Source organism: Maniola jurtina, chromosome 10 (assembly GCF_905333055.1).
Source record: "Maniola jurtina chromosome 10, ilManJurt1.1, whole genome shotgun sequence".
Classification (NCBI taxonomy): Eukaryota; Metazoa; Arthropoda; class Insecta; order Lepidoptera; family Nymphalidae; genus Maniola; species Maniola jurtina.
This window is the reverse complement of record NC_060038.1, coordinates 4,080,103-4,368,460: the sequence shown is the minus strand read 5'-3', so window position 1 is coordinate 4,368,460 and position 288,358 is coordinate 4,080,103. Positions and strand designations below refer to the sequence as shown.

The following is a 288,358-nucleotide window of genomic DNA, read 5'->3' as shown; positions in this document are numbered from 1 at the left end:
GAAGTGGCAATAGGCTGGTCATGTCGGTCACAGAACCGACGGCCGATGGGGCAGACGTGTTCTGGAGTGGAGACCGCGTACCGGTAAGCGCAGTGTGGGACGACCTCCAGCCTGCTGGACCGATGACCTGAAGAAGGTGGCGGGGAGCTAGTGGATGAGGAAGGTGGAGGACCGTATTTGGTGGCGCGCTCTTCGAAAGGCCTATGTACAGCTGTGGACGCATACAAGCTGATTGAATGGAACAGAATGAAAAAATATTTTAGTAAAAATTGTAAGCTATCTATTTATGTTGATCAGTGAAAGACTATCTAGAGACATAATATTAGGTATAGATACAAAACATCCTATCTAGTACACAGCAATAACGATTGGTTTGATGGTCGTGCGTGGCTATCCATTAATACATACTCTGATGAGTTATGCCCGATCGCTTTTACTATGCAAATGAATTTACTACCCACCACCGACCTTTAGAAAACCCATTCCGTTCCTATTTCAAAGGTGACCCACTTTAGGTAAATAACTATTATCGACTTTCATTTATTACAGTATTTTCAGTCCAATATTTTTGGATAATTATTATTTATTTATTATATATTTTATTATTTTTTTATTTTTCTTATTATTATTTATCTTTGCATCTAATATTTTATTTAAAGAATGTTTTTTTTTTCAATATTTAAGAACTCTACAAGATATGAATACGTACATATTATTTTGGTGGTATAATTATCCTTAATCCGTTAAAAATTTGCCGTTCATAAAAATAAATTATTATTTACTGGCGTATTTTTATAGAGTAAGTAATTAAATTGTAAAGTATAATAATAATTATGTTGGCACAGTGCGTGCCTATGTATGGCCAAGAAATAGCTAAGAAGTCGACACTAAACATTTTGTTTCTTCATAAAGCAGGTACCCACCTATATTATAAGCGTTAACGTATAAAAATTAAAAGCCTTATTAGGAAAAATATTAGAATTTATTTTTATAAAACACTCAGGTGCTTTCACACTTTTCAATGGCTACCAAAGCCTCTACAAGTCTTTGATTTCTTTAGATTTTAATTGCTTGCTTAGTTCCTGTAGATTAATGTATAAAAATTAGAGACTTAGCGTATAGGTATGCCTTTGAAAACACTTGACCATGGGCTATTTATTTTAATTATTACTTTAACGTTGGATTTATTAAGTGATTTTAAAATACATTTTTTTCGTTTATTAATATTACCAACAGTTTAAAACCCACATCAATCAAAATAAGACAATTTCAATATTACAAGTTAAATTAAAAATTTATAACACCCCCGACGACCCAAAGTATTTGAGTTTTCCAAAACATCATTTTCAAATAAATAATTATGTATTTAGGCAACGTCCATCTTGACAGCTTGACATTTGTCAATTGACATAATATTAAGAACCTAACGGTTATCTAACCTTCTTTTCTACAAGAAAACTAGAAAAGAGCTGATAATTCTTAAACGGCTGAACCAATTTTTTTGGATTATAGCTAAGAACACTCTCGATCAAGCCACCTTTCAAACAAAAAAAACTAAATTAAAATCGGTTCATTCGTTTAGGCGCTACGATGCCACAGACAGATACACAGATACACAGATACACAGACACACAGATACACAGATACACACGTCAAACTTATAACACCCCTCTTTTTGGGTCGGGGGTTAATAAAAGAGCTGATACCTTTCAAACGACTGAACCGATTTTCTTGAATTATAGCTAAGAACACTCTCGATCAAGCCACCTTTCAAACAAAAAAAAAAACTAAATTAAAATCGGTTCATTCGTTTAGGCGCTACGATGCCACAGACAGATACACAGATACACAGACACACAGATACACAGCTAAACTGTACAACAAAATACCTGCACACATAAAAAAAATGTACACTCATTCAATCCATTTAAAACTGAATAATTAGCTGCTCACATTATGAGTAATGCGAACTACTTCAGCAAATGCGCTGAATGAGTACTTCATTAAATGGCGAATATTGTAAACTTTATTTTCTCATGTAAATGACCTTTTTTTATGAGAATACGTCTTTAAACCTAAACCTTTATTTGACGGTCAGATATGCCACAAATTATAGTTATATTTTTAGCTTCAGCTATCACTCAAACCATTTACTCTATCCGCGAGCGTATAATGACCACCTATCATAACCCGCGTGCCCTAATACTAATTTCATAACCTCAAACAGGGTGTTAGCAATATTAACCTTTCACGGTCATCTCATCAGTAGAGGTTACAAACACGATCAACCTCATTACACTATGCATCAATATCATTAAAAACGGGATTAAAATTTGAAATGGAATAATGGATGGATCATACCTCAGTTATTACGCGTAGAAGTTGAGGGTAGGTTGCCATCGGGCGTAGAAACCATGCACGCTGCAGATGAATGTACCTCCGGTTCAAAACTCTTCTAAGGACCTTCCGGGCCCCAGAAGTGGACGATCTTCATTGTCGCTTGATTTTTACACGGTGATTCGTTTCCCTCTTGCGGAGGATCAAAGTAGCCGGCATGTATTTGCCGGATCGTTAATTGGCGCGATTATGCATCATAACTTTCTTTATTAATCCCACTTCTGAGATGAAACAGTGGGTTTAAATAAAAAGAGCAAATCAGTATAATCGCACTAATTTATTTTATCACTTCACTCAACACACTAATAATTACTCTCATATATTTGTTACTACTACACTTATTTACTTATTACACATTTATTACACACTTATTACACTTATTTACAGAGACCGGCAGTATTTCAGCTTATAATGCGTACGATACAATAATAATCCTAAAAATGAGCTCGCATGGCTTTATATGGCGTTATCCCCACCGAAGGCATTCGGCAGTTGTTGCTGAGTGGCGTTCGGCTGTCAATGGCGCTGGCGTTGGCGTTCAATGGCCGCTAGGCTATGATTGGCCGGCGTTTGGCTCGGCTTGACTCGGATAGTCTGGTTGGCGTTGGCGCGTTGCGATTGGCTGAGGCGGTGTGGCGTTACAAAAGGCAAGCGACCTAGTGCGGCGGCATGGATTTTGTGCGAGTAGAGCAGTGTGTGGACGGGGGGTTAGTGATAACCGGGACCGTCAGTCATGCTCTTCGAGGCACGGAGGAAACGAAAAGGCCAAATACGGACCTCCAAAGTCAGTCACCCATCCAGACCGACTTGGGTCAACGTTGCTTAACAACCGTAATCGATTGATATGCGTTGTCACAACTAGGCCTCCTTCTACTAGTTAGACGACGTCAAATGATTCGTGAGGAGCCGCTGGATTCAGGCGGTGTAAAATTCCACAGTAGATGTATGTCCAGCTGTGGGCGTCTAACGGTTGACGATGATGAAGCCATGAATTTAGAAATGTTGAACATTGTAAAATATTCTGAACGCATAATGAAAAAATAAATTTAATGTAAATGGTGTTTACATTAACTCATAAGCGTCGAAATGTGAATTAAGTGGAACGAGCCGCTTTTGAATCTCATTAAGGCTTTTCCTTTTATAATGCGCCAGCTCGTTTGAAGTCCCAGCACTCGTTTAAACATCGAGGAAAATAATATTAACAAACTATTTATATATTTCAAAACCGCTTCATAATAGTTCATAAGTGTTTTTAGGGTTCAGTACCCGGAGGATGCCAACGGGACCCTGTTACTAAGACTCCGCTGTCCGTCCGTCTGTTAGTCAGCGAGCTGTGTCTCGTGAACCATAATAGGTAGAGACCTCAAAATTTTACTACCGCTATAACAACAAATAGATAGGGTTTTTAATAGGGGTATTGTCGGTGTCAAAAACAAATTATTTCTTAATGATTATTAAATAGAAGGTCTTCCAAAATAAAATTTTGGAACCAGCAAGAAAGTCGGCGGTTACTCTTTTCTGGTGTTCAATTTACAATAATATTATGCCATAGGCTAACTTATTGTAACAGAATAAAAAGCTTTGACCTTTGCGTTTATTTTACACAGGTATTTGCCATGGGTAAATAAAATTTCGTTTCCTACCCAACTGTGGGAGCATTTTCCTTTACAGGTATATATTTGTGACGGTAGCGTAGAAACGTGCTCATAAGTCGCCTATTTATCTGTGGCACGTGATCCAAATAAGCGATACCAGTACCAACTGTATTTTGAGATTTGCTACGATTCCGCAACGTTCAAAAATCGAGTAAAATCCTTGAGCTAGGAATTTTTGGCGACCTCACTTGTGCATTGGCGAGCTCTGTAGATTTGTGCTGCGGTCCCAGATTTGATTCCCGGCCAAGACAATCTGGGCATTTATAATTTCTATAACTGCCTGATCTAGCGAGAGGCTTATCTTTAAAGTAGACTAGCGCTTGGCTGCAATCACTTGCTGACAAGTGATGATGCAGCCTAAGATGCAGCGCGCTTGTCTAGAAGATGCCTATGTCTTGACTTGAAGTTAAATATATTACAATTAGGGTCGAAAACTGATTCCAGAATATTCAAATTAGAAACGAGGAAGCAAATCGCTTCATTTTGATAAATTATTATCAGGTAATTTTATGACATCATATTTTAGTTAACAAACTGAAACTAAAAGTACATAGTTCAGCGTGCTATGGAGCGAGCTATGTTGAGTATCACTCTCAGGGATAAAATCAGGAACGAGGAAATTCGCAGAAGAACAAAAGTGACAGACATAGCTCAAAGGATTAGCAAGCTGAAGTGGCAATAGGCTGGTCATGTCGGTCACAGAACCGACGGCCGATGGGGCAGACGTGTTCTGGAGTGGAGACCGCGTACCGGTAAGCGCAGTGTGGGACGACCTCCAGCCTGCTGGACCGATGACCTGAAGAAGGTGGCGGGGAGCTAGTGGATGAGGAAGGTGGAGGACCGTATTTGGTGGCGCGCTCTTCGAAAGGCCTATGTACAGCTGTGGACGCATACAAGCTGATTGAATGGAACAGAATGAAAAAATATTTTAGTAAAAATTGTAAGCTATCTATTTATGTTGATCAGTGAAAGACTATCTAGAGACATAATATTAGGTATAGATACAAAACATCCTATCTAGTACACAGCAATAACGATTGGTTTGATGGTCGTGCGTGGCTATCCATTAATACATACTCTGATGAGTTATGCCCGATCGCTTTTACTATGCAAATGAATTTACTACCCACCACCGACCTTTAGAAAACCCATTCCGTTCCTATTTCAAAGGTGACCCACTTTAGGTAAATAACTATTATCGACTTTCATTTATTACAGTATTTTCAGTCCAATATTTTTGGATAATTATTATTTATTTATTATATATTTTATTATTTTTTTATTTTTCTTATTATTATTTATCTTTGCATCTAATATTTTATTTAAAGAATGTTTTTTTTTTCAATATTTAAGAACTCTACAAGATATGAATACGTACATATTATTTTGGTGGTATAATTATCCTTAATCCGTTAAAAATTTGCCGTTCATAAAAATAAATTATTATTTACTGGCGTATTTTTATAGAGTAAGTAATTAAATTGTAAAGTATAATAATAATTATGTTGGCACAGTGCGTGCCTATGTATGGCCAAGAAATAGCTAAGAAGTCGACACTAAACATTTTGTTTCTTCATAAAGCAGGTACCCACCTATATTATAAGCGTTAACGTATAAAAATTAAAAGCCTTATTAGGAAAAATATTAGAATTTATTTTTATAAAACACTCAGGTGCTTTCACACTTTTCAATGGCTACCAAAGCCTCTACAAGTCTTTGATTTCTTTAGATTTTAATTGCTTGCTTAGTTCCTGTAGATTAATGTATAAAAATTAGAGACTTAGCGTATAGGTATGCCTTTGAAAACACTTGACCATGGGCTATTTATTTTAATTATTACTTTAACGTTGGATTTATTAAGTGATTTTAAAATACATTTTTTTCGTTTATTAATATTACCAACAGTTTAAAACCCACATCAATCAAAATAAGACAATTTCAATATTACAAGTTAAATTAAAAATTTATAACACCCCCGACGACCCAAAGTATTTGAGTTTTCCAAAACATCATTTTCAAATAAATAATTATGTATTTAGGCAACGTCCATCTTGACAGCTTGACATTTGTCAATTGACATAATATTAAGAACCTAACGGTTATCTAACCTTCTTTTCTACAAGAAAACTAGAAAAGAGCTGATAATTCTTAAACGGCTGAACCAATTTTTTTGGATTATAGCTAAGAACACTCTCGATCAAGCCACCTTTCAAACAAAAAAAACTAAATTAAAATCGGTTCATTCGTTTAGGCGCTACGATGCCACAGACAGATACACAGATACACAGATACACAGACACACAGATACACAGATACACACGTCAAACTTATAACACCCCTCTTTTTGGGTCGGGGGTTAATAAAAGAGCTGATACCTTTCAAACGACTGAACCGATTTTCTTGAATTATAGCTAAGAACACTCTCGATCAAGCCACCTTTCAAACAAAAAAAAAAACTAAATTAAAATCGGTTCATTCGTTTAGGCGCTACGATGCCACAGACAGATACACAGATACACAGACACACAGATACACAGCTAAACTGTACAACAAAATACCTGCACACATAAAAAAAATGTACACTCATTCAATCCATTTAAAACTGAATAATTAGCTGCTCACATTATGAGTAATGCGAACTACTTCAGCAAATGCGCTGAATGAGTACTTCATTAAATGGCGAATATTGTAAACTTTATTTTCTCATGTAAATGACCTTTTTTTATGAGAATACGTCTTTAAACCTAAACCTTTATTTGACGGTCAGATATGCCACAAATTATAGTTATATTTTTAGCTTCAGCTATCACTCAAACCATTTACTCTATCCGCGAGCGTATAATGACCACCTATCATAACCCGCGTGCCCTAATACTAATTTCATAACCTCAAACAGGGTGTTAGCAATATTAACCTTTCACGGTCATCTCATCAGTAGAGGTTACAAACACGATCAACCTCATTACACTATGCATCAATATCATTAAAAACGGGATTAAAATTTGAAATGGAATAATGGATGGATCATACCTCAGTTATTACGCGTAGAAGTTGAGGGTAGGTTGCCATCGGGCGTAGAAACCATGCACGCTGCAGATGAATGTACCTCCGGTTCAAAACTCTTCTAAGGACCTTCCGGGCCCCAGAAGTGGACGATCTTCATTGTCGCTTGATTTTTACACGGTGATTCGTTTCCCTCTTGCGGAGGATCAAAGTAGCCGGCATGTATTTGCCGGATCGTTAATTGGCGCGATTATGCATCATAACTTTCTTTATTAATCCCACTTCTGAGATGAAACAGTGGGTTTAAATAAAAAGAGCAAATCAGTATAATCGCACTAATTTATTTTATCACTTCACTCAACACACTAATAATTACTCTCATATATTTGTTACTACTACACTTATTTACTTATTACACATTTATTACACACTTATTACACTTATTTACAGAGACCGGCAGTATTTCAGCTTATAATGCGTACGATACAATAATAATCCTAAAAATGAGCTCGCATGGCTTTATATGGCGTTATCCCCACCGAAGGCATTCGGCAGTTGTTGCTGAGTGGCGTTCGGCTGTCAATGGCGCTGGCGTTGGCGTTCAATGGCCGCTAGGCTATGATTGGCCGGCGTTTGGCTCGGCTTGACTCGGATAGTCTGGTTGGCGTTGGCGCGTTGCGATTGGCTGAGGCGGTGTGGCGTTACAAAAGGCAAGCGACCTAGTGCGGCGGCATGGATTTTGTGCGAGTAGAGCAGTGTGTGGACGGGGGGTTAGTGATAACCGGGACCGTCAGTCATGCTCTTCGAGGCACGGAGGAAACGAAAAGGCCAAATACGGACCTCCAAAGTCAGTCACCCATCCAGACCGACTTGGGTCAACGTTGCTTAACAACCGTAATCGATTGATATGCGTTGTCACAACTAGGCCTCCTTCTACTAGTTAGACGACGTCAAATGATTCGTGAGGAGCCGCTGGATTCAGGCGGTGTAAAATTCCACAGTAGATGTATGTCCAGCTGTGGGCGTCTAACGGTTGACGATGATGAAGCCATGAATTTAGAAATGTTGAACATTGTAAAATATTCTGAACGCATAATGAAAAAATAAATTTAATGTAAATGGTGTTTACATTAACTCATAAGCGTCGAAATGTGAATTAAGTGGAACGAGCCGCTTTTGAATCTCATTAAGGCTTTTCCTTTTATAATGCGCCAGCTCGTTTGAAGTCCCAGCACTCGTTTAAACATCGAGGAAAATAATATTAACAAACTATTTATATATTTCAAAACCGCTTCATAATAGTTCATAAGTGTTTTTAGGGTTCAGTACCCGGAGGATGCCAACGGGACCCTGTTACTAAGACTCCGCTGTCCGTCCGTCTGTTAGTCAGCGAGCTGTGTCTCGTGAACCATAATAGGTAGAGACCTCAAAATTTTACTACCGCTATAACAACAAATAGATAGGGTTTTTAATAGGGGTATTGTCGGTGTCAAAAACAAATTATTTCTTAATGATTATTAAATAGAAGGTCTTCCAAAATAAAATTTTGGAACCAGCAAGAAAGTCGGCGGTTACTCTTTTCTGGTGTTCAATTTACAATAATATTATGCCATAGGCTAACTTATTGTAACAGAATAAAAAGCTTTGACCTTTGCGTTTATTTTACACAGGTATTTGCCATGGGTAAATAAAATTTCGTTTCCTACCCAACTGTGGGAGCATTTTCCTTTACAGGTATATATTTGTGACGGTAGCGTAGAAACGTGCTCATAAGTCGCCTATTTATCTGTGGCACGTGATCCAAATAAGCGATACCAGTACCAACTGTATTTTGAGATTTGCTACGATTCCGCAACGTTCAAAAATCGAGTAAAATCCTTGAGCTAGGAATTTTTGGCGACCTCACTTGTGCATTGGCGAGCTCTGTAGATTTGTGCTGCGGTCCCAGATTTGATTCCCGGCCAAGACAATCTGGGCATTTATAATTTCTATAACTGCCTGATCTAGCGAGAGGCTTATCTTTAAAGTAGACTAGCGCTTGGCTGCAATCACTTGCTGACAAGTGATGATGCAGCCTAAGATGCAGCGCGCTTGTCTAGAAGATGCCTATGTCTTGACTTGAAGTTAAATATATTACAATTAGGGTCGAAAACTGATTCCAGAATATTCAAATTAGAAACGAGGAAGCAAATCGCTTCATTTTGATAAATTATTATCAGGTAATTTTATGACATCATATTTTAGTTAACAAACTGAAACTAAAAGTACATAGTTCAGCGTGCTATGGAGCGAGCTATGTTGAGTATCACTCTCAGGGATAAAATCAGGAACGAGGAAATTCGCAGAAGAACAAAAGTGACAGACATAGCTCAAAGGATTAGCAAGCTGAAGTGGCAATAGGCTGGTCATGTCGGTCACAGAACCGACGGCCGATGGGGCAGACGTGTTCTGGAGTGGAGACCGCGTACCGGTAAGCGCAGTGTGGGACGACCTCCAGCCTGCTGGACCGATGACCTGAAGAAGGTGGCGGGGAGCTAGTGGATGAGGAAGGTGGAGGACCGTATTTGGTGGCGCGCTCTTCGAAAGGCCTATGTACAGCTGTGGACGCATACAAGCTGATTGAATGGAACAGAATGAAAAAATATTTTAGTAAAAATTGTAAGCTATCTATTTATGTTGATCAGTGAAAGACTATCTAGAGACATAATATTAGGTATAGATACAAAACATCCTATCTAGTACACAGCAATAACGATTGGTTTGATGGTCGTGCGTGGCTATCCATTAATACATACTCTGATGAGTTATGCCCGATCGCTTTTACTATGCAAATGAATTTGCTACCCACCACCGACCTTTAGAAAACCCATTCCGTTCCTATTTCAAAGGTGACCCACTTTAGGTAAATAACTATTATCGACTTTCATTTATTACAGTATTTTCAGTCCAATATTTTTGGATAATTATTATTTATTTATTATATATTTTATTATTTTTTTATTTTTCTTATTATTATTTATCTTTGCATCTAATATTTTATTTAAAGAATGTTTTTTTTTTCAATATTTAAGAACTCTACAAGATATGAATACGTACATATTATTTTGGTGGTATAATTATCCTTAATCCGTTAAAAATTTGCCGTTCATAAAAATAAATTATTATTTACTGGCGTATTTTTATAGAGTAAGTAATTAAATTGTAAAGTATAATAATAATTATGTTGGCACAGTGCGTGCCTATGTATGGCCAAGAAATAGCTAAGAAGTCGACACTAAACATTTTGTTTCTTCATAAAGCAGGTACCCACCTATATTATAAGCGTTAACGTATAAAAATTAAAAGCCTTATTAGGAAAAATATTAGAATTTATTTTTATAAAACACTCAGGTGCTTTCACACTTTTCAATGGCTACCAAAGCCTCTACAAGTCTTTGATTTCTTTAGATTTTAATTGCTTGCTTAGTTCCTGTAGATTAATGTATAAAAATTAGAGACTTAGCGTATAGGTATGCCTTTGAAAACACTTGACCATGGGCTATTTATTTTAATTATTACTTTAACGTTGGATTTATTAAGTGATTTTAAAATACATTTTTTTCGTTTATTAATATTACCAACAGTTTAAAACCCACATCAATCAAAATAAGACAATTTCAATATTACAAGTTAAATTAAAAATTTATAACACCCCCGACGACCCAAAGTATTTGAGTTTTCCAAAACATCATTTTCAAATAAATAATTATGTATTTAGGCAACGTCCATCTTGACAGCTTGACATTTGTCAATTGACATAATATTAAGAACCTAACGGTTATCTAACCTTCTTTTCTACAAGAAAACTAGAAAAGAGCTGATAATTCTTAAACGGCTGAACCAATTTTTTTGGATTATAGCTAAGAACACTCTCGATCAAGCCACCTTTCAAACAAAAAAAACTAAATTAAAATCGGTTCATTCGTTTAGGCGCTACGATGCCACAGACAGATACACAGATACACAGATACACAGACACACAGATACACAGATACACACGTCAAACTTATAACACCCCTCTTTTTGGGTCGGGGGTTAATAAAAGAGCTGATACCTTTCAAACGACTGAACCGATTTTCTTGAATTATAGCTAAGAACACTCTCGATCAAGCCACCTTTCAAACAAAAAAAAAAACTAAATTAAAATCGGTTCATTCGTTTAGGCGCTACGATGCCACAGACAGATACACAGATACACAGACACACAGATACACAGATACACACGTCAAACTTATAACACCCCTCTTTTTGGGTCGGGGGTTAATAAAGTAAATACCATATGCAAAATTCTGAGAGAAGACTCGTTGTCATCAGTGAGCCGGATGGATTTATAATAATGATGATGATGATAAACATTCTTCAAGTACGAACTTAAAAGAGTCAAATAAAATTCACAACAGTTCAACAGTTTTCACAGACGGCGCTAAAACAAAAAGCCGGGGCGAGCTCATCCATCAACGTCGCGACAGAATCAGACCTCTCTCTGGGATTTACGGCTTAATCCTTGCTCTGTTGCCGTATTATCTTACGTCTTTGCGCCTCTTTGCCGGCGAACGTTTCTTTTTAATATCAACCTGGCAAAGTTTTCCTTTGCATGAGTCATATTAAAAACATGACTATATATTTTCAAAAGCGAATGTTTGTTATAAAAAATATTAGGAATTCTTCTGTTATTGAATGGTATGTACTAACCGGCATATGTAGCTATTTGCCTAGTATTTAGAAAAACTTAGAAAAACCTTCCCGATCTAAGGTTAAATTAGTTTGAAACAGTACATTTTCTAAAGTTTAGTTCTTAGTTGCGTAGCTGAAGTCAAGTGATTTAGCGTATTAGACATATAAGCAAAAGAAAATTGTAGTTTATCAGCATAGTTTAGCAGGTATTTTTAGTTTGGCTTGTATACCAAGTCCGTATGCTATGATAGCCACGACACGATTTTCGCTATGTGGATCCTCGATGTGATTGCCTTAACATGTCGTGAGTGTTTTCATAAGAACCATAACACTAATTTCACGATGTGGATGTTTTATAGATACCACAACGCATGGTGAGTTTTTTATTCACTCAATCAGCGTTTTTGAGCGTAACATTGAACATAAGTGTATAGTTTTTGAAATTTTTTATCTAGGATCCTCACCGTCTTAAAACTTTACATTTACACCGACCTACTTGGTTACCTAGTTGTTATATCAATTTCCTTGAGCTTGTAATATGAAATGGTTGCTTGCGCACTCATGAATATATGCATTTGGCGACAGCTTGGGATTAAAGGCATGGCCAACCGCAGTAAAACCCTGGTAGGTAATATATCTATGACTTATAGCTTTCGGGATTTATAGTATTACAAGTTACGTGCCTTACGTGCGAGTATCCTTTTTATTTTAGTACCATTATAAATAACTATGAATGCAGGGCATGTTTCTGGGTTACAAAAGATTTATAATATGTTATTTTTAGGGTCCCGTATCTCCAGAAAAAAGTAAACCTTATCTTTTTCTTCATCTTAGCATGGGTCCCCTCTCAGTATGAAAAGAGTTTGACCGTAGTTTACCACGCTAGTCAAGTGAGGATTGGCAGATTTCACACACCTTTGAAAAAATTACGGAGAACTCTAGGCGAGCAGAATCACGATGTTTTCCTTCACCGTTAACGGTGCGTTTGCTTTATTTGGTGCAATTTAAAAAATGAAAAATACTTGCTTTTGAACGCATAATTTTTATATTTTTAGCACAAAAAAATTCAGAAAATTAACATTATCGTCGAATTAAATTTCAAAAAAAAAACTCAGAGTTTATAGAAATTTTGAAAAAGGCCTTCCTTTTTCAAAATTTCTACAAAGTTTTTTTTGAGCAAATTGCAAAGAGTAGCTCTTCGTTTCTCTCATAAGCTGAACTTTTCCAATAATATTGTTACCATAAAATTGACTATGGATCAGCTCCCACTGCAGTTCGTGAATGATTTAATAGATTTTATACTTTAAAAATTTTAACCCTATATTGAATTTTAAATCTGCTTGTGGACAGATTTAATCTCGGATAAAATTAAAGTATCCTGAGTTTATATTTTTATTTAATTACTAGGCGATGCTCGGGACCTCTTCCGTAGGGATTTTTTTTTTATATCACGTGGATTTAAACAAAATACTCGTAGCTAAGTATATCCGTCTCTTAGATGCAACCTTTATCTTTGTAACTCATTGCATTTTATCGCATGCTATTTATAGTATGGATAACATGCATTAGGATTTTTTAACGATTTCAAGTTCGCCCTTGACTGCGATCTCACCTACGATGGTGAGTGATGACAGTCTTAGATGGAAGTGAGAAAACTTGGAAGGGGTATGGAAGTTTTAAGTAGACGGTTTCTACACGGCAACGCAACGGAACGCTAAATCGCTTTGCTGTTAGTGCAACTAGCCACAGCCGAAGCCTCCCACCTGAACAGACTAAATTCCCCAATCGCCTCTGCTGGTAATCGAACCAGACACATCCCAATTATATATAACACCACAGCGCTAGGAAGGGCCTCAAATAGTACACTAAAGGACATTTTAATGAGAGCACTCAAACGAATCTATACCTATAGACCTTATGAAAAAGCAATTTACAACAGTATCAAAGGTGCAACCATATCAAATATTAAACGCCAACAAAATTGAAAGTTTTATTTACAGCAGAATTGTTTGAGCACAAAGGAAGGTAGATTGAAAAATAACTACGTAGTTCGAACGACCATTGATTCAAGTGGCCGACACTTGCGATGCAATTTGTATCCACTCAGGCCTAAGTGAGAAGCAATTAGGAGACGGCTGTGACGCCGTTACAATTTATGTACCCAAAATTTATGCCAATTATATGAGGTATGTTATATAAATGTTGTCAGACATTATTACATTCACAATCTATACGAATCTTATATCAATTGGAGCTAATTTCACGCCCTCTTTACGTTTTGGCAACTAAAATTAAAACTAATAAGAGCCTTACCTCTAGATCCTACTTTCGTCTTTTACATAATTATACAATGTGCACAGACTCATATACCTACGCAGACGCAAAGCACCAAACCGACACAAAACGCAAACCATTTGCCTAAATGCTTACTTACACCTATCTGCAATTAGATAAGTAAATACATAATATAACTTAAACTTGCTTATGCCTACGATATCATTCGCGAAGACTAAACATATTTCCATCCAACAAACTGGCCCACCAGTTTGGCGAGCTATAATATTAAAGATCCTTGTTAAATTATTTTGATTAAGTAAATAAAATTTAAAAAAAAAACCCAATTTTGCCCCCTTAGGGGTTGAATTTTCAAAATTCTTTCTTACCGGATGTCTATTGTCTACGTCATAATAGCTACCTGTATGCCAAATTTTAGCTCGATAGTCCAGTAGGCAGTTTGAGCTGTGCATTAATAGATTATAATCAGTCATTCGTCTTTTCTTTTTAACCCCCGACCCAAAAAAAGGGGTGTTATAAGTTTGACGTGTGTATCTGTGTATCTGTGTATCTGTGTCTCTGTGTATCTGTGTATCTGTGTATCTGTCTGTGGCATCGTAGCGCCTAAACGAATGAACCGATTTTAATTTTTTTTTTGTTTGAAAGGTGGCTTGATCGAGAGTGTTCTTAGCTATAATCTCAAAAAATTGGTTCAGCCGTTTAAGAGTTATCAGCTCTTTTCTAGTTTTCTTGTAGAAAAGGAGGTTAGATAACCGTTAGGTTCATAATATTATGTCAATAGACAAATGTCAAGCTGTCAAAATGGACGTTGCCTAAATACATAATTATTTATTTGAAAATGATGTTTTGGAAAACTCAAATACTTTGGATCGTCGAGGGTGTTATAAATTTTTAATTTACACTTGTATGTATATATTTAGAAGAAGAGGAAGATTAGAAAAATATAAAATTGAATAACAGGCAATGAGATAAATATAAATGTCGTTATTATATTCTTCCAGAACAATGTCAAACAATTTTCGTAAACTTCGTCAATTTGCCTTCAGTTTTAATTTGATTTTTTTCCTTCTTAACTTAGATTGGGAGGATTATCCGAAGACGAATTGAACGCTGATTAAGTTGATATAAAAGTTTTTAAATAATACTCCGAGATTAAGTATAAGTACTTAAGACATATTTTTCGGTTCAAGATTCAAGATTCAAGAGTTTTTTATTTGCTGAAACATTTTTTTACAGTAAGATCTTATTAAGTAGTACTACATATTGTCCAGTAGAAATGTTTCACCTTATATAATCAGGCATGCAAAACTGTTCTTTGAATTCATTAAACTAAATTACATTATTACATTAAATATATCACATGTCAAATTATAATTATTACCTTATTATTATTTTAGTAAGTCAACCAATAAATAATATTATAGCAAATAGTATAATCACATCAAGTCAATAGATACAATATCAAATAGGTAACTAAGATATTTTAAAATTATAATTTTATTCATTCTTTATAATCAAAAAAATCATTTACAGTGTAGAATGTTTTCGCGCTGAGCCATTCATACAATTTTCTTTTAAATGGTCCCAGAGGTAATGATTTGATGTGATTTGGCAATTTATTGAAAACTTTAATGCACATTCCAGTGAAATTTTTTGTATACATTGCCGTTCTAGGGACACAATTCAAAACCAACCTATTAGGATTCCTCGTAGGATAAGAGCGAACATTATACGCTTTAGTGAAAAGATCATTATGCTTCTTAATAAAGACACAAATATCAAATAAATATAAACATGGCAGAGTTAACAAATTAAGTTTTTTGAAAAGTGGTTTGCAGCTATCTATTGGTGCGGCACCACACATTGCTCGGACGCATTTCTTTTGGGCAATGAATGCTCTATTAATGTTGAAAAAATATCATTGAACTTTTCTTCATTAAAGTAGCGTATTAAGTTATCGATATAGAATTAAGTACCTATAATAGTATTTATAGAATAGTAATTAGTCTTCGAATGAAATCGTGCACTTTAGAATCCTATGAGCGATATACTTGTAAGTGCCAAGTTAGCCCGCTTCCATCTTAGACTGCATCATCACTTACCACCAGGTGATATCGCAGTCAAGGGCTTACTTGTAGCAGAATAAAAAAAAATGGAGCATCATGTTGAGGCAAACTGTGGCTCATTGAATGGGAATTTTATCTCCTTATCTCGATGGATTCACTATAGGTACCTAAGTAAAAAAATCGAAGAATAATCTATACTAATATTATAAAGAGGAAACCTTTGTATTTTTGTATGTTTGTAGTGAATAGGCTCAAAAACTACTGGACCGATTTCAAAATTTCTTTTACCATTACTTAGAGGGATTCTTCCGAATCCGTATAGGTTATATTTTATCCCGGAAAATAGAAAAAATAAATGTCCACCCGTGCGAAGCCGGGGCGGGTCGCTAGTATAATAATAAAATTATAATGAAGTGCTAATAGTGCAGCATACCTCGGTTTGAGCCAGGTTCTAGACTTGTTAACTCTATAATTTCACCATACGGTAGAGTGGTTTTATCTTTGGGTTTGTTACTCCAGATTTCAGACTTTAATTTCGTATTTTGTGGTATTATTATACAAACAAGCAACCCTTGAACCTAAAATTAATTTAGAATAATTTGTTGAATTCCATCTAAGTCTCCCTAATTAGTTAAAACGCTGGTCAGTATGTCATCCTTTACACACAAGTACAGTTACAACAAATTAGAAGCGTAGACCGACGCAATAAATTCCAATAGCCATTTAACCTGCTACTTAAATTGATCAAGTGATCAATTCAAATATGCGATGTATCAATGTATGCGTTGGTTGGTTGATTTATTGGTATTGCGTCATAATGAGACATTATTTTTGTCTGATCATAGTTTTTAGTATTACATGGACCGGTTTTAATAAACTAAGCTGTTTTCTAACTCTATGGCCAGTAGTGATATATGGTGCCCAATCAAGGTGTTCCTTTACGAAATGCTTCAGTTAGACTGATCACCTAAACTAAGGTACATTATGAATCACAATGAACAGTGAGTAACAGTGGGGCTGCATCTACGTACTAAATCACATCAATTAATTCTGCATCTACGTAAATTTTGGCAAAACGCTTATGTTTCGGTAAACTACTTCCACAATTCATTCGTTCGCAGGCTGATCCAAGCAGGTCGAGCTGCAATATTGGTACTTTTAGATTAGAAACTACAAGCGGACACATTTGCTAGGATGAGGGATTTATGTTAATTAATTTCAGGATCCATATGAGTTTAAAGCTCTACAAACTTAAAGTCCATTAAAATAATTATTATTTATCTTCTAACAAGGGGCAAAAGTCCAACATCGTTGTTTTGAAAGTTTACGCATGGCTGACTGACTTCTAATGATTTTAAAATTACAAATACCTACATTTTACAATAAGACCTATTATGTAATATTTCACACTATTACAGGATAGTTTTATTTTCGTGGCCCATAAACATGAACCCTTTTCCACTAAAGTTAAACAAAGCTTCCGCATATCCTTGGTGAATATGCAGACTTAAACTTAAATACTGAAATTAGTACCTACAGTTTGTTCTGTTAGTGCCAATTTAGGCGGACCACACCACAATCACACTATAGCGGTGAATATGTCACAGGGCAGTATTGTATTTACGTATGTAAGTATTCAATATTAAACAATACACTAAATCACAAAATCATGTTACAATACAGCAACAGGCAGCATTAGCACAACGAGTGATATCCAGATAATCTGTTATGGAAGGCCGTATTGAAAAGTTTGACTGCAGTTGCCTAAAGTTGCATGTTGCTTACTAAGGGTCAATCAGTCTAACACTCAAGGTTTTTTACCTTTTTACTATTTGACATTATAACTTTAATTAAGAAGGTAAGAATATTTACTTGTGGCCATTCACTATGCTTCTTTTTAACCCCCGACCAAAAAAGAGGGGTGTTATAAGTTTGACGTGTGTATCTGTGTATCTGTTTGTGGCATCGTAGCTCCTAAACTAATGAACCGATTTTATTTTGTTTTTTTTTTGTTTGAAAGGTGGCTTGATCGAGAGTGTTCTTAGCTATAATTCAAGAAAATCGGTTCAGCCGTTTGAAAGTTGCTCTTTTCTAGTTACAGTAACCTTCACTTGTCGGGGGTGTTTTAAATTTTAAATTTACACTTGTTTGATGGGTAAGTTTATGTGGCGCAACAGATTCTTAGAATGGTACGGCGGTGGTGCCTAGCGTGCAAACTGTAAGTGCTACGAGCCATTGCATTTGTAATGTTTTTGTGGCTGTGGCACGTCTGAAAGGACCCTCAGCATGTTTTTTTCTTCGCTCTCCCAAGTGACCATTAGGTACAGCCTACGTAATGTAGATTTAAAAATTTACTTAACAGCTCTGAGCTTCCATGCCTTATTTCTAACAGCACGTCGAAAAATTTTAATGACTTTCGAGACACACTGCGACGTAGATCATCAAACTAAAGCATATTGCATAAAAATGTGTCATTTTTGTTTTATTTACCCTTGATGCTACCATAAAAGGCTTTTTCTTACACTGCACTGTATGCACCGCACTGGTGGGCAAATGTGTAAATATGTAATTCGTATTAACGAACGAAATATTTGCAGTTACACGTTTTTTTCATTTTTTATTCATAGGTACATACAACAAGTACTTAAACTCTTGGTGGAGATCTCACCTAGTATGCACTCTAAGATAGAAGTGGGCTAACTTGGAAAGTTATGTCACCTCTGAAGACCATACCTACTTACCCGTATAAGGCGGTCAAAGTAAGTATTTTTCTGGAGTAAAAATTTGTTTCCTATGTCCGTCTCCATGTAAAGATGAGAACGGTTGAGTCTAGAAAGGTTAGCTAGCAGACATACACATGAATATTGTTAGAATGAATGACAGCTGTTCAAACGTCACATCCGTCAGTCTCAAAGGAAGAGTACCGACGTCTGCAGTTCCACCAGGATTGCATGAATTTTTTAAAGCGCTCGGAGATTTCGCAGCGAAAATATATTATCCTGCTTAGATAACAAGATGATTTTCATAATTTCACTTACAGTACCTACAACTGGGACCGCGTTTATGCAAAACACCAACGTTTCGCGTTAATTTCAACCAAAAACTTTGATGCTTACTGTTGACCTCGATTCACGCTGCCTTGCTTCCATTTTACCTAACTCTTTTCATCCTGAATTTCATGTTGGAATTGCTCAATGTTACTATAACTTTTTTATGTTAATCAAGCATTATGTTTATATTTATTTTTATTTTTTGCAACTATCTTGCGATGTTTTTTTTTGTCCTATAGGTAGATAGATCAGTTTTTAATGCAACTTTATAATAATATAAAAATAGAAATATTAACCTTTGCTCAGGGACCAACTACTAATGGTTTTTCTTCGCGCAGAGACAGGAAAAATCTTAACACCTTAGACTGCATCATCATTTACCACCAGGTGAGATCGTAGCCGAGGGCCGACTTGTGACAGAATTTAAAAAAACTATAAAACCTATTTGACTTTCAAAAAGTTTATATAGTTAACATATTAAAATATGATTTCATTTGGTATGATTGATCTAATAGCTCTTCGCCAATGATCTTTATAATATTACTTTTAGCTCTCGCAGACTAACACACTATTTTACAGATCGAAAATTGAGAACCAATGCCTTGTATCTAGGCGAAGTTAATTTTAATAATAACAGCTACAATAGGACTGCATTTATGTATTATGCCATAATTTATTACACTGAAAGAATGGACTCGGAGAGAAATATCAAATTTAACGGCACTGGACAAGCTATTAAAAGTTGCCAAACGGAAAACTTAATTTACCCGACACGGCTTATTGCATTGGAATTTCCCGGCTGAGCAATTGAATTATTTTAATACTTCGATCTGCCATGCTGTACCGTATTTAATGTCTTTTTTATCTGTGGACTATAATACTGTTACGAGCTTACTTTACATACCAGTAGGTAATTAATATAAAAGTTTAAAAAAAAAGTCTAACTGTGGCTAGCACTATCTTTGCCAGCCTGCATATTAAAGTGCACAGCATCAGCCATTTTGATTTGGTAAGAATTGTATGTACCCAGTGATACTTGCGCGGTCAAAAAAATCTAATGACGTATCAATTTTCAAAATCGGTTGAGCCGTTGAGGTGTTAGGAGTGAACAGGGGCGCGGACCTACATACATCAAACCGGTCAAACACAGAACCCTTGGGTTTCGCTGTAGTCGGGTAAAAACGGTCGGTATCGTGAGATACCGGACAGAAATGAAACTACGCTACCTTACGATTTTATACGTGTTACTAGCTGATGCCCGCGACTTCATTCGCGTGGATGTAGGTTTTTAAAAATCCCGTGAGAATTCTTTAATTTTCCGGGATAAAAAGTTGCCTATGTGCTAATCCAGGGTATAATCTATCTCTATTCTAAATTTCAACCCAATCTGTTCAGTAGCTTTTGCGTGAAGGAGTAACAAACATACATACACACAAATTTTTCCCTTTATTGGTGTGATGTATAGGGTAGGGGAGAGTGTGCATGAAAGAGCCAGGCTTTGAAAGAGCCGATGTGATTTTCCATTACTTATCGATATTCTACCAAAGTTTAATTTTACTCCTTAAATGGCAACACTGGATAGCTGTTACCCACAAACATTTGACAGTTCTACGACAGCAAATGGCCTCACAGGACTGTTACGAAAATTCGGAAGCCAAAAAGTAAGTTTCTTTGTGTTTCTTTCATCTTTTTTTTCAAAAAGGGTATTGCATAAGTTGACAAAACTGATATACAGTATTGGCGTCTATATATTTGCCCTTGTTTTGCATAAATAATATCAGATCAGCGTTCTGGTATAGTGCCTTTTTTTTGAAGTTATATTTTTAAAAGCGTCGTGTTTTGAAAGAGCCAGTTATTTATGCTTTGAAAGAGCCTTTCTTTCATGACACGAAAACTGGCTCATTCAATACATCGTTTAGTTTTAATTAACCCCCGACGAAAAAAGAGGGGTGTTATAAGTTTGACGTGTGTGTCTGTGTGTCTGTCTCTGTGTGTGTGTGTGTGTGTCTATGGCCACGTAGATCCTAAACCAATGGACTAATTCTGATGGTTCTTTTTTTGTTTGATAACTGATGTGATAGAGATTGTTCTTAGCTATAATTTATTTATTTATTTATTTAATCTTTATTGCACAAAATACAAAAAAAAAACAAAAGGCGGACTTAATGCCTAATGGCATTCTCTACCAGTCATATTTATAGAGGTCGGGGGTGTCCAAAATTTTTAATTTTAGTTATTTCATTATTATATGATATATGTTTCAGAATAAAAAGATATGTCTTCGCAAGCGTCAACAGCTAAAAAACGGGTAAGGCCCACAACTGCTGCAATAGAAGAGGCTGTAAAAGAAGTGCTTGCTGGAAATCAGTCCATAAATAGAACAGCGTTAGCGTTATCGTGTGGCCTCAAAGGGGTGATTAATTTCTTCTGCCAAAAATGTTTTTAATTTTAAATTGTTTTTATTTTTTAAGTTATAGAGTAAGAATACGAAAAAGGGCTCTATTTTATGTTTTTAGACAAATTTTTATTAATTATTTAATTTTTGAGTAAGACAAAGTTCAAAAGTTTTAATTGTTGATTAAGACAATGTTTAATTATTACTGAGACTGTTTAAAAATTGTGATTTTCATAGAAATACTAAAGTAAGCTTAGTATTAATCTGATTTTAAATACTTAACATAATTTTAATTGATAAAAAACCGTTTAGTACCTCAAAAGTAGGTATCGGCTCTTTCATAACACATGGTGGCTCTTTCATTGACCTGCTGCTATGAAAGAGCCGATTTCCTTTTTTTTTTAAACTATTTATATAAGAGATTATCAGCGTTGTTATCCTCTTTATTTTTATTTTATAACATTGCCAATTAAAGTGATTATAAGAAAACCTAGTTTCATTTGAAAATAATATAGTAAAAGTGTGTTTTTTTTTACACTATTCAAAACTGGCTCTTTCATCCACACTCTCCCCTACTCTATCTTTCATGACATAATGGATAAGCGCTGCGCATTGAATGAGGTGCATTTCATTGCCGTGTTGAAAATTAAAAGTACTCTTTCACAGGTCCCTTTCCCAAACATTCGTTGAAAAGCTTCGGTTCAAAATCCGCTTTGTTTTAAAAACAAAACAAAAGGAATTAAATAATATTTAGCACGAGGCGTGACCAGTTTTCGGTACATTACTTTAAATGTGCTTTAAATTATGATGAATAGCAATTGACCGACCCTCTGCCTACAGAAACGTTTGCAAAAAATCTGGGCAATTTATTTTCACTAAAGTTCGCTGAAAACATTATTTTTGACGTACTTAATAAATCGTGTCATTTATTTGAATATCTTTTATATTGTAATCCATACTATCCATACTAATATTATAACTGCGAAAATGTGTCTGTCTGTCTGTCTGCTAGCTTTTCACAGCACATTTAGATGAAATTTGGTACAGTATTAGTTTACATCCCGGGAAAGGGCATAAGCTTTTTATACCGGAAAATCAAAGTGTTCCCAGGGAATTTTTAAAAACCTAAATACACGCGGACGAAGTCGCGGGCATCATCTAGTATTAAATAATCTGCTCCAGCTTCGCTTGCGTGGAATTTCGTTAAACCCTTTCTTAGTGAAGGTCAACATTATAAAGAGAACCTCCATGTAAAATTTCAAGCTTTCATATAATGTAGATTAGTAATAATATTGTATTTTTGTAGGTATTATTGTTCCCTTCCTGTACTTATCCTGCGCTATTGTGTGGTCGACACATGTCCTCTTCCACTCGCTTCTGTTATCCGTTAACGCATTACCCACCTCTTTTACATGCTTATCCTCTTTCACGCAATCCATTCATATTTTCTTTGGTCTTCCTCTACATTCTTAATTTTTTTATGTTTATTAGTATAATATTATATATAGGTATATTTACTTAAATCTTTTAAAAAAATTCCTTGCGACTTGGTACTATCCAACCCTAGCACTTCTCCTTTCAGCAAAGGTTGCCTGGTAGAGACTGCTCCAAGCAATAAGGCCGCCTTTGCACACAATTGTTTTTTCTGTTTTCTTCTTTCTGTGTTGTGATCCTTTACATGTGTTTTTGTGTGCAATAAAGTGTTTCTATCTATCTATCTATCTATCTATCTATCTATTGTTTTACATATTTGTGTTCCTATACACGTTTATAGAGATTGCGGAAATATCATTAGTTGATTTTTAGAGTTACGTACCTCAAAAGGAAAAACGGAACCCTTATAGGATCACTTTACTGTCTGTCTGTCTGTGCGTCTATCCGTCTGTCGTGTCTGTCAAGAAACCTATAGGGTACTTCCTCTTGACCTAGAATCATGAAAGGCTGGTAGGTAGCCCTCATAGCACAAGTAAAAGTATTATATAATAAATATTATATTTGTGTACTTATAGTATAAGTAAACAAATATTATGATTCTGTTGGCACTTTTCGGTTAGTTAACCTTGAGAATTAATAAATATACCTACTCATTTTAATTCAATTACTTTTATCAATATTAAAATGCGGTCCAAGTTTCAACTAAGTACAGATAATAGTTTCCACGATATTAATGAAACTGTTCAGTTGAAAATTTTCGTCTAATAATAACTTAATAAACTGTGTCTAGCAAATTAAGTTGGGTGCCGGCAACTTTTAATTGCGTCGCTAACTTTGACATTTTCTTCGAGCGCCTTCCGTGCTATAATTTACGACGAGCTTATAAAAATATGTGTTTATTTTTGCATTAATAAATAACAGGTTGTGTTATTGTATTAAAATACTTACTAAGAGTCATGCTGACCATAGTTGCTTCAAGTCAAGCGTAAGAGCATGCTACACTCAAGAGAGCTTGAACAATGCAAATCATCGTTTGGTATTAAGTTATTACTTACTAGGTACTTTTAGAACGAATTAATAAGTACTTTTAAACAAACCTATCACATTGCTTTAATGCCGTTAATCTTGCATTTTGTAAATTTTTTTCACGGTTTATGTAGGCACGAAGTTGCCTGAAAATTTGGCCTAAAATTTTAAATAAATGCTATACTTATTTATTATTACAGACATCTAATCATTGGCTTAGTTGTAGATCTTGAGCAACAAAATACCTAATAGAATAATAATAATTGGTGTAATACGTTTGTATGGAGAAGCGCTTATGAAGCGTAACTTTGGCTGCAAAGTGATTTTTTATGGACTAATGTGGAACATGACATGTTGTGGAACATGATGTCCTGCTAGGTGGGCCAAGAAAGTAACTGGATTTTCTTCAACAATTCTCAGTAAGCAAGCCGGATAACTTACCGTTGCTCACTCACACAAATCGTATGCGGACAGGTCGGTATTCCGGTAGTAGCAATAGATAATAAAATTAATCAGTTCGCTTTTATCGAGTGTCGGGGGTGAGGTTAAATACTCTAGTAACATAACATCTCTGTAATATTATGTAAGAAACTTTTGACCAAAGGCTTTCTTTTTCTTTTGTCTTGGAAGATGAAGTAATGGTAAAGCCATGTACAAAAAAGTATTAGTGGACTAACAAGCTACAACTAAGTAACTTTCGCAACAAGTTGTCGTGAACATTAATGACGTATCGACATAATGATGACAAGAATGTAATTAGACGGGTCTTGAGGAAGTTCTATGGGAGTTCCAAATTGTTACATTGAATTAATTAACACAGTTACCTACATTATTTATTTTGTTTCAATAATCTACGTATATAAAAATTATAAGATCTACGTTACAATTTATATGTTGCGAAAATCGCAGCTAAATTTAGTTAGTCCTGCTATTAGATGATATTACATTTGTGAAATCTCAAAACCGTTTGTTGCCATTTTGGGATTTAAAAAAAAATACCTACTTACAGATTTAAATTCAGCCTTAAGATGGGAAAGAAAACATGACCAATTTTACCTGTTACTACCAGGAAATGGTCAAAATAGATTTCAAGCTTAAGGTATTTTTACTACTGACAGAGAGAATAGTGCATGAAATAAATTGTTCCCCACTACCAAAAATAAGAATAAAGTAAGTCTTGCAGGAACATAACAATGTATCATTTGAATATGACGCGGTAGCGCCGCGGAAATAAAAATGAAATTTAAAATTACTTCAGCTATGTACGAAATTGAATAAATGTCTATGTGAGCAAAAGAACGGAAATCGCTAATGTCGACATTAACTGGATAATCTACAGATTATCGAGTTTGATACGTCAAAGTGCAAAATTTTACGTAAAGTAATGGATTCAATATTTTCATTTATGTCAAAAATTGCGGGACAGTCAGGAATCGAACCTGCATCCTTTTTGCTATAGCGCCCTTGGACCTTGGACTGCCTTTATTCTGTTTGAACCACGGTCCATTCACTGCCAATGACGAAATCGATATAATATACATATTTTTAACCAGCTAAGCGACTGGTAGTTATATCTAGTAACGCACATTACAGTTGACGATCTATTTGACGATTTTTGATATTAAAAAAATATTTCGGAATTTCCTTAGTGTAGGTAAAACGTAGTCCAAAGTAAATTAGCAAGTGGGAATAGCCGTAGGCAGGTCATGTCTGCCATAGAGGTGATGGCCGTTGGAGTCGAATAATCCTAGAGTAGACCGCGTATAAGCAAGCGTAGTGTGGAACGCCCTCCAGCACGATGGACCGACGATATAAAAAGGCTGATGGGAAGAGGCTGTATGAGGAAGGCTGAGGATCAGGTGTGCCGTGTGGTCTTTAGGGAAGGCCTACGTCCATTAGTGTATGTTCATAGGCTGATGATGATGTAGGTAAAACAATTCAATAAAATTATAAAGTAGTAGATCTTCAGACAGATTTAAGGTTTTGAACCACTTTTCTTTTTAAACGCACTCAGTAATCACATTCTATTAAGACAACGCAACGAAAGTATCTGTATTAAAACAACAAATAAACTATTTTATTACGAAATCGCTAAAATTAACAGAAAACAACCAAAAACAGTGAATGATTGACGAGCGCTATCTTTAAGACATTAACCCAGTTTTGAACAGAAAATAGGGTTTTCATAGCATCGAACTTATTGGCAGCAGGATATTGATTATCATTATATTTTTAGATTGCAACGGCGTCTGTGAGGCCCTGACCTAAATTTGTTGACCTAGGCGCTTCTAGGAAGGGAGTACCAGCCAGTTAACCTCCCCATGTGCCTGAATGTTGCGGGTTACAGCTGCAGCGCTGGGTCGGTGTACCCTGGTTACATGGTTAACAATTTCTCTTCATGGGACATTGTTGGCCATGGCTAAATGACCTGGCAGGGAGGGGGTGTTCTCCGCGCGACCTTCTGAGTGTCCTGAGCAGAGGGCGCAGTAGACGCACCCATGGAACATAGCCCCAGGACCAGAGGGTGTGGCTGTGTTAGGTGGTTGGTGATGTGTTTCACCACCCATCCAATCACTGGCTGCCCCACTGGTTTCTCACCTATCCAATTCTATGACGGGTGGGAGAGATGTTGAACTCGCCCACGAACTTTAGCCCTCAGAAGGACTTGTGGATGATGGACACGGGGCGGTCTGCCGTTCATAGTGTGGTCCTCCGGTTGTTTGGCGTGCCGTGATTCCGGCTGGCCTCTAACAGTGTTTGGGGTACATAGTGACCCTACATCCTTAGTGCGCTACATGCAGATAGAGTAGGCCCGTCAGAAAGAAGCGAAGGGCATGAAAATTTTATATTTTCAAAAATTACTTTTTATAAGAAATGGGGATGAAGCAAAGTTCGTTATGCGAATATTGAAATTCAATCCAATTAGTGTCGATCAAGGTGACGGCGTTAAATTGAAGTAATTGCTTATCCGTTCAATTTAACCTTTATGACCCGCCTGAGCTGAAAAATAAAAAGGAAAATTGTTACCAAGGTATACGTACTTATTTCACTATAATCGTTAAAAAAGAAATAAGGAGCTGTAAAACTCCGCGATGCCTTGGCTTCAGACCGGGCTTACCTATTCCATAGATAAAATAAGATTTTATCATATTAAAGTAGGTACGGTACATACCTACACACTTTCTCGTGGTTAAGAAGTCCACCTCCTATTCTGGAGGTCAGAGGTTCGATCCCGCCCTCGCACCTCTAACTTTTCGGAGTTATTTGAGTTTTGAGCAATTAAAATATCACTAGTGAAGGAAACAATCATGAGGAAACCAGCATAAATCTGAACTCCCTGAAAATTCTCTTCATGTTCTCAAAAATGTCTGAACTCAGCCAATCCACACTTGACCAGCGCGGGACAGCGGCATAACCCCTGTTTTTTCTGAGAGGCGATCCATGCTCAATTGTCCCAGTTTTTAAAACTCAATAAAGTGATCGCATACTTCTACATAGCGGCATTAAGTAAATAAGCACAGCTGAGCGCGGTAACTTTAGCTGACGTCATACGCATTTCTTCGACGCTCCGATTCGGCTGACTCGTGAAGTCATTCATACTCATGAAGACAGTCGTGAAGACTCGCATTGTCTTTTCTGTACTAAAAAACAACAGCTCATGGTGCGGGCCGTCTCATAGTTAGTGATCAGTATACCTAAATTGTTTACGTTTTTCTAGGTGAATGAACTGAGCACATTGTAGGTATGTCTAGGGCTGTACGATAAAGCGAATACACTAAAACCGAAACACTTGCTCCACATAAGTAATTCGTAAATAAACAACCCAAATAAAGAAAAAGTTTGTACATTACCCCATGATTTATACAAGTCAATAGGATGTGGATGAGGAAAGCAGGGGTATTTGTGGATGAGAACGAGAGAAGTAATTCGGGCATACACAATTTATGTCTTACTAACAGTATAGATATGTCAGAGAGAAAATAAATTAGCCTTGCCAATTCTTGTAACACGAAATATTAGTTAACCTAAATTGATAGGGCGATAACCCAGCTGTCTTTTCTGTAACATGGGTGGCATTAATTTTGGTTCTGTGAATTTAGTTTAGCCCATTTTCAGACAGATATAGTTCGAAAATGAAGCTCAAAAGGACCCTTGAGCTAGTGTGTAGATATAGTAAAAGTTTGCCCGGTGCTTTAGACTTCCTGGAGATAGGTTTTCACTCGTTTCGACCTCTGATTGCCGACCTGTTTTTGAAGCAACTTGATTTTCGTCATTCTAGTGCTGATAGCAGCAGTGAGCGTCATGTGAGCGTACTTGGAACTAAAATATGTTAGTGATGAGACATCTGTCAACATAGTGTCAACACGACGACCATTTGACACAAAGTGTCCATTTTAATACCCGTTTCGCTTCAAATCGGCACAAAAAATAACTGTCATTTTGTGCGGCAGACGTCTTCCAGACTACTTCATGTCTCCATTTGTCAGTATAAGAAGGTGATAGTGGGTTGGTATTGTTTTTTAACCACGAAAAATTATATTTCAGTAACTCGGACAGAAAAGTTTCCGGCAATCGTTAGTATAATATAAAAGCGACGTAAAGCTCAAAATACATTCCATTTGCGGCATCTAAATGCAAATGTAGTACATATTTTAATATTAAAGCATATTCGTTATGATAATTCCCCTTAATGTGTCAAAATGTTTGAAACTTTAGTCTTTGAACAAATACTGGAGCTACGGAAACCTTAAGCTTGAGATTTAATGTATTTGAACTGGTGTAATATAAATTCTAAAGTATGCTTTATCTCACAAATACTGAGATTTTTATTTTTATTTCTCTTCAATAAGCTTTGTTCAAACAACGAAAGCACCAAAAGCTTCCGCTTTATTTTATATATTTTTGTACGCTAATTTAAATTGTTACTCTTTTGTATTTTTAATTTCCTGGTATTTCCATATTATCGTCGATTCAGAATCAAACTGAACTGTGCGGAAACTCTCTGCCGCACTCAAGTTCACTCTGGTAGTGGTGATGATCATAATATTGCGGAAGTTGTCAAACTTTGGTTACGCCTACACTCACGGAAAAGTGATTTATATGTAACTCCATACATGAATAAATTATATTTCTTCTTTCTTTTATGATGTTTTCCTGCTCTGAAAAGATGAAACTAGTATATCAAGTAAATATCCAATAGTTACGAGTAGATAGGTAGGTAGTTACCTAACTTCGGAAACTATCCTTGGACATTGTTAATGGTGTGTCAGCACTCAGAAGTGTCAGAAACGTAATTACGGGGATCTCGAGTAAGTTCATCCAAGGTTCTGTGATTGTTCAAGTGAAAATGTAATCGGAACTTTAATAATGACAACTAATTTTGTTCGAACGTGTTACGAGTTACGAAGTCTCCGCTCGTTATAGATTCATATACAAAATAAGTAGACCTTGTTGACTCCATCTTTGACTCGTTAAGGTTGTTGTTTCTTTTTTGTAGCTCTTGTGTGCTGTGTGTTTTCGGCCAATATCACCCAACCCATAGCTGACCCACTACCAAAAACCGGCCAAGTGCGAGTCAGAGTCGCGCACTGAGGGTTCCGTACTCAGGTATTTTTTCCAACATATTGCACGATAAATCAAAAACTATTAGGCATAAAAATAAATCTGTTTTAGAATGTACAGGTAAAGCCCTTTCATATAATACCCCACTTGGTATAGTTATCTTACTTTGAAAATTGAAACATATATTTTTTTTAAATGATGTATGTGACCACAAATTTCATGATTCTAGTCAACGGGAAGTACCCTATGGGTTTCTTGACATACACGACAGATAGACAGACAGACAACAAAGTGATCCTATAAGGTTTACGTTTTGCTTTTGAGGTACGGAATCCTAAAAACGAGTCTTCTCTGAGAATGAGAATAGCTTATGCCATGGTCCACCACGCTAACCAAGTATAGGCACAGCTTATCGGACTTCACACAACTTTGAGAACATTTTAGAGAACACTTAAAAGCATATAAAGCTTTTCTCACGATGTTTTCCTTCACCGTTAAGAAAGTAAACGGAGTCTGAAAGGCTACTTTTTAGCCCGGAAAATCAAAGAGTACCTATGAGATTTTTAAGAGCGAAATAGCGGGGGTCCTCTTAATATGTGTGCGTATTTATGAGTGATCTAAAAATAACTCTCAATAGTGTATTTCACATTTAATACACTATTGAGTAATACGTCGTATTACTCAATATAATACTCAATACTCAATAATTGAGTATTGAGTATTAATACGTCGAAATTAATATCAATAAAACATAACTAGCCCACTCAACTTTGCCTGCTACTATAAGTTGTCAACAAAGTGGCTCTTAATAGGAGTTCCTGGCCACTTTTATGTCGCAGTTTCGCCAGAACAGGTCAGTAAATACGCGTATATTTATTTTTTCTCTATCGCTCAATAAATTTTTATTCCTCTTAATGTTTTATGGGTTTGGCAATCGAAACTTTGTTTTTTATGATAGCTTTCTTCTAATGTAGATAAATTTTAAGTGATTTCAAATTGGGGAATTGCTTTTACGTTCATAAAATTATCATTCTACACAATATCTCTTCATGTGAATCTATCTTTTCCGCATACTTCGTCAGGCATGTAGCAAAGCTGCATGATAAAATTATTTTGGTTGGAAATGTAGCATTATTTTAACAAAGTTTAATGATGACACCGCATTAGAATCGGACACATGTTTCATTTACTGTATTTGAACTACCCAATAACCGTAACGTTTATACTACCTAGTTAATTTAAACATACAGTTTATTGGTCTCTCGAATATAATGGCTTTGTTTGGTTGTTTAATTGCACACTAGGTATTACGTGAATTTCAATAATTTAAGTAGTTGTAGATGTGTTAGTACTTAGGTGGTATAGTATTTCATTAATTATACAAGATTTCTTTACATAATAGCAGTCTTAATAATAATTATTGGTACGTTTTTTTAAAGTTGTGTTATTGTTTTATGATCAATAAAACTGTTATTTATTTATTTGTGTTTTAAATTTCATTAATTTCCTTTGCATGAGCTTGAATTTGATAAACAATTAAAGTACTTACTCAGTTATGCATTAGGTTAGGTTAGCCTGTAATAAATAATTAGTATTTTTTATTAATAAGCTAAAGTCAGAAGTTTTCAATCAGATTTACAACAAGACTAGTTATTTATTGATATTACTCTCAAAATTAATCAATGTTTCAAATCGAACGCAGTGGATGTAACCGCGATTTTCATATTTAATTTATCCCATTTACCCGATCAGTTGGAATCGGAATAGGCGTGCGTGTGGGTCTCGTTCAATGGATAAATCACAGCTCACATCCTTTCACTAGCTAACCGCTCCGTGAAATTTGATTTCAAGGAAAATTCGCTTCAATCTATTTTTCCGTAATATCAAAAACAACTGCTAAATAGTAAACAAGATATTTTAACAGAAAACACTATTTTTAATCAACTTATAAAATTTCTATCTATAGAGAATCGCTATCCATTATTTTTGCGAAAGTGTGTTTGTTTGCTGGTTTATTAGTTTTTTGGTTTGTCCTTCAATCACGTATCAACAGAGTAACGGATTGGCGTGATTTTCGCATGGGTATCCTACATCCTTTACGTGCACTTTACGTGCACTGATGTTTCACATGAATGGTGAAAATGTAACGCTCATTTCTATTGACCGCATATTACAGGTACTATAAATTCAAATAATAAAATTAACGTAATAAGGTCACCCTTTGTTTTTAAGTCTATCCTGTATTTTATTCTTTGTCATAGTATTAAGCAATAAAGTTATTTAAATAAATAAATAACCTATACATACATTATCACGGAGAAGCACATACATTCAACCGGAAACGCATCGCTTTCCAGTTTAGATGTAAATGATAAAAAATTGACGATCGTAGACTTGGCAACCCTCCAACCCCCCTACAAAGAAGTAACGCAGGACGCAGCAGCCGACAAAAAGATAACTTTTTAGGCACGGTTTATACTTACTTAAATACTTATCCAAATACGTTTTTTTATTCAGTTACAAGTCAGCCCTTGACTGCAATCTCACCTGGTGGTAAGTGATGATGCAGAGATGGAAGCGGACTAATCTGGAAGGGGTACGTTATTAGTTTGGCCATCATTTAACTAGCAAAAAATTTATTCTCTTATCAGTAACATTAGTTTTTGAAAATCCCCACGTTTTTTGGCGATATTTCAAAAATAAAATTTGCAGATAACGGCTTTTTATGCAAAATACGTTTTGCCACAGAAAAAATCAGTCACAGCAGAATCATTGCAATGACACTTTTTCGCAATTTTTACCCCAATGCGGCAAAGCTCAAAGGAGGCACAACTTAGCCAAGTATTTAGGACTATCAAAGAAACATAGCTTTATCTTACTATATGCCCAGCCCACGTCTCGTCTCCACTTTTGCCACTTTACTTCTGTATAAACCGCGCCTTAGACACTAAACCGTCATCTCCGGAAAATATTACGGCTGTTGGAATAAACCAAATTGTTACGGAATTTTTCGCATCACCGTAACTACTAGGTACTTCATTAAATCTTGATACCAAGGACGGGCAAGGTTTGATAGCGTTTAAGAGCTTGTTGACACAGGCTGCGTAAGCGTTGCGTAAACCTAGACGTAGCGCGTACCATTGCGTTGTAAATGTATGGAACTGTTATGAATAATATATGGAACTGTATGAAATATGGCATACCGCTTACGTGGCGTGAACGTTCATGTAAACGTTGCGTGCAGTTACGTCTACGGGTTTACGCACCTCACTACGTAAGTGTCACGTGTACGTGCTTTATGTGAAATTGGTGTGAATCAATATTGATACAGATAGAAAGAATGGCAGAGTAAATAAGCAACATTTTGCTTATACATCTCGTACACAAAGCAAAATAAATCGGTTAGCAGGCAACACAACGAAGCATTATGTGTGTGCATAACTCGTTTACTTATTATTTTACACCTATCTCTCTTTAATGCATTGTCGGTCTCTTTTCACCATACCTACTTGCAATAATTACAAATTACATATTTCGCTGATTTCCCCAGAGCAGGCACTAGCGTGGGTAAGCGGCAATAATACGCGTATTGCCGCTTACCCACGCTGATAGAATCCGATCATCGAAGCACAATAATGTCAGAGTAAAATGGCCTTAAACAACCTTGAGATAACGTCTAAAATTCACAACTTTAATTTGCAGTGCTGGCTGTAGATATGTGCCCGAATTTAAGCTTTAAAACAAGTCAGTTAAGGTCTATTATAGTTATACTTCATCGCTGAAATGTTTCGAGCTCACAAAACAATAATTTTTTTTTTAAATCTACCCTACCTATTTTATAAATTATTGTCAAATAGAACTTGAGCACGCGGATTAATAGATCCTAGTAGTGAATTCATTTATGGTGTGTTGTGTTATTTTTCACACTGAATAACTACTGAACTTCTCACCACAGTGGAACACTTATTTATCTTTGTTTAAAAAGCAGAGATTGTTATTTGAGCGGAATATTTCGATAACCGAAATCGATGATATCGGTAAGTAAACAAATATAACCTACTCGTATTGAAATTATGTTAATGCTTTTTACTTATGTGTATTTAGTATTTTCTAAATATTAGCGTAATGTTTTTAATCCATTTAATACTTTTAATCAGACGCATAACAATATAGTATAACAATGTAACCAATATACTAAATACTAGCCAATGCCCGCGACTTCGTTTCCGTGTATATATGTTATTAAAAATCTAGTGGGAACTCATTAATTTTCTGGGACGAAAAGTAACCTATGTATCAATCCAGGGTATAATCATTTACAGATGAATACCGTGCGCTTGTGGGTCTGTCACTACGGAGAAACGGGGCATGTAGACAATTGTTGACCTGGGCCCAAACCATCAGCTTATAAGATGGAGTCACATCACCACCAAGACATCGTTGCAATGCATATCGTGGATTCCTTTTTAAAAACTTGGTTGACAGCGACCAAGCACAATGTCGCTCTGCAAACTGTGCGGAACTATTTGCGTGCTGCCGGAATACATTACGAAGATAATATTACGAATGGTTTGCACCGGGAACATAGACTTTCATTTTGCAATGGAATATATAAACTGTGACTGATGTAATTACATTGTTATTTTTACCAATGAAAAATCTTATGAGTCGGACAAGGATGGACGTAAAATACAATAATAGAACTACAGGCAAACGATATATACTTTGAATAACTGGTAACTTCAACCTGGGAGTCTCTGCGGGGCAGCATAGACTTGCTGGAATATGATTACTAACATGACGAGTCGATTACAAGAAGTAATAGCTTACGAGGGTGGCCTACCTTTATACATTATTAAATAAATATAGGTTATTAATTTAATTCTATTTGTGAGTGATATTATTGTTATTGCAGTTAGAAGTTATATTTGATTTTGATTTCTAACTAAGTAATTAACATGTTGATTCATCTCACAAACCTAAAAGTAACCCAAAACGTAAATAAACATTACGTTCATACTTGACTGACTTTTAGCATACTTCACATCGGTATTGGTTTTAAATTACTATAGGAGTAATAGAAGTAGATAAAGTATGTCAATTTTTTTTTCCTCTTTTGTATACCTTCTGTTAACTTGATGTGTTAATTTTTTGACAAGCGTCTTATTTATTTCTTGCTTATTATAATAATTTATGAACTGCACAAAAGACAAATAAATAACTTCTAAAATAAAAAAGTTTTATTATTTTTGTTTTTTCTTGCTTATAATTATATTGTTTGAAAGTATAATAATTTTAACTGTATAAAGAAGACAATATAAATAATTACAAAAATAAAAAAGCAATCCCCCACTAGGATTAGAACTCACGGCATGTTTAAGAACTTCAACACCTATTACCACTCGGCCATCAGAACTATGTTAACCAAAGTGAAATTTGCAACCCTATACGACTGGTAAGGTTATCTAGAAGTATGAGTGAGTGTAGTAAGTGTGAGTGTATCTATTATCGGATAGCATCGCGTCGTATCTTTGTGTGTTATACATACGCACGCATTAGTATGCTCTGTCAAGCGAATGATTTTTCCGAGTGTACTATAAGGTATCTTGCAGAGTAGATATCTTATAAAGACAAATTGACTGATTGATTCTGTTACTTTATTTTTTGTTGTTTCTGTTATTTTTTCTGTTGTTTTTGTTATTTTATTGTTTGTTGTTTCTGTTATTTTTTTTTTGTTAAGTATTTCTTTTATTTCAGTTTTGTAAACATTTTTTTAAAATACGGTAAAATGAGAAAAATAAATATAATTATTATTAGCAATTTGCCTTATTTATCTTTCATTGTTTAACTCAATACTCGGAACTTAAATCTCCAGACGTTCAGCGGGATCACGCCTCAATATGGGAAAGACAATTTTAAGTCCCATGTGACAAAGAAAAGATAGAACTTCCAAAGTTAATAAAATAAAAGTCATATACAATATTTTGGGCAAGAAGCCAGAAATGGGATTTCTAATCTCATGTTAGGCACCTAGTTTATACGACTTAGCTTAAGGATTTCAAAACAAGAAACACCATTTCTTGTTTAGAAATCGTTGGAAAATAATGTTCAAGATAAGTAAGTAAAACTCAAGTAGTAGGAATGTAATATAATCGCCACAGAAGAAATTGCGAAGAGAAGAGAAAAAATTTCGATGAAGAATCACAGAAATCTTTTCCCTTCTATAATAATCTAAGTAGAATCAAACAAAGTCACGGCACGTCACCGTCCGCGTTTTAGGATTCCGTAACCGAAAGGTGTGATCAGGATCCTATTGTTAAGCTTTCGCTGTCCATCCATCTCTCTATCATCGGACTGTATCTCATGAACATAGCTAGGGAGTAAAAATTTTCACAAAGTTTGTAAGATGACATAATATCGCCTATTCATGGAGAAATTCTAATCTGGCCTTAGTCTATATTTGAAACAGTTTAACACCATTCCTAAAATATCAGTTGATCCGTTACGATGTTGTCGAAGGACTAACCAACAAACACACTTTCGCATTTATATAATATTATGGCTGTACTTAATAGTGTAACCACTCCGGCTAAAACTGAAAAGAAAATCTTTACCCGAGCTGCCTCGTATATTGTCTGTACGTCATCGTAGTTCAAATCTGCGGACACGCTCTAGAAAAGGTAAAATGAAAATTGTTATGCCAGGATTTCGCTGAAAAAATAACTGCCAAGTGCGAATCAAACTCGCAACTGAGGGTTCCATATCTTTATAGGAAAAAGGATATACCTATTAAATATATATCGTATAGCTTTAATTAGTTTTTAATCTAACGCTTTAAATACGAAACCCTTTTTTGGGACCGTTTGGCACTAAGCCCCATTTGGCACTGACCGTTTGGCATAAGTAACTAAACTGTGATAATTACGGATACGTCATTTAATTACTTAAATAATTCTCTATCTAATCTCATTATTTCAGATCTTTCGCTTTTGAACTTTGGAACGAGCGATTTTTTAGACTTTTTTATGTGATTAAAAATAAATAATAATCAGTTTTAAAATAAGCAATGAAATCCATTTCATGTTGTAATATTATAATATTACGTCCAATTGAACCACTTTAAAATTTTAGTTTCTTTTGTAGCTGTTGTAATAATAATATTTTTTTTAATTAAACTTTCACTTGTTGGGCAACGTGTTAAAATTAGAGCTTAGAGATAGACTTAGTCGCACCATTAGGGTGTCTTTGTACCATTTTGGTACGGAACCCTACAAATGGAAAATGCTGTGGTAGTGTTGAAACATCCCGACTACGCAACGCGGATAAAATTAGAATGTATGTTACTTTTTTTCCTGCATTGTCATCTGCATACAAAATTGCGTACCTATTCTCGTCCATGCTTTGCAATTTGAGAGCTATTCAGATTGTAATTGAGTTATGAGATCACGATGAGTGAGTTTGTGGCAGGTAGGAAATTAAAATGTTCCCTATTTTGTTTCATAAAGTAGGTACAACCACGATATTGTGTTTAAATATATTTTGGAAGTCATTGAGTTGTACATGTAATAATGCATTGTGAAATATTGAGTGGTTAGTATTGGAAATTAAAATGTCCATTATTTTTTGGTTTATTTTTATGTGTTTTTAACCCCCGACCCAAAAAGAGCGGTGTAATAAGTTTGACGTGTGTAACTGTGTGTCTGTGTATCTGTGTATCTGTCTGTGGCATCGTAGCTCCTAAACTAATGAACCGATTTTGATTTAGTTTTTTTGTTTGAAAGGTGACTTGATCGAGAGTGTTCTTAGCTATAAAAGTAAAAGTAAAAAAGCCTTTATTATCTAATACGTTCTTAGCTATAAGAAAATCGGTTCAGCCGTTTGAAAGTTATCAGCTCTTTTCTAGTTACTGTAACCTTCACTTGTCGGGTGTGTTATAAATTTTTAATTTACACTTGTGTATTTTAGTAGTCAAGGATGTACAACACTATTCCTTATCTCTTGTACACTACAAAAAAGTACTCAATCAATCACACTAATATTATAAAGGCGAAAGTTTGTATGTGTGTGTGTGTGTGTGTGTGTGTATGTTTGTTACTCCTTCACGCAAAAACCACTAGATGGATTTGGCTGAAATTTAAAATGGAGATAGATTATACCCTGGATTAGCACATAGGCTACTTTTTATCCCGGAAAATCAAAGAGTTCCCACGGGAATTCAAAAAACCTACATACACGCGAACGAAGTCGCGGGCATCAGCTAGTACTCAATAAACGTTACGGTGTCCATGACATTCTATGATTCTTTCACCAAGATTCGTTAATTTGGTTGGTTAGGAGTTAGGACTAAAGTTAGTTAAAAAAGAGGTAATTTAATGGATACTTTTAATACTATAGCTTCTACTAAATTAATTAATACTATGATACAGATTTAATGCCTGTTTTGAAACTATAAATTCTAGGTATCTATACTTCACCGTAGAAGTATTCTTCAAAACTTTGTATTTTTTGTCGTGTTATGAGAGCTATCAAGATCGCGAAGGCTTTAGGAAGATAAGATACGTTTGGGCCTTAGTTATATGAGGTTAACAAGATGAGAGGGCCAGTGAATACAGACGTAGCATAGGGCTGAGATTTAATCATATTAGGTAAATTAAACTCAGGTTTTTACACGTTGACATAATATTATGATTGAAATTGGTATTCTGAAAACCAAAAACATTGAGTCTCAAAGGATGTGCCTGGGCCATCCTTGGGTCAAATATAGTTTCCTTTGTACATAGCTTAATTTATCTTAACTTTGTAACTACAATTTTGGTACATGAAATAAATATATAGTTTTAAACTGAAGAAACTGAAGACAAATTCGTACGCTTGTGTGTGTGAGACACATACGCCTAGCGACACACGCTTTATAGATAAGTAATAATTGGCGCGGAGTTTATGCACCTTTTGACACCTTGCAACGTGCTTCAAAAAATGGCCGCAGGTTACCATCTTTATTTTAAAGTAAATAAAGGTCAAATAGAGTTGTTATTTTGTAGGCATCATATAGAAAACAATTCCTTATCTGGTTTAGCATATGAATAGTATTTGCATACGAAATTGAGCTTTCAGTACTAGCTTTTGAGACTAAGGTGGCTTTATAGAGATAAAACGTTTTTGCCGCAGTATTAGCATGAAAATAATGAAGATGATATAGCTTCTATTTATGTATGGTATGTTCTATAGTATATGTTATTGCGGCCGGCTGCATTACCTCATAGATAGATAGATAGATAGATAGAACACTTTATTGCACACAAAAACACATGTAAAGGATCACAACACAGAAAGAAGAAAACAGAAAAACAATTGTGTGCAAAGGCGGCCTTATTGCTTGGAGAAATCTCTACCAGGCAACCTTTGATCATATTGATCCGCCAGGAGGTGCAAGAGCTGATAAGGTCCCAAGGGATTTTTTTTTCAGTTCTAAAAGGCAAAATGACATCGCATTGGCAATATCGGATGTGACGTAAAAACGCATAAGCAGAGTATAAAGTGAATTAAGTGACCAAGCTTTGCTGACGTCATGAGAATTTGACGTCACAGTGCCCGTTGCGGTCGAACCCTTGCGGTATATTTCGTGGTATCTATCTCTTTTATGTTATCTTAGGTAACTGACTAACATTACTAACTAATTAGTTAATAACTAAAATTGAATCTAATTTTTATAAAATTGATTCGTAAAAACATAAGTCATTGAGAGTTTATTAGCGTTGGCAGATAAGTGTCATCATCATCATCAATCTATCGACGGCCCACTACTGAGCACAGGTCTCCTCTCAGAATGAGAAGGGTATGGCATAGTCCACCACGCTGACCGAGTGCACACACCTTTAAGAACATTCTGGAAAACTCTCAGGCATGCAGCTTTCCACATGATGTTTTCTTTCACTGTTAAAGCAAGTGATATACTCGTATGTTCTCAGAACGCGCATACTTAACCACCTAGGCTACCATGGCTTTTTATAAATAAAATAATGAAATAAAATATAGTATTTTTTTAAATATATTTATTAACTTAAAAAATACAGAGAGTTTTTGTTACATTCAGCGCCACGAAAACCAAAGTTGGTTTTACCGGGCACTGAGTTAACTTATTATAGCTATACAATAAAAATAAAACTATACAAACCAGCATAATGATAAAGTATTTTTACAATGCGTTTTTAGTAAAACATAAGAGCCATTGAGAGTTCACTGGCGTTGGCAGATGAGTGTATAAAAACCCCATTTTTGTCGTCAAGTAGAAAATGGTTGCGCTCCCAAAAAACGTAAAATGAAAATTGCTTTGCCAAAATTGTACATAAAACGTGGCATAGAAATACTCTCGAGTACTAAACGTACTCAACGCGGATAAAATTATAATTTTTATATTACTTTTTTATCCGAGCGTTGTCCCATGCATACCAAATTGTGCTGCTGTCTGTTAACTTAGCAAGTTAAGTCTTCGAAAACATTGAGTTTCTATCATGTAATATGCGAAATACTTTTAAATGAGACAAATATAATTATATCTATACAAATACAAATTAATATTTTTAATTGAAAATGTTACAGCAAATCTTATAGCTAGCCTAATCACGTGTGCTCACGTTTACCCTATATCGTTTCCATTAATCAAGTAAAAAATTATAGTGTGTGCCACAAAGATAATGTATTCTTAATAACGCCCAAACGAGCACCGAATTTAACCAGCACAGTCTCTTAAACAAACACAGTGCTTTTGAATTTTGTTAATTGGCATGGCGGCCATTTTACAATTACATACTCTAGGAAAATTTTGAGTTGCCTGCCTATTACGATTCATGAGATACAACCTGCTGACAGACAAACGGACGGAAGGCTTAGTAATAGGATCCCATTGGCACCCTTCGGGCACGGAACCCTAAAAAGATTTTTTTAAAAGAATATTAGCCATTTGAATCATGACTAACATTCCCCTTTCCCCTCCAACTAAACGTAAAGCTTGAGCTAGGAGTGGGTACGATAATAGTGCAATAGTGCAACGGCTGGGGTTTGAACCGCCGACCTTTCGGAATTCAGTCCACTCCTATAACCATGTTGAACTATTGAGGCTTAATTAATTAATATTCGATAGATTTTAGAAGGAAAAGAATAATTTTCTTTGACGCATTTGAAATTCTAACCTTTATAATATTTTTTTTATGTCGTAGATAATTTGAATTGAAATTTTAATAATATTTTGTTTTTTCTTCTATACTCTGACATCATTGAAATTATATTCAGGTGGAACAAGTGTAAATTAAAAATTTATAACACCCCCGACGATCCAAAGTATTTAAATTTTCCAAAACATCATTTTCAAATAAATAATTATGTATTTAGGGATGGACGTTCCATCTTGACAGCTTGACATTTGTCTATTGACATAATATTATGAACCTAACGGTTATCTAACCTTCTTTTCTACAAGAAAACTAGAAAAGAGCTGATAACTCTTAAACGGCTGAACCAATTTTTTTAGATTATAGCTAAGAACACTCTCAATCAAGCCACCTTTCAAACAAAAAAAACTAAATTAAAATCGGTTCATTCGTTTAGGCGCTACGATGCCACAGACAGATACACAGATACACAGATACACAGACACACAGACACACAGATACACAGATACACACGTCAAACTTATAACACCCCTCTTTTTGGGTCGGGGGTTAAAAATGCTTGCACATTTTACTCTTCGAAACGATCAATGTTGCAAATTGCAATAACATCCACGAGACGAGATACAGTCTGCATCTTTGTTTTATTACTGTAGCGTCTGCTAAATCTACAGAGAACACTGTGGATTATAAATTTAAGAAGCTGTGAAATTGTATGAAGTCTGTTTTCTTTGATAAATTGGTTTTCTGAATAATTGAATAGTATAGTCAGCAACAAAGCTAGGTTTACCCACCAGTACAAGTGACTATGGACGGGTGCAACCCTAGCTTTGTTGCTGACTGTACCTATAGTACGTGACAGGTTGAGATGGCAATTGGGGTATGAGGTGGGGGGACGCCCCGTACGTTACCCGCGCTCCATTTGCTCCCCCCCGCTCCCCCGATTGTCATTTCAACTTGTCGCCTTATATTTCATCTTTGATTAATCATAATTTCTAAAATGTCTAACATAAGATTGTGTTAGGTACTACATTATTCATTTAGTAATTCCAAAGTCACGAGAACTGTTTGCTTTACGACGATCTTAATGTCGTGATTGCAAATTACAATATTATGAAACATAGTTTTTTTTTGCACTTTTTTTTCTTCATGTACGTAACTTTTACAGTAATTAAGTTAGGTTAGGTTGGTGTAGGTTTTATGGATGGCTGTGACTTACAGACAGACGAACTGAACGAAAATGTAATAATATATGTATTCCTCATTTTTCTCATGAACCCGAAAATTTATCTAGTTTACCACAAACGAGGCTTCAGTAAGATCCCTTCAGTTACCAGAGACGTAAATTAAAGCGTTATCTTAGGAAAAATTAATTAAACTAGAATGAAATTTTATTTCGTGAAATTTATATTGTGCACTGCTAAGAATGCCTATAAAAAATAAACAAATCTTTATTAGAGGTAACTCCTGTGTACATATAGGTACTTTCTCAAAGATCAAGCGATATAGTTACAAGTCGAAGTACAATAAACCCACGACAAATTTCGCTGAGAGCGCAGCTAAGAACTTGATCCCCAAAGGATAATCCTATAAGCAAAGAACCCTCGAAAATTACATTGTTTGAACAACTCTATTCATATAACCCATATTAATCTCATAGGAATTGATATTAACAATATTACAAACACTTGTAATCGTATTACTCGCGTTGATGTTAATAATTAACGTAAATCTAATAACTGAAATGGATTTGCCCTAAAGGAACACAGGATTTCTTGGTATTGATTTGAATGCCCCTACTTCACCGTAGACCGACGAGATCATAGTGAAGGGGATGAACGGGTTATAAGTTTGACGTGTGTATCTGTGTATCTGTCTGTGGCATCGTAGCTCCTAAACTAATGGACCGATTTTAATTTAGTTATTTTTTTTTTTTGTTTGAAAGGTGGCTTAATCGAGAGTGTTCTTATCTATAATCCAAGAAAATCAATATAGCCGTTTGAAAGTTATCATTTCTTTTCTAGTTACTGTAACCTTCACTTGTCGGGGGTGTTATAAATTTTTAATTTACACTTGTTGTATGTATTGTTTCATATCAAAAATTATTAACTCTCCATCTAACCAATGTGCGGGCGATGGCGTCTCCAGTCATAGTGGTACTTAGCCTGGGTAAGGGAACTACTTAGAATGCTAATGTAGACTAAGGGTGAGATCTATAGAGCGCGCTCTGCCTTTGCTTAGACTTAAGACAGAGTTAAAACGAGACAAAGCTATATCTCTCACATAAATCTGTCTCGTTTTAACTCAATCTTAAGTCAGAGCAAAGTCAAAGTGCGCTTTATAGATTTCAGCCTAAGATACGCGACACGACGCCGGCTGATCTGTGTGAATTAAATACACCTAAGTTGCTCACCTCAAGTGCTTTCCATACATTTCTGTAATAATTTGCGACTTTGCGACTTCCCTTATTACAGTTCTATAAGTTCTGCCTGCAAGAGGTCACTTTAGTGATAAGGTAGCCCTTCATTTTTAATTTTATCCAGTATTTTTTATTCTTTACCAGAGCAATTTAAAGTTCACTTTTAAATCGCAGCAATGCGTATGATGCAACTCTTTCTGCATCTGCGTGAAGAACTACTGAGGTCTTTATACTAATATGCTCAATTAAATAAATTCAGTTCATACAAACATATTCAAATTATACGCTATATTATAAAACTTATTCCTTATGTTATTCAGTACTTTGTATATACTTTAAAATATTGTCTACCATCGCACTCTAAAAAGCCATCTTCGGAACCTAAAATAATACTTATTATCATTATTTAAGACTATATCTCCCATTAAAAAAACGTTTCTAGCTTGAAAATGCGATTTAAAAGGCAAAACAAAATAAACGTTATCGTTAAAGAAAATAAAAGAAAATAAAAAGAAGTGTCTCCCAAGATCCCATTTGGAAAGACATTACGGTTTCAATCTCAGGTCAAATGTTCAAGAGGCTGTGTTTATTATCTTTTAATCTTGTCCAAGATGGTCGGTACAAGAGAAAAACTTGAAGCGACCTGCGACATATTTTTATTCTACTAAATAGCAAAGTAACCGGCCTAGTTTCTTTTCTACAAGCAAACTGGAGATAGTAAATAATATACAACTACTTTTGAAAATGCCCCCTCGTTTCCAGTTCGAACCGCATCAGTTTTCCACTCCAATTTAAATAGGGGTACGAACCTTTAAATCAAGAGTGAATAGGCATCTTTAGGCAAGCGCGCTTATCTTAGGCTGCATCATCACCTGCCAGTAGGTCTGATTACTCATTACAGCCAAGCGCTAGTCTATCCAAATTCATTAGAGCGGTTAGTAGTATATATTATGGAGTCTTACGGTATCCATGCATTCACAACAACAATTTCATATACCTAGATAGATATAAAATAGTTGAGTATTCCTAAAAAAAAATTTCAAATCAAAATTCACCAATTTCCCACTTTATGATTTTTTTCAACGGATACCAACATGATGATTACTGTTAACGTTAACCTGTCTTTTGGTCCTAGTCAATGACTCTAATAGAACATAATATTTCGATATTGATCGTAAAAACTTAATCGTATGCAGTCAAATCATTAAGTATAAGAAAAACTGTGGGAGTCCACAGCTATTATCTCAAAAAATCCTAATGTAATTGGATCACGAGCCCCAAAAACTAAGATTAATATAACACGGAGAGGGAAAGACCGATTAATTATCTACGGTCTATTAGTTTCTTGAGGACAATCGCTATAGTCTTAACACTCATAGAAATTGTCGTTCCAATAGATAGCAGCTGCCATGTAGTCTGTATCGCCGTGAAACGAGATCACGCCTGAGTAAGATTGTCTGTAAAACGCATTTTCTGCTAGCAATATGAAAACTGTTAGGCATAATATAATTTTTATACCATAAACTTGGGGTTAATATGTACCAATATTAATATTTACTATCCAGGTGCGTATTTGATAATGTTGCAAAATAATATTGTTACAATTACATACATTTAAAATTGGAAAGCATATACATATCTATGCATATAACTAACCTTGGTATAATTTAGTGTCATAGCTAGTAAACAATGGAAAATGACTAAATAGATATTATATTATAAATAGGGTCACTAATTATAACCTCATAAAAAAGCTCAAAGTCGAGGATACTGTTTGAAATCTTGAAAAAAAAACATTGTTACGGATTCTTCATTAATTTATCCGGTACAAGTTTCAAAGAGCTGCTTAGATACCTATGGAAAAACTTAAGTTATTCTTGAAATTTTAATATGAAGGAGAATCTAACTTTACCTAACCTTTAAGCCTTTAGCTGATCTTTATTGCAAAGTTATTAAAAGTTTAAAATAACTTGATATCAGATTTAAGATCAGGTAAATAAAATTAAGCCGTGGTAGCAATGTGGTTAAGACGTCCGCCTCCTATTAGGGGGGTCGGGGTTCGATTTCGTACACGCACTCTAACTTTTCGGCGCTAGCGTTTTAACCAATTAAATATCACTTGCTTTAACTGTGAAGGAAAAACTTCGGAAGCAAAACTGCATGCTAGAGAGTTTACAATACCGTTCTCAAAGGTATGTGAAGTCTGCCAATCCGCGATTGACCAGCGGCGTGGTAGATAGACTAAGGGTTGGACCCTTCTCATCTCATTCTGAGAGGAGACGCTTGTTCATTAATGAACCAGCACGCGATGGCTCGATTATGAAATAAGATTATTGAATAATTGGGTACTTTTTAACCCCCGACCCAAAAAGAGAGGTGTTATAAGTTTGACGTGTGTATCTGTGTATCTGTGTCTCTGTCTGTGACATCGTAGCTCCTAAACTAATGAACCGATTTTAATTAATTTTTTTTTTTGTTTGAAAGGTGGCTTGATCGAGAGTGTTCTTAGCTATAATCCAAGGAAATCAGTTCAGCCGTTTGAAAGTTATCAGCTCTTTTCTACTTACTGTAACCTTCATTGGTCGGGGGTGTTATAAATTTTTAATTTACACTTGTTAATTATTCCTAAATAACGCAAATAATATGGACATTCTTGGTCTACGAAGGTAAAAAAAATTATATGAAAATTCAACTCAGTGGTCCACAATTGAACTTTAATGATAATAATACTTATTTTCTTTTGCGAATATTCACTATAAGGTATAACCACCACTATTTCTTCTTTAAATCAAATATCTATTATTTTTGCAACAAAAACTTTACTAACTTACTTTTACATAAATTTAGCTTTCAAGCTGTACGAAAGTGTATTTTGTTGCGGGATTTTTCTAAACCCTATAAAAGATTTATCTACTTACCTACTTACTTACCTACATTGCGCTCACAAACTACTTATATTATTATGTAGGTACGCCCATATAACGCGAGGCTTACATCCAAGATTACGTATTTTTATATCCTCTATTTTTTGTATCTCCTTCGCTTATTAAACTGTAGTTAAACTGTAAGAAAACTTAGTATTACTACTTAAGAAGTTACATTGTAAAAAGTAAGCCAACTTTTTCATTCCAAGAAGGAATATGAAAATTTAACTTGTCGGAGATTGGTCTGAGGATTGTATTGTAAGATTTCCCGGGATTTTCCTGAGAGTTCTTAAAAACGCGTTTTATGTGATATCTCTACATTTTTACAATAGCTGCCTATAAAAACTTCTGTTCTTAATTTTACTAAGCCCATCTTTTCCTTAGTAACTAATTTTACTCCTTTAGTATGTTTTTAACCCCCGACCCAAACTAGGGGTTTTATAAGTTTGACGTGTGTATCTGTGTATCTGTCTGTGGCATTGTAGCTCCCAAACTGATGAACCGATTTTAATTTAGTTTTTTACGTTTGTAAGCCACCTTTCGAGAGTGTTTTTAGCTCTAATCCAAGAAAATCGGTTTAGCCGTTTGAAAGTTATCAGCTCTTTTCTGGTTACTGTAACCTTCACTTGTCGGGGGTGCTAAAATTTTTTAATTTACACTTGTTCTTTTGTTAACTTTGTTGTTTGTTTGGTTATGGACTAAAAAGAAGGCTTCGACCTTGCATGTTTCATCAAATGTAAGATTTTGTAATAATATATTTTTGAATTTGTTTATTTTACGGTTGTTGTCTATTCGTGATCATTAAAATTGATCTTATAATTTTTAGGGTTAAAACTCATGTAGAATTAGGTGTATCACACTAATATTGTAAAGGAGAAAATTTGTATGTGTGTGTGTACTGTGTATGTTTGTTACTCCTTCACACAAAAACTACTGGACGGATTAGGCTGAAATTTAGAATGGATATAGATTATACCCTGGATTAGCACATAGGCTACTTTTTATCCCGGAAAATCAAAGAGTTTCCACGGGAATTTTAAAAAACGTACATCCACGCGAACGAAGTCGCGGGTATCAGCTAGTAATTAATATTATCATCACGTAGGTACAGATACACTACATAACATTGGAACAAAGAAATTTTTGTTACATAGATAGGTAGGTAGTTAGGTACTCATAAATGATTCAAATACAAAGAGCGTGGGTGTAATAGAGGCGTATTTATCAACATAAATAAAAAGTTAGGTACTTTTCCGGATGGATTTAGCTAAATTGAAAATATTTTTCATGGAAAGTCTTTGCAATACTTGATTTATTTCCATTATTACCTACATTAAAATTAAAATAGCTCCGTCATTGCACAGCTCTTTCTATGAAAATTAAAAGGGCTCTCTCCGTCACTCGTTTCCACTCGTTTCATACAATCGTAGTTCCAATTTCATTTGAATATTAAGCAACCAAAGTCCATGAAATTTTGCAGACATATTCTAGAAACTAATATCTATGTCTGTGGTTTTCCAGATTTCTGTTAAAATATTCGGTTTCAAAGTTACGCGGTCTTAAAAATTTTCATACAAATCTTTGAGCCAAAAAAAAACAAAAATGTTTAGTTTTAAAATTACAGGAATTTTAAAACTACACATTTTTAGAAAAATCTAAAACACCACAGACACAGATATTAGTTTCTAGAATATGTCTGCAAAATTTCATGGACTTTGGTTGCTTAATAATCAAATTAAATTGGAACTACGATTGTATGAAACGAGTGGAAACGAGTGACGGAGAGAGCCCTGTTAAGGCTTTGACAGTGAGATAACAATCACTTTATAAATGCGTAAGTTTATTTGTTTGCTGGTTTTAGATTTGTCCGTATTGGTTTGTCTTTCAATCACGTCACAGCGTAGCAACGGATCGACTTAATTTTGCACATGGACTTATAGTTAAAGACCTGGAGAGTAACATAGACGACTTTTTAAGCCAATAAATCAAATAGTTCCCACGGGATTTTTAGTAAACTAAATCCACGCTAACGACTTTCCATCAGCTAGTAATTCTTTAAAAATCTGGTTATCCAAGGGGAATAAAGAGAATAAAGATCTAGCCTAGTTAATTCCTTGCCATCGGGAAATCGCCGGCGGGTGGAAAAAGTTGACGGTAAACTTACGTTAGTTACTCTTATAGTCAGAATAGTCCCTTTGTTCCCCTAACGAAGGGACGCCTGACTTATTAGCTGCCTTTTGTTCTGCGACCATATCGCCGTAAGTGCTCGCATGTGCACAATTACAAGACAATGTGGAGATAATAAGAATTAGACTTACCGATCATTCTAATAAAGTCCAGTTTAGAATGAAATGTTAATTTCAGAAGAGCAGCTAGTGAATTATTTACTGCTAAGTACGGAGAGCAGTTGCCCTTGGCTGTATGAGATCGTTAACATTTTTACACATGGATAGCGAATACATAGTTACTAAACCGAGCTCCTTAAAAAGTATTTTTCATTTACCTACAACTTGTGAAGTTATCCTAAATACCAACCGACCGGATTTCATACAAAGCAGCCAATCTCAACAAAGACTAGTTAATCCGCAGAACTTGGTAGGTACACCTCGTATACAACAAATTTCATAATCAGATGGACCGGCAATGCGACACAACCAGAGAGAAATGAGGCGCAGGACTCCGGGCTCCGGGTGAGAATTTTTTAACTAAAAACTCCAATTACAATATAATCGTCAAAACTAAAGAAACCTACTAGATTTTTAATCGCTCTGCTCTGGGAAGACATAACCAGCCACGTATTGCTTTTGTTATCACCATCTCATAGTCATTACCACTTTTAAAAAGATTAAACAATTCAAACGCTAAAAAAAATGGTCAATTCCAAGTCGGATTTGTACACGAAGGCTTCCGTACCATTGTAGGTACAAGATATACCCAACACTTATAAATTTTTTAAATTTCAATGGCAGCCATTTTGTAATTTTTATTATTTGTTGCTATAATGGCAAAAGAAATGCACTCTGTGAAAATTTCTCCTCTCTACCTATTACGGTTGAAAAGATACAGCCCGCCGACAGACGGACAGGCGAACGGACAGCGGAGGCTTAGTAATAGGGTCCCGTTTGCACTCTTGGGATACGGAATCCTAAAATAATATAATAAGGTCATCTTATTACACTAGACGTAATATATACGTAATATACCTAGTAGCGGTTTTGAGTCCATACGTATGCAAATGGATCACATTAATCAAACGCAGAAAAACCCGCGTAATAATATATGCTAAGGTGCTTATGATAAATGAACCTGCTCGAATAAAGCGGAAATGTGATCCCGCCATTGATATACAAAACTCAAGATACAATATTGTCATGCGTGAAAAAGGGTCCAAAAAAAGAGATCGTTTAAAAGCGTTTTCTTTAAAAAAAGGCTGGATGTGTAAAACCTAATTTGGTTTTGTATACAATTTGAGCTATATTTTTACGTTTTCGTACCCAAAGGGTCTAAAATCGGGACCCTATTACTAAGCCTCGGTTTTCCGTCCGTCAATTTGTCTGTCAGTGAGGTATATCTCATGAACAGGTAATGAGTTTTCAGTTCAGTGTAGTGTATTTCTATTTTCGATATAATAACAAATAATAAAAATTTCAAAATGGCTGCATGTCAAATTAAAAAAAATTTAAAAGTGTTTTATCTTCTACGATGGTACAAAACCCTTTGAGTGCAAATTCGATCATTTTTATAGTTTTTTTATGGCAAGTTTGTCAAGTTTAAAATAAACACACTTTAATTTAATTATAATTTAATTTTTTTAAGGTTTTGTGGTACCTAATAACGTTCTAAAGGAGTGCATTTCTTTGGTTTATTATATCAGTGAATTACGCAGTAAATTGTGCGGTGTATTTCTCTCTCCTTAGTAAGAGCCCTCCTGTCTCTACACCACTTAGAATTTGAACATTTTAATGTACAAAGTACATGAAAATGACACGTCTTGGCATACATCTCTCTTAATTTAATATAGGTTACCCTACCCGTAAGCTATTAGGTACTTGTAAGATAACCGTAGGCGTAGAACCACTTTAGCGCTCTGTATTTAATAGTCTATTAATAACATTATGTTATGCAAATGTGAGTATATTCGGAGCGCGCTCCATATATCCTTAGTTTTCTTATTTCAGTAGTGACCAATCAAACTCAATGAAATTAGACACGCTTAAAATCTCCAGAACAATGTACTAGTAGCACAGATACCTACTGTAACTACTTTACTATTACTATTTATAACTATTACTACGTAAATACATACTTCCTTTCGGTTTTGCCGTAGTCGGGTAAAAAAGCTTCACTTTTCCTCCCCCGTGACGTAATGGCAAGGCTACTGGCAATGCCGTGCTACCGTCACTCGGTTCGCGCGGGACAGCTTACACACAAATTGTATGCGGACAGGCCGGTGTTTCAGTAGTAGTAATACGTAATTTAATCAGTTCACTTGTATGCAGTGTCGAGAGATGCCCAGTATTTTAAAAATAAATTGACAAAAAAGAGAAAAGTATAAGCTTGCAATAATATTATGTTCATGGAATTCCGTAAAATAACGTCTGCTTCCACAAAACATCCACTTGCGGCAACAAAGAACCGCGTGAATTGAATTGAACGAGTGGAAATAGATTTTGAACAAGCCACCTTGTTGAAATTCCTCTTGTTGTGGCCAGAGTAGCTATTTCACTTACCTTTCCTGGGCAGGAAATACACGCTGCTAGAAGTGAAACTATTTTTGAACAGTTTAATTTAAAAAGAAGGAAACAAAAACAATCTTATATATTATATATTTAGAATAGAATAGAATGATTATACATACATGTATATACTTGCACCACCTACCTCTAATATCTACAGCTATGTCCTTTGCACCATTTTGGTTGCCTGGAAGAAATCGCTAGGTAGCGATAAGGCCGCCAAATTGTACCGACCTGCCTACATTTTGTTGTGCTTTGTATGTATTTTTTCTGTACTAATTTTGTGGTGTACAATAAAAGTATTTTTTTTTGTTTTTTTAGCGACGATCGCAATCAACTCTATAATCCACGGAAAGAAGTTAGTATAGCGCTCTGTGTTACGTAATCCCATACAAATGATAGAGGCAAAAATCTCAGTGGGCGCTAACCATTTTGAGTCACCAACTAATCACAAACGAAACTAAGTTTTCTAATTGAATCTCGAATGTTTTTTGAAAACATATTTGTGATTGGTTAGTGCTTTTAATACATGAAACAATTATAAGTGTCGATATTCCTTTTCTATAAAAAATCACCTCTAAAGTATCAGTGAAGTTTGTTGGTTTGTCCTTCAATTACGCCGTAACAGATGACGCCGGATCGAATTTATACATGGATATAGTTGAAAAACCGGAGAGCGACATAGTCTACTTTTTGTACCGGAAAATCAAAGAGTTCCCACGGGATTTTTGAAAACTGAAATCCACGCGGATGAAGTCGCGGCATCAGCTAGTGATAAAATAGAGATTAAAGATGCAATATGAGCATAATATGGGTCACTGAAATGAGTATGGCAAGTATAGGCACTAAGCCTATTTCCACGTTCTATGACCTCAATGCGTTGACAGATAAGCCTGGTTCAGATTATGTTAATAAGTTAACTGGGTTCTGCGCGCTATAAAGCGGGGAAACGATTATGCATCGGGCGGATGCAATCAATTATTTATTACTAGCCATATTTTTTTTATTCACATACAATTAGTTAGCCCTTGACTGTAATCTCACCTGATGGTAAGTGATGATGCAGTTTAAAATAGAAGCTGGCTAACTAGGAGGGGATATGGCAGGTCTTACTTAACCCATACCCCTTTGGTTTCTACGCGGCATCATATCGGACCGCCCGATCGAAGGCGGCATTGCTTTGCCGGTAGGTTGGTAACCACCCACGAGACCAGACCAGAGGTTTAGAAATTATAAAATCCCAAATCCTAAAAGAGATGCAGGTTTAAATTCGGCGAGTTCTACCATTTTCGATAGGTATATGACATATGTGTTTAAAATTAATTACTTACGTAATAATGATCTTGTAGCTCGACATAATATTAAATTAGGAAAAATATTGTGTTTTGTGGCTTCGTTTCTTTTTGGCTTTGATTACTAATTACACGGGGACTTCCCAGTAATTAACTCAAAGCTCGAATAAATAAAATCGGCATAGAGACATCGTTTCTTACAGTTTATTTGGGGCAAAGTTTGTTTAGTTAATTAATGCTTGCTATGCTTTGATGTTACTTATTATAAATTCGGTATTAATTGATAATTAACAAAAAGTATATTGAATTAGCAAGTTAAACCTATTTTTTTTAATATATAATTTTCGTTCTACGTCAGAGTCATTACTCGCTACCGGAATATAATAAACTAGCGACCCGCCCCGGCTTCGCACGGGTGGACATTTATTTTTTCTATTTTCCGGGATAAAATATAGCCTATACGGATTCGGAAGAATCCCTCTAAGTAATGGTAAAAGAAATTTTGAAATCGGTCCAGTAGTTTTTGGAACCTATTCAATACAAACATACAAAAATACAAAGGTTTCCTCTTTATAATATTAGTATAGATAACAATGACACAGTTTTTATTGTTATCTTATTAACATCTACCTACTAACAAAATTCCATGTTGCTTATCAAAATGGAACAAACTAATATTTCAGAGGATTATTCTAGAACTCACTTATCTAACCATTGAGATGGTAATCTATGGAGGACTAAACCTGGATCCATCAGAAAAGCGTGTCTTCTTATGATTATGAAATGAAATGATTTATTTGTTTTTTAAAACAGGTATTTTTTACAAATTCTGCCTGGGCTCTTATAAAGTCTTATGCTTCAAAATAATATATATCGGAAGTAACAGATAAGCAAACTCATTTATTCTTGACAGTAATTATCATAAGAGTTAAACGATAACTACCTATATAACTGACAGGCAGAATAAAAACGCAACTTTTATGTCGTGCAAGTCTTGCGGGCAAGTAGGTATGACGTCACTCTTGCATGCAAGTTATCGCATTGCTTACAAGTTGCGTTTGCGACTGAGAAGTGAGAACCGTATCGCAGTTGTCACTTACTAGCACGCAAATGACAGTAGTGCAGTGTTCTTACAAGTTTAAAATCAAATTTCATGTAATCTGCAGCTGACACGCACATCAAGACACGCGTCAGTGTGTCGAAGCCAAGTTTTTACGTTTCCACTACTCAAGCTATGCAACTTGCATGCAAGCCACTTGCATAAACCAAACGTGTCTTTAATGCCAAAAAGGACTTGCTTATGCAGCAGACAGTTTAATGCCGCGATCCCATCTGTAAGTTTTACTCGCATAACTGGCTTACGTAATTAATTTACATCTTAACGTGTTTAATCATGTAAGCTACTTACGTGAATAAAACTTATCTAGGTGTCTCCGCAGCCTAAGGCCATTTTGGCGGAAAATGCACTCTCTAACAATATAACATCTCTGTCCCCAGCAACGAAGACAGAGTTGTCACGAAAAATGTTACGCAAACGAGCTACGGATTCACATGAAACGCGTGTTTACGTATGATAATGAGTGTTACAAAGAGGAATTTCAATTTATGGTTGCGTTTCTGTGTGGTTTTTAGCATTTTACTAAGAGTTGGTATTTTTCTAGAGTAGCGAGAGCGATGTCCCGAAAAAAATTCACCTGTCGTGATTTTTATCGCTCAGTAGAAAATATTGCTATCTTATCCTATGACGGAACTCTTGAACGGTAATGTAACAAGAGCAACAGAGATGGACAATAATAAGTTATTTCTTTTTACTTTTCCTTTACTTTTAGTACCTCGTAGCACGTACTATCACTCGTAGGCCCTACTACGTTACAACAAAAATGTTTCTACCCGAATTATTTTACCCGAATACGGCAAAGCCGAAAGGAAGGGTTATGATTTTTATGAATTTATAGTCACTGTACTAAGTATTTACAGATAATTTTACTTATAACTTGAAATCTTTGTTTATTTAAATCCCTGTGTAATTCAGTCGGTGCGCAAAATCCGTAGGTATTTCCATACTTACTAATATTATAAAATATATGAAAGTGGGTCTATCTGTCTGCTATCTTTGCATGATCCATCTCCTTCGCTAATTTTGGTAAAGGTACAGAAAGAGCTTGCATCCCGGAGACCGACATAGGCTACTTTTTATTCATGGAAACCATGGTTTTCCTACGGGATATTTAAAAAAACCTTAATCCACGCGGACAAATTTACAAGCACCACTTTTTTTTAAAAACCAAACCAACACGTTTGGTCTCATTTTGGCTCGCATGCAACACCTTGTTGATAAAAAATGCAGTGAGCGCTGGCCTAATTACGTGATAATGTGACCTTTCCACACCTCATCTGACCTCTACGTGTTGTTAATATGCTAATGCATGGAGTAAAATATCGATATAATGCTAATTAACCTACGTATAGGTATTATATTATTAGCATACATTTTGAGAAGGGACTCGCCATATTATTTGCTCAATTGTCGTATCAAAATTACGATTTTTGTCCTTAATCTAAGGCAGAGTGAAGTAGAGTGAGGGAACTCTAGGTTTGATCCTAAATCGACGATATATCAAAATATTAGGCTATGGTGACGTAAGATTAAAAAAATAGGCCTACTTTAGGGCTACCTGCGTCAAATGTAACTAACATTTGACGCCTGCCAGTGACATCGAAGCCTCGACGTTATGAAGTTCTGTAACTGTTGTGAACTGTGTCCAAAACTTATAAAAACAAACCGTACTTTTGACATGACAGTTGACACAGAGCATTTTTTATTTATTCAGATAAGTACAAGTTAGCCCTTGACTGCCATCCCACCTGGTGGTAAGTGATGATGCAGTCTAAGATGGAAGCGGGCTACCCTGGAAGGAGTATGACAGTTTTTTTATTAAACCCTTTGGTTTCTACTGGCATTTTACCGGAACGCTAAATCGCTTGGCGTCATGACTTTGACGGTATGGTGGTAACTAGCCACGGCCAAAGACTCCCGCCAGACCAGATCAGAGATTTAGAAATTTTAAAATTCCAAACCCCTACCGGGAATCGAACTCGGGACCTCCCACTAATCCTACAGCGCTTACCACTGTGACAGGAAGGTCGTAATATGGCGAGAACATTCTCAAAAACATATTTTATTTATTTATTTATTTATTGTCAACCAAAACAGATTACAATAACTACTTTAACTTAATTCTTAAATTGATACATATTTTGACCTTATTGTAATCCTATATGGTCGCACAACATGACTATAGTTTTTTAGGCACGCTTAATTATTATTTAATATTAATAAATTAAATTTAATATAAACACTTAATAAGTACACTTATACTACAATAAATAATAACCTAAGAATTCGACGAAATAACAATGTTATTCTATTATTTTACTTAATTATTTTAACTACTTTTCTAGCAAATATATTATATCTATGATCAAAAATATCTAAGTCTATATCTGTTATATTATTATAGGAGCGGCACATTCTTATAACAGGATTATAAAATGAGGTGTTATTTTTATAAGTTTCCAGTATAAAAGTTTTTGGTTTACGATTTACATATCTAACATTAAGGTTTATCTGAGAAAGTAAAGTGGGGGAGTCTATATTGGAATGTAGTATTTTATGTAGGGTTAGCAAATCTTGTCGTTTACGGCGAATATGCATTATATAGGATACTTAATGTATTTAATACAGAAATTAGTCACGAATTGACGATCGTAATTTAAGGCATTTAGAAATTGGTTCAATAAAATCGGTTTGCGGCTAATCTAGCCACAAATTCCGAAGCGATTAATATTGTAGCTAGCCATTAATGTATCTAGGTGAATGGTGGATTAATTTTGAACCTTAGTGCTTTGTTCTTTAAAAAAAATATTATTTAAGTAAGAAATCATAGTAACTAAGTATACACGATTTATAAATGAATGAAAAAACTGATTTTAATTAAGTATTATTATTTTATTTTGACGGAATCTTTAAATTACTTGCGTCAGTCAAAAGAAAAAAGGCTATTATCATTTTGTATTCAAAGCACTGAGCCTCATTAGCAAAAAGATTGTACGTTGCAGAAAAGAAAACTTTCTTGGAAAACTTGTAAAGGCGTGTCAACGTTTACCTTTTCTTAATTATGAGTAGCATTTCGGAACTTTTCAGGAGAGCTTAGTTTATTTTCACCACAAAATTCTTTGCCCTTTCGTCCGTTATTGGAATCCGTTAAAGTTCTAAAGGTTGAATATTTTATTGTAATAATACTAAACTTAAATAGCAGCAGTTTAGATAGAGAGAAAGTTATCTTCATGTTTTAATCCTGAATGAAGACGACTTGACCGTTTTAGCGATAGTATTAAAAAGTAAAGGTATAATAAATTAACCACAGCCCTGAAGCCCAGGCCGCCAATTTTGAAGCATGCTCATTGCTCATAGTTGTCAAAAGGTACGTAAACCCCGCGCCAATATCAATGTGCTGCTACTCGCTACGAGCAGGTATGTATCAGACACACAAACAATGATTTTGTTGACACTGTAAGCATAGTATCTGCTCGCTTGAAGCGTGTGAACAGTAAGCAATTACGTGCGCGGGTGGAGGTAGGCCAGCCATTGCCACCCACCTGCTGCACTAGAGGGCTAATGGCAAGAAGCCTGCTAGCTGTAGGCACAGGATCAGCGAGTTGTCTGCTAGCAGGTGGTGTTGTGTAAGAGCTGTCATGTGTTGCAGCGGTGGTGTGTAAGTGGGCTACGACCTTTATACGTGCGAAGCCAGGGCGATGAACAGATATAATATGACATCATCATCATGATCAACCCATTTCCGCCCCACTACTGAGTACGGGTCTCCTCTCAGAATGAGAATTGTTTAGGCCATAGTCTGCCACGCTGGCCCAATACGGATAGGCAGACTTCACACACTTTTGAGAACATAGAGAATTCTCAGGCATGCAGGTTTCCTCACGTTTTCCTTCACCGTTAAAGCAAGTGATATTTAATTGCTTAAAACGCACATAACTGAAAAGTTAGTGGTGCGTGCCCGGGATCAAACCCCCGACCTCCGATTAGGATGCGGACGTTCTAACCACTAGGCTATCACAGCTTTATAATATAACAATAAGTTAAAATTTTATGCTTCATCTAAGAGCTTTTCAGACCATTATACCCTTACGAGCCCTAATCACCCCTAACCTCCTCTTAACTGAAGCACGACAGATGTCTTACATTATTATGATGCGTCGTTCAGAAAAAAATGACTCTTCAAAAAGTCAATAACTTCGTTCAACGACTTGAGGGGTTTACGCTTTGTCATACTTTAAGCGCTCTTCAAAGAAATGGCTTTCATGAGACTGTTAGACTTTTATTACATCAACATTATTATTACTTTGTTACTCGCCGATGAAAAGTATTGTCCTTAGTAACAATTTCTGGTATCTACCGAAATAATACAGAAGATAAGGCAAGAGTGAATAAGCATCTGCTAGGGTGCGCTCCAACTTAGTCCCCATCATTGTTAGGCTTAGGGCGTATCTCGTCAAACCCAACCTATAAAACCATAAAAAATCGTGTACAGTATTTATTTATTCATTTCTACTAATGCATGTCCACTTTGAAAATCCATTTTCGAAACTACCAAGCTGGATCAAAAGTCGCTTAAGGAATAAAGTGCAGCATTCGAATAGTGCAGTGGCATCCATCGTATATTGAAACCGCAACGATAAAACTGTGAACACTCTGAAATGTTTCAAATTGAAGTGTACCCAAAAGTGTATAAGAACTAGCTGATGCCCGCGACTTCGTTCGCGTGGAAGTAGGTTTTTTAAAAAATCCCGCGGGAACTCTTTGATTTTCCGGGATAAAAAGTAGCCTATGTGCTAATCCAGGGTATAATCTATCTCCATTCCAAATTTCAGCCAAATCCGTCCAGTAGTTTTTGCGTGAAGGAGTAACAAACATACACACACACGCATACAAACTTTCTCCTTTATAATATTAGTGTGATTATTCTTTAAACTCCTGAATGTTTCCTCCTGAATTCTTAATCCTGAGTACTTTATACTTCACACTAATATTATTATAAAGGCGAAAGTTTGTATGTATGTATGTGTATATGTTTGTTACTCTTTCACGCAAAAACCACTGGACGGATTTGACAGAATAGAGGTAAATTATACCCTGGATTAACACAGAGGCTACTTTTAATCCCGGAAAATCAAAGAGTTCCCACGGGATTTCCAAAAACCTATATCCACGCGGACGAAGTCGTGGGTGTCAGTTACTATTATAATATTGTAGTAGACATCTCACAAAATTTAATGCTAAATGCAATGAAACGTATAGCTAACCTTAACAGGGCTCTCTCCGTCACTCGCTTCATACAATCGTAGTTCCAATTTCATTTGAATATTAAGCAACCAAAGTCCATGAAATTTTGCAGATATATTCTAGAAAACTAATAATATCTGTGTCTGTGGTGTTTTAGGTTTTTCTAAAAATATGTAGTTTTAAAATTACAGGGGCTCAAAGATTTGTATGTAAATTTTTAAGACCGCGTAACTTTGAAACCGAATATTTTAACAGAAATCTGGAAAACCACAGACATAGATATTAGTTTCTAGAATATGTCTGCAAAATTTCATGGACTTTGGTTGCCTAATATTCAAATGAAATTGGAACTACGTTTGTATGAAACGAGTGACGGAGAGAGCCCTCTTAACATAAGGACTAATGACTTGTATTCTCCATGTACAATGTACATAACATGATGTGCATTTTGGCTGATTTTCTCTTCGTAATAAACGAGCTCTTCCATACATAATATGTATGTACAAGTAATTGACTACGGTTAAAATTGTCAATCTATACGTTTTGTTTAAAATAAACCTCGCACTGGTTAAAACTTCTCTCTATACCGGGAAAATGGCAACAGTGTTACCTGTAGAAACTATAACACCTAAGCAAAAATATTATCAGTTGTTTGAAAATTTTCGTTTGCTACCGCAGCAGTGGCTTTGCTTGTTTAGGCTGTGGCGCACGTGAGGCGAATCAGTAAATATACTTTGGCACACCTAACGTTGTTCAATTTGCGACTGAAACTAACTTTTGCCAACTTGTTTAGTTGAGACGATGCTAACGATACAAAATAAATAAGCAGGTTAGTTTTGTTGTTGGTGCATCTTGAAAATGTTGTCTATTGAACTCTGCTGTTTCCGATAAACCAAGATAATATTATGTTCTGAAACAAAGACGACATTGTTCTTTATATCAAGAATATATTGCTCTTACAGTCTTAACATTTAAGTGTGGACATAGGGGTCTCACAGACCTTTGGCTCTGTAGATTTCTCAGAATAATATACTTCGCCCTCACAATTTTGACCACTTTTTAATCATTATTTTTAACTATTAATATAAAACGACCTCAAACAATTTAGTGGTCTGTGATTGGGTCTGTGAGACGAGACCCCATGTCCATACTAGTGCTACAAAAAATAAGTGTCCATAGTTAATGGTGAACTTATTTATTATTACTATATTATTTTTAGTTTGATGGATATATTGAGTAGTTAGGTAAATACCATATGCCAACCTAGGCCATCTACATATCTAAGCCATATTGGATTCTACAGCTAATTCTATTTTGGTGAACACATTCAAATACCCATTGATGCAACTTGTCATTTTAGTCACCAATTTTACTATAGATACAGGTTACATTTAACTCTTTAGTGAATGAATATATTATTATTAGTGGATGATTCATTAATTCATGAAAAAAAAAATCATCATAAAAGGCCTATGAAATTGACTCATAACTAAATATTCGGATAAAAATAATTATACGGCCACACAAAATTTTAACAATTCTAGCGTGAAATTGTTTTCATACCAAATTCAAAGTTCATATCAAACAATTTATAATAAAAACTCGCTTTCCAATAACCGTAAAAATATAATTACTCCCGTTCATTGGGCACTGTTAAATCATAAACATTTGAATGATTGCTTTGAAAGTAAAAAACAATTTTATGTCAGAACTCACGTTTTTGAACTACCGTAAAAATATAATTAACTTAACCATTCCGTTACTTCCGCCTTGTAAATTTTATGTCCAACGAAATGTGCCAATTTCAATGATATTATAAATGTTCTGCTGGATAAGACGCTTCAAAGTAACAATAAGTATGTTCCAACGAACATCGGTGTCTGCACTCCTGCCGATGTCAGGGACGTGTGGCCTAGTTGTAACAACGCATATCAATCGATTGTGATTGTTAAGCAATGTTGAACCAAGTCGGTAACTGAATGGGTGACCAACTTAGAGGTCTGAGTTTGGCCTTTTCGTTTCCTCCGTGCCTCGGAGAGAAAGAAGAAAGAAAGAAAAACAAAGTGTTTATTTGCTGCCACAGAAATAAGATATATGTGATATAATATCAAAATAAGATGAGATGCGTGGTGTGTGGTATCATAATGGACTTGACTCAGCATTTGTTGCCTGTGTCATGAACGCAGGCACAGCGCTGATCTTCCGTGGAGCACGTTAAGCCGTCGGTCCCGGTTATTATCCTAAAAGTCCAAATCTCGTTCTTTTAGTCGAATTGTATGCGGGAGGATCTGGGAACCCACCGCATTATTATGCCAAGAGAACTCCTACCATTATAAGGTTAATAGAAAAGGGTCACGACCCTTAACAATGAGGAATACGACGGTAAAAAGTAGTTTAATTTTACAAACGGACTTCTCTAAAGTGAATTACGATCGACAGAGTGCGGACAGCGAAATTCATTGGAACATGTTGTTACTATGAAGCGGCCGATCTAGTGGAACATTCATATCGCTGGTCAAGTTAAATAGCGCAGCAGTCGTCTGCTGAATTTACGTTCTTGTTGAAAATTTGATTCGTGCCGTTTTGAACGTGAAACTAACCTTTGAGACCAGCTGGTGACGTACTTAATCACTTAGCCTCAAAATACAGAACAAACTTAACTAAAAGCCGATTCACACCAAGCACGTATACGTGACCACGCGCGTGAATCCATAGACATGACAGCACGCATTACGTCTACGCGAACGTTCACGTCACGCAAGCGGTATTGCCATATCTCATACAGTTCCATACATTACAACGTCATGGTACGCGCTACGTCTACGCTTACGTGCAGCATACGCGTTTGGTGTGTCCCAGCTTTTAACTTGTTTTGTATTCTGAGCACTTGACTTCCTTTTCCCTGCTTTATAAATTCATACAAACTCATGATGCTGAGAGTCCTTTGATGGGTCAACCAGTCCTAGCAGAATAAATATCGCCAGTCACAAAATTGAACGACACATAAGTAGTTGCATTTTCACGATTAGATCGCAATGCTATGCGAGCTGAATTGTAGATTATTGCATCGTAATAAGAGTCGCCTTTTTTTAATTATTATCTATGAGGAGTGAATCTTCTGTAAGGTACTAAGTATTAAGTATTCTGTGGTCAAAGTTAATGCACTGACATTGGCTTAAGAAATATACTATTTTACCCGAATTCTACGAAGTTTCCTGTTTCCTAAGTTTCCTAAGACTCAATAGTTCAACGAATGAGGAATTCCGAAAGGTCCCCGGTTCAAACCGCACCCGTTGCACTATTGTCCTCTTTCCTCTTAGCACAAGCTTTACGCTTAGTTGGAGGGGAAAGCGGAATATTATTCATAACTAGCATGGCTAATATTATTCTTTATGAGAGAAACTAATTTATAGATAGAGAAAACTCAAATTGTACGCGGCTTACATACATTTCAGGCTTATGATAAATCAATTTATTGATATACTAGAATTACTACATGATGACCGCGACTTTCTCTGCGTAGATTTAGGTACTTTAAAAATCCCGTGGGAGATCTTTGGTTTTCCGAGATAAAAAGTAGACTATGTCCGTCCCCGGGATGTAAGCTAACTCTGTACCTACCAAAAATCAAAATAGGTTAAACTGTTGGGCCGTAAAAAGCTAATAGCATTTATAATATTAGGCATGGATTAGTGTGGATTAGGTAGGTAAGTAATCAAACACCACTATAATATTAATTTTTGCGACTACAAGACGTTGAATTTTCCACGGTATTCCTCTAGCCTTGAACATGAACACAAAGTTCATCTTCAGCTAACTACGCGCGCTTACAGTAGGTTACTGGGTTAAGCTGCAATAAAATAAATTAATTTTCTAAGTTAAACGGAAAATTATAACAGTGGAGATAAACCTACAGTGGATTTGCTCCTCACTAACTTGCTAGCCATTATATGATTTTGAACCGTAAAACATGGGTTTAGGGTTGAATTTAGATATTGTGCGAAAATCACGCAAGTTCCTTGATGGGTTTAATTTTCTCCGTATGGAATGAAACATAGCATATAAAGTATTCATTGCTTCAGTTACTTTTTAATTTCACAGTACAAAAGAGCCTGCATGGTTTTTGCCCATTTGTGGTCAGTTGTTAGTTCTAAAATGGTACCTTTTCAGTCGGGTGTGATCATACTGAAAATGTAATTCTGATATAAAAAATAATCTCGCTTTCATCCTGGAAAATTAAAGACTTCACACGGGCCTTAAAAACCTGAATCCATGCGGGTTAAATTACGGACATCGTCTAGTATTAATCTATACCCTTATCTTATATTATCGCTAGAACTACTGAAACGATTTTGTTAATTCTTCCACTAGTCGAAAGCTACATTATCCCTGAGTGTCATAGACTATACATTATTTTCAAAAATATAAGAGATCCTTACGAAAATTGTAAACTATCCGTGCGATAGTTAGCTAGCTGGGGCGGGTCGCTAATCCTACTAATATCATAAATACAAAAGTTTGTATGTATGGATGGATGTTTGTTAGTTTACACTACAAACTACAACGGTAAAACTAGTGAACGGATTTGGTTGAAATTCGGAATGGAGATAGATTATACCCTGGGTTAACACATTTGCTAGTTTTTATCCCGAAAAATCAAAGAGTTCCTACGGGATTTTGAAAAACCTGAATCCACGCGGACGAAGTCGCTGGCATCAGCTAGTATTATATATAAGTATGGATTAGAGCCAAGATTTTTCGAAGAGTAATAGTACAAGTGTAAATTAAAAATTTATAACACCCCCGACGATCCAAAGTATTTGAGTTTTCCAAAACATCATTTTCAAATAAATAATTATGTATTTAGGCAACGTCCATCTTGACAGCTTGACATTTGTCAATTGACATAATATTAAGAACCTAACGGTTATCTAACCTTCTTTTATACAAGAAAACTAGAAAAGAGCTGATAACTCTTAAACGGCTGAACCAATTTTTTTGGATTATAGCTAAGAACACTCTCGATCAAGCCACCTTTCAAACAAAAAAAACTAAATTAAAATCGGTTCATTCGTTTAGGCGCTACGATGCCACAGACAGATACACAGATACACAGATACACAGATACACAGATACACAGATACACAGACACACAGATACACAGATACACACGTCAAACTTATAACACCCCTCTTTTTGGGTCGGGGGTTAAAAATCGACTGTCAATGTTCGCCCCGAATGTTTATTGTGTGGTAGCCGTAAAAATATTTCAAGATGCAAAATATTTGTGCGACGCTGTCGTGTTGGAGATATTTTGTTTTTCATGTATCGTAATGTAGAAAATCTGTAAAATATTTACGGGTCTCTTAATAAGATAGGTACATTTACGGAACAAAAAGAGTTCAAAGACCTAAACACATAATGCCTACTCTTCTGGCATGAACTTTATTTACTTATCCTTTTTATTTTCCTTTGTTATATTATTTGCTATACATCACACTAATATTATAAAGGCGAAAGTTTGTATGTATATGTGTGTGTGTGTGTGTGTGTGTGTGTGTGTGTGTGTGTGTGTGTGTGTGTGTGTGTGTGTGTGTGTGTGTGTGTGTGTGTTACTCCTTCACGCAAAAACTACTGGACAGATTTGGCTGAAATTCGGAATGGAGATAGATAATATCCTGGATTAGCACATAGGCTACTTTTTATCCCGGAAAACCAAAGAGTTTCCACGGGATTTCGAAAAACCTAAATCCACGCGGACGAAGTCGCGGGCGTCAGCTAGTTATCTATATATCTGCTATTTATTTTTATTAACGTTATTTAACAGAATCCAGATTTAAAGCGGCAGCCTCATAAAAACTAAATGATATTTTATTTTTATTGTAGTACAAAATAGTATCTCTTATTACGTCCACTTGTACGGAAAGAAAATTCTACTGAGAAAAGCCTGCAAGAAACTATGCAGTTACTCTTTTCAAATCATAAAAAATACAATAATTTCTATCATTCACTACACCACCTTGGAGGCAACTGAAACCGATTGCTTCCATACAACTTTGTCATTAAGAAATTCATTAATAAGGTTTCATAATTCATTAAATGTATGATAAATAAGCCTCAATAGCTCAAGTATTATAGGAGCGGACTGAAATCCGAAAGGTCGCGGTTCAAATCCCACCCAGCTGTCGGCTTTATGTCGTCAACCCAACGCTTCCTTTTTCTTCCCCTTTTCCGCTTCCAGCCATCCCTAACTTCCCATTCCGTCATAGCGTCGTCCAGCAAAGGATTTCTGTCGTCCACTTTGCACAGACTACATAACTGCGCTACCAGTTTATGACGGTTTATAGCAAATCGATTTTGTGTATCCTCTCTTTGTGTAGGCTTTGCATTTCCAGGCAGCGCCGCCAGGGATGAGCGATGCGCAGGCAATCTGGACCTAGCAATAATTTGCAAAACCTGAATGGTGAAAGGGTGATGATAGGAATAAGCCCGAAGTGCAAAATTTCACCGCGCGCGATTTTTTCCACGGAATTCTGTGACATGGAAATTGTATGAAGTACTTCACCCCTTTTTTTTCGGTGAGTGGGTGCAACGTCATACAACTTCCATATGTCACAGAATTTAGCGGGAAAAATCTATGAGCTTGCTCTCTGGGTTAAAATGTGGCGCAACAATAATTGTTAGGTACAATACAAAATATGTTTGTTAAGTGTGTGGCCAGTTGGTCACCCTTCCTCTGCGTTGTATTTGTCATTAATGATGGTAATAACCTCTCTCCATTAATCACATACCTAATGGTAGGCGTTTTGTTGGGATAATAAGTCAGCAACATCTCATTAAATATTATAAAAATCTATAAATACTTCTAGAGTTACGTGAAAAATATACACATGAAATCTACTGGTGTTGAATCACTTAGCAGTCAGGTAAAAGATAAAATATGAAAAGCTAAGTAGAATCTTAAGAATTTCTTTGACTTTGTGAAGTTTCTGAAACACCTAGTTGAAGAGCGAGAAAATGTTCAAAGATGTCATCAGAGAATATTTATTTTTCATATCTCAATACCAAACTTGTGCTTGCGTAGTCGTGAACGTGTGGGGTTTTGTTAGTGTACAGTGGTGTACAAGATCACACGAGCGACTTTTTGTATTAAAACATTGAGTCATATCTGCCTTGGCTACGAATCTGGTATTATTACTCGCCGACTAGGCTTCAGAGAAAGACTGAAGGAAGAGTGATAAACCCTTTCCAAGGGTTCCGCGAGTGATGTGTATCCAAATACTCAGTGACTCAAGTGTGAACAGTAACTAAATAATCGGAGTGTCTATCAAACCTCGTGTTTTGGTCTATGAGCACCAGATACTTCCACCTAACATTGGTAAGGGCAGATATGACTGAAGCCTTAACTGCTAACGGGACTCTATTACTAAGCTTCCGCTGTCCGTCCGTCCGTTGGTCCTTTCGTATATCTGTCTGTGTGCTTTATGTCGTGAACCGTATTGGTAGAGAGTTGAAATTTTCACAGAATATGTATTTCTGTTGACACTATGACAACAAATAATAAAAGTTGAACCTTTTGTGTACGAGTCTGACTCACACTTGACCGGGTTTTTCTGTAACTCTCAGTTGTTCTGCGATACGGTAGGATTAAAATATTTACTTTTTACACATGCCGTTCTCATGATGAGATCATTCTGATAAGTAAGACAGAGAGTAGAAGAGATAGCGCTCAGCAAATATTGTGAACAAAGAGATGTAGTTTTAAGTCTTTAACAGCGTAACTATTTCTTTTAATATTTTACATTGAAAATCATTGAGTAGATTTTAACCGTGTCGAAGGAAGGATACCGCATTTTAACGCTATGACAACACCATGATCCTTAGAACAGGACACTATTAGTTCCGCATGCTTGGACTACGGGTACGGTGTCATCGACGAATATCACACCTACGCCTTATCTTGTCTTGATTATGTCAAGACGGTGGATATGTTGACACTTTTTGTCGTGCGACATGTTGCTAGTGGGGTTTTTACTCTTATTCTAAGGGCATGTTTGCGCTTCGTTCAATATGTCGTTTCATGAATACCAAGCAACTCGATGATTTGCAAGTTTCACTTAAATATGTAATTTTCCAATACGATGTTCGAAAAATCTTTTAATAAATAATATGACGTCTTATTCTATACAAGAACTACTAGTTCTAGTTCCTAGACGTCACGTCAAGGAAATGATTGGGAAAAATCTAGCTCTATATATGAAGCATGATTTAATACAGTTAATGAGGAGAAACTTTGAGGATAAGTGAATACTTAGTATTGCGAAAATGCTTTCTAAAAACATACATCTAAACGAAGTGTCAACTTCCACTAATTAAAATAAAATAAAAAGGTACAAAGATGTGAACTTCTTCTCAGTAGGTATCATTATAAATGCAAAAGTGTGTTTGTGTGCTAGTTTATCCTTAAATCATGCTGCAACAGAGCAACGGATTAGCGTTTTTTATGCTTAAAGATCTGGAGAGTGTTATAAGATACTTTTTATCCTGGAAAATTAATTAGTTCCCGAATCTAAATCGCCAACTTTTCCAACTAACGGTCCGCGCACAATAAACTACTCGTATCTTCAACTGCAAGAAAGAAGAAATGTCATCCATGCATCTACAATGGGGATGATGCCTAGGTCAAAAATAAATTATTTCTTGGTTATTATTAAATAGAAGTTCTTCCAAATTCCTAAAATCCACATGCGCTGCTAGTTTTAAGTTTGCTTACCATTATAAATTATCGATTTAACTAAAAACGTACGTCAAATTACGTCAAATGTGTATGACGTCATATCTGTGTATATCATACAAGCTCCCTTAATAAGCGAGCGTTTTGACGTTTGATAAAAAGTCGCTGATTTGATTAGTAGTCATCCCTATTGGATCGGTCGTTTATATGCCCTATCCCGTCTGCCAAAACGGTTCCTTACTTACATTTCCATTACGAGCATTGTAACTAATGCAACATTAATTTCAATTAACTATCCCAACCAAGAGAGCGTTGTCTATTCTTTTATAGTAAGCACAATAAAATAAGATTAAGTACATAAAATTCAGTGCACTATTAGAATCTATGGCGGTCTTATCGGGCCATTGTGATGTGATGTCTTACATACAGTTTTATATTGTGAGTAATAACCACACTTAAATACGAGATTTTTAGTTTAAAATGAAAATTTGTTAGGTAATATTGGGTTTTACGATAATTTAAATTACATAATTATAATAATTATCGTGTTGATAATCCATAAAATCACATAGGATTTACAATAATTGTTTAATTAATTAGTGTCCATTTAAAACCAATTACTGCCTGAATTACGTTATTTTAATTTATTGTGCTAGATGATATAAGTACTTATGGCCTTGTGAATTAAAACATGTCTTTTAAATCCCGTAGGAACTCTTTGATTTTCTGGGATAAAAGTCTAGCCTATGTCCATCTCCCGGATGCAAGGTATCACTGTGTACCAAATTTCACCAAAATCTGTTAAACGGATGTGCCGTGAAAACGTAACAGTCACACAGTCAAACAGACACACTATCGCATGTATCACATTAGTATAGATGCACTAATAGGTGATGACGTCATTCGAGGGTCCAGGATTCGATCCCGGGCACGCACTTGTAACTCTTTGAAGTTATGTGCGTTTGAAGCAATTAAATATCACTTGCTTCAACGGTGAAAGAAAAGATCGTGAGGGAACCTTGGATGCCAAAGAGTTGTCCATAATGTGTGGAGTCTGCCAATCCGCACTTGACTAGCGTGGTACGAGTAGATTGACAAACCCTTCTCATTCTTAGAAGACTTGTGCTCAGTAGTAAACTGACGATGGGTTGATCATGATCGATTCACGAACTATTATATACTAGCCGATGCCCGCGACTTCACTTGCGTGGATTTAGGTTTTTCAAAATCCCGTGTGAACTTTTTGATTTTCCGGGATAAAAAGTAGTAAGTAGTATAATGTTACTAATGTTATAGTGCTAATCTAGGATATTATCTATCTCCATTCAAAATTTCAGCCAAATCCGTCCAGTAGTTTTTGCGTGAAGGAGTAACAAACATACATACACATACACACAAACTTTCGCCTTTATAATATTAGTATGATAGTCAGCATCATCATCATTATCATCATCAGCCTGTGGACTTCCACTGTTGGACATAGGCCTTCCCTATAGTTCTCCCGCGGGTCTCCTCATTTCGGATCTTATCCCTCAAGGAAACTCTTAACATAGCCCTCTCCATAGCTCGCTGAGCAATTTTGATTTCTGTTTTTTTTTTTAAAAAAAAAAAGAATAAGTACTATATAAAGAATATATGTAGCTTATTAAGTGTTTTTACACGTTGCGTGTTTTCGCGGACCGGAACGCGAGATCGCAACGCACCGATTAGCGCCGGAATCCGACTCCGCCACGGTCGCGTCCGGACATCGTATTCTGATTTATTTTGACAATCTTCCTGGCACAGTAGTTAGTGCTGTGGTCTCATAAGTAGGAGGTCCCGGGTTCAATTCCTGGTAGAGATAATTTGGGCATTTATAATTTTGTTTAAACGGATCTTTAGCCGGGCGGGTGTTAAGTATGCCCAGGGGCCCAGCTGGTCCGATCGTTGCGTCTGGGAACTTGTAAACATAGTGCTCCGTTAAGTTTGATTAAAGGCGAGAAATTATTGAGGTTTCTATGGCAACGTCTAGTTTGTTCGTGGTAAATTACTGCGTTGCTGTAGAATCCTAAGTATACGAGTAAGTTCGATTGGGGTCATCTAGAGTGTGCCGCCATAGTTTCTAAAAGTTGCGTCTGGCCTAGTTTGTTGGTAGAGTTTTACTGTTATCTGATTACAACGGCTGTATCTACAAAGATGTGCCTGTAAGCGACTGCATACTTTGTTGTGGGCTCTTCTCAGATCTGGGCGCGTTTGGAACCCTAACTTAACTTTATCTCGTATCTTGTATTCAATAATATTTGGTCTCTATATTGGTAGCAGTGGCAGTAGCAGCCCTAACAATGAAGCTCGACGGTTACTTATCATTCATCATCATTTACAACAAAGTAACGAACATCGCTGAGGCTTTTGCTGTGTAAATTCATTTCACTAAAATATCCGTATCCCTATTTTATGCGAATTTTGATTTCATTCATTCTTTTTAATGGGATATATAAAATGAATTTAGCTGTGAATGAAAAAGATTTGAAAGCATTTGATATTTTGTAACCTTTTTATGCTGTCCGAATTTTTTTTTGATGGCGGATTTTTTTCACAATAATATGATTTCGTTTACTAATAGAATATGTTATATTTTATTTAAAAGTAAAAGGTGGGTTAATTGTGTTTTAATTGATGAAATGGATATTAAATTATAAGAGACGACTCCGGCGCAGTAGCGCGCTGTGGTCTAAGAATAAGCGAGAGGTTCCGGGTTCGATCCGGCAGAGACAGTTTTGGATTTTATAATTAACTGAAATTGTCAGAGGTCTAGTCTAGTGAGAAGCTACGGCCGTGGCTACTTACCACCCTACCAACAATGGAGTGCTACCAAGAGATTTAGCGTTCTGGTATAATGCCTTGTATAAACCGAACCGATTTGGGGTAAGTATGAGTTTAATAAAACTAGCTTACCCCTTTCAAATTAGCTCACTACAACCTTAGGGTAGTGGTAAGAAAAGGTTTCTTGGTGCTGTCAATAGTGAGCAGGCAATAGGTATATCATGATGATGGTGAGATGCGAAAAATCGTTGACGCTATCCTGGAATTGAAAAACAGCATACACCATTTCTATTACCTTTTTTAAATTTCTGTGGTGATTACCTTTGTATTAAAGCGATAAGCCGTAGAGTTTCAATTGTAGATATAGCCGTATCGCTTTTAGATCCAACACCGGTAAATACAATGAAACACCTGTTACTAATGACTGTATTGAGCGGCTACTGCACATGCATACACAAACGCTCATTGTGACACGTATCACGTGCCGTCGTACATTATCACCAGTGCCGCTGTTTCTAATTTAGCCTATTAATCAATGATGATATACCGTAGTTGTATTTTACACTAGCTGATGCCCACGACTTTATACGCGTGGATTAACTTTTAAAAATCTCCCGTTTTTGAGTCATAAATGGGTCTGTTTTTGTGTCATAAAAAAGCCTAATTTTAAGTCATAAATGGAGCTGTTTTTGAGTCATAAATGGGGCTAATTTTGAGTCATAAATGAGGTCTTCTTAGTCATAACTGGGGTTGTTTTTGAGTCATAAATATGCGCTGACTCTATGAGACCAATATATAATAGTCATTAATGGAGCTATTTTATGAGTCATAAACGGGTATCATTTTGAGTCATTAAAGGGCCTGTTCTTGAGTCATAAATGGTTCTGTTTTTAAGTCGTGAACGGACTGTTTTTGGATTTCAAAGAGGGTGGTTCTGAATCATAAACGGATTTGTTTTTGAACATAAATAGGGCTAATTTGGAGTTAAAAAGGGGGTGTATTTAAGTCATAAATCGGGATAATTTTGAGTCATAAGTTGGACTGTTTTTTGAGTCATAACTGTGCGCTAGGTGATTTTGCATTAGATTCACATTAATTTAATTTAGATTGGTCTGTTTTTGAGACATAAATGGGTCTGCTTTTGAGTCATTACGGCTTATTTTGAGTCATATGTCATAAAATATCCGCTAGAAAGGTAGGCATTTGTTAAACTTCAGGCTGCAGTGATATGCGAGCTGAATTTCTCTTTATTGAGTCGTAACAACAATTGTTCAAACTTCTTTGTGACCCTTCTGTATCTGCAAAAGGCCTATTATCTATTCTGTGGAAAGATGTAATAAGTTATTTCTCGCTCTGTTTCTTTCTCTGTTAGTCAACAGTGAGGCGTATAGTGACCATTTGTTGAGAAAATGTTAGCATTATGAATACTAAGGGGAACATAATAGATTCTGCAAGTTATAGTATTCGGGAACAATAGCATTGTGGAGAAGCATGATGCTAGGGCTCGCGACTCGGTAAATAGCGTATTGTTATACAACAATCTCGAATATGCTTATTTTATTTAAATATTAAACACAATACTTATTATACAAAATTTTAAATTAGCGCACTCTTAATAGCTGCTCTTTACTTTGGTTTTACAACAGAAGGTAGGTATCTTGTTTACCTGTTAATTGTTAGAATTTTTTAGAATGGCTTCGTGGACAAACGACATCAAACGAGTCGCAGGGCGCCGCTGGATTTAGGTGGCGCAAGAACCCTGGTACCTGTAAGAAACCGATGTTGTGGACATCGGCTGATATTAATGATGATAATGACTGATAATGATGATAATTCTAAATAAAGATATAAAACATCACACTAATATTATAAAGGTGAAAGTTTGCGTGTTTGTGTGTATGTTTGTTACTCTTTCACGCAAAAACTACTAAACGGATTTGGCTGAAATTTGTAATGGAGATAGATTATACCCTGAATTAATACTCAGGCTATTTTTCCCGGAAAATGAAAGAGTTCCCTCGGGATTTTAAAAACCTTTATCCACGTGAATACAGTATTCCTACAAAGAGCTTTAGATTTGAAGAAACATGAGCGGATAATAATTTTATAACCCCGAGCTGGTATTTTAGATAGCATCGCAATACTGTAACTACTAGCTCATATTTTATAAGCCTCAGGTTATAAGAGAACTAGGATAACAAAACTTTATCTTGCACATTTCATTTCAAACTGTTTCACATTCCACTTTTCCACACAATTTCCATGTGAATTACAACAATACTTACTCGTAAATTGATAAATGATTTTTAATTTAAAATGTGCATTTTGTCTTGTTTTCGGTTCAAATATAATAATAAACAACACATTTTTTAAACTAATTGATCCTATGAGAGCATATCTATTCTATATCGAACAAACACAATAATTTTTTGGGATATAATACCCTATAATATTATGTTGGGTATTAGTTATAAGCATGCTGCAAGCTACAAGCGTACAAATCTGTTCAGTAGTTTCAGTGTGAAAAGCGCACTGACATACAGATGGACGGACGGATGGATAGAGACAGCTAGACAGAAAGAGAGCCGGATAGACGGACAGTCAGTCAAATTTGTGTATCTACAAAATTTATTGACTAAAGTTGGTTATTATCAACTACATTTGTATGGAAAGCGGAATATACTAAATTTTAACAAACTTGGTAGCGAAACATATTAGTTACGTCACTATACCAAAGGTATCTAATGTATCTGTGTTATTATGCACCGAATACCAAAGTCGATAGGATTTTTCTTTCCACAAAAGAATGCTGGTATAAAATGACAAACTCATGTACATAATATCGCCGAAATGCTTCGCAGCAAATAGATTTTATTCGTGATCCCCGTCGGTCGTATGTTACATCACATGAATTTATGAATATAAAGTAGCATGACTTTACGTTTCCAAATCGAATTGTTGTATTATGTTTGTAAGATCTCATTCAAAGGAAATACATAAACGATACCTACGTACATACTTGCGCTCGTTACACGGTCAATCTTATCCGCGATTTCCAATCCATCAAAATATCATCAAAATAAATTTTCACGATCTTAAATTAAACTTAAATGTAAATGTTAGTTGAAATCGAGAGGCAAAGCCTTTAAGCTCCTATGGCTTTGCTTCTGAGTGGAACTATTATTAACTTAGCCTCAACTATAGAATACCCTAAGAGCGGTTACGCACTGCATCTTATCCGAATCCGTGAAAATACGGATACTTATAAAAATCTCGGACCGAATTCGGATCTTTGGCATATACCTAAGTGTACTTTTGTACAAAAAGTATTACGGCTACTTCGGATCGAATATTTCTTCCGAATCGACGGCTCGGATGACGGACAGAAATCGGATGTCGGAAGTCGGATCTAGTGCGTAAACTACCTACTATACAAGTAGTTCTAGGACTACTTCTGAAAGTATTTTCATGGATTCGGATCGGATGTACTACGTAACCGCTCGGCTTATTGTCTTTATAACAATTTCTTTAGCCAAATCATTTATATAATTTTTTTTTATTAATGCAATGCTAATAACTAGAAAAAATGTGTCTATATTTCTAGCAAACTCGATAGCTCGAAAGAAAATGAAAGATTTCGCCACGCTGTCGAATTGTCGATGAAGCGTGGCAGAGATTTTTAATCAAATACCTTATTAGTAAGCATTTAACCCTTAGTACAAGAAAATCACGAAAAAATCTCATTTTTTGGAATTTCAGAATATTTTATTGAGGTCAGAGTAATTAGAAGTAAGGTAGGTATGTCCTATTTTCCAGACTCAGAACTATAAAAGTTCAACACTTGTACAGATAACTTGTCGCCTCCAGGGATACAAATCTAATTTTCTTTATTATCTCTTGTACAGAGTTTTCTAAAGTCGGGTATTATTACACATAAACTTTTTATGAGCAAGCCACATGTGATAAACGTGGCTTAGCACGTGAGCACGAGACGTGCCTTGGTTAAAGAGTTAAACTGATTTGGAGTAATGGCTGCACCAAAGGAGAGGGTAGAGTTTTGACGTTATCATTCGCAGCAAAATTTGACGTCGGACGTGACCTGTAACCTTATTCCACGTATACTAAATTACCAAGTAGTAGGTCCTATCTGTTTGTTTCTAAAGTTCTATTAACCTGGGAAGAAAATTCAAGTATTATTAGGACTATCAAAGCTTTGAATATTTAAGCACTATTGTCGTATTTCTTTTTGTGCCATATTTCTTCATTGTAGTATGTATTTCTCCTACTGAAAACTTTTAAAGAAAGTTGAAAAAACTTGCCAAGTGCGGGTCAGACTCGCGGACCTATAGTTCTGTACCCAGGTATTTTTCCGGTATTTTGCACGATAAATCAAAATTATTACGCGTAAGAAATAAATAAAAATTTGCTTTAGAATCATATGATACCCTACTTGGTATAGTTATCATACTTTGAAAATTGTAAATATTAATTATTTGTTCATGAACACATTTTTTTTGTGATGTAACTACAAATTCACGGTTTTCGTATTGTGTTTAGTTAATTTTTTAATTTTTCTTCCTTTAGTTACTTGTGCTTATGTATTTGTTTTGTAGGTCTTATGACCTACTTATAACCTGCCTGCCAAATTTCATGATTCTCGGTCAACGGGAAGTACCCTATAGGTTTTCTTGACAGACACGACAGACGGACAGACAGACAGATACAGACAACAAAGTGATCCTTTAAGGATTGCGTATTTCTATAAGGGGAAAACTGATGCTGGAAGGGCGTTTCATATCCTATCCTAGCGGTTCTAATAAGAAACTAAGAGGCAAATCGTTTCCTACCTCTGTATGTAATATCCATACTCTGTGCCTATACACGTGACTACACGTACCTAATCCAAGCAAGCTTTCAGTCTCGTAAAATGAAAGCTTTCTTCGGATTGTACGAGTTAATCCTTATTTATTGCGGTATTACTTTATGGTATTGATCGTTTCGAATGGATAAAATAAATCCGTTAAATACTGGATACTTTTGCGTAAGTGTATAGGTCTTTAATAAAAACTAAAAAAAATTATAACACCCCCGACAAGTGAAGGTTACTAGTAACTAGAAAAGAGCTGATAACTTTCAAACGGCTGTACCGATTTTGTTGGATTATAGCTAAGAACACTCTCAATCAAGCCACCTTTTAAACAAAAATTGATTTTGGTTTTGTTTGTTTTTTTTAAAATCGGTTCATTAGTTTAGGAGCTACGATGCCACAGACAGATACACAGATACACACGTCAAACTTATAACACCCCTCTTTTTGGGTCGGGGCTTAAAAATAATCTATCTCTGTCACTCCAAAAAATTCACGAACATAATATTACACCCCGTGACTTGTAAGTACAACAAACAGGTACTGCTCCACAAACCATTTTTTTTTAAAAGAACAATAGCCATGCTAATCATGACTAATTCTCCCCTTTCCCCTCCAATTAAGCGTAAAGCTTGTGCCAGGAGTGGGTACGACAATAGTGCAACGTGTGGGGTTTGAACCGCCGACTTTTCGGAAGTTAGTCCGCTCCTCAACCGTTGAGCTATCGAGGCATTCGTGAACACGTTCACATTATGATCTTATGACGTTGTATGCGCGGTTTGTCCGGATCAGACTTTATGTAATGTGAGATGTGTGAGCTTGTAGCATAATGAATATATTCATGTCGACGACAGCTTGAAAGGCGTGGGTAACCGCAGTAAAATGTTACCCTTGAACGGTTCTCGAAGATATTGGGACATACTGCGGATATAAGATTACACATTAAGTCAAAATGTGTATGCTCAGGCAGGCTGGCTGGTGTGTTCTATGCTAACGACGATTTTATATATTTTCAGGTAAACACTGAACTCTTATTAGACTAAGTATAACTTTGCTGTAAGTCTGTTTCTCTGTCTGTCTCGGAGGTAACAAGCTGAAATTTTTATCGAGTAGGTTCAAGGTTTGTTTGTAGTACACTCCATACAAACGTAGTTTCTCTGTCTTTTGTATACTAAGCAATCAAACTCGAATGAAATTTTGTGGATACGTTCTATGAATGTGTCAATGGTTTGCCAAATTTCCGTTAAAAGGTATAGTTTGAAACTTACACGGGCTCAAAGATTGACATAGAAATCTTTAAACAACTTTAAATGGTTAATAGCCAAACTATGTTTGTATGGACAGAGCGCTGAAAAGGAATTTTCTACTTAGGTGTACCTAAATTTGGGTAAGAATTCTTTTATCAAAACTACAGTAAGTAAGATGCAACATTTTATTTGTTCTTAAATAAAATTGAGCCATTAGTCATAACAACTGGTTCAATTATTTGAAACGAAGACAGTCGTGGGAGTAACTATAAATATCTGAGGTTCGTTAAGAAAGAAATGTTACGCTTAATTCAGCTTCTTTCACCGATAAAATATGAATTTCTTATAAAAGTCCTTTTCACGGAGAATCTAATACAAGGCAGCGTGCGGCGAATAAAAATGTATACCGTAATTTACTCTTAGCTCCTCCTCTTTAAAGGCACTCTCAAGTATTAAACCCTGGTCAAACGAAACGCGCAACTACAGCGTCGCTATCAAGGGTTCCGTACCCGAAGGTTGTGAACGGAATCCTATTACTAAGCCTTAACTGTCCGTCCGTCCGTCTGCTAATCTCTCAGCGAACTACTCATGAACCGTAAATAGGCAGAGAGCTGAAATTCTCACAGAGTATGCATTTCTATTGCCACTGTAAAAACAAATCAATAATAATTATTGATCTTATTCAGTTTAATGAACAGTTTCTGTTACATCAAATCGATCTCCTCGATTGATTGATTGATTTTTATTGGATGTCATATAATGACTCTCGAGTCTCGTTACGATTTGTCATCCAACCGTCAATTGATGAAAAATCGATTCTTTTATCGTCCGATATCTGTCAATCAGTTAAAGCTACCGCACCAACTGATAGTTGATAAACAAAGGATTGTGTGAAAGATTTCGCTTTTATGTGAGGGATTGTATGAAAAGGCACTGCTGCTATGACGTGTCGTTTTATATAGACACCCGTGAAGTGTGATGTCTTGTCGTGCTGCAGCCGCCAAGCGTTGTGTACGACCAGATCTTTAATCCACACTCAATCACAAGAAAGGCTTAATTCTAAGCACGTTTTTATTTGGAACTGGTTCAAATAAACAGGCCGAGTCTTTATGTATGAAATAGTTACTGCTATTGGTAAATACCAACCTACTCTCCTAGCTTGGGACAATAGGTACTCACAGTTTCTGATAAGAAATTGTCTTCTACACTACAGGCACTAAATTATTTATTAACTTGCTGTTTCTATTCTAACTAACCACCTTCACCGATATTTATCAATTTTTTCTCGGTAGGTAATAAAATAAAACAAGTGTAAATTATAAATTTATATCACCCCCGACAAGTGAAGGTTACAGTAATAACTGGAAAAGAGCTGATAACTTTCAAACGGCTGAACCGATTTTCTTGGATTATAGCTAAGAACACTCTCGATCAAGCCACCTTTCAAACAAAAAAACTAAATTAAAATCGGTTCATTAGTTTAGGAGCTTCGATGCCACAGACAGATACACAGATACACACGTCAAACTTATAACACCCCTTTTTTTGGTTAGAAGGGATTAAAAAAATAACGTCAATAACTCAAAACAGACTAGAGCGGGTAGTGCATTCACTGTATACTAGTACTAGTATAAAATATGGCATCAGTATATTACCGCAAACAGGAGTAAGCGGCGGGGAAGGATATCTCTCGGAACGCAACAATGCATCATGCCGGCATGTAGGAATGGATTTACTTTACTGTTTGTATGAAGATGCTGAGGAAATTTTGTTCCAAGATAAATGACCGTATGCTATGGCCAATACTTAATATAGGTCAAGAATTTTGCGATCCGAATATAGAAGAAATAGTACGTACAGACAAACGAGACGTCTCGGCTTTGTACGCCGAAGTACCTACCTACAGATTTTAGTTGGAATTTTTTTAATGATATTTTTAGTTATTGTGAGCTTATCAGTTTTGAAGACAGAATTACACGGATTTTTTTCTAGATCCATTTGAGATAAATTTTTCCACAAAAAAACGTTTTTACATTGTAAAAAGCAGTGTTATTGCGAGTGTGTCTAGTTCTGCCGATTTTGAAGGGTATAGGTACTTACAGAGATGTTTTGTGGAGAACAAGTTATCCCTGTGCGACTCATTCTCCGAAGACAAACATACCTTGCTTTTCATTCCGGAATGTGAAAGATCTTCCATCAGATGTGATTGTTGTGCTTGCCTATAGTGAATTAAAAAAAAAAAACTCCATGCGAGCAAAGTCTGGGTGTGTCAGCTTGTGTAGCTTTATACAGATAACAGCTAAACTTCGTCCCAAACAACTCCCATTAATTTTCTTAGACCCTTTTCTGTATTATGAGTTATTAATTAACTAATAAATCTCCCAAGGAAATAAGAACTGTGATTTCCTCAAACTAATTATACCTACGGAAGCGGAAAAGCCGCTGAATCTTAAACCACTAATGAATAGGATTACTTAGGCCTTTCAGGATTTCGTGTTATTATCAAGAATTTTGACCATTTCTCTAACGCAGTGGTCTTATCACTACTATCCTTACATATAATTATAAATGCGAAAATGTGTCTGTTTGTTGGTTTATTGGTATGTTGGTTTGTCCTTCAATCACGTCGCACGTAGCAATGGATCAACGTGATTTTTTGCATATGTAAGTTTATAGGTAAAACTAAAGACCTGGAGAGTTGATATGAGCTACTTTTTATTCCGAAAACACAAAGAGTTCCCACGGGTTTTTAAAATCCTAATTCCACGAGGACGAAGTTGCGGGCATCAGATAGTTACTTATATACAGCAGAATGATTCAAAATTTTATAAAATACTTACATAAGTACCATATTTCTACCGAATCAATTACAGAATCGTTACGATTTTCCGCGAATCATTTCCATTTTTCCGGATTGTGTTCTGATAAAGGCATGAAGCCGTAACGACAACGAATGAATGATGCCAGCGCTCAAAAACGACACCCACGTCTTTTCACAGACCTTTTTCACATTATGATTTATTAATCTGAACTCTGAAGCCAATACCCGGATTTATAAAGCATAATATTATCCAATTTCCGTGTAATGAGAATACAGATTTCTGTAAGGGATTTCACGCACTAGTAGTCGAGTCCAAGACTAGGTACTACTGGATGGGTTCAATTATAATATTTTTTTGTTATTGCAGTTTAAATAATAACACTTGCATACTAATCTAAAAGTTGTACAATATACATGCTAAGTTATTAAAATCATTCCTTTTGAGGTACGGACCCCTAAAACCAACACCTCTTACTGCTTAAGCATTCGCCTGAACATAGTTATTTACAGGTCATCAGAACTCAAACACATTTTTTTGTCTGTCTGTTTGCCCAAGGTGATCTTAGAGGTAACTAAATTGATTTTAAGAGGGGGTCTCGCCGTCACTCGCTCCATACAAACGTAGTTCCAATTACATTTGAATACTAAGCAACCAAAGTCCATGAAATTTTGCAGACATATTCTAGAAACTAATATCTATGCCTGTGGTCTTCCAGATTTCTGTTAAAATATTCGGTTTCAAAGTTACGCGGTCTTAAAAATTCACATACAAATCTTTGAGCCCCTGTAATTTTTAAACTACATATTTTTAGAAAAATCTAAAACACCACAGGCACAGATATTAGTTTCTAGAATATGTCTGCAAAAAGAGAATGACCAGCACTCTATGGAGTTTGGGCCACTTACAAATATTTTTGTGTCTCAATGAAAGTTTACATATAATAAAGTTTGATATCCCTACTTTCATATAAAAAAAGAATTTTTAATTTATTCTTCCCAGTTTCTGAGAAAAACAGTTTTATGTAAAAGGTTAGGTTAGGTTTGGTAAGTAGGTTTTATTAGGTAAAGTAAAGTAGGTAGTAGTTTCCACATATCACCAGGACGATTTTAGTGCTGCCTATATGGTGCAAGTACATAGTTATTCCCAATGAATCACTATTTGAAGATGTACAAGGTGCCATTGCATTTACCTATACCTATATTTTTATGATGAAGTTATAGCATATACGGAGCTTAATACGAAGGAAATATAGTTCTCAACTCGACGTACAAGACAACGCGCAACGGTCAACGATATGGGATTAAAATATCTAAATTAGAACCACCCTGAAAACTGCAATCAAAGAGTATGTGAACACTACGACTGCAATTATCGAAATTGACAGAAAGCAAAAACCATAGACCTGCTACTAGCACTTTTCGAGTTGATTCGATTCGATCAAGATGGTTTGTAAAAAAATATCGATTTTTTTAATATTACTATGAAAATAATAGTCTTTAATCGATTATAACTCGACCACCACCGATTTTGATCATCGATTTCGTAAAATAACATCACTATGGTATGTTTACCGATAAAAATGGAGACTGGATTTCTGTATAGTAACAATTGAAGCACTTTTAAAATGAGGAAAAAATCTCGGGATAGTCAGCACTTTATTTTTTATGCCAAACTGAATTATAAAATAAAACATAAATTATGAAAATAATTATCTTCTGACACAAGCGTGGCCCGTGTATGATCATTCTCCTTTCATGGACTTTGGCTGCTTAAGATTCAAATGAAATTGGAACTACGATTGTATGGAGTAAGTGACGGAAAGAGCCCTGTTAAAGTTGTTTTTGATATTTTGAAATCGTTTAAAACCGCAAACCCGCAAAGAAATCCCGGGTAAACGATAGTTTGAACTACAACTTGCGGGCCGAACGTCATGGAAATATAAATTATCCCGGCCTTGTCAGATGACCGCAGTCCGCAAAGCTTTGTCGGGAACATTCCCAAGACTGCGAGGGTCGCCGGTCGTACAAATACGGAAACACTTAACTAAACCCATAAAGACTTCCATGACTTTTGGTTAGTTAGGTACTTCTGATTTATGTACGATCACTAAAGCCATGAATGCTCTGATTTTCGAGGTTACGGCTATCCTATCATATCTGCCTTTTTAGGTTTCCATAATAAATCAAGGGACCTTAGTTTCGTCCAGTTCGTCTGTCTATATTTCGTTGTGTCACAGCCATTTTCAAAATAAACTATAACAACTCTATCTAAGGTTGAAATTTAGTACAGTTCCATTCTATCCATCAGCTTGTATGCGTCCACAGCTGGACAAGGCCTTCCCAAAGCGTGCCATCAAACACGGTCCACTGCTTTCCTCATCCACCCGCTCCCCGCCACCTTCTTAAGAACATCGATCCAGTGGGCTGGAGGTTGAACACAGATACAGAAACATATTACCGCTTTGTTAACGCTACACCTAGTTTGAAAAGCACATTTTGGTGTCCCAAGGTGTTAGAATAGCGACTCGCACCGGAAAACGCAGTATCGGAAAACCGCTACTAGGTGGATAGAAGACATCACACGAGTTATCGGGAGCCACCGCGCTGGATGGTGGCGGCGCAAGACCGTGGCGTGTGGAAGTCCCTACAAAAGACCTATCTTCAACAGTGGACGCCTATCGGTTGATAATGATGATGATGATAACATTCAGAGGCAAACTTCATAAAATTCAATATTCAAATTATTTTTATTCTATTAAACTTTTACAAGTACTTTTGAATCGTCAAAAGCTACTACCACTGGTTCAAAATGCCTTTTCTACATTTATCTTCAAAATTGTAGCACACAAGAAAAAGAGAAAAGTGAGAAAATGGTAAGCACCTATGTTTATCTGAATTTTGCAGGTGGGTTATGTCAAAGGACTTGTATCTAAAATTACCAACCCTTTATAAAAGATTTCAGTCACGGTCGTAGTGTACCCTAAAACACAGCACATCCTTGAGTTACGAGCCAGACGTCAGAAAGACAATAAAATAAATTAGCCAGATCATGTCTGCTGACTCGTAATTTAGGTAAGTACTCCAGAGACCACAGAAAACTATATTAAAATAAAACATAGAAATGGTATCAATACGATGTGATGTAGTATTTTTATTGTCTTTAATAGGCGATTTTAATTTTTAAGCTTTTCACTCATCACTAGAGTAATATTATACATACGAAAGACATGTATTTAAAATAAGATAAGATTGATTTATTTGGCCCAATAACAAATATAACATAAACACAACAAGATATTATTGACTTTTTTGTTGGTTTGTCCTTCAATGCCACAAAGGATATCGACGTGAATTGTTATGAAATTGTTAGAAACCTGGAGTGACACATAATCGCTAATTTTGATCCCTGGAAATCGAAGAGCTCAACCGTAGTATTTTACAAAGTTAGATCCACGCGAACGAAATTGTGGGCGTCTAGCAGGCAGTCTCTAGCATCCAAAGTAACATCATACAAATACGTCTGTTTTTTTATAACTGATGTCGTACTAAACACCTGCGTGGCGAAAAGTTCGGGGTCCTTTACCACTTCTATATTTTATTCTGAATTCTGGGCCAGAGACTCAGATTGTCAATTAAAACACTATGCCGCAGTTCACGACAGTTAGGGAACTCTTGATAAAACGTCGAGGCTTCGACGCCAAATGTTACCTACATTTACGTTAGGTAGCCTAAGAACCGCCTATTTTTTTTTTTGGTTTCACGTCACCCATAGCCTAATATTTGACATATCATCGCTTCAGGATCTAACCGAGAGTTGCCTTCTCCCTCACACACACTGAAATCCCAAAGCTAATCCGAAAGGTCAGCCGTAAGTCCGAATCCCAGCTATTGGAGTCACACGTCATCTCAGTCAGTGTTGTTTAGCTCAAGTTTTTCGCTCTAGGTTTGGATGAGCAAAAGAAGAGGGGCAAAAGTTGTATACCAACTTTCTGCTCATCTTATTGTACTACCACTACAGTCTAGCTGATTCTGTAAAAGCATAGACAAAGTAAAAGAAGCACCCCTCATACATTTCTATTGCAACCACTCGTAGGTACTACATTTCAATTTGCTTTGTTGCTTACTTAACCACAAGAAGTGGCTGCGGGCTTTAAGATTACATTATATTCTAAAGAAAGCACTCCGAAAGCTCTTATTTGATTGTATAACGAGAGTACCTTTGCATAAATGCAATTTAATATTTTTGAAAGGTATACAAACTTTTAAAAAGTTTAATTTACTTTAGTATCTATACGGGTACTTTAGAAATGACAATCCCGTACTCACTGGTTTGCAAAAGTTATAGCTACACAATCCTTATCGTACTTACCTACATATTTTTTTAAACTTTTTTAGGGTTCCGTACCTCAAAAGGAAAAACGGAACCCTTCGAACGGGACGGATCACTTTGTTGTCTGTCTGTCTGTCTGTCTGTCCGTCCGTCCGTCCGTCCGTCCGTCCGTCCGTCCGTCGTGTCTGTCAAGAAACCTATAGGATACTTCTCGTTGACCTAGAATCATGAAATTTGGCAGGTAGGTAGGTCTTACAGCACAAGCACAGGAATAAATCTGAAAACCGCGAATTTGTGGTTACCTACATCTAAAAAAAAAAAATTAAAATGTGTCTCAATTTTCAAAGTAAGATAACTATACCAAGTGGGGGCTTTACGTAGGTATACATTCTAAAACAGATTTTTATTTATTTTTATGTATGATAGTTTTTGATTTATCGTGCAAAATGTTGGAAAAAATACCCGAATACGGAACCTCAGTGCGCGAGTCTGACTCGCACTTGGCCGGTTTTTTTATTTAGGTAATAGAAGGTGCTCGCAATTTCGTCGTAGTCAGCAATTGTCGTCTACAGCTAATATCTGCTACTTCATCCGCATGGGACTTTCCGAGATAAAAAGTAACCTATGTCACTCTCCAGCCATTTAACCATATCCATGCAAAATCCGTTCCGTTACTCCGCTGGCTGGGGCGTTATTGAAGGACATACAAACAAACAACCACACTTTCACATTTGTAATAGTTGTGGGTAGTGACTAGTGATACTAATAGGTATTATAATGTAGCCTGTCTGTTATCTATTCACGTACCATCCGCTTCTGACGTCGCACAGAGAGAGCTTACGTCCCGGAGAAGGACATGAGCTACTTTATATCTCGGAAAAATCAAAGAGTTCACGTAAGATACCTATTAAAAAAATCTAAATCTACATTTATGAAACTGCCAGCATCATTTAATATTATGAAAGCGAAACTGTCTGTCTGTGTAAAGAAAACAAGAGTTTTCTCTGTACTTTATCAATTTTCCCTTAGGTGGACGAAGTCGTGGGCAAATATGAATAATACGTTATTTCCCTTAATATTTCAGCGAATTTAGATCGACACGATTGCGGAGAAAAAATCCATCCTGGGAAAAAAATATTTGGGTTAATTAAAACGATCGCTGAATTTCAAAAGGCCCGATAAAAAGCTGAATATAAACCGAGATGGATATAAAAAGTATTAATTACATCGGAGAATCGGTCGAAAAGCGTAATGGGTAATTTTGATTTAAAACCGGTACAGTAAGGGTGCATGTCCACTAAAGGAAATGGAATAGAGCTGTGTTGAGCAGGGGGCCTACCGCCGTAGTTTGACAGCTATATAATAGTGTGCCAATTGCAACCACCTTTGATTGGCTGTCACTCTTTTAGTGTTGTCAGTGTTGTGCCGCTTGCACAATATCGCTAGATCTGTCCCTGGACTTATACTAACATTTTAACAGGTAATATGACCTTTGGAGCTGACAAACACCGAAAGCGCCTCAAAATAAATGAAGATCAATCTTAAAGGTATCAAAAGACGCGCAAACAAAAACATGAAAATGATTTATGAGGTCGCTTTTCATCCTTAAAGGCGTTATCACACTGGCGACTTGCAAGCGCGTTCATCTTGAAGCGTATATACTTGATAACAAGCTCTCCAAAACAGCGTCCTTACAACTAACAATTAATAAACTAATTTTAGAATATTATGATCCTTTATAGCTTAAGACGAAATAAATAAAGTGATGGAAGATATACCTATATTAAATTAACAACTTAAAACATTAGTTCTACTAATGTTTTAATACTACTTAGTTAAAAATATTATTATTATTATTATGCATCGGTGAGAAAAAGATGCAAATAACTAAAATTCACTTAAAATTGTAAGATTCAATAATTATAGCAGGATTTTCTTTTCTCAGGATGAACGCAATTCATACAGGCAACGTACAACAGAAATAGAATACTTTTGAATTCATAGAGTGCTTCTTGCTCGAAGGACGTTTGCGAATCGCCAGTGTGATAAGACCCTAAGACATTAACCTACTTTGAAACAACAAATAAGTCGCGAATAATAAATAGAATAACTTTCTGGAATCTGATACCGATATCATTTAATTTGTATAATTTAACTTAGTAATGGATAAATGGAAACTTTGTAATACCGGGGTGCATGGATCAATTTGGGAGATTTTTCCTGAATTGTTTTACTTTTATTTAGAATTATTTTTTCATTAAAAATAGCGAGCAAATGAGCAGGCGGGTCACCTGGTGTTAAGTGATTATTAAAAGCCGCCCAAGAACATTTGCAGCACCAGAGGTACCGCCGATGCGTTGCCGGTCTTTCAGAAATTTGTTGGTCCGCCCCTTAATTGTACAATAATTACGGTAAACTTTACTAGGGTGCAACGCTTACAGACGCACATTCAAATGGTCTAGATTCAAACGTAGCGTTATTCAAGGGGTGGATCAATAAAGCCATGAAACCCGGCAACGTGTTGACGGTTTTTCTGGTGTTACAAACCAACTAGAACACGTTTTGACACTGCTGATTCTCACCCACATATAGGTGCATTTCCACTGAAGCGGAGTGCAGAGTTTTTAGATGACGTGATAGTTTTGGCACGTCATTTCTCAATAATCTGATTAGTCGGAAACGTCTCCGCTAAACTCCGCTTCAGTGGAAACGCACCCTGAACGTGCATTAGCCAACCCGGCATGGCGCGCCTCTTCCCGTGGCCACTCGCCACGCCACCTCTATACTTACTTATCGCCATTCGCCAAACCTCGACTCCACTCGCCATCATTCAGCGATCTGCGCTTGTCCTAAGCTTGTTATGACATTCACATAGTTTCTAATTGAGTATGCTGCGTAAGCCCTATTGGCCACTATTGCGTCACCGGGTAGGGTGGCAAGCGCGGAGCTACGCCTGGAGGTGAGCCCCAGGGCTCGAAGAAATAATAAGAGAGATCGGAGCGGCAACGTTTTCCTAAGGGTGCCTCCTGTAAGGCTTGGACCATTGGTTAGAGTGACATTGGGATGAAAGGATTAGTTGGACTTGGTTGATTCATGATAAGTCCGTACGTCTTCGAGACCGTGGCGTGAGTCCACGTCCGGGTGATATTAGAAATCGGGGACCTCGTCTTCTAGAAGATGCTGTAAAGAGGTTGTACTGTGTTGCCCTACGGATGTATTGTCAGTCAGTAGTCTACTGACAGTTCATGGTAGTACGATTTGGATGCAATCATTTCGATAGGTATAAAACAAAAATAAAATGAGTCCATATTCATATTCACAGAAAACAATATTATTATAATAATATGCATAATTATTATTATTGTTAAATGTAATTATTTTGAATTAATTAATTCATTTGCTCAATGAAAAATAATGTTGCGGTAAAACTCAAGCATATTATTGTTTTCCAACATATGTACATTTCCACATTTTCATTACGACACGACGCACAATATTTTGCTATGTAAAATGTAAAGGTTTTATTAACGTAACCCATATTTATAAATAACTAGATGTAGCCCGAGACTTTATCCGCGCGGATATAAGTTTTTTAACAATCCAAAAAAGCCTGTGTTAATTCTGGTATGAGCTAAGGAGTAAGAAACATCCAAATTTACACATTTATAATATTAGAGAACTTATGATTTAACCCAGTTCTAACTTGGCGCGAGGCTTCGACCGTGAATATCTCAATCAGCAAAAGACGTGCCATCGCGTCATTAAGTGGAGAAGGTCACTGAACGATGGAAGTCCAACGCTTTCAGAATCCCTGCGTTTGGCTTAGGTAAAGAACGAACCACGCTTCAAATAATTATATTTTGGAAATGAAACAACTAAGGATTTCTTTAAAACATTTATTTTTTACTCCTTTTATCAAATTCTGAGACAAATTCAATTATTCCATGCTTACTAACGAGAGTTAGTAATCTAACAAATTTAATAATTAAAATGCATCAATAGTAAGGGAGGAGTCCACACTGAGCGCGGCAGCCTGGCGAAGCATTGCTTTGTACGACCGAGCGAGGCTGTGATGAGTGTGATGTGAATGTGATTCGGCCTTGCTTTGCCAAAGCCTTGCGGAGCTGTCCTACTCAGTGTGGACACTACTAATAAGAAAAACAATATTATCAAATACCTGGGTTGTTCTAATTCTTTAAAATAAATAATCTAGTTAATACAATAAAAATGTTAGTAAGTAAATAAATAAAGATCACATAAAAAGATAATGGTTTGGTCTTTGAGAGCAGAGTAAATAGAGATTTATAAAATTACCTTATTTAATTACAAATTTGATCGTTTCCTTTAATATAATATTTCTTTACTTATACGAAATTGAAACGCTTAAGGCACGGCGAAATTACATCTAACTAGAATTTACACCTATCGTACACAATTGGTAACCATCATTAAACTTACTATATTTTTTCAAATTGTGATATGTACAAAAATATTTTTTTCATCTTCACTATCTAAGAATATTTTTACAGTTGCAAGAGAAACAAACGCACAAACACACATAGAATAGAACTAAAGACAAACATAAATGCAACAGTTGAAACGGAATCTATAAAAGATACAGCACCATAGAGTAAGAATAAATAATCCACTTTTACACCAATTAATCTAAACCAACTTAAGCACATTAAAATCATAACATAAAACATTTAACCATCAACACGTTTGTACTCTACACTCCTCATAAATCGTATTGGCACAAATTCACTAGTGTCCTGAACAAATTGTATCGGCTCCAACTTTAGAACCGATATTCTTCAAATCAGGCGGTCTGTCTTCTTCTTTGTTTTTCTAGTTGTTTTCTGTGACTTTGTCGCTTCCTAGCAATTATTGCTACTAATATTACGACGACTGCGAGCGCAACGGCAACTCCAATCCACCAGTAAACATTGTATGAAGCTTCTTTGGGATTTTGAGCATCACTTTGGTCCCCGGCTGCCACCGGATTCTTTATTTCTAAGACACCCACAGTTGACGTTTCATATTTAGAGTTGGAATCTTCATCGGTCTCTATAATGTTATCAAGGATATCATCGTGAGTTTTCAAAGGAGAAACATCTTTCTTTTCATTTCCATCTTCGGATTTTGGTAGGCTGGTTTCCTCGGGAATTTCATTTTCTTGTAAATCAACTTCAGGAGGAGGTTCGTTGTAATCCTCGACAGCGTGATCGCTTGCTGGATCTAATTGGTTATCCAAATATTCGTCTAACAGTCTAAAGTAATCCGTGAGTGCATTGTATTCTAGTCCATTTTCGCGTTTCACTAATAGATCACTGATCATTTCAGGCCATGAGACGCTAAAACCCTGCATCATGACATCACTGAAAAAAGAGAGAAATATAATATTTCAGATAACTATAATTACATTAAATTGATAACTTTTCTATTAAGGTATTTACTCACATTAGACGTTGATTATTTTGGAAAACGTGTGTGATCAAATCCAAATCATCCGATATGAGCTCTTCAGCAAATGATTGATAGATTTGGTACTTCAATATAAGACCTAAGAATTTCCTGAAAATAAAGTAACATTTACATTAACATTATGTTGAAATAACATTAACATAATTTTGAACATAGAAGAATATTTCATGAAGTTTTGCCCAAGTTTTGGTCTATGTGTTTTTTTTTTTGAAATTTAAGAACTCGTAAGAATTCTCTATTTTTACGGGTTAAAAGTAAACACACATTCACATTTGTACGAAAATTATACTCGTAGGTGCTCATCCTTACCCGATATATGGCTTGTTAAACAAAACATATGGATCTCCAAGAATGTCTGAGCTTGAGGGTTCTATTTGAGAAAAGTTTCTCCTGAACTCACTCCAACTGTCTTCTACTTTTGACAAAGGAATTTGACCCATCAGGACTTTTAGTCTCCATTCATCTACTGCCAAATAATAGTTTAATCTGAAAGGAAAAAAAATGAAGATTATTATGAAAAGAGAAACAAACAGAACTATTTGTTTTTTATTTGACGACCTCTTCATTTCATTAGTGTAAGCTATGGCTCCCGGGTTTGGTCAATTTGGGGACTTAAAATTCTGAATTGTCTTCATAAACGACATCTAATAAAGAGCAGTTGAGGCTAGTTGACACTCTACCAGAAAAGCCACTTTACAATCGAGAAAGCTGGGACACACCAAACGCGTAAGTAGCACGTAAGCATAGACGTAGCGCGTACCATGACGTTGTAATGTATGGAACTGTTTGAGATATGGCATACCGCTTGCGTGACGTGAACGTTCGCGTAGACGTAATGCGTGCTGTCATGTCTATGGATTCACGCGCGTCACTACGCGCGTAGTCACGTGTACGTGCTTGGTGTGAATCGGCTCTTAAGGTTTCAGTTCGACAATACTGCGTCGTAATTGATTAGGTATTTACCATAAAACTACAACCCCGTCTGGGCTGCGTACAGACAAATTATCAGTATCATCAGGTTGGACCGCAGGCAACCACTACTTAGATTAGCGATTTTGAAAAAAAAAAACTAATAGTATACTAGTAAATAGTGGTTACTTACTTGGGCAAATCTCTCAATGCAATGATAAGCTGTAAGACCAGACGGTGATGGTTACTATTATAATTAAATCTTTCCAGAGGATATAGTCCTGCCCGATCAAGCGTATGAGGATCCAGCGATAGAAGCGATACAAAACCTGGCACCGCTTCATAAATAGCTGTGAAAAAAAAATCTGACATTAACACTGAAATTCATAGTCAAGAAAGGGGCTTTTTTAGGGGACCATTCTGACGACATGTGTCATTATTCAACCCTCATGCATTGCTATGTTGAATAAATACAAGTCTCGTCTGAATGGTCTCCTATAAAACCTTTTTCTTGACTATGAATTCCAATGAAAGACTACTTACAAAAGGTGGTCTTCTTGATTCGCGTTTGATATGAAATAAGGCGTCGTTGCACGCGACGCGATTGTCGCTTAATAATCCATACTAATATTATAAATGTGAAAGTGTGTCTGTCTGTCTGCTAGCTTTTCAGGGTCCGACAGTTTACCGATTTTAATGAAATATAGTACAGAGTTAGCTTACATCCCGGGGAAGGACATAGGCTACTTTTTATCCCGGAAAACGGGGGCTAATCAAAGAGTTCCCACGGGATTCTTAAAGGCCCATCCATTTAACCGATTTATATAAAATTCGGTACAGAGGTAGCTTGCATCCTGGAAAATCAAAGAGTTCCCACGGGATTAAAAAAAACTTAATCCACGCGGACGAAGTCGCGGGCATCATCTAGTAATTAATTGACTAATACCTGAATATCGTGGAGCTTCTCTCAAAATATAAGTGTTATTGCTGTGTAAAGCCGTTGTTATTTTGAATCTAATCTTGGTGGCTGTCTCGTGTGCGTCCATGTAATTCTGAATGCTGACATCTTTGCACGATATGAATCTCAGTTTATTGGGTTGGCACCAGTCTACTATAGTTGGAGGGCAAGTGCCGTTGAAGGCTGATTCTGTTAGGATATCGTTGGGGACTTCACCTAGATTTAACTGCCTGAGTAAACTGTTTGCTTCTCTGTATGCATTTAAGCCTCCTATATCCTGAAAAGATGAAAACTATTTGTGGTGAAAACATTTTTTATGTTCGACAACTTCTCTGGGGTAGTGGCTTCGTAAATAGGAGGGCCTTCTAGGCCATTTTAATATAGTCAGTAGGAGGTTCGGTCTTGACCAATCACAAATCTTTCTACTCGCACATTCGTACCCCAAGTGAACTAGTGTTCGGATAAACCATTCATAAAGTAAAGAAACTTATTAGGGGTAGAGGCTGAGTTTGATAAAACTGACATACAAGCAAAAGTTTAATTCGCTATAATCCGTAAAAACAGACTTTACATGGCACAACTTGCACTTCCCCCTACGAAAGAAGCAGGAAAAGCAATTAATCCATTCCATCAACACGCAACACCACACAAATGTTCTAGAACACACTCAATGTACGTGTTGTTTTATAATTATGTTGTCTTATCCCATATTAAACAATATTGAGCATCATACCTTGAGTTGAATATTGGCGTGGACCTTTTGATATATATCTGGATATTTAGGTAGTAAACTCTCGATTAGATTAGACCAGTCATCCCCCGTGAGAGATCCTGTGGAATTAAATTTTCACGTAGAATCGATTCCTTTGTTAGACTGGATCCTAAGAGCCGCACGTACAATGGTTTTATTGTGGAATAAAACTTGGAAATAGGAAGCGATAATAATTGAATTATTTTACAGGTCGTAAAATTGTGTATAGATAGATTCCTATTGCCTACCGTATTTCCTTAGCAACTTTTTTAGAAGTATTAACGTTTATTTTGTGAAAATCTCTTATCAAAATGACCTGAATTTCATTTTACCCATTTTCCAATGGGAAAGTTTTCTTGCATAGAGTTGCTAAGTGTGATAAGATGTAAACTTTGAACGAGTTCATTTGTTCAAGGATTTACCCTAACTTTTTCACATATCTAGAAATGAAACATCTTCAATAATATTACATAACAAATCAACTGAAAAAGATTTAAGACAGTGCGGAATTTACATAGAAGTGGCTAAGGCTCATACACTTCCTTCCATAGGCCTAGTAAGGCCTTATTTATATCACACTTCAACCACCAATGGAACAACCATTGAAGGGTACCTACTGACAATGCTGTTGCTAAGTTAAAACTTACTGAATAAATGCACAGGCAGTGGTTTCCCAACTTCCTCCGCACCTCGCAACCTCAGAGTAACGTACTTATGCAGTTTTTGGTACAGGGGTTGAACGTGCTGCCAGATGTCGCGAGCGGCCAACGTAGCCCCTTCATACTCTACCAGCGAGTCCCAATACTCTTCCACCAGGTCGTAATCTATGATGGAAATAATAAGATTGATAGGTTAGATAAAATTGATACACTAATTATGCACCCTACTCTCACAGTTCACGACAGGGGAACTTGGAACGAAACGATACAATACAAATTACAATCTTTAGGACGGATACAAAATTTTTAGGGAAAACACATACTAAATTCAAAAGAAACAAATGAAATGTACAAAATAGAAAATCAAGTATTCAGCGTCATAATGTAATAATTCAGTTATAGTCAAATCTTTAAGCTTAAAAATGTCGAGAATAATGCTATTATTTTTACAATTTTAAAGAAACACGGTAACACTATCTTTACTGACTAACAGACAACATATACGGCCTAAACTGGTGGAGCTATAAACTTAGATAATAGATTCTCTTTATAAGTCTTGATGTAGACCCACACTAAGAGAGGATTTTGAGAAATTCGAACGGAATACCTAGTTAAAAAAAAATAAAGCCACAAGAACGACTTATCACCTTATCTATCAGTCAATCTGAATAGCACATCGCGTAGTAGTTACATATCTATGAAGTAGTAAGTGGTGTTTCAGGTAATGTAAAGAAAAGAAAGACGTAAAGTTGGCAAGCTAACGGTACTAAGAAAGTATTAATTATGCGAAAATTGATATTCAGTCCAATTAACGTCGATCAAGGTAATGGCGTCAGATGGAAATAATTAAATTTCTAAAATAAGAAAATCTAATAAACAGCTTCAAGGATTAATAAAATATTTTATTACAAAGGTGAAAGTTAAAGGTATTGGCACAATTTGCTTCACACAGTTTTTTGTAAAACAACTTCTACTTAAAAGATGGGTTAATGCTGTTTTACGCCAGAGCAGCTATAGAAATATGGAAACATTAATTTTACAGCCTTATGGCAGTTTATTTTATGCCGAGACAACGTGGTGCTGTAGAACTGATGTATTAGGGCACGACAGTTTGGTGACAAATCTTGCTACATTTTGAATTATTGTAGCATGCACACCAGTGGAACTCAATATCGCACTGTGTTGCTCTGACTTAAAATGGCCTTTAAAGACAATAGACTTCAGTTGAGCGTCGCGTCTGTCGGTGCCGCAGTGCATTGTTATTAGGTTAGCATTAAGGATTATAATATTATATCAGATAAGTAGGCTTACGCTGACATCAGCTGTACAGCACACTTTGAGTTTGCTCTGATTTAAAGTTAGTGTTGAAAGGAGACATATTCATGTAGAGACTAAAATCTGTCTTAAGTTTGAGCAAAGTAAAAATGTGCTCTGTAGATTTCAGCCTTAGTAAAAGTTAGCATATCTCAACAATAAATAAATTTTGAGTATCGAACCAATATAACGTCTGAGTAAAATCGACGTAAACTGCTTTGGTTAAGGGCTTAAGTCCGTCCATACATCTATCATAGTACAGCAAGCATCCCAAGTGGATCTTTACGAAATCATAAATAAAATAATCAGAAATACTGATTGGTAAGACTTTAATAGAGCTCCATATTATTACTTTATTTTACTTTTATTTTTTTTATTTTATATTTATTAGGACACCAGAAAATTATTATATCAATACATTCTTAAATCTATATGTACACACACACACATTATTAGATACATAACTTATTAATTAGGTGTCACAACTTGTGCCAAAAGAAATAAAAATAATAATTACTAAACAATAAAAAAGCTTACAATGTACAAAATTTATGTCTAAAATTTATGCCTAAGATAAAATAAAAATACTAATTAACAAATGGTAAATAGTGAATACAGGTAATAAGTAAGTAATTGACGTTATATTGTCTCCATACTCGACATTTATCAACGTTATCGAGAAGTGTGAGACCCTACTAAGCCTGCAATAAAAGAAAATCAATGAAAACACGGTAAAACTTACGATTTTCTTTAGAAGCATTTCTTAGTAGCGGCAGGATGTTGTCGAGGTAATCCTGGAGGTCTGGTAGATGATTCTCCCACGATAGCTTCATTCGACGCAGAATCTCCTCGTCTGGTTGTCTTGCTATATTGTTTTGTAATTCTGTAGAAAATAAAGTTAACTTAGTTAAAAAAAAATATGTAGATTAAAACTCTAGATTAAATTTGATGGGATTTCAGGCATTGTTGCATTCCAAAGAGTTGTAAAGTTCCGATCGCGAGGGCATTCTGGATAGATGAGTAAAAATGAAATAGTATTGGAAAAATATACATTCTTCTTAAGGCTGTTTTACGCCGATGTACATGCGACAATGAGGCATGCTATAAATGAAAACATTAATTTGGTGGCCTTAAGAAGCAGTCTATTTTATTAACCCCCGACCCAAAAAGAGGGGTGTTATAAGTTTGACGTGTGTATCTGTGTATCTATCTGTGGCATCGTAGCTCCTAAACTTGTGAACCAATTTTAATTTAGATTTTTTTGTTTGAAAGGTGGCTTGATTGAGAGTGTTCTTAGCTATAATCCAAGAAAATCGGTTCAGCCGTTTGAAAGTTATCACCTCTTTTCTAGTTACTGTAACCTTCACTTGTGGGGGTGTTATAAATTTTTAATTTACATTTGTGTCAAGACAACATCGTGTTATAAAATTGTATCATTACGGTAGGTACTCTATATCTGCTGACTAATCTTACTATATTTTTTAAAAATTATACAAAGCGATACTCCAGCATGCCGCAGTAACACAATATACACTGGTATAAATTAAGCTTTAGGGTCTATTCAGACAGAGTGCCTTCGGGCTGCAAGCCAAGTACAAAATTAAAGTTTAGCTGCAGTTTTTAGTACAGGTGACACAGGTGCATTGCAACTGCAACCGAAAATAGACTGAAGAAATATTTGAATATTTTCAGTCCACCTAAAATACTAAGATTATTTTCAGCTCAAGATGGTTTTCAATCTTGATGAAAATCTCAAGCAAATTTTTTTAAATTGAAGTGCAAAGTTGGCGACTGTCCAGCTTGAGAGATATGATCACAATATTCAGAAAATGCTTAGAATGCATAGTTAATCTTGATTTAACCGGAGGTAGGCTTTTGTAAGCGAAGTTTTATTTTCAACCTTTTTTATAGAGTTTATGCTGCATTCATCACAATCTAAAGGTCTCTGTACTTAACACAGACTAGCTGACTCCACTTAGACTCGACTTACAGTAAAGCATGAGAATGTGAGCTTTATATCAAATTTCTTACGGTGTTTCTTTATTGTTGGTGCACTTGCTAATCCCTCACTCTCATAGCCCGACCGGACGCCAATCCAAACACAACTAGAGAGAGGTTTGGCTCAGATAGAAACGACGGCTTTAAGTGCTCTCTAAAGGCACAGGGGTGAAACACCGCCAACTTCCAAAAATTGCCAGCACCCATAAACATTTGCAGTACCAGAGCAACCTCCAATACGTTGCTGACTTTACATGAATTTGTTCGCCCCATGAATAACTCCATGTTGAAATATATCGGAAAAACCGCCGAAGAGAGTTGGTTCCACAATCGGCACAACGGGTGTATGTGTACTAGAATTTAGATTTGTGATGAAGCTTACCTCTCAAGGTGCAAGTAGTATTGTATCCGCAATCATAGTCAGTGGCGAATTGCAGCCGATTCAAAGCCGTATCACCAAAGGTTACCAGCTGAAACAAATGTACTATAAGTTATGGTCTCCTCCATCATCATCATGATCGGAGATCTGTATCAGAATGAGAAGAGTTTAGACCATAGACTAGATCTCTCAGGCATGTAGGTTTCCTCACAATGTTTTCTTTCACTGTTAAAGCTCTAAAAAGTAAGACGTGGCAAAACCCCAGACGATATCGTAACCACTAGCAACCACATTTTTATCATAAGTTAGATTTATTACGAAAGTCGTCATCATGAATTAGGAGTTATCAACGTGGCAAATTCTGTCGTATTACAATAAATTATAGGTCTAAATGTATAGCTATCCTTTTAACCCTTTCAGGACCATAAGATATCCCTTTAATAATCTCTATTGCAGAAAGTAAAGCATTAGATTTAGTAGAGGTCTAAGTCTAGTGCTATTCTTTTCTGCATTTAGTTGAGAGATTATCTAAAACAGAATTAGGTACAATGTCTCTTGACAGATTTGCATGTTATTTTTATTTTGCATGTAGGATAACTTTGACTAGCTTTTACGATATATTTTAGAAAATTGTGTAAAAATATTTTTACGCCTATTATGAGATTTCATTATGCGCAACTTAGTCAAGTTAGAATTATAAAAATTTCCAAAGTAAGCATAGAATAAAATAAGACTGTCAGCATCCAAGTTTTCATCTTCTGAGCTTAGTAGTAATCAAGTGTAATGGCATGTCAGATAATTAAGTGAAGCCGACGTGTCGTAGCGGCGATCTTAGATGGCCTGAATTAGTTTGCGGGAGCCCGTATCAATTTCACTAATTACAGCTAAGGCTTGAAATGGTATAGGAAAATTACTTTAGTAGGTACTAGCTAACTTTAGCCGTCGACTTTTTCGAATACTGCTATGATTAGGGGTTTTTGAATCAATATTTTTTCAAATTAGATCCATCTGACCAAAGACCGATCTGACTACTAGTTGAACCATATTGGCTACATTCGGATTTTGAAAATCTTAGTAGGAATCTGCGTAATAAAGAAACCATATGTAGAATTTCAGATGTAGTTTTAAATCTACGGTATACCTTGATATGTCAGTCGGTTTTATATGTTTTAAATATAAGCACATAGACGTCTTCCAAACGCACCCCATACAAATAAAATTTGATTCTTAATTAAATATCAAGCAATAAAACTTAAAATCTTTAGCCCGTGTAACTTAAAGCTCAAAGATTTTCAAACATTCAAGGATTTTCATTTTAATCTCTTGTAGCTTTGAAACGTACTTAGATATTTTATGAATACTAGATTATATTATTTTAATACATATAAATGAGACGCCAAATTTTTTCATTACAGTACCTTGGTACTTTTCTTCTTTATTCATGGTTAAGATATTTTATGGAAATACTATATTTTAATACATATGACTTAGAGACCAAATTTATTCATCTCAGTACATACCTACTTTAATTTTTATTTATGGTTATGTATTTTATTTAACCCCGGATCGGCGCGTAAACAAAACACTTGATTATAAGTACAAATACTTGATAATAATAGTAATTCATTATATTGATCAGAAAGTTAATATTAAAGTTCCTGGTACCGAACCTTTCAAAGGAAAAGATCGCTTAAGCGAGCTCATTAGAGATTCAACTTGTTTCTTCATAAATGAACTTCCGAGAACAGTAACTTATGAAAATAAGTCGAGAGGCTAATGGGATGAGTTTCAAAATTGATGATTCTTGATTCAAATCTTTTGAGTTGTAACAACTTTTTACTCACAGTTTTGCTTTATTTGCAACAAGGATAAATAACATGAATAGCGTCCATCGGGATCTAAGCATCCAGTTCCGGTTAAATTACTGCCTCACTGGGGATTTATTCAGAAATAATGGTAGGCAGGTACCATTGGTAAGAGTAACAACACACTTTATCACTTAAAGCTCAGGTTCTCTTCTCACTCTTTTTCGCTTAAGGTTTTGCTCATTCTCATAAATCATATATGGTAGGGCTTTTCTTGAGTAAAGGAGTAAAGAATGCGGTGGGCTTAAAGCTCCTTCCGCATAAGATCGTGCGGGATTTTGACTTTAATGTTAGTTTAACGTTTAAAGTTTAACAAATTATCAGATGCTCCATCTGGCTATGTTGGGTGTTGCTCTGTAGGATAAAATCCGAACGAGAAAATCAGTAGAAGAACCAAAGTAACCGACAGAGATCAACCTTTACCTGTTACCTCCCAAAACCACCATGATCCATACTTGATAGTCACTGATCGTTCCACCCTGTGTTGGAGACATTACCCAGAGAAACTTTCAGCTTTTATAAAATAACGAAGGTCTGGCATGCGCTGGCTCTTAGTCCATGATTATTGATATGATTTAATGGAAAAGGGTCATGACTCTCAGCAATGAGAAATACGACGCAGAAAGAGAAAGATTGAAACCTTACCCGTATCCACTGTTGAGTATCAAGCAGAGTATCTCCTGGTTGTATGAGTAGCTTCACTCTTCGCCGCAACACATCATCATCAGCACTTAGCGAATGCGCAGTATATGCTGCATTTACTTCTGTCTTCTGCTTGCGCGCGAATATCCCGAAAGCTTTATCGCGCTCCAACTGCACAAACAAAGTATGTTTTGTAAAATAACTTAAACAGGACCATGCCGGAGAAAATCATACATTATAATTTCATTGTATGATAAAGTAAATAAAGCAGATTTTCTGTTTTATCCTTCAAAGATAAAAGACCTTGCGAGACCTGTAGGTACCTCCTTCTTTTATCAAATTTTTGTCATCGTTTTAACAATAATGCGTTTTACATTATTATCTACTCTAATATGAAAGTGTATAATGTATGTTGCTTAACAATACCCTGCACTTTTAAGACATGCTTTTCACTTAGCAAAATATCGGTCCCATGGGAGAGCACAGATGGTAAATTCACTTGCTGATTTAAAAACATATAAATAGGTATGAAAGTATTTAAATGTTTATATATTTTAATAATATTTTAATGTTTCTCTATTAAACGAGCACGTTTAATAAATCGTAATTTTAAAAAACTACTAAAAGGCCAGTTTATTATCGAAATCTACAAGATCTATAAAATAATAATGAAATATACCACCACTCAAATAAATCAGCCAAATTCACTCAAAGAAACAATTTCCTCACAAATATTTTATAGTTTGAAGAGAGAGTGGTCGAGTTTGGTCAACTTCTCAATAGAGCCAATTGTCCGAATTGTTCGGACAATTTGAAGCAGTTTCTTGAACCTATTTCACTGAAGATCGCGTCTTTAGATTTGAATATACATTTTACACTATAGTATATATTGCCCGCGACTTCGTCCGTGTGTACTTAGGTTTTTGAAAATCCCGAAGGTACTCCGATTTACCGAGATAAAAAGTAGACTATATATATATATATATGTATATATATATGTCCCGCGTCCTCGGAATGCAAACTAACTCTGTACTTTTCATCAAAATTGGTTAAATGGATGAACCGTGAATTAAACAGACGGACAGTCATAAAGACACCACTTCACATCTATAATAGGTACTGAAGTACATGCTATTAGTATGGATAACCGATAACTACACGATGAAAGATGCCATGAATAGAGGTAGTAAGCATTGATGTTACCTTGAGTGATAGACCTTTACTGCTACCTAGCAGTTCTTCCCAAGTTGCCTTGGCTCTCTGATCGCAGTGGTCTTGATAGTCCAACTCCACTAAGTCCACGAGGGAGACGAGCCATCGTCTGTCGTCTCCACTCGATGTTCCACTTGACAGGAGAGCGTAGAAGCAAACGCACAGAAGAGGAAGGGTTGGCCGCATCCTACTGTAACAAAGAAACAAGTGTAAATCAAAGATAGGTAGGTATAGGTAATATTATAAAACTCCAGATAAGCAAGTAGACAGAATGAATCAGATACAGCTGAAAGTCCATTATTTATTTGGCGGTATGTTATTAAAATGTTCAATTATTATTAAAATTGTAGTAAAATAATGCCTAGTTATCATATTCTGAAATGGAATACTTCGATCAAAAAAAAAAATTGATCTAAAATTGAGTGACATGAAATCTTGTATCTATGGCTTCAAGGCAAAATAAGAAAATTAGAACTTGATATCGCTTGTGGTTGGCAAGTAATACTTTGATAATATAAAAATACAGTAAAGATTTTGAAGATATCTCTAGAAATACCTATCGGCTCTTAAAAATCATCATAATATTATAACTCATTGAATAAGTATATTGTGTGGAACGACCTCCAACTCTCTAAACTGATGACCTTGAGAAGGTAGCGAGAAGAGGGTGCATGAGGAAGGCGGAGGATCGTGTGTGGTGGCGCGCTCCTAGGAAGGCCTATGTCAAGTGGACGCAAACAGGCTGATTGATTGACTTTTGATTGATTGAACACTATATTAACTGAAATGTATGTTGTGTGAACTGGTTAAAGAAACGTTAACTATAGTTAGCTGAGTTAGGCAGAAGTAACCACAGTTAAAAAATAATTGGATGAGAAAATAAAATCTAATAAAATGATTAGCCGTTGCTTAAAATTACCCCAAGATTATGATGAGGTTTCTACTTAGCAAAATTTAATTTAAACGATAAGACTTTTTGTGTCTCCTCAGTAGGCAATTATCACTCTCACAGCGTCAACATTGCCCGTTAATGAAAGGGTCGGTCGTGGAATAATGCCTGTGTACTTAGTATGAGATTTTTCATATCGCCAAGGTTGACAGAATTCGAATGTTGAAACACAATAACGTCAGAGTAAAATGGACCTAAATGCCCTTGATTTTAAGGTAAAAATTGAGTACCAGCTATTGCAATACCCCAAGGTTTTCTGTGACTCTAGAATCTAGACAGATGTATGGACAAACATTCAAATAAGGAAGTAACTCTGTCTGTCCGATTGTTCCTTCATAACTGAATATCGTGGTCTTGGCAAGATCCCAGCCTCGAATGGATCAGTTGTTACCATTTTCTTTTGACGGTGGCCATTTTAGCGATGGTGTAGAACTGGCAAGAATTGGACTCCTTTAATTGGCCAGACCATTTTATTGGTGAAGAAGGTGGTTTTTATTGCCGAAGAACTTTAAATCAAGGTTCTTTAGGTTCATTTTACTCTGACGTTACTTTGTTTTAATGCTCGAATTCTATCAACGTTGGTGAGATGTAATGTCTCATACTAAGCATACTGCTCTCCCTTGCAATTCTTTGTCCGCCTCAAAAGGTTCACAATAAAAGGAAAATTAAAGATTACGTATTCATAAAAAGATTGCGCCTTTCATTCTTCAAAGTTCAATCATTTTTAACAAACCTAATATAAAAAACGCAAATTGGATTGGATCTTTTTTAATATTGTAGGTACTCCATAAAAATACTGCGAAAAATGAAAAGTTTGAAATTTAATTTTAAAGATTTCCAGTCGGTCTGTTAAATGCTTATTGAAAAATTTTTAGGGTTTTCAACTTTATGTAGGTATTTTTCTTTGTTGCATAGGTAATTTTCTTAACAAGGATAATTCGAAGTACTTCAATTCAAAGTTCAAAAAATTCAATTTTTTTATTATGTTTTAAATAACATGTTTACTTATTTAACATGTTTAAAGTACTCGCGATGCGCATTTGTCTATGTCATTGCTTATGTATTGTAACAAGTGTAAATCAAAAATTTATAACACCCCCGACAAGTGAAGGTTACAGTAACTAGAAAAAAGCTGATAACTTTCAAACGGCTGAAGCGATTTTCTTGGATGATAGCTAAGAACACTCTCGATCAAGCCACCTTTCAAGCAAAAAAAAACTAAATTTAAATCGGTTCATTCGTTTAGGAGCTACGATGCCACAGACAGATACACAGATACACACGTCAAACTTATAACACCCCTCTTTTTGGGTCGGGGGCTAAAAACCACAAGACAGGGAATCAGAATAACTAGTAAAAGTGCATTCCAAGCGGTTCGCACCGCCATTAAAACATTTCACGAGGAAGGGTTATATTATGTACGACATATTACATCTAGTCTATGGGAAAAGAGAAGAATCGAAGCCGACGAGAGTCAGCTAACTTACTCAATAAACTATTATTTTCCCACAACTTTGTCCACTTGGATGTATGTTTTAATTAAATGACCCCTTTGGTATTCTTAACCTATGAATACTCAGTAAAATTTTAAAATCTCTAGGTTCGTGTGCATAGTCTGTCAGTCACTCAATTATGGCATCACTAGATTATATCCGCATAATCCAGATAATCCTGTGAAAACTCTGGGATATTTTCTGGGATAATAAGTAGTATATCCTTCTTTAGGAATCCGGAATGCAAGCTGTTTATGAACATTAAGTACGTCAAAATTGCTAAAATGCATGGGCCGTGAAGAGTGAAGAGGTAACAGGCAGGCAGAGGGACACACGGACACATTTTCGTATTTATCATATTAGTATGGATATGGATTATATAGGATAGGAAGGTAAGGTAGTTACAGTAGTGTATTCGCTCCATAAATATCTTGGAAGCATTGAACATAAATTGGTTTATCTAAAAAGCTAACATTGCTTACTTTGTATAGAAGGCGGGAATTTTAACAACATTTGGCTAACCAAGCTGCAATGCGGCTCGTTTTGGGACAAAAGCCGTCAAGATAAATAAATTAGTGAGCAAAGAGTACACTCAGTGGCAGCCTGGATGAGTTAACGAGGCTCGGAGCCCGCTTCGCTTAACGGTTTAGCTACTTTGTGAAAAAGTTGCAACGTTTATTATCTTCGTTGTACATAAAATACAGAGGTGTTTAAATCATTTTGACTAAAATTCAGATTTCGCCGAAAACCTGCATCTTTATTGGAATTAATAAAAATGTATCATTCTCACTCTGCTCCGTTTTCCTAATGTTTGAAGGTCATGGCTGTTTAATTAATCATATCATTAAATAACTGGATGATGTCTGCGAAATTGTTCGCGTATTTTTAAAATTCCTGTGAAAATTCTTTGATTTCTGCCGATAAAAATTAGCCTATGCCACTCTCCAGGTCTTTAACTTTATCCATGCAAAAAATTACGTTAAGCTACATAGGAAGGACAAACCAACAAACAAAAAACCCTTTATAATATTGGTAAGAAGTTGGTTGATGATCAGGGTTTTCTAAGGATAATGATGACTCGACTAAATGTAAGGCTTCGACTCCAAGGTGACGTTAGTGTCAATATCCAAGCTCGGAGAAATGATAAAGGCCAATATCAGTTACAGTTGTCAATCCCGACCAGGATAGCAATGATTGACCAGCTGTGCAACATAAATAACCTTTTACATTCACATATCACTAGCTACCCGGTGTTCATAAAATGTCTTATAATATGCATTTGGTCCATGAATATTGAATAAATGATAGCGCCTGATCAAGCATTTATCACCAAACACGGAACGTTTGATTGAATATTCACGAGGTACCAGAATTAATGGATACAAACGTAAATAAATTTCGGTCTTCGATGTACGATGAATTATATAAACAAACGAATTGTGATCTATTGCTGAGTATCTTTAACCAGTTATTAGGCACTAAATCAACAAGAGACAATAAATAGGAGATTGACGTTGATAAAAATTCAAAAAGAACTGTCCCAGCCTGCACATCTTTTTTAGGGTTCCGTACCTCAAAAGGAAAAACGGAACCCTTATAGGATCGCTTTGTGTCTGTCTGTCTGTCCGTCCATCCGTCCGTCCGTCCGTCCGTTCGTGTCTGTCAAGAAACCTATAGGGTACATCCCGTTGACCTAGAATCATGAAAGGCAGGTAGGTTGGTCTACGTAGGTAGCACAAGGACAGGAATAAATCTGAAAACCGCAATTTGTAATTACATCATTCAAAAAAAAAAATTAAAATGTGTTTCAAAGTAAGATAACTATACCTACCAATTGGGGTATCATATGAAAGGGCTTTACTTGTACATTCTTCGAGTTGTACATTGTTCGGGTGCATGCACGCCTTAGTGATGCCTTGACGATGCCAGTGGGCAGGCCATGCTTGTTGTAGGAGTGATGACATAATATGGAGCCGGAAAGTGGTTGGATGGTTAAGGCGTTTGTTTTAGGAAAGCCATATCTAAGTCCAGCTATGGATATAGACTGGTTAAATTAATATTCAATGTATGAACTATATTTATTCACTAGTGTGGTACAAAGGTGTCATCCCTGTAATTGAAACACTTACTTTTGCAAGTCTAATATTATAGCGTCTTGCGAAGGGTTCCTTTGTTAGCCTTTGCTAAAGGCCTCCTAAATTACCTATCAGGTGCCTTTTGTTCCCGCGTCATATCACCTCGAGTCGTCGAGTAGGCATGTGCTTCACAAACCAAAGTAGGTTTGTAATTTACATACTAATGTGTATCACATTTTAGCTATATAACATTAGTATCCTTAAACCTGGTAAGTATAGTGTGACATAAGTATACATAATATCAGGTAAAACAACTCTGGCAATGAACTTGCGCAGAGGATGATTTATTTATTTACTAAACATGCCCGCAACTTCGTCAGCCTAAGTTTTGGTTTCTTTATAAATCAAGTGGGAGCTCTTAGATTTTTCGGGATAAAAAGTAATCTATCTCCAGTGTATACCAGGGGTCTCATGGACAACTTCGTTTAAGTGTGGGAAAGAAATCCAAGACAAAGAAGAAGAAGATATGCTTACCTATACAATATATAACATATTTTGTAATTATAGGTATATATTATATATGTAACATATAAATAATATGTAATATGTATATAACATATAAATAATATGTTTAAATAGAGACGTTGCTTTAAATAAACCTGGAAATATATCAACAACAAACAATTAAGGGCAAACCAATACAATTCACCTGATCTGACAAAAGGCAATAGACACTTGATTGAATTTTGGGTCTAAGCACTATAAGCCTGGTCTTAAGTTGCGAACTGCCCATCCTCTTTAATGTACCTACCTACCTAACTAAACGATGAGGCCTTGGTCAAACACAACGTGTGAAGGCAACGATATCGCCGCGTCGCGTGACTGTAGCAAGGCAAGAAGTCACACGGAAGACACAGAAGCTTAAAGAGGATTGTCAAGGAATGAAAATCTGTCGCCTTGCGGAACATAACATCCACAGCATGACTAAAATTGGCGTCAGTCTAAAGAACTCTGACTTTGTACCTGCGCAGTGGGTGATTCACTCTATTTACGTGCAGCAGCACCTCACAATTGGTTCGTCAGTCAACCTTACGCGCAGTAGGAAAATCTACTTTTAACCCACATTGTCAGCTGTACCTAACTTAGGCCTGGCTTGACAGACGTGACCATGTGATAAATTAGGAGAACAAGAACGTATGAAACTAAAGTAAAACTTTTTACTGAAGCCTTTTGCTTATAATAAAATAAGCTTATTAAAGCTTTAGCTAGCTTCCAATTTTTTTTACCCTACACAAATACCGTTAAGTTTTATTGCAACTTATAGGAGTTGCCTAGGAGTTGCTTTGAGTTCCCTAACGCCACGCGTTTTGTGTGACTAAAGTTCAAGACCTACAACCTACATTAATGAGACTTCGACCCAAATAATTTGCGTCGGCATCGGATAAAGTGCGAGAGGTTGATTGAATCTTGGGTATTGGAAATCACTGGCTTGGGAGTGCTGCCTAGTTTTAGCGTTGTAGGTATGTGAGAGAATTATATTGGCTTATATAGACTTACACTATGCTTAAGCAGGCATATTGGAGTTAGTGGACTACCACAGTCCCACGACTTATCCGACCCTGAATATTTTCTGTAGCTACTAGCTAATGCCCGCGACTCGGTTCATCATGTTGATCATATGATGATGATTGTGATAACATAGGAAATAATTATTTTTGAATTTCCTTCTTAAAATTAGACAATCGTATCGAATCAGAGACTATAGAATAGTACCTAAGTCCATACTGCCTCCATACTAATATTATAAATGCTAAAATGTGTTTATCTGTCTGTCTGTTAGCTTTTCACGGCCCAACAGTTTAACCGATTTTTATAAAACTTGGTACTGAGTTAGCTTACATTCCGGGAAAGGACATAATTTACTTTTATCCCGGAAAATCAAAGAGTTCCCACGGGATGCTTAAAGGGCCATCCGTTTAACCGATTTATATGCAATTTGGTGCAGAAGTAGCTTGCATCCTAGAAACTGGCATAGACAACTTTTTATCCCGGAAAATCAAAGAGTTCCCACGGGATTTTAAAAAAACCTACATCTACGACGGACGAAGTTGCGGGCATCATCTACTCTAGTAGTAGGTAGTATATAAAGTGATTCTGTCTGCTACGTGTTCACGGCCCAACCGCTGAACCAATTTTAATGAAATTTGGTACAAACATAGGATACATCCCGAGGAAGGACATAGGCTATCATCATTTTATTCCGGAAAATCAAAGAGTTCCTACGGGAGTTAAAAAAACCGAAATCCACGCAGGCAAAGCCGCGGGCATCTTCTAGTAGTAATATATTTCTACAAGGTTCTACACGATAAGACTTTGTTAAACGGTAGTCGATTCTGCGAGTCGAGACGGCTATTAGAGAAGAACAAATGTGCAAAACAAACCACCCCAGCCGTACATGATTTATCGATCTAATGTAAGTAAACCACAAGTTCTCTAAAACGTTCAAAGTTAAACCAAAATTCCGTATCGCGCCACCAAAATCCATTACGATTAATTAATCACTTGTCAAAAGTTTGTATAAGTACCTAGAAGTACCAAAGTTGTACCAATTCAAGTTTATCGTAACATTGGTAAGAATAGTTACCGTTTACTTATAAAGTTATGACTTCCTTTAGAGTATTCTAAGGCATTCTTTATTTTAAAGCTTAGGCGCCCCCAGCCAATATTATTAACGTAAAAGTGTATTTGTTGGGTTTTCTTTCTTCGTGGTAAAGGATAATGCAGTCTGAAATAGAACTGGAATAACCTGGAAGTTAGTTAGGAGTAAGGATACCAATGTAAAAGCGAGGCGAATCATCAACCGACTACCGCATATTGCCAATCCTTTATAGCATATTGTAACCTATATTAAACCGCTCCAATGTTTTGCTATCAGGGGCTGAAACGCGTTTAATCAACAATATTAACCAGGCGTGATCTCATTTTCACGGCAGCTGTTTACTATCACCGTCTTAATTGACTATCAAAGGCAAAAATTACTTAAAACCAGCGATTTTTAAGTAATTATTGTTTATTTAAAGGTAATTTTCAACCAATTCAAGCAACTTTTATGGTTTTTCGACATTCATCAACTGGCCACACCATCCGGGCTAGTCTCGAAATCGAATGTTTTGTGTTTGGCGAATGTTTAAATAAGTTTGGCAAATCAGCCGGCCGGCAGATGTATTCAACATTCTGTGTCAGCGAATCGTCCTTCCTGTGATCTATTGGTTATATCCCGTAAAACCAAAGAGCTTTTAAAAACTCATAACTTGTTCATTCAGGTTCACGCAAATATGCAAGATAGACGATTATTGGATAGAATCAGGCGTTACTTTGCGGAAGTTCATGTTTAGCAAGAAACAGTTAAAAAATATTTTGCTATAATCCGCCAACAGATAAAATCTGTATGGTCAAACATGCAGTTACAAGCTAAGCACCGCTTACCTCCCCAACCAAGCAATAAAGCCAAGTTCCCAAGCAAGCACTGCCACCACCACTCACATGCACCACCACACAAGACTTTTCCACTACTCTCGACGCACGTTTCGCCCCGACACCGGAGCATCCTCATGAGATTTCGACTTTATAATGCTGTATTGTCATGACAATATAGTAGTCTATATAATATATAGTCTTGTGTGGTGGTGCATGTGAGATGGTGGTGGCAGTGCTTGCTTGGGAACTTGGCTTTATTGCTTGGTTGGGGAGGTAAGCGGTGCTTAGCTTGTAACTGCATGTTTGACCATACAGATTTTATCTGTTGGCGGATTATAGCAAAATAATTTTTAACTGTTTCTTGCTATATAGACGATTGTTGATGGCCACACAAATCATTAGCCAAATGAATACATGAATTTTTGCCAAACATCTCAAAATAAGGTATCACATTTATTTCCAACCATCAGCTGTTATCAACGCTACAATACCATACAAAAATCTCCTTATGTGTAAAAGGAAATTACAGCGGCAATATCGTGATTGCCCGCACTGATACGATTTCTTAACGCGTCACCCAACTGTTCATAGTCCGAGAGATGGAGGTAAAATTTAAGAAGATTATCGATAAGTTAAGAGAAAAGTCAAATTGGTTTGACGCAATAGAATAGTTTGCGCTAACGCCGGATTTGTAGCGACCTAGTTAAAAGAGGCGCCGCATTTGAAACATTACGCATAAAGTGTGAACGCGTGTTTGTTTGTTGGTTTATCGGTTTGTCTTCGCAACGGATTAACATGGTTTTTTCTGGATGATTATAGTTAAAGACCTGGAGATGGATATTGACTTCTTTTCATCTTGGAAAATTAGAGTTCCCAGGATTTTTAAAAACCTAAATCCACGCGGACGCACGTCGCGGGCATCAGCTCGCCAATATTAGAGAATTAACTTAGTTAGCTAATCTTACTGTAACAGACTGACAAAGTTACCTATTCACTTCGTAAATCTGCCCATCTTCTCTTGCACTATAATATGCGTCGTGGGTCGTTAAGGTTCAGGGGTAACGAGACAGCCATGTGTCATCGCAACAGCTTCAACGGAATATGGAAATAAAGAAATCTTTCTTCGCCTCGCCTTGATGAAAAATGAAACACCGAGTTAGGCGGCTTATTCTTTAATGCTACCCATATTACAGCTCTCAGCTTTATAATAGCTGTATAATTTTTATGTAGGAATTGTGAAAGAAAAAAGAAAATGCCTTGTGTAAGAATTATTATGGTTTAAAAAAGAGTTTTTTATTGATAAGGGTGTTAGGTCACCTAACATTTTGCTTGTAAGTACTAGTAATTTCATCAGTGAAACTTTTCTTTCACTCTTTCATTTGTATTCTATTTTTGTTGAATTCATTATATTGCCACTATTACTCAATAACATTCACTAGCACAATGTAGGTTATAAAGGCTCCTTCACAATGGTGCGTTATAGTCTCGATATTATACCATGACGCGATCGGAACGGAATCCTAAAAATAACGATTTTGATTCACTCCCCACAATGACTATTGACTCCCCAGTACAACAGACAGGCCCATACCTATGGATTTTTCGAAATCGGAAATCAGAAGCGAAGTCGCGGGTGGTCATTAGTTAGTTTGTGTGTGTGTCCCTTTCAGAGCCCAAATTGCATCCTACTAGCGTTATTAACGCAGGTGTATACCTATAATTGCAGGCGTTGTAATAAAAATGTACTAAGAACAGATATCGTAATATCACAGGACACAAGGACTACTTCTAAGTTCTAACATGCATTATATCACAGTAGTATAAAATGACAAGTGTAAATTGAAAATTTTCAACACCCTCGACCAGTGAAGGTTGCAGTAACTAGAAAAGAGCTGATAACTTTCAAACGGCTGAACCGATTTTCAAGTGGACTATTCCGCGCCTACGATCCAAAGTATCTGAGTTTCCAAAACATCATTTTCAAATAAATAATTATGTATAATGTATATCTAGGCAACGTCCATCTTGACAGCTTGACATTTGTCAATTGACACTTGAATATTATGAACCTAACGGTTATCTAACCTTCTTTTCTACAAGAAAACTAGAAAAGAGCTGATAACTCTTAAACGGCTGAACCAATTTTTTTGGATTATAGCTAAGAACACTCGATCAAGCCACCTTTCAAACAAAAAAAACTAAATTAAAATCGGTTCATTCGTTTAGGCGCTACGATGCCACAGACAGATACACAGATACACAGACACACAGATACACACGTCAAACTTATAACACCCCTCTTTTTGGGTCGGGGGTTAAAAATGGCATGCTTGTAATATCACTTGCATTAACGCTGAAAGAAAAGATCGTGAAAAATCTTGCAAGCTATAGTAGCAAGTCGCAAGTTTCCCATAACGTTCTCGAAGGTCTATGAAGTCTACCAATGCGCACTAGGCCAGCGTGATAGACTATGGATTAACTAGTTCTCACCCTAAGAGACCCGTACGCACTAGTGGGCTAGCGTTCGGGTGAGATGATTTTGATGAAAATCGCATGCGTCCTACAAAATGCACTCACTAAAAGAGATATCGCAGTAAAGACAATATCGACAGTTATAACGCACCGGTGTGGTAAAGTCTTTATAATAGGGTAGTAAATAAGCGTGATCCTTTTTATGAACCGGGAAATAAACTACTCGCGTTCGAAACGATCGGGCAAAGAACTTATAATCGTTTGTACGTCGTAAAAAGATCTGTTTTATTAATAGGATATGGTTTCAATGGATTGATAGCGCAATTGTATCGTGTTTTTAGAGATGTTACTGTTGATTCTTTTGGACGGATAATCCCGGATATTGTTCTCGGCTTGATAATAATTTCATCATCATCATCATGCCGGCCAGCCCATCGCCGGCTCACTACAGAGCACGGGTCTCCTCTCAGAGTGAGAAGGGTTGGGCCATAGTTTACCACGCTGGCCAAGAGCGGATTGGCGGATTTCAGAACATTATTGAGAACTCTCAAGCATGCAGGTTTCCATCACCGTTAAAGCAAGTGATACTAGGTCCGTGCCCGGGTCGAACCCCCGACCTCCGATTAGGAGGCGGACGTTCTAACCACTAGGCTATTATAGTTTCTAACAAATATTATTTACGGATGTATAATTTCTAGTTTCCCTCCTTAAAATATCAACTCCGTTTACGGCCCAAGTACCTACCTAATGTTAATTGCAATGCAGCATTACAAACGATAATTACACAGCCATTTGGAACCAATTTGTATGTAGTAGGCCGGTAATTATCTATTTCCCCTGAGTTCTATCATCTAAGCAACAAGTTGTTAGAGGGGACCTAGTATGTGTTTTAAATAAGAAGACCAATGACACTTTGTGACTCGCATGCCTATCAATACTAAGCAAGTGAATAGACATCTTCTAGGCTCTCCGACCTCAACCATTGCTCTGTTTCTCAGACATCTTTCTCAATATAAAAAAACTTTTACGACTAGCAACCAAAATCAAAATTTATATGTTTCACGGAGAACAACTAGTGTCTCTTAATATGCTCGTACGATTCTACAACCCACACACCGGTTTGGAAAGGAGATTCTACTGAAAACATTATAGGGATCTTACCGCTGGACTGAGACGGGTATTGGGGTAGGTTGCAGGGCAGGGGACAGAGATGTTGATTTCTTCGATTTTTAACCGACTTCGAAAAAAAGGAGGAGGTTCTCAATTCGTCGGAATCTTTTTTTTTTTTAAGTCAACTGTCACCCTGCCGCACGAGCCATCTCAGTGAAACTACATATTATTACTTTATTAATAAGTATTTAAATGTTTTTAATTTTTACGAAAACTTATAGAATAAGAATAGCTATAGAGAAATCTCAATTAATGTACAAGTTTGACATAACATTACAAATATGGCAGAGGTCTTCTCAATTGAAACTCATAGTACAAATTTTCATTGAACAGACCTTAATATAGGTAATCCAGTTCAGAGATAAGATGGCTATAGACAGGTTTTTAATACGGGAAAGTCTCAAGGGAAATCAGAAATACCTCGCAGATAAAGTTTCAGGAAATGACTATGTAGTACCTACTTAGTATAGAATAAGTAATAGGTAGGTACCTACTCGCCTGATTGGCCCCTTTTATAGTTGTAGATCTGGCTGCGATTTTAATCTGTAACAAACGGAAAGAAAATATTTAAAACTTGCTTTTTAGGGTTCCGTAATAAAAAAAGCCTTATAGTTTCGTCCAGTCCGTCTATCTGTCAGTCTGTGTGTCACAATCATCAAGATCAATGCACAGCTCAAACTACTGGATGGATCGGGCTGAAACTTCGCATGGAAGTAGCTACCATGATGTGAACATTGAAAATTCAATCCCTAAGGGGTAAAATCAGGGTTTCAGATTTGTGAAATCCACGCGAACGAAGACGCGGGCATACGCTAGTCTTCAAAATAAATTAGAATTTACTACTGAAAAAACTTTTTATTACTTACTACACTGTATATTCCTATACCCAGCAGTTTGAGCTGCAGATTAATATTATAATAATAATTATTATATCAGTCTGTTAATTTCTCCAGAATATTATACTTAGGTAAGTAAACGTTTATCATTCTTTTCACATTAAACAAAAACTTTTCAAGAAATATACTATACAAAATCAATTTATCTGCAGCGCAAATTTACGGGCTCATACGTTATTCAAAATGTACACCATCAGATTAAGTATGTATTTTATTCCATAAGCAAAATCTTTTCCATCATTTTCCGTATACATAATATATGAAGTTTACGGAAGTTGCTCACATTTTCAATGGTGAGAGACGTGGAAACTAATGGTACTCTTTCAAAAACCATGAATTTATGTCAAAATGGAAGTGCATACAGACTTAGAGTTAGCGCAGTCTTTTTGATAGCAACGTAAACTCAGCTAAATCTTCTTGGTCATAAGCTCTATATTGGTATTACGAATTGCAACCTAGCAATGTGGCAATGTGGTGAAGCCTGTGATAACTTAGTGGTTAGAACGTCTGCCTCCTAATCGGAGGTCGGGAGTTCGATCCCGGGCACGCACCACTAACTTTTCAGTTATGGGCGTTTTAAGCAATTAAATATCACTTGCTTTAACGGTGAAAGAAAACACCGTGAGGAAACCTGCATAGCTGTGAGTTCTCCATGTTCTCAAAGGTGTGTGAAGTCTGCCAATCCGCATTGGGCCCGCGTGGCAGACTATGGCCTAAACCCTTCTCATTCTGAGAGGAGACCCGTACTCAGTAGTGGGCCGGCAATGGATTGATCATGGTGAATGTGGCACCCTGCAATCTTCACGGATTCAACATCATTTGAAGAGCTGCGAATCCCGCACCAATAGCTTTTGGATTTGCAAGATCATGAGCTCGTCAAAAAATGACGCAAAATCTTTTTTAAAAAAAAATTGGTTGTCTGTAAAGTCGGTTTACTGACGATAGTTGAACGTGACAACAAAGGCCGATTGTGCTTCTTTGTCGCTCGTTCCGCGCTCTCGCTTGCACTTCAAGCCTTACATGGAACGCCTCAGAGCGAGGTAACGCCTCATGAGTCATGTTTTTTCGTGCGTGCAGCCGGCTCTATCGAATTATAAGACGTTGTCACGTCAAAAGTGTGAAACAATCGTATTTTATAAAGTCGTAAAGTATAAAAAGACACTTTTTGGCAAGGCGCATGCCTTGCCAAAAAGTGTCTTTTTATACTTTACCGAAACCGAACTAAAAAGTTTTAAAAATCATATTTGAAAATGGCGCCACACAGCCTTTCTGTTTTCTGTGCTCGGGACGGATTACGGATACTAAAGATACATCCAAATCTGTTCAAATGTTTAGAAGTTTTGGTGGTACAAAGAAACTCATACACACACGCTGAAAACACTTTATTTTCTGGGATGTCTTGAAAAAAAAATGTCATGAAAGAGATATTCAGAAATTTTAGCAAGCGAAGCCGGGGCTGATTAGCTAGTTATTTATTAAAGAAAGATGTAGAAAAACAGCTACTAGCTTAATACAATGTTGATCTTGTGGGAGACATTTTATTTAAAACCTCATCTGTATTCAGATAGTGACGCTTTATTAAAATTTTGCACACAACGAAGCGAGTAACGGCATAGAGCGCAAGCAAGTTTCGTTTATCTCTAAGCATTTGGCAAACATGTACAGGAAATTAAGCTTAGGCAGGTATTAAGTTAAAGAAATAAGTAACCACAGTTAACAGGTAACAGAACTAACCACAAGTGTAAATTAAAAATTTATAACACCCCCGACAAGTGAAGGTTACAGTAACTAGAAAAGAGCTGATAACTTTCAAACGGCTAAATCATTTTCTTGGATTATAGCTAAGAACACTCTCGATCAAGCCACCTTTCAAACAAAAAAACTAAATTAAAATCGGTTCATTAGTTTAGGAGCTACGATGCCACAGACAGATACACGGATACACAGATACACACGTCAAATTTATTTGGTTAAAAATCAGAACAACAAGCAACATTGACTACGTTTCTGGTACGAGGCTTCGGCCGTTGCTAGTTACCCCGCCACTGGCATAGCCGTGCCGCTAAGCGATACCGTTCCGATACGATGCCGCGTAGAAACCGATCAGGTGTTCGTGCGATCAGGGTTCCGTACTCAGCTATTTTTTTCGACATTTTGTACGATAAATTTAAAATTATTATGCATAAAAATAATCAAAAATTCGTTTTAGCGTGTACCTACTGGTAAAGATGGGGTATCTTGGAATAGTTAACTTACTTTGAAAATTGAAAATACTTATTATTTTGTACATAAACAAACACATTTTAATTTTTTTTTTGGATGTACCATATATTCATATATTCCTTTACTTGTGCTACGTACATAATAACTACCTGCCAAATATTTATGGTTCTAGGTCAACGGGAAGTACCCTATAGGTTTTCTTGACAGACATGACAGACAACGAATTGATCCTAGAAGGGTCCTTTTTCCGTTTGAGGTACGGAACCCTAAAAATTGGTATAAAAGAATGCGTAATATCATTTACTTTATTTTACTTTTATCACAGTCATCATTGAATTGATTCAACAATCGCGTAGCAGTCTCTAGCGAAATGATTTGAGCTGAACAGACGCGCCGGGCAATTTATTTTACTGTGAATTTGATGTCTGACTCGTAAATCGTAACTCAAGGGGCGTGTTTGAAGAGAATTTATTTATATAAATGTTTTGCCTTGAACATGTTGTTTCATTATAATTATTTTACCTCACAAAATACGAGTTTTCAAGGCAAATTATTACGTAATAATGTGGTGATGATAAAATTAATTTTATACAAATCTTAAATCATTTACGATATTTTTTGAAAATCCATACTATATTAATATATCTGTATGTTACCTTTTCACGGCTTATCACGGCTTTTCAAGGGTCATCATTATCATTTACACTATGCCATCGAATTAAAGACACAATCGTTTTTGACTTATAAAACCGTAAACCAAGAAAAAATTAGCAGTAGGTATTTTAATCCAAAAATATATTCTGTAGTTAGTACAGGTACTTAATTCCGAGACAAACAGGCTGTAAAAGTTACAATGTTACGCAAGAGAAGCCATGGAAAACAGTGATCAACGTCACATGATATACAATGTCACTCTCCGTTGAAAGAAACTTCAATTTAAAGCTCATCTGTATTCAGATACTGAAACGCTTTATTAAAATTTTATACGGATGACGTAAGACTTTACACATATCCCAACTTCCGACTACCCTGGGTCGGTGGCTGAGTTGGTCACACGCAACAAGTCCGATTCACACAAAGGCCACGAGTGTCACGACCTATTCACAAGGAGCTTCTATAATACTTAGATAGATTTATTTACTCCTGTAGCACTGCACTAGCTGCAACTTCAACATAGAAATAAAAACAGAAATAATAAATAAATAGATTTTATTCTAATAAACATTTACAAGAATCTTGGCATCGTCCCGTGAATTTACTGATTCAAAGTACTCTTCCTACCGAGAAGAACCAACCATGTCGGTTGCTCTTCTCAAACTTCAATACAGTATTAGGTAAGCTATGTAGATTGTAGGTACCTACACAAGCAATTGCAGTCTCATGCATCGCTGCAGCAAATCAAATCCACAAAAAATGCAAGAAGGACTTGTCCCTATGATTGAGAAAAATCCGTTACCCGACTAAGTCTGACTATTACAACTTCTAAGTTACAAAGTCAGCCGACTTGTTGTAACGTCTGTAGATGGCTTTAGAGCAAGCAAGTATGCCCTGGTTTTCCTAGGATATCCTCGTGTCCCGAGCTTCCGAGCTTTAGCCTTAAACTACAATATCAAGCTTAATAAGCTCAGGTACATTATGCACAACAATGACATGAGACAAGTTTATGACAATGGCATTCAAGGTACTGCGAACTTCTCTCAAGCTTCTTGCTTACATAAACTTACGTAGTACTCTAAAACTAACTTTAGTTCATTGTTCATAGTTTTACGCTTTGTCACCATTTCATGTCAAGCCACTGAAAGGCGCAAGACAGTGTGGATTGTTGTCCCGTATCGTTCACGGTATTTCGCGCCGCGATTCGCGCGCGAATCAAGAGCGGAGTAAGCATATCGCTTAATTTACACTGGCATCGCCGTATGAGTCGATGCCCGAATGCTTTTCTCCCATCTACGATATATTGGAACGAATACTTAGTTTAGATTTACATTAGTTTGGGTATTTTTTATCCCGGAAAGTTGAGTTCCCACGCGACGGGATTATAAAAAACCTAAATCCACGCGGACGAAGTCGCGAGCATCAACTAGTTTATTATTTTAGTATGAATGTTAAACATGACTTACATTCCCCTTTCCCCTCCAATTAAGCGTGAAGTTTGTTAGTACGACAGTAGTGTAGCGGGTTAGTTATAACTTATAAGCGTCGAGCTTTGAGGTACGAGTATTATGGTTAATTAATTAGCAGTAAGCTAGCTAAGCTAACATCGAAAATGGACCAAAAAATATTTATTTTAAAAATGTGCTACGAAAAGTGAATCTCACTTAAAAATAGAGCAATATTTTGCAGCGGTAATCAGAGCGTGAAGACTTGTAATACTCTAAAGTGCGTACACCGCGGTCTACATATCTCTTGAGTGGGGAATTCGCTCGCGAACACGAGATAACTGGCGGGTTCCTCGAAACGTAACGAAAGTTGTTAAAATGGAAGCTGACCCTGTTCCATTAGCGAACTGCTCCAATTTAAATTTTAAAGGCATATAAATTCCTCTTATTTACGAGTTAATTTTAAAGTAAATTTAAATAAAACTTCGTTCGTTCAAAATCTTAAAGTTTGACCATCGTACATATTGCGAAAGTGTGTCTGTCTGTTTGATAATTTTTCGCGATTAATGACCGATTTTAACATGTTACCTGCCATGACAAAATCGGTCTAACTAGTTACTTATATTTTTTTTTATAAAAGATAACGGACAATTTATTCATTTGTTTAGGATTATATTATGAATAACTATTAAAACGATGTTTGAATAAAGCTGATGAAGAAACAAAAGATCTGACTAACCGGGTTTTTTATTCCATAACAAGTTAGCCCTTGACTGATTGATGATCGATATCACTTGATGGTCAGTGATGATGAATTTCAAGATGGAAGTCTTACTTGGAAGGGGTATGGCAGTTGGTCATTAACAACAAAGGCATGAATTCTAAATCTTGGGCCTTGGCTTTGTCAACATTTGCGTATCGTACAAGTGTAGCTGTAAGCCGGGGCATCCCCGCCTGGATCGCCGCCAGAAATAATATACGCCTGCTAAAGGATTTATTGCATTTCATATATCTGGTGTTTGCAGTATGGACTGTGCAGCGATGTTTGTTTAAAGCAGGGATTAAATAATAATTTTACACTGTTCTTTCAGTACACTACTATAAATTTACAAGAACTAATTCGCACTCAGAAATACTATTGTAAATTGGACATTTGAAAAGAGCAGCCGCCGAGTTTTTAGCTGGTTCTTTTTGGTAGGAATGACATTCCAAACCAATGGCAGATTCTTTTAACTATTCAAAGTAAACTAATTTGAAGAGGCTTGCACTGATTTTGAGTGGTAAGCTTTTAAACTCAAATAATAATCTAATCAAAATAATTGATGATTTTGATTTATATTTTTTACGGTGACTTTGTAATGGTACCTAAAAACTATGTTTTGGTATGCAAAAATAACTTCCAATACTCAAGGATAATGTTTTACCTTTTAGTTCCAAGTTCGGAAGTAGACAAAAATATTATTAGATAGAAAACAGAATTGCTCTGGCGACAGTAAACAATATCCATAATATGATAGCGTCTTAATAGTTGCCCATTAGCCATAACAAAGACGAGAATTCCAAAGCTTGGCTTCGTCGGCAGAACTGCGTATCACATAACACTAGTGTGCGCAGACCCCAGTGTCTGGCACGTCGCCAAAAATAATATACGCCTACTGAAAGTTTTATTGCGTTTCGTCTTTGTTGTATGGGGGTTTTATTTCCTGAAAATGTGATCTATAATCCAGTGTAACTTTCAGTCCCGAAGGAAATCATGTTACAACGGTTCACGGTTGGTAGCGTTCCGTTATTTTGCAATCCATTTTTTATTATACTTTAAGCAAGATAATGAACGAGAATTTCGCGAAAAGTGTAGCTACGTGATCTTTCAACAATTTCCAGGAGTCCCAAAAGGGAGAGTTTGGAATGGATCATTTACAAAAAATGGAACGTTTGAAGATTGAATAGATTCGTAATTTAATATCTGGCTTCAAAATTATTTCGCAGGGTTAGTTTTTTTATAACAATAATTTTATACTACGCTAATGCCTTCGTTCAATACGCATGGATTTAGGTTTTTTAATAATCCCGTGGGAATTCTTTCATTTTCCGGGATAAGAAGTAGCCTATGTCACTCTCCAGGTCTTTATTAACTATAACCATGCAAAAATAATATTAACTGTAACCATGTAAAAATAACCGTTGCTCTATTGCGATGAGATTGAGGGACAAACCAAAAACAACACACTTTCACATTTTATATTATTTGTAGTGATAATGATGGTGGCTCTAGTTTACTAGTAATGATGCGTTTACATAGATTTAAACTTTAAAATATCCACGTTGGTACATGGGTGCCTTTTATTTTAGGTAATAATTATGCTGGAAGTTGGTAGGCATCAAGTACCAACATCTAACATATAATATTAGGTACCCAATAGAAAAGCTAATTTTAATATATCTCACTTCGTAAATCCAATAGTACACAATTAAATGGTATGACTACAATCCTTGCCCCTGGTCCCGAAGATGAATGAATAATCTCAATCCAAGGTCGTACAAATTGAACTGAAGCCAGATTAGTTATGTAATGCGTGCCTTATACTCAATGTTATACTCAAGTGGTCGTAACTTCAAACTCTAGTATCATCGCTTAAAGTACTTAGCATATATTGCGTTGGATCAACTACACATTAAACGTTAATCCTTTTATACTACAAGTACTCTTAACTATCACGATATATGAAAGCAATTTAACTCGCTTTAACTATTAGCACATTAATGTCAACTGTTAAAACATTTTGAAGAAGTGTAAATTAAAAATTTATAACACCCCCGACAAGTGAATGTTACAGTAACTAGAAAAGAGCAGATAACTTTCAAACGGTTGAACCTATTTTCTTGGATGATAGCTAAGAACACTCTCGATCAAGCCACCTTTCAAACAAAAAAAAAATACAAAATTAAAATCGGTTCATTAGTTTAGGAGATACACAGACACACAGATACACAGATACACACGTCAAACTTATAACACCCCTCTTTTTGGGTCGGGGGTTAAAAATACAAGCGTGTATATTATATTGATTATATTCTAATGTTTATCTAATGTTTCTAATTCAAACCAAATGTCTAAGATATGCATTAAATTAAAAACCCTTTCATAATAATATATAGCAGATACGATAAATTTCTTAGAAGCAAACACAGTTCTGTTTTCGATATCATCTGGAATATATTAGGTGACCTCGAGATCATGTCTGGAGTCGATAACCGGCATTTAATTGAACGGGCCTTTGTTAATTTGCTACCAGCGATGAAACAAGTTCGTGATTTGTTGGCTGGTCTTATTTATTAATGGATCGTTATTCAAATTCTTGTGTCACTTCAATCTGTGCCGAACTGAGACTCAACTCGGTTGTGTTTCGAATTATGCTTTTTTAAATCTTATCAACTCTTTTTAGGGGTTCCGTACCTCAATTAAGGAAAAAAGGAACCCTTATAGGATCACTTCTTTGTCTGTCTGTCTGTATGTCTGTCAATTCGGTGGAAAACCTATTAACCTAGAATAATGAAAGTTGGCAGGTATCAATGTCTTATTAGTACAAGTAAAATCCGAAAACCGGGAATTTGTGGTTAAATCACAAAAAAACTAAAGATTTACATACATTCCCGACAAAATAATTAGTTATTTGGTATATTATATCACTCACTTTGACGGTGGAAGTCTGCCAATAAATAATAATAATAAATGTATAAGGCTCATCAGACATTATTTCAACATATTGTACCTGCAATTTATTGACCTGAATCCTTCTCATTCTGAGAACAGACCCGTGCTCAGTAGTGGGCGTGATCGGCAATAAGATTATGATGACTATGAAGCGTGAGAAAAATCATATCACAAAAAAAATTAAACTCTAGCTGAAACCACACACGGTTTATTGGCTGGTAGTCAAACTTACTTTGGTATGCATGGCCGCGCGGCGCCTTTGAGTCTGGTCTGTTTTGTTTTAATTATACCAATTTCAACCGTATGCCTATATAAATAAATCTATGTTTAAGTTGTTAACAAAAAAGTCGCTATACTTACTTTTTCCTCGGATAGAGTATAATATGATAAGTATGGTATTACAAGCCAACCGTTGCGTCGTACGATAACAATGCCTGAAATTAACGGCGTATTTAATCAATTTACGCATGCCTTGAACAAATAGTAACAGACCGAATCTAAACAGATGCGGTTCATACACGAATAAGCACCTAACTCCTAACGTATTTGAATAACGGTCGAGTGCATAATCCATATTCCATATCCATAATCCATAAAGCCGAATTCACATTATGCATTTAGTGGCACGACATTAGTTTCGCGACATTACTTTCATAACCACTTGCACGTGTAAACGTCTACTTTCGTAATGCATGCATTACTTTTGAGTTTTGCGACACTAAAATACTTTCGTGTTCAACGCAATTTTTAACCCCCGACCCAAAAAGCGGGGTGTTATAAGTTTGACGTGTGTATCTGTGTGTCCGTGTATCTGTGTATCTGTCTGTGGCTAAACTAAACTAATGAACCGATTTTAATTCAGTTTTTTTTATTTGAAAGGTGGCTTGATCGAGAGTGTTCTTAGCTATAATCCAAGAAAATCGGTTCAGCCGTTTGAAAGTTATCAGCTCTTTTCTAGTTACTGTATGTAACCTTCACTTGTCGAGGGTGTTATAAATTTTTAATTTACACTAGAAAATAGTTCGTGCAACAATTGCTTAGTTAGTAATATGTAACACAGAATGTCTGTGTTCAAAATAACGCGAGCTAAAGTATCAGTACACATTTCTGGGGTGATAATAATAAAATCTATCGTTCCTTTACCACTTCTACATATTCTTAGTTCTGTGGTCATACAAATGAATTCTGAGCATCCTCGCACATCGCTCGTCAATTCAATCTCATTACAGTGCAATGCAGTGCAGTGCGGTTTTCACAGTGACTACCGGTTTACAGTGTCGCGATCGCGGTTGCACAGTGGAAGGGTTTAACAGTAGCTTTAGTTTAACGTGTTACTGCTATGCTACTACATCATCGTCATCTCAACCTATCGCTGGACCACTACTGAGCACTCATATTTTTTTCAGAATGAGAAGGATTAAGGCCATATAGACAATACTGGCAAAGTGCAGATTGGCAGACTGAGAACATTATGGAGATGTGGATGGAAAACCTTGTGAGAAAACCTGCCATTGAGTAGGTATATAGAACTCTCAGGCAAGTTTCTTCGCGATTGTTTCAATTACGAGAGATATTTAATGCTTCTTAAAGCGCAGATCATTCTGAAAAGTTAGAGATGCGTAGTCGGTGTTGCGGATCCCCCCCGAATACGACTTAACATTGAGTCTTAACCACTGTTTTTTTACATAATGAATAGTTTTACACAAAAAATACTATACCCATTGATGAATAAATCAATCATTCTTTAAAATCGTCCATACTAATAATATTATAATTGCAAAAGTGTGTCTGTCTATCTGCTACCTTTTCACTGCCCAACAGTTTAACCGGTTCTGACGGGTACAGGTTAGCTTATATCCCTGGGACGGATATAGGCTACTTTTTATCCCGGAAAATCAAAGAGTTCCCACGGGATTCCTAAAAACCCATCCGCTTAACCGATTTGAATGAAATTTGATACTGAGGTAGCTTGCGTCCCTGTAATTGACATAGGCATTTTATACCGGAAAATCAAACAGTTCCCACGGGATCTTTAAAACCTAAATCCACGCGGACGAAGTCGCTACTACTACTAAATAACTAAAGAGAATGACTTTATATAGCAAAGTAAGCCCGTGTGGTTCAAGCTTTAGTATACGAAAAGGCGCCCGCCATTCTGACCCCCGCAATAACAATACCATAGGACGCAATCCCGCCAAGTGCCTAAATCAAGGGAAGTGGCAATACAAAAGACTTCTTGCTGTACTTTCATTTGAACTTGTTAGAGTACGCCAATTTCCTTTTTATCATTTGATCTTGGCTCTTGCCACTTAAACAGTATAACGACATCACAGCGTTATTTAATTTCATTAACTGAAGTAATAAGAATATTTGAAAACGAAGATGAAGTTAATATAAATTTAACTAAAGAGGGGTCTCTCCGTCACTCGCTCCATACAAACGTAGTTCCAATTTCATTTGAATATCAAGCAACCAAAGTCCATGAAATTTTGCAGACAAATTCTAGATACTAATATCTATGCCTGTGGTTTTCCAGATTTCTGTTAAAATATTCGGTTTCAAAGTTACGCGGTCTTAAAAATTCACATACAAATCTTTGAGCCCCTGTAATTTTGAAACTAAATATTTTTAGAAAATCTAAAACACCACAGGCACAGATATTATTTCTAGAATATGTCTGAAAAATTTCATGGACTTTGATTGCTTAATATTCAAATGAAATACGTTAACGCCCTGTTAATATGTTCGAATAAAGGTCGATAAAACACACGTAATTTTGTCCACGTATGCAAAAATAAATTTTTTTTTTCTGCATACTGAAACTATTAAAAGCTGAGCCTTTAGACTTTAGATTTCAGTGTGCTTTTGTATTTGACCTAGACACCAAAGATATAAATTTATTTCAACGCGAAAGGCTGTGCCGTCTTTTATGAGCTAGACACTAAAGGCTTAAATTAAATTTATTTCTACTCAAAAGACACCTTTAGCACAACAATTTATGAATGAGTCGTACAATACTATAATTTATGTTAAAAATACGACAGACGCCTTTTTCCCTCTGAACTTGGCAGCTATCCAATTGCCCTACAAAGCCAGTGACGCAGTCAATATAAAGAATTCTTTGGGTAGCGCCAGAGAATTATAACATACTCTCCCCTTTTGTTTTCGTCCTTCCTAAAAAAAAAGTCGGAAAAAATACCGGAATTTTCCGGTTTGCTTTAGGCAGCAACAAACATAAAAAACGTTTAGTATGATCACCCAAATTGCTATAATAAAACCGAAAACACAGTTGAAAAGCCTGTTCTTATCCTATTATAAAGGATGGAGTCTTGTTGAATAGGTGCATTTAAAATCATTATTAAATTTCTTAAACGCGAGTTACCTGTTTTACACGGGTGGCGAATGGCGCGTCTTGACCTATAACCTGAAACTATGCTACTGAAAAATTCTAAAATTCCAAAATGTTACACATAGTCACACTAATATTATAAGGCGAAAGTTTGTGTGTGTGTGTTTGTGTGTGTGTGTGTGTGTGTGTGTGTGTGTGTGTGTGTGTGTGTGTGTGTGCGTGTGCGTGTGCGTGTGCGTGTGCGTGTGCGTGTGTGTGTGTGTGTTTGTGTGTGTGTGTCTGGATTAGCACATAGGCTACTTTTTATCCCGGAAAACCAAAGAGCTCCCACGGGATTCCGAAAAACTTAAATCCACGCGGACGAAGTCGCGGGCGTCAGCTAGTATTAGATATAACTAAAACGAAAATTGTATTGCGATAATCAAGAAGAATACCTAATTGACGATCGATAAAATAGTTAATAATCTGAATATGATAATAATGTAAATAACGGGTACGTGCCACGAGTCACGACCTATGCAACTGGGTCGAATTATCGAGATCTCAAAATCGTCGTATGAATACGTACCTATCCGTTATTTACATTAATATGTCGTTACACCACGACATAAGCTTGAAATTATTAGTTCAATCTGAGTTGCAAAATGGCTAACTGCGATTAAGAGGGCTCTCTCCGTCACTCGTTTCATACAATCGTAGTTCCAATTTCATTTGAATATTAAGCAACCAAAGTCCATGAAATGCAGACATATTCTAGAAACTAATATCTATGTCTGTGGTTTTCCAGATTTCTGTTAAAATATTCGGTTTCAAAGTTACGCGGTCTGAAAAAATTTCATACAAATCTTTGAACCCCTGTAATTTTAAAACTACATATTTTTAGATAAATCTAAAACACCACAGACACAGATATTAGTTTCTAGAATATGTCTGCAAAATTTCATGGACTTTGGTTGGTTAATATTCAAATGAAATTGGAACTACGATTGTATGAAACGAGTGACGGAGGGAGCCCTGTTAAATAACACAAATCCAGCTGAGATCTGTCTTGTGCAATGCGCAGTCAGACCTGCGCCACCCTATGCCTCGTGTTCATATTGGCCTTTTATTTTTTTGAGGGCGCTGTACCATTTTTGATTTTGGTTAATACCCGGCTGAGTTTGTTGTGGGCTCTTCTCAGATTTGGGCGCGTTTGGAACCCTCGTAGCTTTAGTTTTAAGTTACGTAATAAATTATCACCACTATATCGTACAAATTCAACAATTTCGACCATCAAAAGGAGTACAATTGTACCTACTTTGAATAAATGATTTTGACTTTGACTTTGGTTTATTTTATTACAGAACACTGATGGTATATATTATGTGGGTTATAAGGAATTTATTCTGTCTCAGAAAATATGATCGAATATGACGACGCTACTCAGAAAGTCGTCTCCCCGATTCAGTATGATATCGCGGGGATGGACAGGAAATGAGTTTCACGAGCAAAGTGCATTTGGCCATTACATCCTTACATTTCCTACCCTGCTCTATCAAAGTGGGAATTATTTTCGCATTCAAAATGAATATGCAGAGTTGAAAATTGGGACCTTTTTATAGTGTTCAGATTCTACAATTCTTATTCATTTAAGATTAAACACACAAAAGAACTGCGTAGAAAACCTACATACAAAATCGTTTTTTGAACCCAGCAGTGGCTTGATCTGAGTGTTCCCAGTTCGGTATTCAAAGGGTGCCAATGGGACCCTGTTACTAAGTCTACTACCCCCGCAGTCTGTCCGTCCGTTCGTTTATCTGTCAGTGGGCTGTATCTCGTGAACTTTGATAGGTCGAGAGTTGAAATTTTCACAGAATGTCTATTTTTATTGCCGCAATAACAACAAATAATAAAAATTTCAAAATGGCCGCCATGAAAATTTAAAAAAAATTAGAAAGTGTTATTTCTTGTGCTATGGACCGATTTTTATAATTACCGTTTGAGATTTGCATACTTAACACCCACCCGATATCGATATCAAGATTATAATATCCGCCTCATAAGTTCTTCGAAACCTTAGTAATGGGATACGAGTTTAACCACAAGAAGCCATAATATACTGTTGTAAGTAATAGTAGTTCTTAAAAAAGCCGGCAACGTGATATTGATTCATTTCTTAGAATACATAAAATGTTCTCTATATCTTCTATAGGTCAATCAACTTTATAGTTTCAGGTTCTTTAAGTTCTCCAAAGCCAAGGTCTGCACCAGTAGGTATGTAGTCGAAATTCCACAAACACGTACGAAGCGGTTTCCCTCCTCATATCTAAGATAATATGGAACGTCTCCTGGCATCAGTTTTCACAAGAGTGAATAGGCATTTTCTAGGCAAGCCCGCTCCATTTTAGGATGCATTATCACTTGCGAGAAAGTCTGTTGCAACCAAGCGCTAGGCCATAAATTAAAGCTAAAAAGCTCATGAAGAGACCTTTTGCTTGAAGTTAAAGATTAAATTAGATATAAGGAAGTTATTGAAAAACCAGAGTCATTTGACGTAGTTGAACAAGTCGTAAAACTGAACGCTGGCAGAGCATATTATACCTATCTCGGATCAAACTGAACGTTGGGGTCTCAACGTGCCAGAATGTCGAACAAAAAACAGAGATAAAATAAAAGCTAAAAATATTACAATAAAGAGAATAACATTTAATTTATAACATTGTGTATTATTCTTCTCTTCTTATCTATTTATTTTTTCCTGTAAGCTGTAAGTTTTCCTTGTTAAATAAAATAGTAAATAAATAACAAAAACAAATGTAAATATTCTTAATTATTACAAGCTAATATCAATTAATCTATGGATTAGCAATGGATATTCACTCTCAGTTAATATATGATGCCGCGATGAAAAGCTCTTCGTCACACGCTAGGTGGTAATTAATTACCACCTCCATACGCTGATTTATTAGAGAATTATTACACTCGTATCTCTATTCAACAGATTTTTATGTACTGCAATATTATACAAATTTTTAGGGTTCCGTAGCTCAAAAGGAAAAAAGGGAACCCTTATAGGATCACTATTCACTGTCTATCTGTCGTGTCTGTCAAGACTCAAGGCCCATCAAGGAAATCAAAATCTATAGGTCCCGTTGACCTAGAATCATGAAAAGCAGGTATCCTGTTTAAAATAATGTCTTACCTACTTACAACAGGTATCCTGTTGAAAATAATGTCTTACCTACTGTTCATATTCAATTATACCAAATTGAACTATCATAATACGAATCAAAAACCTATGAGATAAACTTAGCTATGTAGGTATCTATGCTTGCTTGAAAAGTACTCATCTTTCGAAATTAGTTGAAAAAGAAAATTTAGTTTTTTCCTTTTCAACTAGGTAATTTCTAAAGCAAATAGCTCTCAGTTCACCACATAATAGGTTCACGTACGAACAGTAACGAGATTTTGCGGTAACATCATTTACAAGTCTTAAATACTTAATATGGTTTTTACGTAATTACCTAGTCTCTGCTAATGTTAAAGTTAATAGTGTAAATTCTGTAAAAGTTTAAAAGGGGTTAACCTCGTAGTGTGCTTCAAACAAACGTAGTTTTTTTTTGACTTTTTGCACGATAAATCGAAAACTATTGTGCGTAAAAATAAATAAAAATCTGTTTTAGAATGTACAAGGTATTGCACACCCTTTCATATTAGTGATTTAATGAATATTACTGACGAATTTAAACGCCAATATTCAAGGCTAAAATTATACTTCTTCTAAAATAATGAAAATGTTTCAGTTACGGGGACCAATTTCCATAGCCATTGCATATTGTACGCGCGCAAATACATATGCATTCTTTATTTTCTTATTCTCATCTGAAGGGAATATAATATGTATACTGGACTTTAAAAAAGAGCCTGTAAAATAAAACTACTTAATGAAAATAAAACTTTTTGCATGATTTGTATAACACCTCCACGCTACATCAAAAACCAACGAATGAATGGAAACCCCACGCACGTTTTCAAATCCTTCTAACGCGTGGGCAGAATGAAATACCTCACTTTAACATTCAAGGCTTCCCTAGAATGTTATTCCTTAAATCGTATAAATTATGGCGATAACGTACTTTAGTAGTTATTTCATAATTGAATTGCAAATGGCGAACGATAACAGAATATTTTGTAACAAGTAACTGATATTAAATGTTAGTCAGACTCGCTTAAAATTGGTCACACGCGTGGTCTTGCGCCACCTGAGTCGAGCAGTGCTTGACTCGTTTAATGTCATTATATCCTCTTAGTGAGGAGTCGGCTAACGGTGCGTTTCCCAGTGCGAGGTAGCCATTTCAGCACCTTGGCAGAGTCGACATTGGGACCCAAATATCTATTGATCATTCGAGCTGTGTGCCCCTCCCATTCTCACTTCACATTTTATATTTACTTACATACATACGTCTTGACAACCGTATTGAAATTCACTAGCGGCCATAAATAAAATCAATCTATCTGTAATCTGTCGACAAGTTACAGCAATGTTGTTATTCGTCAAAAGTCTTTTTGACACATAACAGCGTTGCTAAGTAACTTATCGACAAGTTAAAGATAGATTGAGGATTAATTTTGGCCGTTAGACGTGTTGAAGTCTCTAACGAATAGATAGACAAGAGAAACGTGGACTGCGCCTTTGTTCTATACTATCAAAAGAAGATACTCCTCCAAGAGAGAATTATTTTATAATAACTACCATATTAAAACACAAAAGAGTTTTAAAAAAACCACAAGACTGCATAATACTCGTAGCACATACTGTTTAACGATCCTTTAAATTAACGATTAGGTACGGTTATTGAGCAATTTAAGGACCGATAAATTAAAACATGTGTCAGCTAACATCTCGAGATGTTTGCTCATACTTCTACAGCACCGACTTTGTATTATTACACTAAACAAGATTTGAACATGCATTGCTAACCTTTTCCGGGGAGTAAAAGGTACATTGTAAAAGAAAGAGCGCTAGTTTGAAAACTATCAATATGCTCTCAATTTAATTTAGAGCTCATGTACAAGAATTTGTACCATCGTCAGTAACGAGCTAGGTTCCAATGAAAAGCTGTGCAATTAATTACTATCAAACGAATCGTCTGTTCCTTTCGTTTTCATTACAGCTCACATCGAATTCTACTAGTTTCAAATGAACTATTAACATGTCTTTCTCCACCTTACGCCGCTCCCTCATTACTGCAGATTATGGCTCCTGTCTGATAACACCCTTTTGATAACGTTCTTTGCCATGCGATAAGAACAGTAAATGCCAGAATCTAGTGATTCCTTCATCAGGTCCGTCCAAAGTCTTGGGCTACGTCCGTGTGGCCTCTTTCCTTCGATGTTACATGTTAGCATGAGCTTTTCTATACTAGTCGCATCTTTCGTGCCTACGTATAATACTACCACTGTATATACTATGCCATAACCAGGTAAATACATGGAAAGACGAATGGAAAAGACTCTTTATGATCCGATACAACGACAAACCCCTGTCATGACGCGAAAAAACAAAAGGAAGTCGCCACGTGAATAAAATATCGCCGCCTTTGTAACAATTTGCAGATCCAGGACGGCAAAACACAGAGCCCTTTTATCTCCCCCAGTTCATGTGTTTATGTATTCACGTTGAACAGGATGTTTATCTGTGACAGTGCAAAACAATCCACGTCGCGTCGCATCGTCGCTTTTTGTCGTGATGTCTGTCTGTCGACGAATCTTGACTTAATTGGTTGAATCTTCGGTGAATCATTAACGGATAATAAGCAATGTGGTGACTTAAGTAATGAAACATTAAAACTGCACCTAGAGTAGATGGTAGAGACCTAGAATAAATAGATTGTACATGATGTACGAGTAGGTATGTGTCTTTCTGCAGAAAAACGCCCTGTTGTACGTCCTACACTGGATTGACGAAGCTTGTTAAAACAGATTGGCGCGAAGTTGCGCCAGACAGGCATGAGTGGCAGTTTTTAACATTTTTACGGTCGAATACTGAAACATACTTAACTTAAGAGTGCTCCAAACGCTAGGTGACATATTTTGATGTAGGTATGTTATATGAAAAAATCTTTTTTAAAATAAAAATAGCGAGCACCTGATGTTAAGTGATTACCGCCGCCCATAAACATTTGCAGCACCAGAGGAACCGTCGGTCGATGCGTTGCCGGCCTTTCAGGAATTTGTTGGTCCGCCCCTTGAATAACCCCATGTTATGCATAATAGTTTTTGATTTATCATGCAAAATGTCGAAAAAAATACCCGAGGACGGAATCCTCGGTGTGCGAGTCTGACTCGCACTTGGCCGGTTTTTTTTCCTTTTGAGGTACGGGACCCTAAATTAATATGGCAGGGCAGTCGTGTTTTTAATAATAAATAAATAAATTATAATACTAATTCTTCAGGTATTGAAAGCTTTTCTCAGGATAAGATTATAAGAGCTCTCAGATTCTTCTGCGATGCTAATTATATTATTAGCATTGCGGAAAGATCTGGGAATTGTATCCATTCAGGAATTTTATCCCTCTTCCATTGTTTGAGTCCATTGAAGGAGGCTTTGGTCAATCGTAAGATACCTCTAATAGGTATCCTCCAAAGCCTCCTTCCTCATAAAGAGCAAGAATATGGAGGAGGGATACAATTCCTGAATAACTAACAACTAAGAATCGAGCTCATTCCTAAAACAACATGCCGCAATGCTAAACGAGCATCCTCATTTACCTTTACCGATTCTTTGCCTTATGTAAATTTGTACCAGACCGCTTGTTTACTCAATTTTGTACAACCGTTCTCTAGAGTTTCTAGGCGTACCCACTTTGTATTTACGATGAGATTACGGGAATTGTTATTTACATCTTCTAGTTTATTGTAAAGTTAACTGCCTTTCGACTAGAAAAAAATAAATCGAAAATTTTCCCAAAAAAGCTCGGTCTCGGATTATAAAAACTAAAACAGTATAAACACAGTAACTGAAGTTACTATGTTATTAATTACGAGGGCAGCATTGCTTATCTAATAATATTATGTATCTAGTAAAATGGTCATGGTGCAGAAAGAGAATGTAGGTAGCTTCTGGTAAACTTGAATCCTTTCCTATCGATAGTTATTATGGCTTTTCTTCAAAGCAATTTGTGGAAGTACGCAATAAAACAGAAGGGCGGCTTTTAGGGAGCTCGTAAGTTACGATACTATTTTTGGGGTGAGACGTCTAGTCGCCGGATTACACCCAATAATCAAACTACGGATGCAATTCGCCAATAACAAGTTTACAGCTCGCGATTTCATTCCAATGACTTTCATATAATCTCGGTAGCTATATTTCCTTTAGAAATATTACTATTAACTTTGTCGATAAAAGCATCTAAACATACAAACAATATTATTTCTGTGCAAATCCGTTTAGCCGTTTCAACTTTAGGTGTACCGTACTTTAGCTTCTCGTTGAAATGAGTAAGACGCACACTATAAGAGTCCATAAGACCTCGTTACCGCCAATTGATAATCATGTTACTCGAGTGAAAAACTTAACTCCAGAAAGTCTAAATCGCGTCGCTTACGCGTTTGTCCGAGAAAATTTCAGCGAATTGTTTATCTTTTAAGCAAAATAAGGAAAACTTAAGTACCTATAGATAGTGCAAACTATATACATAGATGTGACGTAACATATTTGCCAGAACATTTCCCTTTACAGATTTGCCCCACTTAGAAACATAATAAGAAAAAAACTAAAGCTCATAAATTTACATCAAGGATCCTAGTCTTGACCATAAGTATACAGAACAGTAACACAGCAGAAATATAATATGCATCATCACTTACCACCAAGTGAGATTGCAGTCAAGGGCTAACTTATATCTGACTAAAAATACAAATAAAAATGAAATAAATGTAGTTATTTGAGTTTGAGTAATAGTACATGCACATAACAGTGTAATAGTGGTACAGAATATTCTGTTGGGAGAGTGTAATTAATTGCTCAGAATTCTTAGCACATCTCAGCCGGCGCTATTGGGGTAGCGCAAGGAGGAATCTTTAGATGAAAATTTCGGTATGTGGAGTATCGTGAGTATTGTCTTATAGCGTCGTTATCATACATTTTTGTTTTGATATTTACGTGATTTGCACGCACGAGTAGATTTGACGCTATTCAGCGATGAAATCGAGGCTATAAAAGATATTATGTAGCTATAATTTGATATTCCAATATAATAATTAATATATACTTACTTGATCTTATAAAGAGGTAAAATGAGTTAGTTTGTGAGTTGATATTTAGTCTGGAACTAATAATACAACTATACTACTTATATAGCTATACGTTATCTCCGAGTGATATACATAGGCTATTATAGGTCAGAAAACATAATAGTGGCTATACGTAAATTATATCAATAGGACGAAGACGACACAATCCTTATGTCGTCGACATTCCATCTACACGCACGAAACGTTTTGCGACATCATTCCTCATTCGCATGGCTAAGGTTTGGAATACTTTTCCGCTCTCTGTGTTTTCTACCAATCAAAAACCGGATATCTTTAAAACAAGCGTGAATAAGCATCTTCTACCACATCATCACTTTCCATTAGGTGTGATTGTGGTCAAGCGCTTGCCTATAATGAATAAAAAAAGCAATAATTTTCTAATAGTAGAAAAAGGTCTTTTACCTTAAAGTTTCAAGTTTTAAAATATTAGCCCCTTACCTGAAATAGTAAAAAAAATACATTAAGTAAGTTATATAAAAAACGAAGCAACCCAGAATATTGCAGCTATTTCAAACACCAAAGCAAACCCCGTTGTTTGCGGTGGACGGCGCTGGTTTCCGGGGCTTAATAAAATAGCTCGGAAAAGTTTTTGTATGCAAACAAAACAAACTCCCGCAGAACCGAAGGTAAATTAAACTTTGTTCTAAGCATTTTTCTGACACCGCAAAGTTTTTCTTTTATAATATCATTTCCGGTAATTTTAACGCCATAACGTCTCATGAATATAAATTACTCTTTTTTTTCTCGATGACGCTTCACTAAATTACCCTTTTTTATCGATTGTGGGTTAGCATGAATATAATTTCACATGAAGATGATGCAGTTTGATGTAGGTCAATACGCAAATGGGGTATGATATTGTGTTTTAAAGGTAAAAAGTGACGAAACTGATAATTACCAACGATCAATGCCATACATACCTACCTGTACAGTACCTAAACATTTTAATGATCAATAGTAGATATTGAGGTTAATAATTTTTCCAAGATCCAGTGAAATTCCTGCTTCTTTTGTTAATATACATCTATAAAGTCAGACAGACCACCACCACCATGATCAACCAATCGGCGTCTCACTGCAGAGCACGAGTCTCCTCTCAATATGAGAAGGATTTGGTTAAAGTCCACCACGCTGGCCAAGTGTGCATTAGCTGACTTCACATACCTTTGAGTATAATAAGGAAAACTCTCAGGCATGCAGGTTTCCTCTCGATGTTCACCTTCGCCATATTATGTAATTGCTTAAAACGAACATAACTCTGAAAATGAACGTGTGACCAGGATTGAATACCCGAACCTCCCGAATAAGAACTGGATGTCTTAACGAGAAGCTATCACAGCTCTGCTATAAAATCCAAGCAACGCAATTTGCTGCGCAAAAAATTTAATCAACTTTTTAATGCACATTGCTGAACGCGTGATTTCAATTTGGGTCACGGTTAAGTAGTTAGGTACTAGATTATACACGGAACAGTATTGGTTAGACCAATAAAAAGAAAATAGAAACCTACTTAGCCACTTTAACACGTGTTTTTGGTTTTACTAAAAGTTACCGATTCATCATTCTTTATTCATGGTGTTGTGGTTGAGTGGTTCCACATCTGCCTACCATTCGGGTGGTCGGGAGTTCGAACTCGACAAGGACCTCTAATTTTTCGGTGTTATGTGCGTTTTAAATATCACTTGCTTTGACGGTGAAGGAATACATCATGCCTGAGAATTCCCCATAATGTTCTCATAAGTCAAAGTCTGCCAAACCCACGCTTGGCCAGCGTGGCGAAATATGGCCTTACTCCTTTTCATTCTGAGAGGAGACTCGTCCTCAGTAGTGGGCCGGCGATGGGTTGATCATGATGATGATAATGACCTACCTAAGTGTAGACTTAGCAGGTACGTTGTGGAAAGGTGGCAGACGACAATTTGACGTAACAAAAAAATTAAAAAAAAAACGAGTCAAGCAGTATGTATACCTAAGTATATTATACCACACTGTACTCATAAAGGTTATTACGTGTCATTAACACAAACCTCACTAAATAACGTGGTATCGATGTGGTAACTACATCTACTAACACATTATAACAGGTGCTAATTTCGCCTTTAATTAATGTGACCTTATCCTACATAACCTCTACAATACAGTACTAACAATACTAATAGATTAGATAATGCCCTCTGCATAGCTGAAGAGTCGAAGATCAAGAAACTAAATTGCTTTTCATGTTAAATATACACATACATTTCACTGTGTTTGTAGGTCTGTTGCTTATGAGACGACTGTGGTTAGCATGTACCAATTACAAGATAAGCAAGATTAGTAAGCAATCAGTCAGGGTCAAATCTAGCCCATGTAGCGTCCGCATGCAATCTATCTATACCCTAGCGCCCTCTAGTAGGCAAGTGATCGAAATGGAATACTTACACTTATATTTTCAACAGTGATCGGAAATTCAGCAATCACAAATGATGTTGGGGAAGCAAAGACAATTAACAGGTAATACTTTGCTAGCGCTTGGAGCCTCCTAATAACATGCGCCCGTATGCTCTGGATCATAAGTAAAGCCAGCACTGTAGTTAGTGACAGTGGGCAGGCCATGCTTATCATAGGAGACATATTCGTATTGGGTTAAAAAAAATTAGAGTGAAGACGTGCTTACTAGTAAATGTATCGTGGGAAGCCCTACGGAAGATGGACTGACTGACGGACTGAATGACTGACTGACTGATATAAAGTTAGCGGGAGGTGGTTGAATGAGGAAGGCTGAGGACAGAATGTGCTGACACTCTTTAACGAAGGTCTACAGTGGACGTAAAAAGCATAGGAAGAAGTCAGATGGAAAGTAGACTTAAGAACTAGGTACAGTAAGGAGTAAGTAGCTAAGTGAATAAACTATAACAACAGTCAGCACCCATCTTGATTTTGAAATATTGCTGCTTCAGAATTAGTACTAATCAACAGTGATTAATCAAAATTTCCATCTCCTATTCTCTCAACATCTTAGCGAATGTACATCAGTGGTCTTTGCAAGTAGAGTTACATTAATATAAAATTGAGACGTATTCCCTAGCAATAAGAGATGAATTTGTGTGGCAATATTGTTCGTTGTTTTGATTTATTTACGCCACTTAGCCTAGTTGAATACCCAAACCGAGAATATTGTATGACTGGTACAAAAGTAATATAACATTTTGTTCTCATAACACGTTTCAACTCAATTGGATAAAATGATGCACGAATGCATAGCTAATGAAAGACAGACAAATAGACTGACAAAATATATTAAATTATATAAAATTTAATTTTTAATTAATTAGCTGTATAGAAGGCGATCAATGACGTCACAAAGCAATAAACGACAAATATTAAACAAAAAAAATCTCGCAGAAATTTATGTTAAAAAAATTAAAAATCTTTATCGTTAATGCCTTGTGACGTTATTGATCGCGTTAGATGCAGCGTGACGTTAATAATAATTAATTATATTAAAAATTCCGAAAAACCCTATTTTTTTTAATTATTTTCTTTAATTGAATTCTAGCCCGCTACACTACCGCTATACAAAACATCACATCATTTTATTACTACAGTCCAAGACGATTTGCTACCCACAATACGCGACGCCTCACAGCAAATTGTAGTGTAACCATACTGTACTTACGTAGATCAAATCATCGATTCAAGTGCCGACACTTGCTCTACAATTTGTATCCACTCGAGCATGAAGCATCTCGAGCATAGTGGGAGCAATTTGAAAACTCCTATTTTTATTGTCAATGGCAAAGTGTTTATATAAATCTTTTATCTATAATGCTTTACAAAATTCATACGTTCTACACGTCTTACTCTTAATGTCTTACAGTTTTTTGGCTTTCTGATTCTTTTTAGATTACAATAAGATAATGCGATCTTCGACTTTTTCAGGTTACATTGAAAATTGACTAAGTATTTAGTTTATTTGTATCCACTCAGCAAGAATAGTGATCCTCGAGCATAGTGGGAGCAATCTAAAAACCCTTATTTTTACTGTCAACGACAAAGTGTTTAAGTATAAGTATTATATATAAATCTTTTATCTATAACGCTTTACACAATTCATAGTACGGTCTTATGTCATCATCATGATCAACCCATTGCCGGCTCACTACAGAGCACTGGTCTCTTTGAGTATGAGAAGGGTTGCCCACAGTCCACCACGCTGGTCAAGTGCGGATTGGCAGACTTCACACACCTTTGAGAACATTATGAAGAACATTAGGCATGCAGGTTTCCTCACGGTGTTTTCCTTCGCCGCTAAAGCGAATGATATTTAATTTCTTAAAACGCACGTAACTACGAAAAGTTAGAGGTGCGTGCCCGGAATCGAACCCCTGACCTGTCGTTCTTATGTATTTACTCCTAATATCTATGTTTTTAGGCTTTCTGATTCTTTTAAGGTTACAAGAAGATTAATTGCGGCCTACGACTTATTCAAGTGACATTGAAATTAGACTATTTAGTTTTTTGTACAGACAATAAATAAAATCAACGAAGCGATACAATGCGGAAATGTGGCAGTCGTTAGAGACGGAAATTATTCCCATGATGATAAATTGCCACTGTGAAATCTTATACGTATCATTATTAACCCATCACCAGCCCGTTATAATTGAAACTCAATAAAAGTTTCAACACAAATATAACTAGTAAGAAAAATCGTACATAAGTATTTTGTGAGAAAGAAAATTCACAAGTAGATACTTAGTATAACAATAACTAAAAATGTGTTCCCATGTGAAATGGTGGCTGAAGAACGAGGGAAGGAATTATACTCGAAGTAACTAATAAGGTAATTTTATTTTCATCCTGCGTAATAGAGTTGTTCAAATCAACCGAGTGAAGCCACAACAAAGCTAGTTTAACTAAAATTGAAAATGATCCCTAGCGTTTGCACGTGTACAACGTGACTGGGATGGAAATCTACGGAAAATAGCTTCTCATGAATGTGTAGGACAGAAACGCCTATGTATTACCTACCTGGCTTCGCTTGAGTAGTTTTTGAAAATCGGTGATGGGGGGAATTTCAAAAAATCGTCTTTAACACGAATTTCTTTGATTTTAAACCGACCTAAATACCGTTCCCTAAATACTAATTTTCATAGATAAGTAGGTATAACACGAAAATGACGGACTTTAATAAAACCGTATTTAACCCCTATAGGAAAAAAAATAACTAAAAATAACAAAATTTTTTTCTTAGTAAGTGCCTAGAAACTACTGTCAAAATTTTGAGTTTCTGTTAGTTTATTAGGCTGTGCGCTGTGCGTTGATACACCAGTCAGTCAGGAAACGTTTTTATGTGCAGGTATATCTAGATTGTTATTTGAAACGCTACTATTATTTAGATAAACATCAAGGAAAATCACATGATTCTTGTTTTAAATTGACAACTCAACTAAATGGATCGCGTTGCGGAGTCAATTACTTAGTTCAAGGATTTACTTATAATAAATGGCATACAGAGTAATTATATTTATCTAAACGACTAACTTCTATGTAGTAACCATAGACTTACGATTTTTTCGGTACGCTCAGTAGTAACTACGCACTAGAGTCATTTTGGAAAAAAATGCAGGTGCTTGCTTACAACTTGACATCCAGAATCATGCTAATGTTAAAGAACAAATTTTTTGATCGTAATTGCCGTTTCATCATTGACCTTTACTAGTAAAAGTACGCTGGATCTACGATTGCGGACCTGTTTTTGAAGCAACTTCATTTTTGCCATTTTCACGTTGGTAGCAGTATTGAGCGTCATGCGAGCATACTCGGAGCTAAATGTTGGTAATGAGAGATTTATTCTGTCAACATAGCATCAAAATGAAGACTATTTGACACAAAGTGTCAATTTTAATTCCCGGTACGCTCGGTAGATTTGGCACAAGAAATAATTGACATTTTATAATATGACACATCTTTTCCAGCGTATTTGCATAACTCTATTTCAGTGCGTTCTATACTCTTAATTCAATGATCATCACTCTTGTCATCATAAAAGTCGTAATAACATAAAGAATAAAAGGACAAACACTATGAACTCTGATAACACGGAAGCCTTAGACACATGTCCCACCTAACAATGAGGCCTCGTTCAGAAAAGATAAATCTTCCGAAAGCCGATAAGTTTACTGAAACGATCCAAAGGATTTTATGCTTTATCAGGAGATAGCGTTGCGCTACGTAGAAACGAGGCTTTGCTCAAGGTTCTGTCAGCCAATATTACGCACCAATGTTTAAAATGTGAAAATGTCTGTTTGCCAATCTACTAAGAGGGGTGGTAGGAAACACAGTTCGCGGAAGAGTATTCCAAATCTTAGCCATGCGAATTAGGAATGATGACGCGAAACGTTTCGTGTGTGTAGATGGAATGTCGACGATATAAGGATGGAAACTCGCCCGACATCTTGCGGTTCGGTGGTAATATACGTTGTAGGAGCTAAGGTTACATGGGATTTAAATACAAATTTTTAAGCCCGTTAAAGCTATATCCGTTAAACCCGCTAAGCACACATATTAGTCATACAAAATTTCATTGAATTCGATCGGATTATTCAAATTAGAATGAATCTTCGTTTGTTCGTTTATATGGAGCGAATGACGGAGACACCACCGTTAACTAGGTACTTATTTGCTCGATCTTGGAGCTTTGAAAGTATTTTGCAGTAGGTACATGAGCCGTTATTACGCACCAATGTTAAAAATGCGAAAATGTCTGTTTATCAATCTACTTACCTACTTGTTTGCTAGATTTGAGCAGTTCTGAAAGTATTTTAGGTCTTTTAATTTTAAAACTTTGAGAAGAAAAATAAATCCAAGAATTTAAATTCGAAAGAATAATATAAAGCTATCATGGCTATTGAGAACTATGAAGAAAAAGTCTTTATGTACATAGAATATTCTGCTGCAGCAGTATTTTTAACATTTACAAATCTTAATAATTTCATCTCTACAACTCGTTTAAGTAGTCGCCATTTAAAACTTTCAGTGAGAAGAAATAAAAGTCGATTTCTCTCTCGAACAATCGTCATAATCTAAGTTGAAGACGGAAAAAGATTTCAAATTAAAATTGAAGGAAAATGAGGAAAGTTTTCAAAACCCGTCAGATATTGTATTATGGCAATGAAAAACGTTTGATATTGAACACGAACTCTCCTGTGTTTCTTAGTAAAAGTACGTACGTACGCCAATATAAAGTAGGTAACTTCTATAAATCTTAAAATCTTATTGAGCCTGTGCCAAAAATTAAAACGATGCCATATCCCGATGCTCCTATTACCTATTGTTTTAGAACTGCGAAATAAGTATTTTCGTGTGTTCAAAAAGTTTCGAAATTTTTCTGTCAATGTTAACGAAAACTAGAAATTATAAATATATCTTATGGCTTGACTCACGTGATTAGTCGGGGTATGCCCCACTAGTTTCGATTCGAACTCTATTACCAACAATATACACAGATGACTGATGGACCCGATTACTATATACTGGAATGGAGACCACGCAACGAAAAAGAAATGTTGGAAGACAACAATCCGGTAGCAAACTTGGAGGAGGCTCTCCCAACACCGGGATGAATGGCGTGCAAGTGAGGCCTATGCCCAAGATAAATAAGCTAACAAAGATGAAGACTATACCCAAAGAAAAACTTACACGACTTAGCAAATCTCAAAACAAAGTTACGGTTCTTACTACCATGTCAAAATGTTTGAACCTAAAAAATAATCCCAATAAAATAGAATAGGTACAGAGAAAAGGAGGATCCCATTAAAGCAGGTTTACCAGTAATAACATACTGTAGAAAAACACCAAGAAAATCCGCTAGCTCCCGACTTCTTACTATATATTATCTTCAAAGAGACCGTTTAACAACTTCAAATATAAAATTCTTTTGTGAGAATTTCTATTAAGTAATACCGCGTCCGTTTTGCGAGAGGATATCGAATGCATTTGGTATGAAAATGATCGAGTTCTCGACATTGGCGCATTGGTCCTTTGAAAGCTTATGTAAATGCAATCTGAAGCGATAAGTGCGACAGCGAATCGATTGTAGGCTGGAATCGAATTGCTTGCGCTCGAAGCCAGAGCTCTTTACGAATACTTTCAGCCTTTGCAAAAAGACAAGGGAATTTATACGTTTGTGTTTTTGATGGATAATGTATTTCAATCACATCTCTTATGTACAAAGCGAGAAAACGTACTGTATTCAATTGCGATATTCTTTCTAACAGAGTACTCAACGTTCTTGCTTTCTGTCTCTTTATCACCATCTAAATAATGTAAATACGTATTCTAATAGTACATTTGAGTAACACAAATTATGTTACGAGCTTCACATATTATTACCCTTTTTCTTCTTTTTCAGTATCGGAACTTGGCTTTTATTGAAAAAATCTTTACTTTATATAGGTTCTATATTTTTTTACTGTTATCGTACCGTCATCAAATTCTTATTATAATCTTCTTCCACGTTCTTCTCACCTTGTCTTTGCTGTTCCTCACGATAGTTATTCATCCAAAAGTGTTCGAGCTTTGTTTTTTTTAACTAAACCTTAGGATTTCATATGCCAAAATAAAAGCTATTCAATTCACTTTTGTATAGTATATTGTTAATATTTGTGTCAAGTTCATGCACTAATATGGGTCATTCTGAAAAAAATGTCAATCGCTTTTCCATAGGTACAACTTGATGGTCAATCATACTTATTTTGCCAGCTTCGTAGAACACAAGTTTTATTCGGAATGACCCATCTAGTGGTAGTACATAGAGGTTTTTGGTCCAATCACACGTACAATTACGTACTGTTTCATCAAGCAGTCAGTAAACGTTACATCAATGTGTTACATACTGTAAACTGCACATAGTATCGGCAGCGTTGTACAAACAGCAAAGGATTGCAGTGCTGTCAAACACACAACAGAGAGACAAATCGTTTCGAATAGGTCACTGTAGAGTATTGCAATTCAACAATTTATTTGTATCCACTGCAAAGTTCTGATGAAACGTTAATTACTTATTATTTCTATGAATACCTTAAAACCTTCTTACTAATTAATAGATTAATAGATATATTACGAATGTTAAAGTGCCCTACTTTTTTTTTTTATGCTCGACTACCACTAGAACAATAACATGAGTTTTATAGTGCACGAAATGGTGCTCGCGACTTCATCCGCGTGGACTTAGGTTGGTCCAGTGGTAAACCCTTCGATTTTCCAGAATAAAAAATAGCATATGCTCGTCTCTGGGATGGGAGTAATCTCCGTACCTTTTGTCAGCGGAAAAAAATAGTAGACAGATATGCACACTTCCATCACACTAATATTTTAAAGGCGAAAGTTTGTGTGTATATGTGTGTGTGTGTGGGTGCGTGTGTGTGGGTGCGTGTGTGTTTGTTACTCCTTCACACAAAAACTACTCGACGGATTGGGCTGAAATTTAGAATGGAGATAGATTATACCCTAGATTAGCACATAGGCTACTTTTTATCCCGAAAAATCAAAGAGTTCCCACGGGATTTTTAAAAACCTACATCCACGCGAACGAAGTCGCGGACATCAGCTAGCATTAAATAATTTAAAATGTATTCACCATATTTTCAGTCAATACGTCAAGTTTCATTACTAAACACAAGTGTATTGTATTTACCTACCCAATCAACGGCAGTACTCGTAAACAATAGTAATTAACCAGTTACTTATTAATTTATTCGTGTACCTAGGTTACAGATTACTAGATACAATAGAATATAAATTGTACTATCCAAATTCCAAATTCTATTTACAAAGCGCTGTTGTATCTAATTAGTCGGGATTTCGTAATTAAATTAATTAGCTAGATAGGTACTATTGAATTTTGTGTAAAATTTACTCTAACAACTAGATATGAGACTCAGATAACATTATGTTTAACTTTACCTAGTTGAGCACCTATACCTACTGCCATTTTATCGCTACGTGAGTAAACCCGAAACGGTCGACTTCAGTATTTCTTAATTGACAGGAAGGCCACGGATCGCTGAGCGAGTCACGAAATTGGGACCCAACGATATTGGATTGCTATCTTTGGATTTTACTGCAGAACAAAAGGTTACCAACAAATAAGGGAAAAGAGCTTTTTTTATTTGAATACAGCTGTAGTACCTACCCTCAAACTTTTAATACTTAAGTACTTGATTTTTATTCAGCCCAACTCCGTGAAAGGGAGCAGGAAAATGACCATCTGTACCCGATGGAAAAGAAGTTATACTTTGTCTCGCTAACTAGTAAAAAGTATCTATGGGCAACATTGATACGCACTACCCAGCTGATGACGTGCATCACTACGTTCGTTCGTTTCACTGTGCGCCATTCAAGTGATCCCAAAAAGTCCGATAAAAAGTTTCACTTAAAAAATAATATGTTATAACTTATAGTTAAGTAAGTGTAACCTAACAAGTGTAAATTAAAAATTTATAACACCCCCGACAAGTGAAGGTTACAGTAACTAGAAAAGAGCTGATAACTTTCAAACGGCTGAACCGATTTTCTTGGATTATAGCTAAGAACACTCTCGATCAAGCCACCTTTCAAACAAAAAAAACTAAATTAAAATCGGTTCATTCGTTTAGGTGCTACGATGCCACAGACAGATACACAGATACACACGTCAAACTTATAACACCCCTCTTTTTGGGTCGGGGGTTAAAAATAGTGCATTATTTTACAGTTCTAACTTCTAGTTGTAGATATTATGCCCGCGGTAAACAGGCTAAACCTTATCAGCGGATATTTTTGGATAAAGTCACTGAATCATTATCCTTTTGTCAAATAACGAAAACATGATAATAAAAACAACTAACGGAAGTGAATTTGGATAACTTTAATCAAGCTTCCTGTTGCAACTAAAATATTTATTATGTAAACTAGGTACCTACTTGTAAAAAGTGGAGCTGTGAATATTGCGGCCAGTTACTTATTTACTTAATACTTATCTACTTTTTTAAAATTATTACTTGGATAGAGTTCCTACGTAGCCTGATAAACTTAAAAACTTCCGGTATCCACAGAGAATAAATAAATAATTAATAAATAACTAAGTAATAAATTTACAGTGGCCAGAAGGTACTGTGGTTTTATAAATATCTATATAAGCGGGAAGGGTTTGATTCCCGGGAAGGGCATGATTTCTAAATAATTGTCAGTCTGGTCAGGTGGTAGGCTACGACCGTGGTTAGTTACCGCCCTACTGGCAAAGCCTTGCCGCTAAACGATTTAGCGTTATACTACTGAGCACGGGTCTCCTCCCAGAATAAGAAGAGTTTAGGCCATAGTCAACCACGCTGTCCGAGTGCGGATTGTCAGATTACGAAAAAAAACTTACTGTATAAGATATACTTGGACTTCGTCTGTGATGGCGTGTGCTGGCGCGCGTGCTGTGCTTGTTTGGAGTGTTTTTTTTGTTAAGAGTGGCTGGTTTATGTGTTAGTTGGTGTTTTTTGGTGGTGGAACTGACTGGGAAGCGCTCTAAAGGGGCGCCGCGCGTATGTCGGCGGGCGCCGGCGCAGACGGAGTCCATACTTGTATAAATTCAATAATTTGAAAATATCACAAACTTGACATTGGCTAATCAGAGTAAAGCCAGATTACGGAAAAAACTTACTGCATAGATATACTTACCTACCTAAATACATCAACACATTTGTAACACGGAGTAACAACAACAACCTTCTACTAAGTTACGTAATAGGTACCTAAGTAAATACCTATCATCTAGAATTTCCCTGACTAAATTCCATTGTCTTGTTACACAAGTGAAACCAAAACGGCCGACTCCCATTTTCGTTAATTGTCATGAACCATGGCCAGCTGTGCGGAACACGAAATTCAGACCCAAAAAGCAACAAGGCAACCCTTGAGGGAGGCAAACTATACCTAAGGTTCCCGTACGCCAAAGTACAAGACCACCAGGTCAACAATGTTTGGAAGTATTAATAGAAGAACGAACTTATGCTTACTTATGCTTGATCAGACCCTGAAGACAAAAGTCTATGTCTAAAGGCGTAAAGAGAATTATTGTATGCAATAGAATAATTGCAATCTCCCTTATTGGCTGATTTTTCGATCGCTGGATAAACTTTAACTGATGAATTAATTTGACGTTTTGACAGATTTCCTTTATTAAAACTGTCAAACTTTAAGTTTATTCCTTAGATAAACAAGTGTAAATTAAAAATTTATAACACCCCCGACGATCCAAAGTATCTGAGTTTTCCAAAACATCATTTTCAAATAAATAATTATGTATTTAGGCAACGTCCATCTTGACAGCTTGACATTTGTCTATTGACATAATATTATGAACCTAACGGTTATCTAACCTTCTTTTCTACAAGAAAACTAGAAAAGAGCTGATAACTCTTAAACGGCTGAACCAATTTTTTTAGATTATAGCTAAGAACATACTCGATCAAGCCATCTTTCAAACAAAAAAAACTAAATTAAAATCGGTTCATTCGTTTAGGCGCTACGATGCCACAGACAGATACACAGATACACAGATACACAGACACACAGGTACACAGATACACACGTCAAACTTATAACACCCCTCTTTTTGGGTCGGGGATTAAAAATCAGGACTTAAACAAAATATGTCACTTTCATACAGTTGCTCTTTTCACGTGGATATTGTGTGGTAATTGATAGTTTTTGTCCCACTGTTGCGATGTGCTGATGCGCAATAATGCGTTGGATTGATGTAACTTATTGTTTGGGTTCCGTACACGAAGGGTGCCTACGGGACTCTATTACTAAGACTCCGCTGTTCATCCGTCCGTCCGTCTGTCTGTCAGCTGGCTGTATCTCATGAACCGTAATTGGTGGAGAGCTGAAGTTATTACAGAATATATCTTTCTATTGCCGCTATAACAACAAAAAATAATTTCAAAATGGCCGCCATGAAAATTAAAAACCATAAAGTGTTCTTGTACTGGACTGTTTTTTTATACTGAACAAGAGCATTATATATCTGCTCCTCCCAGGCATAATACTCGTAGCTAGGTATTCGAACCCAACGGTCGGCATTAATCGCTGTCGTTGGCTTTTATCACGAAAAAAAGGTTATCGACCACTGGGGTGGATAAAGTTGAGTAAGCTCAATTACTTTAAAGGTATTCTGTACCAGCGCGGGGATTGTTCCCTCACGAGAGAGGCAACCGTAAAAATGTTCATTACATCTGCATAATTATAATAAAAATTGGACGTTCTAAAGGTATTCCGAGTGCAAAAGATAATTGGGAACGATATTGTTTATGTTAAGAAAAGCCTTATTATATTTAATTACTTACAGCTATTTAATTAATTAATTAATTATTATCAAAAAAGTTTTATGTATTTCATTTAATGAAAGATCTCTAGCCCAAGACTAAAAGCTAACCTGAAAGGTTTGAAAAGAATTCATGGGGTTAGACTACTGAGAAAATATAATTAGGAAAGCCCAAGATAGTTTTTGTTGGCTCACCCTGGAAAAGGTCCGTGTTCAACTGTGGACCTATGCAGCTGATGGATAGATGAGGTCATAATATTACCTCCTTTATTACTATTATCTGCTTCTCTCCTTGAGGTTAGAAAGATCTCAAGGGGAGTTATAGTAACAGGTAAAATGTTGTACTTAATTAAAAAAAATAGACCTCAAGTGGGATTATGTTAAGTAATTATAAAATAACACCATCACATAATATGCATCCACTGTTGGACATAAACTCTAGTAGCTAATATTGCAGATCTGTCATTAAAACTTTATAATCACTATACTTACCTACTTACTTTGCGTGCAGGTTTAAATACATATATTATTATCATCATGATCAAGCTATCGCCGGCTCACTACAGAGCACGGGTCTCCTCTCAGAGCTTGGTAAGGGTTTGGTCACAGTCTGCCACGCTGACCAAGTGCGGATTAGTAGACTTCACACACCTTTGAGAACATTATGCAGAACTCTCAGGCATGCAGATTTCCCCACAATGCTTTCCTGATAAAGCAAGTGATATTTAATAACTTAAAACGCACACATTAATTCAGAAAAGTTAGAGATCGAAAAGCACAGGAACGAACCCCCCAACCTCCGACTAGGAGGCGGACGTCTTAACCACGAGGCTATCATACTTATACATATATAAGTATATGATATTTAAATAAATTCAAAATACATACATTGCAACTTTACTTAAACAAACATTTTTTCACAAATGTTAAAAATACTTAAATATAAAAATTATAAAACAAAAATATCATCCAAATCACTGTAACGAGGCAGGGTGCCCAGAACGCTGGCTGCGTTACCTCGTTGAATGGCCAGACTAATATGCTGACCAAGGTAACTGCCAGATTTCCGGTCACCCGTGGACTCCACAAGACGGGATGAGAGGTCCTTAAATAAGGATCTGGCATCCTCGCCCCACGAACCCATGGAAACATTTAATTATTGGAAAAGGATATAATATCACCATTGTTTCGTAAATATAATGTTGTAAGTACGCTGATGTAAAATAAATTGTATCGAAAAATAATGTTATTCTCCGATACAATTTATTTTACTTAAAAGAAACGTCAATACTTCCTCAAATACAAAAACAATACCCATGCAGGGACATTGACATGAAAGAAATTACAGTGTTCCCGGACACAAAGGAAATGTATGTAAAAATGCTGTACATAAATTTGAATGTCAATTAACAATGATACAACGACAGACTTTAGTGGGTATGTACTTACATACCTACTCGTAAGTAAGGTGAGTGTATTGAGGTGAGTTATTATTTGAAATGCTGAGGTCGACGTTGCGTTCGCCGTCGAATGTCATTTTTAAATAAAATATTCAACCGTAGATGACGCCCGCGGCTTCGCTCGCGTGGTTTAAGATTTTATCATCAAATTTTGTCAAAATCATTTAAACAGATGAATAAATGCTAGCAGACAGACATATAGACACACATTTGTATTTTTTAGTAATGAACTGGTATGCATTTAGAGTAGGTTTATCTGTTCAATAATTGCAAATATAATACAATACTTTTAACTAGAGAATCACATAATATAAAACATTGTTTAGTAAGTAAATACTTAAATGCCTCATAATATCTGGCCTTCGAATGAGTAACTATTGTACTTAGAGCATAAAAGCATGAAAGCATTATCCTCGTTAGTTTACAAAAAAATGTATGGAGATTTTACTTACATCAAGGATTAGGAACACATTAACTCCACAATAAGCACTACAGAATAGATATATCTAACCTACCATCGACCACTACTCATTACCTTTTGAAGCAGCTTCTAACTTTATAGACTTAAATAGCTTAATAATAAGCGTGCCTAATCTGGATACTAGGCATAATCCTATTTACGTAGCTAATCAAAAGGATTAGACGGCTCTGCCGTTATGTGTCTTCGGATATCAAAGAGAATTAATATCTTAGACGTGAATCTTAATAGGACAAAACTAGAGACGATGATCAAGGTTATTTTCATTGAACTAAATTAGTATCTATGGGTATAGCAACTTTGTACTTAGTCACGTATAAAATGAGATAGAAAAAGTGCCGCTTTGACTTTGTTTACAGCAGAAAAAAGTGACCTTATGCACATAACGTTAATAACGTTAATATAGCGTGGCCCGTTACGCCCAAGCGTGGTATGAGCGGATATTTTTTCAGGCACAAAGTGTCGTAAGACGTCCGTAAGTTCATCGTGTAGACTTTCATCGAACATTGAAAGTTATTTCATTGCTGGGTCAGCGTTGAAAATGTGGCTTAAAGAATATAGTATATACATGTTAAACACTTGTTTCTGACGACATTCACCAATGATACCGGATATAGAAAATGATTCAGCTGAAACAAGTTGCCCAATTTCACGAGAAATAAATTTAATAAATTGTAGTTATATACTTACAAATATTCTTATCGTGTAGTAAATTGATAACAATAGCATTATCCGTGATGACATGTTCAATATACCGGTCCTTGATATATTTGGGGAACTTCAAAATTTTTATGAACGTGATATTGTATTGGAATAGAACAGGGTTCTCAAATTTAATCACACTATAATATATTATTATAAAAGCGAAAGTTTGTATATGTGTTTACTGTTTATGTTTGTAACTTATTCACGCAAAAACTACTGGACGGATTTGGATGAAATTTTGAATGGAGCTTGATGAAGTGTGAACGCATAGTACCTACTCTGTGACAATGTCATTGTATAAAATATGTTCTGTGGCAACTGTCATTCTTTCTCTTGTTGGCCGCGTCCGAATAAATTGCTGTCTGTCATAAGTGTTATTTTATTTAAATAATCTAATAATATCTTAATTCACAAAATAGTTCCTTTAGGTTTTGGGCCCCGGACGGCCACTGCGCGTAATAAATTAAAATCAAATAAATACAGTTTATTTTGGCGGATTAAGACAGATTTCGGACGAACGCGTAGGGCCTTTACTTTTCAGGACATCATGGCGTCAATCAATCCACTTGCCTTTATTGAGAAGCTCACTGGTCGAGACAACTACAATACATGGAAATTCGCCGTGAAATCATATCTCGAGCACGAGGATTTGTGGGAATGTATTGATCCGGGCGCTAAAGATGCTCAAAAAGATGTGAAGGCAAAGTCAAAAATCATATTGCTTATTGACCCGGTAAATTATATACACGTTCAAGAAGCACGGACAGCACGCGAGGTATGGCTAAACTTACAGCGCGCATTCGACGACTCCGGCCTGTCACGTAAGGTAGGACTTTTGAAAGATTTAATTACAACAAGCCTAGATAGTTGCTCAAATGTTGAGGAATACGTGAACAAGGTGATGTCCACTGCACACAAACTCAGAAATATAGGTTTTGCTGTAGATGATGAGTGGTTAGGCACTTTGCTTCTGGCAGGTTTGCCGGACACCTACAAACCTATGATCATGGCAATAGAGAGTTCGGGTGTGTCTATTAGTGCAGATTTTGTAAAAACTAAAATTTTACAAGATGTAAAGTCCTCTGACTCAGCTGCATTTTATACTAATTATAATAAAAGGAATGTACACAAGTTTAGTCGGAACAAGGGTCACGGAAAGGGACCCAGGTGCTACACCTGTAACGAATATGGTCACAAGAGCACAAATTGTACTTCTAGTAAGAAGAAAGAGAGTAAATCTAAAAGTAATAATAGCAATTCTGGATTTGTAGCTGCTTTTTCTGCTTTTTCAGTTAGCGTTGACAATTGCTGGGTCATAGACTCCGGTGCGAGTGTGCATATGACCAACCGAGAAGATTGGTTATATGATCGCAAGACAGCAACAGTAGCAACGATAAAAATGGCAGACAGTAAAAGCTTACAAGTGAAAGGATGTTGCAATTTAAATCTACAAATACCAGGATCCGGCAACAACACTCAAGTCATTCAGGTTAGAGATGTTTTATACGTGCCAGGACTAGCAACCAACTTGCTGTCAGTCAGTCAAATGACTCGGAATGGGTGTCAGTTAAAATTTACAGAAAATGAATGCAGCGTCTATCAAAATCAGAAATTAATTTTGACAGCTAAATGCATAAATAATATGTATGTGGTGAATGATGCAGCATATGCACTTTTTACTTCTACTTATTTATGGCATCAAAGATTAGGTCACCTAAACTTTACTGACCTTGCAAAAATTAAAGAATTTACTACTGGTACCGATTTACCACAGTCCATAAATACAAATAATGTACTTTGCACTACTTGTATTGAAGGAAAGCAGACGAGACAGTCGTTTAAGCATGAGGGCACGAGAGCTTCTGAAATCCTCGGTTTAGTTCACTCCGATATATGTGGACCCATGGAAAAGCTATCTCTGGGAGGTGCCAGATATTTTATTACATTTATTGATGACTGTTCTAGGAAAGTATATGTTTATTTTTTAAAATCAAAGTCTGATTCCTTAGAAAAATTTAAAGAGTTCAAAAATCTTGTTGAAAATCAGTTAAATAGAAAGATTAAGATATTAAGAACAGATAATGGCAAAGAATATGTAAATAATGAGTTTGATAACTTCTTAAAAAAAACAGGTATCCAACATCAAACAACCAATCCTTACACGCCTGAGCAAAATGGTTTAGCCGAGCGAATGAACCGAACTTTGGTCGAGAGAGCTAAATGTATGATTTTAAATTCCAGTTTATCTAAACAATTTTGGGCTGAGGCAGTGTCAACGGCAGCATATGTCATCAACAGAGCTCCCACGAAGTCGCTACAATACAAGACTCCTGAGGAAGTATGGAGTGGAAAGAAACCAGACATAAGTAATTTGAGAATATTTGGTTGTAAAGCTATGGTGCATATTCCCAAAGAGAAAAGACAAAAATGGGATAGTAAATCTCAAAAATTAATATTTGTTGGATATTGTAGTGACACAAAAGGATATAGGTTATATGATGAGTCAAAGAAACAAGTTTTAAGAAGTAGAAATGTCATATTTTTAGAAAATGATATTAAAAAGGATTATGCACTTATTCCATTGACTGAAAAGAATACTGACAGCTTACAAGAGACCTCAAAAGAGTCCTGCAGCACAACTGCTGATGCAGCAGATCTGAGTACAAGCTCTCTTATAGATAGCTCTGACACAACTTATGGTGCTGATGAGACCTATGTACCAGAGGAGCCAATAAAGGAAGTTACCCCAAGGCAGATATCTTTGAGACCTAGACAAAACATCAAGAAGACTTTTTTATGTCAGGCGGTAACCAGCTCTGTTACACCGATAGAAGAGGATCCAGAGACACCAGAGGCAGCTTTGTCAAGCGTTAACTGTCTTCAGTGGCAAAAAGCTATGGAATCTGAGTATAATTCACTAATAGAGAATAACACGTGGACACTCACCGATCTTCCATCAGGTCGTCGAGCCATACCTTGCAAATGGGTTTATAAAACGAAGCTGGATGCAGAAGGCAACATAAGCAAATATAATGCAAGATTAGTTATCAAAGGCTATGCACAACGGCGAGGTATTGACTATGAAGAAGTGTATGCGCCTGTTGTCCGTCATACCTCAGTTAGATACTTGATCGGCTTGGCTGTTAAATACAAAATGAAAATAGAGCAGATGGATGCTGTGACTGCCTTCCTTCAAGGTGAAATTGACGTGGAATTGTACATGGAGCAGCCACCATTATATAAACAAAATGAACAAGTATGTAAACTTAATAAATCAATCTATGGCTTAAAACAAGCAAGCAGAAGATGGAATATGAAATTAAATGATGTCCTACAAAATATTGGTTTGAAAATGTCAAAGGTCGAACCTTGTATCTATTACAAAATTTCTAAGAAAAATATATTAATAATTGCAGTATATGTGGATGACTTACTTTTGTTTTATACTGATGAAAATGAAGCTAAAAATTTAAAACAACAATTAAAGGATAATTTTAAAATGCAAGACATAGGAAGAGCTAACTACTGCATTGGGTTCAGAATTACATACCTAGAAGATGCTATATGCATTGATCAAACAAGATATATTGATCAGATCTTAGAACGTTTCCATATGGGTGAATGTAAGCCTGCGAGTACACCCATGGAACCAGGAATGATACTTACAAGCTCTGGTAAAGATATCTTGACAGACGTACCCTATCAAGAAGCTATTGGATGTTTACTGTACCTATGCCAAGGAACTAGGCCCGACATAACCTATGCAGTTAACACTTTGAGTAAATTTAACAATAAACCTGAAATTAATCACTGGCAAGCAGTCAAGAGATTAATGCGTTACCTGAAGGGTACAAGAAATATGAAACTAATGTACAAGCCAAATAACGAATCAATCATTGGATACTGTGATGCTGATTGGGCTTCAAACTCTGAAGATCGTCGTTCTTGTACTGGTTACATTTTTATATTTCAGGGCTCTGCCATATCATGGAACTCAAGGAGGCAACCAACAGTAGCCTTATCCACCACCGAGGCAGAGTATATGTCTCTGTCTGCCGCAGTTCAAGAAGCCTTATGGTTAAGGCAGCTGCACACTGAACTTTGGCCGCAAGAAAAACTTTTTCCTTTGAAATTGTACTGTGATAACCAAAGTGCAATCAAGCTAACGTGTAATGAAAGTTTTCAGGCTCGCAGCAAACACATCGACGTGCGGCATCACTTTGTAAGAGACAAGGTAGCCAATGGAGAGATTTGTGTCGAGTACGTTGAAACCAGCTCGATGACTGCAGACTCGCTGACCAAAGCCCTGCCAAAGCCAAAGCATCAACACTTCCTTGGAGCTATGGGTTTGCGTTCAAGGGAGGATGATGAAGTGTGAACGCATAGTACCTACTCTGTGACAATGTCATTGTATAAAATATGTTCTGTGGCAACTGTCATTCTTTCTCTTGTTGGCCGCGTCCGAATAAATTGCTGTCTGTCATAAGTGTTATTTTATTTAAATAATCTAATAATATCTTAATTCACAAAATAGTTCCTTTAGAGCTTATACCCTGAAGTAGCACATAAGCTACTTTTTATCCCATAAAATAAAAGAATTCCCGCGGGATTAAAAGACTTAATATAATAAAATATCCACGCGGACGAAGTCGTGGTATCATCTAGTAAGATAGGTAATATACCTAATTTAAAAGATTTTCTTTTGAGAGTGTTTTGGTTATTCATAAACAAAATATAAAATCACTAATGATTATTAATTTCCATAGTAGCAAGTAGTTACTCGCGAACACGTACAATTTAGGCTAAAGTTCAGGGTTTTTGTTTTAACTTCAATGTCAAAACGTTTTATTATCTAAAGGCCGTTTTACGCCAGAGCAACACAGCGCGACATGAGGCATGCCACAGGGCAAGTTAAAATAATCCAAAATGGTAGGAATAAGGTAGAGTGTGCTAGCGCAATAATCCTAACACGTTTTAATAAGGACCTTTATTTTTAACTACTTAATCAGAAATGTAATTTTCGTAACTATAATATAGTACTTATTTACATATTTATAATAATTGAATACATAGTATTCTTTTGCCTTCTTGTTTATTTTAAAATTTTAATATAATTTCACTTAAAAAAAAATTTATTTTATTTACACCAACACCTTCCATACAATTATGACTATTAATAATATATACAAATTCACTGCAGTATGGTAGTCCATTACAGATGCTCTTATGAAAGAAAAACCTAACTTGCACTGAAGTAATACAATTTCATTTTTGTAAGTTGAGAGCCCTACATATCGTAACAATGAATTTCTGAACTTTCTGAATGAGTTCACTAGGTTTTTGTACAACAAATACGCTAGCTAGATTAATTTACATATATTATGTGTTTCTCTAATTAGGCTTCTCTCAAAACAAAGAGTATTTTTCGAATACAGGGCAATGAGTATTGTTGGAGAGAGTAATACAAAACCTGTGACAGACGAACTGCAAGTTTTCTATTAACTATTCTGTACTCATTTTTATTAGAGCACGGAATATTTATTATACTGGTAGGGGTGTGTGTTTTTAACCCCCGACCCAAAAAGAGGGGTGTTATAAGTTTGACGTGTGTATCTGTGTATCTGTGTGTCTGTGTATCTGTGTATCTGTGTATCTGTGTATCTGTCTGTGGCATCGTAGCGCCTAAACGAATGAACCGATTTTAATTTACTTTTTTTTGTTTGAAAGGTGGCTTGATCGAGAGTGTTCTTAGCTATAATCTAAAAAAATTGGTTCAGCCGTTTAAGAGTTATCAGCTCTTTTCTAGTTTTCTTGAAGAAAAGAAGGTTAGATAACCGTTAGGTTCATAATATTATGTCAATAGACAAATGTCAAGCTGTCAAGATGGACGTTGCCTAAATACATAATTATTTATTTGAAAATGATGTTTTGGAAAACTCAAATTGTTATAAATTTTTAATTTACACTTGTTATACTGTTAGAGCGATAAAAGTCACTACTCATGGTATGATACTCAGTCTTTGAAACACTCAGTCACTTGAAGGATCACACTAGGGTCTTGCACTGTCACCGTCTGAATTCAGTAGCTCGCAAGGACACATTTGATATCGTCTGTCCACCGAGTGGGGGACTCTTCTATGCTGCGCTTTCCGATGTGAGGTAGCCATTCTAGCACCTTGGGGCCCCCCACATCTATCAAGTTTTCGAACTATGTGCCCTGCGCCCATTGCCACTGCCATTATTGATTAAGACTTTATGAAATACGATTATATTGTAGGAAGATAGCATATCAAAGCTAAGTGATACATAGTTCAAAGTACAAGGAAAAGTGACTCACTTTACATACCTAGGTCTACTTAATTGCTAGGCACGTTTTGCAGCGTCCACTTATAGATATTTTATTGCCTACGGAAGCGGATGCCGGCGCTAAATTCTCAATGGGCGCTAAGTTTAACAATCACTAATAATAGACCCAAATTTCGCAATACCATATTGGAAATCCAACAACAGCAATACGGAAGCAATGTCGGATATAAATAACAGACTTTGCATGCAAAAATGAGGTTGCTTTTGACAATGAATGTTGCGGGAATGCAAAAGATTGCATAAACTTTGCTTTGGTCTAATAGCAAATTAAATTTTCAGCTTTTTGGTCCAAGGTTTTGGGTTGGGTGTTGATGAATCAGTCAGTAAGTCAGAATTTTGTTTTTGTCCGTCCTCTCGCCTCATAACCCGATCGCCATCTCGACCTGTCGCGTACTATAGGTACTTAAGTACATAGATGTAGATATGAAAAGAAAAATTCAGATTCGCGGATTGATTCACCAACATCAAACCCATACATAGGACCTATTCCTTTAACCAAAAAGCTGAAAATTTACACAGGTTGCCTTGACAAGGTAAAACAAGGAATAGGGCCTCATTTTTCGAAATTATCATGGGATGGGGAATATGGAGAACTTGTATTTAAAATTCAACTCGGGCGAAGTCGGATTAGCTGTCGGGTGAGTTTTTAGAAAGTTGGTCGAGAATTGCAATACTTACGGTCTACCTACATATTATAGGTGCAAACTGGAAAAGATTAATGGATTGGAGGCATTTTGGTAGGTATATTTGAGGAAAAAGATTTGACGACGTCGAAGACAGAAACGACAGAAACCGGTCTAACTGGACTTAAGCGCATACCTACCTTAACATCAAGATATGTCTATTTGCAATACTAGGTAATAGCGTAGATACACTAGATAGACTGTAGAATGCATATAATTTACTACACACTCTATAGTAAACGAGTTTATAGACGCAATAGTACATTATACACAATATACACAAGCTAGAAACCTAATAATTGGCGTTATGCATCAAAGGACATGCGGCAGTGTTCCCAATAGATTTAACATGGGGTTATTCAAGAGGCGGATCAACAAATTCCTGAAAGCAACTTTCGGCAACCCATTAGTGGTTCTTCTGGTGCTGCAAATGTTCATGGGCGGCGGTAATCCCTCAACATCAGGTGACACACCTGCTCGTTTGCTCGCCATTTTTATTTTCAAAAATAATCCTTTGATATTGAGAATTTTAAATTTGCGTTTGCACAATAAAATTATTTTGAAACAGTTTCTACATTTAGAAGTTTTTTTTAGCACAAACGCAACGAAATGAAATACATTTATGTCGCTGATTAAGCACCGCTATCAGCATAGTATTATAAAAAAAATGGTTTCCCCGACAATAATACCAGAAAGGTGGTCAAGCGAGACGTTTCCAAAAAATGTAATTCCTACAGTATCCCAAAACATGATCAAAGCTACCCATCCCTGACAGACACTGGACGTAGTGCTAAGTCTCATTTCACATTTCAATAAATATACTTATTCACAAAAACACCCTTGTGGTCTCCATAAAATTAGGGCTGTCACTTCCAGGTTGTTACTTGACGTGGGAAGGGACACCTTTTTTTCACCTCAGTGGAAATCAGCACCTTACATACCCACTTGCTGTCAAAATTAAACTTCAGTGACTCGTAATGTTAAATAAGCAGAGGTCACGCATACTGAGTTTATAATAATATACTAGCTTATGACCGCGACTTGGTCCCCGTAGACCTTATCAAAAATCCTTTCTTAGCGAATATTCATGTCATAATAGCTATTTATCTGCATGCCAAATTTCAGCCCCATCCGTCCAATAGATTGAGCTGTGCGTTGATAGATCAGTCAGTACCTCTTCCTTTTATTAACCCCTGACCCAAAAAGAGGGGTGTAATAAGTTTGACGTGTGTATCTGTGTATCTGTCTGTGGCATCGTAGCTCCTAAACTTATGAACCAATTTTAATTTAGTTTTTTTTTTTGTTTGAAAGGTGGTTTGATTGAGAATGTGTTTAGCTATAATCCAAGAAAATCGGTTCAGCCGTTTGAAAGTTATCAGCTCTTCTTTATTAGTCTCTTATTAGTCTACTCACTACTCTACTCGTTACTTACTGTCGTCTGTGACATCGTAGATGTAATAAAAACTCAGTAAAGAACTTAGAACGTTGTGCGACTTACTCAGGGTTAGCAGTAATTCCAATAAAGTGCAAGATTGGATATAATCCCAAAGGTTTTCGAAATGAACAAACTATCTGGACAGGCAAACCATATCCAAGGCGATTTAGCTGTTCCGTCGTTTGAGCTCCACAGTCCACAGCAATAATAGGAATACATTCCCTAGAGCTTATCAGCTATCTTTGCTCAATGTATAAAATAACAAGATGATATCTAATGTACCTAGTAACCTACTCTTATAACATTATGTAACACACAATAGTTGCAATCCCCATGTGTAAACTTTGACTTAGCATATTATTCCTATACTTAACGTGCTGTTAGGTAGGTACGTAGGACTGACTATGAAATTAAATGTACATCACATCTTGTAGGTACATGTTTGTGTGTATGTGTGTATGTTTGTTACTTTTTCACGCAAAGACTACAGGGCGGATTTGGCTGAAAGGAACGGAGATATATTATACCCTGGATTAACACATAGGCTACTTTTTATCCCGGAAAATCAATATCAATGTAATCAAATCCCACGGGATTTAAAAAAAAACATATATATCCACACGAACAAAGTCGCGGGCATCAGCTAGTAGTAAAAATAACGACCTCTTTGGTTCAGTGGTGTTGCGTGCTGTTAGCATGGTCTTATTTAAGTGGTTTGATTCTCGTCTGGATAAAATAGTGTGGAAAATAATAATATTAGTCAGGTGGGATTATTTACCATCACTTTTTTATTGTTAAGTTTATATTTATCTATACCTATATATTCCTTATTGTTATTGATAATAATAATTTTTAGGAGACCCACACCGGCCTTGCTCAACTGAAATTTCTGAAAACCATTATTTAATGGAGGTCTACATTGATTATGTAGAAATCCTACATGCAGACTTTCAAGGTCCTAGGCCCAATGATTTGGCAATAATAAGTCAGTTTATATTTCATATGTAACCTACTCAATTCATAAATACCTATACATACGACTGCATCTATATTTCATAGAACGACAATACCTGAATCCTCATGCATGCCTGAGAGTTCTTATTCATAATGTTCAAAGGTGTGTGAAGTCTGCCAACCCGCACTTGGCCATCGCCGTGGTAAACTATGGTCAAACCCTTCTCACCCTGAGAGGAGACCCGTGCTCAGTAGTGAGCCAGCAATGGGTTAATCATGATGATGATAAAGAGAAGGACAAACGGGGCGAGTGAATTAGTACCAATTTATTAAATCAAAATTGGATTTAATAAAAAGCGCAATCATTTTAATGAGAATAGCAAATTTATTCCTATCCAGTCTACAGTGCTCATTAGATTTCCTCGAGAGACGGTTAGTTAGTGCAAAAAAAATAACAAAGTTAAGCGTCGATTGTTACAAAAGACTTCCGCTAGTGAAAAATAAAAGCTTTAGTTTAAAATCTTAAGAGATTTTATTGAAATGAAATCTTGAATTTTCGACTAGTTGACCCACCCTGACTTCGCTCGTGTAGAATATCTGAAAATCTATCTAGATTTCGTCTGTTTCTTTTCACTAATATTAGAATTTGTAGTCAAGGTAGGGGCTTCTTTGGGGGACCATTCAGACGACATGTGTCATTCAACCTTTAATATCCATACTTCCATACTAATATACACATTATGCGAAAGTGTGTCTGTCTGTCTGTCTGCTACCTTTTGACAACAGTTTATACGGCATATGTTACCGGTATGGTAAGTAAGAATAATTGTGAATTAAGTAGGTAATTACGTATTAGTATAAGGTCGGAGTAATTAAGTGCTACCCGTGCGTAGTTGGGGCGGGACGCTAGTTTTACATACAAATAGATCAACTGTACATACACTCGTAAATTCAGGATGTAGGTCAGCATGCAATTACTTAAAAGAAGGTTTTTAATTTATTATTCACAATTTCAATCCATTCTGTCGTCTATAATTGCATCGGGTTATTGTGAAAGCAGACACGAGTTGTTTCAATAATATAGTTAATTGTATGCCGAGATATTTTTCAATCGACTCGAGTATGAAATTTATTGTTTCGGTATATTTTCGGTTTATGTTTGTTAAACCTAAAAATCGTTAGGCCAGCGGAGCCGATTGTTTCCATGCAATTTTTTCATTAAAAATTTCGTTAAATTAAAGTATTACCCGCCAAATTATTTCATCACACTAATATTATAAAGGGGAAATTTTGTGTGTATATGTGTAGGTATGTGTGTGTGGGTGTTTGTTACTCCTTCACGCAAAAACTACTGAACGGATTGGGCTGAAGTTAAGAATGGAGATAGGTTATACCCTGGATTAGCACAACATAGGCTACTTTTTATCCCGGAAATTAAAGAGTTCCCACGGGATTTTTATTAACCTACATCCACGCGAACGAAGTCGCGGGCATCAGCAAGTTTTCTATAACTATGTGGCCAAACCACATATTGCACACAGAGACAAAAGGAAAAAATTGTTTCCTCCAGCTAAATAGTCATTGTACAGGTACGCCTGGTTAGTATAGGTACGCAACGTAGCCTACTCTTCAAAATTTTGTTCCACTAGATACCTAACTGTTTTAAATTGTAACACCGAGGAGAACGAAATAGCTTATTTAATTGAAAAAGTCAAAAATTTGAGATCGGATGTTGCCAGGTCACCATCGATCAGTTCAGTCGTTATTTCTATGGCCCACCACTTCACCGCCCATCTTATCTGTGATCACCAGCAACAAAACTTGCAGCAATTAGCTATCATTGTCAATTTCTGCAAGCTAACTTCCGCAATTCCTTGCACGAGTGGTCACACAGTAGGTACAAACTTTTACAAGTTTTATACTACAACTTGCATAAATCGAATTAACATGACAATGACAGCTAACTGCTGCAAGTTTTATTGCTAGTGGATACAAAGCTTTTAGTAATACGGAATGAGGTTAATAGTTAATGCAACATAGTTCGTTATAAAAACCACATATTATTTCTCGTTGGCTATTTTTATTAATTCTTAGGAATTTCGATGAACGCCAGTGGGTCAATGTCACCGTATTTATAACAGTACTAGTTCTTGAGCCTTGACGTCATACTTTATTTATCGTACACGCACGCACAAACGAGCTATTACCCGCGACTTCGTTCGCTAAGCAATTTTTTTACTTTCTCTATTACTTTTTTCTCTATTTTTTTTTACTTTCTTTATTACTTTCTCTGGTTGCCTGTGAAAGTCGTAACGAAGATTTATTTACGATAACTCTTTGATTTCCAAGACTAAAAGTAGCCTATGTCCGTCCCCGGGATATAAGCTATCTTTGTACCAAACATTAAAATCTTTTGAGCGGTGAGCTTTTTAAAACCCGTGGCAACTCTGATTTTCTGGGACAAAAAGTATCCTATATGCGTCCATACATAATCAGTTCACATGTTATTATAAAGTACAGTCTACTTACTTTGTTTTAACCTAGTGAGACAGTTGAGTAATAGTTACTTAACTAGGTAATAATATCTCGATGTCATTGTATGCACGAAGACTGTTGAAACGTAAAACAAACGTTACATACATCACAATAGTATCACCATCCGTCCCGCTGTCGAGGGATTGGTCTTTTTATTTGAACACAGGCAAATTTTTAGACTTGTGGTCTTTTTATTAATTCCGCACATGTATGCGAATGAAAATACCCCGTAGCGTTCTGGGAACGGAGTTTATAGGAGACTTTTTCGTGGTTAATTATTTTGTGTGGTGGTATTTATTTGTGTTATGTTGTATTGAGTTGAGAGTTGTAACCAAATTTTATAAAGTAGAATAAAAATAATCAGAACGTAATTTAAGTAAGTAGATAAGTAATGTTTGTAAGCGTGAAAATTATTCTAGAACTAGAGGATTCCCGCAGCTTCGCCCACGTGAGTTTCGGTTTTTTTCATCCCGTGGTAACTCTTCAATTTTCCGGGATAAAAAGTAGCTTATGTCCTTCCCCGGGATGTATCGCAAGTCTGTACCAAATTTCATTAAAATCGGTTCAGTGGTTGAGCCGTGAAAACGTAGCAGATAGACAGACAGACACACTTTCGCATTTATAATATTAGTATGGATTGAATCTGATTACAGTTTGCTACTGTGCAGTTCGGCCAGATGTAAATTATATGTAATTCGTGTTAGTGCATTATAATAAATAAATTAAAAAAAAACTATAACGTGTTTCGTAATTAAGTTCACCTGTTTACTTACGGTTAAAGTAACTACTATTTTATTCATCCATTTAAAATGTGGTCCTGATTTTGGTAATTGAAAGATGGTCTCCTCTGAACAAACAGTGTAAAGTCTAAAGTTGTATCTACTTACGGCGCAACACCAAGCACAATCGGTGACATGACACCGTTTAGTAGTTTAGTAATCTTTGGGACTTATCTGATAAGCTATCTGGCACTTCATGTGTACTGATAACAGCTGATAGTTGATATGTGATAACATACCAAACTAATAACATCATTATCATTATGCTTTCAAATTATTAATTTATACTTAAGTTACAAGATAAAGCCCTCGAATTCATCCGTGTGGGCTTAGTTTTGTATGGAATAGAATTATTATAACGGTGGTTTCAAGAAGACTGTGGGTACCATTTATGGGATAAAAAGTAGCCTATATCAGTTTTCGGGATAGAAGCAGTTTTTAACGAAATAGATGCTCGTGACTTCTTCCAAGTGAATTTAGATTTTTTATAAATCCCATGGCAACTCTTTGGTTTTCTGGGACAAAAAGTATATGTAATATTTGTATGGATAGGATGAATAAGTTGACATGGAAGGGGGTATCCCCTTCCACGTCAACCGGCTTCCATCTGAGACTACTCCATCACTTCCTAGCAGGGGGCATTGCAGACAATGGCTAACGTGTACCTCAATAAAAAATGGTATACCTTATACCACTCGTGCAGAGTAAAATTCTCCCAGATGTTCCTATTCGCATGAATTTCATATTTGCACAGTTTAACTTACAAAAGAATAAGATATTCTTATAAGCAATTTCATATTCTCAAAAGCAGAAACAAAGTTTCGTAATACAATGAGAATATTTCTGAAAACTAGACGTATTTGCTAGGCCCGGGAAAGTTTAAATATGAAATATACGGCACAGGATACTAACGCGTATAAAATTTTCCTAGATAGCTCTAGAGTAGAGGTGTCAAATATGGTTAGATTCCTATATCATAATATTAATGTTTGTTACAGAAAAATATTGAATATTTTTTACGTTAAAATATATTAACTATCAAAAAAAAAAAGCCGCAAGCAGAAACTTGCATGCAAACGATTTTCAACCTTATTGACATATTTCAGAAAACCACATATTAGCAATCTATGAATGATACTGAGCAAGAATATGACAAAATAACAACTTTCTCGTTACCGTCAATAAGGTCGAGAATCGCTTGCACCTGTTTTTCTGTTGCTTTCACCCCTAGCGAACCATTACACAGATTACCACCTTAAAAGCGACGTCTGGGAGGTGTCGGAGGAGGTTCTGTAGAAATATATTATATCACTTTAAAAAAACAAATAATTTTTATTTTGTATTTTTATACTTAAATTATTTCTTTTCATTTTTTTTTATAAGAATCATCAAAAAGAAGTGAGAACTTATCGCCGGCGCACTACTGAGCACGGGTCTCCATTTCAATAACACTCAAGTAATAAAAATAGTACCTAACACGATATACTAGTACCAACAAATTTCAAAGGCACTTGTAAACCTTTACTTCAATAAGTACCTAAAAGCTTCACAAAAATAAATAATAGATTCTGTATTCCTTGTTAGCACCCTTCAGGTTCAGATACGGAACCCTAAAAAGCATGACAATAAAGAAATCCCGAAAGACGTATAGTATATGGTAATAATTTTACTCTAAATACCTAGGTACCTATACCTACCTACGTATTTATGCAAAATTAAAAACAATTGGAATGATAAAGAAATGTCAAGAAGGTACAAAAAGTAGATAAGTTTACCCAGTTACCTATTTAAAAATCGTTTTAATAACGAGTTTTTATTTTAGCCTTCATCACGGCTAAAACTAATACAAAAATCGAACAACCCAAACTCCAAGCACGCCGGAGCTATAACAGACACTGGGTTCCTATGGCTACCTCCCAGTTCCATCATGAGACCCTGGATATAATCCACTATGCCCACCCGGTTCCATCATGAGACCACACAAACACATACATTTCCAAAAAGACCAATACAATTTACGTACCTAACCTATAATAACAAATATGCGCGTCACAAATCTACAAAATCAAGTAACTAACCTAATCTGTGATAATATCAACTCCGAATATCGAAATATGATATTATTTACATTCAGTATTCACCCACAACCAAGTTCACAAATAAATAAAACTACTGTCCTGATTGAATAGCAAAATCGAAAGAATCTATTTGATAAATGAAACTACCGAGGGGCGATATTCCAAACGAATTAAAAACCAACGCGTAGCGATAGAATATAATATTTTATCGCGTATGATATTCGCTACTGATATCGTGTGACGTAGATCGTAGGTCTATCTTTGGCAAACGCCTCGTCAAATTTAAAAGCAATTACTAATAGAAAATGTATTGCTTTAAAAATTTTATATTAAATATGGGGTTTAAGGAATATCTAATATCCTGAATATTTTTTTATATTGAATATGTATTATAGATAAATTATTTTTTGACACCACTACTCTAGAGTGGGTAAGTTGAACAACAAAGTTTAAGTTATTACTTATACGAAAAATCTCAGTCTCTATTTCCGACTTATTTGACTTGCTTATTTAAACACTATTTGTTACCTATGAGGAGAGAAGTTTATAAGTTTGGATGTAGCCAAGTAATTTCAGGAACTACTCATCCGATTTCAAAAATGCTTTCACTGAAGGTAGCTTCATTATCCCTGAGTGCTAAGAGCTAGCTTTAAATTATGTACGTATGTATCGTGGACGATGTCACGGGCAAAAGTTAGTATTTTCTAAACTGGATGTCAGGAACCTACTCGTATATATACTATGTATTCTCTACGCAAGTAAATATCACTGACATCTGTCTAAAGGCGTGAAGCAAACTATGGGACGCGTCCGTAAGCCACGGCCGACAGCCGCGAGCGATAGGTGAGCAAAGTCGTCTTGCCAAATATGTCTCAAAGCCCAGGGTGATCTGTGGCACGGTAATATTACCGTGGTTTTGGACGTCCGAGCGCTCAAGTTACGTCCGCGACTTACGTCCGACAATGTGCACAGTTCATTGTATTAATATGGTCCAGGTCCCTATAAGACGAATACGTCCGTCAGCCGCGTCTGATAATTTGTTTACTTTGAGCTTAAAATCGCCTAGTCTAGGCCTCCTAGGTTCTAAGTCCTAGGTACTAGGTCGCCTAGTGTAGGGACGGGAACCTTACCGCATTATTAAATATTATCCATAAAAATCCTATCATTATGTGATTAATGAAAAGGAGTATCAACCCTCCGCAATGAGGAATACGACACAGGGGTGTGAGCACTGAGCACTGACTTTATACTCATTACGTAATCAAAGCCAATTGGAAAATACAATACGTTAATAGGGAACATTTAAATTAATCAAATGCGCTAGGATCAAACGCTATCCCGAGGACTGACAAAGTAAAGTCAAAATGTACATTCAACAAAAAACATTGAATTACTTTATACAAACAAAAACCCTAAATTGGTTGAACAATTGCGTTGAAATGAAACATTCCTATTTTCATTTCCGGCATTCTGTTTAAATATATATTTTCGGCAAAAATAAAATAATTTGAAAGGGATTTACATTGTTTTGAGCCATTGCGTTGTAATAGACCATGGAGTTGCAGACCTCATATGAGAGGTTCAGACCCCTAATATCCTTATATCTGTCAAACATCAGTACTAGAGTTGTCAGATTCTAATTTCCACTCAAAGGAGATAGGTACGTATAGTACATACATATATACATATATTTAGGGTTTAGGGCACCATCATTACTAGTCACTGTAGTGTTTGAACTAAAAAACAAAAAAATTGAAAATTAGAAAAGTACATCGCTTATAATATTTCTGCAGCTTATATTTTTGGAAACTGAAAGAAAGGCCTTAAATATATTATTTCTATGTGTAATATACTTAACTATTAATCAAACTAATTCTAAACTCAGGCCTTAAGGTTAAATAATCATCACAGTTATAGTGCGTTTCATCGAATAGTACCTATGGCGTTATGTTGGCTCCCCTGTCTGTCCAAGTCATTGGCATTGTGTGTTAACTGTGAATTGTGAAATGATTGGGTCAAAAAGCACCACTCTTATTCATTTTTAGGTTTCTTCATTTATTTATAGACTAGTGCTTGGCTGCAATTAGACCTGCTCTGGCAATTGATGAAAGAGCCAAAGATGGAGAGCGCTTGTCTAGAAGATGCCTATGCACTCTAGACTTGAAGGTGCCCATATTTACTAGAATTAATACCTCTAGTAATAACATGATACCTCCCTGTTTTGAGGTATTAATTTACTCACAGGCGTGGGAGTTAGGACGTGGGACACATTTCAAGCTCGTTATGATTACGCTTTGTTTTAAGCTTTTTGATCTTATTTATAGCCTCCCTTTTTCCGTTTTTTGTTGATTTTATCTTACTTATATACCTACCGCTAAAAAAAGAATGTGCCTAATGAATATGCATTAGGGACATTCTTTTTTTTAATAAAATATTTTAGTGAACTAAACCATCTTCGCATTATTGCCTCTCCAATGAAACCAGTTTGGGGCACATAGATTGGGTGGTTTCAAAATCTATAACGGACATGGCAGAAACATTTTTTGTGTTTTATATTAAAGGGGTAAGCTAGAAGAGCAGGTATAATTTAACTAATTTTGTAAGCGTTTGGAAGTCCCTAAAAAAGACCTACGCCCAGTAGTGGACGTCTATCGCTTGATGATGATGATGATGATGAAGCCATTTCCTAAACGAACAGATGCCGCAAAAAATCCAAGGAGTTTCCATTACTTAACTAACTTTTAAGCCCTCTCAGTCTTAAACGTTTTGCTATCTTAGCCACGGCTTATAAGCAAAAGTTGCGAGTCGCCGAAAAGTGACCTATTTTAATGCTTCTTAGGAGTTCATTGGACGATCATTTTCTGTTAATCCGTTTCCGCATCAGTTCGTTAAAATTTATTAGTAATTAACGATCAATATACTATGCTACAATAAAGTACATAACTACCGATTTATTTGAAAATCTAAAGAAACAGTATTGTTTCATAGTTAAAGTTTACATTTCTGTCGGCAATCGCCACCGATTGCCAATTTTTTCCTTTTGCTTGCCTACACGCAGTAAATTTTTAGATTTCTAAACTAACCACTGACGTTATAACTTACTTATACACGTCCTTGTACTTAAATTCTCTGAGGTTCTCAACAGTTCTAATACCTAAACAATAAATCACCTCTGTACAATTTCCTTTGACTATAACTTATGATATTCTAGACATCTAAAATCACCCGTTTAATATGGTTATAGTATGAAACACTAGCTCATACAAGGACTTACTTTTGCACTGGTAATTTCACCGCATTTTAAATCAGCAGGAATATGAAAAGTACACTTTTCATACACTTCGTTATAATTCATATTTACTGTGTGGAACTTTGCTTTGAGTATTTCAGTTTCTGACTAATTATTTATTTATTTTACTTTGTTTAAGCTACGAGTATGCTCGAGTCACTTGACTGAGGATTTAAAACTAACTAGAGAGCAACTTGTATATTTTGCAACATTAACTTTGACGGTAGAGGTATAAAGCATACACCGTAGCGTTCAAGTATACTTAAAATTATTTTTAAATACTTGTATATTAAAAATGCCCACACATTTAAAAAAAATCTTTTTTAGCGGATTTCTACGTCATAATAGCCATCTGCATGCCTACTTTTAGCCCGATCCGTTCAGTAGCTTGAGCTGTGCGTTGATAGAGCCGAGCCAGTCAGTCAGATATACGTAAATTATTAACCCCCGACCCAAAAAGAGGGGTGTTATAAGTTTGACGTGTGTATCTGTGTATCTGTCTGTGTGCATCGTAGCTCCTAAACTAATGAACCGATTTTAATTTAGTTTTTTTTTTGAAAGGTGGCTTTGATCGAGTGTCCTTAGCTATAATTCAACAAAATCGGTTCAGCCGTTTGAAAGTTATCAGCTCTTTTCTAGTTACTGTTAACCTTCACTTGTCTTGGGGTGTTATAAATTTTTAATTTACATTTGTTATAGATATTAAATGTTAGGTTAGGTTAGGTACTTATTTTCTTAGCTTTTAGCGTCTTCATTGTTATTTTATCTTTCCATTTTTCTATATTTTTTGTGATTGATTTGCAAAGTTGCCTGTGGCCATTTTACCGAATGATTGATAAATAAATAAATTGAATAGACAGGTATCGTTATATAAACTAGCCACGTTTATAAGAAGTACTTTTTATTAGTATATCTTCTAGTTATTAAATGCTACCATTTACTAACTTAGTTAAGCTGGAAGAAACATTTTTTAAATAACTATAGGTAAATATTGAATAATAACTATTTTTTACACTTCCCATTTCATATAGCATTTTATAGAAGTGAAATTAGATGGAGGACTTTGTTATTTAAATAATCGAGGATAAACCGTGTATTAAAATACCCATCATCACACTGATATTATAAGGCGAAAGTTTGTATGTGTTTGTGTGTATGTTTGTTACTCCTTCACGCAAAAACCACTGGACAGATTTGGCTGAAATTCAGAATAAAGATAGATAATATCTTGGATTAGCACATGAGCTACTTTTTATCCCGGAAAATCAAGAGTTCCCACGGGATTTCGAAAAACCTAAATCCACGCGGACTAAGTCGCGGGCGTCAGCTAGTGATAACATAAGCTGTTTATATTCGAATACTTAAGTAATTTAAACAGCTTTGTATAAAAGTTTGTATTCAGTATAGTTTTAAATAACGCAAGTTGTAAAATAATCGCTGCTTTTGTAAGGCGAGAAAACACTAGAAATTCCTTAATTGCGCCAGTTCTTAATGAGTTTGCGACGGAAGGTTCAAACGGGTAAAAGTAGGATTGCTCTTGTACGATGGAGTTGTTCTATGCTCTCAATTTCACTTTATTTCTATTTAAAATATGGCCTCATTTTCAACAAAAACCGGATACTGAAGCTAGTGTTAACCTCTTATGTTTTCTGCCCCAATTATTAACTTATTTTTTTAGTTAACAAATTAAGTAATTAAGTAAAGTTATAAACAATATTGTTACTACCCCACCAAGGCAAAGCCAAAAGGAAGGATTATGGTTTTAGCAGTCTAATATATGTTATATATGTATGTAGGTTTGTAGGTTTGTGTTTAAATGTTTTTCACCGTAGCGCCTAAACCACTGAGCCGATTTTGATGGATGAGGTGTCTATCGATTCGTTATTATGGTCCGGGTGACATGACGAAAAAATCGACTTGACGGATGTTACACCCAAAAAGTGAGGGTCTCCAATTTTTTTTTTTTTGCTATTGTATCGAATGGGATATTAAATGAAAGAGGAAAAGATTCTGAGTTCATAAATATAATAATATAGTACAAAGTTAAAATACACCCAGCGTCAGTTTGTGCAGTTTTATGTCATAAAGAAGGCCTAACGTTAGATTTGGCAATCGAATAACTTAGTCAAGTACTAAAATAGTTCGTTCTTTCTTTTCGATTAGGAATTTGTTGGAAAACTTTTTACAACTATTCAGGATAAATCTTGTAACTTAGTTTAGACATGTCTATCTACTAATCGAGTTGGCGGCCTTAACTTTGTAAAGAAATCGGTTTTAGCTTGTGATTTATTTAAGAGTTCTATGATGTTGATACCATTTACTTTTCAAACAATGTTAAGTTATTTTAAACCCGAGCACTATAATATAGTGCAACATAGCATGTCACGATAACGTTAAATACTTAGATCAAGAATAATCAGCAGACTGTCATACTATTGTAATTTTACAGCACAATATTATGTTGGCATAAAACAGGCTCTCTTTGATTTTCTGGGGTCAAATATAGCCTAAGAATGTTACTGGCCGAGTCTTTAACCCTACCTACCCATACAAACAATTACGTCGCTCCGTTGCAACGTGATGGAAAGACAAACTAACAAATCAATAAACCAACAAACAATCAAGCATTAATTATAATATGGGTAGGGATGTGGACATACCATAAGGTACAGTAAAAAAACGAGATACAAAACGCTCACACTTAGTAAGTGTTTTAATCTAATCTTCAACATAGAAGCTCACAAAGCATCAGCGTCTTCATTACAGAACAATAAAATTGGATTAAACAATTGGAAGTCTTCATCTAAAGCAGTTCTAACACGATATTCTAATTGCAGTAAGTTTGATTGAGATTGTTCTGCAAGATTTCTATTAGACTCAAGTTCTATGCTATGTATCTTTAGTTATTTACTTACTAAGTTATATCTTTTAGTACGGAGAACGGTTACTAAAGCTTCATCATCGTCATTGTGACCGCGAAGTGAACGCGATTTTTAGGGTTCCGTACCTCAAAAGGAAAAACGGAACCCTTATAGGATCACTATGTTGTCTGTCTGTGTGTCTGTCTGTCTGTCCGTCCGTCCGTCCGTCCGTCGTGTCTGTCAAGAAAACCTATAGGGTACTTCCCGTTTACCTAGAATCATGAAATTTGGCAGGTAGGTAGCTCTTATAGCACAAGTAAAGGAATAAATCCGAAAACCGTGAATTTTTAGTTATATCATTTAAAAAAAAAAAAAATGTGTTTCTAAAACTATACCAAATGGGGTATCATATGAAAGGTCGTTACCTGTATATTCTAAAACAGATTTTTATTTATTTGTATGCATAATAGTTTTTGGTTTATCGTGCAAAATGTCGGAAAATTACCCGAGCACGGAACCCTCGGTGCGTGAGTCTGAAACCCAAATTCTACATGAATTTAGGTGTGATAATAATATGATATAATAATGATATAATATGCAAAATTTTACTATATTTTCTGTTTTCTGGTAGTAGGTACCTACCCTAACTACTTACTTACATAACAAGACTACTCAGTACAAGAATTATGCATTGGAGCATTACCATAATTCCTGGCCCAATCCAGAGCTCTGTTGTTCTGTCGGTTGGTGAAACTTCGCTATAATCATCAGCTATGCGCAATTCCTTGAGTTAGTTGTCAGGGGCACAATGGAACCGCGTAATTGGGTTAGCAATCGTGCTCTTGGATGTATAATAGTTCTATTCGCTAATTTGATATCTTGATTCCAGTTTGGGATTGAATCTCTGTTAGTTACGAAATAAAGGTTTAACTCCTTACTAATAAAGCTGTATGCAATGCCAGCAAATAACCCGACGATCGAGGAACGATAACACCCCTGTGCGCTGCAACCCCGGACACGACACGATAACGACGATAAACGACACTGACATGTCCATGGACGACCACTTCGTCGAGGACCGCAGCATCCTCGGTGACACAATTACAGCAGAGGCTCCTACACGGAAAACACCTGCACCACCATCCTTAAACTCCAATTGTACATTACAACAAATAAGTCAACTACTAGACACAAAACTAGAAAAAAATAAGGAATCCAAGTAGTGTTGAATTGGGGATTCTGTATCAAAATTGGTGGGGATTTTGGATCACTCTCGCTACGCTCGCTCGCTTCGCTCGCCGTGATCCAAAATCGCCACCAATTTTGATACAGAATTCCCCAATTCTAAACTACTGTCCTCAACAACACATTAAATAAATGGAGTGTAGCTAAATCCAAGCAAAAATTAATCAACTATCCGTATTTTGAACAAACTATTCACATGGTTTAAGAACGAAATATTCATTCTATTTGCACGAGCAAATATGTTGATAAAACTAGATAGGTACTAAGAAACCTTGAATTTTAAAATTACTCTTCAAATGTAATATTTTTACAACATGAAAAACAACTATTTGGCTATAACAACCTACACCAAATATTGTGTTTTCAATACGAGTATAATCAGTAAATTAAATAAAAGAAGCAGGTATATGGAAATTAAACAAGCATATTTAATCATCTAAAACTTTATTATTCATACACCACTTTTTTAAACAAGTTACATTTTTCAGCGCACAGATGGTCGGATGATAAACACAACTATATATGTCAGAATGTGAATTATACAACTCATACAATGTTAATAAACGAGGACATCCTTTATCTTCTAAATTATGTACGTTAGGATTACTTAATATATCTTTTAACCATAACTGCTTTTCAAGGCCTTTACAATAAATATCATTATTTTTTAAAATATCTATTAGATGGTATTTATAGGTCTCGTAAGGCACGATTCCCTCGCTCCATAATATTTTTCTATTCTTTTCAATCCATTTAACTTGTTTCTTTTCTGTGTCTGTTAGCCATTCATAGGGATATGGTGGTTTTATTAACAAAACTTGAACTCGATCACTATACACTATAGCAATCTCTTTAGGCAGAAAGTAATTTTGATCATTTTTAAAACCTTGAACGTCCACAATAATTTTCATGATAGTTTTCGAACAATGTTACTCAGCGGCCTATACTCCACAAGACGATCGTTTATGATTAAACAGTAAGCGCTGGTATTGCTTGGAATTTCCTGAGACGTTTCTATTTCCAGACGAACATCAACTGGACCAGTTTTTAAATTTTCATTTTGTCTGGAACAATCTATGACAAATAAAGGCGCTATTTCTTTAAATGTATGAAGATCAAGCAGTGGATCAATAGGAAGGTTGTAAAACGACTGACGAAACTTGGTGTACATGTCGTATAATATACTGTATTTATTTTCCTCAAACTTGAGATTTAAAGCATCATACGGATAATAGTGGGAATTCAGGAATAATGTGACATTGGTTAATGTACAATGATCGAATATTGTGCTGTCTCTGTTTTTAACATTTTTTCTATTAGTTTGCAAACCAAATATAACATATCGAGGTTTTTCTAATTGAGAAGCAGTCTTTAACGCCCATGAATGTTTGGTAGTTTTTGGCAATAATGGATATTCATACAAATCCCAATTTCTAAATGCTATTTGTACGGGATTATCTTTTTCTAATTTCCTTAAAAGTATTAATCTTTGCTGATCTGATACTTTAATATGTGGTACTCGCCATTGGATTCTCTGTATATCAATGTCTACAATATCATCGCTACCCATGACAACACTATTTATGTTAGTACTACCTCTGTTAAGTATGAGTTCATGTTTACAGTTTATTATTATTTTATTGTAGTCTTCAGCAAAACCTAAAATCTTATTTAAGGGTATCAAAGCATTAAAATTTCCATTTTGATTTTTAAATCCGTCTATATTCCAACCCCAAGCAGCAGCCGCTTTACTGTCACCGCTATTCATTGAAATGAAAGATTTTATGGTTGTAGTTATTCCAGCATTTCTAATACGATCGATTTCAACACCATTCATTTCGTATCGGATATCTTGAAAAAGAAATGCAATTGCATTATTACTGAAGTCAACACTTTTCTTTTGAACTTTGCCAGCTTGATCTTTATGAGTCACCGAAACTTTTCCTTCAATGTAAATGGAACTGGCTGATGGTAACACGTAAATATCTTGCTGGTGAATAGGTATCCGAATTTCATCATTTTCATTGAAACTGTTATTGTATGGATTATATGTATGAACCTCATAACTCTCGATAGAGTTATCGAATTCAGGTAATTCGTTGATCTGAAGGAGGCTCATACTTTGAAGCCGAGGGCTTTAAGAAATTGTTTATTACTCTGATGAATTTTTTTATATACTCTAACACGTCTTCTTTGTTTTACACTTTCCTTGGTAATAACTTTCTTAATAGTTGGGTTATACTCTTTATAATAATTACTTTTGTTAAATACGATCATTTTGACTTTTTCAAATGAAGACACAAAACAATAGTTTCGCCCTTAAAATTTATATTATTGCCTTCCAAATCCAAAATTTTTATTGTTATTGATGAAATTATCTTTCTTTTGACCGGAAAATATATCACATTACTTGGAGATTCTATAAATCTATGACCTGGAGGAATGTTTGGCACAAACTCATAAATAATATGTGAAGGAGAACCGTTAGTGTACGAACTCTGTACAAGATCACATTCGATCCTTATGACAGACAGTGGTAGAATGTTAACGGATTCTGTAGATTCATGCCATTTATTTGCTTTTAGTTTTTCGTTAGAAAAACCTAGCATAGGTCCAATACTATTTTCTGAATTAAAGTTTATAGTTTCAGTACAGTACAAAGAGCATGTCATTGTATTGATGTTAGATTTTATTTGTAATTCACAATTTTCAACTCTTTCTTTTAGGTATTCATACAAATCTTGTAAATCGTAAGCACCTGGTTGAATAAGAATTCTTTTTTTCTCTTCTCCATATTCAAACACATTATTATTATAGTCTACATTTGGAATTGAATTAAATGCAGAAAAATATACTAAGCCACACTCATATTCGTCTTCCAAAATAAGAGGAGGGGCGTAAAATGATTCTAGAATAGATTTTTCACCCACGATCGTGAGTGTAATAGACATGATGGTTAAATGAGCTTACATATTTTTGTATCATCTATTTATTTTCAATTTTTATTCCAAAAATTAATAAGAAATTTGATACATAGATGGCCACAGTTATAAGAATTAGATCCTTGATAATTGTCATAATTATAATTAATATTCGCTCCCACATATTTTACAAATTCTTTAGGCGGTTTCAAATTACCATAACTATCAAAGTATTCAATGTAATTATTTATTTTTGCATAGGCTACCCAATGAGTTCCAGGATTTTGAGAGCTATCTAAGTTGATGATACCACACTCTTTTTTAAAAGGATATTTTGGAAGTTCATTTCTCATAAATACACCTCTGAAATAAGGAATATTTTTTGAAATTTTTAGAATATCCAAGTTACTTAGAGCACGATTAGGTAGCCGCCGAATCAGTTTTTTTCCTTTGCTGTGTATATTCCCAAACCATTACCATAGGGCTTTATAAATAATCCTTTTCCGATACACAATGTTTCCATCTTCTCGTTATGTCTCTTTAGTTCTTGAAATTTTTTTTTCATTAAATTAATAGCATTGACTGCTTTCACTATACTAGCAGTACCACCCGCTAAGCTGCCCGCGGCAGACAATCCTGCAAATATGGGGACTAGTGGCAAAACCCCACCTGTCTTTGGTATGGGTATTATACGCGGTACATTAACTGAAGATGTCGCTGCTAATTCCTTAGCAGCAGCAAGAGCTAATTCGATTGCAGCTTTTTTGCATTTAGGTTTCAATTTATGGATATGTTTTTTCGCGCGAGATACAATATCCTTAAAGCTTTTCTTAAAACCAGCACCAGAATTACTTGTTTTCAAATTGTTAGATTTTCTTCTCAAAGTCATTTTACGCTTGGATGGTTGTTTCTCCATTTTTAATAAAAGAGAACTCTGCTCAGTATCGTAGATAATAAGAGACTGAAAGTTGTTAACATAAAATGTGTTTATAAAAGATTTAGTTTATCTATCCAACTGTTTTCACTAGGCGGCAGACCTAACCATTTGACATATAATTTATTTCCTTTTGTTTTTAAAACCTTTTCAATAAGATATATATCAGGATGTTTTGTTTTTTGTAATTCTTCAGTATAGAATGATCCTAAAATAGGTCGCTGTCTTGCATCTTTTAGAAGGTAAGTAATTGGATGAGTGTTTTGAACTTGAGCTATATTAAAAATTTCAGTTGACCAGTTGGGAGTATATCCTTTGTCAAAAGTTCCTTTGTATTTGCTTATTCTTACATAATCTCCAATTTTGAATTTTGAACGTTTCTGCGATGGTGCTGATAATTGTAGTAGTCTGTATCTTTTTAGTATATTTTGTTTATTCTTTTCATTAACTTTATCTGGAGCTGTACCAATTGTTCTGTGAAATGTGGAGTTATATTTTTTCATGATGTGCTCGAGGGTTCCATCATTCCATTTGTAATTCCCTTGCAAGCTAAATTGCTTGTACATTTTAGTTTTCAACGTTCTTATAAATCTTTCTACTATTGACGCCTTTTTAGTGGAATAAGTGGAATAATGATTTATACCGTATTTTTGTAATAATTTTTTGAAACAACTATTATAAAATTCTGTTCCTAAATCAGTTTGTAGATTTTTGGGAACACGACCTTTTTCTAGTAACTTACTAAATGCTTCAGTCACAGTTTCTTTATTTTTAAGTTTAAGCGGATATGCCCATGCATACTTTGAAAAAGCATCGATGACTGTTAAAATATATTTATATTGTGAATTATCTTTTGAGAATGATTGCATATCAACTAAATCGGCCTGCCATACATCATCAATGTCTTTAAGTATAACATGTCTTCGAGGAAAATTTTTCCTAACATTTTTATGTATTTCATTTACTACACTATCTTTGCTCATTTTTTGAATTTACGACTTACACCTTCTATATTCCTTTTTAGACTATTTATTTCTGATTTTAACTGCAACAATGTTTCCTCTACTGTTTTTAATCGTATATAGAGCCCATCTAAGAATTTGTCAACATATAGTTTAGTAGCACAGTCGTTTGGGTCAATGGGTGTACCAACATGTTTGATGATTTTATGTTGAGCATCAAAGATATTTTCTAAGGCAGAGCTATCCATTTTCAGTTTCTTGTGTACATGATGACCAAACTTGTTGACATTCATGTTCAACAGTGTTTATAGAACTAAGCAAAAATGTAACCAGGTTTTATTTTTATATACTTATTTTATTATACCAGCTTCTTTAAGTTCTTCAATTATTGATATAATCTCATTGTCATGACTAGTGTTGCCAGCATCTTTTGAAGCAATTAAAATTTTCAATCTATCTACTAACTCATTCGGATCATCCCAGTATATGAAATCTGTATTTTTTTTCAAAGTTTTAAGAGTTGGCATAAAACCACCTTGTTTTTTTTCTTTTAATTCACTATCAGTAAAGAGAGGTTTCACAATTTTAGTATATTTTGTCCCTTTATCGCCTTTAATCTGATTCGTAGGGTTATAATCTCTCCTATGTGCACTAGTATTGCATAAAATATCTTTATATACTAATTTATCTTGATCAGATACAATCTTTACATCTGGTTTACTCTGAAATAATAATTCTGCCAAACCTGGGGTTACTTCATAGGATCTATTTCCTATTTTAGCCATCATATTTTTGCTATGAGCATCACCATCTGAAAATGTTACTTTTGTATTTCCAATCATTAAATTACTATTTTCATTACGTACACCAAAAGGTACATTCAAATTATAGATTTCATTGCTTTTTTCAGGCGTTGGAGATGGAGTATAGAATTCTTCGATTTCTTCAAAATTTTGGGTAGAAGTTATTGGTTTTGGTGTTACATAATTTTTATCATCATTTTCTATGTTTTTAATTTTATCAGAAGTTGAAGGTGAACATGTATCTGGTAAATCATGGTGACTATTGTTTTTATTTTCTTTTTTTTGCAATACTATGGATTCTAATGGATCCGTTATGGATTTAAAAAGTTTGCGCCTTTTTAGTTCTAAATCATCTTCTTCTTCACGCATTTGTTTTGCTTTCTTTTTGATGGTTTCAATTGATTTAATTAATTGTTTCTTTACAACGGCTTCCATTTTTAAATTAAATATGGGTAGGTATTCTTACCAGTGCTCTCATTTGACTGACTAAATTTGTGTCTCGTATGTGGTATATAATTGTAAAATTGTTAGTCGAATTTCACGAATATGTCAAATGTTTTTCTGTACCGACCGTTATTTAGTTCGCAATCTTTGTTGATTGATAAAAACATAAACGGATCTTTCCAAATACTTGCACACAATTGTTTAAAGACATGCCAGCTCATATCAGAATTAACATGTTCCTTATATATATGTTTTAAGTTTATATCATCTTGCTTGAAAATAATTAAAAAGTTAACATTGTCACGTATTAATTGCTTAGGAATTTTTGAATATGTTTGGGTCAAGTAAAAGCAATCAATTTGTTTGTGTCTGCCCATCGAAAAATAATTTCGAATATTAACTTGATTTTCACAAGTCACGTCGTCAAAAATGAAAATAGAATTTCTTAAGGCTTCAGTTGGCGAAATAACTTCTTCACTATTTTTGAACATAATAAATTTAACATCTGGAGTATTTTGAAAAACTTTTTGTAGGAAACAATATTTAGATTGAAAAGTGGACTTTGAGTAAATATAAACATTTTGGAATTTAAGTCCATTTTCGTGCAATAATAAGTTTATCATAATATTTGTTTTCCCACAGTTGGAGGGTCCGCAAATTATGCATCGAATTATGTTTGGTAGAAGTTTACTATGTCGGCTAAAGCATAGTGGTGGTGTTTCAACATCTATATAATTTATTTTTAATGATTCAGCCTGTTTTATCAACTTCATATTACTGATTGATGATAATTTTAAAAATGCAACTTATTAAATAACTTCATATTATTGCTAGTTGATTTAAATTTTAAGGTATTGCTTGTAGGTATCACATTCGTGTTTCACTTCGCACTTGTCTAGCGCACTATTATTTGTCGATGATTATATTAAAATGTAGGTATACATTTTAATTTAAACCTTGTGATAATAGTATGAAATTGAAATTCGTAAGAACTTAATACTAAACAGGTTCTAACATGTCGCTAGAGATTGCATAATGCGGACGAATGTCATACAAGTATATACAATTGTTTTGAAAACTTGACTCCATAGATTTGTTACTAAACAATTTTCATTCCCAGATCTTCTCACGCAAGGAACTCACTCGCTTCTGGTTAGTGAAAAAAATTACTTATATAATATTTTGACTGTATTCTTTTCTATTTTAGAATTTGTTTATTGATATTTTTATAAATGTTGTTTTATTGTTATATTTATAAAATTTTGTATTTTGTTACAGCATCATGTCGGACTTTTATTTCACGGATGACGAAAGAAACACAAGTATGAATAATCCATTTTATGGAGCTCAAGACTTGGATGCTATTTTAGAAAGAGAAGAAGAGAATAGATTGAAAGCTTTACGTGAGCAAAAAAATAATGAAACACTTGAAAATAACACCAGTTTGAAAACCATAAAAAAGAAAAATAAATTGTCTTTAAAAAAGAAGCTTCCAAAAATAGATCATGTGATTTCACCAGCTCCAGATTCATCTTTTGTTATACGGAAAAATAAAGCAAAGGGAAGCCACATTATAAAAATTGAAATACTTGAAATTGATAGTAAAGAACAGGAGAACAGTGCAAAGACTAATTTGAGTGTACAGTACATAGTGAGTGATAATTATGACAATATGATGGATGCTACAGAAGATTTAATTAATAGGATTATACAAAAGCTAAGTGTGCCTGAATAGTTAAATTTAATATTATTTTATTGTTATTTTGCGATTGTAAAAATAAAAAGCATAAATGAGTTCTAATTAAAGTATAAAGTATATTTTATATTTTCATATCATGCAAGTAAGTTGTAGTCCGAATATTTTCCATTAAGTAGTAAGTTTTTATAATACGTTAATCTTATGTTAAGTACTAAGTTTATGAAGTAATGTAAATAATTGGTTGAATTAATAAAGGGAATATAAAATATGTTGTGATTTTATTTGAAATAAAACACTGTGGTAAACTTAATCAAATTTATTAAATGCTAAATTACCATTAAAACTAATATTAAAATTAGACACATAAAAATTTGTAAAATACATAGGTACTTAGCATAATATTTTTACTAAAGAATCGTGCTGTAATGCCCCCAAGGCAAAGTTTTAAAATCATTTTCCATTATTTGCCTTTTATTATCATCACTATTTAATACTAATTTATTAATTTTCTGAGTAAAAACCTGATGATTTTTTGATCGTATGACAAACATATCATCTCTTATATTTTCATTGCAAAATAAGGCTTTCTTATATTTCTCAAAGTTTAATTTTTTTGTCACAGGCTTCGTGATACCCTTTGCTTTACTGATAGTTTTTTTCTCAGAAAGTAAACAATATAATTTTGCGCGTAAACCAACAAATTTAGAAATGATTTCTCCTCCCATTTCGTCTTTAAAATATCCAGGTATTTTCATATTAGCTTTCGGCATATTAAAAATATTATCATCTTCAAAATTGCTAGTATCAAAATAATGAATGTTATCTTTCATATCTTCATAAAAATCATCAGTTTTTACAAGATATAGTAAACTATCAGTATCCGTATAACATAACTGAACATTATTTCCATAGATTCTTTTTATGACCGAATAATGAAAATGATACAAATGCGTTTTCGACAGTTCAAGAATCGTGAATCCAATATATATTGGTCGATCTAAGACAATTTTTGTTTTTTTCAATTGAATAGCTACTAAGTTTTCAGAAAAAATTGATAAACTGTGAAAATGTGGTGCACTAATATATTTTTCCGCTCCATTCAATTTATTAGTATTATTTGTAGTATCTCTCCAAACGTTTACTAGTTTTACGTCAACCTGCTTCCTTTTGTTTTCTATCGTTTTTCCAAAAATAGAATTATTCTGCTTTTTAAAAAAGTCTTTCTCAAAATCAGACTTGGCATTTTGTCTGAGACTTGTGTTTAAAAAAATATAAGGCTCTAAAAAGTTGTCCTGATAAAAAGATAGCACTCTGTATATTTTTAAAAGCAATAAACCATTCTTTAAGCATTCTTGCAAGTGCATATAATGAATAACAAAACGATGTTTATTATATAAATTTGCCACCAATTTTTTGCTTTGATTTTGAGCAGGAGAATATTTTTCCGCAGCAAATGGTAGGTCTGAATGAGCATCATGAATATTATCCGGATAACATAAATCTACCTCGAGAATATATCCACACTGACTTTTTTTAGAAATGTTCCTTACATCAAAATTTTTAATTTCATTTTCATTTAAAAATTTAAAGTCACGCATTGGCATTTTTTGCATCATAGCAAAACCGTAAAGGTTGACACAGTCTAAATAAATTAAGTACGTACTTGACTCATTTTTATTGTAGGATGGTAAATATTTATTGTTTGCTTCAGCATATCTCAATGAACACTGGGCTAAACCACCTCGAATACCTTTTTCTAACATCTGATACATATCCACATCAGAAATCAAATCAAGCTCAACTTTAGTATATAACAACATTGCGTCCCAACTTAAAGATGGAGATGATACATAATAGCAGGGGTCTAAATTATAATAGTCTAAACTCATATTTCTGAACTTTTCAAAAACGTCGCATAGTAATAAGACATCGCATTGTAAGTATAAATCTGTATACTCTCCTAAGTTTTTTATACCAAAAGTTTTCCATATTTTTAAAGCGTGTTCGTAATCCTCAATGGAAATATTTTCACCTGTGAGTTTATTAAAAAAAATCGAATGTTTTGGTAACTTTGTTTCATTATATTTCTCCCATGCATCCATATAATCATAACAATAGACACCCTTTTTACAGGCCAAATTTAATAAGTGTTCATCCTTAATAAATACACGCATATGCTGAAAATCATTCGGATGAAGACTCTTTGCCAGTTTATCCAAACCCGAACTCAAAAAATTAAATGAATCGATAAACTTCAGTTGAGCAGCATTTGTTTTATCAATAGGTAAAAATTTTGTGAATGATATATATTTTTCTTTAGATTTTGGTATCAAGCTCGTTTTTCCGGTAATTTCTGATAATTCTTTAATAAATAAGTGGCAATCATAACCACTCAAGTTATGAAAAATGATCGGTATAAACGTACATTTTTTTGCATTTATGTTACAAGTGTTGTGAGCAGGGCCTCGGTATTTACCTGTAAAATGGTCATGATCCTTTACTATTATATCATATTTTTTAAACATTGTTTTACAGATGCAGCAAATTTTTGCTTCATTATATGAAGTCAACTCTTCGGTAGTAAGAGGAAACATTGGATTATTTGTATTTAAAATACCGTGCAATCTTTTTACATCTCGCGTAATGCTTTCAACAAATTTTTTACCACAGTTTGGTCCGCGATAGCTTACAAAGTCATTAAGCTCAGGTTTAGAATGGCAACATATGTAATAAGCGAAACAAGATGGTTCATGTGTTTGTATATCTTCAGTATAAAGAGATTTATTTTCGTTTGAATATTTACAAAGCAAGCTCTCAAAATCGCCATATATCACGATAGGAATTCTTTGAGTTCTCTCATAGTTTGAAAAATGCAACTTACTACCATCTTCTGGAAGTACAGTTTGTCTTTTAGCACAATCGTGATTGTGTAGTTTTTGTTCATTTGCGAAATATAAAAAACATTCATCACATAAAAATATTTTAGACTTGTGTTTTGTTAATTGCCTTCGCACAAGTCGGCCAAAGTCTTTAATCAAACAGTAATGGGCTTTGTCATTTTTAGTAATATATAATAAATTAACATGGGTAAGTTTTCGAGCTAAAGTCACATACAAAGGACCTGTAACTGTATTATTGGCTTCTAACCCATAAACATTTACACTAATAGTTGGATTGTTCTTCTCAAAGGTTTTAATATCTTCAATTCCCGGAGGAAATGTCATATTTCTTATGTCAAAAAGCAATGAATAATGAGGATATGATGAAACTCTATTGGAATTAAGTTTTGTAGGATACATTTTAGCAGCAATGCACCATAAAAAGCAACAATCATCGAAATTATGAATATTTAGACATGATTTTGTATTTCTTATATGTGATGGTAATGCCAAATATGATCCACCTTTCAGAGGATTATATTTATTAATATTTATCTCCAAATGACTGATAGAATCAATTGTCCAACCAGATTCTGACTGTTCGAATTCTGCGCATTTGCAAGTTAACTTTTGAGCACATTGTAATAAAAAATTATCAATATCAGTACTTTGGACTATAATACCATATTTAGTACTGAAAGATTTAATAGACTTTTCAAAATTTTTTGGTAAAATATACGAAACAAATAACTCGAAATTTACTTTAATGGCAGTGTGTTTCTTTAGAGATATATTTATGATCTCGCGTGTGGTTTTAAATATTTGTGAAAAAAAACTCTCTGGAACTAAAGTTGTAGAGGTCGGATTTACTTTGTAACTGATTATTCTGTTTCTAAAAGCCGTTTTTATAATTTGCACATTCTCATATCTAGATTGAAATAAACTATTAGATTTATGAGTATTTGTTCTGTTATGTGACGATATAGATGTTTTAACATAAAGGTTACACTCTTTGCAGAAAAACATTTTCAATTTCATAGAATTGCTTATCTTGTTTATCTATTTAGTATCTAGTTTCTCAGTTCTGGTTTTAATATTCTGCGTATAAAAAATCGGTAAGGAAATACAGCTAAATAATAAATCAAGCTATTGGCTAATAAACAGTAAACAGTTATTAATAGAATGGAAGTAATGCGATGTTTCGATATCAACATTCAAACATGTCAAGTATCTAGTTTGTATGGTTCTAGTTTCTCAGTTCTAGATTTTAAATTTTGGATAGTTATGAGATGACTGTATTAAAATAAAGTAATCTAGTTATTTTCAGACAATGTGCAGACTTAGTAAGAGTATAAGGGCTGTAAGTATCACGTTATTAATATCCCAACTTCAAATCTTTCGATATGAACATTTAGACATTTTTATTTAATTTTATATGGTTCTAGTTTCATATGGTTCTAGTTTTTATGTTTCTAGTTTCATATGGTCTAGGCTTTGTATGGTCTAGGCTTTGTATGATCTAGGCTTTGTATGGTCTAGGCTTTGTATGGTTTAGGCTTTGTAATTTCTGTAAAAAAAACACGTTAATTTAATTTTATATGGTTCTAGTTTCATATGGTTCTAGTTTTTATATTTCTAGTTTCATATGGTCTAGGCTTTGTATGGTCTAGGTTTTGTATGGTCTAGGCTTTGTATGATCTAGGCTTTGTATGGTCTAGGCTTTGTATGGTTTAGGCTTTGTAATTTCTGTAAAAAAAACACGTTAAAAAATATTTACAGGCACAAACATAAAGATAGTAATTTAATTGTCATACTTATTATATACAATATGTTGCAGATGAAATATTTTTTGAATTTATTTATGAAAATAATTTCTAAGATTTACAAAATTTAATTTACAAAATTTATCTTAGAAATTATTTTCATTTGCAGGGTATAAAATGGGCTGAATATTTTTTAGTTCAGCCTTACTATCATCAATTAATTTGGTGAGGGACTTCCATACCACCGAATTTAAATCAGTTGCAAGTTTTAGTGTGCAGATGGCATGCTTCCAACGCTCATTGTTCGCGAGTTTCTCCACTTCTTCAGAGTTGTAGACGCGCAGCTCGAAGTAGTAGCTGCCTTTCTTCGATGGGTCTGATTGGGATGTATACCCCGACGCAACGCGCCGACTGAGAAAACTTCTCAATTTCGCAGCGCGCACTGGCTTGCTAGTAGATTCATCCTGAAATTGAAAAATATTCAATTTAGTATCATCTGCGATAATTTCAACTCTCTACCTATTATGGTTCATGAGATAAAGCCCGCTGACAGACAGACGTCCGGGCGGACAGCGGTAGCTTAGTAATAGGATCCCACTGGTACCCTTCGGATATGATCCCTAACAAAATAATAACTTTAACAAACTATATTCATAAATTTATATACAGACCAATTGCCTAACAACATTCTTATTGGGAAGTCTTTTAAAAGCTTTAATCCAATAAAATATAAATAAGACAACTCACCTCAGATTCGGTAATAAACCTCCTCCGCTTAACAGATGGACTCGTAGGTGTATTTGGAGACGTTTCGGGTTCAGATTCCGATCCGCTCGATTCGAACGGATTCTTCGGAGCAGAAGAAGTCACCTCCTTTTTCTTGATCGTCTTCTTCCGCTTCACCTCACGTTTCTTCTTAAGAGACTTCGATGTTGATGGGGGCTGCACCAAAGCGATGGGGTCTTCGTCTTCGTCAAATGGATTGATGAAAGATGAAGAGGCCCTGAAAAACAATTTAAGTAACTATCAACATGAAAACTCCAAATAAAAATTCAATAGGTACCTAGTTGCTTAATTCAAAAATAAACATATAAAATAAAAATACTTACATACTTTATTTCGACTGTTGTTGTCGTCGTATCCAAAACTCGGAAAGAAAGGAATGGTGACGCTTAGGATCGACCTATTTATACGCTCGAATTCTAAAACCTCTTTCATAATAAACGAAATGGATTGAAATAAATTAGATTTAAACATTTGCGCATGTAACTTTAAACACTAAATCATCACAACATAAAACTTATATTTGCGAAAGTAATCAGACTAGATTTATACATTCGTATGAACACTGTCTTACGTATAAATTATTGCCGCATCAGCTATAGGTGTTCGATTTTGAAGCATGGAAGACGCTGTTGTTTATAGTTACGCAGTGAATTGAGATCTAACCGTAAAAGGAATGGTATGCGTCGGACTCGCGATAGTTAAAATGTTAAAAGGTTATACATTTTACTACTTTCCATAGGTAGGTATAAAATTTGTGAAAGGTCTAATAATATTTGCTCCTATTTGATGCTTCAATCTTCTTCCTTGCGAATTTGATTTAAAACTTGAGTGGAAATCCTTTAATTTTCGACGTCAAAAAATATCCTGGATCCGTCTCCAAGATGTGAATTGTCTGTGTATCAAATTTCGGCAAGATTCAGCCGTTAGTCTTTAGTTTAGACAGACGCCTTTTTGCATCACTAATCATACTTATTATAAATGCTAAAGTGTGTCTGTTTGTTTGTTTATTGGTTCGTCCTTCAATCACGTCGCAACGGAGCAACGAATCGACATGATTTTTCGTGGGTATAGTAAAAGAACTGGAGAGATATAGACAACTTTTTATCTCGGAAAATCATAGAGTTCCCGCAGGATTTAAAAACCTAAATCCATGCAGATGAAGTCGTGGGGGCATCAGTGAATTTATTATATTAGTACGCATTGTACGTATTTTTTTCGTCCATTAATCTCTATTTATCAAAGTATTTATAACAATCGAAATATATTTAAATAGCGGGAAATGTGTCTAAATTCATCATTAAAGAATTAATTTTCGATAAATAATAATGTATGATAAGCTTGCACACCTTACTAGAAATCTGCTATAATATATTTTTACTAATAAATCTTTATCCAAAATTCATTGTTTGTAGATCAGAATGGAGTTAATATATCCTAAATATCCTCGCTATGCAACTCAAATCGCAAGATTGCGAAGTTTTGATACCTGGCCTCAAGATTTAAATCAAAAACCTCAAGAAATGGCTGATGCTGGTTTTTTTTATACAGGAGATAGTGATCGCGTGATTTGTTACTTTTGTGATGGCAGGCTCAAAGACTGGGGCATCGAAGATCATCCATGGTCGGAGCACGCACGCTGGTTTCCGTCCTGTCCCTATGTTTTACTTGTGAAGGGTGAAACATACCTACAAAGTGATAGCAAAGATGTTTGTGGTGCATCAAAAGTATCTGAACAATTTGTAAATAACAATATAATAAGTTCTTTTGCAGACAGAAACATATTATGTGTTGAAAATATTAAAGAAACACTTTGCTGCAAAATTTGTCTTGTAGAAGAAGTAGCTGCGTGTTATATACCATGTGGTCATGCTATAACGTGTACTAAATGTGCTTTATCGTTGGATAAAATGTTATGTCCGATATGTGGAAAAGCAATCGTTAATGTAATACGAATATATTTCTGATGAGCTATAAACATTTAAAGAGTCTACCTTTATCCAACCTATTATAAGTATGCGCAAGCCTCGAATCAATCGATCGAAATTCATACTAATGAATACAGCAATGCCGGATCAAGCAGAAACACGATCAATATACAAAAATAATTTGAGCGCAACAAATCAAATGGTTAACTATGCGAGAGCAAACTTTTAGACGTAAAATTATCATGCATATGGGCTCGTTCGCATTTCTTATGAATGCCGCAGTCTCGTCGAACTCATCGTATTATATCATCCACTGTGCGGTGCGGGCGTATGATATAGGATCCGCAATAACTAGTCATTGAGGATTTTGTCTCACTGTTGATAGTGATTAATTGTTGCTTGGATTTAGGAATACTCCATTTATTTAATGTGTTGTTGTGGACAGTAGCCTACATTGGGGATCCTGTATCAAAATTCATGGGGATTTTGTATCACGGTGAGCGTAGCGAACGAGCGTTAGCGAGAGTGATCCAAAATCCCCATGGATTTTGATACAGGATCCCCAATTCAACACTACTAATCCATCCTTAGTGAATTAAAAACGACAATCCAGAGCGAAATAAATGCAGCAATTAACAAATTTAAACTAGAACTCACACAGAAGACAAGCATTTTAACCAGTGAACAGACGAACATTAAGAAAGATCTCAGAGAACTAAATGACAAAATGAAAAACATGGAATCGGAGTGCCATAAATTAAAAAACGAAATAAATATGATCTCGGAACAGCTTGCACCTGGAACTAAACCTGACAGTAGCACGGACTGCAGCAAGAAGATTGTACTGTATGGATTGAATGAGTATCAACGCGAAACAGAGGCGGAGCTAAATGACAGGATAGTCCACCTATTTGGCGACATACTACATATAAATATCCAAGGCTATATCGAAGACATGAACCGCATTGGGAAACAAGGCCCTCGACGCCCATTAGTCATCGAACTGATAAGCAAACGCATGACTAAGTACATCCTTCAGAATAAACGATATTTTCGGACTACAGGACTTGCGATTACAGCGTTTTTAACCGGGAAAGCACTACAGGAGAGAAACGAATATATAAACGCCCGGAAAAGCGGTAACCACACATCACAACGTGGCAGCAAGCCGCTCATTGCTGGGAAAGAAACAAGTAGAGGTAGCACTTGCTCTGCTTATTTATCCCACCAAATGAATGAGTCACAGCAGCTACAGCGCGACAGTACTAACATGGAGTTTCAGACCGGCCATAAACCACGCCAAACTATCTCGGAAATACTTGAGACATTTCGGAAGTAAAAGTGAAGAGAATAATAAAGATATTAATTTTAACATACTTATACAGAATACGCAAAGCCTAAAAAACAAATCACACATATTAACAAGCTTCCTCGAGGAACAAAATATTGACGTTGCTTGCATCTCCGAAACATGGATCTCCGAATCTCAAAAAGACTTAGTTACAGTAGATGGCTACAACCTTGCGGCATCGTTTCACCGTAAGAAACGACAAGGAGGTGGTGTTGCGATTCTAACAAGGAACGGGATAGAGTTTAAAGAAAGGAAAGATATAACGGACTTATCGACTGAATACATTGTTGAATGTTGCGCGGTAGAGTTACCTTCACAGAATTTACTACTCATAAATGTGTATCGTGCAGATCGTGAAATCGAGGTCTTCTTTACTTTCATAGAAAACCTGTTAAAAAAAGTTTGCGCCAAATTACAAAACAAAAAAGTTATAATAGCGGGAGATTTCAATATTGATGCACTTGCAACGCCTAAAATAAAAGACTATCGTAAGCTCTCGAATTTGATGCTTGAATTAAATCTAACTCAACTAATTGATAAACCAACCCGGGTGACAGAAACGACGTCCTCGTGTATAGATTTAATTTTTACCAGCGATAAAGACCTTACTTTTACGGTTGAGGATCATGGTATTTCAGACCATAAAAGTATCATCTGCATACACAAAGGTCGCTGAAAAATAATACAAATCCCACCCAGTATGTTACTAAACGTATCTTTAATGCCAAAACAATGATTAATTTTAAAACAAGACTGGAAAATATAAACTGGAACAAAATAATAACACAAAATAACAACGCCAACGAAAACTATAACAACTTTATAGAGCAACTAACCCAAAACCTTGACACATGTATTCCTAAGCGTCGACTTAAGATTAAAGCCAGGACCAAAACCTATCTAACCACCGGACTAAAAATCTCATGCCGACACAAGCGCATACTTAAAACACTAACTAATGAGTCTAACAACAAAATCTTAAAAATACACCACAAAACCTACAGTAAGTTGCTTAAAAAATGTATTAAATTATCGAGGAAATTTGACAATATAAAAGAGATGCAAAGTTCTAAGAACAAAACTAAAACCATGTGGAACATAATAAAGGAATTAACGAATAAGAACAAACAGACATACACCAAAAACGTAATGCTATCGACACAATCAGGTTTAGCCAAAGAACCACAAGAAGTCGCAAACCTATTTAACGAGTACTTCGCATCAGTTGGAAGGTCATCCTTTGACGATAGAACAGTTTCTAAAAAATACGATCCGCATATGAGTAATCCTGAACCTCGATCTATTAACTCTTTATTTCTAGAGCCGGTTACAGAGCGGGAAATATATAACACTATTCGTAGATTAGAAAACAAACGCAGCTTCGGCGCAGATGAAATACCACCAACATTAATTAAAATGTGTATTAATGAATTAACCCTTCCCCTGACATTTCTAATAAACCAATCTTTTGACGAAGCCTACTGTCCCGACAAACTGAAGATAGCAAAAATAAGACCTATTCTCAAAAAAGGCGGGAAACCCAACGAACCCAGCAGCTATCGACCTATCGCCCTATTGCCCGCGCTGTCAAAGATCTTCGAAAAGATAATAACAAACCGCATATACAAATTTCTGGAAAAGTATAACATCTTGAAAGGAAATCAATACGGCTTTAGGAAAAACCGTTCGACAACGCTGGCCGTATTTGAATATATACAGGCAATCCTAAACTGTTTAGAAGAAAAACAGTACGGTGTCGGACTGCTCCTAGATATGACTAAAGCATACGACAAAGTTTCACACAAACTACTATTAAAAAAAATATACGACTCAGGTATACGGGGAAATGCTCACCGATGGCTGGAATCCTACTTGAAAGACAGACAACAATTTGTACAAGTGCAATATCGCGATGAACGGACTAACATATTAAGCGACTTTGAATCGAACGTACGCGTTACGAACTGGTCTATACCACAAGGAAGTGTCCTCGGATGTATTCTTTTTTTGGTATACATCAACGACCTACCTAACATAATAAACCCACACTCGCGATGCATTATGTTTGCGGATGACGTGTCAGTCCTATCCATGTGCGCGAATGTGACAGATTGTGAAAATTTCATCTCGGAAAACCTAGCAAACATTCAAAATTACTTATCACACAATAATCTCGAAATAAATCTAAATAAAACTAAACTCATACAATTTAAACCGCACCAGAAACATCCACTAAACCTCAAATTACTTGCAAATAACATAAAAATTCAAGAAGTTAGTGACTTTACTCTTCTCGGCCTCACTATCGATACTCACCTGGACTGGAAGTGCCATGTTCACAACCTAAGCGTAAAGCTTTCGCGATTTGTGTATGCTCTCAGCGTACTGAAAGCAAATACAAATTACGAAACTGCACTTTCCGCCTACTACGCATACGCATATTCGTGGATCCGATATGGTATAATCCTCTGGGGGGAAAGCACCAATGCAGAGGATATCTTCATCCTGCAAAAAAAATGTATCCGCATCCTTGTCAACATAAAACCACGCGATAGCTGTAGACCGCACTTTCTAAACAAAAAAATCCTGACAGTACCTTCAATCTATATAATGGAGGCGGCTTTATTTGTTAGGAAGCATTACAATTTATACAAAACTGTGGAGAACACAAAGAAACACGAAAGAAGTACACGTTTGCAAAACAAACTAGCATACCCTACTTACAAGCTTAAAATCTCCTGCCGCGGCCCACTATACAGAACTACTAACATTTATAATAAAATCCCAAAATACATAACAGATGAAAATAACGATACGACCTTTAGGCGAAAACTCAAACAATGGCTCACACTAAATTGTTTTTATGACATAAATGAACTTTCCTCGTAACTAACTGCACCTACTTTTACGCATATGACCTCAATTCCACGATAAATTATGTACTCCAATGAATATTGTTACGATAGATGTATTCTGAGCAATGGATAAGAACATTTATTTATACGTGACATTGTATTTTTTAATTATTGTATTTTTTAATTATTGTATTTTTTTTTGTGACATTGTATTTTTTAATTAATTACCTACCATTAAATTAACTCAAAATTGTTATTTACATTTCATAATTTTCATAATTGTTAACAATAGAATTGTAATTGTTTTAATCACCAATGTTATACTTTGCAGCGCCCTGACGGGGCTTCATGTTGTAATAATATTTTTTATGATGAAGACATGAATGCAAATAAAGAAAGAATATCTGTATAGCGCCTGTTTAGTTAAACAGTATGCTTTGTTTTCTTCTTTCAAATGTCAAATTACTGATGGCAGAAAGAGAGAAATCGGTGTGTGACTAATTATTATCCGCTAAACAATGTTAATTAGTAGATAAAACCATTATTTCTTTAATAAACTGGTGCTTAATTTAATAGTGAATCATACATTTCGATTACACTAAGTAACCGAAATTTTGATTTTTAAATTAACTACTTAGAGTAGAAAAGTTTTTATATACAAATACTTAAACTACTTCAAACTTTCATGAAGTAAAACTTGAAACAACGTGAATTCCCATAAGGCGTAAAATCAGGATTTGGCTTGCTGTCAAAGTCTACCGTCTTTGTTTTTAACCGACTTCCAAAAAAGGAGGAGGTTCTCAATTCGTCGGAATCTTTTTTTTTTTAAATGTATGTTCCCCGATTACTCAAAGATCCCTGGACCGATTTGGAAATATTTTTTTTGTATGAAAGGGTATACTGTGCAGGTAGTCCCATATAAATTTGGTGAAGATCTGACGAATATCTTCGGAGATAGAGAACAGAACTCCTCAATGGATAAGAGCAAATTGCTCGCGATCAGTGAAAATTCTTCTTCTGAAATTTTTTTTTAAAGGTCGATAATGTTGCACTAGCGCGTGCGATATGCGTCAGTGTACTAATGCCGTAACCACCGCAATTTCTAAATATACACGGATAATTATTACTCGAAGCTTTACCCTTACAAAAGCCGGCTAATTAATTTAGTTCAGCTTCCAACGTCAGTCACTCGGGATTGTCAAACGGATACATTATTAAATGATACAAGCGGGGATTTTACTCCCGGCTGAAATTCGGTTTGACGGCTTCAAAGCTAATGAAGCAAAGCCACAGGAGGTTATTAATTTTATATATAAACTAGCTTTTTCCCACCCTATGCTAAGTTTTCCTTTTACAGGGCAGGAAAAATAATTCGAAAAAGCGATAGACGTTGGGACGTCAAGGTGATGGAATGGTGAACTCGCACCGGCAAGCGCAGGGTTGGAAGATCCCCCCACTAGATGGATGGACGACATCAGGCGAGTCGCAGGGAGCCGCTGAATTCAGGCGGCGCAAGATCGTGGCGTGAGAAAATCCCTACAAGAGATGTGGACGGACTTCGACTGTGTTGGTGTTAGCTGGCGGACGTGCTCTGCCTTTTTGGAGTCTTTTTTTGCTAAAACTGACTGGAAAGCGCTCTAAAGGCGTGCCGTGCGTATGTCGGCGAGCGCCGACACAGACGGGGTCCATATTTGTATAGTTTAACTAACTTGTTACAAATAACTACAAACTTGACATTGGCTAATCTTTGTAAAGCCAGACGAGAGAGAGAAAAAAAAAGAGAGATGTGGACGTCTATCAGTTGATGCAGCTGATGATGATATTTATTACGTTTGTATGATGAGTGCCGGGGTGCGCGTTATGGAAACTTTTCTTAACCTACTCCACTATTTATAAAGGACAGATGAAAGTTAGGAAACCTTACACGCGAAACCGCAGACAATGGCTCCATAAAATAAACGCAAGTTGCTACAACCGCTAAATGGCGCAAAGTTCTTGCAAAGACTATAAATTTCACTCCGCTTAGGGCACGGTCTTTTGATATTTCACGGCTACTACGAAGTGCCATTTTTAGAAGCACATTATTGAACTAAGACTCAAATGTCTTGGAATTGTCTGTAAGTTTTATCTCAGAATAGATCGAATACGGTATTTGCCTATGTCTAAAATAAATAATTTCTCAGTGATTATTAAATGGAGGGTTTTCCAAAATACGTAAAGTTTTTGATGATAAGTGATTACGCCGCCCATGAACCACCAGGCACCAGGCATTTGAAGCACCAGGAATTTGTTGGTCCGCCCGCCTTGAATAGGCCCATGTTGTAATCTAGTGGTGAGTGGTGACACCGCCGATGGGAGTTGATTCCACAGTAATTTGCATGTGCGTTCATAAAAATCAATTATTATTAGTTATTATAGTTCCCATAGATATAACGTTAATATTTCATGGCGTATAAAATCCGTTCTCACTGATGAGTACAGAAAGCAGACACAACGTCAAATGCGGTAGTTTTAACTCTTCGCGTCACGACGCGTAAACTTTAACGTATCAACTTCTTTTTAACCCCCGACCCAAAAAGAGGGGAGTTATAAGTTTGACGTGTGTATCTGTGTATCTGTGTGTCTGTGTATCTGTGTATCTGTGTATCTGTCTGTGGCATCGTAGCGCCTAAACGAATGAACCGATTTTAATTTACTTTTTTTTTGTTTGAAAGGTGGCTTGATCGAGAGTGTTCTTAGGCTATAATCCAAAAAAATTGGTTCAGCCGTTTCAGAGTTATCAGCTCTTTTCTAGTTTTCTTGTAGAAAAGAAGGTTAGATATCCGTTAGGTTCATAATATTATGTCAATTGATGTCAAGCTGTCAAGATGGACGTTGCCTAGATACATCATAATTATTTATTTGAAAATGATGTTTTGGAAAACTCAAATACTTTGTCGGGGGTGTTATAAATTTTTAATTTACACTTGTTACATAATATAGTAAGTATGTACATAGGCATACAGAAATATGTTCTGAAATGCTACTTATATTTTATGCATTCACAAGTCAAAGTAGATTCAATAGAATGGTATTAAGCAGTCATAATATACAGCTAATTTTCACTTGAAACTATAATTAAAATGGAAACAAGGAAAGCAACGAAACTAAAAGAAGACCATTTTCTTTATGCTGCAAACGTAGAGCTGAAATTAAACTACATAATTGACTACCGGACTAAAGTTAAATGATTAAAATTAGGGGACAGTTCTAGTCAACCCGACCACTCCATTTTATAATGCGCATGTGAATGTGTAAGATTAAACTTGCAGTTTCAACTACGACCTCCAATTTTGTGAAGCTAAAAGTTTTCGCAGGGAGAAAAAAACTAAAAATGTTTTGCATTACAGTGCAGAGCGGAATGCGAGCGTTGTTTCTGTTATGTATTCACATGATATGACATTTAATTTTGTTTTTCATTCTTAAGGGCTAATTTCACCAACATGTAATACATTTTATACCCAGGATAAAGTCAGAAGTTACTCTTAGATAACCCAATTTTCATTTTACCAAATAGTTAACCTAAGATATTATACGATATTTAGTCCTATTCCGCCGATTTTGAAGGCATATCGGGCTTATCATTTAGATAAAATCAAATTGGAGTCATCTCGACGGTAACTTAATACATTAAGTTAAATATCACTAAAACCCGACTACTACATACAAAAATCATAACCCTTCCTTTTGGCTTTGCCTAGTCGGGTAAAAATAAATAACAAAGCACAATAATATTAATATCTATTGCGTTGCTCTTTAACCCTATAACTGACGACGGGCGATAAACAAACATATTTACCATTGGGGCAAGATATAAATTTACCACTGGGTCAGATTTAACATTGGGCCACAAAGACCCAACAATCGGGGCACACAATCGAGGACATAACCACGATTCGACACGGGCAAGAGGGTTTTTTTACTGCCTAATAAAACTTCATAGCACGCTAAGGGACATTTCGGGTATTACTTATCATCGAATAAAATACATATTAGGAAGATATTTTTTGACGTTTCTAGTGTTAACTTAACCCTTCTTAGAAGAGAATGAATCGGTTAGGGTTACAGGTAATGATTTTTTTCTTTTGTGTTTGCCGATGTGAGTTAGGGTTAGGGTTAGATTAATTCTAGATATTTAAGGTTATAATGTATAACCTTAAATATCCTTAACCTTAAGTGCTAGGTATTAAGTAAGTACCTATTAAGTACTTATTTACCTTTACAATACATACTCATTTTAAGTTAAGTAATTATGAAGTTAGTACTTTATTTGTAAAGCAATTACCTAAAGACTAAGAAAATAGGTAACTATGTACATACTTAATATGTAAAGTTATCTTGGCCTTATCATTTTACCCCGGATAGGTAAATGCGAAGGTTTAAGAGGAGGTAGTTATCAGTACACGCTGTTTGCCCCAACGTTTTCCGTTTCGGAGGTATAAGTACTTACCTAATGCAAACCTTATCAGAGCCTTCGGACTGATTATATCTCTGACCTTCGTAAGTCATTTCGCGCGTGACGGCAGTTTACGACAATAGGTTTTTGTAAGTCACTAAGTAACACTTACTTTAGTATTTACTTACACCTACACTAACTTAAAAAATTTACTACGTTTCATTCTATTTTTTTATATTAATAAACTACTTGATTACTGTAAATAATTTCAAATCCCAAGTTGAGGACTTTTGACAGTAGGATTTGTTTATGTGATTTTCAAATACCTACGATGATCACATACCTACTTACATAATTAAATACTAAAAGCAGTTGGTGTAAGTGGGCCATAGTACTTAAATACTTTAAAATAACATTAACAATTACTTATTGTAGGTACTTAATTACTAAACTATAGGTAAGTAAATAAGTATTAAGTACTTCATTATTTACAAAGGCATAATATTATTTACTATTCTATGAACGATATATTCTATTTTAACGATATTTGTACAAGTCTAATTACTGTATGAAAGGACTTTTTATATTATGTTTGAATAGTTAAAGAAACTGACCTATTTAACCATAGAAGAATGCTACGCTTCATTAATTCTATAATTAAAATTGAGTACTTAATTAGAAATAATTAAATGATTACAAACTAATTTTCTACCTACGGTTAATGACTAAGTATAATGTGATAGCATACTTAGTATCATTAAAGACAGTGATAATAACCGGAACTGATGGCTATATAATTTTATATACAAAATAAATGCTAGGTACGTGTAGATTTTTAATCATAAATATTTATTACAGAATCTACACTTCCCGACAAAATTTGAGATGATCTATGGGACTAATATAAGTACTTAGAATAATTAAGTACTCAACACCGATGGCTCAGAATAAAAGCTCCATATTTTTATGCCCATGAAACCGGAATTTTATTTTATTTGAATATTTTGAGCCCTCTCACCGAGTCTCTACGGGATGTCTATCATCCCGAAAATCTGTGGCGCTGAAAACGTTTAAAAGTCTTTATTATTATTTTTTTATCTGGACGGAAAATTGATAAATAATTTAAGCCATTTAGACGAGAGCTCTTGCGGGACGCCTCTCAATATTATTCCGAAAAGCGGAGGTTTTGGATGAATTATCTTTTAATCTTCTTTGCCCTCAGTGGGAGGTGTCATGCAAGTAATAGAGGCATAAAAGCATTGCTTACCCTATTCTTAATAACTGAGAGCTTATTTTTCATTATGATAAGTATATGCGATCTATGATTTCTAACTTGTCTTTATTTGGTGATAATAAAAAAAAAGAATACCCGGCTGAGTTTGTTGTGGGCTCTTCTCAGACTTGGGCGCGTTTGGAACCCTCGTAGCTTTTGTTTTAAGTAACGTAATTAATTATCACCACTATATCGTACAAGTTTAACAATTTCGACCATCAAAAGGAGTACAATTGTACCTACTTTGAATAAACGATTTTGACTTTGACTTTGACTTTGACTTGTCTCTGCACTCTGCAAAGTCTGGTGTAAAGCTTTGTTTTGTATCTAGTTACCGCCCAACCAGCACAGACCAAGCAATTCTTCGATATGATGCCATGTGAATACCAATTAGCGGTATCATCATCATCAGCCTGTGGACGTCCACTGTTGGACATAGGCATTCCTTAAAGAACGTCACCACAACCGGTACTTTGCCTTCCGCATTCATTATTTAGCGGTATCGATTTAATAAAAAAGTGCCAAGTATCCTTAATGGCTTATCAGTCTAATATTACATTATACTCTAAGGCTTGCAGATTTATCCACTTCCATCTGAAAACTGCATCGTCCACCAGGTAAGATCGCAATCAAGGTGTAATCGGTTATCGAATAAAAAGCCGGTATAAGATATTAAGCGGAATAGTAATTGCGAAATTGGGTACCCATCGCATTATTATATCCAAAGAAAACCCCTACTTACTATTATGTTATTAATGTAAATTGATCATGACCTTCAGCGAAGAGGAATCACACTAATATTATAAAGGCGAAAGTTTGTATGTGTGTGTGTGTGTGTGTGTGTGTGTGCGCGCGCGTGTGTGTATGTTTGTTACTCCTTCACGCAAAAACTTCTGGACGGATTTGGCTGAAATTTGGAATGAAGATAGATAATATCCTGGATTAGCACATAGGCTACTTTTTATCCCGGAAAATCAAAGAGTTCCCACGGGATTTCGAAAAACCTAAATCCACGCGGGCGAAGGCGCGGGCATCGGCTAGTATGAGATAAAATTTATAAGCGAAATAAAACAAGTGATTACAGCACGATTACCATTATCAGGTTCTGGCTATTATGTCTAATATTAAAAAATAAATTGTCCAATATCGTCCAATATTCCTCTTCTAAACTTCGACAAAGTGCTTCGGAAACGGCTCACGTGTCAAACTTTAACAATATGTTATCATTAATAGCAACATTAGAGTGTATCCATCTCCTGAATCCCGGATATCTCTTTGTGAAAAATGACTTTTTACAAACCATTTGTAAACCAAATTTCCGTTTTGAAGCGGAAAGTCAGCGTTTTACTTATTTGCATTTTAATGTAAGGGAATTGAAGGATATATTGTCCAATATTAAAACAAAAAAAAAAAAAAACAATATCTTATCAATATAATTAATTGCCGCATTATGTGCTATATCCTCTTAAAACCCAGATGACGAAATGAAAAATCTTTTTATCTGTAGATATGAAAATACTAATGAATCTAATGGCATATGGTATCTTGTTGTGGGGCCGAGCTGCCGATATTAAAACCATATTCCTATTACAAAAACGAGCAGTTCGCGCCATTTACAACTTAAGTCCACGTGAATCGCTAAGAGAAATATTTAAAGAGAGCAATATATTGACAGTAGCGAGTCAATATATATATGAAAATATTATGTATGTTCGTAAAAATATAGGAAATCTTAGAACTAATTATGAACGGCATAATATTAACACACGATATAAAAATAAATTGGAAACCCAGAGGTTTCGACTAAAAAAAGTAAGCGAGTCGTTTTTGGGCAACGGTGTTCGCTATTACAATAAAATTCCGTTCGAAGTTCAAAGTTTACCAGAAGGGAGGTTTAAACGGTACATTAAAAAAAACCTGTGCAAGAAAGGTTATTACAATTTAAACGATTATATATCGGATAAGAACGCTTGGACAGCTCCTCTAACACAATGAAGTACCTAATGTTACATCTCATCATTATTGATAATAATATTGTTAATTATGTTATATGTTAATTTTATAGCTATTGACATTGTATTCGTACTGAAATTTATTTACCTAGCTTAAAATTGTACAATTAATTTATATTTTATGTTTTATGATTGAATTATTTTATTTATGACGTTCAAAAAGTGTACATTTGTACCTACTTTGAATAAAACATTTGAATTTGAATTTGAATAGTATATTTCATTACAAGTGCGGAAAGGCTGTCATTGCAAAGAGTTCCGACAAATGTCTACCCGAGCCGAGGCGTAGCTGAAGGCGAGGGTTGACAGTCGGAACGAGTTGCAATGACGGTTCCGCACGTGTACTGAACGACTATTTTTAATACAGTTGCGAAAAAATGAAGCAATTTAATAAAATAATAAAAACACAATAAACTCAACTAACTTAATTTAATTTAAAACAACTTTATAAAAAGCTAGGGTCGAAATTACTCATTTTAGGCAACCAAGAACTAAACTCGCAAAGAAAATTTCTGAAAAATGGCGCCAACCGTAGAATATAAGCAGAGTTTTTTTTTTCTTCACCCATTCTGGTAGGCAAAGGGAACTATGCCCATACAGCCAAGTCTTCAGTAGAAGTTTTTTATTGATATGAAATGAAAATGAAATTTAATGAGATGAAATGAAATGAAACCTAACCAAACTCATTCAATCAAATCATTAAATCTGATATTGAAACAAATTAGTAGCTTCTTATTAGAAATACGTATTTGCATGAATCATAAAAACTTCTATGATTTTTTTTTAGTAAAAACTTCATGGTTGGTTTTTCTTTTTAATATTTTGATAGTTGGGAAAGAAAAAGCACGAGTGCGGGAAGGGTAAAGAAAAAGCACGAGTATGTAATAGCCCACATCCCGAACGCTATACGTCCCTGCAATACGCCACTTTTTAAGCAACTGTATTAAAAATTTATTTTCATTATTCCCTTTGAATCGAGAGCCTTTTCCAGCGTAATTTCTATCAGTGAGTTCGTATAATGTTTTTAATTTATAATTTAAGTGTTATAGTTGTATAAATCTACTAGCTTATGCCCGCGACTTCGTTTGCGTGGACTACCCAAATTCCAAACCCCTATTTCACCCCCTTAGGGGTTTATCTTAGCGAATATCTACGTCTAATAGCTGTCAAGTAGTTTGAGCTATGCGTTGGTAGATCAGTCAGTCACCTTTTTAACACCCAACCCAAAAAGAAGGGTGTTGTCACTGTCAGAGATGAGCTTTTTAACCTACTTCGAAAAAGAAGGCGGTTCTCAATTCGTCGGAATCTTTTTTTTCCTTATCAACCCCCGACCCAAAAAGAAGGGTGTTATAAGTTTGACGTGTGTATCTGTGTATCTGTCTGTGGCATCGTAGCTCCTAAACTAATGAACCGATTTTAATTTAGTTTGTTTTTGTTTGAAAGGTGGTTTGATCGAGAGTGTTCTTAGCTATAATTCAACAAAATCGGTTCAGCCGTTTGAAAGTTATCAGCTCTTTTCTAGTTACTGTAACCTTCACTTGTTGGGGGTGTTATAAATTTTTAATTTACACTTGTTAATACAAAGACATGACATGCTTATAACACAGTTTTACGATGTATTATGATTTAACAAATAAGTACCCACCTACCTACCTACTTAAACACAGTTTTAAATTATGTATGATTTATACGTTATTTCACATATTAAGTAAATATTTTTTTTACTACGGTTAATATAAAAATGCAAGGCTTGAAGTGAAGGCTTGCCTTATTAAACGTCGGCCATGACCACACGGGCCTCCTAATGAGGCTTTAATTAACTATTATTTCTTCTGTTTTAAATACGTATTAAGTATTTAAATAATAATACATACCTATTACCTATTAGTACCTACGTACCTTTTATAGTTTTATCCAAGATCCAATTTTTTTATTTGATATAGACTCCTAATAGAACTTTTATTCGTTACTACCTAAAATTTTATTTTTTTTACTGAAGGAAAAGGTTTTCAATGGTACCCACAATATTACGTAGTAAGTAGGTACCTAGGTTCCTAGGTAGGTGACCTCCACAAATTATACCGACCCTACTCGGAAGACGAAACCCATTTAAACCGAAAAAAAAAACTAAATAACTTTTGAAGGTAGTTCGTTATAAAAAAAATCTTATTTAAAACACGACGAACTGTACAACGACTATTTAAATTTATCCTAATCCTTGTAATAAATACATAACTAAATATTTTATTTGGTCATTTGTATTATGAATGAATTGTTAAACTCCTCATCATAATATTGTGTTAGGTACTGTATGCGGTACGCTACATTGATCTTTGACCCTTAGAAATTATCGTCGTTAATAAACATCTATCTTTACTTAGCTCTTTACGTGACTGATAAAACCCCTTTGCACTCATAGATATTCTACAAGTATAAATTAAAAATTTATAACACCCCCCACAAGTGAAGGTTACAGTAACTAGAAAAGAGCTGATAACTTTCAAACGGCTGAACCGATTTTCTTGGATTATAGCTAAGAACACTCGCGATCAAGCCACCTTTCAAACAAAAAAACTAAATTAAAACCGGTTCATTCGTTTAGGCGCTACGATGCCACAGACAGATACACAGATACACACGTCAAACTTATAACACCCCTCTTTTTGGGTCGGGGGTTCAAAATAAATGCAAACACAATAACAAACACAATAGGTACCTGGACGTTAGACGTAATTCAGTAGTTATACATCTTAACGGCTACTCAGTACTCACCTATAATATTGTAAAACAATATGCCGGTAAAGTAGTAAATCCACTCGTGGCTTGTTTGCACAACCTCAAAACTTTGTTAACACAAACGAACAGCACAGTTGGTGTTATATCACGATACATAAACACAAAACTTTGTCATGTTAACACAAAAACACATCACTGAATTTCATAAAAGTTTCAAATACTTTCGACGATTGAATGCACGGCGAGGACTTTACATTCCACGACACACTACCACGCCATACCGCGATCGCTCGCAGACTGACTGAGTGAATGTGATCTTAGATTGTTGAATGAATGGATCTAAATCGCGATTCGCATTTCTTGACAACGCAAAACACTAGCTCGATTCGGTAAATATAGTCATTCATTAAATAATATCATTGGCATCTTGATTAAAATGGTTACGTTCAACGCAAAAAATGCGCAAACAGAATAGGCTTCAGTGACAAGTGATAACGATAACAGATTATCTCCTGTTCGTGGAATCACACTAATATTATAAAGGCGAAAGTTTGTATGTGTGTGTGTGTGTGTGTATGTTTGTTACTCCTTCACGCAAAAACTACTGGACGGATTTGGCTGAAATTCGGAATGGAGATAGATAATATCCTGGATTAGCACATAGGCTACTTTTTATCCCGGAAAACCAAAGAGTTCCCATGGGATTTCGAAAAACCTAAATCCACGCGGACGAAGTCGCGGGCGTCAGCTAGTATTTTATAATCCGTAGACCTAGTATCCTAATACCTAGCTGTGTAATGATAAAATCGATTTCTCAATACCTAGGCCTTATGATTTAGTCAGGATCATCAGATTTTCTACTTACTAACTCAAAGAGACCTATCAACACTTACTGATATAATAATTTAGCACGCGATAGGTTACCTACGCGTTATCATGATCCTGTCGTGGAAATATTGTTGTTATTGACAATTTATCGCAATTCGCAATGAATGATGTACCTATCTGACTCCGGATGTTCTTAAAATCCTGCGATACAACCGCTATGCGGTATTGAAGGACCTCCCATTGACTTAGGTCTTAGCAACTGGTTCTTATTTGAATACCAGAGGATGCCCGCGACTTCGTCCGCGTGGATTTAGGTTTTCAGAAATCCCTTGGGAACTCTTTGATTTCCGGGATAAAAGTAGCCTATGTGCTAATCCAGGATATTATCTATCTCCATTCCAAATTTCAGCCAAATCCGTCCAGTAGTTTTTGCGTGAAGGAGTAACAAACATACACACACACACACACATACACACAAACTTTCGCCTTTATAATAGTGTGAAGTGTGATTTACCGATCAAATAGTGTAAAAATTGAAAATGCGTTCTAAAAACTAATATCTGTGTCTGCTATTTTCTCATAAAAATATTCAGTTCTATACTTAGTCACATGAGCTTCCATGATTTTGGTAGGCAAATGTAAACCTTGGAGCCCTTCTTTTAAACGATTGTATATCTGACTACACTCCTCTTTATTGTAAGATTTCTATTTGGAGCAATATGAAAGATGAAACACTTTTCCCGAATCCGTTTAGGACTAGGCCTCAAAGTATTCTAGTGTCACATTTTCGTGTTAAATCCATTGAGATAGAAACCTTGTCGCTAAGTAGGCCAGTCACTTAAAAAGTTTAATATCTTTTCAAACAGGTCCAATAAATCCATCTCAGTTCTCGGAATTTAGACTGTAGGTCTGTACAATATCTTATCTTTTCTTTTTAGATTTCTGTCATTTTGTTCTTTTTCTTGGAAACAAGCTGGTATCAAAGCCTTAATTATAGCCCTTTTTTTCTGTAAAAAAAGGTATCTAGTTTAACGTATGCAGTAACAAAATTGACCTTTAAAAGCACATTGATTTCAGGTACCTATACCTCTTAAAACTTAAAAGTCCCACTCATATCGATAAGAAATCAAAACTATAAAGTAGGTAGGTACAATCCCAGTGACCTACATTCTTGAAAACATGAAGGTAGTTTTTGGGGTACAAGTCAAAATCCTTGATTTCAAATCCAGTTGTTCACCTAAATGCAAAATATAAAATATTCAATGATACAGAACCCACACAAGGCACTAGTCCCACTCGAAGTTAATAGTTATTGTTTTAATATAGGTAAAAAGCAAATTTTGCCTCATATAACTCTATAATATAGATACATAGGCTACAAACTGTATTGGTAAATTTACCACAAATATTTGCTAAGCGATATTAGAAAGGCGATTTAATTTCAAGAGGACTTTGATGTATGGATTTTATTATGTCTGTATTTATTTAGGATGCTGGCAATTTTGTATCGTAATAGACACTTGTTATTTACATGCACCGGGTTAACAGTATTCTGGGGCCTTACTACCATCGCTTAAAGTAGTAGGTATGTTTTAATATTGTTTTGACATTTTCATATAAATCTTGTATGAAATTGTCAAAACAATATTGAAACATTATTACTTTTAGCGGTGGTAGTAGGGCCCCTGAGATGTTTTTGAATAAAACCTATTTTATGTCTTAGATCAAAGCAAACAACATAAGCGCACCGCAATAAGCTTTATATATAATCCTCAGTAGTATTGAGAATCCTCGGTCAAAGATCAAACCTTTGGTTTCTGAGCGAATTTTTAGTCTATTTCTTAGCCACTTTTAGTCAACTAATCCCTTTTCTAAGATATTCCAAAAAAAAAAACTCAAATTTGTTAAATGTTAACTAAGCAGTCCTGAATAATTTATTTGGTAGAAGCCAAAAGTATGGCCTAAGATATGGAACTACTAGATGACTGATTATTCCTTAATTTTACGGGATAAAAAGCCTACGTCCGTTCCCGGGATGCAAGCTATCTCTATGGGCCGTGAAAAGCTAGCAGACAGGCACACTTTCGCTCGCATATATAATCATACTAATATTATAAAGGCGAAAGTTCGCATGTGTGTGTGTGTGTGTGTGTGTATGTTTGTTACTGCTTCACGCAAAAACTACTGGACGGATTTGGCTGAAATTCGGAATGGAGATAGATAATATCCAGGATTAGCACACAGGCTACTTTTTATTCAGGAAAATCAAAGACTTCCCACGGGATTTCAAAAAACCTAAATCCACGCGGACGAAGTCGCGGGCATCATCTAGTATTATATAGTATCGAAGTATGGGTTATACTAGTAGGTATGTAGGGATGGCCTTTGATTGAGGAATCGAGGTGGACACAATGTACATGTTTTGGCTTTGAACTATGTCCAGACCAATATCGTTGCTTTGATCGAAAATTGAAATGTTGTTTTCAATTCAATTCAATTCAATTATCTTTATTACGAATTTGGGTAAGTTTACTGATCTTAATAGATATTGTTCTGCCAAGTTCTACCTTACGGCATGCAATAATATATAATAATACCACAGTTTTACGATCTATGTCTTCGATTTTGTCAGTCAAAGTTTAGGTAGGTAGTTAAATAACTTAAATTGGTACTTATTGAAAATTGAATCGAATATCAACGCTCAGTATCCAAGTAGAAAAGGGTAATGTTTCTTAACACTCCCTAATATCGTAAATTTACCGTAATAGGTGAACATGTGAAAATCAGAAGTTCAGAACCGTTAGAACGGAAATTGTTCCGGAACCAAAAGGAGTTAGGCTGAACGCAAACAGTCTCTTTTTGTCTGAGACCGATTTCTGCCCGAACGAGTTTTTGTGCAGGTTGCGAAGTTGAGGTGGTAATGGGTGGAGGCTGGAGCGTATACATACGAGTATGTTGGGACTTCAAGGTTCTGGAATGATAACCTCGCACCAGAAAGACAAGGGTTAGGGTTTTAAACAAAATATTATATTAGGAACGTAAATTTTCTGTTTTTCAGGAAAAAAAATTGTCAATCAAGTAATCGGGGAACATAATATTACATTAAAAAAAAGATTCCGACGATTTGATAACCTCTTCCTTTTTGAAGTCGGTTACAAATAGATCCATCCATACTAATATTATAAATGCGAAAGTGTCCGTCTTCTACGTTTTCACGGCCCAAATATTCCGGAAAATCAAAGAATTCCTAGGGGATTAAAAAAAACCGAAATCCGGGCATCCTCTAGTTTCATATGTTTTGCCAATTTGTGGTGGATCTATATTTTCAGCTGTCTGCGATAGGTGTGAACAGAAATGCCATCGTCAACGGCAATTGAAGGCAATCATTATTTGCAGCCAGCGAGGCGTGAACCTGCTAATGCCAGGGTTTCTAAACCTTTTAACTGGGAACGGCTAACGGCCGCTTACGGGATCAACTGGTAGCTATTACGTTGCCATTGTTACTGTAAAATCGTTTCAACAGTTTGCTCCCAAGTGATTTAAATTAAAACTCTTTAGTTTGGTCTGTTTCGCTGCTATTTGCTTTTAAGTTTTATCAAAAAAAAAACTGTAGATTGTGGTACCTACAGCAATTTGATGAATGAATGAGAAAACTTATAAGTTATTGCCAAAAATAATACTGTAGGTACAACTTCTCATAGGCAAAGCTCATACAATTATATTTTTAAAAGTGAAATCACGACAGACGGACAGACAGACAGACAGCGAAGTGATCCTATAAGTTCCTTTTTCCTTTTGAGGTACGGAACCCCAAAAAAATCAGAGCACGCAGATACACTTACCTTGTTTAATAGGAAATTACAAACAAAACGACGGCAAAACCCTTAAATCTATTTGACCGCCATTTTACAAATCTCTTTAGTTCGGCGGTGAACCGTTTCGCACTCGTTCCAAATTCAAATAATGAGGAGCAAATGCACCGCGCGCGTGTGAACTGCATAATACGTCGTCATGTTCGCGTAATGAGGTCTTTATGTGGTTACCGGTGCTATGTGTTAATATAATAGCCGTGTCTATTGGGAGGGTTATTTTTACTCAAACTTTTATTCACGGTTTAAATTGCTTTGTTTTTTTTAGTAGGTTAGGTACAGTCACAGGTAGTAAGTCGTGTAGCACCTTAATGATCATATTCGCGTGGCACAGTTATGCACATGCGTTAGGTGTGTGTGGTGTGCTTATAAAAAAAGGCTTATAAGTGCGACAGGTTTTTGCTGCAACAGTTTTGCGGAATTTTTATTTATTTTATTTATTTATTATTATTTACATTTAAAATATACAGAGAGTTTTTATTACAGTCAGCGCCACAAAAACCGCAGTTGGTTTTTGTGCTACTTGAATTCTGAGGCCGACCGTACTTGTAGCTGTAGCCAAAAGCATGTACCTCATACGTAAATTAGAGATGAGGAGATCTGTATGAGAACCAGAGTAACCGATAAAGCTCAACGGTTTGCGAAACCTCTAAGTTGCAATGGGTAGGGCACATATTATTTGGAAAACCCCATAGACATTGGAATCCCAAGATGCTAGAATGGCAACCATGCACCGGAAAGCGCTGAGTTGGAAGACCCCATTAATGGTATGTGAATCAAACGAGTCGCAAAAAGTAGCTGGATTCAGCCGGCACAAAACTTCAGCGTGTGGAAATCCCTACAAGAGACCTATGCCCGGTGGATGTCTACCGGTTGATAATTATGAGGTCATTAAATTGATTGAGGTCAGGTGTGGTGACTGAATTTTAAGGCATGGGATTCCCTGCTTGCGAATTGGGAGTTGCATTGCAGCTATTATATCAATTGGAATAATCTACATCTGTATCGAAACTACAATTTTGCAACGGATTAATACCATTTCATATTTTATTTATTTTAAGTTATATTTTTGTTGGTACCAAATAAACAGTTTTTCTTTCTTTCTTTCTTTCAACGGAGTTTGTTTGGCGATTGATTTTAATTAACTCTAAAAAGCATTCGACAGCAACAATCGCTCTAAATTCAAACATTAAGACCGTGCCCCATTAGTCGAACAGTGAGCGGCTCGCTGTTTGTTTCTATTTAATTTGCCTCCCTAAAATGTTTGAATGGAGTGTTCATAAAGTGTCTAATGTACGTAGTTTGCGGCGTTTCGCTTGCCAAACTCATTCAATGAGCGGCTGATTTGCAGCGAATGATGCCCCTGGTACACTGATGTAATGGCGTCGTATCTGCATCTCTTTCTTTTAAAAAAGGATTTTCAATTAAATACTCAAAATTTTAGTGCACTCTACGAATTTTAACAATAGGCTCACGATTGGAACCTAAAGTCACGAGGTTTGAGAGTTTTAAATTAAATCAGGCTTGGCTGTCCTTTTCTTATTACATTAATAAGAAAAAGATGCGAATTAAGATTATAGCGACCGATACGCCGCGCTGTTTAGAGTCAGCCAGTGGACAATCAGCTGCTCACTATTCGCCTAATGGGGACACGCCCTTAGTATTCTGGCTGTGCAACGTTAGTGTAAAGCTCTGGTTTCCTCCAACAGCGGTGCCATCATGTAGCGGCCGTAATACAGCGGTGAATGACGTCACTAGAACGTTGTCTATGTAAACAATATGGCGCGGTTTCCTAGATAACGGTAATTGACACCGTAACGTCAAAAAGCGGTACCGCCATTTGCATGACGGCCGTCTTGTCGGTGTCGAAGTGTCTGTCAACGTTTTTTTCATAGCGGCGAAGGTATTTTCAAGCGTAATATTAATTTGCGTGTCATTTTAAAATATTTATTGTTCCAAATGAGTTTCATCAACTGGACCAGCGAGGATGATGAAATTCTAATTGATTTTGTGCGGATTCATGATGTCCTATATATGTGTGTGTGTGGTCTGTTCACCGTAATAAAACGGTCAATGCAGTCTCGAACATTCCACATGTTTACGGCTGTCTTTTTGAGGTCATCATATTGCGTCCGTTTAAAAACGGCACCGCTTTTGGAGCGTGTTCACTGAATGAGCCTTTGTGGCTGACGTGTTTAGAGCATTCACATGGAATGGCTTTTAAGAATGTTTCAGTGTGTTTTAATGCGTTAACTATAACGAATAACATACGTCAACTCCAAGCTAATAATATTATCTATCTAGATACTAATATTATAAAGAGGTAAAGTTTGTAAGTTTGTTTGTAGGAAGTAATCTCTGGAACTATTGAACAGGTTTTAAAATCCTTTCACCATTAGAAAGCAACATTATTCATAGGCTATATTTTATTTTCAAAAACTTAGATATCACTCTGAAAATTCAAATAAGCTCACCGCGCAAAGTCAGGGCGGGTCGCTAGATTAGAGTAGATTAGAGAACAGAAAATTTCCATAAACTTATAATATAGGTGCTAGGTGATGTCTGCGACTTCGTCAGCGTGGATTTACGTTTATAAAAATTCCGTGGGAACTCTTTCATTTTCCAGGATAAGAAGAAGCCTCTCTCACTCTCTAGATCCTTAACTATACATATCCATGAAAAAACACGTCAATCCGTTACTCCGTTGCGGCCTAATTGAAGGGCAAACCAACAAATCAACAAACAAGCACACTCACATTTATGATATTCCAAAATACTAACAGCTTTAATAGCTTACTTCATAAAGGTACAACTGGGAAATTACCAGACTGCATCCGAGAATTACCCTGTATCTAGGTATAGGTACATGTACAAAGTTAAGTGAATAGACGCTTGAATACTGTCCAAACCGGTTGTGCTAATAATATAATGTCATGTCAAAAATACGGTTCACCCTGTTTTTAAGAGGGCTCTCTCCGTCACTCGTTTCATACAATCGTAGTTCCAATTTCATTTGAATATCAAGCAATCAAAGTCCATGAAATTTTGCAGACATATTTTAGAAACTAATATCTGTGGGGGAAAAATAGAAAGTTTTCAATTCGAGCTGTAGGTATGTAGGTACCTGTATTTTGTAGGCTAAGCTCGCCATTTTCCCGCTTCTCGCTTGACCGATTTCATTTCGTGTAACCTATTTTCCATGGAAGATTTTTGTGTATATTCGTGTGTAGGTATTATAATTATTTATCCATATCCATCACACTAATATTATAAAGGCGAAAGTTTGTATGTGTGTGTGTGTGTGTGTGTGTGTGTGTGTGTGTGTGTGTGTGTGTGTGTGTGTATGTTTGTTACTCCTACACGCAAAAACTACTGGACGGATTTGGCTGAAATTTGGAATGGAGATAGATAATATCCTGGATTAGCACATAGGCTACTTTTTATCCCGGAAAATCAAAGAGTTCCCACGGGATTTCGAAAAACCTAAATCCACGCGGGCGAAGTCACGGGCATCGGCTAGTTATCCATACTTCCATACTTCCATACTAATATTATACTTAAATACGAAAGTGTGTCTGTCTGTCTTTTTACGGCTCAACCACTGAACCGATTTTAATGAAATTTGGTCAGAGTTAGCTTACATCCCGGAGACGGACATAGGCTATTTTTATCCCGAAAAAGCAGAGTTCTCACGGGATTTTTAAATATACCTAAATCCACGCGGACGGAGTCGCGGGCATCATCGAGTAAACTATAAATCAAAAATCATCATAATATTATTTTGAAGTGTAGTTATGTGTGCTCAACATTTATTTGGCGATACCGTTAGGTCGTTAGAGAGTGGAAATGAATATTGGTTTGATGTGAAACAAGAGCTTTGTAAACAAATGCATTTTGACTAGGTAATCATTATCATCATCATCATCAGCAACCCAACGCCGGCTCACTACTGAGTACAGGATTCCTCTAAGTATAAGAATGGCTTGAGGTCTTCTACGAAGCATAACCAAATGCGGATTGGCAGACTTCACACACCTTTGAAAACATTATGGAGAACACTCAGGCATGCAGGTTTCCTCATGATCTTTTCCTTCTCCATCAAATCAAGTGATATTTAATTGCTTAAAACACACATAACTCCGGAAAAGAGGAATTAAACTTCGGACTACCCGAATAGGTAAAAATATCTACAAAATTAACTGAATTTATAGGTTATATACATCAGGTTCAATTTACGTACTTTTGACTCGAGTGGCAATACGTTAAAGTAATGAAAATGCATAAACACTTGCATTCGAGTAAGTAGGGTCCGTTCATCAGTTCACAAAGCAAATGATGCTTGCAGTTGTATTAAATAAACTCATGAATATCAAAAGTACCAATTTGCTTGCGTTATTTACGTATGCTAGGTAGATACGTGAATAAACGCAAGCAAATTGGTATTAAACTTGGTATACTGCGTACATTTTGTGAGCTCACTCGCCATTTTTAGGGTTCCGTATTTCTATGTGTCAACTGTCATTTCAAAAGTAATAACAAGTATTAATTAAAAAATAACACCCCCGACAAGTGAAAGTTACAGTAATTAGAAAAGAGCTGATAACTTTTAAACGGCTGAACCGATTTTCTTGGATTATAGCTAAGAACACTCTCAATCAAGCCAGCCACCTTTCAAAAAAAAAAACTAAATTAAAATCGGTTCATTAGTTTAGGAGCTACGATGCCACAGACAGATACACAGATACACACATACGTACACGTCAAACTTTTAACACCCCTCTTTTTGGGTTGGGGGTTAACAGGGCTCTCTCCGTCACTCGTTTCCACTCGTTTCATACAATCGTAGTTCCAATTTCATTTGAATATTTAGCAACCAAAGTCCATGTGCAGATATATTCTAGAAACTAATATCTATGTCTGTGGTTTTCCAGATTTCTGTTAAAATATTCAAAGTTCAAAGGTTTCAAAGTTACGCGGTCTAAAAATTTACATACAAATCTTTGAGCCCCTGTAATTTTAAAACTACATATTTTTAGAAAAATCTAAAACACCACAGACACAGATATTAGTTTCTAGAATATGTCTGCAAAATTTCATGGACTTTGGTTGCTTAATGTTCAAATAAAATTGGAACTACGATTGTATGAAGCTTGCCATACATATATCGTAAATTTGCAAATATACGGCACATTAATTCTCAGCCAACTCTATATTATAAAGTTTTCGAAAAAGCACTTCAGGGAAATTAAGCGACTTTTCAATAATGGCTTCATGTATCACCTTCATACGAAATTCCAGTAAATAAGTAATTAGTCAACAAACGAGTACGCCTCGGCGGGAACTTTAATGCAAATTTACGTAGGTACGAACGTTAATTTGCTCGTGAAATATTTATGTGTTTATTTAATACGCTGATACCTCCGCATTACAATAAATTAGTTGTATTTGTTGCTATTACTTAACCAATTATATGGATACAGGACAGGGATTTAATAGACAAAGATCTCACGCTCGCTGTCTCTTTCTTATCTCTTAATTTATCTTTAGTTTTCTATCTCTATCTCTTCTCCATCTCTCCTCTCTTCTCTGCGTCGTAATGCTCATTACTTGCGGGTCATGATTACTTTCTTTCATCACATATGGTGAGGTTTTTCTTGGGATAATTATGCGATGGGCACCATGCAAACTGATCTACATACTATCAATCCGATGTAATAAAGGCACTAAGGCAGTTCTCCAAAAATATCTGTTTACCCTAACGTGTCTATATTGCCCACCCAATACTCATAAGTATTGTGATTTAGGATATACTTAGGTAAGTTATATCTTACTAGCTTGTTCCCGCGACCTCTATACATCAAAATGAGCATCTTTTGCTAGTAGAATACGTCCAAATGATAGATATAATTTTTAACCCCCGACCCAAAAAGAGGGGTGTTATAAGTTTGACGTGTGTATCTGTGTATCTGCCTGTGGCATCGTAGCTCCTAAACGAAAGAACCGATTTTAATTAAGTTTTTTTGTTTGAAAGGTGGCTTGATCGAGAGTGTTCTTAGCTATAATCGAAGAAAATCGGTTCAGCCGTTTGAAAGTTATCAGCTCTTTTCTAGTTACTGAAACCTTTACTTGTCGGGGGTGTTATAAATTTATATTTTCACTTGTTTATAGATATAGTTACCCAGTGTACAGCAAAAACAGGCCTCCGAAGGATCATTGTCCGAGGTGATTGACTTATAAAAAGCTCCCACGACGGAGCTTTTCTAAAATCTAATAATAATACGTCTAAATCTCCTTTATATTTAATAGCAATTTGTACGAGACGCTCACGATCTAATAATCTAATATTCTAATATTTAGATAAAATAAATCGACTCCGTTTAATAATAATAATTATGTTGGCACCTACAAAGATTACGGGTAAAATCATTGGATCAAAAAATTGACTAAAAGATTTTTGCCGTGCCTATCTATGAAATATAGATAAACCATTAATACTTACTCATCGTAGGCGAAGGATCAGCCTGGCTATTGAGCGCGGAAATACAGCCAGTATTCTTAGCACCTTTCTTTTTCTACAGTAATTTAGATAGTACTAAAGGCTACTCATAAGTCTTTCAAATAGTTTATTGAAAATATCATGAATTGTCTGCCAATCAGCATTTGCCAGCGTGGTGGAATAAGATCAAACCCTTCTCATTTTGAGGGCAGACCCGTGCTCAGTAGTGAGCCGGCGTTGAGTTGATGGTGACGAATTATTCAAGAATTAAGTGGTAATCACATCACAAGTTAATATTAACTATATATAACTATGCGATAGCTAGCTATAACTTGTATTTAAACTTGGTGCGACCAAAATCAACTCGACTGCCCAACAAAGTAATAGTTTAAAGTAAAGTCTATCTTGCCGAAACAGTGCCAACCTCCAAATGAAGTAAGTTTCCAAGCTAAGACTAGTTGAAATTGCTTGTAAATCGAAACCTAGCGATCCTAGCAAATCTAACCACGAACTAGCTAGCTACCTACCTATTTTGTTTTAATAACTGTTGTTGGCTTAATTTAAAGTCGAGTCTTTACCGACGAGTGTATTATTAACCATGTAAATAAATAAACATACTCGTATTATAAAACTCATCATCATCATCACGCGCCGTCTTCGAAACGAAGTTTGGCGAACATCATCCGAAAAGATCCGAAAAGCCGCCTCTTTTAACTTCAGGTAGCGTAGGTAACTAAGCTCTGTCCACCCCCTTATTAGGTTTCCGTACCTCAAATGGAAAAATGGAACCCTTATAGAATCACTTTGCTGTCTGTTTGTCTATCTGTCCGTCTGTCGTCTCTGTCAAGAAAACCTATAGGATACTTCCCGTTGACCTAGAATCATGAAATTTAGCAAGTAGGTAGGTAATATAGCACAAGTAAAGGGAAAATCCGAAAACCATGAATTTGTGGTTACATAAGTAAAAAAATGTGTTCATGAACAAATATAATTGGTACTTTCAATTTTCGAAGTAAGATAATTATATCAAGTGGGGTATCATATGAAAGGGCTTAAGCTGTACATTCTAAAACAGATCTTTTATTTTTAAGCATAATAGTTTTTGATTTATCGTACAAAATGTCGGAAAAATACCCGAGTACGGAACCCTCGGTGCGCGAGTCTGAGTCGCACTTGTCCGGTTTTCATTATTATTATCATTCAACCAATAACGTTTTTGGCGACCGGGAGCCCTTTTGCCTTCAATTCTACCTTCTAACACTCATCTTGGGAGTGAGACTTGGGCTCCGGTCTGTAAATGTCCAAAGAAAGCAAGCTTCCTTCGCATGATTCGCATTATAAAACTACAGATAGGCAAAGCTCGTTTGATAAAGAGTTGCTGATTTGATTAGTTGGCAACATCCCTTTTATTTTAAATCTGATTCTATGTAAAATCGTATCCGAAGCCAAAGCGCTTATCGGAACAGCTATTTCGTTCCGTCCCTAATTTAATGGATAAAACAAATAGCCGTATTGGTTGGAAATCTAAATAAAGTAACCCGAACTACGAGTGTTTCGAAGGAGTCCGTTCAACCACCATTTATTATCTAGTTATTTAATACAAACAAATAAAACTGAAGTGTCTGTATGTAATTAAAAAAACCTACCTAGTCCTATACCTAATAAGTTACTATGAAAAATTGTTTATGAGCTATCGCCTAAAAATGTGAGATTTTTTCAAAAACTATTTAAGTACTGGTTTTAAAAAATGATGCTGCGTAACCAAAGTATTTAGTTCATTTTTGGTTTGGTCCTACGTACCAGCAACCTTTTTAGAAACATCAGTTTTTCAAAATTCCCGTATATTTGGCGATACCTCTTATTTTATACTAGCTGATACCCGCGACTTCGTTCGCGTGGATGTAGGTTTTTTGAAATTCCCGTGGGAACTCTTTGATTTTCCGGGATAAAAAGTAGCCTATGTGCTAATCCAGGGTATAATCTATCTCCATTCTAAATTTCAGCCCAATCCGTCCAGTAGTTTTTGCGTGAAGGAGTAACAAACATACACACACACACACACACAGACACACACACACACACACACACACACACACACACATACAAACTTTCTCCTTTATAATATTAGTGTGAAGACAGCTGAGTATGGTTATTTACACGTTAAACACCAAACACCCCTTGTATCTGTCCATCCGTCGTTAGCCTGTCAGTTTGAACAAAAGTTATGGGTAAGTACCATGTAAATACGCTGAAGTAGAGGACTTAACCCAAAGAGATCTAGGCTTTCTTATCTCAGGAAAATAAAGGGTTTCCACTGGATTTTTAACCTTTTATATGCGGACGAAGTAGTGGGGAAAGACTAGTCTAGAATATCTAGCTTCCTCGAAATTGTCGTCTCAAAGCGGTGGACGATAAAAGGGAAAAGGGTCGCTATAAACTGAGGAAAACAGTAGTTAGCTTTAAGTGGAGTTAGTGAGCGTTGCTTCGGTGGAAAAGTATTCTATATGAGTGATGTTTTTGCGCCGTGCCGTTACAATAACGAACCACTCTATCTCATAGTCTCTGTCTTTCTCGTGGTTCTACAGATAAATATAGGTATTCTATAGACAAAATTAATCCTGGAAGCAACAAATAATTTACTCTGAAGCAACAACATGACACAATGTGATATCGTGCTGTAAACTGGGCGTCTTGCAGAGAGACACTAAGGCTGAAATCTATAAAGCGCACTTTGACTTTGCTCTGACTTAAGATTGAGTTAAAACGAGACAGATTTATGCGAGCGGTATAACGCTGTCTCGTTTTAACAGTGTCTTAAGTCTGAGGAAAGTCAAAGTGCGCTCTATAGATCTCAGCCTAAGTGTCGTGATCACACTATAATATTATAAAGGCGAAAGTTTGTATGTGTGTGTGTGTGTGTGTATGTTTGTTACTCCTTCACGCAAAAACCACTGGACGGATTTGGCTGAAATTTGGAATGGAAATAGATAATATCCTGGATTAGCACATAGGCTACTTTTTATCCCGGAAAATCAAAGAGTTCCCACGGGATTTCGAAAAACCTAAATCCACGCGGGCGAAGTCGCGGGCATCGGCTAGTTTCTAATACAGTTCTGAAGAAAATACAAAAAAATTAGACTTTATACTTTGACGTAAGATTTTTTACACCTTTATTACCTGTTATCTCCCAAAGCCACCATACACTTTCAGCTTTTATAAAATAACGAAGGTCTGGCACGCGCTGGCTCTTAGTCCATAAATGAGCTTTCAGACATACCAACTACATCATTACGACAAAAATGTGTCTGTCTCTGTCTGTTATCACTTCCCGGCCAATCCGTTTCCCAAATTCGACGTTTGGAAAGAGATAGCTGGGATTCCGAAGGAAAATTGCAAGAAATGTATGTATTTTGGCAAGCGAATCAAAATAAAGCAAGGGTTTTTTGAAAATATGGTAGCGTTTAACTCATTTCCAGGTAAAACGGCCTAAAACTGTACTAAAAATTAAAATTCAACACTGAAAGGCCGTCAACGCATTGGCGGTTCCTCTGGTACTGCAAATGTTCATGGGCGGAGGTAATCACTTAACATCAGGTGACCCGCTTGCTCGTTTGCTCGTTATATTTATTTAAAAAAAAATCAGGCTAGTGTTAGTAATTTCGATCAAAACGGTTTAATTGCAATAAAGATTCAACAGTTTCAGTTTTCTGCTCCTCCTGTAAAATTTTATTTTGTGCAGTACACCGTTTTGTTTGCGAGCTCCTCAAATGACACTGTGACATTGACGTTATTTTCGTGAAGACATTTTTCGACGCGTCTGATGCTGACGCACTCGCATTTTCAGCACTGAAAAATGAATTTTCCTTCTTACGCCTCTTGCGATGATTTGCGATTACCTTTAAAATTAAAATTAAATTACCTTTAAAATTAAAATGCCAAAATTTTTTGCCCAAAACATTGTTATATTTTTCAATAAGGCCTGCTCATCAAATTATGGACTGTAACTTAATATTTCTGCATTATCTTTACATTAGTTTATTATCTACTAAATTAACCTTCAACTTTGTACTACAATGTCACGACATAAGGTCATAGCCTAAGAGATTAAATTAAAGAGTAGAGTGGCCATTGGGCTAATTTGCTTGCACATAACACTTAAACTAAACCAATAAATAGTAAAAAATAATTATTAGGTCTAAAAGTAACTTCATAACAACACCGCCTTCCTGATATCACAAAAGCATTTCAAAGAACACAAGTCAAATGGAAAAGTTACAAATAGTTTTTTTCATATTCTGTAGTTCTACTGCCATTTAATTAGATTCATACAGTTTTTTCAAATTGAACAGTGACACAATTATTGTACCTATAGTACTCGACAAGTCGAGATGGCAATCTGAGCGGGGACGCCCCGCACAACCGCAACCCGGTGCGGGATAGCGCGGGTAACGTACTGGTGTACGGGGCTTCCATCCGTCTCATACCTTGATTGCCATCTCAACCTGTCGTGTACTACTCGTATAGAAGAACTACTTCAAACAAAAATCTTGTTCTATAAAGCTATCAAAGTACGTTTTTAGTATGTGCGTGCGTGTGTGTAGTGATAGCTATCAAAGTGTGTAAGACGGGTTGATGGATACAATATAGATATTAGATACCAAATAGAAATATTACTGAGAAGAGACATATAAAACATCTACATTAGTTATTTTAGCCTCACTCGAGAGAAAAGTCGCCACTTTATCCTATCTGTCACTTATACGAAATTTAAACATCTTTGATCATGGCTCGGCAAGAAAATTTTCTTATAAGTAAATTACGCTATCGTAGGCGGATATATCTCTATTATTAAAGGGATCTAGAAAAGAGAAACCGAGCATAGCTATGGGTATCGCATAATAAGAGCATTTAGGCGCCAGTTATACTAGGTTCTCTTTAACCCCCGACCCAAAAAGAGGGGTGTTATAAGTTTGACGTGTGTATCTGTGTATCTGTCTCCTAAACTATTGAACCGATTTTAATTTAGTTTTAGTTAGCTATAATCCAAAAAAATCGGTTCAGCCGTATGAAAGATATCGGCTCTTTTCTAGTTATTGTAACCTTTACTGGTCGGGGGTGTTATAAATTTTTAATTTACACTTGTACCTAATAAAAATAAATTGATGTAAAGGAGGCCTGATTGATTTTTAGTAGCAAATTATGTTGGCAGGTTTGTAGCTATTTTTATTTTCAATTTTAGTGGACGCGGTTTACAGCACTTAGACCACAGAACACCTGAATAGGTACTGAACCAAACTGATTCATATCTCCCATAATTCCAAATGTAGGTACCGAGAATGCGGAATCCGAAATGCCGAATCACGTAACGCTTGAAGCGCATAATACCTACAAGCAAAATGCATAATATTATATCAGTATGATTTAAAAAAAATTAAATAGTAAAGTTCCTTTAGAATTTTATTTCGTAAACTGTTTACTTTTTTACTGTAAACCGTACTATTTACTGTTTTCGGTAAACCATACTAAGAAGATACCTACTACCTCTATTGCTCGTAACTTAACTATTAAATATTATAAGGATCTATCAAATTTAAGGGTACCTACAGACGCTTAAAGTTTAAGAACATCTTAAAATTTCAGACGCCCTTAAAATTTAAGTCTTTATATTTAAGTATACTTTTCTCAAACGAAATGAGGTTTTGTATTTCCAAGATAGGTTTGTCCGGGTAATCGAATTTCTTTAATTTGGTACGTAATTGACATTTCAATTATCTACAAAGCACTTCGATTCCTCATTTCGTTTCGCTGCCTAAAGGCTTGGAGAGACGAAACGCGCAAACGCAGCGTCTAGAACATTAAGCGGATCGGCAGTTTCTTGTAATGGAAATGATTCTAAACTCTAAAGCATCTGCTAGAATTCGTTGTATTTGAAGAGTTCCTTCAGTTATGAAGGATATACTGAATACCTATACATATAGCGCAGCTTCGTACAATACTGGTTGGACAGATGACATGATTTACTGGTGGAATGTTTCAGGAGAAAACATTAAATTTAAGAATGAGTGCTTTTTTATTGCGTGATACGCTTGCGCTTGATGACAATCATACTTAAAAAAGCAACGTTGAGGTCTAGGTTGGAGAGCGCTTGTCAACTAAGTTGTTAATTGCTAAGTTAATTGATGCAAAGTTGTACCACATTTTGGTAAATAAAAACTATTTCCGTTTATAATTTCTATTTCTTGTGAATTGTAATTCCGTCCAAAATTGCTTTCTGCAATATGAAGATGGCAGATGCGTCGGACTGCCCACCAAAAAAATCTAATTTTACTTATCAGATTGTGTTTATGGACGTAGATTTTGTTTATGATGGCCTATTTATATGCATCGACGTTAACCATAATTAGCGATTAGTGAAGCGTTCAGTGTGACGTTATCCCGTGCTGCAGCGCCGCGCGTCACTGCCGGCTATCGCGTTTTGTGCGTCCAGACCTTTACAAAATCCTTCCAACTCCCTGTCTCGTGCCACTTATAATTATTTGCCCTAACTTCTTGATGAATAGGCATTACTATCATAATTAATTATTACTTATTAATCCATTAGATAAAATTGTTAGAAAGCCTGTATAGATATTTTGAGTTATACTAACTCGATTACTCGTTTAATCTATTTTCTTATTATGTATATTTTGATGGAACAGCTAAGTAAGTGCCTTGATATTTAGTTATCTAGGTCATAGGGTGGGCGTTACTTTAATTACTCATACTCACTTAAAGCCTACATTTTCAGGCTAACTACAGTAGTTTAGTATAGGACTCTTATTACAGTGGTAATGTAACAATCGGCATCAAGTCATAAGTATGTAGAGCAATTGGCCGTTATCCAAAACCAGTGAGAGAATATCATATTTCTGGAGTAGCAGTAAACCGACTAATACTAGAAGAACAAACATCATGATATCAGACTGTAGATGATGGATGCTGTTTGTTTTTAAAAATCCCATGAAAAGTCTAGTTTTGTTTAAATACTATCTCTATGGTCTAGTTAGTCTAGTCCCAGCTATTTCAAATTTAGTCAAAATCGCTTGAAAGAATGGGTCGTAAAAAACAACTGACAAACAATTTTCTATTCATAGTATTAGTAGGTACTTATCGATTAGAACGAAACAAGCTCAAACTAATAAACATTTTGAAGTAAATAGATGAGCCTAAGAGAAAATCGCCATAATAATGTTCATATAAGAAATAAAGACATTACTAAAGTTTTTTTGTTTGAAATCAATATTTTACGAATGAAAACTCAGCTGCTACTCTTATTACATACTACTGTAAGAGTTGTGTCTTCTGAATATACAAAAAAGAGAAGTCCTGTCTGACTCTTCATCGCCCAGGTCAAGCTCTTGGATCTAGAAAGCTAAAACTTTGCACAAAAAACTAAATAGGTAATTAATGTAAATATGGAATAAATTTTAAAATTTCCACGGGAATGGATTTATATATTTTCGCCGTGTGAAGCTAGTGTTAAGATAAAGATATCACAATTGCATAAAAAACTGAAGCCTCAGCGCAAATTCACTGAAAAAAGATGCAGAAGAAAAGAGTGGGGATCTTAAAAAAGGCATTGCACGCTCTAGTAAAATGACATCTCTTTGTCCAAAACCATAAAATAAGAAGAAAATTTACGAGCACGCTTTTCCCCATCGTCTGCAAACCAACGACCTGATACAGTAACTAGGTCAATATAAGATAATTCCAGAATTAGATTAAGACAAAATATTTTCCTTTTTCTTTTATATCTGGTAAACAGGACGTGAAAAATGTGGCTAATTCTTGTACAAAGTTAATGCGGATGTATCTAAGGTTCGTTGACTTTATTCTCATGGGATGAGAAATATCCCAACAATAGTCTGTAGGTATACTTTAGTTTTCCTAAGATAACTTAAAAGATAAACAAACCACAGAAACTTTCTCAGAAGAAAACCTAATATTTTAATGTACCTACCTACTTGAGGAAAAATAAAAATCAAACGTTTACTGGTTTTTTGACATTAAAATTATTATATTACATATTTTCATAAAGTACCCATGCTTTTCGATTCCTTTGAACGGCAAAAAGGAAAGAGTACAAAGAAATGGGGATTCGCGACGAGTCGTAAAAAATAAACTACCTAGTACTTTCTTGAACATTGCTCTCTGAATCCGATCAAGAGAACTGTTTGTAGTTTCCAAGTGCATTAACAGAGGACTTCCTTGTAGCTGTAATGTTAAAAATGTAGGAAAACTGTAAACTTGCTCATTGCTCAATTCTTAGGTATTGAGCGTACTGAAAGTTAAAGTTTTACTCCTTAAATATGAATGGATACAGCAGATTCTCATCAGTAGTATGTGCTTAGTATCCATTGTAAGTATGTATAATTTTATATTTCAGTATTTATTATAAATAGTCAGGTTTTTTACGGTAGTTATTTATACCTATAGTATAGAACAGGAATAGAGAATATAGTATTGGCGTCACTCAGAAAAGCAGGTATTATTTAAATATTTTTATCGAATTATTGGAATGTCCTCTCCAAAACCAACACAAAAAAACACAAGTTTAATGTGTAAGGTTATCCGAGAGTTTTAATCTAAACAAACTAATGCCAAAATAAATAATTTAATTAGAGCGTGATTGCTATCACAACATCTAATTATTCAGTTCACAATCCAAATACCGAAAATTTGCGATATCGCTCCGAATCTCAGAAGGAGACTGAACTAAAACCTTCGAAACACCCGTATTTATGCAAGTTCAATCTTGTTGGCCTCCTAGCAACAGATTGTATGACATCGAATGAGCCAAATATCGATTTTATCAAACTACCTGCATTAGGTAAATTAATAATTTTATATTATTTTTAACAACTTTTAAAAATAACCTTACAGTTGGTACACATATACCCAGTGGCGTGCACAGGGTTTGAAGCTAGGGTAAGTATTTAGGTAGAAACATAATTACTGGCAGGTCATCATGAAAAACAAGCACTGATTTATTACAACTAGGGTAAGCAGTACTTTTATGCCTCTATGACTTGCACACCACTGCATATACCTAATATTAATAACCCAGAATTGCGCTGCCTAAATATACCGGAAGGACACATAAACTATGCGTCGTAGATAGTGGATACGTTAATTTAGGGAACGTAAATTGTTATTAGTCGGCGACGCGACAGGAGCATTTTGCTGGCTAATTGCTTCGATATTACACTCTCACATCTATAAAGTGGCCCGAAAGCCAGTTAATTTCAAGGATTTTGTTCGATAAAAGCTAAAATTTAATTATTCAATTCTTAAGTGTTGTCTGTTTGTAGGGCTTTTAAAAAATAAATTCACTGAGCGTGTGTGGGATGAGCTATTTTCGGAGTCCGCTGTCCGTCCGTCCGTCCGTCTGTCTGTCAGCGGGCTTGTATCTTGTTAACCCTAATAGTTAGAGAGTTAAAATTTCCCAGCATGTGTATTTCTATTGCCGCTATTAAACAAAATATATTCAAAATGGGTGCCATGCAATAAAAAGTACTTACATAATCTTGTACGATGGTATGGTACCTACTCTGTATGGTACTCTGTGTGCGAGTCGAACTCGCACTTGACCGGTTATTCATTTTAGTAACGAAACATGTTCTTGTATACCTAGGTGCTAAAAATTATTAATTGCACGATATTCCCAACTGAAACATAAAAAGCAGAGTTTATGAAGTCCCTAAAGCTCAGTTCAATATCTGAAGACTTCGTATTGAAACTGAATCAATACTGAACTTGAACGGTATTGAACACATTACTTATTCACACTGAGGGAAACAACGATTAGTAGATATTTAATTAAAAATAAACACTTTTAAGTAAATACCTAGCTTAATTACAATGAAATCGTAGCCACAAAAACCCCGGAGAAATTGTAGAACAAAGTCATAGTTAAAATTCAAAAGTCGGCTGCAAATCAAACGATTAAGTTAGGTACGATTACTGTTATACTTTTGACCACCAATAAAAGTTAAACATATTAGGTCAAAGTTATTTATTTGTTGAATTTGTAAGTTAATAAATATAACTGATGCAATGGCTTAAAACAAAAGCTACGAGGTTTCCAAACGCGCCAAAAAATGGGTTGCAGAAGCCAGTAGGTATTAATAATTTCATGATTAAAGGCACAAATCCTAACTAACTATATAAGTAATTTCGAATAATTCTTTGCGACTTGGTAGTATACAACACTAGCTTCTCCTTTCAGAAAAGGTTGCTGGGTAGAGATTGCTCTAAGCAATAAGGCCACCTTTGCACACAATTGTTTTTTCTGTTTTCTTCCTTCTGTGTCGTGTTCCTTTACATGTTTTTGTGTGCAATAAAGACTTCTGTCTATCTGTCTACCTTATTGTGTAACCTATTTTGCGTGTATTGACATGGTATTGATATTGAAAGTATAACGGTAACCACCAGTAAGTAACTTTTTAACCCCCGACCCAAAAAGAGGGGTGTTATAAGTTTGACGTGTGTATCTGTGTATCTGTGTGTCTGTGTATCTGTGTATCTGTGTATCTGTGTATCTGTGTATCTGTGTATCTGTCTGTGGCATCGTAGCGCCTAAACGAATGAACCGATTTTAATTTAGTTTTTTTTGTTTGAAAGGTGGCTTGATCGAGAGTGTTTTTAGCTATAATCCAAAAAAATTGGTTCAGCCGTTTAAAAGTTATCAGCTATTTTCTAGTTTTCTTGTAGAAAAGAAGGTTAGATAACCCTTAGGTTCATAATATTCAAGTGTCAATTGACAAATGTCAAGCTGTCAAGATGGACGTTGCCTAGATATACATAATTATTTATTTGAAAATGATTTGTCGGGGGTGTTGAAAATTTTTAATTTATACTTGTTTTAATCTGCTTATATGTTGCCACTTTAACTTCGCAATGCGTTGAGCTATGTCGGTTATTCTGGTTCTCCTAAGGATCTCCTTATTTCTGACTTGATCATGTAGAGAAACTCCAATCATAACACTCTCCTCATCACCCGATGAGTGACTCTGAGCTTTCTTATTTTAAATTTATCTCAAGCAATCACAATTATAAAACAAGTGTAAATTAAAAATTTATAACACCCCCAACAAGTGAAGGTTACAGTAACTAGAAAAGAGCTTATAACTTTCAAACGGCTGAACCGATTTTCTTAGATTATAGCTAAGAACACTCTCGACCAAGCCACCTTTCAAACAAAAAAAACTAAATTAAAATCGGTTCATTAGTTTAGGAGCTACGATGTCACAGGCAGATACACAGATACACACGTCAAACTTATAACACCGCTCTTTTTGGGTCGGGGGTTAAAAAAACCAATACTTAGGTACAACTTATGCCTGGGTAATTTTGCTAACATAAAACTTTATAATTAGTACAATAAGTTTAAGGAGTTTCCGATTTTAGTCGAACAAAAACTTTGAAGGTCACACTCGCAGACTTGCTGAAATGTTTGAAAGATTTCTCTTAAATGAGCGTCTAAAATAATAATTATATTCAGAAAGATATTTGAACTTCAATAATAAGTAATTAGATATTTTAAATATTATGGAATAAAATTTCTATATATTCAAAGTGTTTGGATAGGATTTGAAACCTGGGTTGACATCTCAAGTAGGTATATATCATAACTGCCTTATAGTTTCCTTATAATATAAACAAATCGCAGATACTTTCAACTAGTGACTATAGCACGAAATAGAGAAAATATGATTATATTCCGAATGGGCGCCGATATATTTAACTACTAGTTTTTCACCGCTCTCAAACTCAATAGACATGCCCATGATATACCTATCTGTATATAATTACAGTATGCTTGTAGCAAATGTATGTTTGTCGCAACTAGTCCAGGCCACCTTCTGAAAGTTTAAACTAGGTAGGTACACAAATAAAATCGATTCAACCTATCGCGAGGTTATGAAAAGTTTAAAAAACGGGCACAAAACGTCCCGGCCACATCTGGCCATAAATCATTCGAATATAGAATGACGCAGCATTTTGGACGCAACACTGACGCTGACGTTTCAAATCGTTTTGACATTTATAACAACAAGCCCTGTGAAACTTTTGTAGAGAAATAAAATAGCAATAAATTCTCCAGGATGCAGTCAGTAGTAACGTTCGAGAAACCATTACCACATTTAAGTCTGCCGGATTGGGATGCTCGCTTGTACGGGCTGCAGGTGATTTACTATTGTCTTAAATTCACACAAGGCGCGACGGCAACTGAGAGAACGAGGAAGAGCTTCCTTTCCCTGATCTCAGGTACTTTTGCTAAAAAGCAGCTAACCCCAAAAAGCATCGTAGGTATAATGGTCGGCTTCAGAATTCGAGTAGCAATTCCGCGAAACTATTGCATCAAAAACCTGTCGCACTTATGGTCTTTTTCTACAAACACGCCACACACATCTAACCCATGTGTAAAACCGTGCCACGCGAATATGATCAAACGATTTACGGGCTTTGACTGTAGGTTGTAGAGATTCCAAGGAGGGGTACGAAGTGATTTGCCTCCTTCTTATTCGAACCGCTAGGGCATATCCCCTTTTGGTTCATAAAGCCATTCCGCATCAGTTTACTTCTCTACTTTTAATATAGGTGCCTTCAAATCAAGAGTGAATAGGCATCTTCAAGGCAACCGAATTCTATCTCAGGCTGCATTATCACTTGTCAGCAGATCTGGTTGCAGCCAAAAAAGTGGTTACAAAGAATAGACGTTTATCTGTTTTTGAGAAAGTCAAAATATTTACCTAAAAGTGTCGTATACTTAACACTAAGTAGTGCAGAATCGTATATCCAAATGTTATAACTGAACCAACACAACAAGTTCGTTTACTATAGTTAAGAAACGAGCCCAAGATCTTCCAGTTAAGAGCATGAACCGTACCACGGAGACGGTTCTAATACACCCAAAGGATATTATTGCTACTTACTTAACTTTTTGATTCACTTTGTCCACATAGGAAACTTTGTCCACATCAGCTATTAGATCGCATTACTCTTGCACGAAGCACTCTCTAAATGTTCCTACTTTTATACTACAAATAGCAATTTTGTATTGTCGAACTGAAAAAGCAATGTTCAAAGTGGAAAGTTTTCTTCGCCCGTGTCGATAATAATATTTTTACAACTATTTCCTAGTGTAGAGACAAAAGTACTACTTACTGTAGTATAAACGAGCGGGATTTTATTTTCTTTTCTTTATGGTAGTTCTAGTTGCAAGTTTTCTTCTATTACGTTTGTTGCCTCTTTTTTCTTTAAGATGGCTACAAACGTAAATGATAATTACCTATTATTATTAGATCTAGTCTAAGGGTTGGCAGATGGAATAATGAAAAAGAAAAGCAGATAAGTGCTGTTCGGACGTCATAATGTCAACTTTAATTTTAACCAGTGGTAGATGCATTTGACTGCTACAGATTCATTTGTGTTAAATCTTTTCAATCAACTTGATAAAAAAGTAAAATGTTAAATAGGATAAATCACTCTAAGTAGTTGGGCAGCACCACATGTTGTATTACAAACGGCCTGTTCCACTTGCCCCTGCTAGGGTTCCCCCCCCCCCCTAGTTGGTAGAGTGGATTTTTCGCCCCCTATTACCCATCTGGTAAGGATGGGTGGAAAAATACCTATTAGTAAATATTTCTTCTTATAAGACTCGACTAGAAGTTTTAAATCTCCAACTAAGTAATTAAATGGTCGTCAATTCAAAATGTCGGGAGAATTTCGTAAGAACAAATTTTCATTTTCCCTATATTCGCTCATCAGATAATTATCTTTAAACATCAAAGTAATAAGTAAATTTAGACATAGAAATTTGTATTAACCGAAGCACATAATCGTGAATTAGATAAACCTTCATTTGTAAAAGGTAATCTGACCTAATCCGGCCTAAAGTATTGAAATACTCGTAAACCGAGTCGTGCCCGTGTTTCAAAACAAGAAACAAATTTCTACTGCGTAGTGGAAATGCTAAATTAACTTTATTAGGTCCAGCTTTGTGCGTAAAACCACAGAATAGGCTGCGTTCACATTCTTTCTTAGCAATACATTGAATTTTTTCTAAAATGAGGAACATCTCGGTAAAGTACGAACCTCATCTATAATAATTAAAAAGTCTTCTATAGTTAAATTGCACCGAGGTAGATAGATAGAAGTCTTTATTGCACACAAAAACATGTAAATGAACAATATAGAAGGAAGAAAACAGAAAAAACAAATGTGTGCAAAGGCGGCCTTATTGCTTAGAGCAATCTCTACCAGGCAACCTTTGCTGAAAGGAGAAGCTAGCGAGGTAGTTTTTCTATCTCTGGCTCTTTTTCTCTTTTACCTTCCTATAATTTATGATGCAAAACCAATATTATCTTCTTGATCTAACCCATAAAACTGTTGGTCTTTCCCTTCCCAGACTTCCATCTATCTTGCTTTCATTAATATTTAGAACTCAATAACATTAATATTGTTTGAAAACTTAGAGTGACTTATTTCAATTATTCAGAAAACTTATGTTTATACTTTATACGCCAATCAAGATTCATAAATTTTAAATGAAAGCTTGTTATGATGTTGTGATGACAAAGAAGATAAAAAATCAAACGGTTCGGCATCCAACGTTTTCATTATGTTAATTAAATATTTTGAAAAATACTGGTAGCTCGCTTTTCATCTTGTCTGGTGAAACAATTAATCTTCTAAAAGGATTTTGTTTTTAAATGTTTTAAATGCTAAAACATTATCCTGCTATTGGACTTTGTCCCATTCTAGTAAAATTATTATGGGATTACCTCTTTAAAATAATGAGGGAAATATTATTATGTTTGCTCGTGGTAAACTAACTGGAACAATTTGCATCTACGTGGACGATAACCACGGCTTTACACAACGTTTCTCCAATACTCCCTTTTATAATTTTATGGGCGGTCTTGCTTCCAGGTAAATTAGAAAAGTTTCACCTGTCCCTCGTACCTAGTGTCAAATTGCCTGGTAAGCCCTTTATAGGAAGATTTCGTGAGGAAACGGTGGGACACTCCATTTTCACTTTGAATAATGTGCCGCTAAGTCTTACAGCAATTTCGGACGTACATATCTCGAAATCTTGAGTAATTGTCAAAGGAATTAGGTAACAATTTGAAGGTTTTTTCGTATTTGTGGAATTCGCCGTTCAGGAATTGCTGGACGATACGATAATTTTTTTATCCTGAATAATTCTGAATATTTCAAATAAAATCTAGGTAGGTAAATATATTTGGGGCTAATACGAAACGCGGTATTCCCTCCCCGATTGCCATTTCAACCTGTCGAGTAGGTACCTACTATATTATAATATAATTATTGTGTTAGTATTACCTGTGGAATTACTATTACTGCGTTCAGTATTACTTTAACGAAGTTTTTTACTGGCGCACACTACTTAGCTGACAAGTGTAAATTAAAAAATTTATAACACCCCCGACAAGTGAAGGTTACAGTAACTAGAAAAGAGCTGATAACTTTGAAACGGCTGAGCCGATTTTCTTGGATTATAGCTAAGAACAATCTCGATCAAGCTTCCTTTCAAACAAAAAGGAACTAAATTAAAATTGGTTCATTAGTTTAGGAGCTACGATGCCACAGACAGATACACAGATACACACGTCAAACTTATAACACCCCTCTATTTGGGTTGGGGGTTAATAAAAATATGCTTAATTACGCTACGTTGATTAATTTAAAAAAAAATCATAAGTCTAGACAAGATTTCTTTCACTCAATTTTTTTTTCATTTCATTTATTCCTTAGTTTCCTTAGTTCATGTCAAATTCAAAAACTTTTGTCTCCGACGACGTAAAGAAACGGTGATTTTTATTCAAAGTTGCGACGCTTCGTCGTAAATATTCATTTGAACAAAGTTTATTTTCAATGAAAAGTTGAAATGATCCCTTTGGCATTCATATTACAATGTTATTGATCGCAGAACTCGTGTTTTCAAATAAAACACTGTAACAGCTTGTCTGTGAAAATTTCAAATTTATATTTTTATTGTTCAACAAATTATTTTTATATTATAATAAATTAGCCGATGTCCGCGATCTAATCCACGTGGATTTAAAAATCCCGCGGAAACTCATTGTTTTTCCGGGATAAAAATAAACTATGTCACTCTCCAAATCTTTAGCAGCTATACCTACCCATGCAAAAAATCACGTCGATTCGTTGTTCCGTCGCGACGTGATTAACGGACAAACCAATAAACCAACAACAAATACGCTTTCGCATCTATACACATAATAAAATTGTAGAAAAGTGGTGTCTGTACAATGGAAATATATAAAAAAAAAGTAGCAGGGGTTGTTATTATATCGATGCCGAACCCGACATTGTAATTAATTTTTTTTTGTCTGTTTGTCTGTGTGTTTGTGCACGCTAATATCAGAAACGGCTTATTCGATTTAGATACGGTTTTCACTAATATATTGTAGTAAGCTTCACTTAAGATTTAATGTTTATTTCATGTCAATCGGTTCATAAATAAAAAAGTTATGTCAATTTAAAGAATCACGGCGAACATTTTTAACGTACAGAGTACGTACTACACGCCTCGCGCCTGAGCGTCCGTGGCTATATAAAGCGCGCTGAGAGCTATTCCACGCGAACGAAGTCGCGGGCACAGCTAGTTTATAATATGGGTAGTGACTAGTGATGCGTAAGTGTGTTTGTTTGTTCGTTTGTGCTTCAATCACGCCGTGACGGAGCAATGGCTCGACGTGATTTTTTGCATAGATTAACAGGAGCACAGAGGCCACTTTTATCCCAAAAAATCAATGCGTTCCTACGGGCTTTCTAAAAACACAAATCCACGCGGACTAAATCGCGGAAATTGGCTAGTCTTATCTGTAAAGAGATATATTTTATCTATTTGTAATAGTACTACTATCTGAAACAACAATTACGTGAATGTTTCTGGAATGATATGAATGTATTCTACTATGAATGTAAGATAGGTGGCTTGCGAGTCGCTCAAACAAAAGAATCATTGCAACCCATATGGGCATGCGTTAGTTATTGATGAAGAAAATCAATTTCAGTTCTAATGCATCGAACCGATTTTCATCGATCACCCATTAATATCAGACAATAAGCGACTTGCCGGTGGCGGTAGTTAGTCAATTGTCTTCTGGCTGAATTCGCACTTTCTTATCTGTATTTATCATGATATATCCTTCACTTCGACAAAAATCGGATCGAGTAAAAATAATAACCAAACCAAGAATTTGACAAAGAACCTCTACATTTCCAGGTGACTGCAGACACCAGAAGAGCTGATGCCTTCGATCTCCGACACGGCGCCCATCAGCTTCGCAATGAAACCAGGATCAAGACTGAGTGGGATAGCTACCACAACAATAATCGGCTTAGAGCAAGGTAAAACCATTTGAATTATATGATGCAACTTGTATTTAAGATGAGAGAGGGTCTAAAGGTACTCGATTTTTTTCTTTTTTCCAAGTTATACGTATCAGGAAACACAGACGCCAGGGCGTTTATCGCCAGGCTTACTCATCTGAAGAACGGATATAGAAAATGATATTGATCTGGTATTGCACTATCCCTGTTATAAGATAAATATGAGAGTGTGTTTATCTGTTGGTTTGTCCTTCTATTACGCCACGCCAAAGCATTGGATTGACATTTTTTTTTCATGAATGTAGTTAAAGACCTCAATGACATGTTTTAACCCCCGACCCAAAAAGAGGGGTGTTATAAGTTTGACGTGTGTATCAGCTGTGTATCTGTGTATCTGTCTGTAGCATCGTAGTGCCTAAACGAATGAACCGATTTTAATTTAGTTTTTTTTGTTTGAAAGGTAGCTTGATCGAAAGTGTTCCTAGCTATAATCCAAGAAAATCGGTTCTGCCGTTTGAAAGTTATCAGCTATTTTCTAGTTACTGTAACCTTCACTTGTCGGGGGTGTTATAAATTTTTAATTTACACTTGTCCATGAATGTAGTTAAAGTAGGTAGTCAAAAGTGATAAGCCAGGCTACTTTTTATCGCAGAAAATTTAGGATTGCATTGCACAGACTGCTGTGAGGGTGGGTGAATGGGTTCGACTAAACAGGTGAGTAAAATCAGATTCTTATATATTCATGGCAATCTCTGACGATACTTTAAACACTGATCATTTTTCAGGGTATACGAAATAGAACAATGGAAGTCAACCCTCCAAGAGCTATTGAATCGTATAGACAGAGAGATGAGCGCTCTGAAAGAGGAGAAGGCGTCAACTGAAAGAGAACTTGAACAGCTCAACATGCCGCTACTTGTTTGTTCGGAATGTTTGTCAAATAGAGATGGGAGAAGAAGTTCTGAGCTTACTTATGATCTAGCTGATACTGAGTTGAAAAAGGTAAGTACTTTTTTAGGGTTCCGTACCGCAAAAGGAAAAACGGAACCCTTATAGGATCACTTTGTTGTCTGTCTGTCTGTCTGTCTGTCCGTCCGTACGCGTCCGTCCGTCCATCCGTCGTGTCCGTAAAGAAACCTATAGGGTAGGTAGGTCTTATAGCACAAGTAAAGGAATAAATCTGAAAACCGTGAATTTTTGTCTATGTCGGTTCTTCGAACTATATACCCGAGTCATTGCCATCCGTTTAATATAACACTTAGATGTAAGGTAAAAATGGTACAAATATGAGAGCGCGTTCACTATGATGTCCTACCATGAAGATGTGTAGGTAAGACGCTTTAGATGGAACTCAAAATGTGAACCACAAGCCACTGGATTGCGTAACTAAGACAGGTGCCTTTGTAGAGCCATTTCCAATTACATTCTCTGTGCAGTCCCTTCAATTCACATAACTACAAATCTCATACCTCACTGAGTTAGAGTGTCTGTGGACATTATAGTTGCTACAAAATCTAAAAGCACTAGTCACATCCGTGCCAAAGCTTTGAATTCGTACGAAATATATATCTGGCTGGAGTGGTGAAAAGCACCAACCGTATCTAATTACCACCATGCCACTCAATGAAAGCCTAAAGTGAATTTATGACTATAGATAGATATCATAAGGTTCCCTGTAAAAATGTTGACACGTATTTTAATAAAAATACATTTAAAAGTAATCCATTATTTAACCAACCTATGTGAATAAGCCCTTGCAAAATGTGCCTAGCCATTTCTAATTTTAGGAATTTCGGGAATTAATATAATAATTCTAGGAATTCCGACTGATGAAAATGATTAAATTATTTATTATTATTGAGACCTATTTAATTTTACTCCATTTATAATTTACTCTTAGTAAAGGAGTTATTGAATTATTTGGCAATAAAGGGAACGATTATAATATTGTGAATACCGGGAATAGGAACTGTTACACTAAACTATTAATTAAAGAATAATTAAAATATTACGTATGTATTTATAATAAACTAGCTGATGCTCGCGACTTCGTCTGCGTGGATTTAGGTTTTTAAAAAACCGGTGGAAACTCTTTGATTTTCCGGGATTAAAGTAGACCATGTCAGTCTCGAGTACTTTAGTTATTATACCCTTTCAAAAAATCACGTCGATCCGTTGCTCCACTGTGACGTGATTGAAGAACAAACACATTAACTAACAAGCAAAAACGCTTTAGCATTTATATTTAGCGTTTTATATGGGCTAGTTGTGACAATGCATATACTTAAATCGATTGCGATTGTTAATCAACGTTGTCCCAAGGCGGTGACTGGATGGATGACCTACTTCGACAAAAACTTAGCGTGTTCATTACCTCCGTGCCTCATAGAGCACGTTAAGCCTTCGTTCCCGGTTATAATTACTAACATCTCATAATAACAGCTGTGAAAACCTAAGAACCGAAATCTCGTTCTCTAAGTGAGTTGTATGCGGAACGATCTAGGAACCCACCGCATTATTATCCCAAGAGAATTAATGAAATTAATGGACAGGAGTCACGACCCTCAGCGATGAAGGATACAAAAATAAAGAAAGAATATGAGTAGTGGTTGAAGGATTCTCTTGCGAATTCCAGGAACTGTGCGTTACTGAGAGCAACAAGAAAATGCTCATAGACCGATGTCAGTCCGCGTGGGAAAAGATCAATAAACTGGAAGTGGTGAAATTCAAACTTCAACTAGACCTCAACGACAAGAACGAAACGCTGCAAATTGATAAGGACATGCTTAACTTGGACAAAGATTGTGCTAACATTACGTATAAAACTGATTCCCTGAAAACTCCAAATAGGTATGTTAACTTATTATTATTAGAAGTTATAATTTAAATTAGTTATTCTTGATATAGGATATAAGCACCTCCTTTTCCACCAGGAATGTAAATAAATAAAACGTTTCAATCATCTTGTTACATACATACAGTACATTAGGTAGTATTTGATCTCGAACAATTTGCGTGTTTATTGGCGTAAGTATATGAATACAATTTAAAAAATTGCAAGATTTTGTTGAAAAAATATATTGATTATGCAAGAATGTTTGGCGAAGTATTATGTGAAACCCATCAAAAATCCTTGAATGCTTTTCCACTAGCTGGCCTCAGCAAAGCCAATGAAGCATTAGTTGGTTTTACACATTCTGCATTGTACATTGAAGTCTGTTCTTAAGTAATGATATGAAAATGTTAAAATTACAGAATGATCACATACGAACAATGGTTGGACAAATGTGAGGCGACGAAGAGAATGGCAATAAACGAGCTTCAGGATACGCTTCGTCTTCGCGAATCCTTGTTCGTCGCCCGAGGCCGCGCCAGAAACGCCTTGCGTGCGCAGACTGACGTGACGAACTATATGATGAGACGGCGCATTTATGATACACAGAGGGCGAGGAATGAGCTGCAATGGCAAAAGATGAAGGTACGAAAATAGAAGTAGTTAACGCTATTAGGGGTCATCGTATACTTGCTATAAGATGATCAAGAGACTAAAGTGTAACGTTAGTAGGAAGATTTAGCTGCATGGAGAATGATGAAAAAATGATTGATGTCAGTAGAGCCAAGTCATGCATTTGCTTAGCACTCTCAATACTTCTAATACCATTCGCATTCTGGTAAAATTTGCAATAACAGATAAAACAATTCTACGTAAAACACGAATGGCGCCCAAAACTAATCCTGTTTGTTCTAATTTAAAATAACAATTTTTTCACAAAAACTACTGTACAGTCTCATTATTACTGAAACAATTTTGTTGAATGATTGTTTAAAAAACAGTTCTCATTTGCAGATGGAAGAAAACATGGACAAACTGGCAACAGAACTGAAGACGATCGGGGAACAATTCGCTGACAAAGTAAATGCTCTGAAAGTGGCTGAAACCCGTTTGGAGACGCGCGGGTACCGCCCGGGCATAGAACTTGCATCCGACGAAGCTGATATTGGACTGAAGGAAGAAGTTCGCAACTTGAGGGAAACCATTCGTCAGTTGCAAGAGAAGCAGGACTGTGCCAAGTATGTACCAATATCATGTTCAGCTTTTTTAACAGCTGATTCACATAATTCTGGTAGAATTGTAGCCCAACGATTCAATTCATCTGTGGATTGCTTTTAACTCGTTTGTGAAACCAGCAAGAAACTACATAGGTACCTACTGAGTCCGTTCTTTATTTTTATTATCAAAATATTTTAACAACCTCAACAAGTCATTTCAACCAATAGACATGTACTACTTGCATATCCATAGGTTTCTTGCAGATTGACTCTCTTATAACGTTTCTTGTGTATGATGTCCAGATTTTAAGAGCAGATTTACGAATTCTAGTAGTTAAAAAAACCGGCCAAGTGCGAGTCAGACTCGCGCACTGAGAGTTCCGTACTTGGGTATTTTTTCCCACATTTTGCACGATAAATCAAAAACTATTGTCCATAAAAACAAATAAAAATCTGTTTAAGAATGCACAGGTAAAGCCCTTTCATATGATACCCCACTTGGTATAGTTATCTTACTTTCAAAATTGAAACACATTTTAATTTTTTTTTTATTATGTAACCACAAATTCGCGGTTTCCAGATTTATTCCTGTACTTGTGCTACCTTCCTATCAATTTTCATAATTCTAGGTCAACAGGAAGTACCCTATAGGTTTTCTTAACGGACACGACGGACGGACGGACGGACAGACAGACAGACAGACAGATAGACAACAAAGCGATCTTATAAGGGTTCCGTTTTTCCTTTTGAGGTACGGAACCCTAAAAAGGAACGTCTAATAATAACGAGAGAGAGCGTCCGTAAGGTTTCCACATACACCAATCTCATTACCATAATAATATATTAAGGAAGTTCTACACTTACCTAATTAAAAGTTTAAAGATTAAACATGTACCCGTGTATAACAATATGTTGCCTAAATACACCAACAATATATTATTTTCGTCCTCAACAAACGATTTACCCCTGTAATCAGAGTAAGAAGGGTTGGGAACATGGTAAGTGACCTTAATGATAAATTTGGTAAACTTAGAAGTTTCTTTTGTAAACCTTTAAACTGCTTAGTGATAGCGTAGGAGTAAAGACTGATAGTCGGTATCTCATTCGGAGGGTCGAGGAACTTTTCAGGCAAGTAGAGCTTGTCTATTTTGAAATGACGCGCCCCACTACATAATTTTGTTAACTTAGATGTGTAAATTGCGGTGGTGGGGCGCGTCATTTCAAAATAGACAATCTCTACGAGTATTATCATCACTTTCGAGTATGATGGTCGCCTCTTACATCCTTCGTTTCTCCGCTATATTACGGTAATAAATGGCGGCACTACTCTCCTAGTCACAGTAGTTTTACCCGTGGCCGTAGCACCAAAATTTGATAGCTATAATGTGATGATCGCAATCGATTGCGATCAAAGCTCGTGAACACTGTTTTTGGCTAAGCAAAGTCCTTAATGAAATGCCTGGAACTGTTGTTATTGGAATACATCCAAAACCTCCAGCCAGCGGGGTTTGTGTTTAGTGTTATATTGTTATTATCTAAGAAATTGTTGCTTGGTCCAGTCTTCGCCATTTAAAATTGGATACAATGACTACCTATAGAGGTAGGTACGTATAAATTACTGTGTAGTTATGATTTTCTTTCATCAGTCTTTGTATAAGTGGTATTTTTGTGGTCTGTTATTTTTAATCAAATAAATTTTCTCTCTTAACTTCACGAGTAACAAGTTGTAGTGGTTTTTCTCAATTATACTTTTTAATTGAATGTATTGCAAACAATGCATTTGCTTGTTTAATTAACAACTACATACAATGTGCTTTGTGAAATGTAATTTTCTGGTTGCAGAAAAATGGCCTATGAGCCCCCAGACACTTTGAGAAGGTGCTTTATAAATGCTGAACGTAAATGATTCGTTTGTGATATCTGTGTATGCTTTCCAAAAGGAGCAACCGTCGAGTTTCTTGCTGATTCTTCTCAGTAGGATAGCCATTCTGAACGAGTGGTTGATGATTGATGATTGACACTTGACAAATAGAAATCACTTAGTAAAAAATATTTGATACGGTAGTGGAAGAGTTTTGATATATCATAAGTGGCATATTTATTATGCTGTCCTAGTCCTATACATAAAATAAATGAATTCATTTAATTTCATTTCAATAAAGTATTTTTCTATCTTATGGTACTTAAATTAATAATAATCTACCAACCAGACAGTGGTACATTACGTTGTACTTATAGTAAGATTTTTTATTTTCCTAAAAATGCCAGAAATGTCACTTATTTTAAAGTTTGGGTTCATCTGTTTCACACTAAAGGAACCCAGGTACTTGAAACGTTATTAGGGGTTGAAAGAAAGGCTATGGAAAGTTTCTCGTAGCTCCTCCCCCGCCATTCCATTCTCTGCCCTTTGTATTTTGTCAGGGGACACAACGAGTCCAACCGTGCGATTCACAGAATCCGCATCAAATCGACTATTGGTCCTGGTAAAAAGAATCAAAACTTCTACCTTTCTTATCCTCACCTCCTTAAAATTTCCTACGGGCTCTCGGGCTAGAAGCAAATTATATAGAGTACCTATCCAGAAAATTTCTTTCTTTGTGTATTCTAGTAGAACCTACTCTGTACAGCGGTGGTTATATTAGTGCGTTTTTCTTCTTTTTTACCCGACTGCGGCCAAACCAAAAGGAAGGGTTATGATTTTAGCAGTCTATGTATGTATGTATGTTTGTATCCAGATTCTATGTGTTCCACCGTAGCGCCTAAACTACGGGGCCGATTTTGATGAACGAGGTGTCAATCGATTCTTCGTAAAGGTCCGGGTGACATAAGTTACATTTTATACCAAAAAAATTGACTTAACGGATGTTACATGAAAAAAGTGGGGGTCTCCAAAATTTTTTTTTGCTATTGTATCAAGTGTCAAACGAAAGAGGAGAAAATTCTGAGTTCATAAATATAAATACTACAACATTAAAATATACCAAGCGACAGAAAAACTATTTTACTAAGTATATTATTTAGCGTTTATTAAGACAATCGCAGTCGGGTTGTAGTTTTTAACTTTATCTTGTTGTATCGTGGTTTCTGGATTCTGGCTTCTGCAATTTTAATAAATTATTGTAGGGATACTTTTGCGAGAAAGTTTCTCAGCCAAATAATTAACAGACTCCACACCAATTTTATCTATGTGTGCGCGCTACATGTGCAAAGTATACATGCATACTAATGTAGTGACATTAATACTGAACATACATTACCGATAAGCCGCACCCATCGTTAAAAAATGAAGATTCTGTTGACAATATGCCCCGCGTTTACCTAAGGCAAGAAAACAGAAGGGTATCACACTTCACACTAATATTATAAAGGCGAAAGTTTGTATGTGTGTATGTGTGTATGTTTGTTACTCCTTCACGCAAAAACCACTGGATGGATTGGGCTGAAATTTAGAAGGAGATAGATTATACTCTGGATTAGCACATAGGCTACTTTTTATCCCGGAAAATCAAAGAGTTCCCACGGGATTTTTAAAAAACTACATCCACGCGAACGAAGTCGCGAGCATCAGCTAGTTATCGATAAGCCGCACCCATCGTCTAAAAAAGTGAAGATTCTGTTGACAATATGCCCAGTGTTTACCTAAGGCAAGAAAACATAAGGGCATAACGCATCATTCAACGATTAAAGAATGATCATTACTGCAAAGATGTATATGATAGATTTAGCTGCATCTGGTGGATTGAAGATATTCCTACTAACGTTGTCAGTACTTACAGCTTGGAGCGCACTACGGTTAATGTGTCATTCATTTATTTCATTAATTATTTCATTTTATTCATTCTTTCATTCAATTCATTCGCATAATATAGCAATATTTATTCATAGCTTTGCACTTGTTTACGTAATGGTGCGCTTACATGAGCAATTTTATAAGCAGTTGTTGCTCGGAAACACGTATGGATAAATCTGAAGTAATCTCAGGCAAATATTTCTCATAACATTGCTGAAATTTTCAGGTATTGCTGGGTATTGCAGTAAATTGCTTCATGTGGTCGTGACGTCATAATTGACTAAATTACCTGGGTTTGCGGAATTTTAATTGCCCGTGTAAGCGTACCTTAATCCGAATCGCCTGGGATTGTGTTTTTTTTTTGAGTACTTCCAAATTGTAATTTGGAACGCAATGATTGCGTTCTGCGCTTGCGTTTATTGCGGATACAATGTGCGATCAGCGTAATGTAGCAACATTAATTCTGAGCTTTGCACTTGTTTACGTAATGAAACGCCTGGGATTGTGTCCTTTTTGGAGTACGTCCAAAATTTCCAGCTAAAGGAGTCTGCGTCGAGTGTTAGCAGTTGCCTTTTTATTTCTACACGGTTTGTGTGTTTCTTGCTGCAATTACACCCGTAAATCTCTTGACCTTTGGTGCTTCGCTTTTTGCTCAACTAGCTAGAAAAATTGCTTATATTTACAAGCTAGGAAAATTGCATACCTATGCATTGGATTTCAGCAAGAAAACAATGATAAAAATCGGTTCAGAATTGATGGAATTCATCATCATCATTCCATCGTTAGCTCACTACACGGCACGAGTCTCCTCTCAAAATGAGAAGGATTTGACCATAGATAACCACACTGGCCAAGTGCGGATTGGCAGACTTTACAAACCTTTGAGAACATTATGGAAAAGTCTCAGGCATGCAGTTTTACCTAAGATTTTTTTTAAATAAAAATAGCAAGTAAACGAGCACGCAGGTGATGATGTTAAGTGATTGATTACCTACTTGTACATAATATTATGCCCATTTCAGTGGGTCGAAACTCGAACCTAAAAATAAACTCGTATGAAGGTTCACATCCAATTTAACAACTTCCCCATTTCTTTATTGGAAAAGTTTCAGGTAAAATGGAATCTGATTATGGAACGGTAAAAGTAAAAGTGTTACAATGCCTTTGATAGAAATAGGTACCTACACTATTAGGTAAAAAATGACCGTAATAATTTATACTAGCTTTGGCACACAAGTTCGCCCGCTTAAGTTTTGCATAGGCTTTCATGAATCTCGTAGCAAACCGTTGTTTTCCAGGTACACAAATAAAAATATTTAACACTTTGCGTAGATCTCTACCAACCAGTGACAGCCTTGTTAAAATCGGTTTAGCAATTTCTAACAAGCTGAAGCAACAGACAGAGAAGCAAAAATAAAAAATAAACTGTGTTTGGGTGTTTGATGTTTATATTGTATCCATAAAATAATCATAAAAAGTGTGAAAGTCTAAAAAATAAATATTTTTGTTTTGTTTACTTGTTTTGTTTCTTCATTTAGGTTATGTTAAGGTTTGCCATTTTGAACAAAAAGTGAATACCTACTTATATTCCTCGATTTCCAGAACCAATAGTAGCCTCTTTCTCCATACCAAATTTACCGTGATAAACTAGTTGGTAGATACAATATATGGATATGCATTCTGGTTCTAATAAGTATATTAAAGGTACTTAGCTCAAGGTAACCGAATGAACTTTCAAAAGGACCCACTCACTCAATTTGTACCTATTAATAAAAAAGGAATCTATCCCTCGAAGTAGCAAGGTAAAGTACGTAAGTAGGTATCAAGAAACTAGTTTCGCCTGAAATTAGTTTGGGTTTCCCTTGGGAAGTTGCTGATTAATCGGGATAGAAGTATCTTTTACCTATCTTACCATTATGGTTGTTTCCATGGCTGTGGTGTGATGATACTATAGGCATCTACTTATAATGATGCGCGATATTATAGGTTGAATCCATACTAATATTATAAATGCGAAAGGAAGTCTTGACTGATTGTGTTTTCCACGGGATTTTATTAAATACTTAACCGAATTCCACATGGACGAAGTCGCAGGCATCATTTATTTGATACAGGAATATCTTGCATCCTCTATACGGTACGGATATATGCCACTTTTTATCCAGGAAAATCAGAGTCTCTTAAAGCTTTTTAAAAATCTAAATCCACACGGACGAAATCGCGAGAACCCATATATATATTTTACATTACCTTTACTTTCAACATCTGTTTGCCCTGAAAAGTACCTATCAACTTTAAAAGATGACTCCCCTTTCAGGGCGACCTACAACGCGTTGGAGGCGGCATCTATCAAGATCGCTATAGACCTCAACGATAAGGAGCAATCTCTTGAGACGGACACTCAAGCGCTCGAGATGCGTGCGGCATTGGAACCCAAGCGCCCTACAGGAACCGATAAGAACCTGGTACTCGCCAGTATGATGGATGAAGTGCCGAAAATCGAGGCTTGACGCTATACAAATAATATTAAAAAACAACTTTGAAGTATCTTTACCTTCAATCAATTGAATGATTGAAAATTTTTACCTTTGGAATTCAATATTTTTAATAAAATTTTATGTTTTGATCTTTTAATTGGACTAACTTGACTACTGTAAGTAAGGTATATCTCATCAGGTCGTCTGTCCGTTCATCGGGTCTGTCAAGACAAGGATAGGTATAGGTACGTCCCGCTGACCTAGAATCATGAAAGGCAGGTAGGAATGTCTTAATAGCACAAGGGTAAAATCCGTAAATCGTGAATTTGTGGTTACGTCAAAAAAAAAAAAAAAGTGTTACGCTGAAACAAGATATTTATTATTTACTAAATCACATCATAGATGGCGATGTGTTTCACTACCATTTTATGGCCCATGGTCCCTGAGGTCACAATGGGCTACTGTGGGAACAAAAAGTAAGTAACTTATACGACGGCACGGAGCCCTTCGTCTGCAAGTCTGACTCGCACTGCCCGGTTTTTTATTTAAGTCTATAAAAAACCGTCACTCAGGAAAGCAGGTATTATTTAAATGTATTTATCGAATTATTGGAATGCCCTCCCAAAACTACGCAAAGACACAGGTTCAACGCGTAGTTAAGTAGGTACGGTACACCTTGAGTTCAGTTTCATTAGGTATATCGAATTGAAATCAATTGGTATACGTAGTTCAAAGCCTGCTGGGAAGGCTTAATTTGATGCCCCTACGTCTTGTTGACGGAACCAATCAGTGACATGCTCCAGATAGATATTTATGGTTGACCATTAATTAACTGAATCCAATCTCTAGATTGCAATACCTAATCTAAATTAATCATCTAATATTAGGTCTAAGAGTAGACATAACTCTATAGTCCAATTACTAGCTCTTCTCAGTACAAATTGCTTTCCTAAACAGTGGTAGAGTCCCATATTATGTAGCAAGTATAAGAAATACTACTTGTGATAAAAAGCTGTTCTAACTTTTGGTTTCCTTTATCTGGATGGAACTGAACCATTTCATTCGAAAGTACCTACTTTATTTTTTTAATGTTATTCAAAACAAACTCTCCTTATTACACGAGTAGATTTCTCACTCCGAAAAAAGGTAAAAATAAGTAATAAGACATAATCACTCGTCCAATGCTATGGCACAATTGCCACATGAGGAAAATTTCATATAATTTTACATATACATGTAACATACCTAGTTACATACCACAGCGACATAAGTAGGTATAATAATAGAGGCTAGCACTGTTAGAAATTCTATTTTCAGACCCATATGGCAAAGAGTTTCTAGTGATTAAATATTTCGTTGCTTTTTGAAGTAGGTAAAAAGATTTAATATTATCTCTCAAGAAAATCAACGAAAGGTAGGTAAAACCAAATAAAACCAAAGAAAAACTGAAAAGACCTAGATTGACTTCAAAGTTAATGCCATCAATGAATTTAAGTAAAATAAATAGCGAAGGTAAGTTTGCATACCTACCTATATTTTTATTTATTTATTGGTTTCTCCCAGTAGGACATCTCTATCCTCTTCATACTTCTATCTAGTAGCTATTTGGATCTACTTATTTTTTACATGTTTCAGGTTTCAAAGCAAATTTCAATTTACGTAATAGCTATTTACTTATCATGGCTTAACGAAAGGCTACGTAAGTATAAAAAATGAACTTTTAAAATAATATTTCTTACATTTTTCTTTAGAATATGGGTTAATATTGAACCTACTCTAATATTATATCATCTAAGTATAATTACTAAGTAGATATCACATGGAGAGAAAAAGACGGTAGGTACATACTAAAATGCTATTTTCAATTCATATGATACTAGAGGAAGCCCGCGACTTCGTCCGCGTGGATTTCGGTTTTCAAAGATCCCATGGGAACTATTTGATTTTCCGGGATAAAAAGTTGCCTATGTCAATTGCAGGGACGCAAGCTACCTCGGTTCCAAATTTGATGCAAATTGGTTAAGCGGATGGGTATTTAGGAATCCCGTGGGAACTCTTTGATTTCCTGGATAATATATAATATAATTCCGGGACAGCCTATGTCCATCCCCGGGATATTAGCTAACTCTGTACCAATTTCGTCAAAATCGGTTAAACTGTTGGGCCGTGAAAAGGTAGCAGACAAACAGACAGACAGACAGACAGACACACTTTCGCATTTATAATATTAGTATGGATTTATGCCGTGTAAGTCCTTGAAATCGATTTCTCGGAGATCAATGTAGAGCTTAGTAGAACCTCCTCGAACGGATTAATTATTATTTTCTGTTATCAAATACTTTGCATTTATGCTCCACTTTACTCTGCAAGTGTGCGTTGCGCCTTAGCTCCCACTCACTTAATTAGGAAAGCGCATATAAGTAAATAATGGAAAAGCTACATCTCCCGCAGATTTCAGACATGGTTCGTTTGGCAAAATGGGCAGATTCTACTATAAAATGCCCACCCTACATCGAGAGACCAACCACATCCAAGTCACCGTTACACAGATGAACACTGTTTGGTAAGTTATAATCTATTGTAATAATAATATAATCTGTATAATATTTACAAGGGAAACTGACTGACTGACACAATATATCAACGTAAACGTACAACTCAAACCACTGGGTCTAAAAACTCGAGGTTCTGTTTTTTTTTTTTTTTGATAACGTAGACCAGGATTTTCAGAAATCCGAATTCGAACCGGAACAGATAAGCTATGATTATTATCTTTTTAGAAAATTACATTAATAGAAAATTATAGAAAAGATTTTTCTATAATTTTTCGCCAGCAAGCGAATTTACAACTAGTTCAAAATGACCTTACATAAGTTATACATAACCGAGAAGAACTAGCCAAAAACTCGGCGACTGCTTTCTTTGAAAATTAAAGGTAAAATATTAAGGCAGTCCCGCGGATTGCTGAAGCAAATACTCACTATGTAATTTTATTATATGTGTAGGTTGCCTGACTGTTTATTAGCGGCTAAGTCATTGAACTGATGTTAATGAAGTTTTGCACAGAGACAGCTTATGTTCTGGAGATGGAAAAGTAGCCTATGTCCGTATAGCCAAATCTGTCCAGTAGTTTTTGCGTGAGAGAGTAACAAACATCCATCCATACCTACATACAAACTTTTCGCATTTATAATATTAGTAGGATGTATTAATCAATAGCTGGCAATATACTTATTGCAACGAAATGATACGATAAAATTAAATCCAAGCTGACAAAATATCGAAAGGCATGGAAGGCATGTTTTAATATAAAATTAATGAATGAACTTTTCAATCCCCCGTTACAGTAGAAAGCCTTCGGCGAATTCAAGTTTATAAATAGCCATCCTCTTACTTGTCTACAATACTATAAATTTACATTTTATCGGAATAATTAGTTAAGTATGTAGTTGTTTCTATAAGATTCCATGATATAAAATTCCTCACGCCGATACAACAAATAACATAATGAGCTAATTTGCATATGCCGGTAAAAGAGCAAGCGTAGGTAAATAACTAAATACGAGTATCTTACACGTACAACCGGTATAAATTTTATCGAGAGGAATATTTCGTAGGCATACTTATTATTATTGTCGTTCTTTATTTGGTTTATGACAGGGTAATAAAATTAAGTCATTTCCAGTTCCAGTTCCAGACCGAAATTGACGTTCATGCTACGCTTTTGGACATGAGCATTTTTCGATCGCGTGATTTCATAGGCGGAAACGTTTTGAATTAAAAAAATCAATCACATAGAGACATGTTTTCCGGCAGGATTACGAATCTTTGTATTAGGAAGTGTTTGGATCACAATTATTATTGTGATTTAAACAGATCGCATGATAAAAAACCGCTTCCTAAATGCTAGTAGAGATACCCGTATCTCTATCGAGAGAGTTTGTGAGTCGTGTTCACTAAAACGAGTACCATTGCCGGCTTGAAGCCAGTAGTGCCTTGACAATGTATGTAGAGTGCGTGCAATGTAACTATGAATGCTTGTAAATTGTCGGCACATAATCACGTGGTGCGAGTTCATAGTTAACCACAGGTTATTTACATTTGACTTTTTATCCTCTGGCGCGGAAGTAATGATCGCCTTTGTCCTAAAATAGGGTTATGCTACAAATTTTAATTTAAGCACTACTCAAAAATACTTTGCTAATTATTAAAGTCGACTACAAAATACTGTTATTATTATTAATCTGTAGCAAAATTATTGATAGTCCGAATAGATAGAGTTTACCTAAATATTTAGTTGAAATAGAAATTGTACATAATATTGTCATTTAATGAAGTAATAGAATAGGCCCTAGAGTATCATCAATACACAGGTATTGAAGCGCCCAGGGCTAAAATCAAGGACGTTTATTGGCGACACTAAAGAATGTTGTGGATAGTCAAATAAAATTTTCGCACTTGTAAAGTATTTTTGAGACTATCGTTTTCATTTTCGTAACGATTCGTTCATATGTACATAGTTATTATATTAAGCTCTGGTATTCGATTTGCCAGATTCTATTACGGTTAAGACGTTTTAATATTGTAATGTTATGAGTATAAAAATTATTCTTAAAGTACTTATCCATTGCAGAATTTACATTTAAATGCCTTATCATAGTGTCATTGCAGCTGAACTAATTGTGATGCAAAAAACTGGTTTCATACTAATGCAGTGCCATTCGTTATGACGTAAGACACATCGATCGTGTTACATAAGAAATGAAACTAAAAGTATTTATATTCGAACGCAAAAATCAAATTGTACAGTAAAATTATGAATTGGTGGTGTGGAAAATTATTATGTAAATGATCTGTATAACATTTATTATGTCTGTTTTAATACGTGTCTACTGATTGTTTATAAAAAAATAATGCATAGAAAAATGCATAATTTTTTGATACGAAGTGAACTAATTAATTATTACTGATTAGTGATAGTATAGGGATTCTTTGTACTTTTTTGTACCTTGGCGAACCAGTCAAAATGTGTCGGTCCAGAATATTATAATAGTTAAATCTAAAAATTAAAATCTCTTAATAGAGTCGCATGCGTATGGATCCGAAAGCCCACAACATTACCTACTATCCCAAGAAAATCTCTTCCAGAGGTTTATTAAAGGGTGCAAAAAGGAGATGTTTTGGAGGAGTACATTTTTTTGAATTCCTTTATCAGTGAGGAGAGTCCACGTTAGCCATCACGTAATATTTAGAACTTTTGGCTTTCGTTAAGTAAAAGATCCGTTTCCTGGGTTATTCCTTATTCACGCGTGCTAGTTACTAAAGCCTGCGCCCCACCCTGCGAATGTGCGAACATAGTCAACTCAGTTCATATTTAAGCACAAAACATTTACAAGTGGCCGCGGATAGGTGAATTTTTCAACCACACAAAGCAAAGAAATAAAGGGCCATAAAGTGTCAAATATTTTCGTCTTAATGTATAGAGTGTGGGCCTTGCTCGAATATCTTTTGGTGCCGGATTTAAACTATTTAGTTTCAAACTCTATGAGTTTAAAAGTGGTGAGTGAAATGTATTGGACTTTTTAGTGACCGGTATCGCGAGTGTCATAGCTATGTATATCACTATAAGTATTATAGTTTAAACTACTAAGAAAAGTCAGCGATGCGTATATGTTTCTGAAAGCATTAATCTCAAAATACTGAAGCCAAAGTAAGTCTTCAAGTAAATCAACGTGATATGTGCGTTACGTAAATCTGTCATTTAATATGGTAACGTGTGATTTGACAACTCCATGATTTGGCGGATAATCATAACTCCGGTGTCACGCTTGTTAACTTGAAAATTTATTTGGACCTTTGATTTTTGGTTTTATTCGGGTTTCCACCAAAATATTGCATTTCTTGTTGTTATCTAGTGTTAAATTTAATATCTGTTATCTAGTGTTAAAATTTAGTCCGACCGTGTGAAACCGGGGCAGGTCAGTTAGGAATAATATTATGCCGGTACGTTTGTACGTATTTATGCTGTTGTTTCGTACACAGGTATGAAGGAAGTAAGAATTACAAGTGATTATAAAATAGGAAGTGTTTTTGTCGCATAGTCAACATAGTAGGTTTTTTCGAGAAGTTGGCTAGCTTCCTTAGTTTGATAACACATTGTTTATGCGGCGATTTTGTGTTCACACCTATTCAGAAGCACTACTTACTTAGTTATTGTGCCTACTTATACCGTAGTGATAAAGGCTTATAATATACGAGTCTATTGGAATAAGAGGAAAATTTAATTTTTTTTCCATCAATGTATCTCAAAATGGTACGTAGATTCAGATACGGATTTTAAATATTTCAATTAATCGAATAAACTTTCATTTATACAAAACTAAATTCCAACTCATATCTTTTTGTGTTTTAGATTATACCTATTTTTGTGTTACAATTGAATTTTTGCAAATATGTATTTTTAGATAAACCCAACATGGCTGTCAAAATCACAACTGCATTCACCCTCTTCGCCGTGATACTTACTCTAATAAACCTGGAACGTGCTGATGCCAATCCTGCTATTGGTAAGCCAATCTTAACCTTATTACATTTGCATAGAGTTGATAGTGGTACTAAATTCACTGGTCTAATTTCTAAACTTAATCGATAGGCCTAAAAATATTTTTGTTTTTAACACAAAAAGATTGCATTAATTTTAGACCTGTTTAATTACTTAGGTTAAGAGTTTTTTTATACAACTGTCACCGTTAGTAAGTCACGAATATTGTTAGATCTTAGAAATGAAAATAATTTAGGTAGGTATGTGAGTTAGATTCTGTCTACAACGTTAGTCATATCTTTGCTATAGAACCTTTATCAGTCTTTTTATCAAATTTTCTACCAAGCAAGCAAAATTTTCCATTAGATTACTCTTCTCTAATAATTATCTATTAGTGCAGAATCCGTAGAGACAACGCAATCCGAATTAGGTACCTACCTAACCCCTTTTTGATACGTCGCGTCATCCTATACGTTTTATTTGTGTCGTCACAAACGTAAATTGTGACGTCACAATAAGTACTTTTAGTACCTAGTTGTTATTTTTATTTCTTCATTAAAGTTAACATGCTTCAAATTTTGCAGTTTATTATAAAATTACATAAATTCTTATGTATTACGAATATACCTTAGTCAATTCATTAAATACTGATATTTTCTTAAAATATAGGTTTGAACTTTGAATACTTAGGTAGGTAATTAGGTATAGACTATTAAATTCAACGTCCTACATCCTACATATATATTATCTACTTAGATAAGTAGAAGTAGGTAGCTTGTTAAGCTATATTAAAAACTTCGAAAACTATATGTAAGTACTTATATTCATTGTATTGTAACGAATCCATTTTCTGTTTTATGGGAGATAGATAAAAGGATTTGTAACAATGCAGTATAACTTATGTTTTACGTCGGTCGTCGAGCCATGGGTCATTCTCCTAGGGAAAGTGTAAGGGTTATAAGGATTGACATCTCAAGGGAGGCGGAAAAGTTTTTGCGACAAAATCCTTTTAGTTATTTGTGACAGTGATGGAATGTAGGTCTTTCATTTTTGTTTTCCGATACATTTTATGGTATTACCATGGATGTAGAAATACTCATAACTCATAATGAATTGGATAAATTACATTTGCGCTAAATTTATATTGAACTAGCTGGCGCCCGCGACTTCGTCCGCGTGAATTTAGGTTTTTCGAAATCCCGTGGGAACTCTTTGGTTTTCCGGGATAAAAAGTAGCCTATGTGCTAATCCAGGATGAAGATAGATAATCTATCTCCATTCCGAATTTCAGCCAAATCCGTCCAGTAGTTTTTGAGTGAAGGAGTAACATACACACACACACACACCCATACAAACTTTCGCCTTTATAATATTAGTGTGATAGAGACAATCTCTTAGGTAGGAGGTACCTTATTATTTCGCGTTACACATTTTTTCTCAATAGTATTTATATTATGTAAGTAATATATTATATTATATACCTAGTATAATATCTACCTACCCTTTCAAGTTTTCTTAGGGAATTTTAATTTTTACAGATAAACCCAAATAGCACTGGGATCTATATAAACGCAAAGTTTAACCCTAAAATATTTAAAATCATAGGTGTCACCTACTTAATCTATTTAATTTACCTAGAAAAAATGCATAATGCACGTCATACCTACATAGCTGTAAAAATTTATATGGATGTAGATTGCAGGTATTATGTAAAGGGAAATTATGTAAATTGAATGCTGTAAAACATCTAGGTAATAGCAATTTATTTATTAGATACCTACCATACTTACCTAGTTACCATTACGATGCAGCTCTATTATAGAATAGAATAGATTTTTATTCAAATAAACTTTTACAAGTGCTTTTGAATCGTCAAATAATTTACCACTGGTTCGGAATGCCGTTCCTACCGAGAAGAACCAGCAAGAAACTCGGCGGTTGCTCTTTTTAACCCCCGACCCAAAAAGAGGGGTGTTATAAGTTTGACGTGTGTATCTGTGTATCTGTGTATCTGTGTATCTGTGTATCTGTGTATCTGTGTATCTGTCTGTGGCCTCGTAGCGCCTAAACGAATGAACCGATTTTAATTTAGTTTTTCAATTGTTCAATTTACAATAATATTCTATACTATACAAGCAATTGCAGCCCCGCGCATTGCTGGAGCGAGTCAAATCCATGCTTTTTTATCATTTACATAATCTTCGATTGTGTAATATGCTTTTGCCTGGAGCATACTTTTAATGGATTTTTTAAACTTTTGTAAAGGCAAGACTAATATCAACTGTGGAATTTTATTATAAAATATTACACTCATTCCACAAATGACTTTCCCACTTTTCACACACTTTATAGGCATAATATGAGCTCTACTTACAAATTCAAGTGCTATATAGGTAAGGTAAGTAGTTTCGAATAATAATGTAGGTATATAGTTTTATGTACAAGGACTGTATATAATGAGGATGAGGAAGGCAGGTACCTAAATTCAGATAAAACACAAAAGTGCACCTAGGTTGGTGCCTAGATACTAATGTGCGACTTATTAAAGTAAAAAAAAGTAGGTTAGTATAGGTAGGTAGGTACCTACTGCGAAATAATTTGCGCGTAGTGGTTTATCAGTCTGAATAAAAGATGGACCCAATAAGAAACTCAGTGGGTAGGTCTTGATGCTTATAAAAAAATAAAATTTGCATTGACATGCTACTGGGCGAAATCGTATTTGTGTAAAGCTTGGTACACAATGTAACAGAACCGCAATTTTTTTCTGTCCAAGATTGAATCTTGTACTCTAGTACTTTATGAGTAACTAAATCTTATCTAAAGCTCAGCTTGTGACTGTCTTTGTAGCAGGAGGTATTAGTATATTATCTACGTGTCTGTGTTTCTATGACAATTACTTGCGGCCGCATAGCATGAAAGATGATTTGTATCGAATAACAGACAAACGCAAGGGACATAATTAAACACCGCTTTTTACGATTGCGTACCAAAAAAGGAATCATTATGGTGCGACAAAATCTGTCTGTCTGTCACGCCTGCATAATACTGAAACTAGGTACTTGTACTAATGCTAACGACTTAAAACTTTTGTTTAATAGTGAATAACGATTTTTGGGCAAGTAACCGCTGCATCAATGCATTTATTTTTGACAGGCATCAGTCCAATTGTACCTATTGTTTGATTTTTAACTTGTATCGCGGTTTTATTATTAGTTCACGGTACGACGGTAGGTAGGTAAGTAAGAAGCACCGTGCATAGCGAGTCTATTCTGTACCTATCCAATGATGCGCTTGTTTTTTGACCTAAGAAAAAATAAGATATAAGATAAGGTATAACTTATAAGACTCACTAATTTAGGTATTATTTGCACACCAAGACCTGGTAGAATGTGTAAGGTAACTCAATTAAATGTAAGACCTACTTATACCCACATTCCAGCGAATAAACCAATTATTTATTTATTTAGAGACCTAGGTATATTTATATTGCTGTACTCTTGTGCACGCAGCTTTATGCGCGAGACAATGAGAAGAGGCGCGTGCGACCCGAGGCAATGACCCCAATCCGCGATTTAGCCGGTTCACTTTCGCCTTTGTTACGCAATTTCACCTTACCCGCTTACACTTGACCTCGCGCCGTCCGAGCTTGAATGAGCGCGGAGGTTTCACGGTGGGCTCTTGACGCAATAACAATAGATTATGTAGGTTGCGTAAATGTGGCGAACTTTTTGCTACTAAGGTCGGTTAAGGTAACTAACTCTATTATGTACGGCGTCTTCTATTGATTTCTTTCATTCAGATAGACCTACAAGCTAGCCCTTGACTGCGATCTCACCAGTTAATAAGTGGTGATCAGTCAGCAGGCTTACTCGGAAGTGGTACCTGCGGCAGTTTGAGTAGATACCTACATAATCCATACTAATATAAATGCGCAAGTGTGTCTGTCTGTTAGCTTTTCACGGCCCAACAGTTTAAAAGATTTTGATGCGTACAGAGTTAGCTTACATCACAGGGGTAGGACATAGATTGGCTATTTTTACCCCGGAAAATCAGAGTTCCCGCGGGATTCTTAAAGGTTCATCAGTTTAACCGATTTATATGGGTAGCTTGCATCCCGAAAATTGACATAGGCAACTTTTTATCCCGGAAAATCAAAGAGTTAACACGGGATTTTTAAAAAACCAAATCAACGGACGAAGTCGTGGCCACCATCTAGACTCTCTTAATATCTTAAAATCCAATTTATAAAATCGTCGTAGGTAACATATTTTGTTGTAAGCTTTTCTTGATATTGCAGGTAAAAGGTGTTAAAAATAACAGCATACGCTACGAAAGTTGAAATAAAAACTGCGCAATAGAAAACTTTATGGTTATCATTTGGTACAGGGCCGGCCCGTGCATAAAGGCGGCGAACTAGGCGATCGCCTAGGGTGCTCAAATTTGGGGGCGGCATTATGGCAGGGGTACAGTTGACACCTACCCAAGCACCTAAGTAGTAGTAGGTACGTACATAAAGCATTTAACTAATCTATACAACTTATGAGAAATCAAACTAGCTTGGCTCTCGATATTATTGAGTTTCTGGAAGTGCTAATACTTACTCTAGCGTGCCGCCCTCCTGGACAATAGAAAATTTGGCGTTCAGGATTGCGATTCTTACCTAATTATTTTTTTATCTTATTCTAAGTTTCATATCTTGAGAGTATAAAGTACCTATTTGAATGGTCATTTGTGTTTTCTTTTTGCAAATTTTTTGTCGCAACGGATGCGATAAAAATTTTGTCCATGTGATTCGCCTAGGGCGCCGAATTTGTTCAGGCCGGCCCTGATTAGCTATGCGGCGCAGTTGTCGAAGACAGCGCATATTTTCAACTTTCGTGACGCGTGCTATAGAAACTTGTTTTGTTAAATTTTCCACAGCCACTGGATACGATCCCCTTCAAATCTGCATAGAAAACTGCGCTCAATGCAAGAAGATGCTCGGCGCATGGTTCGAAGGACCCCTATGCGCAGAATCCTGCCTGAAATTCAAGGGAAAACTGATTCCGGAATGCGAAGACTTCGCATCCATTGCCCAATTCATCAACAGACTTTGAAAAAATAACTGTCAAAAACGCTTGTCTATGGAATATTGACTGAGAAATCTAATAACTGTCCCATAATCTATTTTACGTGCGCATGAAAGAGACGTATTCATTGAAATTAGAAAGGAACAAAAGGAGACAGAATCTATCTCCTTTTGTTGCGTCGATAAACTTCTGGAAAATAGTAAAAACCTAACTCATATAAGTACTAACATTCAACAGAAAGTGTGATAACTGATAGCCTTTTTCCACAGCCAGAAGAGACCCATTTCTAATAACAAAAATAATAAGTAGAATGAGAGAACGATAAGTGCTGGAATAACCTTTTACGTTTTCGGAAGAGACACGTTATTATACATACTAAGTAGGTAACGAAAATGTAGAAAGGGAACTCTTGAGTTTAATACCGCAATAAAAAGAATTTATGCAGTTAAGATTTAAGAAAAAAAAGCAGAACACTCTGAGATCTAGAGAGCGTACTTTGACTTTGCTCAGACATAAGACACTGTTAAAACGAGATAACGTTATAACGCTCACATTGATCTGTCTCGTTTTAACTCAGCAAAGTCATAGTCTCTATAAATCTGCCTCATATTTTAGTAATCTGAACCATCTATCTATGTTTTAAGTATAGAAATAGAATGTGCCGGCTATACTCACGTATTTAGTTGATATATTATCTATGATCTATTGTAATAAAGCATTAAGTTTTCAGTCACTTTGTCCATAGATTTCTCAGTCGTGTCATGTAACACGTATTTATTATCTATGGAATACTCTTGTTTTTCGAAGTTTTCTTTGCAAGCTTCGAACGTAACGCCAAAGCATTTACTACTTAATTTTTATTTAATTCTAGTTAAAATTTTGTACTCATTTATACAGGGTGCATAATATTATAAGTATTATAAATAAAAGAAATAACCCTTTAACTTATTTTATTTATTACATCAATATGTTTTTACATTATTGTTGTAAGCCCAATGTACTTAAATTATAATAAAGGTAGATCAGGCGCACCTAAAACTTACTTGAAGCTGAAGCAAGTATCTAAGTAATTAACGCTATCCCACTTCGACTAACGAATTAGAGCGAGAGGTCGGAACCCACGTTCCCAGTGGTTTCCAACCTCTCACTCTTACTCAGCAGTTGGAGTGGGATAGCGAGAAGTGTTTGCTTCAAGTAGGCATTAGGCGTGCTCTATCCATAGTTATAGATTCATGTGGAAGGCTTATTTTTGTAAAGCCTGAAACAACCAGCGACGGCAGCGCGTCCAAAGCTACTCTTAAATACGACGCATATCTACGGAGTGGAGTGGAGTCAATAGCGCAGCGTCTTTTTTGGTAATAGAAAAGTTTTATATTCAAATAAACTTTTAGGTACAAGGTCTTTTTGAACCGTTAAGTGTATCTAACACTGGTTGGTATTGTACTTCCGAGAAGAACTAGCAAGAAACTCGACGGTTGCGCTTTTCGGAAATTCATTTAACATAATTATGCCATGTACATAATAATCGATAAAATTGCTTTACCATTTTTGCCAACAATGTCCAGTAAACCAAAAATTCGCTAAGGCTAGTTTCATGATGTGCAAACGACATTCAACCTAAGGGGTGGTAAAGCAATTTCATACCATATTTTACACAAATCCCGAGCATTGCGTTAATAACAACATTCATTTACTTTACGGCAGATTTTTGCTTTACGGTTTACATACGGTAGGTTGGTGACGGTAAGAGATCTCGCCGCCACCACCATTATGCAAAATAAATAATTGTTCTAATATCAGAGGACGCTGCACCTCAGTTCCACTTAACTCTGCAGGTGTGCATGCCGGTCTCAGTAGTTATAATTTTTCTTCCTCACAAAAAAACTGAGAACACCCGACAACATAAGTTGTACAAACGTCAGGTCACGACCTCATACCTGCGCAGTCGGTGATTTATTGATCTACATGAAACGCGACGACGGAGTATCCTGTTCCGCCGTGCTACTGGCTCGTCAGTCAATCCTTCGCCAAAGTGAACTAGAGTGAAGGAACTCTCGGTTTGATCCTAATTCAACGATATGTCGAAAATTAGGCTATGGGTGACGTGAAATCAAAGAAAAATAGGCTATTGAAACAGTGGGTTTAAATAAAAAGAGCAAATCAGTATAATCGCCCAAATTTATTATATCACTTCACTAAACACACTAATACAAATCACTCATTGCTTTATTACTATTGTTACTTTGTTACTATTTATATAATTTACACTTGTTTACACAAATGGACATAGTCTCAGCTTACAATGCGTACGATAGAACAAATATCATAAAAATGAGCTCGCATAGCTTTATATGGCGTTATCCCCACCGAAGGGATTCGGCAGTGGTGGCGGAGTTGCGTTCGGCTGTCAATGGCGCTGGCGTTGATTGGCTGTCATGGCGGCAGTAGGCTATGATTGGCCGTCTTGGCGGTTATCGGCTGTAACAGGCGGTGATTGGCCAGCTCGGCTTGACTCGGATAGTCTGGTTGGCGTTGGCGCGTTGCGATTGGCTGAGGCGGCGTGGCGTTACATTCGGCCGTCCTGAAACAATGAATTGCTCCCGCAATGGGAAAATGCTTGGTTAGCTTTCTGGTAGACAATAGCTCAACAAGGTCTTCGGTTTCAAGTTATTTATCGGAACAGTTAGCACTGTTGGATATAAGAGCCGTAGGCGCTGTGATATGGCTTTAAAGAGTCTGCTCAGGCATGTACAAGCTTCGTAGCCTCGAAACCCCTTAACACTTCGAGTTCTCTTAATGCCTACCAGCTTGGTTACGAAAATGAACCTGAGTAAATGCTATCAGTGTTTACTTCTATCGCAATGCTTGTGGGAACTTGCCACTAAATAACTAAATTCCTTTGTTATAATTAAATGAAATATTAATTTTGTCAGTTACATTATCTAGTTAGCTTTATCCTATCGCTTGCTATCCTTTACCGAGCATTTGCCTTGTTACGCATAACCATCCCGAGTTCGCTAATTTTACATTAATAGTAACATGGCATCGTGACCTAGGTAAATACCAAATTATGGATATCACATTCATTGAGAGTATTGTCAGTAGTCCAAATAATATCAGTTAACAGTTTGTCCAATCATTTTATTCGCAGTTTCGCTAGGACCTGTGGCACAACGCGTTTAACATGGTCTGGTTAGTGCTGGGATTGGCTTGACTAGGCACTTGACTCGTGGTAGTATCATGGAGGTCAAAACATACCTAACTATTAATCAGTCGACACTCGGAAACTCTAAAATGTCTACTAGTAAAAGCATTCTTATGCTCACTTTATAAGTTTACTAGGATGTCCAAATAAGGCAAATTATGTATAATATTCTACGAAACTGATCGTTTTCGGCTAATAACAAATTTTGCAAAAGCATCTGTAATAATCAAATTGTACCTACACTACTGATGAGCGATATCCTTTCGCTGTCTTACAAAATGGTTTTACAAAATGTGGTCAGTATGAACTCTACAAAATTTTAATCCAATGCCATTGGTCTGTGATCTAAACTGCAATCTTATCTACTTTAAAACCAAGACGAAACAAAAGAACATTATTTAATTTATAAATTATTATCGTTTTCAGTTGTACTGTTTTTCCACGTTTTACTTTAGAGACATTTTTGAAAGAAAAACCGTCAACAGACTGGCTTGTAGAAAGGAAAATAGCTTGTAAATAGCTTCTCGTGAAGCTGTGAATGCTATTACTCTGACTTGAAAAGGAATCTCACTTAAATCCTTGCAGGGAGATCTCTCAACGAGCAATGAGATGAAAGTACTCCTATCGAAAGTAAAACTTGGCTTTCGAAAGTAAAAATTGGCTACCGAAAGTAAAACTTGGCTATTGAAAGTAAAACTTGGCTACCGAAAGTAAAACTTGGCTACCGAAAGTAAAACTTGGCTACCGAAAGTAAAACTTGGCTACCGAAAGTAAAACTTGGCTACCGAAAGTAAAACTTGGCTACCGAAAGTAAAACTTGGCTACCGAAAGTAAAACTTGGCAGCAGAAAGTAAGACTTGGCAGCAGAAAGTAAGACTTGGCAGCAGAAAGTAAGACTTGGCTGCAGAAAGTAAGACTTGGCTGCAGAAAGTAAGACTTGGCTGCAGAAAGTAAGACTTGGCTGCAGAAAGTAAGACTTGGCTGCAGAAAGTAAGACTTGGCTGCAGAAAGTAAGACTTGGCTGCAGAACGTAAGACTTGGCTATTGTCTTCACTTCGGCATCTATGTAATTCCGAAAACAGTTCACGATTGAATTTAGGTAATACAGGATCATCAGTCAAATAACAGTTTTCTATTCCATTCCTATTCCCTACTATGTAAGCTACATAACCAGGCAGGCATACTAACACCAACTGAACTCAAGATATTATGTAAAACGTCAGTCTAGTCGGCTTAGTGAAAATTCTTACGGTACGTCCGGTCCACCTGACTAACAATGAACGGCACAAAGCTATATCATGGTTATAATTAAAAGTGCCACTTGAACTTTCTACTTACATTATGATTGGACCGACAATCTTAAGGTAGAATGATGAAATTGACTCGATTGAAAGCTTGTTGGCAAAAGTACGTAACATACATGCTGCCTACAAGCACTACTTTTTTTCTAAAATGACAAAAGCATTATCAAAATCATAAGGATATCTAACTGGTAATAGTTATTATTACGTTTCCTCCAAGTGCCCAATTCTGCCTACATTACACTACCTATTTGTATTTACTCATACGCTGTGCCACTGGCTTGTATATTATACGAGACAGTTCCAAAGCCGTGAGTAAGATCTACTTACTATGCTCTCAATCATTCAAAGAATGTGATTTAAACTACAAGTTACAACACGTACAGACTTCATAAACACTAACTTTTAGTAAAAATAAAAGAACAGTCATACCATACAGCATAAACGCTTAACAGCGCTTATGTCACCCCAAATAGGCAACAATGCGGCGGCTTATAGATACCCATTGGCTGCAACCCTGCATCGTTAGCGCGCCACGATGTGGTGCCTCGCAGTGACGCGCTCGGCATCAGGCACACAGCACACAGCAAAGCATCAGTGGTGACCATCGTAGGCGATGACGTTTGCACTTCACGAACTCACCAAAAATTCCGAGAAAAGAAAGATAAACACAATATTATTGTTTGACTACAAGTAGCTCCCAGTCGATTTATAAAGTACGTCTGCCCCAATTATGAAGATCTATATTCATATTACATAACAATCATATAGCCACATGAAAATCAATTTCACAAGAAACTCAAAAGTGAACATCATAAAACAATTCAATTTTACATTCAAATTGCGATCGCCATGCTATATGCAAAACTGGGTTTGAGCACACTGAAAGTGTTCATCAACCGATTCTGACGTAAATGATATTATTGTACCCTTAAAAATAATTTACAGGTACCCCACACGTACCCCGTGTTGTCTGTATGACTGCAGCGGGAATATCACCGACGACGCGAAAAAAATAACCTTAAAGGTTTATAGAACCTTATACTATAACTGAGCCTTGTGCAAATAAAAACACTAATAGCGTCAAAGCTTGTTTCTGGAAAACTTCTGGTTGAAATTTGCGGGTAGTCTGAGAACTATTGTTACCATCCGATATACTAGATCTTTTTTTTTTAATTAATTCCTGATCAGTATGTATTTGTGTCAGTTCATAACCACTCAACAATTTTAACCGATTTTGATAAATGATACGTCATTCGTTTTGATGGCGTGTGTGTCAATGGATATATAAAATTCTTTAAACAATCAATGTGGTGGATTTTATACGATTTAATGTAAGAGCCGAAAAATATGCAGCGCAAACTGCAGTCGGGAGTTTTTATTTTTTATTATTTAACTTATTGAATTACTTGTTAACTTTTTCGTACCGGTAGCACTTGGTCATAATTTCCACATACTGGAAAGCACTACTACTAACCCACTAAGTACGTTTTCTAGAATTAAACTGCGAATTCAAATTGCGGGTATCTCGGCGAGATGCAACGTGAAAAGTGGATGGTTGAGCGGGTTTTTACCTGATTCGATAAAAAGTTGACTAAATCAATCGGTTGCAATTTTAGCATTAGTATTCACCGCCATTATTTTATCAGTTATATATATACAATACGTGTATTTTTGTTAGGAAAACTATAAATAAAACAATACACACAAATATCACATTTACAAAAATTAAAACTTAAACTCGTCGAGCTAGTTACCTTGCCTTACCCAAAACTAGAACAATTTATGGCAGAAAAACCCTTACCTATGAAGGAGCTAAACTGTACATCAAAATACCTGCACACATAAAAAAAATGTACACTCATTCAATCCATTTAAAACTGAATTAGCTGCTCACACTATGAGTAATGCGAATTACTTCAACAAATGCGCTGAATGAGTACTTAATTAAATGGCGAATATTGTAAACTTTATTTTCTTAGAATTAAGTTCTTATGTAAATGACTTTTTTGTTTTTATGAGAATTAAACATCTTTAAACCTAAACCTTTATTTGACGGTCAGATATGCCACAAATTATAGTTATATTTATTTATCTTCAGCTATCACTCAAACCATTCACTATCACTCAATGACCACCTATCATAACCCGCGTGCTCTAATACTAATTTCATAACCTCAAACAGGGTGTTACAACAGGGTGGTGGGGTCAGTAGAGGTTACAAACACGATCAACCTCATTACACTATGCATCAATATCATTAAAAACGGGATTATTTGAAATGGAATAATGGATGGATCATACCTCAGTTATTACGCGTAGAAGTTGAGGGTAGGTTGCCATCGGGCGTAGAAACCATGCACGCTGCAGATGAATGTACCTCCGGTTCAAGACTCTTCTAAGGACCTTCCGGGCCCCAGAAGTGGACGATCTTCATTGTCGCTTGATTTTTACACGATGATTCGTTTCATCCTTGCGGATGAACAAAGTAGATGGCATGTCTTTGCCGACTCGTTAATTGGCGCGATTATGCATCATAACTTTCTTTATTAATCCCACTTCTGAGATGAAACAGTGGGTTTAAATAAAAAGAGCAAATCAGTATAATCGCCCAAATTTATTATATCACTTCACTAAACACACTAATACAAATCACTCATTGCTTTATTACTATTGTTACTTTGTTACTATTTATATAATTTACACTTGTTTACACAAATGGACATAGTCTCAGCTTACAATGCGTACGATAGAACAAATATCATAAAAATGAGCTCGCATAGCTTTATATGGCGTTATCCCCACCGAAGGGATTCGGCAGTGGTGGCGGAGTTGCGTTCGGCTGTCAATGGCGCTGGCGTTGATTGGCTGTCATGGCGGCAGTAGGCTATGATTGGCCGTCTTGGCGGTTATCGGCTGTAACAGGCGGTGATTGGCCAGCTCGGCTTGACTCGGATAGTCTGGTTGGCGTTGGCGCGTTGCGATTGGCTGAGGCGGCGTGGCGTTACACTATTTATATCTACTACATAGCGTCAAATGTAGGAACATTTTGACGCCTGCCAGTGACGTCGAAGCCTCAACGTTTTGTTACAAGTTCCCTAACATGTGCACTGTGCCTTCGCTTCCCGCGCTGTAGGAAAGTACAGTACTCACACGCAGATAACCTTTTCATTCGGCCAGAGATCTTTTTACCTGACACTAACTCGACTCGCCTCACTTTTCGTCACCAAAGTATCAATATTTCACCCACTGCGCAGGTTCAAGTCACAATTCTTTTTATTTCATGACACATTTTGCCATTTAATAAAATTTTATGTCACTAATAAACTAGTTTCATTTTATACATTACTATCTTAAAATTAATACTCCCGAACAATCGAATCAGAATTATATTTATTTGATGTCATTTGTAACCATAGGTACAGTCCGACAAGGCTCTTTTGGCACTTCGGAAATGAGGGCGCTGTTGTAGCTTTATGCCGACACAGCGAACTATCAACAAGTGCACTTCTCCAGATGGCGACTTTAGTTCTGAGTTTGGCCACGCGCCAAAAGAGCCTTGTCGGACTGTATAGCGCATAACTGAGTAGGCTTCTGCGGTAGTGGAGCGGTGCGGTAGGGTGACAGTTGTCACAAGTTGACGAATCACTGAGCTCTCGCGTCACGTCATCACCCCCCCGCACTACCGTAGGAACCTACTCAGTTATGTTATGCCAGTATAATATTCTGCAGAACATGAGAGACCTTTCTAATGCGGTCATAGTTGGTTTTAGGGCCTTTTTTTTACACTACCCGGCAGGAAAGATTACATGTTATCGAACTTTAGAAAGAGATGTACGGGAGCGGTATGTGTGCTCAACCGTACCAATAATAGGGAAATTTCCCACCGAGCGGTGTTGTGTTCGGTAGCACCAGCTGGGCCGGGGGTTGTAGTGTGAAACTTCTATATATAGTGCAGATTGATAAACGCTCTGTCAATGCGATTGAGAGTTGCATGTTCTACTTGAGCTTCCGATTAAGCTACCCGTGCTGCCATCTAGTCCGTGCGTCGTGAGTAATCAGGCTTGGGTTCGTATTCGAGCGTTTTGTTGTTTGAAGAAGCGACATCTGCTTGTGAATGTGGCAACCGCTACAGAGACAATGCCGATTATATCATTCAATAATTCAATCTCATCTTCTTTTCTGACTCTTTCCTGCCGGATATTGTCTCACATTTGCATTAAATTTTTATATTATTAATAAATCTTCATTTTTAATAGTAATTAAAGTAATAATAATAGTCAGTAATCACTGCTATTGGTGTTATAGAACGGCAGTCAGTTGACCGGCACCTCTAGCGACGTCTCCACAGGCTCCGCGATAGATGGCGCTATGGAAGCCGGTAATTCCACTGAAAATACAAATAAATACATTTTTCAACTTACCTACCTATTTAAAAAACGCAAATTGAAATTAAGTAACAGTGGGAACTAAATTATATATTATTCTTATGGGAGTTTGAGCTTTCTGTCTTCTGATTGGTGCTTTAGTATATTGTTCTGTACCTCAAAAGTATTTTTACTTTTACGGAATCCTTATAGGATAACTTTTTTTTCATAGGTAGTGAAGAAAAATAGTGTCTGTCACTGGGGCCAAAATGTTTTGTTCTTGGGCAGCGTATATCGAACTACGCCCAGGATTCTACTTTAGAATCCCGAGCACAGCGAGCGTGATGCTATCCGATTCATTCCTTCGCTTTGAATTCAAAATAACGCCCTTGAGGAACAAAAGATCACTTTGGCCACTTTATAACACAATATAATATAACTATTATTTTGTCATGTGTTTGTGTAAATTATTATTAGTTTAAGAAAGTAGCAGCTTAGTATAACCCACCGTTTGATGACTCTGTGGAAAATTCTGGCATGGAAGTATCCATTGCAGTTGCACTTGGCTCTTCTGTCGTTTCTAATGGCGGCAACTGAAATGAAAAGTCGCAGGCATTATATTCTATTTGGTACATAGATAACTTGCATCCCGGGGAGAGATATAGGTTACTTTTTATTCTGAAAAATAAGAGTTCTCACGGGATTTTAAAACCCTAAATCCACGAGGATGAAGTAGCTTGACATCAAATAGTATTCTATAGTTCTGATGACCGAGAGATCTTGGGTCCCATGGTGCTGGAATGGCAATCTCACACCGAAAAACGCAGCTTTGGCAGACCACGTAGATAGACGACATCAAACGAGTCGCAGCCAGCCGCTGGATCCAGGCGTCACAAAACCGCGGCGCGGCGTGTGGAACTCTCTACAAGAGACCTATGCCCAGCAGTGGACAACACTACCGGTTGACGATGATGATGGCAACAAAACATGCGTTCGCGTTCATCTGATCAAGTTGAAACTTTATACAGTTGTTCTTGGCACTTGCGTCAAACTTTCGATATTATAGTAACATCAACATCATCAAGTTGATGTTACTATTATAGTAGTAGTATGTAATAAGTAAGTATAATAAGTAATGCTAGTTTTATAAAAATCAAATAAACGACTTTAAAACAAAACTATAATAATCTGTCTATTTTTCTCTGATCTCAACCTATCAACCTACAACTGAGTATGGGTCTCCTCTCAGAATGAAAGGAGTTCAGACTGTGATTCACCTCGCTCTGGCCAAGTGCGGATTATGGTAGTACCTACACATGGTTACGCCGAACCAGTGGTAGATTATTTTGACGATTCAAAAGCACTTGTAAAAGTTTAATTGAATAAGAATATTTTGATTTTTTTTTTTTGAATTTTATGGTGAACTCTGAAGTTCCCTCACGATGTTGTTCTTCACCGTTAAAGCAAGTGATATTATTATTAGTGCTTATTGCTGGTTTTTTTTCTCATCTCTGTAAAAATTCAAAATATTAGTAGGTTTTAAACTCACCTCAGGCGCCATCCGGGGCACTCTCCCCGCTTTATATCGAACGCTAAAAGGCGCGCACTGCTCGTAGTAGCTTATCACAAAGTCTGGGTAAGCCTGCCCCAGTTCGTGACCCAGAACCACATCCACTTCAGTACAGCCATGCCTGAAACAATATCAAATTACATCAGTACAGTTATGCCTGGAAACATAATATTAAATTCACTTACCATCAGGTGAGAGCGCAATCAAAGGCTAACTTGTATCAGAAATAAAATAAAAAATAGTCCATTGTAGTGAAAACAAGTATTTGTACATATACATACCATACATATAACATACCATTTGACCAAAAAGTATAGTGTGCCGTGGAACAATTGACCGGCCAGGATTTTCTCAGGCTCAAGACCTCTAGCCAGACCTCGGGGTTTCTCTATCTCCTATAATACAAAAAACAAAATTCATTATTATTAAAAGTAGATTTTTTTTCTTGTTTAATAACTGGTGAAATGTATATCATCACCCTGACATTAGACATTTTTAATTATCAAAATATAAAATATTAGAGGATGCCCGCAATTTAGTAAGCTTGGATTTCGGTTTTTAAGGATCCCATGGAAACTATTTGATTTTTCGGGATAAAAATTTGTCTATGTCAATTGCAGGGACGCAAGCTACATCTGTTCCAAATTTCATGCAAATCGGTTAAGTGGATGGATATTTAGGAATCCTGTGGGAAATCTTTGATTTTCCGGGATAAAAAGTAGCCTATGTCCATCTCCGGGATATAAGCTAACTCTGTACCTTTCGTCAAAATCAGTTAAACTGTTGGGCCGTGGAAAGGTAGCAGACAGACAGACAGACACACTTTCGCATTTATAATATTAGTATGGATATGGAAGTATGGATTTATCTAATGAAGAAGGTCCTTTTTCCATCTGCCTCTGCTCACAATGCGGTGCCTAGAAGACTGCAAGCCGTGCGTACTGCTACACGCAAGATCATTTTCTTAGATCAGGCTTCGATACTGTAATCCATGGTAGGTATGTTTTTCATTAAACTAGCAACGAATTGAATGTTTCACAAAAATTACCTCAACTTTCTTTTTCTTTTCCCCCCGTTTAGCCCTCTTGCGAGTGGACAGTCCCTCCTCTTCTACAGGCGGCGCAGCTTCTCGCTCTCTCTTCAGCCGAGCTTCCTCATATGCTGATATGAGCTCTGGACAGTCCAAGTTGTCTTCTGGCTCCCATGTGTTATCCTCACTGGAAAATAAAGTTTATATTTTCAACTTTGTAGTTTCTTTTTTTCATTGTATTTTCTCCACGTCAAATTTGAATTTAATAAAAAAGCCAATTTAAGTGATATCTATATTATCCATATCCATATTCCATACTAATATTATAAATGGGAAAGTGTGTCTGTCTGTGTCCTAGCTTTTCACAGGACAACAGTTTAACCTTTGATTAAATTTGGTACAGAGTTAGCTTACATCTTGGGGATGGACATTGACATAGGCTACTTTTTACCCCGGAAAATCAAAGAGTTCCCACAGGATTTTTCAAAAACTTAAATCCACACAGACAAACGGGGAATTGTCATGCATGATCTAGATTCTAGATATTATTCGCATCAACAAATCCCATAAAGCACTTTTATATAACCAACACTATTTAGAATATTTATATTACTTGATATGCTTGCACTTGTCGACAATCATGCTTATAAATGCAATGATGAGATGTAGGTTTCTGCACATTTGCCCGGATGCCTATTTACTCTTGTTTTGAAGGTATATGGAATAAACCCTCCAAACATATAGCAACACCAATGGCTAACCTCTTGATAGATTCATGAATATGTTGGAAAATTATAATATATGTATTAAACAACACACAAGTCATAATCACATCAGTGATCAGTAGAAGCTATTTAGCCTATTGAACAAATCAAGAACTCACTCAGAATAACCTTTCCACTTCAGCAAATATTCCACTTTGCCATTTTTAATTCTCCGATCTAGAACCTTCTCCACCGAGAATTCTTCGTGTCTACCACTCGTCGGCCCTACACCTTCCGAAGGGCCAGGTGCACTAAGTTTATCAGTCTCCATAGGTATAGGTTGTACAGGTTCCATAGATGGATCGGTCGGTGGGAAGTTAAGTGAATCCATTTATTTAACTGAAAGTTAATATTTATAAGTAAGTATTTTATTACATTCTTGTTCTTGGGCTTTCTAGGATGCCGGTGAGACATTTATACAGAAAAACACTGCAGTTATTTCATTCCGATGATAAATAAAAATACAAATATTTCAATAAATTAACTCACCAATTTGTAGGAAAAACAAATTCAAATCTGTATTTTATAATCTCTTTTTATTACTATATTTAGTAAATACAATAAGAAAATAATAAAAATATCGCTTATTTATAACCAAGAAACCAAAGTCAAAGACCATAGACTATTATGTAATCACCACAGGTAATCACCCTACATTTTACTTTTTTTAACTGGTTTTACGGACCTGGATCTAGCACTTTTGAGCCATCTTCGTTTTATTTTTAGGGTTCCGTACCTCAAAAGGAAAATCGTAACCCCCTATTAGGATCATTTTGTTATCTGTCTGTCTGACCGTCTGTCCCTCTGTCGTGTTTATCAAGAAACGTAGGGTACTTTCCGTTGACCTAGAATGATGTTTGGCAGATAGTAGTTAGGTAGGTAGGTAGGTCCTAGACACAAGAAAGAAAAAAATCCGGAAACTGTTAATTTGTGGTAACTACCTGTCTACCTAACATTATCAAAAAAATTTAAAATGTGTTACAATTTTTAAAGTAACTAAGAGGATTTACCTTGGCTTCTAAAACAGATTTACTGACAAAGTAGATTTGTCTGTGATTTGTTTTTTGGACTCAAAAAACTAGAGCCTAGAGCATAGATAATAGGTAAAGCCAGATGAAAAAAAAACTAATGTACAGTGCGACAATGACAATCACCAATCACAGAGCAGGAAATGACAATGATGTTATGGCGCGTGGCCAAAATCGGAACTAACGAACGCCACCCACTGTCCCCTTGTACTGGTGTTGCTAAGTAAAAAATCTGAAATTCACTATTTTTATTTTTAATATTTAAGTAATTCCAAATCATAACATCACGATATATCTTGATAATAGATACAGCATAAATATGTCTGCATCTCATTATATACATATATTTAGCCATAGTTAAATATAATATTTGAGCATGTAAACATGAAAGGTTGCATGTTCTTGGCCTATCAATGGTTTTTATGATTCTTTCTCGATGTATAAACGGGTGCGGCTTTCGTAATTTCTCTTTCAGTTAAAATTAGGTAAAACTTACTCAATTTTTAACATTGACATTTTCAAGATATTCCCTACACTTGAGGAGATTTTATTTGCTGGCAATCTTTCTGCTTCTACGCCCCCTGTCAATGCCATCCAAGTGCCAAAAGATCCTTGTCGAACCAGTCATGTTTTTTGACTATTGAGATCATTGTTGAGATTTTTTCTCTTTTTCCATAATCCATTCCTAGTTTTTGATATAACGCCAGACGAGAAAAAAAAAAAGTTTTTGATATTTTGATTTTTGAGGTTATATATTTTATAAAAAACTTTTTTAAACGATATTATAAATGCGGCGAGTATTAGTCGCAGACCTATAATAACAGTATCTATTTAAATGATTTGGTGCCCGGTTTCTTGCCGGTCTGCTTTTGAATTCTATTCAGTACCTAATTAACTCATGTATAGGTAGGTTATATTCCTATGTATTCATTGAATTATTAAGTACCTAATACTTATGTAAGTACTTTATTATTTAAAATGTCTAGCATTCTAGCATTTTATACATTGGTTGAGAAGTTAAATTTACTTATCCCTACCTTCTACAAATTTCAGGATTATTCAGGAAATTGAAGATGACGGAAACAGCTCCATTTAACACTAGCACAGCATTTTGTGCTAAATGTGGCTCCATACTTCCTCTGTTGCAAGATTTTGGCTCGGTCCAGTGTTATGCATGCAAAGCTATTTATGACCCCAATAGTGAGTAAAAATTTGGCGTTTTCAAGTTAAGTAAAGGCGTTAAGTACCCTATTCAAATACTAGAAGGTGCAGTTCTCACTTCATCAACAAACTAGTTATGTTGTATTAATATTAAAAACACATCTTGTGAGTGTAGTTCGTAGTGTTAAACCCCGCCTATTAAGATTTGTATAGGTAGTAGCTAAAGAGCTAAAGAGCTCTGACCCGCTGGATTGACAACCTTAAGAGGATAGAGGGAAGTGGATGGATAAGGAAGATGGAGGTTCGTGTGTGGTGGCGCTCTCTCAGAAAGGCCTATGACCAGCAGTGGATGCAGACAGGCTGATTGATTGACAGCTAAAGAGTAGACATAAGGAGTAGACATATCCAGTGTTCACCTACAATGCCCAAAGTGGTAAAGGGTATGCGTATAACTGCCATACCCTTTGCAAGTTAGCTTGCTTCCAACTTAGACTGCATCATCACTTAACACAAGTTGAGATTGCAGTCAAGGACTAACTTATGATGGTATGGAAGAGTCAGTTAAGACTTTTTGAATTGTGAGTTAGACTTTTACTTGACAATAATCATGCCTAAGGAGGTCTGGGTTGGAGCACTTGCCTAGAACATGCCTACCCACTCTTGGCTTGAAGGTATATATAGGTTATACTTAGCAAGAAACACAACGGATGGTTCTTCTTCTCTCTGGGCTGGTTTCCGCACTTAAACAATGGATGGTTATTCCACACCTTAGCCACCAATGTGCTTAACTGTTTCTTACCAGTAGATTGGATGTCAACCACATAGGAGTGTCATCATTCATATTTTTAAAATGTTTTCTAACTTTTTTCAGGCTTTGCCAACATAAAATTCAACTACACAATACACTTCAACACCATATCAGCTATCAACACTGATAACATACTTAACATGGACAATCCTGAAGGTCCGGTGGTCGAGAGGAAGTGCCCAAAGTGTGGCAACGATAGAATGTCCTATGCAACATTGCAGTTAAGGTCGGCTGATGAAGGGCAGACTGTATTCTATACTTGTGTTTCTTGCAAGTGAGTAAAATATTTAAAAAAATTGTCACTCTACACTTGGCTTTTTGAAAAGGCAACCCATAAAGGGGTAAAATAGGGGTTTGAAATTCATGTAGTCCACACAGACGATGTATTGGGCATAAGCTAGTCATGAAATTGTTGGAGTTGAATTAGATATGAAAATGTAGTCATCACTGTCCATATCATTGGTTCATCGTTGGTTTGTCCTTCAATCATGCCGCGAAGGAGAAACGGATCCGCGTGATTTTTGTATGGATATGGTTAGAGATAATGAATGACATAGACTACATTTTTATCTCAAAAAACCAAAGAGATCCCACAGGATTTTTATCTGCATTAGCTGTTGAAATATGCCTTATTAAAAGTTGTAATTTTTCTAATTAAATACTTTACTAAACTAATTTCTCAAACAATCCAAAAAGGAAATCCAACCTGTTGCATTGTTTATTGTCATAAAAAAAATATTGTTAAAATATGTGTTTATTTGCATTTTCAGGTACAAGGAAACAGAAAATTCATGAAAGGCGCCATTTAGTGACGATTTTTGTATGTATAAGTAGGTATATTGTAAAAATAAAATTAGAATAAAGCTATTTTTATAAACTAAGTTTATTTCTTTTATAGCTCCTCAAAATATTTAAAAATTACGATTTAGCGTTCAGGTATGATGCCGTGTAGAAACCAAAGGAATATGGGTTTAATAAAAACTGCCATACCCGTTTCAGGTTAGCCCGCTTCATCTTAAGCTGCATCATCACTTACCAGCAGGTGAGATTGCAGTCAAGGGCTAACTTGTATCTGAATTAAAAAAAAAACACTTTCTCCGTACCTCAAAAGGAAAAATGAAACCCTTATAGGATCACTTTGTTGTTTGTCTGTCTGTCTGTCCGTCCGTCCGTCTGTCCGTCGTGTCTGTCAAGAAAACCTATAGGGTACTTCCCGTTGACCTAGAATCATGAAATTTGGCAGGTAGGTAGCTCTTATAGCACAAGTAAAGGATTAAATCCGAAAACCGTGAATTTTTAGTTTCATCATTAAAAAAAAAATGTGTTTAAAATTTCAAAGTAAGATAACTATACCAAGGGGGGTATCATATGAAAGGGCTTTACTTGTACATTCTAAAATAGATTTTTATTTATTTTTACGCATTACCTATTGTTTTTGATTTATCGTGCAAAATGTCGAAAAAAATATTTCTTATATATGTACCCCTATTATAATAAACAGAGTATGTCATTTTTTAAAGTTAATTTTAGTTATTAGTAAATAGGTAGATAGAAATATATTGTTTCACCGAAGGTCGATTTCGGGCCGATGCCGTTTAATTGACTTTCGTGCAAAATATCCGAGTACGGAACTCTCGGTGCGCGAGTCTAACTCGCACTTGGCCGGTTTTTTTAATTATTAAACAACTTTCTTTTAATGTCAATCCCGTGCCACAGAAAGCACGTCGCTCGCTGGTACAATAATTCAGTAGCTATGATATTCCTCAAACGCGTCTTTAAAGTAGGACGGAAGTGTTTGATATTTTATGGCACTTTGCAGAATAATGGTTGTTTTGAACACATGCAACTGGTTCCTAAAGAAATATCCACAAAAGCTACAACAGGACGACGTGCGCAACCGCCGTTTTTTATATCATTATACAGGATGTTTTAGATGTTGTTATTGACATTTTATGGCACTTTTACGTAACATGAAACAGTTTCCTAAAGAAATATCCATCCAGAAGCAATAATAAGATAACGTGCTCCGTATTATATATCCTTATATAGAAAGTAGGGTAAAATTGGGAGTTGTAGCTCACGTCTCTAGATAAAGCGCGGCGCGTCTAGCGGTGTAGCTGCGCCGCGCCGCGCATCGTATAGACGTGAGCTACAACTTCCAATTTCACGATCGATGTTAAATATAATCAGTAACAAGAGAATGATCAGGTTGTCACAAACTCCTCGAAGATGATTCAATGGTGATATTATTCTTGGATAGCCTACTTATCACTATTGACATCTCATTTTAGAATTATTTGGATTTATATAAGTAATGGTTTTTTTAAATCGTTCAACAAATTACTTTTAATGTGTCAATTTCAGATAAATCCTAATGACTCAGTTTTATAAGGTTATTTATGAAAATCAGACGGTTTTAGTTACACATTAATCAGCTGATGGTATCAAGTCAACATACTTATTATTTATTCTTAATACGCGTGCGGAAACTTTAAGACCTTTATAATAAATGTTGGATTTCTTTGAGATCGTTGATATCAGAATACCATCGTATTCCTTATAGTTTAATATATGTACATGATGCAGCCCACACAAATTCCATTTTACAATAACAACGTCAACTAAATCATTAACTTTTAATATCATTTTTATTTGTTTAGAATTATGATGATTACTTTGAGTTTTTGAAAAGGAATGACTTTCTTAGACCATGTACATGAATAAACTAAAGTCGTATTAATCAACAACTAATAAAAATATTGACTATACTTTGCTAGTCATACTTATATTACTAATCAACCCTTAACAAAAGGAAAGTAAATAAAAACTACTAGATATATATTTATTAGAAAATTTTATTATCGAGACACCATTTTCTTAAAACAAGCACGTTTTTTAATGCACATATTGAAGGATGGTATAAACAACTAAACACATCACTATTCGTTTCGTATTGTTCATACAAACTTAATAAGCTAGGGCAAGATTTATCTTCCAAATTATAAACACTATCGCAACCAAACATTTTCGATATCCACTGCACTTTTTCTACACCTTTAGCATAAACACGTTTATTATTTAAATAATTATTCATGTTTACATATCCTTTGTAGTTTAAGTATGAAATAAAACCTTCTTTCCAATGTATTCCTCTGTTTCTTTCTATCCAACAAACTTGTTTTCTTTCCGTTTTCGTTAAATTATAAAATGGGTATGGTGGCTTGATTAAATAAGTCTGGATATGGTTATTACATAATATAGCTATTTCTTTTACTATAAACTCATTGGAATCCGTCTTGAATCCTTGTACATCAATGATGACATTCATGACAACTTGCGGACAATATTACTTAAGGGTTTATATTCAAAGAGGCGATCGTTTATTATAAGACAATATGCTGATGTTTTATCCGGGATTTCTTGCGAACTTTCAATTTCCAAACGTACGTCTACAGGTCCTGTCTTTAAATTCTCGTTTTGTCTTGAACAGTCAATTACAAACAGTGGTGCCTTTTCTTTAAATGTGATCAGATCAAACAACGGGTCAACAGGAAGATTATAATAAGACTGACGAAATTGAGTGTACATTTCGTATAATATACTGTATTTATTTTCATCAAATTTCAAATTAAGTGAATCGTATGGGTAATATTGTGAATTTAAAAACAGTGTTACATTTGTTAATTTGCAATGATCAAATATAGAACTATCATTAGTCTTACTGTTTTTCCTATTAGTTTGTAGACCAAAAATAACATATCGAGGCTTTTCAAGTTGAGAAGTAGTTTTAATTGACCACGAATGTTTTGTAGTTTTAGGAAGTAAAGGATATTCATATAAATCCCAATTTCTGAATGCTATTTGAATAGGTTTGTCTTTTTCTAAATACTTAAGTAGTGAGAGTCTTTCACGATCCGAAACTTTTATATGCGGCACACGCCACTGAATTGTTCGTACTTCTATATGTATATTATCATCCTTGTGAATTGTTACACTATTTAAATTACTATTACTTCTATTCAGAATAAGTTCATGTTTACAGTTTATAATAATTTTATTATAATCCTCGGCAAATCCCATTATTTTATTCAATGGTATAACAGCATTAAAATATCCCTCTGTCATTTTAAAACCATCCATTTGCCAACCCCACAATGCTGCGACTTTGCTATCCCCCTCATTCATCGATATGTATGATTTTAATGTTGTGGTTATTCCAGGGTTTCTTACGCGATCTATTTCAATACCGTTCATTTCATACCTAATGTCTTGAAATAGAAACATAACAGGGTTATTAGTAAAATTTACAGGTTTCTTTATTTCTTTCCCCGATTGATCTTTTCCAGTCACTGTGGCAAAGCCTTCAACATAAATTGAACTATTACATGGTAATATGTATATGTCTTGCTGATGTATTGGAATGCGAATTTCATCATTTTCTTTAAAGCTGTTATTGTATGGATTGTACGTGTGGATCTCATAACTTTCGATAGAATTATCGAATACTGGGGTGTTATTAATATTTAGAATATTCATACTTTGAATCCGAGTGATCGGAGAAAATCTTTGTTTCTTTTTGTTACAATATTACGATTTGCTTTAATACGTGTACGCGCTTTAGTAGCAGGCAAATGATTGATTCTTTTCACCTCATATCCAAGTGTTTTATTAAACACTATCATTTTGCTCTACGTAAATGAAGTCTCAGTTGGATATTTTCTTCTCTAAAATCAATATTGTTACCGTTTTCGTCAATGATTTTAACAGTTATGGATGATATATTACTCTTATTAACAGGAAGATAAATAATATTTTTTGGAATTTCTATATATCGATATCCTGGAGGAACGTTAGGAATAAATTCATGAATAATATGTGATGCAAACCCATTATTAAATGATCCGAATATAAGATCACATTCGATCCTGATGACAGACAAGGGAAGAATGTTAACTGGATTAACAGACTCATGCCATTTATTTGCTTCAAGTTTTACATTTGGGAAACCAAGTAAGCGTCCTAAACTGTTTTCTACGTCAAAATGTACAGTTTTGGAACAAAAAAGCGAGCATGTTAAAGTATTATTATTTGGTTTTATTTCAATTTCACAGTTGTCTAACTTACTCGCAAGATATTCTCTTATGTCATATAAATCATAAGTACCATATGGAATTTTTAAATATTTACATTCATCACCATATGCAAATATGTTATTGCTATGATTTATGTTTGGTATTGAATTCAGAGCAGAAAAATATAATAAACCGCATTCATATTCACCATCGAGAGTAAGAGGAGGTTGAAAAAATGATTCCAACACAGATTTGTGCCCGGTAATAGTGATTGTTACAGACATGATCGTAAACTAAAAATTTACTGATTTTACTGAACTATTTATACATTTTATTTTGTGTATTCCAAAAACTTCTTAAAAACTTTATACATAGATGACCGCAGTTATAAGGATGACTACCTTGAAAATTTTTGTAATTATAACTCATACCAGTTCCTAAATATTGAATTAACTCTTTAGGTGGTTTTAAATTTCCATAGCTGTCAAAGTATTGAATTTCATTATTTACTTTTGCATAGGCTACCCAATGAGAGCCAGGATTATTGGAGCTATCCAAATTAACTATACCACATTCTTTTCGAAAAGGATGTTTTGGCATCTCATCTCTCATAAACACCCCTCGAAAGTAAGGAATGTCTTGCGAATGGTTGATGATGTCGATATTGGTGAGCGCTCGTTTGGGTAGCCTTTCTCTTAGTTTTTTTCATTTGAAATGTAAATTCCTAAACTACCTCTATGCGGTTTGATATGTAAACCTTTGCCTATATGGAGGGTTTCCATTTTTTCATGATGCCTCTTTAATTCTGTAAAACGTTTTTTAGCGTCTTTCAAATCATTTATAACTTTAGCGATTCCTGCAGCACCACCAGCTAAGCTACCCGCAGCAGATAATCCGGCAAAAATAGGTATCAAAGGAAGTACTCCACCAGTTTTTGGAATTGGTATAATTCGAGGAAGTTTTATTGACGAGTCTTTAGTCAATTCTTTAGCCGCTGCTATGGCTAATTCTATAGCCATTTTCTTACATTTGGGTTTCATTTTTTGCACATGCTTTTTTGCATGAGCAACAACATGTTTAAAGTGTTTTTTCAAACCAGTGCCTGAAGCGGATTTTTTTGGCGACACTGTTTTAGAATTGTTGGCTTTACTAGTCAGTCCCGACCCGGTATACAATTTAGCTATCATAGCTTTATTAACTAAATTTGCTGCTATCTTTTCTCCCAAAGTTGCATCAGATGCTAAAGCACGTTGCTTAGCCCTTTTCATCAATATTTTATCAGCCTTATGACGATCACTTAATGAAGTTGACAAGTCGTATGCAATATCGTGTTGTTTACAATATTCATCCAATTTATTTACACCTTGATCTCCCCGTGCAAGCCTTTTATACAATTTTGTACCAGCACCACAGTAATTATATCCAGGTAGATGAAGTTCAAATGGTAAATGATTTATAAACCAATTGAGAATACTGCTCTCTTTCATTACTTTTATTACAATGAATGTAAAATAACTATACTATCACTTAAATAACAATAAATAAATTGGGAACAAGTTAGTTATAAAATATTCGTTCTATCTATCCAACTATTTTCACTCGATGGAAATCCTAACCACTTTACGAATATCTTGTTTCCTTTTCTTTTTAAAACTTTTTCAATAAGATAGACATTAGGATTTTCTGTTTTTTGAAGTTCTTCTGCATAAAATGAGCCCAAAATTGGCTGATGTTTAGCATCTTCTATAAGGTAAGTAACAGGATTCGTTTTCTGTACTTTTTTAATACGGAATATTTCGGTGGACCAATTAGGAGTGTAACCTTTTTCAAAAACACCTTTATACTTACTAATCCGCACAAAATCTCCAACTTTTAAATTTCTCTTCTTAAGGATTTTTAACTGTTTTCCTACATTAAATCTTTGAAGTATAAGTTTCTTATTATTTTCATTAACTTCGTTAGGAGATAAACCGATCGTTCTGTGTTTAGAGGTGTTATAATTTTCAACTATTTCTTCTAGCACACCTTTAATCCAAGTGTAGTTTCCTTGGAAACTGAATTGTTTATACATTTTATTTTTTAAAGTTCTTATAAGTCTTTCAACTATAGAAGCTTTTTTAGTGGAATATGTAGAATAATGATTGATGTTAAATTTTTTGACTATCGTTTTAAAATTTTCGTTGTAAAACTCAGTTCCAAAATCAGTTTGAAGGTTTTTTGGAATACGTCCTTTCTTTAATATAGATTCAAACGCTTTAGAGACCTGATCTTTATTTTTAAACTTTAGTGGAAATGCCCAAGCATATTTTGAAAATGTATCAATTATAACTAAAATATATTTATAACCTGAATTTTGTTTCGAAAGAGATTTCATATCAATCAAGTCAGCTTGCCATAAATCGTCTATATCTCTCATGACAACATGTCGACGAGGAAAGTTTACTCTTGCATTTTTATGTATTTCATTTACGACGCTGTTTTTGCTCATGTTTTACTTTACTAGCCTCGGTGATTTCGATCAAATTACTTACTTTAATATTTATTTCTGTAATAAACTGATTAATTGATGATATTTTTTTTGAAAGATTGTCTGCCAAAACATCAACGTATTCTTTTGTAACACAATCGTTAGAATCTACCGGTTGCGCAAGATTTTTTACTCTTTTATGCTGAGCATCCAAATTATTGTTTGTACACTTCAAAGCGCATTCTAATAACACTCCTTTCATTCTTCGCATCTTATTAACATGATGTCCAAACTTATCAACTTTCATGTTCAACCTGCTTATCAATACTGAACACGCTCCATAAATGTGCTTTCTTTTATTCTTTTATTATACCCGCTTCTTTTAACTCTTCAATAATCGAAAGAATTTCATTATCATGATTAGTGTTGCCAGCGTCTCTGGACGCAATAATCAATCTTAATCTTTCAATTAACTCATTAGGATCATCCCAATAGATGAGATCAGTATCAGTTTTGTATTTCTTTAAAACTGGTAGCCTACCACCGTACTTTAATTTGTTTGTTTCACACATATCCTTTTCATAAAATAATGGTTTGATGATTTGAGAATATTTTTTTCCTTTGTCACCTTTAATTTGATTAGCAGGATTGTAATCTCTTTTATGAGCACTAGTACTAATTAAGATATCTTTATATGTGATTTTATCACTTTCAGTTACTTTATTCAAGTTTGGTTTATTTCTTAATAAAAGTTCTATTAAACCAGCAGTTAGTTCATAACTTTTATCATCAATAGTAATAAACGTTAATTTGTTTGAAGACATATCATCTACAGTTGAAAATTTGACGGGGGTATTTCCTATCATCAATTTTTTGTTAATGCGACGTATACCAAATGGTATAGATACATTGCTTTGCTCGCCAAACAGATCATTGTCTGCCAGTGTTTCGGAAATATTGACTTCATCATTTAGAAATTCCAAAGGTTCAGACATTTCCTCTTGTTTTTTCGGATTTTCTTCAAAGTTATTATCGTTGTAAGTAATTTCAATATCACCATCTTGTTTTGAGTTTATATTTGGAATTTCAGGCGATTGATTATTTCCAACACTTGCGTTGTTACAATTAGTTTCGTGATAAGATTTGTTTGTAGCATATTTACTTAGTGTAACAATTGCTTTCAAAGGATCAGACAGTGGTTTAAATATTTTTTTCCGCCTCAGTTCTAACTCTTCATCTTCATCACGTAATCTTTTTACTTTACTTTTAATAGCCTTTACTGATTTAATTAACTCTTTTTTCAAACTTGTTTCCATTTCTTTTTTTAATTATTTTACACAACCATTGAACTATGTAGTAAAAATTAAAATGAAACTAATTTTAAATTACAATCTGTTTAAATAATTTCATTCAAAATTTTACAAAAACGTCGAAAGATTTTCTATATCTACCGTTGTTTAATTCACAATCTTTGTTAATTATTAAACATGTGTATGGATCTTTCCATATATCTGAACATAATTTTTTGAAGTCTGACCAAGTCATGTCAGAATTGACATGTTCGTTATAGATGTGTTTCAAATTTATATCATCTTGTTTAAAAATTGTTAAAAAATTTACGTTATCTCGAATTAATTGTTTTGGTATCTTAGAATATGTTTGAGTCAAATAAAAACAGTCGATGTTCTTATGTCTACCCATTGAAAAATAATCTCGGATATTTACTTGGTTCTCGCAAGTAACATCATCAAAAATAAATACAGAATTTTTCAAGGCTTCAGTAGGAGGAATAACCTCTTTATCATCTTTGAAGGTAAAGAGCTTAACAGCTGGAACCATGCTTAAAACTTTTTTCAAAAAACAATATTTTGGTTGAAATGTTGTTTTAGAATATAGGTAAACATTTTGAAACTTGAGACCATTTTGATGTAGTAATAAGCTTAACATTGTGTTTGTTTTGCCACAATTTGACGGTCCACATATTATACAGCGAATCGTATCGGGCAACAGCAAACTATGCCTTTTTTGGATTGATGACGCTTCTATATTTAAATTGTTAATTTCCAATGTTACTGGTTGTTTGATCAACTTCATTGTGTTTTCTGTTAAAAAAGATAAAATCCTGTTATAAAGTCTTCACATTATATTCTATATAATTTTATAACTAAAATGTAACATAATGTTAATAACCAATTTAAAGAAATGACACCATACACGTGTAAACTCGGAATGCGTTGCTGTGTCACTAAAGATTTGTTTTCACTTTGCTCAAATTACCCATTTGAGAATACAAGATTATATAAGATTTTATTATCGATGCATGTTCATTCCTGTTACAGCTCTCGGGAAAAACTTGGAATGTGATGCTGTGTCACTAAAGCATTATGTTTTCGTTTTGCTCAAATTACATCGTTTTAGATCGCAAGACAGTATTAGATTAATTATTATTTATTAAAGCTTCATTCCTGCTACAGCTCCCGAAGAAAACAGTAGCCGCGCTCATAATTTTATCATAATAAATATCGAGTATTTTACTTGGTAAGTTATTATAATTATTTTATAACAATGTGCTGACTTTTAATAAAGCATGTATTTTTTTACCGTTATTTATTAATTATTTTTCTTTTTGTTTCAGAATTATGTCGACTCCTATCTTACCCAACGAAAATCTAACAAATCCTTTTTACTACGCACAAGATGTAAACGGGTTCGCGGAAACTGAATTTCAGAGACTTTGCGAGGATTTAGCTCAAAAACAAGCAGCAGAACCAGTTCAAGCATCTAGTAAGGAGATGAAAAAAAAGAAAAAATGCAGTTTATCACTATTGAAGCCTGTTTCACCCCCGACTTCTACATCAACATCCTATGTTATTCGCAAAGCAACTGGAAGACGGCTTCATTTAATAAAAATAAATATTTATGGACTAAATGGAGGAGAACAAGATGAAAATATAAATGGTGATACTCCTAGTGTTAGTGCACAGTATGTAGTCAAGGATAATTACGATGAAGTTATGGATGCTACAGAAAATTTGATAGGTAAAATAATGTCAAAAATTACTCACTCCATATAAATGTGAACTATTGTTGAAATGTAATTTGCTTATTTTTAAATATCATCATATTTTTTGTTTATAAAAATAGTGTTTTTTAGAGTAAGGAGCTGTAGCATGAATTCATTATTTATGAAATAAACGTGGTTTAAAGAATAAAATTGTTTTTTTAAATTTTAAATTATTAATTGAAAACATTATGATTGTACTAAGTACCTAATAATATTAACGTATTCCATGTAAATATTAGGTAGTACAATCAAGTTTTTTCAAATATTTCAAGGGTTCGATTCCCTTAAATGTAAAGGTTTTTTTAATTTTGCTTAATGTTTGCTTACTGCATTTTCATTTCTTGACCAAGGTGATAAGGATATAATGTTGAAATTGAAGGTCTATATAAACAAACGTAAAGGTCAGTAAGCAAACATTATCACCTGCTATGATATCACTATAACTCAAGTTATTGATCTCGATAAATATAAAAATAAAAAACTGAAAGGTAAAATAATAAAATGTCAGTGATGATGAGTAGTAAATATTTATTTCAATATTTGCATGCATACATGAACAATCAAAATTGCACAGTAATGAATAACATAAAATCTAGTACAAATTAACAACTAAAAAATTGTACTGTAGTGCCCCCACGGCAACGTTTTAAATTGCTTCTTTAAAATTTGTCTTTTATCATCTTCACTATTTAAAACTAACTTATTAATTTTTTGGGTATATACATTATGATTTTTAGATCTAATAACACACATATTCTTTCTGACTGATTGATTGTAGTATAACACATTTTTGTATTTATCTATATCCAACCTTTTGGTAACAGATGTTGTCACTCCTTTTGCCTTTTTAATAGACATTTTTTGTGATTCAATACAATACAATTTTGCTCGTAAGCCAACAAATTCAACAATAACATCTCCACCCATCTCATCTTTAAAAAACCCCGGAATTTTCATATTTGCTTGAGGGATATTGTAAACATTTTTATCGCTAAAATTGCTGGTATCAAAAAACTTAATATTCTTTTTCATGTCTGAATAAAAATCATCAGTATATATGCGATATAGTAAGCTATCAGTATCAGTATAACAAAGTTCAATATTTTCTTTATATAATGGTTTCATTATAGAATAGTGAAAGTTATATAAATGTGTTTTAGCTAACTCTAAAACAGTAAACCCCACATAAATTGGTCTATCCAAAATTAATTTCGTTTGTTCTAATTGGATTGCTACCAAATTATCTGTAAATATCGACAAACATTTAAAGTTAGGCGCACTTACATACTTTTCTGCTCCAATAATCCTGTTTGTCTTATTATTCTTATCTGTCCATGTATTAACAAGTTTTACATTTACTTGTTTTCTTTTATTTTCTATGGTTTTACCAAAAATAGCATTATTTTGTTTTTTGAAAAAGTCTTTTTCAAATTCAGACTCTGCTTTTTGCCTCAAAGAGGTATTCAATTCAATATATGGTTTCAAAAATTCTTTTTGTTCAAATGATAGAATTCTATGAATTTTTAACAATTTTAGACCGTTTTTAAGACATTCTTTTAAATGGATATAGTGAATAACATAGGAACATTTGTCGTATAAATTTGCAATAAGCTTGGCATTTCTATGACCAAAAGGTGTAAATTTTTCAGCAGCAAATGGTAAATCTGAGTGAGCGTCATGTATTTCAGATGGATAACTAAGATCTACTTCAAGTATATACCCAATGTTACTGTCAACAGTAATAGAATCAATTTCAAAAGTCTCAATTTGGTCTTTGTTCAAAAATTTAAAATTACTTGTAGGAAGTTTCATCATCATTGCATAACCATACAGGTTCACACAGTCTAAATATACCAAAAAGCTACTTGATTTGTTGATATCATAGTCAGACATATATTTATTGTTAGCTTTAGCATATCTTAATGAACACTGAGCTAGACCACCTCGTATACCTTTTTCAATCATTTGATACATCTCCACATCAGTTATAAGGTCTAATTTTACATTGGTATGCAAAAGCATTGCATCCCAACTTAAAGAAGGTGAAGAAACATAATAGCACGGATCTAAGCAATAGGTTGCTAAGCTAATTTTCCTGAATTTTTCAAAACTATCTGCTAGTAATAGTACATCACATTTTAAATATAAATCTGTATATTCGCCTAAATTTTTTATTTTAAAAGTTTTCCAAACTTTCAATGCATGTTTATAATCTTCTTCCGAAATAAGTTCTGAAGTAAGTTTATTAAAAAAATGTTTTCGTTTTGGTAACTCAGTTTCATCGTAACGTTTTAAAGAGTCAATATAATCATAGCAGTACACACCCTTTCTGCAAATCAAATCAAATAAATACTGATCACTGTAATACCTACGCAAGTTTACGAAGTCGTCTTGATGTAAAGATCTAGCTAATTTATCTAAGCTACAACTGAGAAAATTAAAAGAATCGATGAATTTCAGTTGAGCAGCAGTTTTTGAATCAACTGATATAAATTTTGTGAACGATATGTATTTTTCTTTATTTTTCGGAATAATATTTATACGACCGTTAATACTCGCTAACTCTTTAATAAAAAGATGGCAATCGTAATTACTTAAATTATGAAATATAATAGGTATAAAAGGACATTTCTTTGCACTCAACTTGCAAATGTTGTGAGCCGCGCCTCTATATTCCCCTGTAAAATGATCATGATCTGCCACAATTTTATCTGTGGATGTAAATTTTTGTTTACATATACAGCAAACTTTTGCATTATGAAAACATTTCTTTTCAGTTTCAGTAAGTAGTTTCATGGGATTATTTTCTAACAAAATTGCATGTAATCGTTTGACATCATTTGAAATTGTTTCTACAAATTTTTGAGCACAGTTAGCTCCTATGTATGAAACCAGTTCATTAAGTTCAGGTTTAGATTCACAACAAATATAGTACGCGAAAGATGTGGCTTCATGAACCTGTATGGTTTCAGTATGCCCAGATTTACTTTTATCAGAATATTCTCTTAATAAACTTTCAAAATCACCATAAATCACAATTGGTATTCTTTGAGTTCTTTCATAATTATCAAAATATAATTTACTATTTTTCTCTGGAAGAACAGTTTTAATTCTAGCACAATTATGTTTGCATAATTTTTCTTCTGAATTGAAATAAATAAAGCACTCCTCACATAAAAAAATTTTGGACTTATTTTTAGTAAGTTGACTATGAACCAACCGTTCAAAGTTTCTTATCAAACAAAAATGTCTTTTATTGTTTTTAGTAATGTAAAGCAAATTAACATGAACAAGTTTACGCTTGCTGGTTTTGTACAGAGGTCCGTTAATATCACCATTTTTTTCTAAACTGTATATATTAACACTTATGTCAGAATTATTTTTTTCAAATAATGTGATATCCTCAAAAGATGGTGGAAACGACATACCATCTATTTTTAAAACTTTTGAATAATGAGGATATGAAGATACTCTATTAAAGTTTTTATTGGTGGGATACATATGTGCTAATATACTCCACAGAAAACACTTATCATCACTATTTTTAATATTTACACAAGATCTAGTTTTCAGAATTTTTATTGGTAGTGGAATATAGGAGCCTGTCCTTAAAGGATTGTATTTATTAATGTTTACTTCTAAATTATTCAAAGAGTCAAAAGACCAGCCTGATTCTGAATGTTCAAACTCTGATAATTTGTTAAGCAGGCTTTTTACACACTCTAAATATATATTTTTTATGTTTGTGGATTGAAAAATTTGTACATATTTAGTATTAAACGACTTCAAAGATTTTTCATTATTTTTTGGCAAAGTAAAAGTCGCAAATAATTCAAAATTTATTTTAAGAGCATTATGTTTCTCAAGACTTCTTTTTACTAAATTACATATCGTATTTACAACTTCAGATAAAAATTGCTCAGGTAACAAAAATTTTTTTGATGGACATACACGATAGCTTAGTATTCTGTTCTTAAAAGCAGTTCCAATTATTTGAACATTATCGAATTCTGTGCGAAGTAAACAATTAGACTTATGAATATAACTTTTCTTGTGTGAAAAGTATTTTGGCACTGTTATATTACAAATATCACAAAAAGTCATTATGAGATTATACTAAGTAAGAGTACTTATTATTTGAAGTTAGTAAAATGCAGTTAAAATTTTCATGCTGGGTATAGTGTAGGTTTAACCCCTTTAAAATCTTCCTTAGCAGCAGCGACCAAGCGATTCGTTGCCTGCCAAATTTCTGAGTTGGTATCCATACATGACTTATAAGTAAAAAGGGCGTGACGCCATCGATTACCCGGGCTTATCTTTGATGCTTCAGCAGCGTTATAGATGCGGAGTTCTAAGTAATAATCGCCTTCCGTTATTAATTTCTCTGGTTTTCGCTGTGTAGAATACCCTGATGCTATTTTCTTGGTGATAAAATTTTTAAGTGGTTCAAGCTTTTGCACCACTTCTTCTTCGTACTGAAAAGACAAAAATAATATTTTTAGTTATTAAAAAATATTAACTCAGTTAATAAAATGTTTATTAATAAACTGTTTATAGGTTTCCATCAATAAATTCAACAACCCCAGAGTTGAGTTGCGAAACCTTCCCTAAAGCTAACAATTTATTTGATCCAGCTCAAGAATCGAACTTGAGACCTTAGGCTCCATATTCAAACGTGCTAAGCTAATATTAACTAATAATTAAATAATTAAATATAATGATGTAAAAAAACCATTAATATCTTCTTAAAGGGTTTAGTTGATGCTTATATTCAGTCAGAATTCTAATATTTCTTGAAAACAATTGTAATAATATTATATTTACAGTAAAAATAAAGTGTAATAACTCACCTCAGACTCCCATGAAGGACGTGCAGCCTTGACAGGCTTTTTTTGAAGCGCTTTCTTACGCTTTACAGGTGGTTCCGGTTCAGATTCTGAATCTGACTGCCGCTTTTTTGATTTCTTCAATTTATTGAGTGATTTACTCTTTGAAGTTGAATTTGAAGTTATAGGTAATTCGTCATCCGAATTAAAAGGATTATTACTAAAGTTCGAAGCCCTGTTATAGAAAAAACATTTTTTTAATGTTGTTACATCATACTATTATCTAGTTCTGAAACAATTAAAGATTTTTTGGTGAAATGAAATTTAAACATGTATGTACTTAATGTAACTTTTTAAAATACTATTAGGTAAGAAGTTAATATTAAAAAAAAATATTATTTCTCTGTAGATGCAACAACTCTTTCATTAAAATATGTAAAAAATAAAAAAATAAAAATAAAAAAAATACATACATACTGAAGCTAAACAACTGCTTTTTGAAATTTAAAAAATGATTTTTTAAGTGAATTAAGTAAACGTTTGCTCGTTGAAGTGCTCACAAAAGAAATGCGTAGTGAAAACAGTGCTTACAGAATTTAGGTTCTTCTAATAGTCAATCAATAAAGTCAAAAGTTCATAGTATTTGCATAGAATAATGACTCTTAAACATAAAAGTAATTAGAATGACATTCAAAGATCTCATTATTACACACATACATAAGATGCCGCATGCATGTTTAGGATTCCCTATTAGGAAGCAAACTGCAAATATGCAATCCTGCAATACGAGTCATTAGACACCGAAAAAGAATCACTTTTAGTTAACACATGATGTATCCCGACTATACCTACTTTGATATTATTTTTTAACACTTATGGCGTCTGTTCTGTATTTCTACATTAGATAAGTATGCATATTATGCACTATGTAGGTAATGTTTACAGCAGTTGAAATAGTGTAATGCCAAAATACAATATAATATTTCATTAGTTACTTACCAAAAGCGGATCGATTAATAATAATTTTATAAAAATTATCGCCCATTTAGAGAATAAAAAGTACTTATACTTACTTATATGAAATATGATTTTATCGGCAAAAATAGTTAGGTAGAAAGGTGTTAATGTAAGTATTTTATGGAATAGTAGGTCTATCAACCGAACTCGATCTACTCTATGAGTCATGATAGCATAGTGATTAAGACGTCCGCTGCCTCCGGTTATAAGTCGGGCAGGGGTTCGATCACAGGCATGCACCTCTGACTCGGACACTTGCTTTAGTGGGATACCATAACACTAGAATGAATGAATGAATTGGATGAACCTTAATACTACAACACTTGAATTTTAACCTTCTATTATAAGAGTGTGGTTAGTAATTATTATTATTGATACTTATATACCGACATACTTACCTGTTCCGGCATAGCATGCTTTCCATCCTAAACTGACACACCACTTACCATGTTTTGAATACTTGAATAAATGAATGAATGAATGATTGAACGATCGTCTTTGAACCTTTATACCGCAACACTTGAATTTTCGATAAGAGAGTGTGGTTACTAACTATACTTATATTAATAAACTGACAAACGTACCTGTTCCGGTTTAGTATGCTTCCATCTTAAACTGACACACCACTTACCATGAGTTGAATACTCGAATAAATGAATGAATGAATGATTGAATGATTGATCGATTGTCTTTGAACCTTTATACCGCAACACTTGAATGTTCGGTAAGGGAGTGTGGTCACTAATTATACTTATATTAATAAACTGACAAACGTACCTGTTCTGGTTTAGTATGCTTCCATCTTAAACTGACACACCACTTACCATGAGTTGAATACTTGAATAAATGAATAAATGAATGATTGAATAATTGAACGATCGTGTTTGAACCTTTATACCGCAACACTTGAATTTTTACTTTACGATAAAGGAGTGTGGTTACTAATTACTTATATTAATAAACTGACATACCTGTTCCGCTTTAATATGCTCCCATCTTAAACTGAACCTCCGCTTAACATAAATTTGAGATGCTACATTAATTGCATTAGGTAGGTTCTTAAGGGTTCCAGTACAAAATATAAATTATTCTAAATAATCTAATCGATGCTTAAGAATAGAATTTCTATAAAATATTCCAACTCAGTATCGTAACTAGTTGCATCACTTAAGAATGTGCTAAATCAACCATTGAATCATCTTTCTACATGAGTTAGTAACAATAACCTGATCATTCTCTTGTAACTGATATCTATTGTGAAAATATTGTGTGTTCTAGCTTAAGTCTTATAGATCCGGCGCGCGCTGGCGCGCCGCGTCATCTAGAGACTTGAGCTAGAACACACAATATTACCCTACTATAGAATTTATTAGATGTTATTGACATTTTATGGCACTTGCCGTGAAGTGAGCACGTAACATGAGATAGTTTCCTAAAGAGATATCCATGAAATATCCATCCAGAAGCAATAATAAGATGACGTGCGCGACCGCCGTATTTTTAATATATTATGCTTATACAGGACGTTTTACTTATGATGATTTTCTACATTGATTTTTCTTTTGACTTGGTGGATTTTTTTTAAATAAAAATAGAGAGCAGGCAGGCCGCCTGATGTTAAGTGATCACCGCTCCCATGAACATTTGCAGCGCCACAGGAACCGCCGATGGACCTTCAGGAATTTGTTGTCCGCCCCTTGAATAACGCCATATTGTAATCTAGTGGAAAAAAAGATCTGGCGCAACGGGCGGTCGAAGTGCACCAGGCACCCAGGTGGTGGTGCGGCTGTAGAAAAAGGAGGGTGAAATGAGATCAAACAGCTTTTCAGAGCACTTTCCATTTTATATAGAATATTGCGGTGAAGGGTCTTAAAAATTGAGAGAACTTTCATGTTTTGGTTTCAGATTTTTCTCTTTCAAAAAGAGCGCCCCCCTCACTCCTAGCGTCGCGCCCTAGAAAAATCGAACACCCTGTAAAGTGGGTACAAAATGGCCCTCTCATTCATGAGGAGCGCCACCCCGGGCTCCATGAGATAATTTGATTTAAAGCCGATTACAAACTCGACGTTACGTACGACGACGTACCTACTATAGCAGAAATAATTTTGTTTGTCAATTAATTACGTAGGCTCAACCGCTGAACAGATTTTGATGAAAGGCAGACAAGCTTGTATTATGTAGGCGGACAAAGAATGTATTTACCGCATAAAATCAAAGTTTTCCATAGGGATTTTAAAACATAAACCCACGCGAACGAATCACGTGTGACCGCAAATAGTTGTAAGTTTGCGAGTTTTGTTCAACCCGGTTGCAACTCAGGGGCCGGCTTAAGCGAACTGCGATTGCTCAGTTTATAGCAGGCCTTAGGTATTCCCATTCTAAACATGGTAGGGCAGTATTTATTGATATTTCGCCCGGGGCACGGCGGAGATTGAAAAACCCCGTTACAAAGTGCTTTGTCTTTATACATCGCTCTATTGGAAGCTGAGAACGGGAGACGTGTACGTCTAACGACATAGGTAGGTAAGTAGGTATTAAGGAGGTTAAATAGGTACCGAAGTAAGCGGTATTGTTTATGCAAAAAATCGGTCAAGTGCGAGTCGCACTCGCACACAAAGGGTTCCGTACCATCTTACAAGAAATACTTAACACTTTGTAATTTTTTTCCTGGTGGCGATTTCTGCATTTTTGTTATTTGTTATACCGGCAATAGAAATACACATTCTGTGGAGCTCAACATTGAGCTCAATAGCTCAACCGGTAAAGAAGTGGACTGAAAACCGAAAGGTCGACGGTTCAAACCCTGCCCGTTGCACTACTTTCGTACCTACTCCTAGCACAAGCCTGACGCTTAGTTGGAGAGGAAAGGGGAGTATTAGTCATTTAACATGGCTAATATTCTTAAAAAAAAAAAAAAAAAAAAACTTTCAACTAGGTACCACGGTTCATGAGATACAGACAAACCGATGAACGAACAGCGGAGGCTTAGTAATACGGTCCCGTTGGCACCCTTTGGGTACAGAGCCCTGAAAACTATTAAAAAGGGCAGAAAGGCCTCAATGTTTGCACCAGTCAATACACGATGAGTACCTAACTTTTTTTACTTAGGTCACTGACATAGCCCAAAGTACGAACGCTCCACATCATATACGTAAATTGAAGTGGTAATGGACAGGCCATGCTTTTATACATATATACCGATGGCCGTAGAGGCCAGAAAGTCCCAGATCGGGTGGAGACCGCGTAGCGTAGGTATTAATTAGTAGTGTCTGGCGCCCTCTGGCAAAAAGAGCAAGTTCGTTCTTGACATGCGACGTATTGCATGTAAGTACCCATTGTGGAAGGACCCTTAACCTAAGTTTTCAAATTAAAATCCTAATCAGAGGCGAGAATGGGTCGTCGAATCCTTCTCACGAGACGTTTTGATGCTCTATCTAATTACCTATTTAAAACATGAATTACTATTAGTGCCCTACCAAACGCACCTACCCACTAGGTATTTTTCGTTTTGCTATTTTTTCGCTAGCTAATAAATTGAACTTATTCACTAGCAGCTATTTTTTCAAGCAGTTTTACTGTCATACAAAGTTTTGCCGACGGAAATTAGCAGCGGATATTAGCATCGTCTGACTTATTGGCTTGAGAAGTGCTTTATGAACGCGGTCGAAATAGATAGGAGGAATATAAAGAAAACCGTGCGTGTTTTTCCGTTCGCAATTTTTCGGAAGATTTGTCCATAGCCTGCCACATTATCATTTCAACCCATCGCCGGCCTACTAATGAGCACGGATTTCCTCTCAGAATTAGAAGGGGTTAGGCAATAGTCCACCACGTGTTGGTCGATTGCGAATTGACTGATTTCACGCACTTTTGAGAAAGATATGGAGAACTTTTAGTCATGCAGGTTTCTTAACAATTTCTCTCACTTAGCAAAATATGATGTTTAATTTCATAAAACGCACATAAAATATGCCTACATGTGAACGTACCTAACCTACATGTCCTGTATCCTTGACCCCTGAATATGAGCCCGAAGTCTCAACCACCACCACCAGTCAGTCTCTACCAGTGCCTTTTGTAAGGATATTTCAAACCACGAGTTTTGCCGGTACATAATCATCAGATTTAGTATGTCACGAAAGCTAAACTCAGATTCACTTGAACCTCTTGCCTTATTTTATAGCAGAAAGCCTATGATGTCTAATCTAACGCTACAATTTACGGTAGCTTAATAGCTTATATCCCCTATAAACTATGATGATACAGTTATACTAGACAAGAAGGCCCTAAAATGTTACAAAGTAACAATGACATCATAAAAGCAGAGCTTCTCACAAAAACAATTGCCCTAGTACAGGCAAATTATGTGAACATTCTTTTCTTTGGGAAGTCAAACATTAGTAAGCTTTCAACATGTTTGTTATTGGGTACCTAACTAACGAGGGTTTTCACTTTTTTAGTCGGTAACTTCAAAACAATCACAACAATTGAGATTTTAACAATGTGATAATCATAGTGTTGGCCGTGATGACATAGTATGGATCCGAGACATGGTAGCTAACTGTGGGCGCCTTATAAGAAAGCTTAGAGCCACCACTCAGCGGACGATGTGGAGAGTTAGGCTTGGAGTTTAATTTCAAAACAATCACAACAACTGAGATTTTAACAATGTGATAATCACAGTGTTGGCCGTGATGACATGGTATGGATCCGAGACATGGTCGCTAACTGTGGGCGCCTTATAAGAAAGTTTAGAGTCACCACTCAGCGGATGATGTGGAGAGTTATGCTTGGAGTTTAATTTCAAAACAATCACAACAACTGAGATTTTAACAATGTGATAATCACAGTGTTGGCCGTGATGACATGATCCAGATGGATCCGAGACATGGGCGCTAACTATGGGCGCCTTATAAGAAAGTTTAGAGTCACCACTCAGCGGATGATGTGGAGAGTTATGCTTGGAGTTTAATTTCAAAACAATCACAACAACTGAGATTTTAACAATGTGATAATCACAGTGTTGGCCGTGATGACATGGTATGGATCCGAGACATGGTCGCTAACTATGGGCGCCTTATAAGAAAGCTTAGAGCCACCACTCAGCGGACGATGTGGAGAGTTATGCTTGGAGTTTAGTTTCAAAACAATCACAACAATTGAGATTTTGTTGAGAATAATGTGATAATCATAGTGTTACCCGTAATGACATACTTATATGGATCCGAGACATGGTCGCTACCTATGAGCGCCTCGTAAGAAAGTGCAGAGTCACTCTGCGGACGATGTAGAGAGCTAAGCTTGGAGTTTCTCTACGTGATCAAATCAAATGAGATTTACTTAGCTTAGCTCAACGGGTTGCAAAACTGAAGTGGCAATGGGCAGGGTGGGGTATATAGAAAAACCGATAGACGTTAATGGAGTCCATGGTGCTAGAATTGTGACCATGCGGAAAGCGCAACGTTCATAGATCCCCCACTAGGCGGATAGACATAGACATCAAACGAGGCACAGAGAGCCGATGGATTCAGGCTTCGTGTGGACAGTGGAAGTCTCTACAAGATATCTATGTCCAGCTGTGGGCGTCTGTCGGTCGATAATGATGATAATAATTACAAGTTTCTCAATCGACCTGCTGCAAGTCGATTCCGGAAAAGCTGCATAATCATTATTACAATCTCAACTGTCGTGATTGGCTGAATTTATTGTATTCTTGTTACAACAATGCATTGTGACCAATAGCGAGCGACTGTTGGCCAATCAGAAGTGATTGCTATCGTCAGTCACGCTGGTAAACTACCGCGGTAAGGCTCTTGAAGAGAATGCGATCATCACACTATACTTAGGTTGATATCTATAGAGCGCACTTTGACTTTGCTCAGACTTAAGACACTGTTAAAACGAGACAGCGTAATACCACTGGCATAAATCTGTCTCTTTTTAACTGAAACTTAACAGGGCTCTCTCCGTCACTCGTTTCCACTCGTTTCATACAATCGTAGTTCCAATTTCATTTGAATATTAAGCAACTAAAGTCCATGAAATTTTGCAGACATATTCTAGAAACTAATATCTATGTCTGTGGTGTTTTAGATTTTTCTAAAAATATGTAGTTTTAAAATTACAGGGGCTCAAAGATTTGTATGAAATTTTTAAGACCGCGTAGCTTTGAAACCGAATATTTTAAGAGAAATCTGGAAAACCACAGACATAGATATTAGTTTCTAGAATATGTCTGCAAAATTTCATGGACTTTGGTTGCTTAATATTCAAATGAAATTGGAACTACGATTGTATGAAACGAGTGGAAACGAGTGACGGAGAGAGCCCTCTTAAGTCTAAGCAAAGTCAAAGTGCGGTCTGTAGATTTCAACCTTAGTTGTCAAACTACGGCGATAGATCTCTAGCCAAACCAGCCGATTCATTCACAAGTGAGGTGAAAATTTCCCGTTTCACATTCGGCACGCGCTACCG

The 288,358-nt window shown here is 35.6% G+C and overlaps 6 protein-coding genes and 2 long non-coding RNA genes across 20 annotated transcripts; 4 read left to right on the top strand and 4 right to left on the bottom strand.

The window, feature by feature from the left end:
- Positions 1-57,782: 57,782 nt before the first annotated feature.
- Positions 57,783-60,181, bottom strand: LOC123868712. Its single transcript, XR_006796710.1, has 3 exons — positions 60,057-60,181; positions 59,269-59,403; positions 57,783-57,902 (listed from the first exon to the last, which is right to left on the bottom strand). It is a non-coding gene; the product is annotated as an uncharacterized LOC123868712 (long non-coding RNA).
- Positions 60,182-61,972: 1,791 nt separating this feature from the next.
- On the bottom strand, positions 61,973-71,707 carry LOC123868839. Its single transcript, XR_006796737.1, has 3 exons — positions 71,696-71,707; positions 68,431-68,466; positions 61,973-62,008 (listed from the first exon to the last, which is right to left on the bottom strand). It is a non-coding gene; the product is annotated as an uncharacterized LOC123868839 (long non-coding RNA).
- A 15,467-nt stretch (positions 71,708-87,174) lies between these two features.
- LOC123868992 (angiotensin-converting enzyme-like) lies at positions 87,175-199,976 on the bottom strand. 11 transcript variants are annotated; one of them, XM_045911707.1, is made up of 14 exons: positions 128,364-128,375; positions 123,449-123,455; positions 111,596-111,644; positions 99,457-99,655; positions 98,257-98,424; positions 95,750-95,837; positions 94,112-94,252; positions 92,044-92,220; positions 91,379-91,476; positions 90,634-90,922; positions 89,881-90,037; positions 89,088-89,264; positions 88,755-88,868; positions 87,175-88,672 (listed from the first exon to the last, which is right to left on the bottom strand). In XM_045911707.1, the coding sequence occupies exons 4-14, from the start codon at positions 99,649-99,651 to the stop codon at positions 88,114-88,116; spliced, it is 2,163 nt and encodes a 720-aa protein (XP_045767663.1). In that variant the 5' UTR covers positions 99,652-99,655; positions 111,596-111,644; positions 123,449-123,455; positions 128,364-128,375; the 3' UTR covers positions 87,175-88,113. The 11 variants fall into 11 exon arrangements, with proteins under 11 accessions (XP_045767663.1, XP_045767662.1, XP_045767660.1 ...); XM_045911706.1 differs by lacking the exons at positions 123,449-123,455; positions 128,364-128,375 and adding an exon at positions 199,638-199,976; XM_045911704.1 differs by lacking the exons at positions 111,596-111,644; positions 123,449-123,455; positions 128,364-128,375 and adding exons at positions 197,010-197,013; positions 199,694-199,976.
- LOC123869071 lies at positions 147,920-148,973 on the top strand. The gene is made up of 2 exons (XM_045911808.1): positions 147,920-148,480; positions 148,947-148,973. The coding sequence occupies exons 1-2, from the start codon at positions 148,202-148,204 to the stop codon at positions 148,971-148,973; spliced, it is 306 nt and encodes a 101-aa protein (XP_045767764.1). The 5' UTR covers positions 147,920-148,201.
- Positions 199,977-222,894: 22,918 nt separating the features above from the next.
- On the top strand, positions 222,895-238,751 carry LOC123868996 (tektin-2-like). The gene is made up of 7 exons (XM_045911717.1): positions 222,895-223,077; positions 228,171-228,295; positions 229,063-229,279; positions 230,913-231,127; positions 231,533-231,755; positions 232,125-232,348; positions 238,435-238,751. The coding sequence occupies exons 1-7, from the start codon at positions 222,997-222,999 to the stop codon at positions 238,625-238,627; spliced, it is 1,278 nt and encodes a 425-aa protein (XP_045767673.1). The 5' UTR covers positions 222,895-222,996; the 3' UTR covers positions 238,628-238,751.
- A 5,238-nt stretch (positions 238,752-243,989) lies between these two features.
- On the top strand, positions 243,990-251,136 carry LOC123869001 (eclosion hormone). Its single transcript, XM_045911725.1, has 3 exons — positions 243,990-244,153; positions 245,059-245,160; positions 250,056-251,136. The coding sequence occupies exons 2-3, from the start codon at positions 245,070-245,072 to the stop codon at positions 250,229-250,231; spliced, it is 267 nt and encodes an 88-aa protein (XP_045767681.1). The 5' UTR covers positions 243,990-244,153; positions 245,059-245,069; the 3' UTR covers positions 250,232-251,136.
- A 4-nt stretch (positions 251,137-251,140) lies between these two features.
- LOC123868998 (chromobox protein homolog 1-like) lies at positions 251,141-263,079 on the bottom strand. Of its 3 annotated transcripts, none has more exons than XM_045911720.1 (8): positions 262,931-263,079; positions 262,561-262,780; positions 261,696-261,864; positions 260,945-261,042; positions 260,627-260,768; positions 259,586-259,670; positions 257,719-259,100; positions 251,141-252,329 (listed from the first exon to the last, which is right to left on the bottom strand). In XM_045911720.1, the coding sequence occupies exons 2-7, from the start codon at positions 262,770-262,772 to the stop codon at positions 259,027-259,029; spliced, it is 780 nt and encodes a 259-aa protein (XP_045767676.1). In that variant the 5' UTR covers positions 262,773-262,780; positions 262,931-263,079; the 3' UTR covers positions 251,141-252,329; positions 257,719-259,026. The 3 variants fall into 3 exon arrangements, with proteins under 3 accessions (XP_045767676.1, XP_045767678.1, XP_045767677.1); XM_045911722.1 differs by having other exon boundaries at positions 262,561-262,786; positions 262,931-263,072; XM_045911721.1 differs by lacking the exon at positions 251,141-252,329 and having other exon boundaries at positions 257,792-257,796; positions 258,942-259,100.
- A 1,143-nt stretch (positions 263,080-264,222) lies between these two features.
- On the top strand, positions 264,223-266,313 carry LOC123869000 (DNA-directed RNA polymerase I subunit RPA12). The gene is made up of 4 exons (XM_045911724.1): positions 264,223-264,394; positions 264,511-264,669; positions 265,502-265,712; positions 266,209-266,313. Exons 1-4 carry the CDS (start codon positions 264,391-264,393, stop codon positions 266,231-266,233), a joined length of 399 nt encoding a protein of 132 aa, XP_045767680.1. The 5' UTR covers positions 264,223-264,390; the 3' UTR covers positions 266,234-266,313.
- The last annotated feature ends 22,045 nt before the right edge of the window (positions 266,314-288,358 follow it).

Bases quoted from the DNA above. Each gene is read 5' to 3' on its own strand.
- LOC123868992 (XM_045911706.1), bottom strand. From the start codon at position 99,651: ATGCGGCCAACCCTTCCTCTTCTGTGCGTTTGCTTCTACGCTCTCCTG. The intron at 95,838-98,256 runs GTAAGGTTTCAA...CATTTGTTTCAG, and splicing joins ATACTCAACAGTGGATACGG to CTGGTAACCTTTGGTGATAC. The intron at 94,253-95,749 runs GTAAGCTTCATC...TATTTTCTACAG, and splicing joins TACTACTTGCACCTTGAGAG to AATTACAAAACAATATAGCA.
- LOC123869071 (XM_045911808.1), top strand. From the start codon at position 148,202: ATGGCGTCAATCAATCCACTTGCCTTTATTGAGAAGCTCACTGGTCGA. The intron at 148,481-148,946 runs GTAGGACTTTTG...CTGCTTTTTCAG, and splicing joins ACTCCGGCCTGTCACGTAAG to TTAGCGTTGACAATTGCTGG.
- LOC123868996 (XM_045911717.1), top strand. From the start codon at position 222,997: ATGCAGTCAGTAGTAACGTTCGAGAAACCATTACCACATTTAAGTCTG. The intron at 223,078-228,170 runs GTGATTTACTAT...CTACATTTCCAG, and splicing joins CTCGCTTGTACGGGCTGCAG to GTGACTGCAGACACCAGAAG. The intron at 231,128-231,532 runs GTATGTTAACTT...TTAAAATTACAG, and splicing joins TCCCTGAAAACTCCAAATAG to AATGATCACATACGAACAAT.
- LOC123869001 (XM_045911725.1), top strand. From the start codon at position 245,070: ATGGCTGTCAAAATCACAACTGCATTCACCCTCTTCGCCGTGATACTT. The intron at 245,161-250,055 runs GTAAGCCAATCT...AATTTTCCACAG, and splicing joins TGATGCCAATCCTGCTATTG to CCACTGGATACGATCCCCTT.
- LOC123868998 (XM_045911720.1), bottom strand. From the start codon at position 262,772: ATGGATTCACTTAACTTCCCACCGACCGATCCATCTATGGAACCTGTA. The intron at 261,865-262,560 runs GTGAGTTCTTGA...TTTATTTTCCAG, and splicing joins AAGTGGAAAGGTTATTCTGA to TGAGGATAACACATGGGAGC. The intron at 261,043-261,695 runs GTAATTTTTGTG...TTTGTATTATAG, and splicing joins AAAAGAAAAAGAAAGTTGAG to GAGATAGAGAAACCCCGAGG.
- LOC123869000 (XM_045911724.1), top strand. The intron at 264,670-265,501 runs GTGAGTAAAAAT...AACTTTTTTCAG, and splicing joins AGCTATTTATGACCCCAATA to GCTTTGCCAACATAAAATTC. The intron at 265,713-266,208 runs GTGAGTAAAATA...TTGCATTTTCAG, and splicing joins TATACTTGTGTTTCTTGCAA to GTACAAGGAAACAGAAAATT.